This window comes from Crocodylus siamensis, chromosome 4 (assembly GCF_052110815.1).
Source record: "Crocodylus siamensis isolate JL-2025a chromosome 4, ASM5211081v1, whole genome shotgun sequence".
In the NCBI taxonomy this organism is placed as follows: Eukaryota; Metazoa; Chordata; order Crocodylia; family Crocodylidae; genus Crocodylus; species Crocodylus siamensis.
In genome coordinates, this window is record NC_143398.1 from 87,308,384 (window position 1) to 87,592,119 (window position 283,736).

Consider the following 283,736-nt stretch of genomic DNA (forward strand, 5'->3'; position numbering starts at 1 on the left):
CCACATGCTGTCCTGGCCTCACACTGCCTGAGTGCACCCCTCTACTGTGCCATGGGCCACCTGGCCATGCATACAGACTCACTGCTCCCCCACCCCTTGATGTGTTTTTCTATGTTGTATGTGTATACTTGCCCTCCCACTGTGTTCTACCATGACGAATTCATGCGTGCTTCATCTTTCACCTCTGCTGTAACATCACGCCATGTGTGGAGGACCCCCAGCTACACTATGCCACTCTGTGCTGTGCGTGAGTGATGCCCCCTTCACAGCACTGCATGTATGACCCCAACCCTCAGTCCCCTCCCCAGCTGTCCCAGGGTGCAAGCTGCAGTAACAAAAGCTGGAGGAAGGGAACCTAGACACTCCCTGGAGCAGGGCTGGATTAATGGATAGGCAAACTAGGCACATGCCTAGGTCCCTAAGTGAAGAAGGGGCCCAGTTGTGCTTATTTTACTGTGACAGTGCCACCTGGCTCCTTTTCCCTTCTAGGGCTGCACGCTGTAGCTCCAAGCCCTGGCGGTGCTGGCAGTTGCTGCTGCTGCCCTATGCAATGCAACTAGGTGCATAGTTTATTTGCCTAGGGCCCATTAAGGGATCAATCTGGCCCTGGCCTGGGAGCTGCAAACTGAGCCTTCATGGTTTGCATGCAATGTGGAAGCTGCCAGTTAGACAGCCCTGATGCAGAGAATAACAGGTAATTAATTCATATCCACATTATAGGCATGCTTTTAGTAGGAAGTCCACTATATAGATGGAGGTAGTGCTTTTGTTGTCAAACCAAATTTAAATAATACTTAATCTAGCTTGAGCCTGTGGCCTTGGAAGTTGCCCCAGTTCTCCTTTGGGGCTTGCTAATAGAGGGACAGGTTCTTAACTTTCCTAAAGAGCTTGAAAATATCCTTCTATAGTATATAAGTTAGCAACCTGCTGTGTCTTAGGTGACTCAAACTCAGAGTAGGGAAAAACTGGTAAAATGGCTATGAGCTTGAATTTCAATGAAAACTTTAGGGGCAGAATCTAGAAATAGGGAAACCGATGGACTCAAATTATGGGTTGCACAAAAGAACACTTTGAGTGGCAACAGACCTATATTTGGGGGTTTGGTTACAAAGACTCCCCTCTGAAAAATACATTGTAGATAGGTAGACCCTGTTTGTGGGGTTGTGGGTATCTGAGATCATCAGAACTGAAATCCAAGACATATACAGAAAATGGGCAAATGTCTCTGTAAGAATGCTGATTTGGTAAAAATATTCTGAATGCTGGCATTGAAAGCCACTTGCAAAATACCTGGAAGAAGCCTTTTCTATGAATAGCCCCATACACCTACTAATCCACAAGGTTCAGTCAGGAAGGAATAAGAAAGCATTAAGTGGCTGAGGTGCAATGATTTTGGAGAGGGGTATAGGAGGCTGACCATCTGAGCCTTTCATTTAACTTTTTGAAGATGTTACTTGCACCATTGGTTCACAGATATGTTTAAGAAAGACCCCATACTTTTAATTTCTCCATTTAAAATTTGCATGAGTATGATTAGCCTATGATATTAAATTCAATGATAAGGTACAGTGATAATAGCAAGTGGATGATCATTTGCAACAGTAAAAGGCAAGAGTGAATGAAGTTTTGCTAGTGTTCTGTGTGTGCCCGTGTGAATGGGGCTGTGTACTGACCATGTCTAAATGTGAATGGGATGATTTGCATTTGTGAGTGGCAGAGGATGAAGGAATGAATGGGGTATATTTCTCAATGAAATGAGGGAATGAGGTTAGCCTGCATGAAAAAGTTAATTCTGCAGAACACAAAGCTATTTTTTTTTGGGGGGGGGGGGAGGTGGCAGTGGAATGACTCAAAGCATCCCCAGACTGCATGAATCAATCCTGGTAATGAACAGGCCTTTAAAAATGCTTAAACTCTGTTAACACTACTGAGCAGAAACACAGAGGTAGAATGGATAAGAGAGGCATTATGATGTCCCAGAGATAGCTTTCTCATCGCCAGAGGAGGCTGTAGCTCTTGGGAGTCCAATAAATATTACATCTGAGCATCCTGCATTTCTAATCACTTCTAGTGTCCAAAAGCAGATATTCACATGCTGCCTCTGTCTTCAGTCCCTGAGTACCCCTCCTAATGGATTCCAGAGTTCAGGAATGACTGATGGAGCCTGGCTCAGCATTTCCATCACTGCTTGCTTTTGCATTCATTATCCTTGAGAATCCAACCGGCCTCATTACTAAGTGACCATCTTGCAGAAGGAGCAGGAAAGCTGGCTGACTCCATGAGAGCAAAAGATGAGGCTGTAGGGAGTCTGTTTCCCTGGAGATAACGTTATCTGATTTTTTTTTATTTTTTTTTTTTTAAAGAAGAGTGAATTTAGTACTAGTGAAAAATGCTGGACTGAAACTCTGGAGAACAAAGACCTCTATTTAGCGCTCATAGGCAGCACAGGTTGTAGTGGTGAAAACTTTCTGCCCACTGACCCACCCAGACCACCTTCTGTAGAGAGAGGGCAGGGCAGAGTTCTGTCCCTATGTTCCCTTTCATTCTTCATCTCCTCTCCTGAGGCTACCAACAGCAGTGTCATTTACTGCCAGTGTGGGAGAGGGCTTTGTAATGCCAGCAGCTATCTTCTAAGAATCTGAATTGAAAGAGAGGCCAACCAGGTTATGTTGTCTGTTGGGTAGAGTCATTAATTGGGAATCAATTATTATCATTTCTCCCACTGACTTAGCATGCCTTGATTCATTCCTCTGGAAAACAGTTGTAACAAAGCTAAACCTCAGTATCACACAGCTAAATGATTACCCTTTGCAAAGGTGCTTTTTGCTGCATGAATGGAAGGCACTATATCAATGCAATATATTATTATAACCTCATTCAAAGGAGAGTTAGCAAATGCCTTTCAGTCACTTCTGACCTGAGTCTGGTTGAAACTTGTGACCTAAAGGTGAAGACTTGGTATCTTACCAGGATTCTTTGACTCATCCAGTTCCCTGAAAAAAAATGGATCAATATTTTTGGAGGAGGGCTCAAGTGGTAAAGATGCTCTCCTAAATTGCAATTTAGTCCTTTTTTTCTAAAATGAGTTAAAGCAGCACCAAATATTACATCTGCCCCGAGCCCTACTGCTAAAGTTGTTTTGTTTTACAGCCTCATTTTCCTTCAGCACCCTGCCACCCAACTCTTCCCCCGTTGCCATGTGAAAGATCCACATAAATAACAGTGGAAGCTGACTCATTGACCATGCAAGGAAAAGAATGAAGCCTGTTATACAGATTTCTGGAGAATGTGCAAGGTAGCCCAACTGAAAAATGCAGAACAATATATTATTTTTCTCCCATGTTCAATTATAGGCATAGTAGATGCTACATGTAACAAATGGATTTTTGCATTTTCAGACATGAGCTTGGCAACTGATGACACTCAGTAAAGGGGAAAGTGGCACAGAAGAGAACACAACACACTCCTCCCCAAATTCACAGAAATAAAAACCTTTCCATACACTATTTGAAAAAAAAAAAAAATACGTGTGAGGGCTTGGGCAGAAATCTTATGGCCCATCTCATTCATGATTATACAGATAACCTCTTTTCCTGTTCATTATCACATAATATCCTTGTGGCAACCAGAATACATGTTGCAGGAATGGTTAAGATGTGGTTTAACTACTTTAATGCACTGTGGATTTTGTCTGTTTAGTGGGGGAAAAAAAGCACAGAGCATCTTCATTGGCTCTTACTTCAGTCTCTCCTTCACATATGTTATGTTTTTCTTTCTGTTTCTGCTTCCTTGTCAAGTGGCCCTCCTTTACCCTTTCCATGCTTCCCTTCTGTTTGATGCCCTTCTCCATGGTCATGCTGCTTTCTTCCTCTGAGCCCGTACTTTTTGCTAATTCTCTTCAGCTCCCTTATTCCCTTCCTCCTTGGACATTCTTTTATGGAAGGACTGAAACCAAAATGCTTTTACTTCATTTTATCTGTGTTTTTGCAAACTGCTTAAGAAATGCCTCTGGTTAGGTAATAAGTAGAAATGGGTACAATTTTTCACAATATCCATAGAAGAATGATTACTGTAATAGAGAAATTGGAGTATTTCACCCCTTGAATTAGGGCTCCTATCCTGAGGTTAACTCCCATCTTCTTATGTAGCGGGTAATATAGTCAGCTAGTGTGTTCCAGCTAATGTTTTGTGTTTTTAATATCATAATAAGCTTGGACATCTACAGGAGCAAGAGTCAACATCATGTGCTATGTGGACCAGACTTCGAGAACTACTGCCTTTGTACCTACTAAATCACAAATACCTCTTCCTTCAGTACTTGGACTTGCCTTTAGAGACTGAGGTACAGACAGAAATTACATTTGTCATGTGATGGGCCTCCTGAATATGCTCTACAGCCATGCCCTGACATGTGCATGACTGCAGAGCACTTTATAAGTGGCTGATTGCATGACAAACCGATCCTCATCAAGTGAGGAATCAGATGAAGGCACCCCACCTTAGGGAACTTGTGTTCCCTATGATTAATTTGTGGTGCGATCAGGACTGGGCTGATACAGCCCAACCCTGCCCTGGTGTTATCTGCAGGAAGGTACCAGGGAGGAGGGGAGAAATCAAGCTGTGACTGGGGTTTGCTCAGCCTGAGCTGGAGTGGGGGTGGGTGGATTGAAGCCCTCTTGCCTCATGGCTCCCTCCTGTAACCCCCCACTCCAGCTCAGGCCAGGCAAACCCCAGTCTGCAGCTTGCTCCCCCCTCCCTCCTTTTCTCTTCCCTTCCATCCTCCCTTCCTGAAGACAGCTTGAGCAGGCAGCCTGGCAGGGGTGACTCTTCCACTAGAGGCAGGATCCCCGGGCTTCTGCAGCCAGACTCTTTCCCCCTCTGTTGGGTCATGATAGTGGGGGTGCTCTAACTCATGGCACTTAATGGAAAGCACCATGAGTTAGAGTGGGAGCCTGCATATCTGTCAGCACTCCTGGACAACTCTAAACCTGCTAGTTTAGGTCATATATCAAGATGCTGTGGCTATAAGGCACGAGGAGCTCAGTTTGTTTTTAGATCACAGACTACGATGATGCAGCTGTAGGCAGCTTATGTACCTTCTACTCCTCTCTTGGCAATCTTGAAGGCGTCCCTTCATTTCCTCTGTTTGTCCTTCTTTGTCCTTCTCCCTTACACTGTAGTGCTGTAGCTACCGTCACTCCATCGGCAAACTACATAGGGATTCTCTTTGACTGCTGCTCTTAAATCTCTTAGACTGAAGAATGATGCAGGGCTTTCCCAGTCTTCTTGTTCCTAAGTCTCAGGAAAGCACAAAGAATAGGACTCAGGAAAATGATGAGGACCCTTTATACACTAGTGTAGAACATAAAAATATTGTGTGCGCACATGTGTTTGTATGCATATGAGATAGAGGAATGGGGGTGTAGAAGATGGAAGCTAAGAAGAAGCCCTTCCATTTTTACTATTTAAAAATTGAAATGATAGAATGCCTTATGCATGTGAACAAGAATCACCACTGATATTATAAAGGTATAACTGGGCCCAAATTATACCTAGTACAGCAATCTTCCTCACCAATATGTATTGAAAGGAACCTGGGTTGCTGGGACCAGATATAGTTTGCCTTCCCTTTTTTGGGGAAGTAGTGGGGGTGGGGGAGGCACTGACTGACAATTAACCACATGTTTTGGATCAGGTGATTGCACCTCAGTCAATAGCTGAGAGGATACAGGGGACACTTTAGCCCTTGGTTCTCAGTACTTTTTTATCTTTAGAAAGGAGGTATAAAGCTTGTGCTACATAACGGCCCTTATTTAGAATGCAGGAAAAAAGGCCAACCCTTGAGACAGCTTAGTCTGGCATGGTATGTTGCCAGATTCTTTTGGGGATCCTGAGAGAAGAAAAACAAAGATTTTAGATTTGATATTTTTATTTTGGTTCTTCACCAAGGCAGTCAGTTAGTGAATGGTTAAACACCTTCTGTAAGCTACTCCAGGGGGATACTGTCAAAACAGAGAAATGAAAGATCATAAAGAATGGGACACTGTCCCCCATCTCTCATTCCACGGTATAAAGAACTGGGACCAAACTCTGTTCTCATTTGCATGGGTGCAATACCCAACTGACTTTGCTAGGGTTACAGGGGTATAACAGTATTTGAAAACAGAATTTGTCCTCTGCTAGGACAGAGACTTAGCTTTGCTTTGCCATTGGCTTTAGATGTAATATAGGAGAGTAAATTAGCATACATGGGAGACAAGTCAAGCTTTGTGAGGCAGCCTGCTTTTTGAAATTACCAACATGTTGTGATGATTAAAACTAAGGTTTTCTCCTTTTTATTATTAATGTGGTCACTTCTGGGCTTACTGTTCTTTCTGAAATGATATATATTGTTAATCTCACAAGAGCTTTTATTGAAAAAAAATAAAAATAAAATATTTTTTGACTGAATCTTATTTCTATGGCAGTTCCAATGACTTGAGTCTGTGTCAGTGCCAGTTTATTGCAGCTGATTTTTTCCCCTCAGTGAGCATCTGTTTAACAGTTTAGTAGAAATTTAGATATGCGGAAACATTTTACTGCCCATCAATACATCTTTCCCCACTGCAAGGCATGGCAGGATATTTTCATATCTTAGCAATTAGTTTCTACTGTGGTTGGATCATAGGGGCGCTACTATGCTGAGCCACCCGCCTCACTGTGGCCAACAAAAACCATGCTTTGGGTAGCTCCCCTGGGGTGCCTACACTCAACTGATCTCCATTCTGGAGCACACCTGCAAGCCTGGGGTAATTGCTGCCATGACCTAGGCTCTGGTCTCTGTTAGGCCTCTGTGAAGCCCATGGTAAACAGAGCCTATAAACCTTGAGGGTTCTTAGTGCACCGTGGTATTTTGGGGTGCTTCTTTTAACTTGAAGCATTCAAAAGTAGCCTTCTGTACTAGAGGAAAGTAAAAAAGCCAAGTCTACTTTAGGTAGCCTAGCAAAGGGAGCTAGAAGGCTGGTCCCTTCTCTCTTCCCTCAAGAATCCACAGCTAGGCATGGTATAACAGATAGCATTTATTAACATGAGAGGAAGAGACTGTGGAAAGGGTGCAGGATCAAGGAATGTTAAAAGAAAAACACCATGAGCAAAACAGAATGGGCTTGTTGTCCCTTTTAACACATGGCTAAAGATACATAACCCTAATATACTGGCTACATTTCAGGTAAGTTACTCGCATACACATCTAGAAAATGAGAGTGAGAATGGACATTTTTTCCTTGTTTCAGTGTCCCAAAATGATTGACTTCCCACAAAATGGAGTAACCCCTTTTATAACCCTTTTTGACCGCTAAGTTCCAACCAGAAACAGGGACTACATGATGCAGACCAGTCGTTTTAAAAGTCATCAGTATCCCCAGGAAGAGTGACCAGGGTCACATAGGTTGTTCAGTGGGAAACTCAGGACAAAAGAAGAGTGAGCTCTCCCCTCCCTATGCAATTTTTATAACCCAGTCACTCAGGTGATTGAGTTGAGCCAGCTGCCAGAGTTTGAAAACAGAGGGGCTGGGCAGACTCAGAGCAAGGAGGCAGACAAAACAGAGGATTTCTTCACATCTACTATCAAAGATTTTAGTAAAAGCAAAAAGGCTTTAAATAATTCTTTAATTTGTAAAAAACCCAAAGGGTGAAACTCTAACTTATTTTGTCATTTTAATAGCTATGGCATTTAGAGCAACACGTTGTTTTGAAATCCTTGTGTGCTTTACCCTCTTCTACTTCTCATCATAGCTTATGTCATAATTTGATCCGACTGATACAACCCGTTGTGACAAGAGACAAAGCATTAGGCCAATTTTCCCCCTAGGTTTACAATATAGTTTATAAAAGTATTATTCACGCCCAAACCCCAAAATAGATCTTAATATTCGGTGAAAAACATGAGCAGGACTGAAAGCAAAGTGCTTTTGTCTGCGTTTATAGAAATTGTTTAAGAAGTACCACTTTGTTTAAGCAGTGGGTGGAAGCAGGCACAATTATCCGTGATCTTTAGATAAGAAGGATTGCTATAAGCAAAGAGAATGAAGTGTCCCTCTGCATGACCGAAGGCAGTATTCTCTCACGGGCAGTGGAACTGTCCATAGTACTGAATAGACTCAATGATTAGTTGTAAAATAAGAGAGAGAGAGAGAAACATTTAGGCCAAGAATTCTCTAAAAAATAGAAATCTAAATCTAGACTCCTGAGGCCCCACTTAGGCACCTGAATAAGTGACCTGATTTTCTAACATGCTGAACATTAACAGATCCTCTGGCAATCAGTGGGACTCCATGTGGACACAGGGTGCTGCTTGCATGGATCTTGTTGCAGAATTGAAACCTATAGTTCTAATCCTGCCAGCACACATGCAAGTAAATGTACTCATGTGGAAGTGTCTGCAGGACTGGAGTCAGAGTAGAGGATGCAAAAAAGAGGAGGACACATTAAAGGTGGATGAAAACTATAAAATGTTATTTGTTAAATGATGTTTTGGGGAATCAATGACAAAATTCACCCAGGAATTTATTTGACAAATAATATTTGACTGAAGTGTGCATGCATGTATGTGTAAAAAATAATATTTCAAGGTGTTTTAAAAAAAATACCCATTGCTCTTTCACACATTCCATACAGTGAATACAGTCATTATGTATCCAGCAGGGATTCTACTATAGCGATACCTCCATGTGTGTGCTAACTGGAGGCCTGATTACTGGAGGTGAATGATGAAGCACAGAAATATCACAGGTGTGATTTGGGGATCTGGCTCCATCTTACTTTTTCCTAACCCCATCCAGGATTCCAGCAATGAAAAGGAGTTTAATCAGGTTTCAAAACTCCCTCAGTCCTAGAAGAGTGACCTGCACATTAGACAGCAGCTGAAGTGAGGCTGACAGATCTGTGTGGGCAGCTGCTCACCTTCCTCTTTTGGCTCAGTACCCATGCCCTGGGGGCCCAGCTGGGAGCCTTTTACCTCTGTGGGAGCAAAGGACCCCAGTTCCACCAGAGGCAGGAGGGCCATTTCTTCACTCCCTACCTGTGGTAAACCTACTGCTTGAGGCATGAGATCCACTTTGGGGGGGAGCTGGTTTCCCTCCTGGTGTTCAGCCGAAGGTGATATAATTTGTTGCAGGAACTCAGATGCAAGAGGCTGCTTGGGGTTTGATCATTTCACCAGAAAAATGGAGAAGACACCTTGGGTAAACCCTATGGGAGAGTGGCGGGGGGGGGGCAACTAGCAGGAGGAGTTGGAGGGGGGTAGGGTGCAGGTTCTGGCATCCCAGGGTGAGGAGAGTGTAGGAGGCTTACCTGTGCAAGGGATTCAAAAACAATCCCCAGCTGCTGCTGCTGCTACATGGTATATCCACCCCAGCTATTGCTCTTAAAGCAGCAGCATGGTATCTGGGCACCAGGCTGCTGCTGCAAGAGCAATGTTGTGGGGCTGCTTTTGCTGCCAGGCCATGAACTTCACAGGGGTTGGGTCCAATTTTAGTGCCCCTCCTAAGCTGCTGCCCTTTTCACCCACCCCTAGTTATGCTACTGGGGAAAGGCCACAAGGGAAGGAGGACTCTACCATAGATGTTCTTTTTGGCATGACTACATGGCTCCTGTAGAAGATCAGGCATGCCAGTGAGAAATAAGCCCTGATTACTTTTGAGGTTTGTCTCTTTCAGAAGACTGCGTGAACATATTCTTTTTGAGCTGATAGCAGCTTCCTTTGTCCCACTAGTAGAGCAGGGAGTTCTGAAACCCAGAGTTTTCCTCTGGGCATTGTAGCCTTGAGAGGCATTAGAATGTGCTCATCTGAAACCAACTCCTTTAGTATCTGAAGGGTTCCAGAGAAGTCCCATTTGGCTGGGATGGTTTAGTTGGGATGATCCTGCTTTGAGCAGGAGGTTAGACTAGATGACCTCCTGAGGTCTCTTCCAACCCTCATTTTCTATGATTCTAAAAGTGTTCTGGGCAGAGGAGAGAGCTATAATTTCTACCTTCACTATGACACAGGGTGTTCTGCCTTTTCTGATAGAAATCTCTACCCAAGATTTCTAAGTGTTCCCATTTGGACACAGATTAAATACAAAACAGGGGACACATTAGTGATCAGAGATCTAGCTAGCTAACTACAGCTGCCTTAGGTCTTTTATTCTGTAAGATCGAGTGATATTGAGGTAGAGGCAGGGATGGGTAGGATGTGTATTTGTGGGGGGAGTGTTAGGGATTAAGTCAGATGAGAAGTCTGGCTCCCCTCTTATAAGAAAGAGGATTTATTAGTATTAAATGCATCTCTTTTAATGTGGGTGACTTAAAATGGAAATTCCTTCAGAAAAGGAATTTCCTATTAGCCAGCTGGGGGAGAAAAATAGGATAATGTAATCTTACCTGTGTGTGGCACTAGAAGGGATATGCTGGAACAGCATAACCCCAGTTGAGTATCAATGTTGATGTATTTCCAGAATTTTTATTTTTTCCTTTTCCTGGTAAAATCTGGATAATACCCAAATTCCTCCATGAGGATTTCTTTCATTGAAGGAGTGCCACAAAGCCTATTTTTATGAAATAATTTATTGTCTCCATGGGTCCTTGGGGGCTTAGGGGGAAAAAAGTTCCTGTAAACAGGGTTTTATTTAGGGCTGGATGTGACTGTTTCATGTGCCTTATTTAAGGGCAGATTAAAATCAGGGAACTATGAAACTGGGCTAAGGGGCCCAGTTCATTAAGTCATATGGCTTATTTTTTTTTTCCCACAAAAAGAAAGATTTGTCTACATGCGTAAGTTGCACAACTTTACATTTGTTCAGGTACTAATTAATTACATCTGTGCAACCCTCTAGTGTGAATTAATTTGTTTATATCATCATAGCTTGATCTTTTTAAACCAACCCCATATAAATCTTGACAAGCCAGCTTAGAAGTGACCATTCAAGGTTGTGGTACAACTTTATATAAGTTCATGCCTGAGACAAGGTAACCATGTTTGTCTGGGGAAGTTGTGTAGTAAGCAAGAACATGAAACTATAATGCGGTAGCTACTCTGCATTGACTGCACATCTTCGTGTGCAGCAACAAAGAAGTAGCTTATTCTACTTACTGTGAGCTAGTAGCATCTACCTGGGAAGTTACCAGGGTTCAGGTAGTGTGCTGTAAATTTACACCAGAGCTCACTTTGCTGCTACCTTCCCATGTAAACAAGGCCTTGGTTAAATTGATGGAACTTGTATGTGTAGCCAAGGCTTACCTTTCTAGCCCTTGCTGTGAAGAAAACCTTGAAAATTAGAAGGAAGTGTGACTGATGCAGTGATGTCTGCTTGGAATCTGAGTAGTGGGAGCTGTGCCATTTGCCTTACTGGAGATCCCTGTCTGTTGCCCCAGCAAGGTGGGGGGGGGAGAGAGAGAGAGAGAGAACAGGGTGCTTGATACTCGTTGTCCATTCATCCACCCAGGTAGATGAATATAACTGCTTGGTAAAGAAAAACCTGTATTGCATTCTCCCTCCCTTCAGGAGCTGGAAATGACCCCTGTTGTGGTTATCAATTATGTGAATTACAGTAGTCCCCAAGTACTCCTACAAAAAATTAGGCACTATGTAAAAATGAATCTGTTTCAGAGGTAGTGTTAAGGTGATGTGGTTAGAGATGACTCTGTCTTGAAGAACTTGCAATGTAAATGATGTTTTGTTTGTATCTTGTCCCTCCTTTTAAAATTCTGACAAAAGGGAGATAGATGCATATCTAATTAATAATGAAAGCAATCATTCCTGCCCACCCTACTAAGGCAAGGCAGGGTGTATATTCCATTCATTGCACTGTACTAACCGGCCAGAAATTTTTGACCCGTGTTGGACCCTCAGGGAATGAGCAGATTTATGAGTTTTATCCTTTCTGATGTAGACTCTGAAATCAGTAATTCAAGTGGTAAATTTGGAGAGTATTTATCATCTATAGACGCACAAGAAGCTTACAGTCCTGCATCTATTCTTGAAGTCTACCCTCAGATCTGCAGATCACATGACTAGTTACAAGTCATTACTATTCCATCTAGCTATTGCTTCTTGTATATAACCGCAAGGGTAATGCAGGTCCTGGCCACAGCTCTACATTGCAGGGGGCTGTCACTTTAGCATTATTTTTGCCCTTGGCCCACTGGGTTAGGGACAGTCAGCACCTTGCCAGGCTGTTTCCATTAAGAAATTGATTATATATATGTCACATTTTTTGTATGTGCAATCCTATTTGTCTACAAAGAATTTGAATATGGATTTATTCTCTTGAATGCAGGAGAAGCAGAAAACACCAGGCAGTTTTCTTGCTTCTTTTTTCCAGAACTGTCTCTTGTGCCCCTAGTAGCTTAGGCCCTGATCTCTCTCAGCCCTCACAAATACTTTTGCATACCTGCACTTGCACAATCACAGCAACAACCTGTCAAGAACACAGTGTTCTGAAGTTTCTTGTTTAGGTTTAGTGCCTGCAACAGGCAGTGACAGACAATGGCAGCCTGCTTCCAGCTTCTGGTGACCAATACTTGTTCAGGTCTAATGCCAGGAGAGTATTTCCATATGATGTCCTTCCAAAGAATCCTGGCAGATTCTAGCTAATTCTTTCCACAAGGCATTAAAGTTTGGTAACAATGGCCCCTCAGGCCTCCACGCTGGCTATTCTTGACCCCAACTCTTTCAATAATGGTCTCCGATTATGAAAAGCAATCAATCTTCAGAGATTGTATTTTGGGAGTGAGGACTGGGAAAGCGATGGGACTCATCAGGGAAGCAGAATAGTAGAAAGCACAGAGCGTACCCACTTAGTCTAAAAATGAATGCCTAGCTAGCTGTCCTCCATTTCAGGAGGAAAGTAATAAGAAAAAAAAACAGGAAAAAATCCTGTTGAAAAATTATACAGACAGCATGTCTACCAGAGCACCCTTTACTCAAACATCTGGGAAAACATTCTTAGGGAAGGAATAGGACAGCAGAGAGAGTTGGATATATTTCTTTAGGATGGAAAGGAATCAAGTGTGTAGAAAAAAATCTGAATGTTTCTTACAGCCAGAGGGTTGAATTGTAGTCAGCTGGCTTACTTGGAAACAGCTCATGCAAGGGAAATTAATCTCCACTTGTTTCAAGTAATTTGTCAAGGGTGGGAATCTCTTCAGGAGAAGGTTATGACAACAAGGCAGCATGGTAATATCAATTGCTGGGGGCAGATATTCTCTCTTCTCTTGTGGGCATTCTGTGTTTGCCTATCCTTTTCCTCCTCTTCCTTTAAGATGTAAAGGGAGCAAGTCGTCCTTATAGCAGTGGTTCACTGTTGACCAAGAGACCTTGTTTTCCAGAGTTACTCTGAATGTTACTGATCCTTCCATTTCATTTGCTTCTGTAAACCCCTATTTCAGGAACCACAGTTATGTAATAACCATAATTCTCTCTCTCTTAAACAGCAAATCTATTGAGAGGACTTTTCGTAGAACATTACATGTAAAATCCATAATAAGACACTGGAAGAAACATCTCCAAACTTTTTGGCAATGTCCCAGCTGAAATCCTTTTGTTTTGATACATGAAATATTTCAAGAATGAATTAGGAAGAGGTCCTGATTATACTTAAGTTAATGTAATGAAGATATTGCTTTAGACTTTTTCTAAATGAAGGTAGAACATTCTACAGGTGCTATTGCCAAAAAAAAATTACAACAGAAATGTGGTTCACAAAAATAAAAAGGAATGAAGCAAATTGAAAGATGTACTGTCTATATTAGGTTGGCAGCTGAAATTTTTGAAGGAAGTCGGTCCAAATGTGCATTAACGATCAAAACCAATTATTGTCACAACTCTGGTAGCAGCTCAGAGATCCATAGTAATCACTAACCTATGCCTCAATTCTCCCATACTCTCTTAAACGGAAATCCAGTGCATCTGCATAAAGCCTAAGCAATCAGGCTTTCTCTGGGTACATCAACTGGTGAGGTGAAATCCACCTCCCCCAGTCCAAGGCTAGGACCTGCACAGCACCTCCATATTCTTTGTAACTGCTAATCTACCACAGTCAATCATTGGTGCTGGTTGCCCTGATGCCCCATGGGTACCTTTTTGCAAAGTGCAGGTGATGTGCAGACATCACTTCATGGCTATTTGAGACTTGATCCTTGGCACTATCTTTATAAAGGGTATGTTAAATTGTACCAAATATATTGTGCTGACCCACTCACCTGTGGGGATTCATACCCTTGATCTGCATAACAGAGTCCCCTTTTGTAAAGTGAAGGTCACCCTCATACTGATGTTCGGCAAAAGGCAATCATATTAAAAACATAGAGGATGCTTTTGTCGCAAGATGTTCAGGATCACATAGTATAGCAAAGACAAAAAGATACAATTGAAAAAAAAAAAACAAAAACCTGTGTATGTATGCCAGTGTTGCTTTTGCTTTAGCAGTGACACATGCATGTTTTTCCAGAGGGGAAGATTTTTTCCCCAGTAACATAGTGTCCTAAGTATGCTTATCAGGAAACACTGATGAAGTGTTAGCATTTACTTTGAGCAAAATAGCAACTTCAAGAATGGCTAGGTTCCTTCAACTTTTTCTTTGCTCCAAATACTGCTCATTATCTCGAACACTTATTTTGCTGGACCTTTTCTGGTAAACACAAAATTCTACTTGGCATAGCAATACTTGCTGAACACACAACAAATGTTCTGAAGGATTAAATGGCAAAGTAAGACATTGTCTTGAAAAAGATCCCTGGAACATCTTATGAAAAAATGGAACCATCCCTGCACCACTCAAGTCCCTCTTCAACTCTTAAAATTAGGGCATGAAATAGACTCACATGGGTGCATAGGCCTGCTGCTTGAAGATGAATTCATAGTGCTTAAAAAATAAAATGCACTGTTTATATCAGGGGTAGCCAACCTGTGGTGTGGGTACCACAAGTGGCACAGGCAGCCTTTGCATGTGGTGTGTAACAGATCGGGGAGGGGACACACAGCACAGTGGCAGATAGGGCAGGGAGCAGAAAGCAAAGGGGGCAGAATGGGCAGGGAACACTAAACTGGAAACAGAAAGCAGAGCTGCAAATTGGACAGGCGAAGAGGACTGTAGTAGCACTTGGCAAGGTGTGGGGCTAATTTATTTTATGCCTGCCAAAAAGATTGGCTCTCATCTGTTTATATTGTGGTAGCCTTTACAGCCTCAGTATACACCAGGACCCCATTGTGTTAGGTGCTGTACAAATGCAAAACAAAAAAGGCAGTGTGCTTCTGAGTGTTCTATTTAACTATAATGAGAACAAATTAATAACTAAAAAGCTAAGGTGACTTTTTGCCTTCTTTAAGCTCAAAACCAACCAGCCTCTTTTATGTTTCAGGGCTATGCAACTGGTGGCCTGTGGGCTGCACGCGACTAGCAAGGGATTAAGTTGTGGTCCCTGGGCTCTTGACAAACTGTTGCCCCTCCCCACCCTCTGCCCCATTGGTCCAGCTTCAGTAGCAGCTAAAGTCTTTGGGTTTCCCCTCCCTCTTCTAGCTGCCTCTTTCTGCCTCTGCCCCAGGAGGTGGGGTACTGCAACATGCTGCATGGGGAGCTGAGAGTGAGTCTCTGGTCATGTGTGCATGTGCGTGCATGTGGCAGGGGGGCTAGGGGCCATGCGGAGGGGGGGGGGGCGGAAAAAAAAAAAAAAAAAAAAAAAAAAATCACACATGTGGTGCAGTGATGGGAGGGCACCCATTCATGTGCCTGGTGCAGTGGTGGGGAGTGTTCACAGTCAGTGGTAAGTGGGGGGGGTGTCTGCATTGGTGCACAGTGTAGCAATCAGAGGGCACTCAGAGCAGCAATTGGAGGAGTATTGCTACTAGAGCCTTTCTATTGGTGACTCCGCCTTCCTGTTGTGGGCCAACCACCTGCTTACTTTCGTGCCATGTCTTGATCTTAATTGATTAAATAATTGATGTAATTAGTAGGAGGCTGCCCACTTTATGCACCTTAGTGCCAGGGGCGCTAGCTGTAGCTCCTTTTCCTCCCCTATACCGCAGGGTAAGCCTTGCAGAGAATACTGACGTGGTTTTAACCTGGGCCCTGCTGTGCTTTGGCCCTCTCCTTGACTTCCCTGGGAAGTCTCACTGCCCCCCCTCACTCTGGGGCATCTCACTCTTCGCAGCCCTCTCTCTCTGGGGCTGGGGTCAGTGCCCCCAAAATACTGCACCCTCTCTGGCACCAGGGTCCCCACACTACCGTGGAGCCCCTATGAGGCCTTCTCCAACCCCTAATAGCCTCACCTAGTCCTCCAGTCAAAACAGTGAACACAAAAACACAAAGCCCCTGGGCTATAACATAAAAAGCTAAACTGCCCAGCTAAACAGCAGTCAATCCTTACCGGGAAATGCTTCAACCCATAGCAGCAATCAGGGGATGCTCATACAGCCAGGCTTCTCCCTTCTGTCTGCACTGGCTGAACTCCTCCTCCTTTGGCCACCAGAGGGGAACTACCCTCCTGGCCTCATGGCTGGGGCTTAAGAAGGGTCAGGCCCTGCCCCTTCCTGTCAGCTGGCTCCCCAGCGGTTGTCCTAGCATCCAGCACCTGTGACTCTGGCTGCCCTAGTAACTGGCAGCTGGGCCTCACCCTTCTTGCCATTAGGGGTCTCTCCCGAGCCATTTCTGCTCTCAGGCACAGGGCACCTGAGTGCCCTGCAACAGGCACCTAATGCAGCAGTGAGGCAGGGTGGTGCCCACATGGTTGCATGGTGTAGTGGGGCGTGGAAGGAGTGTCTGTGCTGCATACTGCTTCATGGCCCATGCCCTGCCTGGTGTGGCCCCCACTAGTGGCTTCTAAGCCTGCCTGGGGGCTTGGAAGTTGGACAGTCCTGATCTACATTTTTGGTTCATGGAAAAGAAAGGTTAGATCATACTCCACCTACTGGATACATAAGTTGATTTAAATATCTAAGTGCAATCCTGCTCCACTCGGCTTGTGTCCCTGAAACTCCATCAGTACACCTGCCTTTGTAACTCACCCTTATCTTACCACTATCTTCATGAATCAGTCACAAAAAGCAGTGAGCAAAAGGGACCAATCATCTTTTGTTTTAACAGATTTTCAGGAACTTGAGGATCACACTTAGGAATCTAATTCCATTAGGCACTTATTAAGTGGAGAAAGATCTAGTCCAAAGTATCTTGAAACATATGTAGCTGAAATGTCACTTTGTTTTATGACAAGACTGGCTAGGTAAGACTTTGGTATCAGTTCCCTCAGGGTATGTGCAGCAGTCCTCTGTAGCTTCAGCAGTAAACTAGGTAAGTGGTATGTTGGTTCTCGTCCAATGGTAATTTATTGCCTGGGAGCAACTTCACAGCTTTAATCCTACAATTAAATCCCTTATTCCTCTCTGGGATTTTAATTTATTTTTGAATGCTCTGATGGATCCTCTATTGGAATACTATATTTAAGAATAGCTTTCTAATATAAAGGCTTCCTGGCTGTATGGACTCTGTGAAGAAAATGGGTGACATGGAAGGGCTTTTATGAAGAGACTCTTGTTTAGCTGTTGATCAAGGTGAGGCAGTTGAAGCTGTGCTGCATTCTTATTAAAAGCAGTTTCCTGGCTTAATTTAAATCATGAAATCATTTCACCCAGGCTATTTCCCAGTCCTTCCAGTGAAGAGAAGAAAAGGTGCCATCGCTACTATTTGGAGAGTGCTAATAAGGTTTTTATCCAGCAGAAACTTGATTTTAGAAAAATCAAGTCATTTGCTTGTTTTGTAAGAGTAGGAAAGAAAAAGAGAATGACTGCCTACAGCTAGGGCTACAGTTTAACAAAGAAACCTAACGTATTAAGATTAAACAGATGCTTTTCAGAACCAGGCCATAATTTAACTAAAGTACAGTGATCATTGGAACCTGGGCAGGGAGAAGAAACACCTCTTCTTTAGACCTGAATAAAACAGGCCTTTGGCTTTCTGCATTTTTCAGTGGCATTCCAGATTGAATTACGTAACTGGCTAACGTTTGCATGGTGCTTTGATGATGTACAATACTAAGTCTGATGATAATTACTAGTTATTATAAGACGATGCTGCTTTTGAGAGCTAAGTTCCCCAGACTGCTGTGCCTATCTGTTGTGGATCTATAGATCACTTAAAAAGTGATATTGTGAAGTTGAAATCATGTCCATTCCATAAACATGAGGTAAGTACCCACCAACTTATTTTTGTGGTTTAAAAAAAGGCTTTTTTTTCCCTTTTTTAGAAATATTTTCTCTTTCATGTTGAAGTGGATGTTAGTGAAACTGAGAGCCTACAGTCAAAAGTACCAACCCAATTGAAAATGATTTTGTTATTTTTCCTCTAATCTATTTCAGCTACAGAAGTCTTGAGCATAAATTGTGACATTTTTGGTTAAGACACGCTTTAATTTTCAGATAGGTGATGTTGCCTTACAGTGCACTGCTACAAAGGAAAGCTTACCATATGCCTCTATTTTACCTGGACAGTCTCTTATTATATCCTAGTGCCCAGAATTATTTGGGGGGATAGCTGAAATGGACACATCATCAGTTTTCCAGTCGGTGAAACTGAATTTGCTCTCTGTACACCAGGACTCCCATGGAATGAGTGCTCAGCCTAAACAGTGTTTGAGCAAAGACAAGTCAAAAGTGGCATAGGTGCTGGTGGCATAGCATTCCCCTCAAAGTGACCTTGTCAGTGTGCTGTATCATGGAAGAGGCAGACCACAGCAAGGTTTGGAGCAGCAGGTAACTGGAGTACCAGAAACACAGCCATCAGGGTCAAGCTGAGAGGGGAGTCACCCTTTACAGTGTTGGGTCTGGTTCACTGGAGACAAAACCCCTGCAGGGAAGGTGTCCATTAGCTGTGGTGTTGCTGCTAGCTAACAGGATAGGAGTTCTCATCTAGCTTCAAGGGCTAGAGCATATGGGAGGTGGATGCTGCTGGTCTCAACTCCAGCTCTGTCAGATAAACATAACAAGCACATCATTCTGAGTCATCCCAGAATGACCTGTGTGTCTCTTCCTTATTTAGTGTCCTTTTCTTACTAAGTAAGAAATCCACCCTGATTGATATATCATTGCATTAGGTCCCTGACCTGGCCAGCAGTTTGTAATCTGCACTGGGGAGTATTAGGTGTACTCAGTCCCCGTGTCTAGGCACACACAACTGCCCCCTTGCTATAGGTTGGTTTCTGTGCCAGCTTCTCCTTGTTGGAGTTACTCAGCATTGTAAGTCTCTGAGTTTCAACATATAGTGTTTAATGTTCTCTGCTTCAGGAGTCTGTTCCTTCCAAACTTCCTGCCCAAAACCAGGATACTCTGCAGTTACTTGTCTGTAGCACTGGAGTTTGAAGGGAGAAAATCAAGTGGATGATGGGAATATCTCCTCCACAGCAGATAAGGGAATGGAGGGTGGGGGCAGCTGGTCTTAATAGCAGGAGGCTGAAGTGATAAATTCTTCCACTTTCCTTCTCAGAGTTTAGCTATGACATTTGAACAGAGTAGCAACCTGCAGATGGTAGGCAGAGGTCCAAATAGTCTTTGAGTAAGTCACATACTTCCTATATTAAGCGTGACATAAAATTGATCCTCTGATTGGATAGGATCTCCTGGGTCACACTGACCCTCGTAAAGACCTTTAGCAGTTAACGGGAGCTTTCAGTGACTGAGATCTGAGATGCTAGTTTTAGCTGTATGGATGGCTAGGGAAACCAAAATGTATCAGTTAAATGAAAAGCAATGATGCTTGCTATTCTCCTTTGTAGTACTCTTGCATATTGAGGCTATGTTAAACTTGCTATGGTCAACTTGCTTTCTTGGGCTAGGGACAAAAGTTACACATAAACCTGTTTAAATGATCAGAAACTGGTTTGAACCTGTAACAGAACAGAAGCTCAGTGCACACAAACCAGTTTCAAAATGGCTGAAATGGGTTTAAGATAAACCTGACTGAATGTAGTATCAGACCTAACTGATTTGGGTCAAACTGGTTTATGAAACTTCTGTTCCAGACCCCTTCTTTGTTCAAGTTAAATCACAGTCCCCCAGCATGCTTGCCAGCCCTGGGCTGGGCTGTCTTGAGAGCAGATCTGGCCCTGCCTCTCTGTTCCTTAGCTGGAGCAGTGAGGGCTGGCTGATGGTGGGGGGCAGCCTGGCTGGGGATGCAGCCCAGTCTGCGGGGGGGGCTGCCCCCCTTCCCCTGGCAAACCCCAGCTGTGGTCTGGGGCTGGGGGGTTGTTAAACACCCCTTTCCCTGCTTAAACTTACAGCTGGCTACACTATGGACCACAAATCCCAGAGGCACCTAGAAGCGGGAAGAGAAAGCGATGAGCAACCCTGCAGAGTCTTGCTGTTGTAATTCTGGACTGCAAATCCCAGAAAGCTTGGGGGCAGTAGGAAGAGGAAGTGAATACACAGCCAGAGAGCCCTGCTCTAAAGCCCCTGGCTTCTGGCTTGAGCTGCTGCAGGCATGTGGCTGTACTTTCTGAATCAAAGGTAAATGTGTGTTCACTTCTGTTTCAATTTAATCTGTGCAGTTTAATCTGCAAAGACTGAATTGATTCAGCCTTGGGGTTTTTGACTGCCTGTACCTAGCCCTAGGCAGCAGTGCACTCAAGTATGCTGTGCTTTTCCAGGCAGGTTGCCTCCTCGTGAGGTCTGGCACTATTTAGCCTGTTTGCATGGTCCTGGCTGTAATGCCTCCAGTTTAAGAGGCAGCCTGCCCAGTGCGACACTGTGTGCTTGAGAGTGCTGCCACTGGGGATAGAAAGTTTACCATAAAGGCATAGTCCAGAGTATAAGGGACTGTTTGGAGCTTTTCCTATGAAGGTAATGCAATGGAGGCCTTAGGTGCCAGGCCTATCTATGTGGGATCTTGGTTGGTCTGCAAAGTGAAGAACTCCTGACTGTCTGGCACAATTGTCAGGCCTGCTCCCTCTGGTGTCCTCTGGTCTGTTGCACATCTGGGAGACAGCGTGGGTTTAGACTGGGGCCTTGGACCAATGCCCTCTTCAGTACTTTGCAACATGGACAAGTAACTGGAACACTATTGCAGGTGTGGCTTTTTATCCTTAACCCTTGATTAAGTTGGTTCCTAAGGCATGCAATCCCAAACAGGTAGTACCTAGCACACGTTAGTGTTTAAACAGGAAGTAGTTTCCATTCACCATGAGCCCAGAGCAGCAGAGATCATACAGGTAAACAATGGCCTGTCAGGTGAGGTCTGTAAAACAGTAGGAAGGCAGCTGGAGGACCACCAAAATACTTTGAAGCGCAGATGTGTCTACATGAAAATCTCTGAGGCATCTTTTTCTGACTAAAATTTAATCCTGATTCCAAAAGAAGTGAACTCTTCTCCAGAGCAATCTCTCACTTTATGTGGACACAGCTCTTTTCATCAGTATGTTTGTGTAAACTAGCCAGGTAGACAAACCTTCAGTTCTTCAGCAGAAAGGTTGGCAAGTCTAGACATAATTTGTAAGGCCTGGGGGAGGTCTGAATTGAAAATAATGCCTAGGTAATGGGACTGAACGATAGGAAAATGGTGGTGTTGTCAGTAGAGACTAAAAAGGGATAGCTGTTGGATGATAGTTAACAAACTATATATATAAATAGTTCCAGCTGGTGTAATGCCAGGGAAGTGTTCTTTAGCAGCACAAAAATCTCACCCAGTTGTGGGTATACTTGTGAACTACTGGGGTACTGCTGGAGTTAGCCATGCTATCCTTAGGGGTGATGTTGGGTAAACAGGGTGGCTATGAACAGACAGAGCTCTATTATTTATGTAGAGCTTGAAGCCAACAGGGTTTCTAACATGTTTTTCTACTGCACTTTGTGTGAATTGTAAGTCCTTTCTCATTGCTACAGGTTCCGTGTCTCCACTGGGGTGTTGTGATGGAGCATGTCTCTGCTGCTGTGACATTGTAGTTACAAGTGCTTATGGCTTGCACTTTACCATAACGGAACAGGAATAATATCTCCCTAAACTCTGTGCAAAACATGAATTTTTAAAAAAATATAAAGGCCCCTCTGCTTTGCAACTAATGTATTTAATTTTTTTACTTCAAGAGATTTTTTAAAATTAACTTATTTTCCATTTTAAGTGTTTTTCTTCACAATTGTATGGGTTTTTTTCCCTTTTGGTCAGTAAAAGCCAGTTACTCTTTCTTGTGGACTGACAATGCTGTTTTGTTTACGTTTTTATAATGCTGAAACTTCCTGTACAGTTTTTCAGAACTGTATTTTTCTATTAAAAAGACATGGGGAGGACAATCTAAGGCTTAAATATCTAATGCTATCTTTGGGTTAAGATTTCCAAAGTGACTAGTAGTTTTGAATACCCAAATCAAGGGGGTACCACCTTTAGATACCTTAATGGTCCTGATTTTTCTTATTAGAAAGTGCTGGGCATCAACCTTCTGAAAATCAGAACCTGTAAAAATGTACCAAAATCTCTAGTCACTCTGGAAATCTTGGTCTTCATGGTTTAGTTAAATAAAAGAAATAGTAGCATATTACAACAAAATGGAAGACACTGATTTCTTTTGAGCTAACTCATCCTGTACACATTCTTAGAATGCAGACAGTATGGCCAAAACAGAGAAAATGGGAAGAGCAATATGTAGCTTGTGGAGGGCTAGTGGCTTATGGCTGTGTCATTTTTACAAAGGATGTGCATTGTAGGGAAGAATGGATTTTGACAAAGGATCTCACTGCCACAAACTTTCTGAGAAATTCAAGGTGCAGAGATGGGGATTAGACTCTTAAGAGTATTAAGAACAAATTAATTGTGATGTAACCGACCAGTTGTCCAACTTGCCCGCTAACTAACTCTAAAAGTGGTCAAGGCTAGGGGACGGTATCAAAACGCCATACTTAATCTAATAATGCAGTTGTCTACTAGGGGAAGATTATCTGATCTGGAGCTGATGAGTTGTTTTAAGCCTAGAATTATGAAGACTGATAACCTTTAATATCTCTATCTTGGCAAATATCATTGCAGATGTTACTCTGATTCATACATGCCTTTACTGAAACTTTTACTGTTTTTTTTTCCCCCTTAACCATCCATTTTGCATCTCGAAGTTCAACAGATAAATTATATGTTGACTAAAACTGCGTCACTGTATCACTTGCTTTTCAATTTTAAGGTGTGTCTTTATGTAAAAATAAAGAGCAGTTGATTGGATACTTACGTACTCTTAGATATTTTATCTCATCTTGTTTTCCTCTCTTTGCGCCAGATCCTGCTTACTTTTTTCATAGGGCCAACACCAACAGTGGGATGGGCTTTCTGCATACGTAATGGAGGACAAATCAGTCTAGATGTTAATACCTATAGGTAGCAGTCCACATTGTCCCCCCCAGTCACAGAATCATAGGAACTGAGGGTTAGAAGGGACCTCAGGAGGTCATCTAGGCCAACCCCCTGCTCAAAGCAGGACCAGCCCCTAGTAGTCCCCTTCATTGACTTGCTTCAGGCCTCTGCTGAGGTGCTTTCAGCTACTGCACTTAGTAAAACCAACAATCCTGGGCTGGCATTAGATTTTAGGGCAACTGACTTTCTTGTTGGCATGCCTGAAAGCATTAGAGAAGTGGCCTCTAAAGAGTTATTAGTGAAAGCTAGCCCTCTGGAGTTCCCAACCCCTTGCCCAGGGCAAGTGTCCTGTGACTGAGCTAACCAGGGGATGGCCTTCTAAAGATGCCTGCTGTCCAGGGCTAGTCCAAGGGTAATTGGTTCCCTAGGCAAACTGTATACTTCAGTGTCCCTACCACTTCCAATATAGAGGAAAATAAGTCTAGAATGAACTTTTATGGCTTGGTGGGAAGAGCAGCCTGGACACTGGCCCCTGCAGTCATGGGCGACTGGTGCCACCTTAGTCAGGGGGACAAGTGCTCCCCAGTGACCAGTCAGCGACTGGGGGAGCTCCCCTGTGGCCAATCTTGCCAACCGGTGGGGAAGGGGTCCCCCCTGTGGCAAAACTCACTGACTGGGAAGTGGCTGCGGTGTTCCCAGAAGCAGCCATGGTGCTACATCTGGCGCTCCCACTGCCTAGCCAGTGCCCTAAGTGGAGAGTGGGGCTCTCAGGGGGTACATGCACCCCCTATGTGTTGCCAGTGCCAGCAGTCCCAGTGCTGGCCCTGGGTGTGCTGGCTCGAAGTGAGGGGCACCACTGGCCCGGGGGCAGGTAGTGAAGGGCACTAGCAGGGTTGGAGGCAGAGTGGGTCCAAGGTGGAGCTGTAGCCGGCCAGGGCTGTTATTCGGAATGATGTTTCTGTTATTTTGTTCTTTGTATCATTTTGGTGCCCCCCCACCTTTTGTCACCTTGGTTCTCCTAATGGTTGGCCCGAGGAAAGCCTTAGGGAGCAGGACTTCCTTGCGGGGTGGATGCCAAGGGGCTGTAGGCAGCGGGGGCTGTGGGCTCCCTAAGCTGCAGCTGAGTAGACACGAAGCCGGCTCTCTGAGGCGGCGCCTCTCGCTTTCTTTCCCGCGCAAACCCAGCGCCTCCCTCCCTCCGACTCCTCCAGCATGAGGGGTAGTGGGGCACGAGGCGCCCGCGCCAGGCAGGGGAAAGGGCGGCGTTTGCCCCGCGGACACGTGCCCGGCCCTGCAGCGGAGCAGGAGGTCACTTCGCCGCCCCCTCCTCTCGGGCCCAGGTGCGTCGGCTGCCCGCGGCTTGGGGCAGGACACGCGACCCCGGGGCTCGGCTGTGCCCGCCTCTGGCCGGCAGGAGGCGCCGTGGCTCCGGGATAAGCCTCCCCCTGCTCCCGCGCGTGACGTGGGAGCTGCCTGTGCCAGCGCCTCCGCCGCTTCCCCGCGCCCCTGTCTCTCCCGCCCCGCTGCCCGTGTCTGGCAATGCCCCTGCAACGCCACCAAGGGGCAGGGGCGGCCCAGGCCCCCGGCTCGCTCCCTCCGTGTTGGACCCTCCGGCCTGCGTCTGATTCGCCGCCTTTTGCGAGCCCCCCCGGGGGGGGTGTATTGCAGAGGGAGTTGTGGGAAGGTGGGGATCCGACCCCGATACCTCTGATCTAACCACCTCCCCAGAAGATCCCGAGTGAGCCTGGGGAAGTTCAAAATGCCCGAGGCGGATGGGCGCCCTGCTTTGCAGGAGAGGGGCGGGAAAGCCAGCCCCGAGCATTGAGCATTGTGGAAGCGGGGCTCGTAGGTACGTGTCTCGGGCAGACAGCCGCCCGGAGGAGGATGGGGATGGCTCTTGTGCAAGGGCGGGGGGGAGAATACCTGGGAGTTCACTCAAATAAATGCTCCCTTCCCGCCCCCCCCCCCGCCTTGGTAAGGCGCCGTTGGGAGTCGCCGCTGGCTCCACGGGGCCGGGCGGTGCACGGTGCAACCCCCGCCTCAGACACGCCGCAGGTGGAGGAGCCCAGCCCGGTCCCCCCCAGCAAAGCCCAGATCGGCCGCCCGGTCCCTCCACCAGCACAGCCCCGTTGAGGCCGAAAGAGGGGTGGGAGGAGAGGGGAGAGGAGGGGAGGGGGTGGGAAGAGACGGACAGACGTGTCAGCAGCAATGCAGATGGGGGTGGGAGCGGCACTCGCTCAGCTAGTTAAGTGCTCGTTGCCAGGGGGTGGGTGCGACTCTGTACGTGTGTACGGGGGTGGGGGGGCCGCGCTCTCCCGGCGACTCGCTCCTTCTCCCGGCTCGTAGCCGTGCTGAGCCCAGGAATGGGAGAGCCAGACCGTACCCGAGTTATTTATAGACTCGTGCCAGCTGTTTTTTGATTCCGCTCGTGTGCGCTGTTGGGAAATGCGTTTTGCCTCTCGTTCTTCCAGCCCTCTTCATGTCTTTCTTGGGGAGCGGGTTTGGTCGCCCTCAGCCCCCTCTCATCAAATATTGATGCTTTTTTTTCCCCTTCAGGAGGGGGACGCTTTGGGAATAATCATGCTTCACAGAGGACCGGCACCGACCTCCAGTTGCTCCAAACACCATCTTCTCCACTAGGGCTCCGGGAAAAGAGTCATGATAAGAATCTATTTCTTCTTTTTTTTTAATATATAGATACATACAGAAATAGGCACGAGGAATGCTTGCTGGGGAGCCTGCATTTTACGACCCTTGCCGCACTCTCTGAAGCGAAGCTCTTCTCCCTTTCCATTTGCACCGCTCGAAGACACGAGATTTCCAGATTTTTTTTTTTACTGCCAAATAGGATTTTTTTCTTTGTCTTTCCACCTGCTTGTCCCCCGACCCTTATTCTTCTTATGTGGATATGCAAGCAAGAAGAGGAGACTGGATATTCCCAACATGCTCACTCCCTTAATCTGTCCATCTAGAGGTTCTGCTTCTACAAACCAAGGTAGGGAGATTCCCCTTTCCTTCCTTTCTTCTTTCCCCCCCTCCCCTCCAAGATCATTTTAATGCATTAATTGGTAAAGAAAACAAATCGCGCCCCATGTAGTAAGAGGGCCGGGGTGTCATTTTTAGGAGCTAAAAGGAGGCAATAATCATCAGACATGTTGATTCCGCTCTTCCCTTGTCTCATCCACCAGGATGTGGAGGGTGGGGGAGGAATGCTTGAGTTCCCGATCATAGGGGTGAATTAAGGGAAAGTCTTCTGGAGGTCTGTTTTTTTGGGGGGGAGTGGGGTGGGTAGAGAAGCAGAGGAGAGGGGCTGGAGGGGAAATTCAGATCCCTTCCAATCCAGCCCTCAGCAAATTGCCTTTGTCTCCCCTCTGTTCCCTGCCTCGGCAGCTTCTTTCTCGTGCTTGCCATGCTTTGGATGTTAACACACAGCTTATCGCGGCTAGCGGCGCTTCTCCACCTGCTTGTTGCCTGTACGAGTGGTGCATTACTTCCAGCACACCAGGGCCTCGGGATCGCTGGAGGCCCAGTGCGGTGGAGCTGGTCTAAATGGAGCCCGGGGATGGAGATCCCTGCCTGGTCCTCGGAAGGGTGGCTGCTGTGCGTGTGTGCTTGTGTGTGTGTGCGCGCGCGCGCTTGCCTGTAGGTGAAGGGCTATTTTAAGTCCAGGCACGTCAAGAGACTCAGTTTTAATCTGCCGGGCGCTTGACTCCGACACGGTCGCGGGTTTAATGCATGTCATTTTTTTTTTGTGGTTGGGTTTTTTTTTTTTGGTCCCTGGGTACTGCTGTGGCGATTGTTTTCAACACATACGTACACACACACTCTCTTCCCCCTCCCCCCCATACAGCCACATTCTGGCTCCGATCACACCTCATTCCCCACCTCCATACAGTCGTCCTCTGGGTACACCCCCACCCCCAATACAATCTTTCCCTGGCTCCCATCTCAGACACATCACCCCCCCGCCCCATATAATCTTCCCCTGGCTCTCATCTCACACACACACCTCTTCCTCTGGCTCCGCGCGGGCGCGCGCACACACACCATACAGCCACGCTCTGGCTCCCATCACACACACGCGCACACCCCTCCCCTACCGTCTTCCTCCGGCTCCACACGCACCCCCACCCCGCTGTACTTACACCGGGGCAAAATGGCCATGTCGCCGCATGCCCGTGCGGACCGGGCCGGGTTGGGTCAGGCGGTAACATGAGCCCGCCGGTAAGATGGTGGCGAGACAAAGGGAGCGGGGGGCGACGGCGGGAGGCGGCCCCGGTCCGGCGTGTCACGTTGGCGCCCGGCCCCCGGGCATCGGGCCGGCGCCACCCTCACACGCGCAAGTCCGGGGCGAGGCCGAGAGCGCGGCGCCCGGGCCGGGGGCCTCCTCCCTGCCACACCCCCTTGGCGGTACTGCCCTGCCCTGCCCGGGCAGCAGCCTCAGCATGGGCGTGGGCGCGGGGAGCTGTGGCTGCCCGGCCCGGCCCGGCCCGAGGGGGAGAGGCGGGGACAGGCACGTGCCTGGCAGCGGCCCCGCTCCCCTCCCGCCGCGCTGCCAGGGGCTGCCCTGAGGCAGGGCAGGGAGGCGCGAAGGGGGTCCGCTGAGCCCGCTCTGCCCGGCCCTGGCGCTTTCTCTCGGGCGTCTCGGGAGCTTTTGTGGGCTCGGGGAGGAGGAAGGAGCGCCTGCTCCCGGGGGTCTCTGAGCAGCGCCCTGCAGGGCATGGGAGAGGAGGAAGGGCCGGTTCCCCCTTCAAGTCTCCACCTGCTCCCTCCTCTCCCTACAGCTCCCCGAGCCGGGGTGGGTCTCCACTGCAGGGGAGGGAGCCTCCTCACAGAGACACCCTGAATACCGCCCCCCCCAACGAGTTAAACAATTGATTAATTGATTAAGGCACCCTCTGGTGTGGGTCATTGAAAGCGCTTGCCCAGTGCAGTTTTTGCGAGGCACTTGCATCAGTTGAAACTTGTTTTACATCCCCTCTTTCTCATCTCCACAGGCTCACCAAAGCCTTTTGCTTTCCCATAGCCAACAGCTCCTAAGTCTGCAACACACAGAGACCTATAGCTTTAGGCCTCTGAGACAGCACTAGGAGGAGAAAATCTTATCAAGACGTTTCTCTTCCCAAAACAGCAGTTATTTTAGCAGGCAGTTGCAATATTAGCAGCTTTGGAAAATCTCATCTGGAGAGGGAACAGTGTTTTTATTTATTTGTGTACTTTAAGTACACCTCTTTGAGCTAAAACAGACTTGTCCCCTATTTTGTTTCAAACAGACAGGTAAAATCTGGATCCAGTGGTTAGTGCTTGGTGCTACTATAGGGACTTCTTTGATTCACAGACCTAGATTTTCAGGGCCTGGTGAGCTTAGATTCAGGGTTTCTGCAGTACTATGTGGGTGGCCTGGCTTTAATTCCTAGTGCTGTTCTCTCTGTCCCAAGCTGGCAGAGCCTAGCAGTGCTGCAAAGCCTACACAGTGCTCTAGGGGTTAGTGCAGGGGTGGGCAGTTATTTCAGACGGAGAGCCACTTACTGAGTTTTGGCAAGCCATCGAAGGCCTCATGACAGGCATCCGGGCCAGATAAATATTAATTTTCTAATTTTTTTAGGAGCCCCATAGGCTGGATAGAATGGCCTGGCGGGCTGCATTTTGCCCACCCCTGGGTTAGTGTCTGCAGTGGGTTGAGTCCCTGGTCTGGTATTTCACGCCTTAGGCTTCAAGAGCCTAAGATGATGTGAAAGTTGGTCCTGGTCCCTGATGGTTAACAGCCTTCACTTTCCCACCCCTAAGAGAGAGATGGGTTCCTTGTACACCTCCTGCACCAAGCCTTGCCATCAAATCCTGGTAGCTACTCAGATGAGGTCTGCCAGAGTAGTGGGAAAATGTGGGGAGGGCTTTATATAGGCCCTTACATATAATGAGGAAATGGACTGCCTAAAATATAGGAGATTGAGCTGCCTTAATAGATAGAGATGGATTTAGTTACTGTATCTGTGTAATCTACTATATGGCTTTGTTAATATCGAAGTGCCTGCAGTGGAGCTCTAAGATGGTTTGCCTCTTATGAATGTATTTGGCTCCCCCCATGTTTATATTCAACAGAAAAGCTGGGAGTAACTGGGAGAAAATTATAAGTTATCTCCCATTACACTGATCCATCCTCCCTCCACCCATCCATAAGAACCCTTTCAAGCATAGTGAATCTGTTTATTAATCTAGTTTCTTCGCTGGTGGTCAAACACACCAGTTTCTGCACCAAGTGCCTTCCTGACTGAGATGAAATGGCAATTGCAAAATTGCAGCACTAGAGGTTGTGGAACAGGACTAAGAGTGACAATAGTAAGATCCAATTGCAATCTTTCGCCTACCAGTTGTCTCATATCTTCTCTGAGACCTGTTTTTTTTGCTGCAGTTTACAAGCATGTCACAGTAGAAGTTAAAGGGAGCATCATCCTTGACCCATGAAGGTGACTCCAAGCCCCCTGTGACCTACCTTTATTTCCCATCAAACTGTTTGCTGTCACCAAGGCAAAACATGAGCTCATGTAAATTGGCATTACTCCACCAAAGTTAATGCAACTCTGCTACTTTCTGCCTGCTGAGAGTTTGGCTGAATTAGCTGAATAGCAAAGCTTCACTTTATTTTGGTGAAAAGGGAGGAACTGAAACCATAATGTAGATCAGTAGCACTACCATGCACAACCTCCTCAGAACAAGTGGTGTTGTGTAGCCCAGGACTTGCAGGCAACTATGCGAAAAAAGAAATGAGTGTATGTAAACCCCTGCACCAATCAATACCCGCATGATAAGGGACATACCCCTGAACATGTCTATAACAAATAGCCTACATACTCAGCCAGTCAAAGGCAAGAAAAATGCTCAGTGGATACAAGCTTGTTTTTATAGCTTTGAGGTTTACATGTGGAGAGGCAAAGATGTGTGTTGGAGCAGGGTATAGAGTACCCTGGAAGTAAGCGAACTAAAACCAACACTAATTTATTCCTTTGAGCAAAAGTTGCTCATTATTTAGTCTCTTGCTACTTAGCATGTTAAGAATGCGCTGAGCATTATTCTTGTGGAGCAGGGGAGATAGGTTTCTTATTTTTAAACATACATTGGATGAATTTAGTGCTCCTTAAAGGATCACCCTATTTCATCTCTGTAAGTTGGGGGAGTTGTCCAAGGATATTTCCACCAGAGGATAAAAAAGAGTAGCTTGCCAACCAAAAGGGAAGAACTGTAACAGAGCAAGGGTCAGCTAAATATCTGGAGGCAAATAAAGAGAATAGAGGTATGAGAATGGGTTGTAAATTCAAAATGAGGGTTGAGGAGGAGAAGGGGCACCAGGCAGAGAACACTGTGGTGCACCTATCCCTCCAAGGAAGTGTCATGGGAACTGGTAAACATGGTGGTTGAAGGTGTTGATTTATATTAAGTGAATGCCAGCAAGTGTGAACATCAGCTGGGAAAACCAGCTGAGAGGAGAGGGAACAAATCTCAGAATCGAGCTTATACAGGAAACAACCTCTCCACCCCAAAACAGAGCGTGGAGCAAAAGTATAAAATGAGTGGAGGATGGAGACCTCAAGCCAAGCAATCCAGACTACTGCTACTTCAGGAACATTTCAAGGAAGTCAGTAGAGCAGTATAGGACCTGGTGTCAAACTGGTAGCCTCAGTGTATCGAGGTGCTCTTTTTTCCTAAGAACCAGTACAGCTTCCTTAACATGGCTGTGTACTTTTGCTTCATCTTTATGAGCAAGGAATGCCATCGGGGTCAAAGGGGACTTGAATCTTCATGGTCTATGTAGTCTTTGGTCTCTCATCCAATTCTGATAACGACCACTTGCCTAGGAACTAGAGAGAGGCCTTCAACTTGGTTGACCTGAAGTAACATAGTTAAAAGTGCATAAATAATTTAGGAGCCTTAGCTTGTTTTAAGGGGACATTGGGCATAAAAAAACCTTGTTCTCACTGATTTTCAGGGAGATTTAGCTCTCCTAAATCACTTTTGAAAACATAACTAAATCATTTGAAAATTTGACACAGCTGCTAAACAGTTATCACTAAATAGGAATCTTTTTTTAGTCACTACCAAACAAAGATGGATTTGAACCAGCAATCAAAAAATAAAGGGTTCTAAGAACCATCCTCAGTCCTTCAACCTGTCTAGCCCATGAGTTGGTTAACTTGATGCAACTTGCTTATTATCTGTACAATTCTTTTAGCAGCCTTGGTTAAGCTTCATCTAGAATTCAGTTTGGGGACCCATATTTGTAAGATAGAGAGAGAGTAGAAAGAGTTAGGAGGAACAGACGCTGCAAATGATGACTGAAGATTTTTAGAAAAGGAGATCCGTAAAGAAAGGTTAAAAGAGCCAGTCATGTTCAGTCTAGAGAGAAGACGACTGTGGGTGGAGACTTAACTGTCAGCAAATGCATAAAAGATCATTACAGGAAGAGGACAGGGGCCAATTATTCATATTAGTCACCAAGGACAGATCAGGAAGTAGATGATCTTAATATGAGGCAAGGAAAATTCAGATTAAACAGCAAATTAAATGTTTACTGCAAGAACAGTTTGGGTGACAGAAGAAGATGCTGAAAAAGTGGCAGAACTGCTGTAGCTAGAGACACTTAAAGCTCAAACTAGATACTAAACTATTAGGATTATATCTAGTGTAAACTATGTTTAGTGAGCCACTCACCATGGTATTGCCATGTGAAATAAAGGAATTTTACGAAGCAGATAATGAGTTTGGTGTTGTTAGCATACTGGAGGGATGGACTGGATGGAACATTTGCAAAATCTCTTCTCATCTAAATGAATCCAGAGCTCAAACACTGTGGCATCACTGATCATGTGGCATCAAGCATTACATTATATATGGAGAAACAAGTGTGGTGTTGGATGGTATCATAGTTTGAGCCCTCCTTTGAAAGTAATAAAGGGATTTTCTTAAATGACTCATATTTTTTATAACCTATGGGGTTTGTGAGAAATCCTTCTATCTTTATGGACTCGTTAGAGTCACAAGCCATGTAAAATGTTTGCAGGATAGCCGTTCACAGATCTGTCCTATCTACTTACTGTCTTAGTGTTTGCTGTATAACATTCCTGATGTTATACAGTCTTCACTACATCATGACCACTGTATATTTTCGTCCTGATGTTCCTCTTATCTATCTCCTCGTCTATTAAGGTTCTGTACTGGCTCCTATCATAGTAATTTCTGTGCTGCTTATATGTCAAACTAGACTCTGTAAGGTGATGTGACATATGCATATAATGTCACATGTTTAGTTAGTATCAAAATGTGAAAAATACATAGTGCCAAAGCAAGTCATGTAAAGATTTAAAGTCTCTTTCTCTTTACTTTCTGCTCTCACTAGCACTACTGCAGTTAAAATAGGATTTGAGAGGATGTGTAACAGCAGTTTCTGAATATTGCTCTTTTAGATTTCCTTGCTGTTGCCCTCCAGACCGCCACTGTTAATCTGGAGAAACTGAAACCTCTCCAGATCTCATGATCTGTGTGCGTTTGGGCTTGGTCAATTCTAGAATAGGAGAACTCCAAAGAGAACCAGAGACCTGAAGTGGGGTTGATTGTACAGTAGCATGCTGTTTGGGGCCATCTGCTGCTGAATTGCCACTCCAAAGGCTGCCCTCTTGGAGGACACTCTGGGAACGAAGCAGGAACCTACATTGTTAAATGCAGTGATTTGTAAACTTTTTAGACTCAAGGCACCCTGCATGATACTCAAGGCACCCTGCAAAAAATGCCAGCTCTGAGCTTTCACTTGTTTTTTTGACTATGGAAAAATAGTAGAGCAATTCTTTTGCAAAGCCCAACAGGTCAGAATGGTTTCCTATTTTAATGGATTCCTGTTTAAAATCTCTGGGTTTATCTTGTGAATCATGTGTAGGTCTTTGCAGACCTGACAGTGCTAATATTGAGCAGCACCCCACAGCACCCTTAAAAGGATCATGTGGCACTTTGATTGAGAAGCACTGGCTAGAAGCACACATTGCTGCAGTTTGAATCAAGGCTCTATTTCAGGGAGCTTGTAAGCACACTTACCAGAGGGTTACACCATATTTTAGCTGAGATATAAATATTAATCCCTGACCACTGGTACTTATTCTAAGACGCACAGGGGCTTTAGTATCGGAATCCTGGTCAATTCCTAATTGGGGCAATTGTCTGCTGGGTGCCTAAAATTCTCTTTTTTGTTTCATTTGGGTATAGTATTTTTCTATCACTTCCTTCTCTAAATGGCTGTGTAGTGTTGCTATGCACTGTTTTAGAGATGCTTCTTTCATCCTGGGCGTCCTTGCATTTCACTGATTATTGAAGGGTTGTTTTTTTTTACGTGCGTAGTTTCTAAAGATTTTAGGGTCCTTTAAGAGAATATAAAAATATTAAAATTATATGAAAAGATTACTCTTTTGAGGCATGGATGGTGTGAAAGGGGATGTCTCTAGGACTGAAGTGAGAAAGGAATGATTTAGCTTTATAAACTTGCAGTCATTACACCACTGCACAGGGCGGTGTCTTTCATTACACTCTGTAGCCTGGCTCATGTAAGATTTGCTTTCTGGCAACTGGCATTGCAATCTGGATGATACCTGAAGAAAAAGGGTGGTCTCACTGTAATATGTGGGCTGTATTTGGTATTGGAAAAAACTGGGAGGATTCTGTTATAGCATAGATTCTCAAATGGTGGGGTTGTGAACTGTTCCCCAGATGACATGGCCCCCGACTCTATGGCTGGATGTGAGAGGAGCCCCAAAGGTTTTTGTTGTTACAACAACATGGGATCATAGTTTCCATACATTGGAGGAAAATTCCAACATACCATAGTTCTAGCCAATACCAGTAGGGAATTAGGTCTGGTAGGGACACCAGGGCTTGGCATTTACAGCCATTCAGTCACATTTGCCTCCAGTAAATAGCACTGTATCCAACAGTCACTGTAACTGGTTACAGAACTCCCAGTCACAGCAATGTGAACCTCTCCCAGCAGGAGGCACTGTGAGAACAGTGGTGTGGGCATCAGCTCTCACTGCTCCTTAGCTGCTCCCAGTGGGAAGTGCTGCAGTATTAACTCAGGGTTACTTCAGAGTTAGGCTGTCCCATATGGAGGGACTTTAGCTGTGGAGGAGCTCTGAACTACTGAAGTGTTTCACAGGGATGGAGAAAGGGGTTACTGCTGGGAGTCTCTCCCTGCTTTGTGATTCATTGGATTAATTAACGGCCCACAACTGGGTTCCTGTGGAATTTCTGTCACTGAACTCTGCTAAGAAATGCCTTTGAAGTTTAGTGTGGGAGGAGACAACCACTAAGTGCACTGCCACGTTTACTTGTATGTAGACACACGTATTCACATGTAGAGCATGCTGTGCCTGTCTCTAGCCTGGTCTCTAATTGCCTGGTATCTTGCGCTACAGTATTCAGTGGGCTAAGAATCCCAGGGGAGATTCCTTAGTGTCATCTGTGTTTGAGCAGAGTCAAGCTTAAACATCTGAGGATGACAGTCCCCAAGGGAGAGCCTAATGAAAGCGACAGGCTGACATGTCTGTTCTCTCCGTCTCTTTCTTCACTTGTTCACATTTTTGGTACAACTTGAAGCTGAAATTAATCTCTAATTCATGATTGCAAAAAAATGCAAACGCAGTCCTGAAACCTTGAATTTCGTTTTTAAAAAAGCAGCTCGGGGGAGCACAGAGTATCAGGTACCTATTTGCATTGGAAGCGATTTTTGCAATCTTCATTTAAAAATCCTGTGGTAGTAAACTCCCAGGTGACAAAAGCTGTGGGTGAAATACAAACTTGGAGTCTCACAGGACTCTCAGAAGAGACGTAACTTTTAATTGTAGGGTGATGGTCTTTTACCACAAGTTGGAAAAAATATTGCTAAGAAAACAGAGCTCTATTGGATCCTCAGTGCAGGATGGTTGCCTTTGGGAATATGGTGAGTATGGTAGGGAAGGGTCTCTTTAAATCCCTGGCTAGAAGAATTTATAAAATATGATGGTTATAAAGATGACACTCGGGCTGCGATTATTTCACTAAGGAGTAGTGGGGCTAAGATAGAAGAGACTCTTAAACCCAAGAGGAGACAGCTGCAGAAAATGAATGACCGTGTGAGGAAGCTTTCTTAACCTGAAGTTAGGAAAATTGTAGTATATATGATGTGAGGAACAACTTTCTGGACCTCAAGCAGAAGAAGCTGCATTAGAGACAGGGACTGCTTAAAAAAACACAACTGGCAAGACAGGGAAATATACTTACAAATATTTCTGTCCTAACTTCTCATATTCTTCACTGCCAAGGATATTAGTGTGAAATTGGGACCATTATTTATCAGGAGTTCATTTCCTCCTATTGATAGTTCATTATAAGCATAATATTCTGCTTGTGGCTCTTTTGGAGAGAACTGTGATAGAACCAACTAAAGATCCTGACTAGAGCTGAGCAGGAAATTCTTTTCCCATCTTGACATTTTTGCCAGGATTTCAATATTTTCCCTGCCCTGCACTAGGACAAAATTGAGACTATTTGAGATGCTTCATGAAAAAACAGAGACAGGTAAGGCCACCCCCAGAACAGGCAATAATGATAGTTAGGGTACTTGGCTGGATTGCAGGAAACTCAAATTCAGGTCTCTCCTCTGCATAATTCAGAGCAATGGTTTGAACCTAAGTCTTCCAGGTGACTGCCCTGATCACCAGGCTACTAGCTCTGGAGTGTCTTCCCTTGTCTTTCCTGCTGGGGCTGTTCCACTTTGTGTGAATAAATAAATATTCATTGGACCAGAGAGAATGGATATGCTAACCACTAGGCTATAAAGTCAGTCTCTCTTGCTCTTTCTGGCCCAGTGAATATTAAATTTTTCACACAAAATGGAACAGCTCCAATGAGAGAGAGCGAGGGAAAGAAAGAGAGAATGATTCTCTAGCTCAGGGTTAGGGCACCCACCTGGGATATGGCAGATCCGGCTGCAAATCCCTGCTCCAAATTAAGTATATTTAAAAAAATGTTGGTTTAGGTGAATTGGTATTTTTCAACAAAACTGTTTTGTTGAAAAATTCCCATCCAACTGTAATCCTGAGTCCAGGTGGGAGAAAAAGCCACAGGAGAGGTGAATTCCCTCAGAGAACAAAGGCCATTTCTTGAAACATATGTTCTTAAATCAAGAATGAGGAATGGGAACTATAGAAAATGTGTGATAGGGAAACAGAAGTATTGCTGAAATGAAATGTATTTCATCACTTTCTGTAACATCCAAGTGGATCTTTAAAAATTGCCCTCTACTTTTTTTCTCAATATTTTCTCAATATTTTAGTTCCTCTCTAGCTAGCATCAGCGCTCATCTTATCTGTATTTCATTGCTGATCACACATTTGCTCATGTTAGAGTTGTGAGATACGTTGGACTTGAAGTAAATAAAATCCACCTTTGATTCTATCTGTCTAAAATCATGCTATGCCTATGTTTGGATGGTGAGTGAAGGAGGCAAGAGTCACATGTGGATTTGTTCAGCACTGAACTTGATTGTGAATGAGTAGAACAAGGAAGGGGAACCCAGATCTCCTTACGCCAAGTCCTCTACCTCAGTGGAAAGACCATTGTTTCCCCAGGAGAAAGCTGGCTTCCTTCCCCTCCAGCTCATTTTGAATACCAGGAGCAGTGATGTAGTTCTGGCCTAAATGGTTTTTGAACTTTTTACACTGAATTTGGAAGAATCTACAAATCTCTATTCCATAGAATGCACTCCTGTTCTCTGGATTCCAAGAGGCAACTTCTAGTGGGAAGCAGTTTGGCAGCATGAATTCCCTTGACATGAACAGATATTGTAGTGTCTGCCTATGGCACTAAAATAAAGATCAGCCCCTCAGAATGATTTGGGAAGATTTGAGAGAAATGGGGGGGGGGGTTTGCTGTTTCCCTTTTCATATCCTGTGAATTGGTGAAAAACAACATCTGTGGATATATAAATGCATACATCTAGCCATAATTTTATAGCTGTGTATGAGCATGGCTCCATGTATGCATTTACATACATTATAATTTTCCAACAAAATACCTACTTACCAAGAATGTGACACTTGCATGATTAAACATTAAAAAATGAAGGAATTCAAAGCTTAATTGCGTGTGTGCAGTGTGATATAATCATGTGTAATTTTTAAGGTACAAAACAACCTCATACAATTTTTGCATCATGTCATACACACATATCTAGCTTCACGTCATGTTGTGCACTAGTCTGCATGTGATGGAGTTAAAAACATTCACATAGTACATACACGGTACTCAGAGAATGAGGTGGTTGATTCTGGAGAGTTTTAATTCATTCAGGGATGGATATAGAGTCAGTGGGAAGATGTCTTTAAGTCCTCACAGTGTATTTTATATGCCTTTGGGGTCCATAGAAAAGATGGTATGATGCATTTTATTGGGGTGGAGGGTGGGGTGTGATTTTTGAACAGAATGAAAACTGTGAGAGAACTGGTTAATGAGAGTTTGTCCCTGGCAGGCCAACACTTTAGCCATTTGGTACCCACACCCCCCTCTACAGAATATGAATATCTCTTATAGACTTTAGTGAGTTACTCATTTCCTAGTGGAGAGAAGTGGCTTTCTCATGACTCAAGTGGGGACTGTCATGTTGAATTCATATTGAATCAGTGGGGTCAAGATTTCATCCCGAGAGATGAGGAGTTTGAAATTCACAATACACAATGTGAATGAGAGAGAGAGAGTAAAAAAAGAAGGGTGTTGTAGATGTGTAGATGTGCCTGCACAATATTATAATTCTTCAGTAAAAGGATTAATGAATTCTGACATAGATGCATGTGGGTCAAGCTGCAGTCCATGAGCCTAATCCAGTGGCAGTCTTTCTGCTGAGTACAATGGGTGTTGGAACAAATCTCAGATGCTGGCTTTACTTTGCTGGCCACAACTGCTAGGCATGCTGGTCAGAATCAGTTTCATTTAAGTGTTCTCATTTATGAAATGGTCATGTTTTGCTTTCTAAAGAGCAGCTTGTAGAGCTATCTGGAAACTAATCAGATGGCTCTAATGGCTACCGTGAATGCTTTATAAATCTTGATGTTTACTGAGCATGATGGTTTTTACCTTTGTCTTGATATTTGCAGCTTTTCCTATTTTTGAAGCTCTAAATGTCAAGATTTTAATGGCACTCACTGCATCAGTTCCTTGGAAACTTTTGCTGTTTAAAAAAAGGTTAAGTATTTTAAGGATAGCAAAGTATGTACTCCTCTTCGCAATACAACCCCCGCAAAAAACCAAACCAAAACCAAACCAAACCCCAAACAAAACAAAAACCAAACCCTGAAGAATATTTGGTGATGGAGGTAAGATTTGGTGAAGATTCGTTTTGGATCAGATTAGGATTCTGGTTTATTTCCCCGAAGAATGTTCTCGAACTATGTCAGTAAGAGAAAAATCAATGATTGTCCAGTAAGAATAGATTTAAATGGCTGTATTTGGTAAGCTGAGCATTGCAATTTGAGTGGAAATGGAGAGCTGAATGGCATTTCCCTTAGTAACAGAATTATTTGGAAGAAAAAAATAAAATAGTCTTTCAGCAGTTACTGGGAAAAAATGAAAACCTAGAAAACCAAAGGACTTACCTTCACCCCAGAAATCTGTGGGGAAAAAGAAGAGTTAAAGATTTATTTGGGAGAAAGAGACATTAACAGAATATTATGTTCCCGGAATCACTTTATTGTAAAGGGATATCACAAGCTGAAGTTATCCAATCAATTAGAAGGGGAAACTATTCCAACTACCTAGTGAGTTTAAAGATAATGACAAAAACATGTTGTTTTGAGCCATGCCTAGGTAAAATGTTGTGTGCAAGATGCATTTGTATTGTGTGAAACCTGAAGCTTAAGAGATTGGTCCCTGCAAACATGAAAGACTTAATGCTAGCCTTGACTGTAGAGTAGCACTATATTTTTAAAGCATCTGAAGAAATATTCCAGTTGTCTAGAAACTAGTAGATAAAAAACATTCAGTAAAAGAACAGTACAGTAGTTTGGGGGAACTGGACTTGGAAGCTTCAGAGTGAATCTGTATTGTTCATGAACTCAGACTTCAGGAACTACTGGTTTCTAGGAATGACTGGGAGATTTTGCGGAGGAATGAATGTTGCATTGGACACCAGTGCATCAGTTGCAGAGGACAGTACTGAGTGGAACAATGGTACTTGCTGCAAAGCCGGAGGTCTTAAAAGAGATGCGGTAGCTGGAAGTTGCTTCATTCCTAGCAAGTTGGTAGGAGCTGTGCTGAGATTTTCTCAGCTTTTAGCCAGCTCTCTATTGACTGAGCCAAAGAGGTCAAGCTGAGCTTCTCAGCTGGAGGTTGTCTCACCCTGCCTGCTTGTTAAAGTTTATCCTGGCAGTAAATAATCTCCTCTAGACTGAATGATACAGGCTCCTCAGACCTGGCCCGAGTCAGAAGTCATTCTTTTCAGACCTTACAAGCATCTCTAGACCAGAAGTCCTTCATGTGAGACCCATAGCTTTCTAGGCAAGGCTCTTGGGTAGATGTGTTACAACCCCAAACCCCATAGCTTTCTAGGAATCCCAGGAGTTAAGTTTTAGGGCAGATGTATTAACAGACACCTGTCCCCTTATATTCAGCAAAGCAAGGGTCCTTACAGGGCACAGTCTTCTGTGCTTCCCCCCCAGTCCCCTTTAACTTTCACTCCCCCGATCTCATTATTTCTGGGGAAGCTCTTTGGGACGGTCCTAAGCAATCTGGTTAGGGCGAGCCAGCTCATGCTTGCGCCTTAAAGCAGCCGGGTTGCACAAAGCCTCCCCCTCCTCCCAAAGCCTTTTGTTTTGTGAGAAGAGACCTGGACATGGAACAAAGGCCCTTCACTTGCTTCTGGCTGCGGGGGGCAGTGGGGCTGGCACGGGGCTGATTGACACGGCTCGCCGGACTGCCGCAGGCTGCCGGTTCCTCGGCGGGGCTGGGAAGCGGAGCCCGGTCGGGGGCAGTGAGCCCCGTGGGGCCGGCCCGCCCGGGGGCTCCGGCTCCAGCGATGAGAAGAGGCAGCCCCCAGCACTGTAGTGTTGCACTGGAGGGAGGGAGAGAGTCCGCCGTGCCCCGGCCCCGGCCCCGCGTCGGAGCGGGCGGCAGCGGAGCGCGGGGGGCAGCCGGGCGCCCCTGCAGGGCTCGCGGAGCCCTTCTCCGCCTCCCCTCCCGGCTGCCCCCCGCGCTCGGGCACCGCTGCAGCCCTCCAGCTCCTGGGAGAGGGGAGGAGAGGAGCTCGGGTGGCAAGCACCCAGCAAGCGCAGCCAGCCCCCGGGGGGCTGGAGAGACACTCCCCGAGAAATCCTAGCGGCACCTTCCCGGGCCGGGCGCGGGCACAAGGGGGAGAGGCGGCATTGTCACGTCATGTCGTTATGTCGCGACACCCTTCGTCGGCCGGCGGCTTCGCGGGCGGGGGGAGCGCTGTGCTGCCGTGGGTGTGCCCTGCATTAACGTCTTCGTCCCGGGATCAGTTGGCCAGCTGTTTTGTGCCCAGTGGGTGAACCGGAATCTAGCCGTTTGGCAGAAAGGCTTGTTTCAGGATCCTACAGCCATTGTATCACTTAAATACCCAGGAAGTGCAAGAGTTCTCCCTAATCATAAATCATAGAAAATGAGGGTTGGAAGGGACCTCAGTAGATCAGCTAGTCCAACCTCCTGCTCAAAGCAGGACCAGCCCCAACTAGATCATCCCAGCCAAGGCTTTGTCCAGAAACCTCGAAGGATGGAGAGTCCACAACTTCTCTGCAAAACCCGTTCCAGGACTTTACTACCCACTTGGTGAGAAATGCTTTTCCTAATATCTATCCTAAACCTCCCTTTCTGCACATTGAGACCATGGATCCTTTTTCTGTCATCTGCCACCACTGAGAAGTCTTGCTCCATTCTCTTTGGACCCCCCTTCAGGTAGTCAAAGGCTGCTATCAAATCCCTCCCCTCCAGTCTCCTCTTCTGCAGACTAAGCCCAACTCCCTCAGCCTCTCCTCAGAAGTCATATCCCCCACAGCCCTCTCACCATTTTTGTTGCCCTCCACTGGACTCTTCTCTAATTTGTCCACATCCTTTCGGGTGCGGGGGGGGGGGGCAAAACTGGACACAGTACTCCAGATGTGGTCTCACCAATGCCAAATAGAGGGGAAGAATCACTTCCTTCCATCTGCTGGCAATGCTCCCACTCATGCAGCCCAGTTTGCTGTTAGTCTTCTTCACAACAAGGGTGCACAGTTTTGGCTCTGCTGTGATGACAAGCCCCTTGCCTTCTGCTTTGCAGTAGTATAGCCATCAGTAATCAAAGAGATTTGAGATATCTAACTAGCTAAGCAGTTATACCTCCCGAATAGGATTTGGGGATTAGCAGAGTGGATAATAAATTGACGAGTAGGAGTTAAAAGTCAGGATGCACTCAGATGGAAAGTAAACATACGCAATGAGAGGTAGTCCGCTGGAAATCAGTAATGATAAAAATGACAAAAGAGTGGTAATGGACAACAAATGAGATACGAACTTGCAGTACAATGTGGCAATAAAGCAGCCAGCATGACTCTGAGCTGCAGACAAGGAATGGGGAAATGATAGTCTTACTTTATACACATGACTGGCATGACTGCACCTAGATTATTGCTTTCATTTCTAGAGAACTCTGTGCCCCAAAGATGGCAGCAAATTAGAATGAATTCAGTGGAGCAACAAAAATGATTAAGGCACTGGAGGGATTGATCTGAGAGGAAAGATTAAAATAACTAATTACGTTTAGCTTGGCCAAATGACAATTAAAAGGGAGACATGATGACTGCCTAAAAGTGTGTGTTTTAAGAATGCAAACACCAAGGAAGAAAAGATGCTATTTAGAGCAGTTCCAAAGCTTTTTGGTTAGATGCCCAGCTACCACTGCATTCAGCGTGGTAAAAGAACCTGAGAAGAATTGAATGGAGTGTGACGAAGGTAACAGTATAAAACTGCCCAAAGGGACATGGTGATCTGAATGTGGGGGCACATTTCCTGATGGTCCAGTGTACCTGGTAGCAGAACAGTGTCCTAAGGGAAATGGTGGGAACTCCATCATCAGATCACTGAAGAATGGATATGCATCAGTCCTGCATTGGCCAGGAGAGAACTAGAAGCCAGGGAGAGTGTCCTAACAGGATTTTCTTCACTCTGATTTGTATGGTCCTATGGTTCGTTTCTCTCTCCTCTTTTCTGGCTAAGCTCTTGAGGAGAATTGTGTTCATCGCATTTTGTCAAAGATAGTCACAGACTGGAGGGAGTTTGGCAGAATGAGCCATGAAAGTGATGGAAGCATTTAGACAATGAGTCTTGTACAGGAAGGGTAAGACAACGAGACATGGTCAGTCTAGAGAAAGAGGCAACCGTGGGTGGAAACTGAACTGCTGGCAAATGCATAAAGGGCTGTTATAGAAGGAAGATGGGAGCCAATTTTTCTCTTCAGTCTCTAAGGGCAGATTAGGCAGCAAAGGCGCCCCAAGCTAAGGCAGAGAAAAATCAGGTTCAGTGGTAAGTGTTGGGTGACACCAGAAGCTGTTGAAGGTGTGTAGGGAAATTGCCATGATTAGAAATACTGAGATTAGACACCCATGTAGAAGAGAGAGCATATGGGTGAAGATACCAGTCCTGTAACAATGAAGAGAGATGAACCAGCTAGCCTGCCTCAGAACTTAACCTCAGATGATGCTATTGCCTTTAAATGACTCTTCAGGCTGCAGACCACTTAGTGCCTTGTTGCTTTTTGCCTGAAGGTTGTTTCTTTTGAGTTCATTTTGCAGAAGCTTTAATTATACAGGGAATAATTTCCCCCTTGACTATGAATCTGTATAAATGGCTTCTGGAGAAACAGAAGGTCGGTTCAAGCCAACCTTATTATGAGAAATGCAGTGGTGAACAGGCTCCAGCAGAACAAGGATTAGCTTAGACTTTTACCCTTTAATTTAAAGATGAACCTTTTTTTGAGGTATGAAATGGTTCAGCTAGGTTTAAAAAAAATTCCCTGTGCACCACTGCTCTTCCCAGGTTTGAATGGCACAAGGGAAATGCATAAAGAAAAGGATGTTCTTCTAGTATTTGTGTCCTAGCCAAGTTCAGAAAACCTGGCAAATCTTTCAAGGAAATCCCATTCTCAGAAATGAAGGGATTGCTCTGTATTGGGAGATATTCATATACAGTTTTTCAGCTGCTTGTAAGATTAAGCATCGGGGGAATAGCAAGCAAAATGGGGAAATGAGGACAAAAAATGTGCCCATAGAGTTTTATGGGCAGTTTTTCTATGTTGGTCTGATGGGTCCAATTTATCTAGGTTGATGGCTGCCTTATGAAAAGAGTAACCAGAGATTGTTGTCATCTGAGATCTGGTTGAAAGTCTGTGAGACATTAATTAGAGGTTTCAGTCCAGTGCTTAGTGAGCAGGTACAAGCTGCTACTACAGTGGCATAGGCTGTTTTCTTGGCAGTTTTAATAGATTAAGTGGAAAATCCAAGATCAAGGAGACTGAACTTCACTTTTATCCTGTGGGGGGGGGGGGGAGCTTAAGCTAGTGCTGAGGCACCTAATGGAAGTGGGAAATTAACATTGTCTGCTACGAGGAAAAGGATAGTCTTATAATGAAGGTATGTGATTAGGACTTGAGACATCCATGTTTTGTACCTGGCTTTGCCTGTGATCTTATCTATGCATCTCCAAGGAGACATGATATACACTTATTGCCTAGATGCACTGTAAAGCTAAACACTCATTAATTCTTGTAAAGTGCTTGGAGATTTTTGGATTGAAGTTCCTATAGGAATGCGATAAAATTGTTTGCTGTTTACTTGGGTTTGTGGATTAATCATTTTGACTTCCAGAGTTGTAATTCCAGTGCTCTTTACCAGTTTGTCATTTACTAAAAAAAGAAAAAAGAAAAAAAGATAAAGAATTACACAGAGAATTACACAAATACTTCACAAACTGTGTTCAGTTGAGATCAACTCACAAAACAGATGGGGCAGCCCAAGGAAACAGCTAGAAATTAAGAATGGGCATGTGGTGGGTGATCCATGCCACTGAACACCAGTTTATTACTGGGGCCACAATCCTATAAGGTTTCTGCTTGCAGGATCGGGACCTTAGTTATTGCCATGGATCCGCTAACAGTAGGGAACTGAATGGAAGTCTCTCCATGGCAAAGATAAGTTTATACTTGAGAATATACCTTATGTATTAGGAGTATACTGGGGTTTTGGAACTGTAGCTAAAGTGCTCCTATTGCCTTCTGACTTGAGGAACTGACAGGGTTTTAAGGGACTCTAATGAAGCTTCAGTTCTGACATTGCCACTTTCTGCCCCTCTCCATTTATGCACACAAATGTACACAAAGAAGAAGTATGCAATTCACCACAGCTATGCACACCCTAGTATTTTGCCACTGTTTTCCAGTTTTCTAACCAGGGCATATGCATGGCCAATGGTGGGAGTGGTGGTTAAAAGCAAAATGTGAACAAAGAAGAAAAAGATGATGGAGCTCCTAGAAAATGAATTAGGGTTTCATTGAGGTGTAAGGATGATCAGGACTTAGACCAGTAGCCCAGAATAACCAGCCTTGGTCATGAAGAACAATGTCATGCAACGGAGAGGGGAGCATCTGCAGCAGCATTGAGACAAGCAATGCAGGTTCCAGTGCTGCCGTGTTAAGTAGTAGATGGGGCTGGAGGAATTTTGGTGGAGCTGTATGCTTCTAGAAAAAGTAGTTAAATCCATCAGAATTGGATGGCTTAATAAAATTGGATTGATTTCACCAGAATTTTGTTCTGGAAGATTTTTGAATATAAAAGTTCTGATGTTGAAACATCCTGTTTTGACATTTTCAAAACAAAGGGTTTCATTTGGATTTTGAAATTATTATTACAGAATTACATAATTATAATATAATCACAGTATATTGCCTTATATAGTCCAAAATATATTCAATCAACCCCAGATTTTTTTTTTAAATTTTACTTTGTGGAGAATTTTGTAGTGCTTGATTTCATTCAAATTTGGAACAAAGCCATGTATTGAAATAGGTGAAATCCTTCACTTAATGGAATTTCCCTTTTTCATGTTTCTCTGTTAAGTAGCATGCAGGTAAGTACTGCTTTTGAGCACCAATATATCCCACAAGCCAGATTTGAACACCGCAGCTAATGCTGGCCTCAGCCATTTCTGGATGGATATAAACTGAGGAGTGGGAGCTAAAACTAATGTGAAAATGTACAAATTTCTGCTGCTACTAGGTCCTCCTGTCCTCTGCTTGTAGTTGTACTTTCTCCACTCCAAGGAGCTGCTACTACTGTGTGTGTATACATGGCTTGGTGCTCTCTAATCCTTGCTGGACTCCTGCTTCATTACATTAGGATGCATATGCATGTCACAGTAAAAGTTGCTGCGTATATTGCAGACTGTTAGCTAATCCTAGGTGCCTGTTGCCTACCCAGAGACTTACTACTGGGTTGTGAACAATTAAGCAGTTAGAGCTGTTGGAAGCTTCTTGAATTTTACATGCTTTCTGTATCTTTGCAGCATTCATAAAGGTAGGGTGCTTTGCATGGGGTTTTTCCAATAGCACGTCCTTTACACACAGCACAATATATACCTCACATGTCCAATTTCAACACATACCCAACTCCCCTCATCTCCTCTAGCTTACAGTGGGAGCAGAGTCATATGGGCTGGGGGTTCCCTGGACTCTTTTTTTCTTCCCTTTAGTACCCTTTGCACATTGTATTCCTGATGGCTGCTGTGTGTTGGAAAGGATGACTGGTACCAAGGTAAATCACTGTGCGCTGATGTATTTACTTTACCTGTTGCTCTCCAGAAGCCTCTAATCCAGACTCTGATCCTTTAACGGCTCCCTGCCAATCAGATTAAATATTTAGTGGCAATAGGTTCTGGGCACCAGATTCCTGACAGTGTGTTTCATGCATCATTTGCTTTAAATGTTGGGAGACTTCTGCAAACATTTGTGAAGTAATTCTCCTTGCTCTCTCTTCTTTCCATCCTCTTTCCTTTGTCCCTCTCACTTCATTTTTCTTCCTATCTCTAAGTCAGAGATGGCCTTAGGGAAAATGGTATCCTTGCTGAACTTGTATTTTGGTGCCCTCCCCCCCCAGCACTTTCCCCTGGCATCCCCCTTAAGTCTCCCTCTAAGTCAATGGCATTGCTGCAGAGTAGACACAGGTAGGCAGGCAGAGGCGTGGGATGCAGTCTGGCAGAATGGCAGGGTGTACTAGGCAGGTGGGTAGGCAGGCACTGCTGCTGCTGCCCACACTACCTTGCCTGGCTACTCTTGAGCAGTGGCTGGAGGCTGGGGGCAGGTTAGGCTGGGCACCATTCCTCCTGTCTGGGGTGGGGACCGGCTGGGGCAAGGTGGGGCAGGGCAGGGGGAGAGGGTTGCTGTGAGCATGGGCTGCTTCGTGTGTGTGTGTGTGTGTGTGTGTGTGTGGTGCTCCTCTGACCATGGCACCCTGGGTTGTTGCTCACATTGCCCACCCCTACAGCTGACTCTGTTCTCAGTCCCCTGTGCACTCTCCAGCTCTCTCTCCTTCTTCTGCCCCTTTCTTTCCCTTCTCTCTTGCACACAAATGGCAAGCAGGCCAAGTTATTATTCAGCAGCATGCAGTTGTATAAATTATACCTGGAGTAGATGTCAGCATGTGATGGAGCAGCGGCAGCAGCACTGGCTCCATCCTAATGAGCACTCCAGCCTGCCTGTGGAAAACCAACAAAAAAAAAAAGCACAGGAGCCTATATATACCTAGTGTCTGCATGGGAGGTGAATGCCCTTCCATGCAGGCAAGGCAAAGTGGGAGAAGGAAAGAAAATGTCCTTTCTTTAAGAAACAGCTGGCATATCAAACTATTACCTCTTTAGCTGTGGGTTCACAGCACCCATAGATTCAGTGGGTGTATCTACACATGCAATTAATGTGTCTGAATTTTCTGCACAGAAAATTCAGGTGCATTAATCTACACCTCCACATACATCTGAATGTGCACCTATCAGGAGAAAATTTGCTCCTGACAGGAGCAGTTCCATCTAGGGCTTCTTTTGTCTTGCTCTGCCCCCCTGCAGTAGTTAGAAGGAGCTCCAGTCTCCCCTGGGTGCCAGCCCCAGATTGGCAGGGGCATGGGGCTGTTCATGATCTCCAGGGCAGGGAGAGCTGTCCTATCTGCCAGGCAGCTGCCTGCCAGCATTAGGTCCTCATCTCCTTGTGGCTGGCAGGCAACATCCCGCTGAGCTGGGACGGTTCTCCCCACCCCCTATGGTCCCCTTCTCCCTAGGCTGACTGGGAACAGTATGATCCCCGGTCAGTGTCTATACATGAGCTTTGGCACATTAGTTAATAAGCCAATTTCTTGTACCTGTTTGTACAGGTCCTAGAAATTGGAGCATTAGACTAATTGACTGTGCAGTAATTTCTGCACATGTGTAAACAGTAATGCTTTACTGCACAATAGATTAGTCTAATGTGCAGTACAGCATCTCGTGTAGACACACTCAGTGTGAGTTGCATCCATACACACTGATATTAGCTCAATACATTAAAATGTTGGCTCAATGTACAGTGGCAAGCAAATGAACTAACAACATTTTAGGTATCATTAGGAAAGGAATTGAAAACCAAATGGAAAACAACATTGTGCCACTACACGACTGCATGGTATGGCCTCATCTTGAATACAGCCTACAATTCTGGTTCCAGTTCTTAAAAAGGATGTAGTAGAATTAGAAAAACTACAGAGTGGGGCAACAAAGATGATCGGGGTAGGGAACAGCTGCTGAGCCAGGGCAGACTGAAAAGCCTAGGACGCTCCAGTTTGAAAAGAAGGCTGAAGAGGTATATGTTAGAAGTCATGAGAGAAGGTGGAAGAATCATGAAAGGTATGGATAAAGTGAATAGGGAACAGTTATTTGCCAAGTCCCAGAAGACAAGAACCAGTGAGCACCCACTGAACTTAATAAGAGGCAGGTTTAAAAAAATAAGAAGTACTTTTTTTTTTATGTTGCATGTACTTAACTTCTGGAACCTGTTGCCACAGGAGGTAGTAGAGGCAGACAGTATATCCAGGTTCAAAAAGAGAATGGACAAATTCAGGGAGAACAGGTGCACTGATAACTATTAAATAGAACAGTCAGGGATGTATCCTGTGACATCCCTAAGCCATTGATGCTAGGGAGAGTATGATGGGATGGATCGCTAGATATGTCCTTTTTGTATACTTTTCCTCTAACAGATCTACTTGTTGGCACTGTCAGAGATAGGGTACTGGGTTGCTGGACTCTTGCTGTGACCCACTATGGAACTTCTTATATTCTTATGTTCTTAAATGACCGATGCAGTCAGTACTATGAAACAGGAAAAGGCAAAGTACAACGAAAAGGAAAAGCGTGGATGGGCTGTGTACCTGGAAAGGAGATATTACATGAAAAAGTGCCAGTGGCAAAGGGGATGAGAACCTGGGCTGCTCCACCTCACACACTATAGGACAGGTGCCATGTTGTCTTCACAGTTTTCCAGTGCATGTGTGTGTGTGAGCCAAGAAGGTGACATACTGGTAGGCTGTTTGTTTGGCACTGCTTTCTCTACCCATTGTTGCTGGTGCATCTTTTCCTGGTCCTTGCTATTCTTTGTTCGTCTGCTGTTTGCAGGTTTTTTTTCCTTTTGCTCTTCAGAAACTGAAGCTAGTGAGCTTTGTCATGCACTCTCTCTCTCTCCTGGAGACCACGTGTCCTCTATGTACACCATTTGGCATATTTATTCTTTTCCTCCCTCTTTTCTACTTAAGATGTGGCCCTGTGTGGACACGTTTGTATCTTAATGGAGGGTTGTGCACATATACAATCCTCCATTAATATAGTCAGCTACAACCAGTCAAGCACCTGGTCGTAGCTGCCTGTATTCACTTTAGCTGAACTGCTGCTCCACATCCATCTTTTTGTTTTCACTATACCTGCTGAATCCTGACTCTGGTTGCTCCTGCAATCTCTATACTGCCTCTCTCTTATACATTGAGCACTGCCTGGACTAGTGTCCCAAGAGGACATTTCTTGCTGCTGTGACTGATTCTTGGTGCTGTCAAGCCACTGGATTTTGTGAGAGATGCATTATTATTATTGCTTTGTACTTTTACCTTTATAAGAAGTATGCTACATCATGTCCTATCAGTGCATCTGAGTGCACCTCCAGGGGATGCTAGGGACAAGGGGAAATCCTCTTTGCTACCTCTGGCAGGAGTGATGGAGGAGGTTGGTCCTTTAGTTTCTGGAAATTGATAGAGGGGCTTCTCTTTCTTAGAGAATGAAGGAAGAAAAGAAAGAGACATTATATGAAGAAGGACCACAATGAAGATGAGTCAGAAGGGCAGAAGGAAGCTGTTCCTTTTCACTTTGAAGCAGAAGCAGCTGAATTCCTTGGCTTTGTTGGTGTGTCATTGGGTGGGGTGAAGAGAGCAAGACTGTGCAAAGGCTATCCTCCATAGCCTATGCTATGATTAGATTTTTATATTGTACTAGTGAATTGCCCACCCAGAATGACATGGGAGGGTGGGGGTGGGAAGCACTGCCACCCAAAACCCCATGCTGCCGCCATGGGGTGGAGGAGAGAAAAGCTTGCCCTGCCATCCCCTCCGTCCTCTGCCAGCACCCTGTGCTGCCGTTGCCTCCAGTGCCGGTGGCCTCGCTCCACACCAACCAATCACTAACCAATCAGAGTGCCCCAAGTGCATTATGGACAGACAGACAGGTGGACTAAGCCCTTTATTATAGAAGAACTGGTAAATTGCCTATCAACAGTGGTGATGCATAGGGGATGCACGAGAGTGCATGTGCACCGCCTGAGAGTGTGGATGCACCCCCTGACAGCAGTGTTTGGGGGGGCAGGTGAAAGCGTTGGTGCCCCCCCTGAGAGTGCTGGCCGGGGAGTGCACCAGAAGAAGAGGTCCCCTTGCAGCCCATCCTACTGACCCAGAAGGGCCAGCGGTGCGCCACTGTCAGTTGAGGGTCGACAGGATTGGCTATGGGGGCCCCCCAGTCCCTGACTTTTTACTGGGGGAGCAAGTCTGGAGGGGCAATAGGGGGGCAGGGACAGAGGCCTGCATCCTGTCCCCCCCACCTTCCATGGGCTGGAGCTGGGACTTCTCCCCATCGTCCCCTCGCTGCTTCAGGCCATGGCCAGGGCTGGGACCAGGGCCACTCCTTGCTTTCACCCCACCGCTTTGGGCTGGGGCCTGTGACTGTGGCGGTGGTTATGGTGGCAGAGGCGGTCATGGCTGCAGCAAGGCGCAGCCACCAGTAACCCGCCTCCCTTTCCTACTCCTCTTCCTCCTCTGTTTCCGCTGCCTCCCCTCCCTGCTGGCAGTTGTTGGGGGGGAGGGGTGCCGTCGGCCACTGGCTCCAAGGAGCAGACCTAGGGGGGCGAGGCCAGCGTTGATGACCTCACCCCCCCAGTCCCTCCCCTCTGTTATGGCAGTGCTCCAGTCCCCATCATCCCCCTCTGCTTTCAAGGAGCCTGCCGAGACAGTCAATGAGAGTGCGAATCAAGCGTTATGGATGACAGACAGACTAAGGCTTTTATAATATTAGAATGGGACCCCGCCAGATGCATTCCCTCCTGTATGCACCTCACCTAAACCTACCAAAGTTTTGTCAGCCTTATTCATGACAAATCTCACCCTAGTACAATGCCAGTGCTACACTGAAGCAGCTATACTACCTTTGATTTGGGAAGTGGTGTGTATGGGCTTTGTTTCCAGACTAGAAGTTGTGTAGCTGGCTTAGTGTGGTGCTGGGGAGGTGCTAGTAGGCTCTAGCCTCCATGCTTCACTTTGCGCTTAGCTTGGACCTCTAGGTCTAGAAGTTAGCCCAACCCTAACATAGAAAAGCCCCAGAATTCAAGTAGGCTGGAAAAACAATTAAAAATCCAGACGGTACAGGTAAGCACCAATTTAATGCAGAAGGGGAGTGAGAAACACCAGTGAATTCTGTAAACAGTAATAGCTAGTGATGGGTGCGGCTGTTTGGTTCATGTTTTCATGGCTCTGGGCCCATCTAGTCCATTCCCCTGCATCAGGCAGCTTATTTCCCTACAGATGTCTTATATATAGTAACTCACTATAGAGCACCTCCCTTGGGGTGCTTGTGCCGCTGCCTAATTGCTCATTCTCTCCCTAATGTGAAACTGCCTGAATATTTTTTTTTTTCATTTTTACCTTTAGGCTATTGCTTCTTTTCCATTTTTTTTAAGTGAAATTTAGCATTGGCAAGGGTGTGGAACTGACAGCCCCAGAGAAGCAAGTCCTTTATCCAAAGGCCCAAGTCTGGGTGCACTTTGGCAGTGCATGCTTTCCAAACCAGCCAGCCTCCCATTGTGTGCCATCCTGCTGCCAGGGTGAGATGGGAGTGGAGTCCTTGCCTGTGTAGTCCCTGACTTCCATTGGAGGGGAACAGGCAAAGACCATATATACTTGCATACCAGACACCCCCAAATAAAACATGCATCTTGTTTTGGGAAAGCAGAACGAAGAAAAAAAGACTTTCCCATTGAACCAAACTGTTCAGAATCAAATTTCCTCATTTAAGACATGCACCCTGGTTTTGATCACTATTTTTTAGGAAAGAGGAGAACTATGTGAATAAAAACAGTAATTGTTTCAACCACTATCAGTTATTTTTATCTTGGTAGGGTACACAGACCCCAGCTAGTAGGGTGGTCATGCTGTACCCCATACATGCAGGAAAGAGATTCTCTGCCCCAGAGAACTTAGCAGCTCCTAGAGTAAAGAACAGGTGAAAGGAGAGGATCAGCCAACAACACACAAGCAAAAGGGTCAGAGTGATGGCTAGGTAATGAGAGACATATGGCTTGTTATTTCCAGCTGCTCTTCCCCTCCAGGGCAGATGACATAAGGAAGTAGATGACTGTGTATGCACTATGGTTATAGTTATAGGGCCTGGTGTTTTGTTACCTTGCATCTTAAGGCAGGCTTTTACACCAGTGCAAAGTGAGCATGAAAAGCTGCCAAGCAGAATGGTGATGTATTACATCACATTTGCACCAGCATAAATGACCATATGAAGTGCAGGGCCACATGGAGCCAGACCCCTCATGGGCATTTAGAAACAGATGACACTTTGTTTTCGAGCAGTTTGCTGTGGGTGTACAATGGCCTGCAAACATGGAAGTGAAAGGGAGGCTTTTGTTTGTGCCAGGAGCATTTGCAGCAGGATAGCAGGGGATGGTGCCGGAGAGTAAGCACAGTGGTGGGCAGTGAGAAGACTGATTATATTTAGTTTTAATAATAATAATCCTTCTTCTTGGGATCTTCAACATTTCTAGCTTCCAGTTGGGCTGGAATGTCATGGAAGCTTTTCCTTGTAATTATTTCAGTGCATCTAGGACCTGATCCAAATTTTGTTACAGCCAATGAGAAAAGTTCTAGTGTCTTCACCAGGCTTTGGATCTGGTCCCTGGGCTGGAACTGGGAAGTGCAGAGGCAACTCCAAGAGTGAAAAATGTTGCAAAAGAGTAGTGAATTGCATAAAAGTGAGCTTTTGGAGACTCTAGTGAAATGGGTGTTTCAGGCTTTTTGAGATGGAAGCTGGAGACTGCCACCAACCTCAATTTAAAGCCTAGATCCTGGCTGGATATCATAATTCTTTCTACTTCAGTGGACTAGGGCAAAACCTACTAACATGGGCTCCATTGGTGGGTATCTGGCTGTGGGATTTTCTGTATAACAGTGGGGCAGACCTAGGCTGGATAGATGCTGGAATTATCCTGAGCTGTCCCCCCAGATATCAAGCATTGCATTTCTTTTCCTTCAAGGCTCTTTTATTTTTGGCTACATATGTGTTTTTCGCTGTAACAGGAGTCAAAGGATTGAAACAGTACTTGGAAATTATTGCATTTCTGGTCCCATTGGAAGCAGAAATATTAATACGTTTGCAAGGAAATCTTGTCATATGAAGGGGGGATTGAGGGGGCAATCTGCCGCCCTGACCCCTTAGTCCGGGAAGTCTGCTGTTTCCCAGGGGCACGCATCCAGGACATTGCGGAGAAGATCCCAAAGCTCCTCCAGCCCACAGACCACTATCCTATGCTCCTTATTCATGTGGGCACCAATGACATGGCTCGGAGTGCTCCCAGCTGGGTCATGAGGTGCTACAGGGATTTGGGAGTGGGGCTAAAGGGTCTGGGGGCACAGGTGGTGTTCTCGTCAGTCCTCCCAGTCTCGGGCTATGGGCTGAGGAGGGAGAGGAGGATCCACGTAGTCAACCAAAGACTGCGGCGCTGGTGTCATCAGGAAGGCTTTGGCTTCCATGGCCACACCCCGCTCTTTGGCGAGAGAGGCAGCGAGCTGCTGGGAATAGATGGCCTCCACCTCTCTCCCCTGGGGAGGAGGCTCTTCTCAGCCAGACTGGCTGACCTGCTCCACCAGGCTTTAAACTAAGCTTGTTGGGGGACGGGGGGACTACCGCCACTGCTTGCCCACTGAGCAACCCTTGCAAATCCAGTAGGCTAAGGCACTTAAGGGAGCCCACCCTTGCCCCAGCCCTGGTACATTCTGTGGGCAAGGCAAGAGCCCCCAAGGGGACACTTGCCTGCCTGTACACAAATGCCAGGACCTTGGGGAAGAAGCAGGAGGAGCTTGTCCTTCTGCTCAATGCAAATAATTATGATGTCATAGGGATAACGTAGACCTGGTGGGACTCCACCCATGACTGGACCTTGGGTATAGATGGCTATACCCTGTATAGGAGGGATCATGTAGATAAAAGGGGCGGGGGTGTAGCTCTCTATGTCAAGGAAAGCTACATGTCCCTGCAAGCTGATATTGGTGACCAGGGTGGATGACTGGAGACCCTCTGGGTTAAAATCCATGGGGAACACAGCACAGGGGACACAATGGTGGGAGTCTACTACAGACCTCCCACCCAAAGTTCTGAGCTTGACCAGGAGTTCGCCTGGGAACTGGCTGAGGCCGCATGCTCCAGGAGCATGGTTGTCATGGGTGACTTCAATTACCCAGACATCTTGTGGGAGGATCACTCAGCAAAATCCGAGCGGTCACAAAGCTTCCTCTCGTGCATGGATGACCGCTACCTGACTCAAGAAGTCTATGGGCCAACGAGAGGCAAAGCTCTGCTCAACCTGGTACTGGCTACAGGGGATGACCTAATTGGCAACCTAGTGATCGATGGGAAGTTGGGTGACAGCGACCATGGGCTGATCACCTTCACTGTCTGCCATAAGGCTGGCAAGTCAGTCAGCAACATGGAAGTACTTGACTTCAGAAAAGCCAACTTTGACAAGCTCAGGAGGCTTGTGATTGAGGCCCTAAGGGACCACGACCGCAGGGAGAGAGGAGTTCAAGAAGAGTGGTTGCTCCTCAAGGGAGCGATCCTCAATGCACAAACTAAGTCTATTCCATCTTGGAGGAAAGGCAACAAGAGGGCACAGTAGTCCCCCTGGCTCTCCAGGGACCTCACAGACCTCCTAAGGCTAAAAAGAAAAGCCTACAAAGGATGGAGGATGGGATTCATCTTCAAGAAGGATTATTCTGCACTGGTCCGGTCCTGCAGGGAGCAAACCAGGAAAGCCAACTGCACTCCAACTAGCTTTGAGCATCAAGGACCATAAAAAGTCCTTTTTCAGATATGTGTGGAGCTGGAGAAAAAAAAAGCGCAACATTGGACCCCTGCTGAACCAGGTGGGGCAACTGACAACTGATGCCCAGAAAAAAGCCAACTTATTAAATGGGTACTTTGCATCGGTCTTTCATCAGTCCCATGGGATGCCCATGCCTGCTATGGGACAGGGAGGTCTGGGTGAGGGAGATCCCCTGCCCTCCATAAATGCTGACCTCGTGAAGGAACATCTTGAGAAGCTGGATACCTTCAAGTCAGTCGGCCCTGACAATCTACACCCCAGGGTACTCAAGGAGCTGGCGAGCATCATAGCCCAGCCTCTGGCATGGATCTCTGAAAACTCCTGGCACTCTGATGTAGTGCCCGAAGACTGGAAGAAGGCCAATGTGGTGCCTATCTTCAAGAAAGGGAGGAAAGTGGATCCGGCTAACTATAGGTCCATCAGCTTGACTTCTATCCCGGCAAATATCTTAGAAAAGTTTATTAAAGAGGCCATCTTTACTGGACTGGCCGACGCCAACATCTTAAGGGATAGCCAGCACAGGTTTGTTGTGGATAGGTCTTGCTTGACCAATCTCATTTCCTTTCCTTCTACGACCAGGTGACCTATCTTCTGGCCAAGGGAGAAGAAATTGATGTCATATATCTTGACTTCAAAAAAGCCTTCGATCTGGTATCCCATGATCACCTCTTGGCGAAACTGGCCAATTGTGGCCTTGGGTCCACCATCATCCACTGGCTGGGAAATTGGCTCTGTGGTCAGACCCAGAGGGTTGTAATTGATGGCAGTCACTCATCACGGTGTCCTGTGACCAGTGGGGTCCCCCAAGGCTCTGTCCTTGGACCCATATTGTTCAACATCTTCATTAATGATGTGGACATTGGAGTCAGGAGCGGACTGGCCAAGTTCACCGATGACACCAAACTTTGGGGCAAAGCATCCACGCCAGAAGACAGGCGGGTGATGCAGGCTGACCTGGACAGGCTCAGCAAATGGGCGGATGAGAACCTGATGGTGTTTAACACCGAAAAATGCAAGGTTATCCACCTTGGGAACAAAAACCTGCAGCATCCTTATAGGCTTGGCAGTGCTAGCACTACAGAAGAAAGAGACTTGGGGGTCATCATTGACCACAATATGAACATGAGCCTGCACTGCGATGCTGAGGCTACTAAAGCGACCAAAATGCTGGCTTGCATCCATAGATGCTTCTCAAGCAAATCCCGGGACGTCATTCTCCCCTTGTACTCGGCCTTGGTGAGGCCACAGCTGGAGTGCTGCATCCAGTTTTGGGCTCCACAATTCAAAAAGGATGTGGAGAAGCTTGAGAGAGTCCAGAGGAGAGCCACATGCATGATCAGAGGTCAGGAAAACAGACCCTACGACGACAGGCTGAGAGCCATGGGGCTCTTTAGCCTGGAAAAGCACAGGTTCAGGGGTGATCTGATGGCCACCTATAAGTTTATCAGGGGTGACCACCAGGATCTGGGGGAACATTTGTTCACCAGAGCACCCCAAGGGATGACGAGGTCGAATGGTCATAAATTAGTGCAAGACTGTTTCAGGCTGGACATAAGGAAGAATTTCTTTACTGTCCGAGCCCCCAAGGTCTGGAACAGCCTGCTGTTGGAGATGGTTCAAGCACCTACATTGAACACCTTCAAGAGCAAATTGGATGCTTATCTTGCTGGGATCCTATGACCCCAGCTGACTTCCTGCCCCTTGGATGGGGGGCTGGACTCGATGATCTTCCGAGGTCCCTTCCAGCCCTAATGTCTATGAAATCTATGAAATCTATGATTTCAGTTTTTCAAATCAAGAAGATCTGGCTGCTAATCCAAAAGGAACCTCCAAGCTTTTGGAGAGTGGTGGGAAGGTGATTGTAGCTCCATTTCCATCTTCACTGTGAAATAGCTGAAAGCATCTTTCTTTCATAGGTATATATTTTAAAACAGAAAGTTGTCTGAATCTGTCTCAAGTGGGAACTGGGTAGATTTGACACTAGATCCTCACCTCTACTAATACTGCTACTAGTATACTTTTGGAGAATTATCTTGCTGGGGTCATTTGACCTCAGCTGACTTCCTGCCCTTTGGGCAGGGGGCTGGACCCAATGATCTTGCAAGGTCCCTTCCAGCCCAAATGTCTATGAAAATCTACTCTGTGCAACAGGCTCTGAGTATCCTGTATCTGATACCCCTTTGTGATTGGACTTGCCTGCCAGTGCTCCCTGGTCTTCTACACTGCCATGTCTTGCCTGCTATGACTTGATCTTAATATATATTTAAGAGAAGGCTGCCTCCAGAAGCTGGGACAACCTCTTCTTTAGTAGTTTTTCCTTTTGGTCTAGTCCTGGCGGTTATTCCCCTGTACCCAATCCTCAAGGCTACTCTGCCCAAACTCCACAGGGTGTACTTCCCTTTAAGTTGGCTCTAGTTGTGCCTTAAGGGCTATATTGTGGCCTCTAGCTGCCCCCATGGCCATGCCCATGCCTGGTAGATGACTCAGTTGCCACTTGGAGGGGACTTCTGGGCTTCAACTGACATTGGGCCCCTCTGGGCCCAAAACCCTAGTCTAGCTGAGCCCCCTCATCCCAGCTCTAGTGCCTCAGCCCCTGGCTTCCTGGGCTTCCACCCTACACATCCCTGACTAAAGATGGTTTCAAAAAAATATAGAACACTCCTGGCTTAAATACAGAAAAGGTAACTGGAGCACAAAAGGGTAATCATATGGTTACAGCTGATCCCCAAATCCCCTCAGGACTATAACAATGGCCACAGTCATAAGGAGCCGACTTAAGTTCCCCAGTCCCAGGGTACCTTCTTTTCCCTGATAGGCAGTTCCATCCTCTGCTCCTTCCCCTGCTGCCTACAGACATGGACCAGCAACCCCAGCCCAGAGACAGGGCTTATATGCAGCCAAACCCTGCCCCTTCCAGTCACCTGACTGCTTCCCTTGGAAATGTGCCCGGGGTCCCTGTTCAGCCTAACAAGCTGTTTGGTTTCTCCTACCCTGCAGTTTTCTTCAGTTGCTTAGCAGTTCCAGGAGTCAAGGTTTGGGTTCCTGCTGGCTGCAGTAGTTTGTCTCTACAGGCCACAAAAGTCTTGCTACTCTGGGACCCTTACTCTTCTCCTGATCCTTTCCCCCTCCCCACCCCTTGCCCTCCAGCTAACAAGGCTGGGGTTCCCTGTTACATTCTGCTGTAGCACTTTTTGTTCTATAGGCTCCTATGCCATTTGCTACGTCACAGCCACAGTCTCAGCAGGTATAAATCAACACAGTTTTAAGAAATGATGGAATACTGTGATTCATGCAGAGTGATCGTCTTGTCCAGAGTGTCTATATGGGTCTGTGGGTATCTATGTGTGTATTTACTATGTATGTGTGTATGACATATGTCTGGATAGGTGAGCATATGTACGTATATGTACATACACATACACACATATGGGTACACCTGCACACACAAAGTTGCTGGAAAATTAGGCTTAGAGGTGACTGTTGTTTCTGAATGGAACTGTATCAACGATTTGAGTAGAGTACTGAAAGTAAGGCTGATTTTCTTGACAATAGTTGTCCTGGGGTGTTTCTTGGCTATCTGGCCAATTTCTGAACATGGAATCCCAGAAGTTTAGAGATGTGGTTCAATACTCCTTGAAAGGGGACCACTACCACATTGCCAACACTTCTTAAAAGATGTTGAACTTCTTTGGAGGTTTCCTGTTCAAATGTTGATCAGGCATGACACAATTTAATTTTTGTGGTCTGACAGCATCATAGGTAGAACTGGCCAAAGCAGGGGTTATTATTGCTGGGAAGTGTAGGGTTCTTGGTTTTTTTTTGTGGTTTTTTTTGTTTTCCCCAAAATTTGGTAGTCCAGCACAGACTAAAACTAAAAAGTTTTTAAATTTCCTGCAGGATGGAATTTTTTGGCAACATTTCTTTTAAAAACATGGAAGCAAGACTTTAATAGCAGCAGTGAAATTGGAAAGACTGTCACTTTCACTGATCACCTTGTGGGCTCTTGCAAGGCCCTGCATTGTGCATCTTTCTGGAGTCACAGACCTCAGGATTGTGTCCCAGGACTTCCAGTCTGTGAGGCCCAACACCAGATCAGGGAGCCATATGGCTCTGACAACTCTGGCTCCAGTTGGGAGTCTGCAGGGCTTGCAGGCTCTTTGTTGTAGAGCAAGGGCCTGAGTCCCTGTTGGAGCTTGAATTTCCAGGGTTTTCAGGTTCCTGGCTCTGTGGAAGAGAACTTGGAAGCTCTGGTCTGGCTGTCTGCCCCAGAGCTGCTGAACCCTGAATCTTGGGTTTCAAGGTCCAGATTTGTCTGCTTGGCAGATGTGCCCAGCACCATGGCTGGAGGCCAACTGACCTAGGTCTGGGGACCCCGTGTTTCCAGGATTCCTGGTTTCCAGGAAGACCTACCAGCAGGTTGTGCCAGGGCCAGAGGCCTAGAGTTTCCAGGATTCCTGGCTACAGGGTGACTGTATCAGGTCTGGGGATCTGGTCCTTTTGGGGGCCTTGGCTTCAGGGGATATCTGTCAGGTAGACTGTTTTAGGACCAAATGGCTCTATCAAGAGATGGGATCCATCTGATGAGAACAGGGAAGAGCATTTTTATCTGGCCAACCTAATAAGGAGAGCTTTGAATTAGGCTCCACAGGGGGTGGTGATTGAAATCATAGTTCTGGGCTCCACATTTTAAAAAAGGATCTGGAGAAGTTAGAGAGGACCCAGAGGCAGCCAACGAAGATGATAAAGGGCTTGGAGAGCAAGTCATACAAGGAGAGGCTGAAGGAACTAGGCATGTTCAGACTGTGGAAAAGGTGCTTAAGAGGGGACATGATAACAGTTTTCAAATACTTGAAGGACTGCCTTAAAGAAGGGGGAAAGTGTCTTTTCTCTCTTGCTGCAGAGAGGAGGATAGACTAATGGCTTGAAGTCACAGCAAAGTAGGTTTAGATTGGGTATCTGGAAAAACTTCTTTACTGTTAGAATAGTGAGGCAGTGGAATAGACTGAGTAGGGAAGTTGTGGACTCTTCATCATTGGACATGTTCAGGAAGAGGTTGTACAGCCACTGATCAGGGATGATCTAGGCATAGCTACGCCTATGTTCTACTGTAGGTATTTCACATACTTTTGCACTTTTGCTGGTTGCCCCTGTCCCCCATTCTCCTATATGTGTCAGGGTATTTTTAAGCCTTTCTCAGAGGCATTGAGTGTTGGCTACAGCCAAGGCTCAGGACTTTGACTGGGGTGTGCCAATGTTCCTGCTGGGATAAAACCTGGAGGTTCCTGGCTAGAAGGTCTTGCCCCTCCATTCAGGGTGAGACTGATCGCCATATCTGGGGTCTGATAGGAATTTTACCCCATGGTCAAATTGGTATGTACTGTGGGGTTTTTTGCCTTCCTCTGTAGTGGAGGCATGACCCTTTACCCAGGATCTCTTGAGCATATATTGACAACATTTCATAGAAGCAGGACATTGGCTGCTCTGGTTCCCCTGGTTTACCTGTGGCAGGTTAGGGTATTAGGTCTGTGTTATGTCAGGGTTGACAGTAGTGTGGCAGAACACCTTTGGTGCCCACCACTTTACGGACAGAGAGGAGGCAGCCAGCAGGTGCAGGCCAGCCCTGATGAGGTGTCCATTTTAGACACAGGCTCTCAGGGCTGGGGGAGCAGTCTTCTGCTAGCAGCTGAGAAGGCAACACCTGACTGACCTGCTGCTCACAACACCTTGGAGGTAAGGGAGGAACTATGCAGATGGCAGGAGGTTCCTACAGGCCCAGTGGGGTCCTGAGCCCCAGGGAGAAGGCTGGGGCCTAGTGAGAACAAGGCCTAGCCTAGCAATGGGGGACTAACAGCTTGTGAACCTACAAAGGAGTGAGGCAAGCCCTTGATTAGAGCTGGCAGGGGTGAGGTCTAGGGCTCAGTTGAGTCTAGTTGAGAGAAGAGCTGCTCCATTAAGATCTGCAGGGCTTTAAGCAAGCCCAAGGGGAGATGGCCATATGGTGGATCCTAGAAGAGGACCCCTGTTGTCCACAGAGGGCAGCAGCTGCTAGACTAAATCTCTGATCCCTCAATTAGTCAGTGTAAGGTCACCAGGGCCAAAAGGTTGAAGGGCAATTGTGCCCACCACAAGGAGCAGGGCAGGGCTTTAGAGAGCCATTGGCACCCTGAGTGGTCTGGACACAGGGCCAGGGCCAAAGGTCCTCTCAAGGGGGATGACATCGCAGCCAAAAGAGGGTAGGGGTTAGTCAGTGTGCATGCTGCTATGAAGGTGGCAGCCAGCAGAAGGAGGCTGCCATAAAAGGCCTAGGAGGGAAAGCAGCCCAGGAACCACACATAGCCCAGTAGGGACAAGACCAGGGCAGGCAGGCCTGCTTTGTCCTGGGTAAAACCGAAAACTGCACCCTGCTGGGAAAGGGTGGTCTGGTGAGGCTGTCTGTGGTGGGACAGTCCCCCATAAATGCCAGGACAGTTACTTTCCTGATAACCTTCTTGATAACCCCAGCCTCCCCATTCGGTGGGTCATTAAGACCGGAGGGTAGTGGCGTCAGGCACACCCAGGGAGAAGCACCTGATCCTGTAGAGGTATAAGACCCCAAAGGTAGTGGGGCCAGCACACCTAAGGAGAGGCACCAGAGCCCATGGGGGTGTAAGACCCTGAGGCCCCAGTATAGGGGTAGAGTGTGGGCTGCAGCAAGGGGGCAGAGCATGTACCCCAGTGAAGGAGTGAAGTGTGTGGGGCTAGAACCCTAGAGAATGGCAGAGTGCCCACAGGGTGAGTGTGTTGAGCCACAGAGAGAAGGGCATTTGTTGAGGCCCTAGGAAGGAAGTAGATAGGCCCAGGTAGTCCTCAGGCTCCTGAGGCCACAAGTGGGCCTGAGGCTGAGTGGGTGAAGAATTGGCCCTAATCAGTCAGTGAGTAGGAGAGTGAGTTTCCTAGAGAGGGGTCTGGGTCAGAACTCTGCCCAGGGCATAGCAAATTGGCTAGTCACTGTGCAGATGAGGGTTGCGAGAGGGCCTGAGAGGTTGTGTGCTGGCCAGCCAAGGAGTGCGAGTAGACAAGCCTGATGGCTTATGGGAGCTGCTCAAGGGAGCAGGGCAGGCTGAGTGTGGCCCAATGTGGGGCAGCAAGGGGCCCAGTGAGAGTGGGTGGAGTATGAGAGGCCCAGTGAGAGTGGGTCCCGTGAATGAGGCCCACTGGGGCAGAGGGAAAGGATGAATGTGTGAGGCCTAGCAAGGGGTTGAGTTTGGCTTGGCTTTGAGCTGGTGTATAGCGCAATTCAGGGATGCCATCTGCCAGGCATGGGACACAATAAAGGAAGGTCAGAATCGTGTATAAACCCCTAGGCAGTGGGGTCTTAAATGGGCAGCCTCTTGCTTATTGTAATATCATTTTACTTTACACGAAAGGCGTGGCAGCCAAGGCTAGGCAGACTGTCCTAGACAGGTGGGTGGGTCGATACTGTGACTGGGCCTGGGTGATTGTCCCCTGTCACAGTCATCTTATGTAGAGTTTAGATTATAGACTGTAGAAGATGGTTTGGATGGTTTGATTCTACCTCAGGCAGGGGGTTGGACTAGATGACCTCTGGGTGTCCCTTCAAGCCCTACTTCTCTATGACTCTATGACCCTGGAATCTTGCCTCAGATTCACTAAAGATTTTTCACACCCAATTTAGATATAACAGTTTGGGCTCAACAAATTAGCATTTTCTGTTGAAATTTCATTTCATGGGGAAATTTCTGACCAACTCTGATCCCAAATCATGCTGGTACAGCTGTATTGTTGGATATTAGAAAGTTTTCTTTTGAGACTGATTGGGAGTAGGATCAAGGGGCATGTATAGACAAAATGAGGGGCATGTGTGTACGACACTTTAAAAGCGGGTTAAATGCTTTTGCACGGCTTTAACGGTATTGGTCTTTGCGTGTGCTGGTGGCGTATTGCACATTAATTCCAGCTGCTGTAGCACATTCGACGGCGTGATGTGCCTTAAATGACTTTGGGGTGCAGCAAACTAAAAGACCTCAGAGGAATTTTAGTTTGCTGCCCTTCAGCTGTGGAGCAAAGCACCAGGCTCCATGTGGCTCAGGGACTGTGTAGGCAGCCCATGTAGGCAGCCTGGCAGCAGCCCAGGAAAGCAGGCTCCACTGAAGGGAAAAAAAAGTGATGAGCCTGATCTTTTTTTTTTCCCCTGCCTCGGAGCCTGCCTGCATGAGCTGTGCAGAGACCCGGTCCTTCCCTTCATGGTTGATGCCCCCTGGGACTGCCTGAGCCAGGTGCCTGTACGTGGGTGCCACCTGGGGGGAGGCTGCTGCTGCCATGGAGGGAAGCACCAGCTCCTACCCTGCAGCCCAGGGACTGCTCTGCCCGCTGGCAGCTCGCCCTCCCCTCTCCACTGCCGAAAGGGGGTTACTTCACCTTAAATTGAAGAGGTGTTTTTAAAAACCCACCGTTTCAATTTAGGGCCTCTGTTTCGTCTATACATGCCCAAGGGTTTCAAATGCTATTGTCCATTTGTGGAGTTAAATCAACACTTTTCCCTGTTCCCAGTTAAACAAGTATTTACTGCCATGGAGATATTAAATGTAATGATTCTGTTAGATTTTGTTAGCAATTCTGGGGCAGTTTCACAAGAAGGATGTTATTGCCTTGGGAGATGTACAATGGAGGACAATAGTAAAAGTATATATTTCTACAGCTCCTGTCATTTGAGGATAAAAAGTGCTTTAACAATAATTGCTTCCAAACTCCTTTAAGGCCAGAAAGTTTTGTCACCATTGAATAGATGAGGAAAATGAGGGCGAAGCCCACATTTTTCAAAATGAGTCCACTAAAGCAGCTACACTACCTGAACGTGCTATCCTTTGAGTTACAGTACAGCTTTAATTTGCATGATTCCTTCCATCTGATGTATATCCTCATTGCTTTCAAGAGTTAAAGAAAAAGGTAATAAAAGAAGTGCAAGATGCTAAAAGGTATAAGAAAATATGAGAAAAAAAGGTTTCCGATGAGATTTGAAATGAGATAGGAAGTCATTGATGCAGAGAAGGGAAAGACCAAAAAAGATGCTAGTGTTAGATAAGCAGTGGATATGGACGCAGGAGAGATAAGACACATCTGATAAGCTGGTAAAATTCGCTGAGAGCTTGAAAGGCAAGGATCCTGATTTCTCATTTACATGAAACATTTAACCCAGCTCTGTAAGTGTCAAGGCATCTGAATATGGAAACAAATGAGATGTACTCTTTTGCATGCTTTATTCATTTTTCTTAATTACTCTTTATATTCTTCGTCTTACATCTTTTGTTCTTTCCTTTTAAGCCTTTTTTGTGCTGCTAATACAAAGTCACCTTAGTGCAAACTAGAATCAGGCCTAGGGGTTTGGATTGCATCCTGAATTGACTGGGGAAGCCAGTGGCAGAGTCTGGGAAGAGGGAGTATGTGTTTGCACATCTTTGTATGTGTCAGAAGGCAGGCAGGAGGGAATGAACAGCTAGGTAAGTTATTGGGGAAGACGATTGAAGCAGAGAATGTGAATGAGTTTGACAGGCTAGATCTCAGGCTGCAGAAAAGAGGCAGTGAGGAGGCCTGGAAACTAGAAATTGGCATTAAGATTGGTTAAATCTGGTGAAGCATTTTGAGCCGGGTTGACTTATTTTATTCTTGCCTCAGAAGTGTTTGTAGCCAGTGACTGCTGCTAGTCCAAGTGTAGCTGTGCAAGTGGATGTTTTTGACTCTACAGCTGTATACATGTGATGCAGTGCTGAGCCATGGGAAAGGTCAGCGGATGCTGCGTTGTGTTCCTAAAGCTCTGAAAGCTTTCTGCCCGCCACTGATGGAAGGTTTCAGTAAGACGAATTGGCCCTGACTTGTCATACAATCACAGGCACAGCACGGTCTGGTGCACAGCACTAATGTTCTGTGAAAACATATTGTATCCAGCGGCTTGATGGCTGGCTCCTTACTGGTCATTAAACTGAGAGAGAGGAACAGAGGGAAAGGGGATAGGTAGGAGTCGGAATGCAGAGAAAGAATGAAGAGATGGAGAGGAGGGAGTGCATAAGAGTGAAACAGAAGAAGGGAGGGGAATGAAAGGAAGAGAGGCAAAGGGACAGGGTAAGAGCCAGAGGGGAGGGGAGGGTAGACAAAGTTTAAACCAAAAAAAAAAAAGGAGATGGAGGGGAAAGTATTAAACAAAGAGAGGGGAAGGAAGGAGAGGAAGAAACAACAGGAATAATGGTGCAGAATGGCAGAAGGAGAGACAAGATAAAGGATGAGGCATAGGGGAGGTGGTAGAGTGATGGGTGTGATGCTTCTGTAGAAAGGAGGCCTTGTAATCATTCGCCTCCAGCCCAGGGCATTTTTTGTATCTTTCTGGTCGTAATGCCCTTTCTGGTTTCCCCATACTGAAGGGAGGAAACACTGCGGTCATTTTTATTTTTAAAAAATTACAAAAACTCTCCTGTCCCTATTATCTTTTATGAAACTGTTTTCATTTTATTTGTACAAGATGCACATTTAGGGTCTAAATAACTTGACAGTGTCCCTTAATGTAGTGCTTTATAAAGCAACTCTTGGGACTTCAGCACTATGGTAACAGATGACAGCTGGCTATATAAAGTAATGTTACCTGTAGTCTGACTTCTCTGTATTTCCCCCTCAGGGGAACTGTGTGGGGGATGAATGGGCATTAGGTTCAAGGACTTACTAATACAAGGCATTCCTTCCAATCTGAGCCTTTTTAAACAAAGTTTATTTTTCATAACTTTACAACAATGTAGCAAGCTGCAGGAAGAGCAGGGTTGGCTGAGACTGGATCAAGAAACTTCATGAACTAGGAGCAAAGTACAGTGGATGGAAAACTTAAAAAGAAACATTTGGGCCAACATATTGAAAGCCACCTAAAGAGTGTTGATGCACATTTCTCACTGATGTTAATGGACATTGGGAATCCAAATCCCTGTAACTTTGAAAATCTCAGCCTTTCAATTTCTGTTTGGTTCAAAGTGGATGTCATTATTAAGGGGGAAAACCAGAAAGCAAATCCTTTTTTAAAAAGATGAGAGATTCCTCACATTCATGCTATTCAATTGACACCTTGCTGGTCTGCGTGAAATGAAAAATAAAGAGGAAGACTGAGAGAGGAAAAAAGAAGCTGGAACATGGCTTACACACAAAAATAGCACCTTTTTATCTACTTGGCTTAAACCTCGTTTACTTTATTTTGCAGTCCTTTAAGCTGAACTGATATAAGCCATGTTTAAACTCATCTTCACTGTCCACAGGCACAGTTGCTGAACTGGCTTTAAACCTAATCTGATTTCCACTCTGAGACAGGGAGTGGTGAGGGACTGTTTTCTGTGATAGGGAACACCCAGGGACCAGTGTACGGAGATGAAGATTAGTCTTCTTTCTTGTAAGCTCTGAAACAAATGGAGATTTTTTCAAGTGGAGCATGCAGGGAGTGACAGCTGCTGTACCTGAGCCCACCAGGTGGGGAGGATTTTTCAGTCTGTCAGTAAGGAACTGTGTCTCATTGCTAAAACATGTTCAAGGGGGTAGATTCTGGCACAAGAACAATGGCTCCAGTCTGGCTCTGTAGGTCATTACTGAAGAACGGATTGGCTGTGCCAAGTGTCTGTGTCCTGGCGTTTATATGCTGGCACTGGGCGGTGCCAGACTGACCTGCTGTCTCACTTAATGGCTATTGTGTGTGTCACACTCACTCCAGCAGCTCAGCTTATGTGCCAGCTTGTGTATCAAATCCCCCCATCTTCAACAGCTTACCTCATTCTCTAATACTCCCTGGCATGTTCTGTGAAGGAGCCAGAAGGACTAACTTATAAGGAAAGATGTCAAAAGCCCACTTATACAATGGCCAAATATAACTAAAGGGATGAACTGATAACTGTCTGTGAATATTTGAATTGGCAAGTGGGGAGAATTACTGTTTAGGCTTAACCAAAGGAGTGTAATTAAGGTGACAGGATAAAAGTGAGCACTAGATGACCTCCTGAGGTCCCTTTCAACCCTAATTTTCTGTGATTCTGTGATTCTAAGGGGAAAACTTAGGCTAAATATCAGGAAATTGTTCCTCTGAGTGAGCTTGATTAGGCTATGGTATACTCTCTTCCTGGTGGAAGCCCCATGATGTGAGTCACTCTTGACAGGACAGCAGCTAATGCAAAATCTGCAGAGAACAATCATGAAATGACCTGGAAGCAGAGAAGATTGTTAACTGGAGAATTATCCTCTCTCAGTTCTATGAAACATTCAGTGCTGGTCTCTCTAGACTCTCTGAAGCTGCATTCAAATTGGCTAAAATCTATATACTTCTGTGCACGGTATAGGTGTGTACAGGAGGGGAGAGGGGCTTAATTTGGTCCTGGGAGGCTAGCCTATGTCAATGCAAGAATGTGTGGGTGGAAAAGGGAGATCCCCATTTGGGGTGCACCAAAGGAGTTTTCTCTGCACTCCCTAAATGTAGAGGCAGAATTTGTTTTCATTTCCTTTGGAGAATGAGCAAGACAGCAGGGAGGCTTCTGGTCTTCAGAGGTGGGGGAGAAAGGATCAGTATATTTGCTGTGGAAATGGCCCTGTGACTAGTATTATAACTTGGGGTGAGTGAGTGGGGCACCAGCCCCAGAAGCTAACTTAGTGGGGGCATCACAATGGTGATCCTGCTGGGGAGTTTGCCCTCTGGCAGCACCAACAGCCTCATGCTGCTGCTGTAGGAGCAAGAACTGAGCTGAACAGATCATACTGTGGGACCAATATTTGAGGACTTTTTTTTTTGAGTTCCTGGACCAGATAAGACTCTCCCTTCTAATACCCCAGTAGGGTTTGCCCAGATCTGTTGACACCACAGTCTGCCTGTGACTCCCTGTGGGAGTTTGAATTTGAATTCCAAGTTCATGGCTTTGGCTCACCTATAACTTTGTAGAGAAGGGAGTGGTAGAAAACAAAAAAAGAAACAGTGAATCAATAACAGTGAACACTGGGTCCAGTACAAAAATAGCTGAAGTCCATGGACTTCGCTGAGTTTGGGGTTGAATCCATAAAGCATTCAACAGTAGAGAAAGAAAAATGAAAATAAAAAAATAGCATGCTAAAGAGAAAGCCATATTTGAGAGAGAGACACAGGAAAAAGAGAAGAAGGGAAGAAAAAACACTGCATTAAAATGCAATGGGATGTCAAATGGCAAAAGGGAGAAAGCGTAAGAGAGAGAGAGAAAAAAAAGACTGATGGAGGAGAGAAAAGAACCATTTTGATAAGACTGTTTTTATTATTCTTGTAAAAGAACATTTGTACAACATGGTCAGAATGTAACTGGGTTTCAGAAATGGTTAAAATAAATGAAATTGCACCAGTTCTCTTCTACAGTTACAAACATGGCCTGGGGAGAGTTCACCTGACTCTTTGAATGATTCTGATTGTTGTCCTGAAGAAATCTTGCACACAACACTACATGTCACTTTTGGATGTCACTTGCCTCTGCTGCTTTGGTTTCTCACCAACTGAATATGTTAATATTATTCTTTATTTTTCTTAATTTCATTTTTTTCAGCACCCAAAGCACATATGCACCTCAGAGACAAATAAAAAATGCCTTATGCTTTCCCTGAATAGGTTACTACCTAAATTAAGCACAATGGTCTTTGCGGCTGGGACTCTGTCTTCATCTCTATAAAGGGCCTGGAACAATTGGGGTCTGATCCTGATCAAGGGACTACTGTCATGTAAATGATTAATAATAATAACACCACCAACAAAAGCATAAGGGATGACAGAGACAGAGGGATTGAATGGTGATACAGCAAGACAATGGTTAGACCAGTGAGCAGCCTGTGATCCTTGTTATGCAAGATATGCAGCTTGTTAATGCTTTATATTTTTGGGGGAGGTCTGCAGAGGGGATCTGACTACAAAAAAGGTTGGTTTTGAGGATGGTTTTGAAGGGGTGAGAGAAGCATGAGTATAGAAGGCTGTTCCAGCCTGAGAAAAGGGACAGAAGGAGATGGGAAAGAGATCAGAGGAACACAAAGGTGAAATGGATTGTCAGAGATTAGGGTATCGGGAGAAGTAGAGGACATTTAGGGATGAAATATTAGGCAAGCAGAGGCAGAGCTGTGGCTATTCACAATATCAAGTCATCACTGTCCCTGAGAGCAATCTTGCTTCTTTTAGCCCCAAGCTCTCCATATTTCTATTAATGCATTTCAGTGCTCATGGCATGCCCAGCTATCCCAGAACTGGGCTGCATGCATAGTCTTGCTTATCCTGACTTACACCATCTGCTGCTATTCTAGACTTGTGCTCACACAGCTTTGCCAATGGATCTCATTCTTGACTTGCATCTTCCTTCTGTTTCAAACCTGAGTGCCACATAACATGATTTATGACTTAAACCCCACTTTTCAGAAATGATGGCTTAGTGTATCCCACTAGTTTTGCTCTTTTCTCCCCAGAGATCTGCTGAACTCTTTTAATTCATCTGGGAGACAGCTAAACAGAAATATAAATATAGCCAAGTTTCTTTTTTTCCCCCCACCAGGTAACCAGAAATAAGGCTCTTCTTTAATCTAGAGATGCCAAGATTTCTAATCCGAAACAGCTCAGTGGCTTGAGTAGTATCAAGTTTCCCTCACTACATGGACATACTAATGGTCTCCTAATTCAGTAGCCTGGCCTCAGTTATTCTTAATACCAGATGCTACAGAGGAGGATATTCCTTTTTCTCTTTCATAGTTTCATAGTTTTATAGTTAGTAGGGTCAGAAGGGACCTGAGCAGATCATTAAGTCCGACCCCCTGCCATGGCAGGAAAGAGCACTAGGGTCAAACGACCACAGCAAGGTGATTGTCTAGCCTTGTCTTAAAGACCCGCAAGTTAGGAGCCAGCACCACTTTGCTTGGAAGTTGGTTCCAGATCCTAGCCGTCCTGACAGTACAGTAGCACCTCCTGATGTCTAATCTGAATTTACCCTCTGCCAGCTTGTGACCGTTATTTCTAGTCACTCCTGGTAGTGCTTGGGGGAACAGGGACTCCCCCAATGCCTGCTGGTCCCCTCTTACTAGTTTGTAACAGGCCACTAGATCCCCCCCTCAGCCTTGCCTTATAGTTTCATAGTTTCATAGTTTCTAGGGTCGGAAGGTACCTGAGCAGATCATCTAGTCCGACCCCCTGCCATGGCAGGAAAGAATACTGGGGTCAAATGACCCCAGCAAGATGTTCATCTAACCTCCTCTTAAACACCCCCAGGGTAGGAGCCTGCACCACTTCTCTTGGAAGCTGGTTCCAGACCCTAGCCGCCCTGACCATGAAGTAGCGCCTCCTGATATCTAACCTAAACCTACCCTCTGCCAGCTTGTGACCGTTATTCCTGGTCACTCCTGGCGGTGCACGGGGGAACAGTGACTCCCCCAATGCCTGCTGATCCCCCCCTGACTAATTTATAACAGGCCACAAGATCCCCCCTCAGCCTTCTCTTCTGGAGGCTGAACAGGTTCAGGTCCCGTAGCCTCTCCTCATAGGGCCTGCCCTGCTGTCCCCTGATCATACGAGTGGCCCTCCTCTGGACCCTCTCCATGCTGACAACATCCCTCTTGAAGTGTGGCGCCCAGAACTGGATGCAGTACTCCAGCTGTGGCCTGACCAGTGCCGCATAGAGGGGGAGGATCACCTCCTTGGACCTGCTTGAGATGCATCTGTGGATGCATGCCAAGGTGCGGTTGATCTTCCTTACTGCCTCTCCACACTGCCGGCCCATGTTCATCTTGGAGTCAATGATGACCCCCAGATCCCTTTCCGCCTCCGTGCTGACAAGGGGAGAGTTCCCTAAACTGTAGGTATGGTGCCGGTTGTTCCTCCCAAGGTGCATCACCTTGCACTTGTCTGTGTTGAAACCCATCCTATTCTCGTCTGCCCACCCTTGTAACCTGTCTAGGTCTGATTGTAGCCTGCTGCATCCTTCCAATGTGCCCATGTCCCCCCACATCTTAGTGTCATCAGCAAATTTGAACAGGGTGCTTTTTACCCCCTCGTCCAAGTCACTGATGAAGATGTTGAACAGTGCGGGCCCGAGGACCGAGCCCTGCGGAGCCCCACTGCCCACGTCCTTCCAGGTTGAGAAGGACCCATCCACTACCACCCTCTGGGTGCAGCCCACCAGCCAGTTGGCGACCCATTTGACTGTGTGTGTGTCTACACCACAGCCCCACAGTTTCTTAATGAGAACAGGGTGAGAGACAGTGTCAAAAGCCTTCTGGAAGTCCAGGAAGATTATATCCACTGCTACCCCTGCATCTAATGATCTGGTGATCTGATCATAAAAGGCTACCAGGTTGGTCTGACAGGATCTGCTACTGATGAACCCATGTTGGTTGCCCCTAAGCATGTAGTCCCCTGCTGGCCCCTCCTGGATGTGTGCCAGCATAATTTTCTCGAACAGCTTGCCTAGGATCGAGGTGAGACTAACCGGCCTATAGTTTCCCGGGTCCTCCTTCCTGCCTTTTTTGAAGATGGGGATCACGTTGGCCCTCTTCCAGTCCTCCGGTACCTCACCAGAGCACCACGAGTGCTCATAAAGTTGTGCCAGGGGACTTGCAATGACTTGAGGCTGAACAGGTTCAGGTCCTGTAACCTCTCCTCGTAGGGCCAGTCCTGCTGCCCCCGATCATGCGAGTGGCCCTCCTCTGGACCCTCTCCATGTTGTCCACATCCCTCTTGAAGTGCGGCGCCTAGAACTGGATGCAGTACTCCAGCTGTGGCCTGATCAGTGCCGCATAGAGGGTGAGTATCACCTTCTTGGACCTGGTTGAGATGCATCTGTGGATGCAGGACAAGGTATGGTTGGCCTTCCTGACTGCATCCTCACACTGCTAGCCCATGTTCATCATGGCATCAGTAATGACTCCAAGATCCTTTTCTGCCTCTGCACTGACAAGAAGGGAGTTCCCCAGCCTGTAGGTATGGTGCTGGTTTTTCCTCCACAGGTGAATCACCTTGCACTTGTCAGTGTTGAGCCCCATCCTATTCTCGTCCGCCCACCCCTGCAACCTGTCTAGGTCCGATTGTAGCCTATTCCTCCCTTCCAGTGTGCCCACATCCCCCCACATCTTAGTGTCATCAGCAAATTTGAACAGGGTGCTTTTTACCCCCTCGTCCAAGTCACTGATGAAGATGTTGAACAGTGCAGGCCCAAGGACCAAGCCCTGCAGAGCCCCACTGCCCACATCCCTCCAGGTCGAAAATGACCCGTCCACTCTCTGGGCGCGGCCAGTTGGCAACCCATTTGACTCTGTAGGTGTCGACACCACAGTCCCCCAATTTTTAATGAGAATGGGATGAGAGACAGTGTCGAAGGCCTTCCGAAAGTCCAGAAAGACTATATCCACTGCTACCCCTGCGTCTAAGGATTTGGTGACCCGGTCGTAGAAGGTCACCAGGTTGGTCTGACAGGACCTGCCTCTAATGAACCCATGTTGGTTGCCCCTAAGCATAATCTCCCCTGCTGGTCCCTCGTGGACATGTGCCAGAATAATGTCATGTTATTGTGTGACAAGGTATTTAGCAGAATTTGCAGATTCACTGGAATCTGGCAAGGCTGTGCCATGAGTGCTTAGGAACTTGTATAATGATTCTACTTTGTTTTACTATACCTGTGGTGAGACGTATTTCTACCTGATCGTGACTGGTGATTGGTTTATACTCTGGGCTAGCATAAGTTAAGGTTTGAGGTAGATTTACTGCTAAAGGAGTGGCTGAGGATGGTTTGTAGTTTTGGGAGTTTTTATTGGACCTGAGGGTTATGGTTAGCAAGAGAACCTGGTTTATAATGAGGAATTAGGTCATAGCCAGGAATTAGCATAGTTTTGATTCAGAAATTAGCAATGGAGTTAAGATAATGATTTTTTAAGTCATACTACCTGGGACTGTGACCTTTTCAGCAATTATCAACAGGGCAGGCTCTAGAAAGCACCTGAACTTGAGACTTCCAAAGGAAATGCAAGGTTCTATAGGAAGTGACAGCAGCAGTTGAACAGATGATGCTTTTCTTTCTGACCATGAAATTACATAATTTCCCAGGAAATGTCCTTTAAACTGTCACCCTACCAGCAGGCACTGTGCTCTCAGGTAGGCTTACAGAGCAGAGGGGCATCCTTCACTGAGTCATCTTCCTTCTCAACAGAAAGAGTTTATGTGCTTTAATCTATACAATATTTTGAAATGCCATATAGAAATACCTATAAATCACTCAGTTGTATTTTGTCTTATAATTTTTGATTAATAGTCATCTTAGATATAATCCATTTAATAAAATACAATGTCAAAGCTCCAGTGGCACTTAAGTGTTAGCCCTGGCCTGTGGCCAAATTCCAATCTGAGAAATTACTTTCTGCCTACCTACATTCTCCTTGCAATTTCAATTGGAGAAATTATTCTTCACTTCCTCTTCTAACAATGATTGTGTAATGTTGTTATGCAATGCTAAATTGATGCTACGTTCCACTACAAGGACAAGAGCATTTTAATGGAGAATGAACTAAGAGTATATACATAAAATTATTTTACAGGTATGTGTATGTACACACACATATGTAGACGTGTGCATGCATGCATGCGCCTTATAACGGGGTGCTCTCAGGGCCAGTCTGTCATTGGTCTGCCCATCTGTTTCTGGGTCAACTGCCCACCTCCTCTCCTGCCATGCCTTGATGATACATAATTATGATGTTAATTAGGCAGGAGGCTTCCCATTCTTATCCTGATGCCAGGGGGCACTATCTGCGGCTCTGTTCCTCCCCTACACCACAGCCTAAGCCTTGCAGATAGCATCCAGATAAGACAGTGCTCCCAGCCTACAGCCAAACCAAGCTTAGCCCTCGTTGTCAGGCCTCAGACACAACACATTCATACTGCCCTCCTCTCAGTAAGGCCTCTCACACTCTGCCCCCTCTCACGGGATCTCTTTTACACATTGCCAATTTATACTGCCTTGCTCCCTCTCTGAGCAGGCCCCTTTGGCCATAGGCTTTACCTAGTGCGTGCCTTGGGTGGCAGATGTACAATCTTTTGGGCCTCTCCCATGGCCCTCACTGGGGTAGTGGCCAGCCAATTACTTGACCAGGTCCAAGCTTGACCTGGCCCCTCCCGGGGCAACTCTATACACACTCATACACACATATTGGGCTCCCAGCCTCTGGTTTCCCCCTCACTGGGGCTCCTCATCTCTACCCCCTCACTGGGGCTAAAGGGCTTACCTCCCTGGTGGGGGCTCAGGTGGCCATAGCCATGCCTGGCCCCATCTGGGTCTTATACCTTCTTTGGGCTAAGGTGGCCATAGACATGCTTGGCCCCCTTATATCCACAGTGTTGTGGGGGCTAGGGGTTAAGGCACCCCAACCCACCTTTTACCAGGGTGGTAGTGGCATGGAATTTCCTGGGGGCTTCCGTGACAGTGGGAGCTCCACCAGGTTATCCACTCCCAGTAGGATGCAGTTTTAGTGCGTCCAGGACCAGGAGCCTCCAAACCATTCCCTTAAGCTCCTGCCCTTACCTTCAAGATGTTTCATACAGCTTTTCAGCCAGGGAATGTTTCTATCTGGCCTGCCAGCAGTGAACTACTCTGTTTATATAGGTGGCCAGAATTCTAAAATGGCTGCAGCAATCAAGCACCTGATGGCTGCTTGACTCAGTCCTTAAAGTGGCAGCCACCAGCAGTGCCCTGCCACACACCTATGAAATCATTATCTCACACCCAGGGCCGACCCTACTCAGGGCAAATTTACTCAGGGCAAATCAGCCAGTGCGGGGCCCCATTAACACCGTGCAGGGCCTGTGGGACCCCTGCAAAGGTGGGGAATGGGCTGGGTCTCCCCTGCATCTGGGAGGGTGGTCTCCGCACTTCTTCTGTGGCATGGGGCAGAGCCGCCAGCACCAGATGGGCCCTGTGGGCAGGACCATGGCCACTGCCTGGCTCCAAAAGGGCCACTCAAAGTGTGGGGCCCGAGGCAGTTGCCCTGATTCGCTGTACCCTAGGGATGGCCCTGTTCACACTATTGCATATTAGATATCTCAGAGAAAGAGATATAAAGATAACATATGAATTTGTGGTGATGTATAAATGGTTTTATTGGGCTGAAGTTATGTTTGGGATAGGTACTTTGCTTAGTAGTGGCAAAACCACAAATGTGGCCCAAAACACTTGATTTACACTGGATACTGTATATAGCAAATAATTTACAGATAAAAAGTTTTAAAGAAACTTTATCAGAAGTATTAATGCTATTTTTCATTCCTTGTCACCTGAAAAGCTATTCTTATTATTCAGCCAACTGACAAAGTCAGTTGATTTAACATCTCATTGTTCTTCACTCCAAGGATATTCATGATCATCTCTCCTTTTTAATGGTCTTGATGTTCCACTAATTAAGCTAACCTTTATTTGGGCAAGTTTGCCCTCTGGTATCTGCTCATGGTCTCTTTCTTCCTTTTTCACAGCGTTGGAAACTCTTTAGGTCTTTTCAAAATCATGGATCTACCTATGGAGATCAATCTTCAGCTGCAGCTAGGGTTTCAAATTTAGTTAACCAGGAAGAAGAGGGTGAGTCACCTGAAGATTAGGCTCTGTCCTTGCTCTATGCAGCCATACTTTTTGAAAAAACTACTTTTCTAAATTCTGCCTTTCAAAAAAGACATGCGTATTATATTCTGAGATGTTTTGTATATGAGAAAATATAGTACCTGTCAATATTCTATTTAACAAACGGGCCCTTTTTAAACATGTGAATCAGTCCTAATTTCTGTGCCTATGTTTGTTATTGTTAAGTATTCACTGATTTGTCTGTGAAAAGATTTCACCAGCGATGTTGGCCATGAACCATTCCTTTTGTTTTTGCTTCTTGATTAGATGGCTTAAACTTTATTTTGAAACAAAATTGTGAATAATTGCTAAGGAATATTCTTATTTATTCTTAAACACTTCTAGTCATGTGTGAATAGGGGTGTTAGCATGAGTAGTATCCTTGATCCTAACTTTTCTGTGAAGAGAACTAATTCACATGAAGATTAGATTGTAAAGGCTACAAACAGACAACCAAACAATCTTTAGAATTTGACCAAACGTCTAAGAGCACTGGTTTTGTGATCATTAACCAGTTCTGTTTAGTACCATGAGCCCAGTAGTGCAGGCCTCAAACACCCAAAAGAACCTAACACATCTCTTCCTCCCCACCCAAATTCCCCTCCCAGTGAGTTCAGGTATGACTGTGAATTACATGAAAGGCTTTCATTGCAGTGTCTTCAGGGCTGGACACAGGCATGGGCGAACCAGGTGGCCACCCAGGGCCTGGACAGAAAGGGGGCCTGAGAATAGTGAAAATAATGATTATTATTATCATTATCTCTGGCAATGGGATGCCCGATACTAAAAGTTCTGCCGGGGCCACCAGGAGTCTCTAGGTATGGTGCTGTCTACTTTATTAAGTTTGGCTAGAAACAAATGTCTTGCCCATTGGAAGGGAGACTGGTGTCTGTCTTGTCCCTCTTGTAGCCTGAGTGATTATGAGGTATCAGACCTTACAGTTCTGAGTAGTAGCCTATAAGCTTTTTAGGTCCATATTCTTAAGGTGCTTACTAGGTGCCAGAATATTTAATTTAGGCACCACTAACATTTTCAGAGCTTCTCTTCAGATACCATGTGATTGTGTCGGCTCCTGAGTTTCTGTGGGTTGACATTTGCAAAGCACCCTAAGTGCTGATGTCACCCGACAGCTAATGAGCCTAACTGAAGCCAAAACTTCTGAGACTCTGAGCACAACAAACAAATTAGGTAGTCCCCCACCTTTCTTCCCAGCAGGGCCCATAGGTGTGCTCAGAACATGCCTAACATAGTTACCTGCCAGCCTTTGCATTAGGAGTGTTGGAGGTAGACCATAGCCAACTGAAGGGGCTGCAAAACATCCTCACAAGACAGGAGAACAGGGAAACATAAGGTAAACATGAGAAAGAGATTGAGTGTGAGCAGGATGCAGAGAGAGGGAGGGTTTCAGATGTGGCATTAGCTTTCTGAATGGCTGTCCTGCCATTTTGGCCACCCAAAATGAAGGAGAAGGACCCAGTCATTCTGGAGGGGGTGGAGAGCTGGCAGCTCTCCCTGGGCACATACCTAGGATGTGCTGCCTCAGGGTGCCCCAATGGACTACTTTCAAGCATGCCTTTTGGTGTTGCCCTTTGGTGGGGCCAGAGGGTCTTTCTGTTGTCTCTTTGTAATGGTTCCTTTGAATTTAATGTTATGTTTGTTGTGGGGAGGACAAGGAGTTATATGTTTTGGAGCATAGCTGCAGACCTGTAGGAGAGGGGGCTGCAGGCTTGGGAGGGACATTGGGAAAGCGGGGAGGGATTGGCCCTGAGTATGGAGGAGTGGAGTGGGAGTGTGTCGGCTTGTGGGGTGAGGGGAGTGGGAAGAAGTTGGGACTGCTATGAAAGACTGGAGAATTTACTTTTATGGATGCAAGGCAGAACGTGGAACTGGGGAGATAAGGTGCAGTTTTCATGTTTTGGGGTGTTGTTTGGGGAGCCTACTCTTGTTTCTTATTTGTGGCCTGTTCCTTATTTATTGCAAGCTGTCCTGAGCATTTCTAGTTAGGGTGGGATATATTATTATAAATAACAATAATAATGCCAGGAGTGTGTTTATAATCACAGAGTCCCGGTCCCTCACACCTACTAGACAGGGTGTATTAGAGGGACTGTAATAAAGATGAGACTGTTTCTGGTGAGGAGCTCAATGACAAATCATGGTATGACTGCATGTGTCTCTGGCCCCTTGTACACATGCAGGTAAAGGTGTGATGGGATCTACTGCGTGATTCATGCAATTGTGCCTCCTGCCATGCTACACATGCATGGCAGGAGGTTTGATTGTGGGATTAAGCTTTAGATCCCATCATGCCTTATCACTGGTCCAGTGGGAACCCCATCCCGGACTGCCCCAGAACCAGCAAGAAGCAAGCTTCTGCTACTTGGAGCCCTCTCAGCTGCGGGGGTCTCAGCTGCAGGATGCCCCATGCACCCCTGGGTCTGGGGGATCACAGCAGCTGGAGTCTTCCAGGCTCGGGGGTGTGTGAAATCCCTGAGCCCTGGGGATGAAGGCAGCTATGATTTCTAGGACTGAGGGGTCTGTGAAATCCCCAAGACCTGGGGATTGAGGCAACTGTGATCCCTAGGTCTCAGGGTTTTCATGACCCTCACAAACCTTAAGGATCACAGCTGTCTCAATCCCTAGAGCCTAGGGGTTTCATGTACCCTGGAGCCCTAGAAATCATGACAGCCATGATCCCCAGAGCCCTAAGGTTTCAGATTGGGCATGATGCACCCCTGTGGCTGGGAGCCCTGTCAGCTGCCAGGGCTCCTGGCTGCAGGCGAGACCCTGCTACACATGCAAATTAGAGCTCTATAGCAACCAGCTATAAACTTAGTACACATTTTCAAGGTCTAATTTTATAGCTCATTGGAGCATTTTATCATGTGATAGCTACTTTGCATGTGTAGCTTGACTTAAGTAACTGTGCAATTAATCAGTCAATTGTGCAATACCTGTAACATGTGGAGGCGGCCTCTGTCTCCTTCACACCACAAGGAGAAGGTCTATGGCTGAAGATTATGAGCAGAGGATGGTACCTGTCTCTGGCCTGTGAGTCAGGTAGCCCCCTTTCTCTCCCCACCCTTCTTCTCAGCACTTGCCACATAGTTAACTCAGGCCAATGGCAGTCTTCTGAAAATTCCTTTCTTAGGCACCTGACTATCTTCATGTATCAGTTGGGAAGGCTGGGCATTTAGTCCAGGGCTGAATATTCCACCGGATGGCAGGTTGCCTATGGCTTAGACCAGGGCTGTCAAACTCATCAGACCCCAGGGGTGGATCTGGGTGTGGGGGTTAATGCATTTGTCTTTCTGACCCCACTGTTGACACCCTCTACCCCCCGGTGGGGCTTCATACCCTAGATTTTGGCATTGGCCTCCATTCCCACTTGCTATGCCCCTGAATTTCTGACCCCTCTAGGAGCCCTGTGAACCAGATGACATGGCTTTGTGCGCGGGATCCAGCTCATGGGCCAGCTGTTTGAAACCCTTGGGTTAATTGTTGCGACGCTAAGTGCAGTGAAACCTCAGGACCTTAGGGATGTGGGCATGAGTTCCTTTTTGCCTGGCTCATTCAGATGGAAGTTAGTGATTGCCTTAGTTCAGGGATTGTCAACCGGGGGTACGCATACCCCCAGGGGTACTTAAAAAGGACATGGTGGGTACGCATGGGTAGGTGGGTGGGTGGGTGGGTGGGCAGGGATGGAGTATGCCCTGGGACATGGTGGCAGCCTCTCTCCTGGCGCCTTCCCATACTTTGCTTCTTACTTGGGGGAGGGGGAAAGAGAGGTGCATGCCAGGAGCCGCCAGCCCCACACAGCACACCACGGCATCTCCTCGTTTCCTACCTCAGCTTGCTGTCTGTGCCTGCTCCCAGGAGTAGTGGCGGGGGGAGAGGGGGCGAGGGCAGTGGGTGCCCCTCTGTGGGCTGCAGATGCATTGCCTGGCTGGCTGTGGGGGGGAGGACAGGGCTTGCATACAGCAACTGCCACTGTCCCATGCTGCTGGTGCTGCCATGCCCTGCACTGCTTTCATGCAGCTGGTGACATGTGTGACTCTGTGGGCTGCTAATGCACCTTGCACCTTGTGCGCTGCCTGTCAGCAGCCCACAGAGCCACACATGCAACTGGCCATGGCAAAGCGGTGTGGCAGCAGTGGCATGTGGATGTGGCAGCTGCTGCGTACTAGTCCCGCTCCTCCCTGGCCAGCCGAGTGGCATGTATGTGTCCCGCAGGGGTGCTCTGCTGCCCTCGTCCCCCCGGCCCTGCTCCTGGGAGCAGGCACAGAGACACGCTTCCCCCCACCCTTGATCTGCTCCCCCAGCCCCTTCCCTCTCCCCCGCCCCTTCCCCCCCACACTTACCTGCTGGTGTGTGTGTGTGCGCGCATCTCCACATGTCTGTCTGCGTGTGTGCTTATGTCTGTGTCCGTGTCTTTGTGTGTGTGTGTCTGTCCCCTGCCTGCCCGGCTGCAGCAGGCACATCGCGTCTTGGGGTAGTGGGGTGCAGAGTCCAGCCTGCAGCAGCAACTGTCTCCACCCCGTGTACAGATCTGGGAGGCATGTGCACCCCGGACTTCCCCCCCCCCCCCCCCTTCTGGATGAACCGCTCTCAAGGCTCCATCCCTCACTCCGCCCCAGCTGTGCTGCCCCTGCCCCTACCCCACTCCCTCCATCACCATGGGGGCCTCTATCTGCCCCCTTAAAACAAAGAAAAAATATAAAGGGGTACTTGAGCTGAAACTTTGAGGCAGAAGGGGTACATTTGGTTAAAAAGGTTGAAAAACGCTGCTCTTTAAGAGGAGGCTAGATAAACACCTTGCTGGGATCGTTTGACCCCAGTACTTTCCTGCCATGGCAGGGGGTCGGACTTGATGATCTGCTCAGGTCCCTTCCAAACCTACCAACTATGAAACTATGAAACGATGAACTATATAAGAGGTGCCCCCACCTCCCATTTTGACAAAACAAGTTTGTTGTTGGGTATGAATGCAGAACAGCTATCACATTTGTCAGCATAGTTCCTGCATTGCTAGTGTCCAATCCAGTGCTTTGTAAAGCTCTTTGATATATACATAGTGTAAAACAGGGCCCCTGTAAAACCAGATTCTGTTCTGTGAGCATCACAAATATCTATTGCCTAATCAAGTGTAATATCCAATGTGAGAATAAACAGAGAGATCACAGGAGACATATTTGAAAGAGAGCAAATATAACACTAAAGTGAGAGAGTGAGAATGAGAGAGTGGAAAGTGTATTAAAGTTAATAAAGCGTCGCAGTAGTGGGGATCACATTTCACTGTGAAGGAATCTAATTTAGTGACTCATAATTGGAGGATAACCATCCTGCTGCAGTGGAGCTCACTGTTCATTTTGCCAAACTCTCAAAGTCTCTTGGTTTTCCCTGTGAGCTTGTTCTGAGAAAGAGAATCCAGAAGAAAGGCTGGAATCGATTGAAATTTCATCCCCACAGTCCTTTCAGTCTATAAGTAGATTTGGTTCCTTCTGTGAATATTTATTATCTATTTATTTATCTGATGGTATTAATGCAGTGTGTGTACTCTCTGTCTGGCCTGGAAATAAGAGACCATGAACTGAACTTAAACTTTCTTCTAAGCATTATCAGGAGAAAATAGTTCTAAACAGTACAAGTAGAAAACTAGTCATGAGTTGACCACACAAGCAACAGTGTTCTGTAATCAGGTATTGACTCCATGCAGGGCAACAGAACAAAAAGCTGGATTGTTTTCAACCTTCTCCAAGGTCCTGTCAGTCTCATTGCTGCTGTTATGGATAAACTGTCTGTGCACCTGGAGAGGGAAGGAGGTTTGATAGAAGTATGTTAAGTAATGACCAGTACAGGGATATCCAGTTGGTTACTTCTATTTTATCTTCTCTGCAACACAAGAACAAGATGATGACAGCTGGTGTCGCTGAAAGGAAATTCTGGTATAGCTATCATTTAAGTCACTGTTGCAGAATGGATTATTAAGATGAATAGCTTCATGAGATCCATCCATTTAATGAACAGCCTTCCATAATTTGAAATGCATAAAGCTCCTTTCAGAGAGTGAAATGGTCTCTTGAGCTGGGTACGGGCCTGAGAACCAGGAGTGCTTGAGTTCTAATTTCAGCGAGCCTTTGTTTCCTTGGTGGTTGTAGGCTAGTCATAGATTAAACACAGTGCTTTGGTTTCCAGATCTGTAAAGTGATGATGATAATACCTCAAAGAGGTATTATGAAGATTAGTTAGTTAAAGTTTTTAAAGGGCTTTGAAAATGAAAGGCATGATATAAATGTTAAGTCTTATTAAAGCAAGACTGAATAAACTATCAACTGTCCTGCAGGGAGCCATCTGACGCAGCCAGGGGTTGAACTGATGACCTGATAGGTCTTTCCCATTTCTAACTGTTATGTTTAAAAAAAGAAGTTGACATTTTCAGGTTGTGGCTCACAGGAAGATCTGCAGTTACACCACCTGGCAATGAACATTTATAAGGGACAATGGGTTTTATACTTCAGGCTAAAGATGGCCCCTAAATGAGTTTAGGAGGAAGAGTCTCCCATGTGCTATATAGCAATGCATAATTGGCCATCTGTACTATGAGCCATGCTGATGAATTGTGTTTCCACTCCTACAAAATGGCTTAGGTGTAGTTACCGTGGCCATACTCACATGCCCTGTCCCTGCCAGTGTGACATGACTTACATCTGTGGGGAAGGGTGGAGGCCGCACAGTGAGTTGAGAGGGGAGTTCTGCCTCCAAGAGATTTTCAGTCAGTCTTTGGCCTCTCAGCTTAATACTGCCCAAAGGGAAAACTGGTGGTAAGTGTGTGACAATAGCTTTTGTGCTGGAGACATATGCACAGACACAGGGCTGTCAGCACCACCTTGTTTCATAAAGGCAGCTGAATAGCCATGAGAGGACAATAATTTCCTATTTCTGTTGGCTTGAGTCTAAGGTAAAACCAGGCCTTAGTGATGACAAGTTGTGTATTCTTTGCTGAATCCCTTTAACTTTTCACTCTCTTTCTTCTCTCTTCCTACCTCTGTCTTCCTCTGAACTCTTAAACAAAGGTTGCTCCTGGATGGTTTCATCCAAAGCCCACTGAAATTAATGGAGAGACTCTTGTTGATTTTTTGTGGAGTTTGGACTAAGCCCAGGTACTGGACACCAGCATGGACCAAAAGTCTGACTAGAAGTGGGGCTTTTGCACCCCATGGATCAATGATCTGCCTTGAAGGATGATTGCTGAATGGATTTGTTGGTTAATCACTTTCTCTTTCCTTCTCTCTTCTCTCTTTTTTTTTAGGGAGTGTAAGAGCTGAAGATGAGGCCCAGGGCAGAGTGCTATTCTCCACAGTTTTGGCTGGTGTTGGCAGTCCTAGCAACGACGGGTGGTGGGGCGCGTGCCCAGAAGAGCCACCCCAGCATTGGTGTTGCTGTCATTCTTGTGGGTACCTCAGACGAAGTGGCCATCAAGGATGCCCACGAGAAAGATGACTTCCATCACCTCTCAGTGGTGCCCCGGGTCGAACTGGTGGCCATGAATGAGACAGACCCCAAGAGCATCATCACTCGCATCTGTGACCTCATGTCAGACCGGAAGATTCAAGGTGTGGTGTTTGCTGATGACACAGACCAGGAAGCCATTGCCCAGATCCTGGACTTCATTTCTGCCCAGACCCTCACACCCATCCTGGGCATCCATGGAGGCTCCTCCATGATCATGGCAGACAAGGTAGAAATGAGCTTTCTTCCATGATGAATCTGAAGGGTTACGCTTCATATACTGAGAAATAACCTATCAGGTGGCCAAGTGGTTATGGGGCTGGAGAGATTTGCTTCAAGAAAAAATTAAAAGAACCAAATATATGTAGCATGGTTGCATTACAGCTAAGAGGAGCATATGATCTGTGCAGAATTATCTGAAGTATACAAAGACCAAGGAGAGAAGAGCTGTGGAAAGGGATATGCTGCGGAAGGGGATTTCAATACTTTTTTTTTCTTTGTAAAGCATGAAGAACTCTTTAAAGTTGTGATTTTTTTAAAGATTTCCCCCCACCCTTTATTTTACCTTAGAAATTTCAGGGTTTGGCTGGGAGGGGTCCCGTTCCTTTGGGAGGTCTCAGGGATGGTTACTGTGACCTCTCACATCTTAATTGAAAGAGGGTGAGGAGCGAAGGTTTAATAAAGCCACCCTCTTTCCAAAACATTAATTACTTATTGGAGTTAAATAGGTATTAACAAGCAAACAAAACCGCAGGACAGACCAGTCTGACTAATGATCCTTTTTCATTTCCATTTAGCATATCTTTCATTTTGTTTTGTTATTCTAATTCCACTAGTTTCTCAGTCAACAAACTGCATTTCAGCAAAGATAAAACTTGAATTTCTACTGCAGAAAGCAAACAGCTCCCCCCTCTAACCTTCCCTCCAGTTGGCCAGAATCCCTGTGATCACAGTAAAGGGGTGGGAGTGCAGCCAGTTCTGGCCTGCTGATATTTCCCCTAGCTTAGGAGAGCTGTCATCTGGCAGAGTCAACATAGCTGGACCCAGCACTGACTCTCATGTGGCACAGGTGTAGAGAAAGTGGTAGGCATGGGATGAGTTACAGCATACTCCAGCAATCTCCATGTGGCATACGTTTAGTCCCTTGAGGCCACTGCCAGCCAGAATAAGCTGCAGTTGGCCCTTGGCTGTTCTATCTTAGACAGGAGTTAGGGTATAGTAGCCCCGTTCTTCTGCACCAAGTGCTTCTCCCTGTAAAAAAGCCTATAGGCCAGTGGCTTTTGACAAATCCCATGCTTTTTCTCTTTGCAGATCAACTTTAAGGTATCTGACAGTTATAACAAGACACAATCGGATGTAATTGCATGAGGGAAAATGTAAGCTGGCCGTTAAGGAAACACTTCCTTAGAATGATTTCCGTTAGCCTGAGAAATTTGAACTAACTGATTTTTCACCTTGTGAATAATTAATCCATTTTTTGCATAGTTAGGAATAAATTAATGACAAATACCCTTTTTCCCCTCATTATTTGAGCAGCTTTATAGTTGGACAAATAACATTCAGCAAGTAATGTATTTGTTTTTTTAATCAGTCTTTGAATGAAAATAATACATTTTTCAAAAACACTTTTTTTCTTGCCAACTGATGAGCTCTGTATACCATGGCCCCGCCCAGCCCTTTCCATCTGAGAGGAGAATCTGTCAACAGCTCTGTGGGCTTGATTCACTATGGCCTTGCACTTTGGTCAGTCAGTGAAACTAGGGAAAAACAGATATAGAACGGAATGGAACGGTAGCATTTTACACTGGCTGTACACAGGTGGAGATGACAACACTAGATACAATGCACTGGAAAATTGGGTCCCTTGGCTTTAAATTTGGTGGTCCATAGTTTGATTGTGAACAATATCACTGTCGGTGGATTTAAAGCACATTTATACTTGTAGTGGAATTTGGCTCATTAAGTTGTCATATACTTATATTCATATAATATATATATATTATACCTGCTCATGGGTTTTCCCCTGGGAGGGCAACATGTGGTCCTAATGTTTTACATTGCCCATTGATTTCTACAGGAAATATTGGTAGTGGGCAGGACACTGTGGGGGGATGAAGACTGGGGTCTCTTTTCTCTGCAAAATTCCTTTTTACCTCATTTGCCTTTTGCACGTTTGTGAGCAGCTTAAAGTTTCCAGTTTTATAAAAAATCTAGAAGATTCTTTTTTTTAAAAAACCCCATAACTCAAAATGGTTGACTTCATAAGTGGGTAATCCTTAATGGATAAGAGCTACTTGGTAAATTGAATAGTATATATGTGTGTGTAAATATAGGGAGGGATAGAAAGAGAGCTGTTCAAATATACACACAGTATTATATTTCATTAAAAATAATGAAGTTATACTACTAAGTGCTTAATGATCCATTTCCACACAGCTGAATGATAATGTCTAATCTCGGTTGTTTTTTAGTCAGATTACTCTAAATGAGTTGTTCAGTTACGGCATGATCCTGCAAGGCGCTCTGTACTTCCTGTGAGGTGCTGAATGTCCTTAACTTCCACAAAAATCAGTTGTGGCAAACTATGCAGCCTTTCAGAGATCCAGACCCTTATTTTGCAACTCCATAATGGTGCACCTATATTATGCACACCTGTAGTAAACCACAGATCAAAATCTGTGAAACTGCATAAAGTAAACTGTGCAGTTTCTTAGGGTTTTTTTTAACCATTAAAAAAAAAAAGGTTCATACCATGTTCTTTTGCAAAAGATGCATATGAAATTCTGATTTACTGCTATTGGAATTTCATGGCTTTGGCTCAGCAAATTTGAGTCCAAGTACAAACAATTTATTTTGATGCAACATTAAGTTGGACAGTGTGGAACCCAAACGGTAGGAGATTAAAAAATAAATCCAACAAGATTCCAACTTAAAAGTTGACTCTACCACATTGTGCATATTATGTGTGACAGGTTAGATTATTAAATCTGCAGCACTTACTTCCCCTAAGGGTCAGATATTAAATGCTGCATTACACAAATAGATGCATTAGTGAATTTTCAGGACCTCAGCTGGTTGGACTAGGATCACTCTTAGACACCTAAGTCCACTTAGATGCCCAATAGGTGGAATAGAATCTGGTCCTGAGTGTAATGTGGCAGAGTTAATTATGCTGTTGGACTTCTATTTTTGCATTATTTTGACTGGCTTTTGTTCAAATTCATATGCTTAGTATTATATTAATTTTGTTTTTATATATATAATAATGATTTTTACTGGATCTTTTTGGAATTATAACTATTTGTGTGGTGGGTGTATGCATATATGTATATGTAGTCTTTTGCATACATTTTTATTCTTTCTTTTCTTAGTGCTAATGCATCTATTTCCACCTCTTTAATATATGCATTACATCTATAATTTAGCACTGAAGAAAATGGCTAAGTAATCTCTTTGGATATTGAGCCCAGTATTTATCTTTGGGAACAAGTACAGCTCAGGCATCATGAGTACAAGCTTCTTACCAGTACAATGTACCTGAAACTTTCTGTGGAGAGACCACCCTAAAGAGTAAGAAACTTGCTGAGTTATCACTGCCAATTCAATCCTTGCAGTCTCTTATGAGTATCAGCATTATGGTGCCAGCTATTGCTCACTGTAAATATTTTAATTCAGACCTCTGTCACCTAGGAAATGGACTTAGACCACAGAATCCTTTTGGAAAGATCGTGACTCAGAAGGAGATAATTTTCAGTTACCACTGATCTGTTAACTTGGAATAGGTGACATGGAGGTGATAATCCACCATATCCAACCTCTTGTACCATGGATCAAAAAACTTGTGTTTGTGGAACTCCATAATTTTCTCACTTTTCTCAAAATTGTTACCCAAACCTCACTTATTCTTGTTTTGTTTTTGTTTTATATGAACTGGTTTTTTTTTCACTCCACCTAACAGCTTTCTCTAATCATGTGCTGGGGGTGGAGTTTCTCTTTTCTCTTTATTTGGGTTTTAAGTAGAAATTCTGTCCTGCTGTAGCATGGAAGCAGCTGATTGACAGGGATGAGTTGCAGCAGAAAGTTGCAAACCAGGTTTCATTCTGATAAGCAACTACAATGGTATCTTGTACTGGCAGACCTAAGACAGGAAATCTAGGAGGGACTTTTCCTCATGAAATTTTTAATATTTCCCACTATCACTTTTGGCCAGAACTTAGAAGCAAAGAGACCTTCGTGGAAATGAAAAATATAACAAAAGAAAAGAAAAGAAAATGAATTGTTCATTCTGGTTTGGGCCAATTACAATTGTGTCAGATATGGTTCAGTTACATTCCAGAAAAACAAACCACTTGGCTAACTGGTGTCTTTAATTATTATATATAATTTATTTTTGATAGGAGGGAAAGCAACCCAGTTAATGATGGAAGGGGAAAGAGGAGGAACAGAAAATGCCCTGGGGACTGTTGTAGTACTGCCAACAAATCTCATTTCTGAACAGATGTGCCCCCTGGTATGTCATCCCAGATCCTGCATATCGCTCTTGCCAGTGCTCACTCTGAGTAGCCTTACAATAATGCAGTTGTGCACATGCCATGCAAGGGAAAATACTGGGCAAAGTTACAGGGATTGTATAATTAAAACTCAAAGGCTTTTTTTTCAGGAGCCCTCTATCCAGTACATGTGCTGAAACCAAGAGAAAACACAGAAATAGTATGGTTAAATAAGGACCTGTGGTTAGTGTAATTAAGAAAATCTTTAACTTTCAAACTTTCAGAGGTAGCTAGCTAGGGCTGTGTGGAGAATGGAAATCCTGTTTCATGGAGCATTTTTAGATTTCAGAATTTGTTTTCATTCTAATTAGAAATGAAACCTGAACATTTCAAAATTGCCTGTGAAAGAAGTTTTGGAAGAATGCTTATTTTGCTTGACTCAAAGCACTCATGCCTTCCTAAAGAAACTGTGGAATCTCAATCCCTGGAAATTGTCAACATCAGGTTAGATAGAACCTTGGCTGGGATAGTTTAGTCAGGCACGATCCTGCCCAGTGCAGGGGGCTGAGCTAGATGCCCTCATGAGATCCCTTCCAGCCCTACTTTCCTATGAACCTAGTTCATTTAGACAAAACTGAAGACTTTGTTTTGATTTCCATTTTATTTTACATTACATTTTATTATTATACCTAAAAATACAATCGCACAGAATTTTGAAATACAGAATTTTGAAACAAAAAGCATAGAAAAAGGGAATAAAAATAATTTGTTTTGAGAGTGTAAAAGCAGGATATTTCAATATTATTAGCTATTCCTCACTTTCCTGCCTCCAAAACAAAAATTCAGTAAAACATACTTGCTTTTGGGAGTCATTTGATTCTTGCTGGAATTGCATTTCCTGATAGAAAGAGTTTCATCAAAACTTTCCTAACCTGTTCTACTAAATAACAAGAAAAAAAAAGCTTTAAAAAATATTTTAAAAAATGGCAGTTCCTTTTTAGTCTTTTAATCTTTTAAATTGAGGTGTGATCCACTTCTTTTACTTAAAATACTTTTGCTTTATTTTGTCCCTAAATCATAGCTCTGTCTAGCTGATAAATAATGAACCTAATATTTAATTATGATTATGATAACAACTCTTCCCATCAGAGATGGGAAAGGCCCAATTCTGGCCAGTGACACCTCTGAGTGCAAGGAGAATCCAGGTAGTGCCACAGAGCTCAGCTCTCCATAATGAAGCTGTCCTAGCCTATATCACATCACAATAAAAAAATGCAGAGTTGGTATCCTTTCCTTGGCCATTTATAGCTACTTATAACCTGCTCTGTCCAAGAGCATGGAATTCATTTTCCAAGACAACTGTGATTTTGTTGTACTTTATTGTGGCACTGTTTCTTCAGATTACATAAAGTTCTAAACCTTCCCTCATAGCTTGAATTGTAGCCCTCAAAATCTATCTTGAGGTCAGAAGAACTTCAGTTAACCTCTCTAGACTATATTTTAAATCCCATTGCTGCTAGGTTCCAGCTGGAAGAAGAAATATTGAAATAAGTGTGTGGGAAGTATGTTTGGTTTCATAGACAGTTCCAGCCTATTTGGGATCAGCTGTGGTATTCTCTTGGGAAGAGCTGCTTTTCCTTGCTTTTTATCCCGAGTTTGCAGACAGGTGGTATTTGGATAAACCTCCACACCCCTGAGGGCTTATCTAAATAAAACCTAGGGACCTTTTGAGATCTGACCCATCATTATTTTTAATGGTTATTATAACAACTTTTTATTTAAATACAAAAGTATTAAATCAATTTGTGACATCCTCAGTCAGATGAGAAGATCAGTTTCTCCATTCTGAAGACAGCAGACCTTTCATACAACCCCAAGCAGTTTCTTGTCTCACAAAATCTAAATTAATTACACTCAAATTTGTCCCTACCCAAACTGGCCTCAAAATGAAATTGAAAACCTGGAGTGTGAAATTGACTGATACCGCTGCCTTAGATCCTTATGTCATTCATCAGTAACTGCAGGACAGAGAGAAACAATTCTTTCCAGGGAGTCTCTTACTCTGCCTTTTATTTTGCTTCATTAAGCAGGTTTGGCAGGAATGGATTATAAAGGAATTAAGGGAGTTAAAATCACGTGGCCTGGAAAAAATAGAGGACACAGGAAGAGATAATATTGTAGTTTTTAATGTTTTTCAGGCCCTAGAAGGATTGATGCATGAGAAGAGATTACAAGATAGATAGGTAGACATACAGAAAGATAGATACTCTGTGTGTGTCTATATAAATGCGTATATGTATATAATGCATATATGTATACAATATATATATTGTTGCTTGGCTAAAAAGTTACTAAGGGAGGCTGTTGTCAAGATCTGTGGATAGTGGGTGGATATATACTGAAGAGAGGAAAAACATAGCTGTTTAAGTAGGAGCAATGGGGTGAAATTGAGCAAAGGGATCATTGAAACTGGAGATCAAGGAAAATATTCACAGACAGCTCTATTAGACTGTGGAGGAATCTTTTCTGGGAAGTGGAAGAAGCCACATCACTTAAGTTATTTCAAACTTAGAGTGGACTAAGCCTTGGAAAATGAGCAGTAGGGATCAAGCATCCCTTAGCCAGGCTGTGTATGGAGGGAATATGGACAAACTGAGAAAGAAGAGCAGGCCAGCAAGGCACAGAATATGTGAAGAGGGAGAAGTAGACAAGGGAGTCCTTTTTTCTGAACCTTGGATGATCAAAAAGTTTTATTAAAATAAAATCTGCGAGGCAGTTAAAAAACCCCCAACAAACTGTCATGATTCTTTCCTCTCTGTGCTGCGGTCATAGCTCCTGGCCACGTATCTGCGATGTTCCTCACGCTAATTATAAACAGAAGTTTCAGAAAAAGCAGAATGGGAAAAAACATTAAGGGAATGGCGTTAGATGGAAAATGTAAAAACAGGAGAGAAAAGGAAGGTATATGAAACCTGGCAGATTATCTGAGGGAGGCATTGTGGCCAGCAGATACAGCACAAGACTGGAAGTCCAGAAGGCACAGTTCCATTGGCAACTCTTAACATACTCAACATACGGGCAGTATGACTTGGGGAAGTCAGTCAGCCTCTCTCAGCTGCAATTTCTTCATCTACAAAATGGAGATAATGATATTTCTGGAAAGTGCTTTGAAGTCTATTAAGTGCAAAGGTGTAGCTCATTGTTGGGTACCGATTAATTAATTATTGTAATTGAAGTAAATATGATGCTTTTATAAAAATGTCTAAACTTCAGGAGAAGAAGCTGACTAGTGGGTATCTGAGTAACTCTGGTGTGTAGGAAATATTATAATAGGCAAGGCTGATTGCATTGCCTATTATTAAGGTTGCCTAGTTATTCCCATTCTAAGACCCTAATTTTAATTGCCTATAACTAATAACACTCTGGGCTGAAATTTCTGCCTGCCTTGGTAGAAAATTTTTATATTTTGCAAAATTTCAGCTAAATGATTCAGCTTATTCCCAGAATAAAATTGGAGAAAATATTTGTAATTTATTTTTCATGTTAAAAAAATGTCAGTGACTTTCTTAGACAAATCTAGCTTCTCTGCATGCTTTGGAAGAAGGATTTGACATTTGGGACATGATTTTGTCATTCCTGTATGAATTTGCCAAAATTTGACTAAGTAAAAAGCTTTCAGAAACACCATTAGTTTTGCCCTGTAAAGGTTCTTAAATTTCTTACAGGATTTTGTCTGAATTGGGTATGTTCCAGCTGGGGCTCTGTAGGAATTCCCCAGCAATTTTATCTCTAGGCTGCTATTGACTGCACAGGACTGGGTAGAGGACTGAAAGCAGGGAATCTGTTCTTTCCGTGCTTTCAGTGAGGTCCCTGCAGGACTCAGACAGCAAGATGGAAGATACCGCCTGATGCAGATGCTGAGCTGGCAAGAGCCGAACCTGGAAGAGCAGGGGATCAGGAGAAGGAATTGATTGGGAAAAGGTTCCTGGACATGGCAGAAACTGGGACGGAAAGCTAGTGTGGGGAAGTGGACTGGGACTAGGACTTGGAACATGGAAAAACTGTTGACTGGGCAAGGAGGCTGGGGCTGTTGGAGGCTAGGATTGCGAACTGGTCATGGAGATGGCAACTTGCTGAGCAAGGAGCTGGGGACTGGAGCTGGGGACTGCGGGGTGACTGTGACTGGTTTGGCAAAATGACTAGGACTGAGAGCCAGGGGCTCTGTGGTTGGCTGGGCACAGAGGCTGGCAACTGGGAAGGGAAGAGAGAAGCCAATAGGTGTGAGAAAGACTCAAATAACATGAGGAACTTAGCGGGACACTAGGACTGCTTGGGCAGTGGGAATGGGACTGAGAACCATTCAGTTAGGGGAAAAGAGTTAGGAAGGGAAGAGACGAATCACATGGAGAGCTGGTGTGAGTGCAGGGAGAGGACCTGGGACAGGGAGCCAGTGGGGAGACATTGAGATGAGACAAAGGAGTCAGGGGAGAAAAATTAGGATAGGGAGCCAATGGGAAAGGGAAACATGGCTTGAGGAGCAGTAGCACAATGAAAAGTGGAGTGACCAGGGAACAAGGTCTGAGTATCAACCCTGGGAAGGTTGCAAAAATACCAGCGACTGTGCTGCTGGCCTGGTCACTGTGAGCTGCAGCTGCCACCCAGGGAGTTCCAGTGTCCAGTTATCACCTTGGAAGACAGGCAGATCAGATGAAGACTTGAGAAGGGGAAACTGGGACTGGCTAAGGAACAAAGAACTGGGGGTGCTGAAGAAACTGGTAAGGTCAGAAAAGGACATGAGGGAGCAAGAGGGAGACTAAGGCTGGGGCACAGAGTTCAGAGGGGTGAAACCACTTCTTGCTGGGCAGGATGACCAGGACTGGGGTAAGAAGCCTGAGAAATGGAGACTGGAACTTGTTATGGGAGGAGACTGGGACTGGACCTATTTGAATTAAAAAGGCTGTGGGCGTAGCCCACTAAAAATTGGGGGCCACCACTGGTTGGGCGGCCAGAGCCTTTAAAAATCCAACAGATTATGGGGGACAAATCATAAGAAAACAGGGTGTGCACATGAGAGGTCATAGGGCCAAAACAAGTGCTCCCTGGGGAGACTGGGACTGGAACAAGAACAGGGTTGGGAAAGAGACAGGACTGGAACAAGCCCAGGTTGGAAGGGAAACGGCAATCTGGGTTAAGAGTTTATAACTCACTAGAGCACAGTCCCCTCCAGATCATGGAATGGAACTCAAGATTCCTGACTGTTCCCATTCCTCCAGTGTGAGCAAATATCTGTGAGACCCACTGCAAATTTCCCATTCTCCTTTCATGCTGGACTACGTAGAGGATACTGCTGCTTTCAATTACTCCATTAATTCAAGTGTCAGAGGCAATCTAAGGGGTCTAACCTTGCTGCTGACCCATTTGTTATCAATAAGGTGCCACGAGATGGAATTTCTGTTTGTTTAGGGTACTTTGTTAAAACCCAGACTTCTCACAGGTGATCACTTATTGTGTGCACTCACAGTATGGGTGCCCAGCTCAAGCCTCTGGAGTGTGCTTTGCAAAAGTGCTGAGCACTCACAATTGCAACTGAGCTAGGTGGGAGCTGTGCTTTGAACATGTTGAATGTGACCTAATCATAAGTACTATGAAAAGCTGGGTTGTAGGAAGCTCACACTGGGCTCTGCAATCAAGGCAGCCTTTGACCTGAATCTAGGGGTGGTCAATTATTTTGGCTAGAGGGCCACTTACTGAGTTTTGGCAAGCTGTTGAGGGCTGCTGTAGCAAGAGCTCATCCTGAGAGGGGTCGTGATACACCCTTGTGGCTGCTCAGCCCTTGCCAACTTATGATTCTCCTTGGGCAAGCTCCCCTTGACTCAACGGCCATGACTTGATGTTATTATCTGTAGAGATTGCCCCAGGGCTTCCCAAGATGAGTCTCTCTCATGACCACAGGTGTCTGTGCTCATGGCCTTAAGGCAATACCCGCTCCCATTCCTCACAGATGACATCCTGACACCTGTCCATTCTGAGCTATGGGCTCCCAGCGCCAGTCCTCACCCTTCCTGGGCTATAGGCTCCTTGGCCCTCTCTGTCTCTGGCAGTGGCCCCTGATCTTCAGTCTCCCTAGACCAGGAGTGGGCAAAATGTGGCCCGGGGGCAGGATGCAGCCTGCCAGACCATTCTGTCCGGCCTGTGGGGCCCTTAAAAATTCGGAAAATTAATATTTATCTGCCCTGGGCTCCTGTCATGCAGCCCACAATGGCTTGCAAAAACTCTGTAAGTGGCCCTCCACCCAAAATAATTGCCTGTCCCTGCCCTAGACCTTGGTCCTGCTCCTAGGCCAGTTGAGATCTCCATTCTCCCCAGTCCCAGCAGTCTCTGGCAGTGATCCCTGGTCTTCAGTCTAGACCCTGGCTCCACTACTAGGCCAGCTGAGATCTTTGGGCTCTCCTGGCCTTGCTGACACTCGTCCCTCTTGGTGCTCCAGACCTCTGGGCTCTCTGGCCCTATTAAAACATGCCCCTCTCTGGGCTTTGGCTCCCTAGCCCCACAGGCTGCATACTGGGCCCTCCAGCCCCAGGCTCTGCCCCTCTATGGGCTACGGGCTCACCCATCCCTGTTTCCAAGTCTACCTCTTCCAAGGCCTGCTTCTCCAAGCTACGGGCTCAACCGATCCTGTTCTCAGGTTTGCCTGTTTCCAATCTCTATGCTGCTTACTCCAGCTCAGTTGTTCTACTAGGAGCCCTGCTGCCAGTAGCTCCTCTCTCTCGGGCTCCCAGGTCTACAGTCCTTGACCAGCTCAGGCCTTGGGCTTCTATGCCTCAAGCCCAGCCCCCTTCCGGTCAGGAGACTCCCTAATTGGCTGCCACACCTGTAGGCTGCTTTCTGAGCAGCCTCTTCTCTTAAAGTGATAGATGCACCAAGAGCCCTGTCACAGTTGCACACATAAAATGAAACGTGAAGATATCACTTTAACAAATTATAGATAAAAAAAAAATCATATGGTAAAAATCAAACATCTACTATAAAATATTGAATTTTATTTCAAAAAATAATTTTTGTTCTGATTTTTTGAATAGCATAGGTAGAGGATCAGAATAAATCCTGAGCATAATAGCTTAGAATAAAGTCTTAGTTTTGTATATTGACAATTAGGTTAAAGAAAAACAAACTCACTCAATGGGAAGATGGAAGTCTCTTATGCGCCTCTCTGTGAGTACCCTCGGCATTGCCGCAGGCTCCCAAGCCACAGGCAGGTGAGGTGCTGTTGGCCCAGCCCAAGCAGGGTTACCAGTGCCTGAGCATGGCTCACTCAGGGCCTGCTGTGTGGAGCCAGAAGGGTGGGCAGGCAGGCAGGCAGGCAGGGCTGCTTCTGTCCAGCGTACCCTTCAGAACCAGCGGAGCCACCACCCATGCCTCCCTCCTATGAGCCAGATAGAATCAATAGGTGGGCTGGATATGGCTTGTAAGCTGCATTTTACCCACCCCTGCCTTAATCTCTCCGTGCCTCTGTTCTCTCTCTGAACAAAAGGACCAGCCTCACCACTCCCCTCACACAGGTGCTATGAAAATAATTTCATTCATCTTTAATGAAGCTGTCAGATACTGTCTTTTTTAGATTCTTATATGGAGTCCCTTGCTATGGTACATGGATGTCATGCTGCCAGAACACTGCTGTGACAATATTGCTATTATCTTCATTTTTAAAGAGATAAATGTTGGTACAGAGAGGCTAGCTGACCTGACAAGGCCAAACAAAAAGCCCATGGAAGAGAAAAGAACTGAACCCGAACTGCAGAAAAAGACTTGGGTGTTACAGTGGACAAATAGCTGAATATGAGCCAACAGTGTGCCCTTATTGTAAAGAAGGCAAACAACATACTAGGCTGCATTAGTAGGAGTGTTGCCAGTAGACTGAGGGAAGTAATTCTTCTCTTCTGTTCAGCACTGGTGAGGCCACATTTGGAGTACAGCATCCAGTTTTGGGGATCCCACTACAGAAAGAATGTGGACAAATTGGAGAGAATCTAGCAATGGGCAATGAAAATGGTGAGGGGGATGAGGTGTGTGACTTTTGAGGAGAGGCTGAGGGAACAGGGCTTATTTTGTCTGGAGAAGAGAAGATCGAGGGGGTATTTAATAGCAGCCTTCAATTATTTGAAGGGGGTTCCAGAAAGGATGGAGCTAGACTATTCTCAGTGGTGGCAGATGACAGAACAAGGAGCAATGGTCTCAAGTTACAGCAAGGAAAGTTTAGGTTAGATATTAGGAAAAACCTTCTCACTAGGAGGAGGGTAGTAAAACACTGGAACAGGTTACCCAGAAAGGTGGTGGAATCTCCATCCTTGGGGGTTTTTAAGACGTCCAAAGCCTTGGCTGGCATGATCTAGTTGGGGCTGGTCCTGCTTTGACCAGGGGTTTGGACTAGATGACCTCCTGAGGTCCCTTCCAACCTTAATTTTGTATGAGTCTGATCTCCCATATCCCAGTTATATGCTATAAGCAACAGGCCATCCTTCTTCCTGAGTTAAGGGTACTGTAGAAATGTCCAGAAGGTAGTGAATAATTCTGTCTTCTGAGCAGGGTATGTGAACACTAAAGCCCTGAGGAAAAAAATTGAATATCAAATAGCTATTCCCTGCCACTGGGAGAGGCAGAAGTCCCATAGAAGAAAGAGTGTTTGTTTTATCAAAAGGAACATCATAATGCACAAGCACAAGGGTGTGGTTGTGTGCAGGGGGTGAATTAGGATTGTACAAGCATTGTGGCATTTCCTGACCTTTTAGTGCTTTAGTCCTAACCTTAGTAATGTGTCATAGATCTCTAGGCATGAGACAGGATGCGTGGAGGAGACCATGTATTAAAAGGTTAATAATAATATAACTAAGTTTACAGAGTTTTATAAATTTGCAAGGATACATTCAGTTAGCCAGACTTGTTAATGATCAGTTTTGCATATCTACCAAACAGACCTTTTCAACAGACTGGGAGTTCTGTCTGTTAATACATTTTTTTTCCCACCCATGCTTTTCAGAAGGGGACCAGTGATTTGTGCCTGACAGTTTTGGGGTAGAGCCTGGGATACTGTAAAGAGGACTCAGGTGTGGTGAGAGCTGAGGACCAGCCCTCTGATCATCAGGTTGCTTGAAAGGGATTCAAGCTGGGGTCCAAGAAATCAAAGGACTGCAGATAAATGCTTTCTATTGTTCGTGTTGGCAGTTCTTATTAGGTGTCCATGGAGCTGATTCAGCCATGCCCTCCTGCAGCCATTTATCCTCTTTTTTACTAGTTTTAGGATGGGATACTGGGAGAAGAGAGAATTGTAGCGACAAGCAGGTGAGACTCATCCAGCCCCCACACATTGCTGATTGCCAGCTCCCTGGCATCTGGCCAGTAGAATCACTGCTGATCTGTGCTGGAGGGAACTGACAAAAATAGCACTGAGGCTCTGAGATGGAGCTGTTGGCCCCTCCAGGTGTGTGTGTGTGTGTTATTACTCTCAGTTCAGTTTTCCGTCATGCCCCCTGTGTGTGTTTATTTTGGTGCTTGCTCACTGTGTAGCTAGATCCCCTGCCTTGCTTCCTACCTCACAGGCATGTGGTGGTGACAAAGAAATTAGGGTTAGAGAACTGTGTAGCATTAACTTTGTAGACAGCGGGGCAGAATTACTGCTAAGTATTACCAGGTGGCCATTGTGTACATTCAAATATTGTTTCTTGCCCACTCTTGGCTTCCCTTCTGTTCTCTTCTCTCTGTCTCCCTTTCTCTCCTTCTCTCTTTCTGCCTGCCATTCTACTTTTTCTCTTAATTAATTATTGTTTGCATTTTGCTTCCACAAAGGGAAAGTGCTGTATAAATGTTAAGTGCTGTTATTATTATTATTTCTTCTCTTTTTCCTTTGCATCCCATTCCATGTATTCACTCTCCATTGTGGCTGGCAAAGAGAATGTGTGGGCCTAAATTATTTATAAGTGCATGAGAGTAATTACAGAAATGATTTAATTACTTGGTTAATACAGTTCTGCACATCACAAGCCTGGCAGGCTGGTGATCCTTTCATTGTAGACTCAGGTGTGCATTGTGCACCATGTCAGTGACAAATAGGTAAAGGAGATGGAGAAGCTTGAGGAGAAGTTTCAAGCAGCTGAGCCCATTCTTGATTTATTTTCTTCCATTTAACTGGCCCAGCCCAAATATCTGGTGAAAGAGCTATGTAAAATGTTGTTGCCCAACCTCAATTCTACACAAACCATGGCTTAGAAGTTCAATTTATTCACTAACAATCACTCTATGTATATGGAAATTGCAAACCTGAGATGAGCTTGTTGATTTAAGTTCTTATACTTAATGCCTATAAATAAGACTTGAACAGTACAGAAGTCTTTCACAAAGTTGGGTTATATGCAGAGCAGATCCATCCTTGCAACTGGCTGCCTTTACTGCTCACTGACTTGTGGGTTCTCAAGTAATGGCATGCTTGTAGTATTTTAATAGATTCTTAGATGTTTGGGCTGGAAGGGACCTTAGCAGTTCATCGAATACAACCCCCTGCCCTGGGCAGGAAAGAGCGCTGGGGTCAGACAATCCCAGCCAGGTGCGTGTCTAGCCTCCTCTTAAAGACTCCCAAGATAGGGGAGAGCACCACCTCCCTCAGAAACCCATTTCAGATTCTTCTGGCAACCCTTACCATAAAGGAGTTCTTCCTGATGTCTAACCTAAATCTGCTCTCTGTTAATTTATGGCCATTGTTTCTAGTTACTCCCAGGGGTGCCCTGGTAAAAAGAGCGTCTTCTATTCTTTGCTGTCCCCCCCCCCAATGAATTTGTAGGCAGCCACAAGATCGCCTTTCAGCCTTCTCTTGTGGGGGCTGAAGAGACTCCAGGGCCCTCAGTTTCTCCTCATAGGACTTTGCCTGCAGGCCCCTAACTATAGGAGTGGTCCTCCTCCAGACCCTCTCGAGATTGTCCACATCCCTCTTGAAGTGCAGTGCTCAAAACTGGACGCAGTACTCCAACTGTGGCCTGACCAGTGTCACATAGAGGAGAAGTATCCCCTCCCTGGACCTTTTTGTCATTCACATGCTAATGCATGATAAAGTGCAGTTAGCTTTATGATCGCTTTGTCACGTTGACAACTCATGTTCATCTTGGAGTCAGCTATGAGTCTGAGATCCCTTTCCACTGCTGTGCTGCTGAGAAGGTCCTCCCCCAGCCTATAATTGTGCTGGTAATTCCTTCTCCTTAGGTGCAGCACCTTGCACTTGCATCCTATTCTGTTCTGCCCATTTTTCCAACCTGTCCAGATCCGCTTGAATTTATTCCCTACCCTTTAGTGTGCTAACTTTATCCCATAGTTTGGTATCATCTGCGAATTTAGACAGAGTGTTCTCCATGCCCTTATCCAAGTCACTGATGAAGACATTGAACAGGACTGGTCCAAGGACCGAGCCTTGTGAGACTCCACTGCTGACATCTTTTGAGGTTGATACTGATCCATCCCCCACCACTCTCTGGGAATTACCCTAAGCCAATTAACCACCCACCTGACCATGTAATCTTCTATGTCACAGCCACTCAGTTTATCTGTGAGAATAGAATGAGATACTGTATTGAAGGCCTTCTTAAAATCCACATAGATGAGATCTACCTCAATTTCTGCATTTAAGCATTTTGTGACCTGGGCATAAAAAGAAACAAGGTTAGTCAGGCAGGATCTACCTGCTGTGAGTCTGTGCTGGTTGCCCTTTAGCATTGCTTTCCCTGCTGGACTTCCATAAATGTGATTCTTAATAAGTTTTTCAAAGATTTTCCTGAGGATAGAGGTGAGACTAACTGGTCTATAGTTTCAGATCCTCCTTCCTCCCCTTCTTGAAAATAGGGACCACATTGGCCGTTTTCCAGTCCTCTGCAACCTGACCTGAGCACCAAGAGTACTCAAACAATATCTCTCCTAACACACAATTTCTAGTCCCTCCTCTAGTGTCCTGTTCTAAAATGATAAGCCTTTTGTCCTCTTCTTCTCAGCAGAGACAACTGACAAGGGCAGCAAGAGGATTTCAGTTGCAGGTGGGCAGAAAGGTGGCAGAGCAGTTAAGGCATGAGTTTGAGTCTCACTCCAGACTTGCCTCAAAAGCCACCCAAGGAAGGATGTGAGAAGGGAGGAAAATGCATGTAGAAGGTGATGTAGGCACACTGATTACTGAATCTGAAGCATCTCACACTCATATGCTGACTGGTGCGCTCAAATATACACACTGATTTGCACATCATGTCCTCAGTATGTGCATGCATGCATGCATACATGCACATGCACATGCACACATAGTGACATACACAAACTCACTAGGCATACCTGTACCACATCTGTGCCCTCCCTGAGTACCACCATAAAATATGCTCTATCGATATGCTCCCACTCCATGTGGACCAGATCCTGGAAATGAGGTGATGTGGCTGCATTAGAGTGGTGCTGAGCGTGTGCCCCAATACTGCTTGCAGGCTCTCTGTGTTAGGCATGTTTTTGGCACACGCTCAGCATCACTCAAGATCCCTTGTTTCTGGCTATGTACATGGATAGAGAGGGAATGGGTCGGGCATGCTTCATGGTGGTGTCCCTGGATATGGTGTGGAGGTAGTGTAGACACATCCACTGTGACTCATAGTAACACACAGCTGTCCACTGATCTGTTCACATAGTCATTTTTCTGATGTGATTCACACTGGATCTCCCAGTAATGATTCATGCTTCCATTCATACACATGCATATACCCTGACTCACAGTGACATACATCATGTACACTGTTACATGCAGTGACACAGTGGAAAAGCAAACAATACTTAGTTATTCACAGACATTTGCCCAGGGTTTCATGCTCCTATCAGTTTGCTTTAAAAATCATCAAATAGGGTAGGGACCACTATGAAAGATGATGCAGTATTAGGTTTGATGCTTTTAGAGTTTTTCAGTAAAACAGCCCCCTTGGAGAAGAATTTATGTTGGTGACAGCAGCAGTAATAGGATTATTGCCTTGGTAGTCTCTGTGGGGTGGGGTTGCAAGCTGCTTTAATTACATTTTCATTGCAGAGACTTAAAAAATATTTAAAATGTTCAATACACCTGAGAGCACTTCATAATTGACTAACAGGTATGTTACTTCTGCCCCCATTTCCTCTCCTCCCTCTCTTGTCATTGGTCATACAGCAGTGGAAGTCAGACTGGGATTTTTCTGTTTGGTCTGGTCCAAGCCATGCTGCAGCAATGCTGGAGTGAGCTCTGCTTGTTTGGGTTTCCAAGAAGGAAATGGAAGGAATTTAGTGAGGGAATTACAAATGATTAAAGAACCAAGGAAGAACTGACTCAATGATTAAAAGCGGGGAAAAATGCACGACTTGTTCTGTAGGGGTATTGGATCACTGTCTGCAAACATTTGAAAGGCTAAACATCAGGGAAGGAGGAGCTGTTCTGATGGGTGTAATGAGATGAAACTGGGTGAAGGGAGTTCAGGATAGATGCTGAAAACATCTCTGATGAGCAAGATCTCTTTGGCTCTGCAGAGAAGTCTCCCAAGGGAAGTGATACAAGTCTTATCATGGGATTCATTTAGAACAGGACGTGACAAAATTGTGGAGCCTATGCAATCCTGTGAAAACAGCCTTGCACAGGGATGGGAGTAGGCAAGGCTTGTGCTGGACGAGGCACAAGCTGGCAAGCATTCCATATCTTATTTTTTATCCTTTGACGACTGTCTTAACCCTTCCCAAACTCCCCCTGTTAAAAAAGAAAAGTGTGTGATTAATAACCAACTGATTATTAAATGCCCACCAGATGAACTTTGTCGGTCCTTGAATACATTCATATCTTTGATACAGTCATTACCCAGCCAGAAATGTGAATTTTCAATAGTCAATTGGCATCTTAATTTAGATTTAATAAGGCCTGCTATGGTCCATTAATTAAGGCTTTGTGCAAAGTGTTTAATGCTGGAGAGTGCTCGTGTGCAGACAGCAGAACTACTTCATTCAGAGACAGCGGGAGACGATGCCAGGTGGTGCCATGCACCGTGACCTTGGTCCACATTACCTCTGGTGAGCCATGATGCTGTTAACCTGCTAACTCTTGGTATCCTGGAATGAATCCTTGGTGCATATCCTCTTCACTGAGCTATTGAAAGAGCAGATTCCTCCTTCTGACCCTGGTGTCCTTGCCCAAGTCCCTTTTGAAGGGTTGGCATAGATGTACAAATTTCAAATTTCATCTTTTTCTTGCTCAGGAGTTTTCTAGTTATAGGCAAAGTGGACCAGCAAGAGCACGAGAAGCAAGCAGACTACGTGCTGGAATCTCCTTAAAGGTGCTGTTCAGTAGGAAGGGGACTGACATTCGCCAGCTATTTGTTGTCTCTCTGTTGTGGGGCACAGATGTGTCAGAAAGCAGTATTCATTGTCCACACATGTCCACGTGTGTGTGTGTTGATCGGGACATGGATGTTTGTCTGTCAGTGTTTCTGTAATAACATTTGGAGAGGTGGAAACATGCTCTTGCTCTTTGTCTTGTGATACCAGAATGCCAGAAGCAAGCCAGCAGCTCCCTCCATGCAGCAGCCATAAAATATACAGGTCTCTTGAATAATACATCAACTTTTTTATTAACTAGCAGTGGAGCAGGCTGTACTTAGTTATTCTGTTGCTTTAGACCCTGGTAGCAAGGGAGGGTTCTTTTGCTTTATGAGATTTTCTCCAATATCAGCATAGATGAGTGTGTGTACAGGAAAGCATAGTGGTACATGGAGCATGGGTACCTGTGCCATTGTGCAGCGGTACTTTTCCTTTGCCATCCAACACAAATTCCTAGTATTGTGGAGCCTTTCGGTGGCACAAGGGTCTAATGTTTGGCTTTCATTGGACAAATACATTGAATACAGAAGTGCGTTGAGGTTTTAGGTTGAAAACAAAAAGCAAATGCAACTAGACCAAGGGTTCTCAATCCCCGGGCCACAGTGGGTGAGCTGCTGGTCTGAAGCATGGTCGGTTGCTGGACCAGAAGTGACGGCAGACCAGCAAACTGAGGCCCCCCAGAGCCAGGTGGAGAAGCCACCCACCCAAGGGTTGGCAGTAGTTCCTTTTGGCTGGAAATTCTGGCCATGTTTGGCTGTGACTGCTGGGCTGTGGTTTGCTGGGCCGCAGCATAAAAACTTTGGGAACCCCTGAAATAGACAGTATGATCATAAGGTAAAGGGGATCTTGGTGTGATAATTGATTTATTACACTGCACCTAGACATCTAGAGGGCCTAGAAAATATTTTGGATGTTTGGAAGCTGTAAGACACATATTTGCTCTTGTCTGAGTTTTCTACCTGCCTGACCACCTGGCTTAACTCTGCCTTGTGCTCCTGATTCTACAACCCTTGAATGGGATTTATATGAGTATCCCCTGAATTGCCAATGAATAAATGCCATCTGGTGTGAGAAAGGGCTACAGAATTGTGCTCAGAGATAATGAGAAGGAAACATTGAGTGGGGATGACTGTTATACCAAAGTCAGAGTGAAAGGAGGCTGTAATAGCAGAAGGGGAGGTTGAGTGCTTGAGTATCAGTGAGAATGGAAGGAGGCAGCAGTGTGCAGAGGGGAAGGTAAATGGTGTTCAGGGTCATTCGTCTTAAGGTGAGATTTGAATAATTAATTAATGACCAGAGGGATGAATCTTTTTCTCTCAGCAAGTAAAAAAATGTATGGAAGGAGATTTAGTGAATGTTCCTCTCGCTCTCTTATTCCCACGCACCTTCCCCCACCTTCTGGTACTCTAACTGAATCCAGCATTTACGTTACTTGCTTTTAGCAGTGTCACATATATCTGGTGTGTCACCTGAAGAGTCCACAGTGTTAGAGATTTGTGGTGTGCCTGTAGGGGAGCATACAGGCTTATATATCACACATATGGCTACCCTTCACTTCCCCACCTGTTTCTTTTTTTTTTGGTTATCAGTCTCTTGTCTCGCCCTAGTCACGTGGTGAGAGTTTTGGTAGGACATATCAAGAGGAGAAGGGGGTTTTGTTTCTCCCTCACCCATCCTTCTTTCCCATTGCTTCCCTTCACAAGCCAGCCATGAGAAGGAATGTAGCCCCATTACTACTGCACTCCAGGCTCAGCAGAGAGGGCTGCACAGCAGGAAAGGAATGACTCATTCTTTAGAAGGGAAGCTAATGTGCAAAAATATGTGTCTGTACTTAAAGGAAGGGACAAATACAACTCAAGACTGAATAGGGTCATTTCACCTGCCAGAGAGCCCCTGAGAGGGAAGCTCTTGTTACAGAATACCTTTCATCCCACAGCCCCATTTTCCCCTTTTCTCTTAATGGTTGCAACATTTAACACCACATATAAAGTCAGGTCTGGTTGCTGTGGGGCGATTCAGGGTTGCCATGGCAATGAGGCCTGTCTCTCCAAATTAGGACATTTTCCTGCTGCCTTTACTCAGTGAAGCTTTCATCTCTCTCTTTCCCTTACTCTCTTGATGTCTGAAGTGCCGAGTGCTGCCTCCTGTCTCTCAGTCTGAAAGGGATCAGATTTTGCCAGCCTGAATTAATTCCTATGAGGTGTGTGCCAATGCAGCATGTGCCAGCCCTGGGAGGGTGAACTTTGTGCTTGAAAATGGAAATATTGTAGGATCAGATACATTAATCAGGGTAGGCAAATAAAAGGGCAAGGATGGCAGAGGTGATGCTGGGGGCAGAGTGAGCCTGTGGCATACCTTCTCTCTTTGCAGAGGGATTACTTCAGCTTTCAGAGGGTGCTGCCGTGATGATCTGGAAATGAGGACTTAGGTGACAGGGACTCAGGGTAAAATAAGGGGACAGGAAGCTTGGCTTACAATAGGCATCCAACCTACATCTCCCACCCCAAGGACTGAAGATCAACCTGAAGGGAAGATAGTGCAGGAAATCAGGTTGCAGAGGTGGTGGTGGTGGGGGGGGGAGGGAGGGGGGGAATGGTGGAGGCTGGAGATGACTCACTCCTTGAAGTTAGAGGGATGCCCTTAATTTTCATAGGTTTAATCCTTCATTCTGCAAGTCTGAGCTGCAGGACAGCAAGGGCATGTCTGTGCCACCTCTGCACCATGCTAGGGACTGAGCACAGCCATGTAACAAAGCAGGGTCACTTTGTGCATCCTCCACCCCAAAAGGAATGCAAATGTAGATGAGTGCTTGTTGTGGCTGTGCTTACTGGTTATCTGCTACATGCATTGTACATGTTTGAAGACCCTTAATTTGTTTAAAGGCCTGTTGATAATGGGCAATGTTGTTTAGATTGGTTGATCTGTGCCCAGTAAAGGGCTGATGGACAAAGGCTTATTTTGGCACCTGGGGAATAGCCAGACAAAGCGTTTCCACCCGCCAAACTCTTTTCTATAGCTTCTTTTGGTGCAAAGGAAGTCTGGAGGGGATGGATGGGAGTGAGATGATACAGAGCTACCCTACTATTTTAGGGTAGCTAAGAATGATCTTGGGCAGGAGATAAGCAACCTGAGGCGGATCAGAGAAAGGTGGGTCCTTTACTAAATGGGGGAGGCAGTCTAGTGACAGAAGATGCAGAAAAGGCTGAAGTACTTGCCTTTTTCACTTCAGTCTTTACAGGCAAGGTCAGTTCCCAGACTACTGCACCTGGCAGCACAGTTTGGGGAAGAGGTGAGCAGGCAACAGTGGCAAAAGAACAGGTTAGGGACTATTTAGAAAGGCTGGATGTGTACAAATCTGTGGGGCATGACAGGGAGTACCCAAGGTTGCTGAGGGATTAGGCCGATGTGATTGCAGAGCTGCTGGCCATCATCTTTGGTAATTGGGAAAGGTCCCAGACAGTTGGAAAATGGCAAATATAGTGCCCATCTTTAAGAAAAGAAAGAAGGAAGATCTAGGGAACTACAGGTAGGTCAGCCTCACCTTAGTCCCTGAAAAAAGTCATGGAGCAGTTCCTCAAGGAATCCATTTCAGAGCACTTGGAAAAGGTGATTAGGAACAGTCAACATGGGTTCACCAAAGGCAAGTCATGCCTGACCAACCTGGTTGCCTTGTATGATGAGATGACTGGCTCTGTGGGTGCAGGGAGACCAGTGGATGTGATATACTTTGATTTTAGCAAGGCTTTTTTATGGTCTCCCACAACATTCTTGCAGGCAAGCTGAGGAAGTACGGGCTGGATGAATCAACTGTCTGGTAGATAGAATACTTGCTGCACTGGGCTCAGAGGGTAGTGATCAATGGCTTGATGTCTAGTTTGCAGCCAGTTTCAAGTGGAGTGTCCCAGGGCTTGGTCCTGGGGCCAGTTTTGTTTACTGTCTTCATCAGTGACCTGGAGGATGGGATGGGGTGCACCCTCAGATGACACCAAGTTGGGAGGAGTAGTGAAGTATCAAGAGGGTAGAGTTAGGATTCAGAGAAACCTCGACAAATTGGAAGATTGGACCAAAAGAAATCTCATGAAATTCTGTAAGGAGAAGTGTAAAGTCCTGCACTTAGGACAGAAGAATCCCATGCACCAGTACACACTGAAAACTGACTGGCTAAGCAGCAGCTCTGCAGAAAAGGACCTTGGGGTTACAGTGGACAATAAGTCAAACATGAGCTAACAGTTTGCCCTTGTTGCGAATAAGGCTAACAGCATACTTGGCTGCATTAGTAGGAGTGTTGCCAGCAGATCAAGGGAGGCTATTCAGCACTGGTGAGACCACATCTGGAGTACTGTGTCCAGTTTTGGCCCGCTCCCTCCTCCCCCCCCGCTGCAGTAAGGATGTGGACAAGTTGGAGAGAGTCCAATGGAGGGCAATGAAAATGGATGGGGGTTGGGGCACATGAGGTAAGGCTGAGGGAACTGGGCTTATTTCGCCTGGAGAAGGGAAGACTGAGAGGGATTTAATAGAAGCCTTCAATTACCTGAAAGGGGTGGGGTCCAAAGAGGATGGAGCTGGACTGTTCTCAGTGGTGGCAGATGAAAGAACAAGGAGCAGTGGTCTCAAGTTGAAACAAGGGAAAATTTAGGTTAGATATTAGGAAGAAGTTTCTCATTGGGAGGGTAGCAAAATATTGGAAGAGGATACCCAGAGACATGGTGGGATCTCCATCCTTGGAAGTTTTTAAGAGCTGGCTAGACAAAGTCTTGGCTGGGATGATCTAGTTGGGGATGGTTCTGCTTGGAGCAGGGGGTTGGACTAGATGACCTCCTGAGGTCCCTTCCAACGTGTATTTTCTATGATTCTATGGTATCCTTGCTGTACTGGCACAGAGCATCCCTCACACTCAGAAACGGGTGTGTCAGTGGGGAATGGTCTGTGTGCCCCAGCAGGGTAGTGCAATGCAATTATTTTTAATCTTTAGATCACAGATAAAGAGTTAAGCTTCCCAGCCCCTTCCTCTTCTCATCAGATGGAACAATCACCACAGGAATGACTTTGCCTTCATGGCTGAAAGCAGGAAATCTGGGGAAACAAGTAAAGAATCAAAGGTTCTTGGAGCAGAGTTAGTTGTGGGGTTTGGTTGCGATGATTGTTGAACTTGTTTTCATTTTAGCCCATTTTAGCATGACTGCAGAGTGAAGCATCTATATGGGTGTCTTTGTAAATCACTGCTGATTGTAATCAGCATTTCTTAGCCTTCTGCTGCTGACAGCCGTGTCACTGAGAAGGGAAAAGTATCTGTGAAGGGCCAGGCCACAACTGCTGTCCTGAAACTTCATTCACTGTTGATTTCAGTGGATCTATACTGAGGTCAAGCCAGAGTGAGATAGTGGTGAATCAAGCCCCATATACTTAGGGATGCAGAAGGTCCAAGGCCATGTCTCTATTTATAATGGCACTGTTCTAATATAATAAAATCCTTAGTCTGTATGTCTATCTGCAACACTTTATTTTCACTCTAATTTGTTGTCTTGGCAGCCAATCACAATGCTGACTGAAACAACCAATCAAAGTGCTCCAAGAGCATTTTGGACAGGAGGCGGCGGTGGTGGAGCACCTCCATGAGAGCAGGGATGGAGTGGGGGGGGGGGGGGGCAAGGACAGCAGTACTGGCCTTGTCTCCTTCCCCCCAATCCCTGCTCCCTGTATGCGGGGGCAGCATGGGGTTCTGGCCAAGGGGGACGGACAGCAGGGTAAGCTTCTCCCCCTGCTCCTGGGAGGCGGCATGGGATGGTGGGTGGCGGCGCTCCATCCTCCCCTCCTTCCCCCGTCATTCCTGATGGGCAATTGGCTAGTTTTAAATAAAGGTGTGATTTTAAACTGATTTACTTACATTGGTGCAACTTTGTATGTGGACACCTGCAAATAAATCTAAACCTGGTGCAATATGGGTTTAAAACTGTCTCTAAATGTATCCACAGGGAGGTGTTACACCAATTTAATTAATCTGGTATAAATGTGTATGTGGACAAACCCACAGCTCCCTGGTCTATTGCTTCCATTGGCACTGGCTAATCAAGTTTGTAGAGACATCTCATGCTGCATCCTATTGAAGGTTCGTTCTCAGCTGTGCTCAGCATGCATTCCCGGAAGCACTATGTTAGTGTGCGGCACAGTACTATTTGGAGCTCTCACAGGAGCAATGTGCCTGTTCATGACTTCATACCCCAAACTGTGAGTTACAGCCACATCTCATCCCTTAAGTATTACCTTTTGCAGCTTCCCGTCTAAATAACTTTCAAGTCATCAGGTTCTGTCTGTCTTCAGTGTCTGAAGAGTTAACCCACAGAAAGATCCTCCAAATGTGTTACATACTTTAAATTTTTGGTAGAGGTTGCAAAGGAGGCTTGACTTTAGCAATAATTGACCAGCATTGTTAGCTTCTTATTTGCTTATGGCTGTAGTTCTGCAGGAGTCTGGGATGCAGAAGGGGATGTGTTCATGAACCTCTTCCCTTTGAATGTGCATTAACATCACCAATGCTTTTCTATAATGCCTCTTCCTATCTGATGGCATGCCAGAGCTGCTTATCCAAATGAACAGGAAATCTTACAGGGTTCTTATGCAGCACAGGGAAAGGCACATGGCCACTGGTTGGATTCTGCTTCACTTGTCTACAGGGGGAACAGCTGTGTCATGGAAGGACCTTTAACAGAAACCTTGGAGAGAGTCTGTGAAACAACTGATACCCAAATCCATTCCCTGCCTCCAAGTTCGAAAAAGTGAGAAAGGAAGAGAGATGGCTCAAATAAAAAGAATAAAAAAATATTTTTGAAGATTCTGTTGTTGCAGTGGATGTACCTGAAACTTGTTTTTCCCACGAAAATGCTTCAACTGCTTCTTCAGGTAACAAAATGAATGTCCAACAGCTTGGTGCTTCAGTTTGGAAAAGTATCCAAGAGCTGAGACACTCACCCAGTCCTCTCTGATCAGGAGACTGAGTCTGGACGTAGCCCAAATACAGATTTTCCTTTCGGGACTTCCAGTGCTTTCTTCTTCTTGGTGGGCTTTTAGTATCCTGAAAATTGCTTTCTGAAGATATTGTCTTTTCTGCTTTCCATCCTGGGTAGAAGACAGAAACTGCTGCAAACATGAAATATATAGGAATTCATAATTGAGTATATGATCATTTTTTACTTGAAGTGAATCTATTTGTCCTGTTCCAAGGTGCTTCCTACCTTGGCTTCTTCACTACATGGTCTTACTCATACAAATTCACATACTAGAGAGAGAACAGGGGGGCCAGGAATGAATGGAGAGAAAATGGAGGGAGAACAGAGGTGAATCTGACCTTAAAAATATCCATTGTGTGTTTATGTGTGCTGAGAGGAATTTACTGTGAGTGGATTTTGGTTTTGGAGGTTTTAGAGGATTTTGAAAGGTTTTATTAATTTTATTATAAAATTTTATTAATTTTAATATGAAATTATTAATTATGCTGTAGGTGCCCATCCTTGAAGGCTTCTGGGCACTTTAACAACATTAATTAGAAAAAAATGCTTTGTCAATGTGGACCAGTCAAAATGATACGTTGGTTGCTGATGAAACCAGATAGTTATCCCCCCCACCTGCTATGCCATTCTTGCCTTCTTTATCCTTCTACCTGCTCCTCAGTCTAAAATAAACAGATGGCCCAACATGAAACAAGAACAGAAAAGGAAATCAGAAAGCATCACTGGAAAGATGCAACTACAGTCCTTTCTCTGGGTAAGTGGGGAAAGTAGAGGCTGAGTAAAGCAGAAAAAGTCATGATGTCAGGGTTTTCTAGTGACTAGAAACATTTAAATAAGCATTTGTAAAATCTAGACTCTTTCAGGCAGACAAAATTCATAGCAATAATATCCAAATATGGAGTTTCTGTTGTAAGGGTAAATAAACATCCCATATTTTTTCTGGAGAAAACAATTCCCTTTATGTTAGATTTAAAATATAGGATGGCTCTTTACATGGAAATTAAAGCTATAGGATGCATGCCAAAACAGTCAACTAGAGTGAACAAAACAGGAAATATAACCATTACTAGAATTTCAGATTACGGGGCAGAGGGTCTCAGCAGACTTTAGGAAAAACAAAGGGTGTCTACAGGTTCACTAATGCACGGTAATTATGGTGCATTAAGTTTAGTACCTGTAAAAACAGGTACTAACTTAATGCACCATAATCAGTGCTACTGCGCATTAGCACAGATAAACACTTTTAAAGTGACATTAATGTGCATTAGACTAAATCTATTGTGAATTAGCATGGTTTTTGCCAGCCACACTAATGCGCAGTAGAATTAGTCTGTGCATTAAGCATCTTGTGTAGCTACGCCCACAGAAACCTAGCATTGAAAGGAAAAAAAAAATAAGTTTTTCTTAGCCCAGCTTTATTGTGGCACAGGAGAAAGCTGATGAAGATGAGGACTCATGCATCTCTGAACCAGTTACTCTGTATGGTGCTACCCTGCTGTACCTCCTACCTGACTTCAGACTACCATAGCTAAGTACCTCTCTGCTCAAGGAGGCAAATGACTCAGAATTTCTGAGGTAGAAGAAATGCAGGAGTAAAAATTAGAGTTCAGTTAGGAGTTCTCCTTGTTAAAGCCATTGTATTAGAAATAAATGGGGCTTAACTGTGAACATTTAGAGCAGAATCCTATTTCACTTTATGTGCCTAAATGGCAGGTTTTAGCTGCATAACTGCTAATTTTGGCACTTACGCACAGTTTGCGATACTTCTCTGTGTGCAGTGTGGAGTTATAAGCATCACGATCTGGCTAGGCAGGTATGTGATTCCACACATGTGTACCTGAACATCAGTCCCAAAACTGTAGCCCACGCATCCACGCTGCAGGTGGAGCTGGTTCACAAACTGTGTTAAGTGCCAGAAATGGCAGTTATGTGGCTGGAAAACTGCCTTTTTGGCATGTAAAGTGAAGTGAGATCCTGTTCTCGCTGTATTTGTGTTCACCATTTTAAGGACTTGTAGGACCAGATTTTGCTTTGTTCCCTCCCTGATGGCAGACATTTGAGATAACTGGAGACTATTGATTGTGAATCTATATGACCATGAAGCTACACAAAACCTGTCAATATAAGTAAAATATGATTGTATAGATTACAGACAGTAAAACATTTTCCAGTGTAATAATTTTCTGATGGAAGATGTGGCTTCAGTAGAATTCAGGTGTTCTGAAAGAATCTGTTGGTTCTCTCAAAACTTTTGATGAAAACCAGGTAGGTCAGTTTTCTTGTCTGCTGGAAGAACGCCTGGCTCCCTGAGACTCTAGGGGGCTCTGGAAGGCAGGCAAGCTGAAAAAAAATCAGTTTTAGTTTCTTAAAATAGAATTTTGCAGAATTTAATTCCTGGGAAGAACAGTTTGACTGTTTTCTTAATTTGGATTTTTTTTCTTTCACCATTGAATGCATACTTTTCATGGGACAGATTTTCTATTTTCTAGCCATCTTGTGTGTGCGTGTGTGTGTACCTTTGTTACCAGCTTGAACATGAAACAGTCAGGAAATCATTGGTTAAGTGCCTGCCCAACCCTGGCAACCTGCAACCATGATTTCATCATCTCTGTATTACTGCACCCACATCTACCACCCACTACACACATGCCTCCTTTCTTCGTTATGAGAGAATATTTAGGAGTAGAGTTGTAGGGTGGCATGGGGCTATGTGTGGGAGAGTCTGGGTGTTGTGGAGAGATCTGGATGGAGGTCTAGGGTCAAAGGAGTTATGTGGAGAGTATGGGGATTTATGTGGAAGTCATCTGGATGCATGGAGGCATTGGTGTGTGCAGGACTATAAAGGAGGTGACTATGACATGGGCATTGAGATAGGGCAATCTGGACTCTTTGTTAGGGATGGGTGAGGACTGGGGTTGGAGCTTTCAGGGGCTGGGAGGAGGCAAATGGGGGGCAAAGAGAAATGTGAAGGGTTTCCGTTCACAGTACCACCCACTTGTGCTTTTGTATCACTATGAGCTTCAGGTGCATGTAGGTGAGTAAAAGTATGCTTCAATCAAAGATCAGCTACTACTAAGAACATTTCTGGTAGGGCTATATGAAATGGGCCCTATTCGATTCAGATTCAGCCCGAATCAGGGACAGTGATTCGATCCGTTGATTTGGATCACTGTCCCTGATTCAATTTGGCCAAATCCGAATCTGAAGATTCAATGTTGATTCAGCAAATCAGTGATTCGGACACAGGCACAGCTTTAAAAGCTTTTTCTACGTACCTTGAGGTGCCAGCATGGCTCGTGATCGCTGTGGTGCTGGGGTGCATGGAGTGTCCCACAGGAGCACGGGGGGGGTGAGGCTCTCCAGCGTGCTCAGCAGCAAATCTGAAAGTGGGCTGATTCTTCCAGTTCACTTGTGGGAGCATGCTAGGCCCCCCCCCCCGCCCTGGCAATCGGCAGTGGGGGGGACCCCAGGTGTCCCCCCAGATCCGGGAGGCACCAGTTGCCAAGCCGCGGGGGAGGGGGAATGGGACAACATGCTCCCTGTTGGGCCTGGAAGTGGACCGGAAGTGCTTCTGGTCCACTTCTGGGTCTGCTGCCGAGTGCGCTGGGGACCCCCCCCATGCTTCTGTGGGACTCTGCATCTGCCTCAGCACCGCAGCGTTCAGAGCCCCTGCTAGATAGAAGTACGTAGAAAAAACAAAGCTGTGTCTATGTTCAAATTGCCGAATACGTCCAAAACTCTCCAAATTGATTTGGAGCGTTATGAATCAGTTCAGAGAGATTAAAGGGTACTGTGATTTGATTTGGATTTGGAGATTTGGCCGCTGAATCAGGCCGAATCTCCTCTGAATCAAATCAGGGACTGCAACTTCACACAGCCCTAATTCCTGGTTCATAGTCTTCAGCAGGTTTCTCTCTCAAGGACGTGAGCAAACCCTTCAAATAAGGGGCACTTTGATCTAACCCACTGCTGTTAATTAGTGGTATGATTGGCTTAGTGGTGTGATTGTTGAGCAGACCTTGTTGTGATTAGGATCCTGCAGATATCTTGTACAATTTGCGATGCATGGGCAAGACATTCTGTTAGCAATTTGATATGCCTGATTTCAGTGTCTGAAAGCAACACGGAACTGGATACGGTTGGCTTTCTGTCCATATCTGGAGTAGCTCTTTACAAAAGCTGAGTTGCCAACGTGGAAACATGATGACATGCTGATAGCAGGGTATTGTCCTATGTTTTGTCCCACAGACACAGGAGGCTGGATTCTATTTGTGTCTTTTGTGGTTCCCTGATCCTAAGGTGCTCCGTGCTGGACGTGGTTCTTGAACAAGCTAGAGTACCCTGAAGGCTACTTTAATCTGTTCCCCCTAATAGCAGCCTCACCGAGCTGTTAGGGTGGCTGAGGATTACTGAAACAACTCAGGAGCACTGGTCGTGCCTTTTTCTTTCTAGTCATGGCGCCTTTCCCTGCCTTCTACCCCACACAAGCCAGCTGCAGAGTGGTGAATTGATGCAACGGATCTGCTCTACTGAAAGATCTGTTTAACACAGATCTTCTGTGGGGGGGGGCACAAACCAGTAGGAACTGATTGTTATGTTATGCAGGATCTCATACTAGATGGTGCTGTTCAGCTAGCACTGCAGCACTGAATGAAGAAGGCTTGCATCAGACTGCTTGGCTCTGAGTGTTTACTGAACACCTCATGGTGCACTGAATAAAAGGAAAGTAGAACAGACCATTTAAAACCCCACCACAGCTGAAGTTCTCTGGAAATGTGGGTGACAACTAGAAAAGTTTCAAACAGCATTTGTGCCCAAAAGCCTGTGAAGAACAATTTTTCCAATTATTTAGTTGGTCTAATAAAGGATATCACATTTACCCAAAGAACCTCATCTGTCTTTAGACCAAAATGGCTACAACCAACACCCCAGCAGAAAGGAAGAGACTCAGAAGGTAACCTTATTTCTGACAATAGCTAGTTTTGAAACACTTGATGTTTTTAATAGATTTCAGTTCAGTCAGAGAAAACTATGAAACCATCATACAGAAATTTGAGGAGTACTGCACTCCACATACAAAAAAAAATAAGTGATATATTTCTAAATGGAGAGTACCAAAGAAAGATGAAAGCTAGAAGAGTTTGTGAATGGTCTGAAGCTGAATAGCTAATTTTGTGTTTTTGGGAGGCTAAATGATAAGAGGCCAGATGGTGATTAGAATCTGGGACAAAAACTCGGAGAGAGACTACTTAAAGTGCCGGAATTAATCCTTGACAAAGCTATTAAAATGTGCCAACCAAAAGAAGCCACATCGTCCAAACTGAAGACTATATTGAGGGCAGAAAGTGCTGTGGTAGAGTGGATCTGATGGAGAATCCAAAAGACTACAGAAAGAAATGACAAGAAGAGGACTTTGATGATTAGTCTGACAGATCTTATCAGCAATGTACCTTCAAGAAGAAAGACTCGTGATAGACATGGGAAAGATATGTATGGGGAACTGGATTTATGAGTACAGCATGGACTAGATTCTGCGTGATTTCTCCTCAGCCTTTTTCCAAACTGCATTTCTGTGTCATGGATCTGGCACAGGAACCTTCATGAGACTAGGTGTGAAGAACAGGACATCAATAATAAGAGACGAGAAGTGCTGGAATTGTCAAGGGGCTGTGCCATTGGTGCACTCTGCTGCTAGAGGGGAAATCAGACATTTTATTTCATGTCAACTTCCTTGATGTAGCAGTATGTGAGAGCTACAAGTAAAATCCCATGATGTGATAGAGGTTTTTATGAACTGATCCTTCAAGTTGCTGGGCAACCCCTGGCCTCTTAACCAGTGGAGCTGGATAGTTCATCTTTTGGAATGTGAAAATACCTGTTACTGTGCCAGATGCAGCCCCATGTGATTTTTGTGTGTTAATTAACTTCCCAAGGTGGTCAGAGGGTATATGGAGCAAATGATTTGAACCTTGGCGACACATTGCACATGTCCCTTATCTGACTTCGTTATCCATTTCAAAGAAATGTACGTTGCAATTTTTTTAACCTGAACTATGGGACAGAAACCAAAAACAAAAGAGAAGATTAAGGGGGAGCCTGTTCTACATTCTAACAGTTAATTAAATCCTTCACTTTTGGAAGCCTGTGTTCCAGGCAGACAAAGGAAGATAAAAGAACCCATTGCATGAGATTACTGGGTTTGTTCCTTTAATATATTATGAAGTAAGGTTTTATTTGTGTGGTTTCAAGCTGCAGTTTTTAATCTGTGGTTTTTCTTCTTTAAAGTTAGGGGAAAAAAACCCAAACACTAATTCTTTTCTTGTCTCCTAAAGACACTTCTGCATATTAGTATCCAAGAAAGAACTAAATAGACCCCTCCCCACTTTTCTAGGGTACCGTACCCTTTAATCATCTGAAGAGTGGGGGGGAATGTGATGTGGAGGTGGGTGTTGAGGAAGAGCTCGAGAGAGAGAGATGCTTCAGTTGCAAAGGGGCCTGAAGGCACAGATTCACAGAGAGCCGTTTCCATGGCAGTGCTATGGAAACCAGGTCCTGCCGTTCACTGCTTCTCAGAATGGAATTTCAGTGCTTCATACAGTCTTGGTACCAAACCACACCAAACCAAAGCAAGCAAACCTGTCAACTCTTCATCAGAACACACTTCCTTATTCTGCCCCTTTTCTCCTGTCACTCCATCCACCATCTCAGATAGGGAGACCAGGGCCCCAGCAGTTCAGATAAAACTAGAACTTGTCAAGAATCTTAGGATGAAAACTCCAGTGTGAACCACTTGAATAGTTTTGGAGGTTCAAAAAAGTTTGGTTGGCTCCACTATCTACTCTTTATTTTTATATATATGTACTCATGCTGCTGAACTCAGTCTGGAAGGTGAACTGCTGAAATACAGCAGGGCTGTGATGAGCAAGAAGCAATGGAAACCTCACGAGAAAAGCTCCTGTTTCCTAAGTGGGGAGGAACTCTGGTCTGGTAGATGAAGTATGGAACTGGAGCCAGAGACCTGAGTTCTGTTTCTGGCTCTGCTGCTCACAAGCCGTGTGGCTTCTTTACTATTCATTCCATCCAGGAAGAGCACAGACCAACTGCAGATGCTTCCTCAGCTTGACAAGGGTTTTTGTACCTGAAAGCTTGCGGAGAAGAATTTTTACAACTATTTGAGTTGGTTTAATAAAAGATATCAGATTTACCAAAAGAACCTTGTCTACTAAACATTTGTATTTTTTGGTGTCTCAGTTTCCTCACTGGTGCAATAGTGATGATGATAATACTTTCCTTACCAGGATGGCTCAGCCTAATTTTTCAAGATGTTAGTTGTTTTTCATGAGGTGCTGCACATACTTAATTTAATTGGCAAGAGAGATCAAGACCTTGCAGGACTGGGCCCACTGGAAAACTTAATTCAGTTGTCTTGGGGAAGTACTTTGAGGCCCTCTGTTGACAGATGCTTCAAAAATGCAGTGTTGTATGTTTCCAGATTGAAGAGGTATAGATGAGAGATAGTTTAGCATATGGATGTTCACAGGCTTTCATCCAAACTCAAGTGCCTCACATCAATATTTCTTTCTGGAAGAAATAATGGCATTGGGATGACATGACACTGGACTGTAGGTACTGAACCGAATCGTATCTCTAACAGTGCTGCAGGCATTAAAATGTAGCATAGACTAGTTGGAATGATTCTTGCTGTAGGCAGCAGGAGGAAAATGGCTCATCAGAGAGATGAAGTTCTATTCTCTCTAGTGCATTTGTTCCATGTCAGTCCAAATCTCAGCCATCTAATAGTTGTTTAGCGTATGTGAAATGTGTTGATGAGTTAATTGAAAATTGCATGAGCAAGTGTCCACATCTCAAACATCAAATCTAAATGTGCATAAACATCCAGTGAACTGGGGGGAGGGGGGTGGGAGTGTCAAGACTGAATAGTCCATGAGTAATGACCTCATACCCCTCTTGCTCTACTGCTCCACATGCTATACCTGTCCTAGGGACAGCACCCTAGGAAGACAGTAGATTCCACCAGGAACATTTCACATTTGCTTACTAAACCAAGGTAAGTTCTGCAGTTTCCTCTGACCCTATATTAGCATCCATGATGCATCCCAATTGCTCCTTTGAAGTCTTACTTCATCTAACTTGGTGAATGTGGCACTATGGGAGATGTGTCAGTGTGATTTTTAGGGGCAGAGCCTATTCTCAGTCTTCAGTTTGTAAATGTGACAAGTAATATGAATGCACATAAACATTAATAGACACACACCCTTGTGATTTGTGACACAGTACATAAGGGAAGTGGAGAGGCATTGGGTTTAGGATTGGTTTTATAAAGAGACTGAGGATAAATTATACTGAGCAATAAAGAACTGGGTGGATCTGGCATGAAAATGCCTAGCAATATCCACTCCAATTTTCAAATGACTTCATTCTATCCATGCTACAAGTATTATTTATTCCCTTTCTGTAAATTTTTGAGTGATCAAATTTCACTGGCATAAAAGTTTCTGAATCATAATTTATAAAAGCAGAGACTATGCGGTCTGTTTGTGGAATATCTGTGAGCAGAAATAGGGCTAAACTCAACTGACAAAAAGTTTCTTGTGAATTTTCATTTGTACCACTCTCACATCCTTGATGCCCAAGTATCATGCACAAAACTGCATTAGCAAGAGACAGTTTGAACTCTGACCACAGCCAGAAGAAAGAAGAGTGACAGTTCAGCAGGTCCTACATGCTCCAGTTAGGACCAGAGGAAACTGCACGTGACCATTTGTCTTTCTCTCTGCAGTTTATTACATCTGTACCTGCTTTATAACATCAATCCAGGAAGAGACATTATAAAGCTGTGAAACAGGAGGTGCTTTTAATAAGAGATTTGTTATAACTATACAGGGATAGAAGCTGGGCAAAAAGGACACAGTGCAGAGATTATGTAGCCTAGCAAGAAGCTGGCCTTTCAGGGAGCCTTGAGATACCTTTCCTGACATGGTTCAGTCAACCTGTTTTAACAGGATAATAAGGAACATAGAATGACAATGCGGAGACATTCTGGTAATATGTTTCTCCAGGGAAGGCCACTCAGGAACAGCACTCTGTGCTCCGCTGCTGAGCATTTCTGAATTTTGCAACTTCCTTTCTTAGCTCATATTGTCCAAGGTGTAGGAGATAAATTGGCTCTGTCTTTACTTTTATCCTCCCTGAAGTCATGTACTGACCTACTAACTTCACCCAGGATTTTAAAGATGGGGATCAGAATCGAGGCTGAATGCAAACTGTTTTGAATAATGAATCATCCAAGAACTTTGACCTAAAACTATTCTCCTCTCTTGCTCCCAGTCCTCTTGAAGGCTGTTTTCCATTCATGGAGCTCTACCCCCTGTCCTTTACTCTGTTAGCCCATCCCCATTAAGACTCTGGGTTCCTTTTCTGGTCTTGCTCTGCTCTCCAGTTCAGCTAGGCATATGTGACAGCATTCAGCTGAAGCCACTCAAAGCAGACAAAGTACCTTGCAAACTCTGGGTACTTGCACTAATGATAGTAATAGTAAGTGATAATCTGCTGCAAGAAATGCTACTTTACAGAGACCAGGCCCTTATAAAGTATCAGTACCAGCTGCATGGGCCTTAGTCACACTTTGGGAAAAGAGTGTGAGGGAAGACTTGGGAAGATCCTCAGGGGCACCAGGCTATGAACTTGGACAGAGGCAAGCTGAGTCCTTGTCTCACCCAGTGAAGAATCAGCCAGCCCTCCTTGGCATCCCATCCCCTTGTGCAGAGGAATTGCCGTCTGCTTAATAAACGTCTGCTTGTAATATTCTGAAACAAAGCAGCTAATCAAAGGCCCTGCTCTGTGGAACCGGGATGCTAAGTGACAAGATTAATTTCAGTAATCAAGCAGCTTAATTTGGACATTTGTTCCTTCTCTTTCACTGATGGAAATTGAGGCAAATCTCATCCTAGCGAGAAATTCCTCCCATGCCTGGCTATATTCAGTTTCTTGTACTGGAAAAAAAAGTGCAATGAGCATTGGTAAGAGAGGAGGGGGCAAAAATGTGTCACAGGAAATGGCCTGTGATTTTAATGAAGCCTAGACAGGTATTCAGTGGTGTATGATAGAGCCCTCTGAAGGGAGAGGAATATGTTTAAGGGAGCGACATCCTTGCCAAAAGCAATGAGGTGTTGGGTCTGGTAGCTTTCCATCTTAGCCTCTTAAATCTCCCTCTTACCATGTTCCTCCAGCGCCTGCATCTCTCCGTTACATTCTCTCTCTCTTCTTTCTCTCTCTCTCTGCAGGGGGCATCTTTAACTTGACTGCACCTCCTGCCATCTTTTGGCAGTCAATTTTTCAGAGACAATCCGTGATGTTCCTGACCCCCATCCTCCATTCTGTCCCCTCTCTCCTCCCTTTTCCCTCCCGCTGACTTGTTATTATGTACTGCAGCTGCCCGGAGGATTTTAAATAGACCCATAATCGCACAGCAGCTCCTCTTAGAAGTTTAAATATAACCTCCTTGTTAATCTTATATGTGGCGGCAGCACCAGCAGCACCTGGAGAAGGAAGTGATGGGCAAGAGCCACCCCAGGGGTTTACTTGGCATCCTGGAGAAGTGTATTTTCAGGGCTGTGTTTTTCCTTGTTGTGCTCTGATCTGAAATCATTTGGAAATTGCATCCTTGGCGTCTTTGTTTAAACACAGGTAGGCTTGGAGCTGATGAGAGGGGCCAGGCTGATGGTCCTCACAGGCAGATAATCCTGTTATTTCTCATAACAGGCTGTGAGAGATACTTATAGCTCTTCCCAATCCTCCATCTCCCCATCTGACCAGTAACTCTTAGCCTTGCCCTGGAAGGACTCTGTGGGGCGCAGGAGAATTCGGACACACTCACTGATCTTTGCCTTTACTGGCACTTTCAGGAGCATGGCTATCTTGTTCTAATTACAACTCTTTTCATAAGAAACTGGAGAGAAATCTGCAATTCATTTTACCCATCCTTTTTTAAAGGTAACCAGTTCAGTATAATATTTCTAGTGCTCCACCCCCCAGCAATTAATTTGTCTCTTAGTGAGGGACACAAAATGTTTCGAATGACATAGTTAAGTGAAGCTATGGGAGCGTTAGCAATCAACCACGGCTTTTCCTAGAGGAACACAGGAGTTGCCTTTTCAGAACAAAATGTTGGGCCAGCAAGTCTGGAAGACTGGTTCCATCAATGGCTATCATCACCTGTTGTTTCAGATGAATTTGAACCAGACAAAAACCCCGGCAAAACCACCTATGTAGTTGTGCTGAGCTGTACGTTATGCATGAGCGAATTCTGTCCTGTTTACATGGGACCCACAGGCAGCATGGTCCATTGTACAAAGCACTGCACTGGAAGATAGGGGGCCTGACCTCTACTTCCCTTCTTCCACTGATTTGCCATCTCACCTTCTGTTCCTTAGTTGCCCCATCTGGAAAACAGAAACAATGACATTTAACTTGCCCTTGTGAAGTTCTCTATAGTGTAAGAACAAAGGTCTGAACATATTATAATCAACTATAAATTATCCATCCATTTTACTAGTCTAGCTATAATAATTCCTACAGCTGAGGGAATAATTTACAACAAATACTTTTTTCAATGAATTTCATTTTTTTCCTGCTTTGAGAGCATTTATCATTTAGATCATCATTTTCTCACATATGAAATTATTCAATGAACTTTTTTTCCCCCTCTCTGAATGGATTTTCAAGCTTTGGAATTCAAGCTGCATTACTTAATTATGGTTGGTCAGAGAAGTCATGTGATATTGTTTCTGTTTCCTTATTGGAGGAGCACACAAGCAGTATTGGCTTAAATACTTGTGTGTGCAATTTATAAGAAATGATTTCTCCAAGTTCTTGCTGATTTTGTTGGATGAACTTGAAGGTAAAACCCAAATGCACAAATTTGTGGAAGAAGAAAAGATGGCTGAAACAAATTCACGTGAACATGTACATGACTATTTTCATAGGGTTTTCTCCAGTACTGTAGTTTTACACTAGTGTAACCTGCTTCTGGAATAAAGCTGGAGTGATGCAGAAGTGAATGAGACCCAAATGGTTTGGTTTTATTTGCCACACTCTACTATTTGATGAGATAGTCTCCTGTGGTAGTGCATTCTGGGTACCAGCTGTGCAATAGAACCTGGATAGTTTGTAGGGTTAAGTTGTGTAGCCTCCTTGAAGATGAGGGTTTATGTACCAGATGGAGGTCATATGCAGTCACAGCAAATAACTGCACAGGAAGGTTGAAGTGCTCTTGCTGATTGCTGTAGCTTTGACTTCAAAGGGTACAGCTTCTCAATCAGCTGCAAGGGACCAGTGGCATGATACAGCTGAGTGGAGAGGTGGCATGCTTTGAGGTTAAAAGCTGCAGCAAACAGCTGTATGGTTTACCCTTTATTCGGTGACCTGCTGCAAATGAAGTGAGTTGCAAACGGCAGTAATATGAATGCTCTGGATTGCACTGCACACTGACTGAAGAAATTTTTTTTTCTTGATCTAAATTTATCAGCCATATTCACATGGCATCAACTGTCAGTGTGCTCATTTCATGAAATAGGTAGGGTGTGTGCCTGAAAGGAGAAATTGGACTGCTCTTTCTCTGTAGTTAATCATCCCCTTCCTAATTCCTACATCAGAAATCTAATAAAATGTGTTATGCAGCAGGATACAGGTAGGGTGTGGGCACAGATCCACCTTACCCTTCTCTTTATGGAGGACATCTAACCATTGGATTTGCTCTAAATGCTTTGTCTGTGTGTTCCTATTCCATAGCAAGTGGAAGTTACACTGGGACTGCTTACTCCAAAATGAAACAGGGTTAATTACTTTGGTGTAGTGTAGCTTTGCTTACAGCAGGATAGGAGCAGACAGATAAAACAGTTCTAACCTGTCAGCTGATGCATACTCAGGAGCTGCTAGTGCAGTAACCTAAGAATGGGTTGGTGAACGGGGCATGAACCCCTTCATGCTTAAAGGGCATGATGCTGGAGTGAGGGGCACCTCCCCCTTCACTTTCTGGCTTTAGGAAGCAGTGATGGCGCAGGGAAGACAGAAAGTGTGGGGGTTGTGTGAGATCAGTGAGTGTAGGGCACTCTGGGAAATGTAGTTCTGTGGAACAACAGTGGAATTTGCTGCTCCTAGTGGGAGATGTCACTCCACCTTTTTTGATGCCCAAACCGGGAGGTTTTTGTCCCCCCCATGGCATGGGTGTTCTTGGCAAAAAAATGAAGTGCCATCTTCCCAACTTCAGCTGCTGCTCCTGGTCTTTGCCCCATGTGAGAGCCTTGGGAGCCAGAAGGTACAGGGGGAAGAATGTGGGAGAACTGCTCAGTCTTACCTAGTTATGCCTCTGAGTGAGTGTCAATGCTTCTCAAAAATCCTCCAGCATAACTGTTTGTCTGGCTGTGCTTAGAGGACCTGTGAAAGTTGCTGCTGATTTCTGGTGCCTCATAAATGGCTTATATCTACCTTATGCTATAAAAATATGAAAGCTGGTCTAGACAGGGGCATTCAGTCTGAATTACTGTAGGTTTTTAATAGGCCTGTTAAAGTTGGGAGTTATCACCAATACAGAGGAATACAGAGGAGGATTAGGAGAACGTACAGGAAGAATAGGATGAGTTTATGGACTGACGTAGTAGAAATAGGATACCCAACTACAAAGTCATGCACTTAGAGTCTACACAGCACAATATAATGCCATGTAGCGTGCAAACAGAAGTAACATTTTTTGCACAATCAGGCCCCTGAAGGTGCTCTACAGCCATGCTGGGACATACATGGATGGCTGTGGAGTATTTTTAAAATGACCTAGCATGCAAAAAATTAATCCTTTTCAAATGAGGGATCAGGTGAAGGTGCTCTGCTTTAGAATATCTTAGAGAACTTGTGTTTCCGGGGGTTAATTTCTGGGAAGTCAGCAGCAGCAAGCTGCTGGCTGAGCTTTGCTTATCCTGAGCTGGGGGGTGGGGCATGGATGGGCCCCCCTGTCTGAGGTACTGGAGGGATTTGGCCTGTGAAGCAAGGGGGTTCTGAACCATACTCTTCTTCCCCCTCTCCAGTTCAGGCGGTGCAAGCTGGAAGCTCGTGCTGCTTCTCTCCCCCTTTTTGCTTTGCCTGGCTTGGCTGGAGGGTGGCATAGATTAGAGCCTCCTCACTTCACAGGCCTGACCCTGCTCTTCCCAGTACCCCAGCTGGTGGGGCTGGAAGGGGGCTGTGAAGTGGGGAGGCTCTGATCCAGCCCCCTGCTCAAGTCAGGCAAAGCCCAGCCAGCAGCTTGCTGCTGCTTGCTTCTTCGTCCCTTCTCCCCTCTCCCTCTCTGCTGACAGCCCTGGAGCTGGGGGTGAGGGACATGGGGAAGGAGAGAGGGGCGGCCTTCTCCTGCTGGCCAGGAGGGCTGGTGCTGGTGGGCTCAATTTCCACCCTGCCCTGACCCAACAAGTCAACATCTGTTGGGTTGGGAGCGGGGGAGGCGCTCTAACTCATGGTGCTTTATGTAAAGCACCATGAGTTAGAGTAGGGGCTTGAATGTCTGTCAGCACCCTTTAAATGAGCTGAATAGCAGGGTAAATTAGGGCAGGGGAGCACTGAGCTTAATGCAGCTTCTTTATCTCCAGTATCTGAGCTAGCTCAGGTATAATTACATGCCACTACATTGGACTATACTGACACACTGTTACGGACTAATGACAAAAACTTGCTATAACAAGAACTGGAAGCTGGGGGCTCATCAGTTGGAAGGAAGGAAGGAAGGAGGAGAAAGATCTGGACATGTGAGTGAATCCAGGATGACCTGAGGAAGACCCGAGTCAAAAGTGTGATCCAGCCATGAAAAAGCAAGTAGAATCTTAGGGTGCCCAAACACATGCACTGACGTGTTCTAATTAGAGTGCATCAGAGCAGACTTGATCAACTGAGTCTGTGTTCTATTGAAATGCTCTAGCATTGCCTCGGTGTCATGTGTATAACCCCATGCAGGTTTAAAAATGGCCACTGGGACACTTTAACTAAAGTTTGTCAAATTTAAGGCCCCCCTTCTTGTAAATATTTATACACATGCTTAACTATAATCTAGTGAATAGTCCCACAGACAGTAGAAGATTTCAGGTTAAACATGTGCATAAATATTTCTAAGATTCAGGCCTAATTTCCTTGCTCCTTTTTCTTAGAGAAATACTAAGAAATCCACATAAAAGAATGGTGAAATTCAGGCAGGGAATCTTGATTGTTCTCTTCTGTCTTAAATACCTCAGAAAGAAAATTTGTTTGGCTTCTGGGGAACTATTGGAACTTGGAACTGACTGTGGTTGCAACCCCTGTTTAGTATCCTGTTTAGCCCAAGTTATGGGCTTGGATAATGCGAAGCAGAAGCTCACTGGCTGTGAAATAAGGAGCTGTTTGCACTATTGCTAACCTCTTCATAAAAAAGGAAAAGGGTTTTTTTTTTTAGATTCCCAGAGCTGATCTTGATTGATTACTCTATTATTATCAACTTCTAGGAAAGAACATTTGTTTTTTTGTCAAGCTGTTGAAAGGGCTTCATAGATTATTATTATTATTACTATTATTATTATTATTACTACTATGATTATTATTATTCAGTATATATTTAATGTTAGCTGCTATATCACACAGGGAAACTGTGTGCCCTAATCTCTTGGGCTTTGGATAGCACACGAGTGGAATTAGTCAAAGGATGTATACATAATGGGTCACTGCCTGTGTGTCTTGACAATGGCCGATAGCGAGTGGTTAAAGGATTTAACGATGCACAGCAAGGCCTCTACAGCAGCACTGGAATGGACTGCTGCTGCTGCTATCACTGTTGTCATAGTAACAAAGCTGGGTCCTTAATCAGGAAGCACATTAACACACATTCTGCCTTTCTCTTTCTTTCTTATTCCACCTCCCATTTTGCACCCCCCTCTCCCTCAGCTAAGTAAATTGCTGGACAAAGCTTAGTGGGTGAAGAGAAAGAGAGGCCAGGGGATTGGGGAAGAGAGGCTTCTGGATGAACAGGGAGCCTGGGGAAAAGTAAAGGTAGCTTCCTCTCTAGCTTTCTTCTGCTGCTGGGTAAGAGTGTGTGCACACAGGTAGTGACTACAGAGCCGCAGTTACCATGGTAAATCCTTGCCTCTTTTACATTACTTTACCCTGCCCCTGGGTTAGGTAGACAACAGTTTAGATGTTGCCTGGATCAGGGAGCCAGAGAATGATTCCAAGTGATGAGGCAGAAGACAAAAGCAGACTGAGGATCTTTTGACGGGGTTGGCTAGCAAGGGCAGGTCTCACTGGAGCTGTTGTGTTAGGGTCAGACAGAGAAGGTGTCATGTGTTGGACTAGATCTGAACCAAAGAATTCCAAACAGAATAGGTTGTTGTCTACCTCCACAGGGGTCTAGACAAGTTCAGGAGGTATGTTTGATGGTGTGAATCCCATCAGTCCTTTTCATCCAACATGGTAAGACGAAGAGGGGGCACCAAACAGAATGAGCAACTAAAATCATAGGACAAGATTTTTTTTCTGCCGGTAAGATGTTTACGGGTCACTGAGGCATTAAGGGTGTCTGGGCCATAAGGTGCAATCCCATACCACCATATGCAGCAGTCACACAACTGCTCAGATGTTTAGATTCATTCTGTACCTCCATTTTGGCTTGAGAAGATTCCTTGGTGAGTAGACCTGGGCTATGGCGTAGACTCTGAAGCAAATCAGATTGGCCATCCTTTGCCTCTCTCCAAAGCTCTCCTACAATCTAGTTCCTTGTGAGAAGCATATACACTCTGCATAACTCCTTAGCTGGAGGAAAACCACACATAGCAATGGTCTGAAGCTGGGGTTGTGTACAGCTGAATGTAAGAGGAGATCTCACCTACATTTGACCCAATAGCCTAGTGTTTAGGGACTTGCTAAGGGAATGGAAAACTTGGATTTTGGCCCTTCTCAGCCACAAGGGTGTTGAATCTACATCTTCCACTTTCCTAGGGGAGGACCCTAACTGCTAGACAATGGGGTTGGCAGGGCTGAAGAATTCTCCCTGCCTTCTGTGGCAGTTGTCCCACTGAGCAGAAAGGAATACATGAGTCTTGGGGCCAACAGGAGAGCATGTAAGAGGGAGGCTGACTCTGTAGCCCAGTGAAGAAGGACTTATTTTGAGAGGAAGGGAGCCCTAGGTTCTAATCTCAATGCTGTTTAGATTCTTAGAAAACCATGGCTGGAAGGGCCCTCAGGAGGACACTTCACAATCTGTCTTGGTGATCTGTTCCAGTGCTTAACCACCTTCATCATAAGAAAGCTTTTCTTAATATCTAACCTCAATCATCCTTGTTGCATTCTTTTCCTTTTAGGCATTTCACATTAAATAGCTGTTGGATTAAATGCATCAGCAGTACTAGAAACACTACCCAGGCCTCCTTCTCACAAGATTTACAGAGTTACTAGGCGCATCTATACAAGATGCTTTACTGTGCAGTAGAGCTAATTACTGCACAGTAAGAGTCTGTGTCTACATGTGCAGATGCTTACTGTGCAGTAATTGGCTAAATTTACTTAAGATTACTTACTGCACAGTAGCGCATGTGTAGACATCTCATTGGGAGCAAACGTGCTCTCGGGCAGCAGGAGGTGGGAAATTACTCTCTGTTCCTGGGACCTCTCTGCTGTTGGGTGGGCTCCACTACCAGAGCCCAGGTAAGGACAATCTCCCCTTGTTCTTGGAGCAGGGAACTCCCAGCCCTGACCTTGTGATTGTGGGGCCAGAGCTGGGAGAGCCCTGCAGTTGTAGGGCCCAGGCTGGGAGATCCTTATCTCCCAGTACCAGCCCCGTGACTGCGGAGTTGGTGCTGAGAGAAGGATCTCCCAGCCTCGGCCCCACAACTGCAGGGTTGGGCTGGGAGAGAAAGTTTTCCCAGCCCCAGCCCCATGACCATGGGGTTGGGCTGGGAAAGAAAGATCTCCCAGCACCAGCCCCACGACTGTGGAGCTGGCATTGGGAGAGAAAGATCTCCGAGCCGGGGCTCCACGACCGCGGGGTTGGGCTGGGAGATGAGGAACTCCCAGCATTGGCTCCACAACTGTGAAGCTGGTGCTGGGAGATAAGGATCTCTTAGCCCAGGCTTCATGATTGTGGAGTGGGGGTTGGGAGCTCCCTCCTACTGGGGCAGGGGAACATTGTCCCCTCCCGGGCTCCAGTGGCGGAGTCTGTCCTAGCAGCAGGCAGCACTCCAGGGGCAGGGAACAATGTCCCAGCCGCAGCCAGGAGACAGCTGTTTTCTGGCCCCAGGGCTAGCACCCAGAGAGAGCCTAGAGCTCCTGCATCCCTGCATGTGTAGACATGTGCCTGGGAGAATTTACTCAAGAGTAATTTACTTGAGAGTAAGCCACTTCCAGATTGTTTGCACATGTAGATACACCCATTTTCTCAGGTCTGGTCTCCTTTTGACCTCATGGCTCTTTTACTTTTGGCAACTCAGTGAGCCAGCTTCAATAGGAGACCCTAAACCCTACCTAGCTAATGGCCTGGTGGTTAGGGCACTGTCCTAGAGAAGTGGAATATGAGTGTTCAACCCCACTTTGGCTGAGTGGGGCCTAGCACCCTGGTCTTCACTTTCTGGGCATATGCCCAAACAGCTGAACTTTTGGGAAATGGGTGTTGGTCTTTCTCCCACTGAAGCCAACCGTGGTGGTAGATATCTCCCTTTGAGTGAGCTGGAACTCAGCTTGGTGGAGGTGTATAAAGTTACTGATTAAGCAAATGAGAAAGCTGTGTGCTTCCCCAGATACTAGAATAGACTTGCTCTCATGAGGTGAGAATTGTATTTAAGGGCAAGTAGCTGCTAAGTCTTGGATGTCTGGGAAATAGGTTCTGGTCCTTAGTGTATTCAGAAGTGTATGCTAAGTCACCTTGTTGGGGGTCTGAACAGGTCTTGTCAGTGTCATAGCAACTAAGTTTGGTGCCTGGGGTAAAGCCTGTAGCAGCAGCCTGCCCTTGCCTCGCTCCGAGATTCAGGGAGCACACGCCTCCCCATGCTTGCCCTGGAGTGCACACAGAGGTGGGAGCTCCCCTTCCTCTGTCCTTGCCCCTCCTCCTCCCACCCAAAACAAGCCACTTATGGTTCCACCCCAGCTGGGCACTGCCTGTTGGTACCCCTTTGCTTTGGCTTCTGGGGGGGTCACTCCACTCGCCCCCTACCCCCCCCACCCCGTTGCTACGGCACTAGGTCTTGTCCAAAATCCGTTTGTTGTACACAGGTAAGTTGAAACAGACTTGTGTGAGTGAGGCGATCACAGCTAATTTGTGCTTTCCTTGTTGCTCAGATCTGAGATCAGAAGTTTATTAAACTAAGGTCTTGCTAGTTAAGGTCAGGGTTGATCAAAACCAGGAGGATAGAACTCCAAGGAAAGTCCAGATGCTACAGGAAATGGTGTTGGCACATCAGGAGGTAGTGGGTTCCTTTCTGAGTTAGTACAGAACTACAGCTCCAGTATGGTGTTTTTAGATGAGCTGTAAAACAGGTCTTGATTATTTGCAGTCACTAATGATTGCCTGACAGTAGGAGAACAGGCTAGTTCTGGTGTTTTGCCCAGTTTCTAGCCTGGGTAATTATATCTAACCATTCCAAATTCTCTCCTGCATCTTCCAGTGGACATGTTATTTGTCTCCATTTTGCACTGGGAACTGTTGTGCAGTGTTGCTGTACACTGTTGTACTTGCCTGTCAAAATGTCTGAGGACAGAGGGCTTCCTCAGCAAGGCCAAGAGAAAGAACTGACCTTAGGTAAGGAAGTAAACTGGCCTGTCTAAATGATCCCAAGAAAGGAAAAAGCCAGGAGGTTGAAGTAAAAGCCAGAGGGTTGTATGAGTAATCCTTGCCAAAGTGCGCACACACTAAGATATAGGGATGGAAGGCAAGCCCTTTTAAAGACCCAGTGAAGTGTTTCTAATGCAGATATCTGAGGCATACCAGTGATGCTGTCTGTTTATGAAGTGTGCATATATGCATGCAGTCCTGCACTTCTCAGGGCCCTGATAAATATAGTACTTATATATTGTTAAAGGGGATTTAGGAGCCATCGCTACTAAACTACTTTTGGAAGTGTTTTTATTGTCCTAGCTCCTATGGGTATAGCAGATAGTGGCCATGAACATAACAATGCAGGAATTCACAGATTAGGATTGCTGAGGTTTTTGTCCTACCCTAAGATTTTGGGCTGAGGTTGGTATTAATTTAATATATTCTTTAAAGAGTTTTCCTTCCTATCTTTCCCTGCATCAGGAAGGCAGCCAGAGGGATATGAAGGTCCTAGGAATACTGATCACAAGGTTTGACCAGGGATTGCAAGGGCTAGGGACAGACATTCAAAAAGCCTGAGCCTGAATTGATTCACTCTTTGCAGGTTAGTCTAAACTGCACAGCTTAAACACATTAATAACTGGACAGACATTCTCTGTTAAATCAGGACATGTAGGCATGTGCCTGCAGTGGTTCTAACGCCCCAGAAGGCAGGGGTGTTAGAGCATGCCTGCCAGCCACTGCTAAAGGGGAGGGAAGAGAGAGGCCCTCCAAGGCTCTCATCCCTCCCTGCTGGAGTGGAGGGGCATGGCTCCAAGACACACAGGATGCCAGCCACCAGCTGTGTGGGGAGCTGCTGCCAGACTGAGGAGTGGGGATGGGAAAAAAGTCCTCTCTCTGACACAAGCATGTATTGAACACGACACTTGGCAAAGCATGCAACAGGGAACAACCAGAAATTTTCACCGAAGCTAAAATACAGCCCAGTAAAACACAGGTTATACAACTTAGTCTAACTTAAAATGTAAAAGTCTTGCATAAGTCTTACTAATCCTGAGGGCAGAGTGTCTCCTTACAGCCAGGCATTCAGAAAGGCTTTGTTTAGGTTTTACAGGTTCTGCTTTACAATGTAAATGTAGCTCTCTGCATTCTTTGGTCTGCAACTTCCCTTAACTCCATCTTTAGCACATATGTGTGATGATTACTGTCAGAGCTTTGCCGAAACTTCCCACCTCTCAGTCTGGTCCTGCAGGTCATAGCTCTGGGCTCACAGATGCAGGTGTTGGATCTGCAGGGAACTAGCTTGCTTCTCTCCCCCATTTGAGGATGCTGTGGAATTAATCCCTTCCCTGGCTGCAGGCAAGTGGGGCAGAGGGAGGAATTAACTTTGTCTCTGCCTGGCTGCAGGAAAGCTGTGGAGATGTGGCTGGGGCTGGTAAATCCCAGCTGTGGTCCACAGGGTTTCCCAGTGGGGGAGCAGGAGAAGAGGGGATGGAGGGAGGAATTTGCCTCAGGGGCTATGGCAGGCTAGCATCTGGCCACACCCCACCCCTGCTCCAGCTAGAGAGCAGAGGGGAAAGGCTGGCCCAGCTCTCTGGAGCAGAGCCCAGCCCAGAGAGCATGCTGGGGGTCTCTGATTTCACTTAAACCAGCAATAGGTCTGGGACAGACATTGCATAAACCAGTTTAAGCCAAATCAGTTAAGTCTGATACTACATTTAATCAGATTTATATCAAACAAATTTAAACCATTTTCAAACTGGTTTATGTGCACTGAATGTCTGTTGTGTTACAGGTTTTAACCAGTTTCTGATCACTTAAACCAGTTTATGTGTAATGTCTGTCCCTAGCCAAGGAGGCCGAGTAATAGATTTGGGGTCGTACTTCCTGCTAGTGAACATAGGTGATCATCTAGTATTTTATATACAGAAAGATACTGTATTTACTTGAATCCAAGATGAGGTTGTTTCCCCTTCATTTAATGTGATGGATGGGGAAAGCCTTATTTTACATTTGAGCACCTATCAAGGGCAGGCAGTAGAGTCAGGAGCAGCTGTTGTGGGTCAGGGATTGGGTGACAGTGTGAGCTGGGGATCAGGCAGGCTGGAGTCAGAGCCATTGCTACTGCCTGCTGAGCACTGGGGGCAGAGCCACTGTGTTCTTTGCCCTGGGCTGGAACTGGAGCCAGAGCAAAGGATATTGAATACAGGAAGAGATCATTGCCCAAGACCATTCCTTGTGAACTACTGGATAACGTATACAGAGTACACAGAGATCACTATAGTTGTGTCCTTCCCATCTCTGATCTTGTGAAATCATGTCCTGCCCACTCACATCAAATGAAGAAAAAATGTGAAACAGCTGCCCTCAGAGTAGTGTGGGGGCACACAGCAAACAGCAGAAACATTACTTTTTAGCCTTGGTGCCCAAGGAGCTGGAGTGAGGATCATACAGGCATGCCCTAAATGAGCTATAGAGAGACAATGTTCTATTCCCTGGGCAATGTGCTTCTCCAAGAAGCATGTCTCTTATCCTTGGCTCCTTTACATGGTAATTTATTTCCTAACCTGAGGTCCATTGTTTTTCCTGGACTTTACCAAGGAAGCTAACTGGCCCTTAAACAGTCTGTCCTGCTTTGAAGGACTATGATGCTAGGGAGTGTCCACCTCTGAACCACAATCCTTTGCATTCCAGCACCAAGCAGATGATCTCCTCAGCATCATCATACCCTTCTGAGAAGAGGGATACATAGCTAGTATTTCAAGGGGTAGGTAGGTAACATGTAATATACCCCACACTAACCTGTACAAAGAAAGGATTGAATTTCTTTCTAGGGACAGAGACCCTTCCCTGCAGCAGAAGCTTAATTAGCAGTCAGGCTAGGAGGAAGAGGCTTCAGCTGGAGCTAATTAAGAGGCATCTACAGGAAGGGGAGGGTACATTGAGTAGAGTTTCACGGACAGAAGGAATGGAACTTCTTCCCACACTGCAATGCAAGGACCAATGTGCTTTTGAACTAAGTCACTGGGGCTACTGTTCTCTTCCCACTCTCATCTACAGGGAACAACTTGAGTTGTTTAGCTGAATGCTGGTAGGAAGGGAGGCATTTGTTGTTAGTTCCATCCCATGACAACTTTGTTTGATCCTATCTAAAGGAAATTATTTATTTTATTTAGACCCTGTTTTGTAAGATAATGAGCTAAGTATTTGCTTTGCTGGAAGGGGAGCTGTGAAGATCTCCTCCTTGCATTAAAAGGGAATAGTCTTGGTTTATTTAAGCGATGTTGATTTTCCCTTTATAGGGTTAGTGAGCCTTCTCCCCTAGGGTTGTGGTAAGGCCATGTGGTGCTGCAGCTATTGCAATCCTTGGCTTTTCTCTGAAAGCACTAACTAGAGCCCTAATTAGCTCCAGCTCTGTATGTGGTGATGTGGACACTGATCTTATATGGATTAGATTGAAATAATCATCTTGTTGCATACAGGTCTCTAAATAGTTGTCAGAAGTTAATACACATTAGCTGCTGCCAATTTGTGTTGGATGGGAACTGGTGACCTAGAGGTAAGAACATTTGCATCCCTTGAGCCGTCTTATAGATGCTGTTATTTAGGAGTGTGCACATAAAGAAGTGAATGAGGTTGGAGGCAGCTAACTAAAGGAATGGGGAATTGGAAATAATGAAAGGGAAGCAGCGCCGTATCAAAGCCAACATTTCCTCCCTTGAAGGACGTGAGGTGCTGGACACAGCTATTTCTTTCCCCTTTTCATATGCTTGTTTGTTCTTCTTTTGTCAAGAGCTCAAGATGGGCAGACATTCAGACTGAATAGCTCATTCCCCCCTTGCTTGCTGTAGCCCCTGCTGCTGCTGCCATCTATACCTGGGTCCCCTGTTGTGCCAGTGTGCACGATTAAGAAAAAGGACAGACAACGGGAGATGCAGCAAAACAAGATGCACTGACTTCTTTTGCGTCTGTTGAAGTGCTGTTTCAATGCCTTACATGTCTTCCTTTGGCTTTTATTTTTGAAGGTCCTTTTATTATGATTATTACTCCTTTAACTTCCACACAAAGGCAAATCCTCCTGCTGTTCCACCAATCCGTTTGTCTGTCACGTCCATTCCGAGCAGAAATCTTAGTAGCCTATTGTTGGTTCCTGTGCACGTGTGATCTTGAAAAAGATGCTGCTGGTGAGACCCAATTTTAGGTCTCTTTTTTTTTTTTTTTTTTAACATAAAGGAGAGAGAAATTTTTGGATTAAAGTAAAAAAAAAAAAAAAAGCTCAGTGTAGATCATACTGTTGCATGCAGGTTGTATATTCAAACGATGTCGGGGGCAGTTGGAGCATATGGCTAGGCTCTCTTACCCTGTCTACATGTCTAGGTGAATAAATGAACATAATTGCATTGTGCTTAGGCAGAAAGCGGAACTGACTAGCAACAGATCAGTTTGCTTTCATTGTCCAAACCGATGTGCAAAAACTAAGCAGATGGTGCCCATGGTGAAAAATCAGCTGTTTCTTCTTTTTCTTTTTTCTTTTTTTAAATCTTTATTAAATTGAAGCTCACATGTCCATATGTACATATGACAGAAGTAAATATGATGCGCCAAATCCTGACTGGTGTCAATTAGGATAGCTCCAAGGAATAAAATAGTTTGTGCATGTTTGGATGCTAGTGACCCTGAAATAGATATGGGGGGGGAAAGGGGAAATGACCATTTCTTAGCAGCCCATCCAGCTGAGATCTAATCTTAGCACATGCCACCCTGAACCCTTTTTCATTTCATTAGGGTTAAGAAACCTCTTTCTGTAAAGGACATTAGTGTGTCTGTTACAAATGCTTCTTTATTTAAAATAGTGAGGGGTGTGGAAAATCTGTCCTTCATCAGGGCACAAAGAAGGAATTAGAGATGCCATCAAGATTAAATGCCCAGTCCAGATAGCAGCTATAAACTGGCAGAGCATCAGCTAAGTGTGCATGTGGAGGTGTGCACGCATTTGGGAGTTCATGGAGCTGGTTTTTTTGGTTGTGTGGTTTGTTTTTTTTTTGGTTTTTTTTTTTGCCTTGAAGGCTGCAGGAGACCTCCTATTGAGTATCTGAGACACTTAATAGAAGGAAGCAGAGAAGGGATGGTGAGTAAGAAGTCTCTTTCCTTCTCTAATATCTGTGTGCTTTATTGGTTTCAAAGTCTCCTCAGTGGGGAGGCAGAGAGTCAATAATCATTTGAAGCTTTTCAGATCAATTAGTGGAGCAAGGCAGGCATGACAGCTGCTTTCTGACAAAGCCACTGTGGGCTGATTGCCTGGGAAGGAGCTCTAGAGAGGGTAGAGGGTGAAATTTCCTCTGTTTCATCCCTCTCCAGAAACTGGAGGTCACTTGCACTGGTGGTCACTGGCTACTGGCCCTGGTGGGGTTCAATGAAGTTGCAGGATTGAACTTCCATTATAGATTCCAGCCAGGAGTTCTTGTAAGAGACAGCAAATATGCACTAGGCTTTGACATGAGCATCAACATCTACAGTATTTCTGTTTTTTTCCCTCCTATTGTTGCTTCAGTAGAGAGAGCCATCATATTGACAGTTCCAAGGACTGATAAGTCACTTGCCTGATAATGATAGTGTCTTAATACAGGTGGAGTGGAATTGTTCCCTGGGATCATTTTGCAGTTACAATAAGCTTTCATATGCAATGGCTTATTTCATCAGATGCTACAAAGGGACTTACTTCACAGCGTCTGATGTAATAAGCTGCTGCTTAGGAAAGCTTATGCTATGCATCTCATTTAGTTAGTCTGTCAGTGCAAAACTACCCCTGCCTTCTGCCTGACTTAAGATTTAACACAGCTAACTACCTCTGTCTTCACCAGAAAAACCTCTTTCCTCAGGCTTTGATGCCTTGCTGGCTTGAACACTTACATAATTCCCATTGAATCCAGAACTCTTTGTATGTTTTATCATTTGCCTTCTCTGCCTTAGTACTGCAATATGTTAGGCAAAAAGAAGAAAGACCAGAATATTTTTTTTCTTAGATTCATGGTTCTTATGAGCACTTCTGACCTATCCACACCTGGGAAATGTTGGAAATTTTGTGAGAGAAGCTCTCCAGCTCCAGAGAGGTTCAAATGGAGTTGGAGAAGTTGTTGAACTCTGAGTACTTCTCTAAAGGGAATCTCTAAGCCGTCTGAGACTTCCTCCCCACAGTTCATAATGAGAACAAGGGGATATTTGATGAAATGAAAGAGCAGTTAATTTGGATGTGATAAAAAGAAATAATACTTTGCACAGGATATAGTTGATTTCTGGAATTGGCCAATGACCTCCTGCCAAAAACTGCGACTAGGGTTTTAAAAGTGCTGGATAATTTTATAGCAGCTAATGACAGATAGAGCTGTGCCAGCTAAAATACTGATCAGTGGAGAGTCATGATTTCATTTTTAAGGTGCCAGGCAAGAGTGTGAGGGCCAGATGAGAATCCCTATGGAATGGTATGATGTAATTTACTGGATGAATTATGAAGTAATTTGCTGGCCAGGTAATGAATTATTACTTTCTTTAAGCTACTGGCCAAATTGGGATGCTGCGCAAAATGGATTCATGGTCTGATCTGGTGTAGTAAGATGCAGGGTACTTGACTATCTGGTTCTGTAGTTTGCTGTGATGGGGCAGCATATAAGATACCTGATGCACTGTTAGTATAATTCATGACTAGGCATGGATCATCTGTCATCACTCAGTGGCCTAACCACCATTTTGTCTATATGTTCTAGACTAGACAGTAGTCATATCAAATGAATTATGGCTGTAACTAATGAACAGCTTTGTTTACTGGTGAGACGTCAGTTGCAGTACTGTATTCAGTTTTGAGCACCACGCTTCTTCAAGAACGATGTGGACTAATTGGAAAGAGTCCAGCTGGGAACCACAAAAATGATCAGCTATCTATCTAGAAAGTATCACCTACAGGGAAAGGTTGACAGAACTGAATGTGTTTAGTTTGGAGAAGAAAAGGCTAGAAGAGAATAAGTCTTCAAAAATGTAAGAAGCTACTGCAAAGGGCAGAGTTGCAAGCTATCTTCTATGTCCACTGGGGATAGAACAAGAACGGTAGTCTTAAATTACAACAAGGGATTAAACTTCAAGAAAAAAACTGTCCAGCTATGAGGGTAGTTAAGTGTGGAATCTCTGTGGCTGGGGCAGGGGGTTTAAGATCCTGATAGATGAGTGACTGCCAGGAATGGCTTCACTATAGATGATTCTGCCTTGAACAGCAAGTGGGAGTAGGTCACCTCTTGAAATCCTTTTCCAGTCCTACTTTCCATGATTCTATGCTTTCTATAAATTTTAATACTCTGATCTTCTGTGTTTTATGGAGTTATGTGGGCCCACAGAGAGAGAGTGGAATAGTCATTTTATCCCTAGGTAAGGAATATAGGGTGCCTTATGCCTTTCCAACATAGTGTAATTGGGATGATTCCCTGCAAATCCCTTGTCAATTGAAACATGACATAGAGCTTTCAGTCCCTGAGTTAGCTTTTAACATGACCCCCATTGACAACTCTGGGATATTCCTTGGTACAAAAACACTTATACTGTATTGTTGAATGATTGACTTTATGATTTCAGTCTGTAGTATTGCAGAGAAGTTGATGTCACAGTTGGACCTGGTGTAATCTGTCTGGTTACAGTACATGCATGTTCAGATTGACATGAGGCATTAATCCTTTTACTTGTAAGCCATGAGGAACATTTGGATGACAGGCAGTTTTGGACTCTCTACCTCAGTTGTCTTAAGTAGATACCAGGAACAGCTGTGTCTGTTGACTCTCCAGGTCTTTCATCTTTTTCCCCAGTGCCCCAGAGTGACTACCCCCTGATCAGGAGCTAGAAGAAGAGTAATCAACTCCCCACGCTGCCCTCTGTTGAAGTATTACTGTTCAGCGAGTTCCTTACAATGTTCAGGTTGTCGGAACTAAAGGTTCTGGATTCTAACTTTATAGTGACATGTGAACAATGGTCAGTCAATCAGAGCTTCCTGGGAGACCTATGGAAGCTTTCTGTTTTATTATCCAATGAAAAAGAAATGAGTTAGAATCCTTACTAGGTAAGATCAACCAGGAAATGTGTCATTACACAATGGCACAATGCTAGGGTTCCCAACCTGCCTTTGCAATATGTTTGGAGAGTGTTTGCATGAGCGAGAGAGAGAGTGAGACCCTGCTGTGGATATTTTCCCCTCTCTGTAGAGTTGTAACACTTTGTCTGTGATGGCTCCAAATTCCTCAGAGCAACCTGATGAAATGACCTAAGTAAAGGGTTCACAGTTCAGCGATGCATCATATAGCAGTATACAGGGTATATTGAGCTTTTGAACATTAAATAAAAAAAAATTAAATGTGGGGAGGAAAAACAAATTAGCAGACGATTCTGACTCCAGGCTAGCCGGAGGCAACGATGCATTTGTGGCAGGCATAAACAGGAGTAAATGAACACTTAAGCAAGAAAGATACCATCTTTGTGTCAGCTCTGCTGTAATAAACAGGACTGAGAAATATAGAAAATGTAATTATAAAACTTTGTACTTCTATGGCATCTTCCATCAAGAACAATGAAACTCCTAGTGAATTAAGTGTTCTTTCAGGACTGTGTTGAGTAGGTAAATGGTGGTGTCTCTGTTTTGAAGACAGAAAAATAGGAGTTCAGAGATTGAAGCCTCTTCTGAAGTCTGCTGTCTTATTTGATTGGTGTTCCTTTTGCACCCAGGAAATCTGTGGCAAGCTGGTCTGAGGCCTGGAGAAAAATGGGGCCCTAAATGATTTGTTCACAGTTAAAGAGGGCATTTGTGGCAGAACCAGATTTTTATTCTCTTGACTCCTGGTGCCATGTTTAGGCCACAAGAGCAAATTCTGTCTTTCATCGTGAGAGTGGAGGGGAGAGGTAGTGGAAATGGAAGGAAAGATTGGTGGCCTGATTCATCAGTTCGCCATGGGCAGCCCATTCCAAACAGGACCGTGAAAGAAAGAAAAACTGGAGGAGGGTAGGCTTAAGTCTCCCCCTGTAAAAGAGATTGTGAATACTATGTTTAGGGAAACTCTGTATAGCCAATGTAGACCAGGTCCTTAGGAGGACCAATGGAAAAGGGTGGAGATTTTATCTTGGACTTTTCTATCAGACTGGCTCTCACAGGCTCTGAGGAGCAAGGGTTGCAAGCCACTTCTCTCTGGGCCAGCAACTTTACCTGGAGCAACTTCCTGAAGTGTGATATGACCTGTATGTACTCCTAGCATGAGTTACAGCATCCTAACTTGGCATCCCTGGGCACAGTGAGTGTCATAGGAACAAACCACTGGATCTTAAAGCAGAAACATTCGATACCTAATTTAAAGGGCCCCAGCCCTTAGCCTGAACCCAGAAGCAAAATCATAAACCTCTATTGGGGTTCAGCTGTAAGAGCAGGACTAGAGACTCAGAGTAGAAGAGCAGGTTATGTAAAGAAAACCTAAAAAAGGTAAAGATGAGTTTCTGTCTCATGAGTTTACTAAATTTGAAGCCATTTTTCTGAGTGGACGGGCTATAGTTCTTGCAAAAAGCTGATTCAATGCACCCCTTCCTGGGGCTTGAGAAACTTCTCTGCTTGTTTTAGGGTGTTTGCAAAGCTGCACCATGCAAAAAGACTGAAATCAAAGACATTTTGGCTCAGTGGTGAGATGCTGTTGTCTGTACAGCAGTAATTGCTTCCTCCTGCCTAGGGAATCCAGAGAGCTGATAGAGAGGCGCTTGTGAGAAAAGCACCCCTAGGGGCCTCTCCTGCCACATCTGAGGCAAACGGCTTGTTAAACTGCAGTGATCAGCTCCAATTGATCCAGCTGCTGAGGTCTGAGGTGCTTCTCTGCAATGAGTGTCACCTGCCACCCTCCCAGAGGTCCCTCCCTGTGAGAGAGATGAATGCCCAGAACACGTTGTGGAAAACTCTGAGCTTCAGCTAATACAGTCCCTGCCTGATTCTTGCATTGGAGGGGAAGGTATTTGGGGACTACAAAGGGGATCAAGTTTCCTTTGTGGGCACTGGTTACCTTCTACAGAGGCATCTCTGTAAAATGTTCTTTATCTCTGGGTCACCATCTCCCCCACCCAATCTCCCTATCAGAGGGGGTTAAATACTAGGGAGGGAGAGTGGCTGCTAGTCCTAGCAGCAATAACTTTAGAGCAGATTTTCTGTGGGAAGCCATCTGTCAGCTGGAGAGTGTGCTATGTCGATTGATCAGCTCCACCCCCGGTTCAGCTCGGCAAAGCTACAGATCCCTGACCTTGCAGATTTGAAGTGGTGAGTTTCCATTATCTCTGGAGGCAAGGGGATCATGTGCTGGAGTTTTTGCTTTCTTAGTTCAATCTCTCTCTCCTTTTTTTTTGTGGGGGAAGGAGCTACATTCTACTGTACTTTGCTGTTACCTACAGCCATGACCAGTAGATGCCATTTGGCTCACTGGTCAGAAAGATATGTGAAAAAGTGACTGCAGGGATAGGTTGTTTGAGTTCCCCATTGACTATGTGGTCTTCTAAGTGTCTCTGTCTCCTAATGCTGATACCAAACTTTGTTCTTTAACCATATTTCTAGATGCTGGCAGCTTTAATATCAAAAGTTGGCAGCATAAACCAAACACTACTGGGAATAATAAGCTCCATGTTCTTTTGTGGAAAGTTCAGAAGTCTAGATGGGGAAAATGTATTCTGTAGCCTCTAAGAAGCCAATGCAACAATACTAATTTTGCATTTTTCATCTTTTTGTGTAGAGATGTGTGACAAGAACTGAACCGCTACTTAAGATCAAAAACTGAACCCTGACACTAGGGCTCCTATGCACGTGCATGGAGCCTGGATTTCCAGCGTGTCGGAGCAGATTTGATTAACCGAGTCTGCAGGAGCACGGATGTTTACGTGCTCTGGCAGTCACATGCATCAGTGTCTGATCGTGTCTCTGTGCTGAAAAAATGGGGGTTGGGTGCTTTGAAATAAAACACATTTGAGCTTTAGTTCAAAGCACCCTGCTGCCATTTTTTCAGTGCAGGGAACCTGATACACGTGATGTGTGGGTACTTCTTAATTAGTGTGGCTTGCTAATTAAAGCAGCTGGCGCCGCATCCCATAAGGTGTAAAAACGCCCTTGTGGACAGCTATCCCCATCCCTTAACTATAATCCAAAACTTCTCTGTATTTTAGTCTTCTCTTTCTTTCCCAGATTAGCAACTTGATATGTTTGGAGCAACTTGATATGGTTGATATGGGGACAAAGGAAATATTGTGTTATTTAAAAATATGTATTTTTATGTTTTTTAAAAAAGTTTGTATTGAAAATTTCCATCCACCTCCAGCCAACAACTCAAGTCTGATTTATTGTTACAGAAAACATCCTTATACATGTTGATATCCTCTCTTCCTTGAATGCTGAGCTGGCTATGCTCTGAAGAGTATTTTGGCCAACTGAAGTGCTGGGTTGATTAAGTACGAGGGAGTATTTTGCCAGGCAGAAAGCTGGACTGGCTTGAACAAGTCTAGTGCTCTTCATCTGAATTGGTTTCCTTCTCTTGCTGCTGCTATACTAAAAATGCAAGAAATTGCTCAAGAGCAATTACTAAATGCCTGGCCAGCTGGTCCATATTATCTCATTTAAAGATGGGCATGTGTTGGAGAGGAATGGTATGTTTAAGATTTAAATTTTATTTAATTTTTCTCTAATTCATTTTAACCCATATATTTAACAAGTTTTAGATAGTGTGCATCTTCCTTTCTCTCTCTCTCTAAGTCTCAGATAGAAAAGAGTGAGTCCTTCCTCAGCCAGGATGTGCAGGGTAGCGATTCATGATGGCTGCCCTGCACCTTCTAACTGTAGTATTTGACTGTTTAAAGTAATTGAATAGGTTCTTACTACCCATAACTAGTGCTGTGCTCTTTTTCCCTTCTCCCACATGTTGCTACAATCCTGAACAAGTCTTTTTATTCTGTTTTGTGTATATAACTTTTCAATACTAATAGGTTAATCATCTTCCACCCCCTAATTGTCATTTAGTTAGGTGATACATTTTTAGTTCTTTCAGTATTTCTTAGACAAATCTCCGAATACTGTGTGGCAAAGTCCCTAAATTCAGTGACACGCTGGTAGGAATTATGGAAATTCTGTAGCAGCTGCTCTTAAATTTATAAGAATAGATTTTATTGAATTAAATGTGAAAATGAATAGCAACCGCATCATAATCCTCTATGTTGTTTCTACACTAAATATACTTTACAATGTCTCCACAATATTAGCATTCAGTATGCAGCAGACAGCCACTTTTAGCTTTCAGAGGTAACATCTACTGAAAGCCCTTAGAGCTGTTTGTTCTTATGTTCAGGCAGATGCTAGTGCAGTGGTTTTACACTCAGGTCACATTTTCATGCTTTCACCACAAGCCTGAAGGTTAGAAATGTGTCTTTTTAAGGAAAAATTAGATTTTTGAGCACAGTTGTGTGGCAAGGGATGAATACTTTGGCAGGTTTCAGTCACAGAACACATGGGACAGACCTCACATTTATTTACCTTGGTTATTTGTTGTTGTCCTCTAACATTTCTCCAGTTGTTCACCATCTTTCTTGTTTTTTGAGACGCTCAGAGCTATATGCAGTACCCTAGGACTGGTCTTAAGAGTATCATGAGAAACAGAGAGAAACTTGGGTGAGGGAGCTAACCTCAGAAGTGTATAAATATCAAACTCTGCAAACATTTTTCTATGTGGCTCTTGGAACAGATCTTTTCAGAGCTTTAGGCTAGGGGCAGACATTACACATAAACCAGTTTAAGTGATCAGAAACTGGCTTAAACCTCTAACAGAATGGGCATTCAATGCACATAAACCAGTTTCAAAATGACCAAAACCAGTTTGAGAGAAACCTGGTTGAATGTAATATCAGACTTGACTGATTTGGCTCAAACTGGTTTATGCAGCGTCTGTCCCAGACCCCTTGCTGGTTTAAATAAACCAGACACCCCTGGCATCCCAGCATGCTCTCTGGGCTGGGTGGGGCTCTCTGCTCCAGCTGCAGGGCTGACCCCACCCCTCTGCTCCCTAGCTGGAGCAGGTACTGGCCCTAGCACCAGCTGGCATGGCCCCATTAAAGCAGAGTAGGCAGGGAGGGGGTTAATTCCTCCCTCCTTTCCCTCTTCCCCCACTGCAACTGCAGTCAGCCTGTCTGCCAGGGAGCAGAGGGGAGGGGGATGCAGTGGTGGCCCCTGGAGCTGCCAGAATCTGGCTGCAGGGAAGGGGCAGAGGGAGGAATTAACCCGTCTCCCTGCCTCCTTCACCTTAATGGGGCCATGCTGGGTAGGTTGTCTCAGAGTTGGGAAGGGGGCTCTGTTCTGTGCAGGTGGGACTCTTCCCCTTCCTCCTCCTCCCAAGGTGAGGGGGATGACTCTGAGGTCCTGGATGGGGATTCTTCCTCCTCCTCCTCGTCCCAGGGTGGGGAGAGGGACTCTTCCTCTTCCTCCCCTTCCTGTACCTGCTGCTGTGCTCTGTTCCACATTGGGGGGAACTCTTCTCCCTCCTCCTCCTCCCCCAGCGCTGCACCAGTGTGTGTGTGTGTGTGTGGGGGAAGGGAGCGGAGCCTGCCTTATCCCTGTGGCTCTGCTCCCTGAGCCTCCAGCAGGGAAAAGTCCTGCACTAGAGTCGGCTGCTTCCCCCACTCCCTGCTGTGCAGGGCCTGCATTCTGCCAGGAGTGGAGGGAGCCCTTCCCTTGCTTCCCTGCAGAGTCCAGTACCCAGCTTCCCTGCCGTGTGTGTGGAGCTGCAGGCGTGGTGCAAAGCCATGGGGATAGAAGCTGCTGGGCAAGCTGCACAGGGTTGTGCTCCTCGCCCCCAGCACAGTGCTGGCTGCCTCTGTAGAGGCTCGATGCTACACCTGCAGCTCTGCACTCAGAGGGGAAGCCCCTTGCTGGACTCTTCAGGAAAGCAGGGGTGGGGCTCCCTTCACTCCTGGCAGACTGTGGGACTTGCATAGTTGGGAGTGGGGGAAGCTGCTGGTTCCAGTGTAGGGCTTCCTCTGCTGCAGGCTCAGGTTTGGGGAGCAGAGCTGTGGGGATAAGGCAGGCTCCACTCCCTCCTCTCATGCATGAACTTCCTGACCTCCCCACCCCCGCTGCTGCCAGGCAGTGGGGGCTGCATGCCATGAGGGGGAAGTGTGTGGGGGTCCCTCTACCCCCACACCCTGCCCAGCTGAGCTCCATGTTCCCGCTGCCCTTCTGGGGGGAGGAATGGGAAGGGGAAGAGTTCCCCCCAGCATGGAACAGAGCTTCCCCCTGCCCTGGGTGGGTAGAGTCAGGGGAAGAGTCCCCCTCTGGGGCTGGGCAGCATCCCATAGAGCCCTGCCTCCCCAACCTGCAGATGGAGGGGAGGAGGAGGGAGAAGACACCCCCCCCCCCCCCAACAGGGCTGCCCTCCTGGCCCTGTGGTGGTAGGGGAGGGGAAAGAGTTCCCCTTGGGCTGGGCAGCCATTTCTGCCCAGATTGTTCCCAGCTGCCAGAGAGCCACTGGGGTGGGTCTGCTGGGGCCTGGCCAGGCCCCCCTCCTCAGCTCAGCTTCCCTGTAGAAGGGAGGGCTGCTCTAGTGACCCTGGGCTTCTGGCTTGAGCCACTGCACATATGTGCTGAATGTCTATCCACTTGCAAAGCGGTTCACTCTCTGCAAAGGCTGAATCAATTCAGGCTCAGGCTTTTTGAATGTCTGTCCCTAGCCTTAAAGTATAACACATAGTGCAGTTGAGAAAATGAAATTGATAGACTAAGGCTGGAGGCTGGGGCTGGTCCCCCATCCCTTGTCCGCCCTGTGCTCCCATTCCCTCTTGGAGTTTCTAAGCTATGGAGTGTTCTGCTAAAGGAGAATATGGTTGAAATGGGTCCTCAAAACCTGCTTCTAGAAAGGATGGATAGATCCTCAAAGGAGTTTTAGTTTGCTGTGCCCCAAGTCATTTAAGCCGCCGAATTTCCTACAGCAGCTGGAATTAACGTGTAATACGCTGCCAAGGCATGCAAGCACTGACACCATTAAAATGCTGCAAAAGCATTTAGCCTGCTTTAAAGGAGACTAGACTTGGTAGTAATCCATTCTTTACTCTTTTCCAAACTTCAGTTGCGTGTAAATTTATACGGCATTTATCAGTTTACTATGTTCAGTGAATTCCTTTTGACTTGACATACCTAACTGCCACTTCTAGGCCTGGTCTTCTGGCTAATTGAGAAGAGGAAGGGCTGCTGTTTCATTCCTAAAAATGGTAATTGATTTTGAATAGTGACTTTATTATAATATGAATTTCTTCTGAATACCAACATTTAACTCTACCACTTTTTATTAGGGACTTTGCAATTGACTTTAAAGGGTATAAGGCTAGTCCACAATAGAGCCTGCTCTGGAAATAAATTCCTTTTGAATGTGGTTCAGACAAATGCAGGGATTTAAAATTTCATTGGACTAGCAACAAACTGTAAATGTAATGTCTTGTGAACTACCAGGACGAAAAACGCTTGCACTGTGATTCAGTAACAGAAATCCATATAAAACCTCTTTCAGATAATATTATAACCTCCAAAACTGTTCAGTTCTTGTTTTCTTTTGTGTAAATATGGGCATGGTGATAACAGTATTGTAACGATTTTGATAGAAGGATATGAAAAGTTATGCCAATAGAAATATTAAAAGCTTTCATTTAAAACAAAGTATAAACAACATTTGCTGTGTAAAATGGTGATATGTCTGCTTTTTGGCAGTAATTTTGTATATCCAAGTTTCACTTGCTGTGAGTAGCTCAGACCCCACCAAAACACTTATAACGTTGCACACTAGTGTATCTCTGTTTATGTCAAATATGATGTTAGGATAAACAAAAAGTTAAGTCCATTAATCTCTCTAATTATGGAATGATCTGCATTTTCTCTTCATTTTTGACCACCTCACTTACATGCCATACATTCCTCTATCTCTGCCAAATTTGCTTCTAACCTTCCAGACCTCTGAGCAGATTTAAACAGCCACCGCTAAAAAGAAAAGAAGAAAAAGCACCATAAAAAGATTTCTTTTTTTTCCCCATTTGCCCAGCTCTTAAGAAGCCTTGAGCCAAGCCCAAACTCTGAAGTGAAGGGGTGCAACCTAGTTTTTTCTCCTTCCTCACTGGAATTGTCTATGGACTCTGATTATTATTTCTTTTGACCTGTTTTTGTTTTCTCTCTCTTCTTTTGGTTCTCTTCTAGGATGAGTCATCCATGTTCTTCCAGTTTGGCCCATCAATAGAACAGCAAGCCTCTGTCATGCTCAACATTATGGAAGAATATGACTGGTATATCTTCTCCATTGTCACCACCTACTTCCCTGGCTACCAGGACTTTGTCAACAAGATTCGCAGCACCATTGAGCACAGCTTTGTGGGCTGGGAGCTGGAGGAGGTCCTTCTGCTGGATATGTCCCTAGATGATGGGGACTCAAAGATCCAGAACCAGCTCAAGAAGCTACAGAGTCCTGTTATCCTCCTCTACTGCACCAAGGAAGAGGCAACTTATATCTTTGAGGTAGCCAACTCTGTGGGTCTGACAGGCTATGGTTACACATGGATCGTGCCCAGCCTGGTAGCAGGCGATACAGACACAGTGCCATCTGAGTTCCCAACTGGGCTCATCTCTGTCTCGTATGATGAGTGGGACTATGGTCTTCCTGCCAGGGTGAGGGATGGGATAGCCATAATCACCACGGCTGCCTCTGACATGCTGTCTGAACACAGCTTCATCCCTGAGCCCAAGAGCAGCTGTTATAACACCCAGGAAAAAAGGATATACCAGTCCAACATGCTCAACAGGTAAGGGGAAGGGTCAGGTAAGCATCACAAAGTAGGGGTTATGCCAGGCGTATGCTCTTCACATCGATTCTTGGGAATCATGTAACAGGCGAAAGTGGGGAGAACAGGTAGTATTTGTTGGAGGCTGGGCAAATGGAAGGCTTCTGGTGTGTGTTATGTCCTTTTGCACTGCCACCCCAACAGCTCTTTGTGGCAATGGCAGGCAATTCAGCATGGAACAGGAGCCAACATGCCTGGAAGGTGGATGGACAATGACAGCATAATACAAAAGTCTGTGGGAACTGTTCCAAGAACGTGTTTTCTAGTGCAAAAAGAATGAACCATAAATATCTCAATAGAAAGTCTTTTCATAAAAGGGTATGTAGCTGTAGGCACTCAGTGTGGGACTCTGCCCACTCCTAAAAGCAGTTGGGGCATTCATGGTTAGCTGCATCTGCACCAAACTCAGCCTCAGACTTGGGTCTCCTTGCTTGGGCAGGCTTCTATCATATATGGTAAAAGCTGTGTTATCCAGCACTTTATTAACCGGCATGCCGATCAATGTGGCAAAAGTGAAACCGGAAGTCCCACCATGGCGCTTCTGGTTTCACTGAGTCCCACTTCACTGACTTTGGACCACAGCCTGGATCAAAGCAGCCTGTACGGGCGGCCCCGCTAGCTGTCCCCTGGCACACTGACGCCAGGGAGTGGAAGCCCTGGCTCACCGAACACAGCAGGAGGGGCGGCGGCTGGAACAGGCAAAGACGCCTTTCAGATAATCGGCATATTTGATTTACCGGAACTCCCCATTCCCCATGGATGTTGGATAACACAGCTTTTACTGTATTTGGATTCAGAAGGTCTTGGGTTCCATTCTCGTTGACAACAGGTTACAGGGGCTCCATCTAGGCACTGTCAGTGACATGTCATATGGAGATACCTGAGCTAAAGTGTTAGAAACAGTATGGCCATGTTAGTGTGCCATGCTATCTAGAGTAATGTTAGGGTTAATTAGCCCATGTAATGTAACACAGCTTCAAGGTATCTTTACATGGCAGCGTATTGTCATGTAGATATGCCTTTAGGTGCCAATCTAGAAGATGACTTGTGGGTGTAAATCTGAAGTGGAGATAGGCACTTACCTTAGATCACAGCTGCAGGGATGTCTGTACTAATCTCAAACATACACTTGTGAGTGTAGTATAGTCATACCTGAGCTAATGTTAAACTATGTAGCTTGAATACTGAGAGCTGCATAACTGTGACAGCAAGGATCTCAGCATGGACTGCAAATGTCACTCAGAAAATTGGATAAATACTCAAGTAGTTGGTGTGTGCTGCTGTGGCTATATTCCTGTTGGTACCTGAAGTAGCTATTTTAAAGCTAGTTTAGTTAATCTGTGAGAGCTGCAGTATAGACACACCTGTAGGCAACTAATCCCCTTCTCTTCAGCATTTCCAGTGAGCCAGTTCAGGTACCTGCCCATGCTGGTTTTCATGGATCCTATTCTAAGGCACCTATCTCTCCCTGTGCATTGCATAGGGAGACTTGCCACCTAAAAGTAGATGCTACAATACCTTAGTCTTTCTGTGGATCTGTCCCTAGATAATCTGCCGAAGCTTACAAAGAAAATCTATGGCACAGCCAGGAATTTAGCACTCTAATCCTAGAGATTCCTCCCTCACCCTACTGATCACAACATCACAGAAATCCAGGCAAAGAGATGTGAGTGGGAAATCTGAGAGGGAGGCAAAATCTACAATTGCCAAATGTATCCTGGGCTAATGGGCTGTCATTCTCTAGTGACATATGGCTCTGTCTTTTGTGTATAGACATCCTTGGGTAGGTTATTTCTGTTGCTGCAGGTGGACTAAGTCATGGAGAATCCAAGCTATGGTCTCAAAAAGGGGTCTCCAAAAAGAACATGGCATTCCTGTGGTTTTTTTCTTAAGCAGGGTAGGTCAATCCAGCATTGTCACTCACTGGCTTGTGTGCTCTGATTCTTTAGTTGTAATATGTAGCAGATGTCCAAGTTTTTTCAGACAGAGAATATGTATTTCTTAGACAATTAGTACTTGACTCTCACAGGTGATGAACATCTCAAACTCCCACTGATGCCAACTGGAGTGTTAGGTGCTCAGCACTTCTGAAAAATTAGGCCTTACTGATCAGCACAGTACTGTCTTGTAGTTTGACTAAATTGCATGCCATTTACTAGTAGCTTTTTACATCTGCTGTCATTTCTAGTTTACACTGATAACATATGTGTCTGATGTTTCTTAATTAAACCTCTGCATTGGAATCACAGCTGGATCATTTTTAAAGAGATGAAATTTGTTTGCAAAGAGGGTTGGAGGGTCTTTCCCAGTTACCTCAGGTAGAGGGTGGGGAAGGGAGAACAGCATTAAATTGTAGAACAAAATTAACAACAGAAGAAAACTTCCCTTCAAAGCCTAATACACCATTTATGTCAGCAGGAGACTGTGGCTTTCACTGCTTTGTCCAGTATCGTTTTATGTAGTCCTAGTGGTGGGGCTTGAGGGAAGAGTTTCTTTTAGCTCTGCTAGTACTTAAGCATTTTGTCAATTCATTATTGTCAAGATTTTATCCTCTTCTTTGTCTCTTCCAGTCTAGCTTTTGTTGTCTCTACATCTTGAGAGAGTTTTAAGCTCATCAATAGCCTTGTCCTCTTCCTTCCAGCTGAACCTTAGAGTTCCTTCTCTGTTATTTTTCTGAATGAATGATTCTACAAGTGAATAGATACAAAGTTATCAACTGCCACTTGAAGGCACTGCTTGGCCTACTTTTTGAGTGGATACTGACTTTTTTTTTTTTTTTTTTGGAAGCCCAAATATGTACTAAAAATCAAATGCCTATGTATGACCTGCCTGTAGAAAACCAAGTTACTTCAAGGTGTCTGAAGTTGGGCACCCGGAATAATGGAGGTTGTGGGAACAGAAAATTATATTTGAAATTGTAGACTCTGCTCCTTCCTAATTATCTAACTCTTAAAAATCTTTGTCTTATCTTTATCAAAATTCAGCATGCGTCTTGATGCACGATCCTCCATTCTGCAACTCAAACATTAGGGGAAAAGGGAGGAGGAACACACTGAACAATTGATTCATAGCTCAACAAAGTCAGTGGGAAGGCTCCCATGAAGTTCAGTGGGCCTTGGATTAGGCCTTTTAGGTTAGTGGGACCTATATCCTAACCTTGAAGCACATGCTGAAGAGCTTTGCTCAATTGGAGTCTTAAATGATTTAAACCTGTTTATTTTTTATAGGTACCAATTAGTAAATGCTTTTCTTCATCCCTTCCATCTCAAAGGATCATTGAGTTTTCATATACGCTACACAATGCAATAAATATGGGTAATAGATATGTTTAGGAAAAGTGGTCAGACACTTTTACTGGACTGCAGTCCAGTAAAACCCTAATAGTAGGGTTGCCAGTGGATCTCTGCAGGACTATATTAAGCCAGCTACAGCTAGCAGTTCCCCCTCAACATGCCTACACAGATTGGAGAAATGTATGTATGTGGGCACAGTGGGTGGGGATTACTGCAGTGTGTGCACGACCTGGTTACAATACATTGCCATGTAGCTAGCATTTCAGAAAATGCTGAAGCTAATCCAAAGTGGTTCAATTGCTTCAAATCCATAGCAGGGAGGCAACATGATGAAGGAATTTTCCTGTTCTGTCTTAGGGGGAGTGAAACGTTAGTCTAGAGAAAAGTATAATTTAGTTCAGCTAAGGCACATTATAAATTAAGGCTGTAAATCAGTCATTTCGCAGAGTCTGTGTTTAAACCCTGACTGCATCTAGTCAGACTCTTTGAGAAGTTCAAGTTGTCCTGGGTGCGCTCATAATCATTTTCTTCTTGCTGTGCTCTCTATTGGTGTTCTACAGACCTAAACAAATAAAGGCATGGATGAAAGAAAGATGACAGAAAGAAAGGGAAGGAGAGGGAGGGAGGGAAATCACCTGAGCAAAGTTTAGTTCTTCATGTTTGCTATGGAGTTTGCCTAGAAACTTTCTCATCTTCCTTCACTGTAAGGTTGGTGAGAGGAAGCAGGTTATAAGGGAAAAGGCCAGCATACAGAGAGTTTGTGAAGGAAGGTTTGCTTGCAGAGAGGTGCAGTAAGAGGTAGGTATTGGCAGAGATTTATGACCCAGATACCTTGTTCTGGGCAGACCCAAACCTTCAGACTGACCACAACCTCTCCATTCAATAATAGGCAAATTCATAGATGTTAGGGTCGGAAGGGACCTCAATAGATCATCGAGTCCGACCCCCTGCATAGGCAGGAAAGTATGCTGGGTTCAGATGACCCCAGCCAGATGCCTATCTAACCTCCTCTTGAAGACACCAGGGTAGGGGAGAGCACCACCTCGCTTGTGAGCCCATTCCAGATTTTGGCCACTCTGTGTGTGAAGAAGTTCTTCCTAATGTCCAGTCTAAATCTGCTTGCTGCTAGCTTATGGCCATTATTTCTTGTAACCCCCAGGGGTGCCTTGGTGAGTAGAACCTCACCAATTCCCTTCTGTGCCCCCATGATGAAATTATAGGCAGCCACAAGGTCATCTCTCAACCTTCTCTTGCGGAGGGTGAAGAGGTCCAGGTGCCCTAGTCTCTCCTTGCAGGGTGTGGCCTGCAAGCCCTTAACCATACCAGTGGCCCTTCTCTGGACCGTCTCCAGGTTATCCACATCTCTCTTAAAGTAAGGTGCCCAAAACTGGATGCACTATTCCAACTGTGGTCTGACCAGTGTCCGATAGGGGGGAAGTATCACCTCCTTGGTTCTGTTTGTCATGCATCTGCTGATGCATGATAAAGTGCAGTTAGCTTTGCTGATGACTTTGGCACGGTGATGACTCATGTTCATCTTGGAGTCCACTAGGACTCCAAGATCCCTTTCCGCTTGCATGATGCCGAGCAGGTCGTTTCCTAGGCAGTAGGTGTGCTGGACATTTTTCCTCCCGAAGTGCAGCACTTTGCATTTCTCCTTGTTAAATTGCATTATATTGTTTTCTGCCCACCTGTCCAACCTGTCCAGGTCTGCCTGTACTTGTTCCCTGCCCCTTGGTGTGTTTACTTCTCTCCACAGTTTTGTATCCTCTGCAAACATGGACAGCGTACACTTCACTCCCTCGTATAAGTCACTGATGAAAGCACTGAAGAGGTATTGGTCCAAGGACCGAGCCCTGTGGGACTCCACTGCCCACATCCTTCCAGGTCGATACTGACCCGTCCACCACCACTGTCTGGGTATGACCCTCTAGCCAATTTGCCGCCCACTGGACAATACAAATTGTATTGATACACAGTGACAGCAGATGAGAATAATGCAAAAATTCTATATATCTACCAGTCCCAGGGTTCACAGAGTTGAGGTAAGTCTGGCCAGTATGCACACTTCACTCTGAGGTTCTATCTTGAATGTCAGATTTCAGCAGCCAGGAGGTTGGAGACTGAGTCTGTGCCCCCCACCCCCTGCAGTGGTTTGGGTGAGATGGGCTTGTGGTGGCCTTCAGTTTCTCTCTCGGGGACCCTTTGCTGCTCTGAAATTCCTCTTTTTGTATCTTTTTTTCTTTCTGTGATGACTCTTGATTTTTGAGCATTGCTAATTGATCTGTCTGTGGTTGTCATACTGTCCACGTTCTGTTCTGTTAGCATATTCCTTTGTTTCACAAACCCATCACATGCACACATCCTAATTTGGTCTGTTTCCCAAAACCAGAAATCCCAAGGGCTCTGCAGTTGGGCACTCTGACCTGGTACCACTTTTTCTCATGTTCTGAAACAGTGGGGTACATGTCTTTAATTTCCCAGCCTGTGTGTCTAGTTGCTGTTTGCCTGTAGCAGACACAGTGGGCCTTGAGGGAACTTTGTCACAAAACAGGCTTTTAGAAATAAAATTTACCCTTGCTGTTGCCTTGCACCATTAGTTTAATACAATATCTACTTAACCTATAAGCCAATTCCCAAAAGAAAGCCTCTAAATACCATTTCCTAGCTATCAGTAGGCAGTGGACTTAAGGGATGCAAAGAGATGTCTGGAGGCTGTCACAGTGCCAGAGCCACTGCTGCTGCCAGCTCTTCCTCTGCTTGCACCTGTGAGGGATCTGTCCAGGCAGGACTGCTCACCATCAAGGCTTCTACCCAGGGACTAGTTTGATGCTGTGGAGACTGTGACTTGCAGGTTCCTTACAGTGACAGCCAAGTGGGGGACTGTCTGCAATGTGAGTGATGTCTCCTGATGGTGTCCCTCAGGAAGTAGGCAAGAGAGCTACAGGAGTGGGTGGCAAGGCTCCAAAGCATGCTCTGCTATGAGAACTTTATTAATTCAGTGCTGGAGGAGACCTCTAGGATTGTGGAGGAAGGATTGTGAGAGGCAGTACTAGACAAGGAAAAGGACATGGACTTCCAGAAAGGTGGAAGCTAGAAGTTTGTGACCTGTGGCAGAAGTCTTCATCCTCAATTGCAGCAGTTTGCCTGGAGAACAGATATGGAGCCCTAGCAACAGAGGAGAAGGAACACATTCCATCAGTGGAAGAGGCCAGGTCAGGCCTCCCCAAGGTTGGGAGGATTGAAACCACTGCCACCAAGAAGAAGTAATGGGTGATGGTGGTTGGTGACTCACTTCTGTGGGGGATGGAGATATCCATCTGCCAGTCTGACCTGTTGTCTTGGGAAGTCTGTTGCTTGCCTGGAGCCTGGATCCAAGATGTAATGGAGGGATAACTGAGACTCATCTGGCCCTCTGACTACTACCCCATTTTGCTCATCCACATGGACACCAATGATACTACCAGGGGGGACTCTGAGCAGGTCAGAATTGACTACATGACTCTGGGTGCAAGGATGAAGGGGACAAGGGCTCAGGTGGTGTTCTTGACCCTTCTGGTCAAGGGGAAGGGCCCAGGCAGGAGTGGACACATTCTGCAGATCAGAGTGGATGCATCCTGCAGCAGGGCTTTGACTTCTTCAACCGTGGGATGTTCCAAGAAGAAGGATTGCTAGGAAGAGATGAGATCCACCTGACAAAGAGAAGGAAGAGTGTCTTTGCGGGTCAGCTTGCTAACCTGGTGAGGAGGGCTTTTCATTCACTGTGGGATGGAGACCAAAGTCCTGGGGGAAGTGGGTGATCTGGAGGAAGCAAGAGCAGAAGGAGTCAACAGGGGAGGTCACCTCATTCTGTCTGAGAAAGTAGGGCAATTGGCTAGTTATCTCAGGTGTCTGTACATGATGAATGCACACAGCCTGGGAAACCAGCAGGAAGAATTGAAAGTCCTCACACAGTCACAGAAGAATGATGTGATTGGAATAACAGAGACTTGGTGAGAGAGTACTCCCTCCAGTCATACGAGCTGTCATGGATGGATATAACCTGTTCAGGAAGGATAGGTAGAGGAGAGGAGGAAGAATTGCTCTTTATGTAAAAGCCATATTGCTCAGAGGTATAGTATGAGACTGGAGATAGGCCACTTGAAAGTTTCTAGGTTAGGGTCAGAGAGGAGAGCAACAAGGGTGATGGTGTGTGGGGGGTGGGGAGGGGAAGAGGGGGAGTATCTGCTATAGACCATCAGACCGGAATGATGAGATGGATGAGACTTTCTTCAAATACTTAGTGGAAGTTTCCAGATTACAGGCCCTGATTCTCATAGGGGACTTCAGTTGCCCTGACATCTGCTGGCAGGGCAATACAGCAGTGCACAGGCAATACAGGAAGTTTTTGGAGAGTGTTGGGGACAACTTCCTGATGCAAGTGTTGGGGAAGCCACCTAGAAACTGTGCTCTTTTTGACCTGCTACTCACGATCAGGGAAGAATTGGTGGGGAATGTAAAAGTGGATGGCAACTTGGGCAGCAGCAGCTATGAGATGATTGACCTCCAGGATCCTGAGGGAAGGAGAGCAGCAGAGTAAAGATCCCAGACTTCAGAAAAGCAGACTGGCCTACTGAAGGAACTCTTGGGCAGTTTCCCCTGGGAAGCCTGTCTGAAGGGGGGTAGGAGTCCAGGAGAGCTGTTTGTACTTTAAAGAAACCTTACTAAGAGCTCAGGAGCAAACCAACCCAATGCACAGAAAGACTAGAAATTATGGCAAAAAACTAGCTTGGCTTAGCAGGGAACTGTTCAGTGAACTAAAACACAAAAAGGAAGCTTACAAGAAGTGGAAACTTGGAAAATGACTAGGGAGGAATGTAAGAGTATTGCATAGGCATGCAGGGATGAAATCAGGCAGGCCAAAGGGCAGCTGGAGTCGCAGCTAGCAAGGAATGTGAAGGGTAACAAGAATTGTTGCTAACATACTTGTAGAAACCTGAGTTAGCAGGGGTCATCACGGAGCCGTTGGCCTGGCTGTTTGAGCATTTGTGGTCATCTGTCCAGGTGCCAAAGGATTGGAAACTAGCTAATGTGGTCCCAATTTTTAAGAAAGGGAGGAAGGAGGACCCAAGTAACTATAGGCCCGTAAGCCTCATCTCGGTGCTCGGGAAGATCTTGGAGAGAATCATCAAGGAGCATATCTGTGGGGGCCAGCAGGGGAGATCATGTTTGGGGGCAATCAGCATGGGTTCATCAAAAGCAGGTCCTGCCTGACCAACCTGATTGCCTTTTATGACCAAGTAACTAAATCCTTGGATGATGGTGTCGCCATGGACGTAGTCTTTCTAGACTTTAAGAAGGCCTTTGACACAGTTTCTCACCCCATTCTCATCAAAAAAAATTAGGTGACTCTGGCATTGATACCTACACAGTTGGATGGGTAAAAAATTGGCTGATGGGGTCCACCCAGAGTAGTGGTGGACGGTTTGTACTTAACCTGGTGAGATGTGAGCGGTGGACTACAAAAGAATAGGATGGGGTTCAATATAGATAAATGCAAGGTGATGCACCTTGGGAGAAGGAATCCACAGCATACAGATAGGCTGGGGAGTTCCCCTCTTGAAAGCACAGAGGCAGAAAGGGATCTTGGAGTCATTATTGACTCCATGATGAGCATGAGCTGCCAATGCCAGACTGCAGCCAGCAAGGCCAGCCATACCTTGTCATGCATCCAAAGATGCATCTCAAGCTGGTCCAGAGAGGTGATACTCCCCGTCTATGTGGCTTTGGTCAAGCCACAATTGGAGTACTGTGTCCAGTACTGGGTGCCATGCTTTAAAAAGGATGTGGCCAGCCTGGAGAGGGTTCAGAGGAGGGCCACCTGTTTGGTGAGAGGGCAGCAGGGCAGGCCCTATGAGGAGAGACTGAGGGACCTGAACCTATTCAGCCTCAGCAAGAGGAGGCTGAAGGGGGACCTGGTGGGTGTCAAAAACTCATCAGGGGAGATCATCAGCAAATAGAAAAAGCCCTATTCTCCCTAGCACCACCTGGAGTGATGAGGAACAATGGTAATAAGCTGATGGAGAATAGGTTTAGGTTAGAGATCAGAAGGCGATATTTTACAGTTAGGGTGGCCAGAATCTGGAACCAACTTTCTAGGCAAGTGGTCCTCGCCCCTACCTTGGGCAAATTCAAAAAGAGGTTAGGTGATCACCTGTCTGGGGTCTTGTGAACCCAACATTCATTCCTGCCTGTGGCAGGGGGTCAGGCTAGATGATCTGATCAGGTCCTTCCTGACCCATAGCTACTATGAAACTATGAAGAGGGAGATCAGGGAAAGTGTGGGTCCCTTATTAAATGGGGGAAGCAACCTAGTGACAAATATGGAAAAGGCTTAAGTACTCAATGCCTTTTTTTACCTCAGTTTTAACAGGTATGGTCAGCTCCCAGACTACTGCACCTCACAGCAGTTTGGGGAGGTGGTGAGCAACTGACAGTGGTGAAAGAGCACGTTGGGGAGTATTTAGAAAAGTTGGCTGCATACAAGTCCATGGGGCTGGACAGGATGCATCCGAAAGTGCTGAAGGAGTTGGACAATCTGATTGCAAAGCCACTGGCTGTTATCTTTGAAAACTCATGGTAATCAGGAGAGGTCCTGGATGATTGGAAAAAGGCAAGTATAGTGCCCATTTTTAAGAAAGGGGAGGGGGAGGATCTGGGGAACTATAGAACAGTCAGACTCACCTCAGTCCCTGGAAAAAACATAGAGTAGGTCTTCAAGGAATCGATTTCTAAGTACTTGGATGAGGAGAAGGAGAAGGTGATTAGGAACAGTCAGCATGGATTCACCAAGGGCAAATCATGCCTGACCATCCTGACTGCCTTCAGTGATGAGATGACTGGTTCTGTGGATGTGGGAAGAGCAGTGGATGTGATATACCTTGACTTTAACAAGGCTTTACTTACAATTTCCCATAACATTCTCACAAGCAAGCTAAACAAGTACAGGTTAGATGAATGGACTGCAAGGTGGATAGAAAGCTGGCTGGATCGTCCTACTCAAAGGGTAGGAGTCAATGGCTCAATGTCTAGTTGGCAGCCAGCATCAAGTGGAGTGCCCCAGGGGTTGATCCTGGGGCTAGTTTTGTTCAATATCTTCTTCAGTGATCTGGAAGATGTGATGGAGTACACCCTCAACAAGTTTCTCACCAAGCTGAGGGGAGTAGTAGATAAGCTGGAGAGTAGGGCTATGATTCAGAATGACCTAGATGTGTTGGAGGATGGGACCAAAAGAAATCTCATGAAATTCAATGAGGACAAATGCAATGTCCTGCACTTACGATGGAAAAATCCCATTCATAGTATAGACTGGGGACTGACTGGCTAATCAGAAGTTCTGCAGAAAAGGACCTGGGGGTTACAGTGAACGGTAAGCTGAATATGAACCGACAGTGTGCCCTTGTTATGAAGAAGGCTAGCAGCATACTGGACTGCACTAATAGGTGTTTTGCCAGCAGATTGAGGCAAGTGATTCTTTCCCTCTATTCAGCACTGGTGAGGCCACATCTGTAGTACTCTGTCCAGCTTTGGGCCACTCGCAACAGGAGGGATGTGGACAAAATGGAGAGAGGGTTAGGAGGCTGGGGAAGATGACTTCTGAGGAGAGGCTGAAAGAACTGGGCTTATTTAGTTTGGAGAGGAGGCAATTGAGGGAGGATTTAATAACAGCCTTTATCTACCTGAAGGGTGGCTATGAAGATAATGGAGTTAGAGTTTTTTTCATGATGGCAGATGACAGAACAAGGAACAATGGTCTTAAGTTGCAACATGGGAAGTTTAGGTTGGATATTAGGAAAATCTTTCTCACTAGGAGGTTGGTAAAGCACTGAAACAGACTATGAAAGCACTTGTAGAATCTCCATCCTTGGAGATTTTTAAGACCTGGGTAGACAAAATTTTAGTTGGGATGATATAGTTGGGCATAGGCCTACTTTGATTAGGGGATTTGACTAGATGACTTCATGATGTCCTTTTCAACCATAATTTTTTATGATTTTCTGTTCTCACCGCTTCTATGTTCACTTTTTTTGTGAAAATGTCTATCCTCCAGAAATGTGTTTTATATGAATCCCTGTGCATGGAGAAGGCATCAGGAGAAGAATGAACTGTCATCCAGCCTCCTTGCTTTTACCTTGTGTGGTGCTGCTTTTTAGTGTAAGGGTTTGGTCTGCATCTTCTCAGTATTAATAATAGTCTCATAGCAACTGTTTCCTTTCTATATTGAAACTGATACTACTTTGAGTTAGATTAGAACTGTGGGGTTATGATCGTGATTAGTGGTTCTTGTAGCTTTTTCCTAGCAATAACCCAACTGGTGAAATGGGTCTACTAGTTAATAGGAAAACCATATGCCACGAAAGGCTGGTTTCATGTGTAGGTGTCATTTTCTATATATAGTGAGACTTTATAGATCCTATCCTATTCTATTGTTGAAATGCTAAAAGAATTAACTAAGCTCTTCTGTCTGGAATTGACTGGAATGTATCAAAACATATGAAACATACAGGTGGTGCAAGTAACTGTAGAATTATGAAAGGTGGGGGGACATCTTAGCCCATCTAGGCAAGCAACTGACTATGTCACCAACATACAACAGTTCTGGATTTGACTTGAAGGGACTGACTCCAAATGAAAAAAATAAACTTATTTCCCCTTGACACTAAATGCCTGTTTTAGTTTCTAAGGGGATGTCTACATCACAGTGACAATGTGCTCTGGTTAGGGCAATCCTGAATACTTTCCTCCCACCTGCTCTGAATCCCATAGTCCAAACTCAAATGTATGCCAGTGATGCTACTCTTGAGCATTCTTCAGGCAAGATGTTGTTCTTCATCATGCTTGAGAGTGGCCACTGGGGACAACCTCAGAGTGGCCTTGTGCATTTTCAGATTTGTAGCATGTGGGTAGAGTTTTAATGGGGCTGTCCCAGCCTGGTTACACTGCTGCCATGGTGTGTACATGCCCTGGGTGTCTTCAAAAGGATACTAGGCATGGGTCTAGAAATCTAGAACTGCCAGTCCAGCAAATTAGCGTTGAGAATGTGAGTTGAATTGGACCTTGCTTATTTGTGAGAATCACTACCCTGCCCATCCCGTTGCTATACCAGGTGAGATTTTCAGATGGGGTGGGAAGGAGTTCCTGATAGAGTTTACTTCACTTTGTTGTGGAACTCCCTTCTTAGTCTGCCAAAGCCCAGGTTTGTTAGGCTGCCTGGCATGCTGCAAAGACCTTTTTCTCTCTCTTCAAGGCTGCTGAGTAGGGAGTGGGCTGAGTTGCATATGTTTATCAATAATTTTTTGCTTTTTTTGTGACTTTAATCCATGGTAGGTCTCTAGAACACTGGGCAATTGCCCATAGTTGCGTTTTAAAAATGTAAAAAAAAAAAAAAGCCAACAAAAACCAGGCATAACTTGAGACTGGAATTTGGTGATGAGTCATGGGAAAGAAATATTATTCCTGGGACATCCTTTTGGGAACAGAAATCTATGCAGAAGAGAAAGAGAACAGATGCTTGCAGCCATTGGTCTGTATACACTGATATTATTAGAGGGTCTTCCATGGGCTCTGACCTTTTCCTACTGGTTGGTTCTTGTTGAAACTGCTTGTGAATGCTGGGTCATAACTACTAGTTTGTTGTAGGGTTACTAATGAGTTCTCCACTGATTGGCTTTTATAGCACCTCATTTAGCAGCAGGCTGCCCATACCAGCTTTCATTTGACTAAAGAGAGCATCAAAGCATTTGCTTTGGAACAAAAAACCCAAATGTGGAATTAAAAGTATTTTGCAAAGATATATTATAAAAGGAAGGAGATGGAAGGAGTGATTGTGAGAACTGAGCTTATCATCAAAAACAACTGGTGAACTTTTTATGTGTATGTACACATATGATTCCTCTGCTTTAGAGGAGATACCTATCATCTAGAATTATCCATGCCAGGCAATTTGGAAACCTGAAAGTAAACAGTTGGGAACTATTCTGGTTGAGACAACTTGGGCACAACTTGAGCCCTGCAGTGCCATGTTCCCTATGGCATCTAGGAGCAAGCTAAGAGGTGTGTGTGGGGGGAGGGGGAGTGGGGGGAGGGCAGCAGCGGCAGGGGACAGGAGTGAATGGTGGGGGGTAGAATATTGGAATTAGTGAGCAAAGGATTTCTTGCGGTAGGCACACACTTAATATATTTCTCCGCTAGGTGGGAATACTGACCACTGAAATCCTGATGTCTCTTTCTTAGGGTGTAATTGACTTAGTGACCCATCTCCTTCAAGACCTTGTTTTACCTGTATTGAATTCAAACACATTGCTGCCTATGGCGGTCCCAGAGAATCTATCTTGGTTCAGCACCAAGGAGAGTGCCTGTAGCTGGACGTGAGCCCTGATCTCTTATGAACACCTTCTTAGTTCATTTTGGCATATAGCTCTCCTGGATCTCTCCCGTCTTGTCCAGCCATGTCCTCCCCCCAAATAAGAAGACATGTGAAATGCTAAATTAAATCCAGCAATTATCAGGTGGTACTGTAATATATTTTAATGAGAGTTATGTGGAGTTATTTGGCCCCCTTGTCTTTGAGGAGCTCCATGAATGAGGCCGGGGAGGGGATTAAAATGATGATACAATGGCCAGCCTGGATCGGGGGGTGGTAATGTTTCTAGGAAGGGGAGGGTGCTGGTGCACAGTTCTTGCTTGACCTTTCAGAGCTTCTAAGCTGGGGTCTTGTTAGCAGCTCATTATGCTCCTGGCAGTTGGCACATCCAGCTGCCATCAGGCTGGCACCAGGTCCCTGCGCTGTGCTGGCTGGTCACATGTGGAATGACTGTTGCTAACAGATTAGAGATCCCTGCTGCTGAAATCTGTTCACTTTTGTCCCAGTTCCAGTAGCAGCAGTTGGCTGGGGGCTGCCCAGTGTCTTCATGTAGCTTAGGGGTCTGTCTTTGCCTGTCCTTCCTTCCCTTTCTTTCACCCTCTTCCTTGTGCATGTGAGCACTCTCTCACAGGCCTAGGGAAATGATTTTCCTCTTTTTCCCTAGATTTATTTTCCTTGTGTTCATAAATATCTGAGTTTTCTCTGCCACGTTCATTTATTACATGGCAGGAGTTCAGTCTTCATCAAAGCAGAAGGGTCCTTGGGGGCTGGAGTCCCCTAGTGATGCACAGAGCAGGGGCAGCATGAGAGAGGATGGTGAGAGTTGAGCCAGGTTCTCTAGCCCACTATCCCATCAGCAAGTCCCTCTCTTGTGCCTTGTACTCAGACGGTTGCTAGGTTACTGTTTCAGTTTTTGGGGGATGCTGAAGGAAGCTTTATCATGGTGCAGAACATGCACGTGTGTGCGCGCGCACACGCACACCCTTCTCAAACCAAAAGAACCACTGACAAAGGCTTAGACACTAATGGCACACAGCAACAACTCCACCTTCCTTGAGCTGCCTTCCTCTTGGTCTTCCATTATGCTGTCGGGGAGGCTTGTGAGACCCTTGTGTAGAATCAGATTAGGAAAACTACCTACCCCAATGACCCTGGCTGCTGTGCCTGAACCCTACATGGCAGGATTATCCTGAGGTGGAATGAGTGCGGGGGGAGAGAAATGGGGAACGGGGATTGGGGCAGAGGACTGCAGTGTGTTAGGAACAGTTAGCTTACGAACATTGCTTGCAAGAGGGGAAAAAAATGAATTGCCAGAGTAATTGTTATGGTTGTAGCTGTCCCTTGATTAGAGACTGGCCTGAGACCCACCAAGTCACTTTAAGCAGGCCACCAGCAATCCACCAGCTGGGAATGATTCTCCATGGCCAGAAAAAAACATTTCCTGATTCCACTTCAAGTCCTCTGATCTGTCCTCTGCTCTAGATCCAAGTCCTTTTAATGCTAATACCTTGAAATGGCATTTGCTGGTGCTGATATGCTTTTAACTTGTGAATTCAGGTTCTTTTATTTTTTTCCCCTTTGCACTCTGAAGTGAACTGAAACCTTTCCTCTGAAAGGTCCATAGGGGAACTGGAGGGAGGGGAATGAATGCACAAACAGTGAACAAAAATATCCCTAGTGATCATGGGCAAAATGTGTAAGGAATTCAGTGAGCTTTAAGGAAGTCCATGAAATGAGAGGCTGTAGCTGTGCCTGGGGATAGCACTGCAGTGCACCACAGGTGAATGCCTTCTCCCCTCCTCAGTGATTGCCTGCTAGCCTGTCAGGGCCCTTTGGATCATGCATCCACAGATAAACAATTTGCCTTTTCTGGACTTATTGTAAGATTCATTAAAGAACATCTTTATCTTTTGTTTTTCTTTTTTTTTAATTGAAATATTTTTCCCCCAGACTTAATGTTCTTACTATCTTTTGAATTTTAAAAATAGGAAGTGCTGTGTTGCCATGGCTCCCTGTGCAACTCTCCAGCAGTTTTCTCTTTCTTTTCATGCAATTTTGCTTCAAAATGTGGTTTGACAAGATGTCAGCTCAGTTTGCCCCCTAGTGGCTGAGTCCTGAGCAGAAGTCCTAACTGTATTCATGGTCATTTAACCACCCCGCTCCCCCCAACTGCCCCCCCCCAACAAAATAAAACAAAACAAAAAACAAAACCCCAAACAAACACCCTGGATGCTTCTCTTAAAATGTTGAGGTGTTAACCATGTTCCATCCTGGTGAATTTTCCATTCTGATTGATTTACTTTTTCAGCTAAAAATGGCCACGATAGGCTCAGACTCACGGATATAGGGTTTCTTTTATTTAGTCTCCTATGCTATTGTGTAATTTGCTGTGTCCACTTCAGACATACCTGCGGTTCAGAGGTAGCTGCAGTTCAGTGTTGGGTAAAATGCTTTCTACTGTGTGTGAACCTAGTTCAATAAGATGTCTAAGCATGTTTTGAAGTGAAGTGCTTTCCTGAATTGAGGTTTATACAAACATAATGGACATGCTGGAAAAATGGTTATGAAGACCACAACTTTCTAAACCCCTGTTTTAAGGATGGGTTTGAGCTGAAACACTGTATCCAAGTGCTTCTAAATTTGGGAGAGAAAAATGGATCTTTATACCAAACCAGATCCAAATGTAATAGCTGAATTTTCTTTCTAAAGGGAGAAATTGGACTCTCCATTCAAATATTTCTCAACTTTGTGGGGAGTTGGGATTAAAGTGTTTATAGTTCATATTCCTTTCCAATGTCCTATTTTCAAGTAGCTATCATTTTTGCAGTGTATTCTGTTTTAGGTTGCAACTTCTCATGCCCATGCTTAGCCCAAAGGTGAATGTTTTGAAAAATCTGAGCAAAAAAGAGTTCAACCAATTCTGAGTTAGGACAGTGTGGAATAAATGCATTTGTTCTGCTTTCAAATAATTATCAAGCAGTGAGACTTCTATTCTGCATAAGTAACTCAAAGGTAGCTTCACTTTCAAACTTCAGAATTGGGCTGTGATGCTTAATAAAAAATGTCTACTTTGCCAAAGTTTGAAAAAATTGATTTTGAAATAGTTATTAACATTTGAAGATGCTGTACCTTGCCTTACCATAGATTTTTTTTCATTTTACATGTCCTCTGTTGTATATTTTTTTTTATAAAATATTTGAATGAAAGATGCTGTAGAAATCTGATATTTTAAAATCTCTATACTGTAAATGAAATAGTAAAATGAAAGCTAGAGCTAGCAAATACCCACTAAATTTTCCCATCCATCAGCTTGTCCCACATCACTTACCTTGCATTATTTTGATTTAATAAACAAAAAAGATGCAAATACAAGGCTTGTAGGTGCCCTGAGATGTAATGATTAAAATACAACTCAATGGTACTAATACAGTCATTCAGACAGAACTCTACCAGCCAGGAACCTACCAGAAAGCTCCTTTCCACCTCTATTAAGATATTTCTTTACCTACTGTATTCGCACTTAAAAGGCCCTTGCACCTGTCTTAGTCAATTGAGTGTAAATCATAAGGTGAAAGAAACTCTTCTCTGCAGGAATATATTGTAAAAATGTTTAAAAAGCAAAGGTTATAAATTACATTTGGCATTTCCAAGCCTCTGGAAGATAAACGTTAACAATAAGAAGTTCCATCATTGATGAGATGGGCAGTTTATGTGCAGAACCCAGTGTCAAACTGAAAACTAACTAATTTAATAGGGGTTAGTAACAGTTTCAAACAAATGAAAGCTGAATATATTAAACATTACATTTTTTTTATATTTTCTAAAGTAGTATTAAAATGAGATGGAAATAAGCTTCCAGTATTCAACCTTGACTATTATTTTATATATTATTAGTGTCACAAATGAAATAATTTTTCAGCAAGATGGCTGCCTCTAGCAGTGGTTTCAATGCCATACATTTATTTATGATAGACCCCAGTATCTTTTACATCTCTTATCTGCAATTCCAAAGCAATTTATAAACTACAAAAAAATGGCTGTATTCACCACTAAAATTCATCCACCTCTGGAGTGAAATATTGCAGCTGTATAACAGTATACCACAGGAAGCAAAAAATACCACACCCCACAGAAGCTGGAGGGGGTGCTGGTAGAATGTAGTTGCTAAAGGTGGACTTTGGCCAGGTTGTCAAGGATGTTTAATGAGCATGAGATTAGAGGCAGGGTATTTGCTCACATGCTTCTAGTATGACTGGATGAAACAGACAACTAGCAGTCCAGACATGGCCTCAGAGAGGACTTGGCACAGTTTCCAGAGATCTGTGAAATGAGTTACAGATAATGATCTGATTTCAATAGCACCTTATTTGCAATGAAGGGAGACATCCACTGCACATCAGCATGGTGCATACAGAAGGAAATGCTTCAATAACATGGCTTTTCAGGGATTTGGAGGGAAAAAAAGTGGTGGAGCCATGTTGAGAGAGTAACAATGGTAAAAATCTGTCACTGGATATAGGCACAGATGGCCATGACTGCAGGAGAGGTGCAAGAGGTTTATAGAAAGGCAAGAAAGCCAGGGGAGGTATAGATCCCATGCAACTCATGCCCTGTGACAGGAGGTGGAGGAAAAAGGATGCCCCCCCCCACAAATGTATATTGTTTTGCCCACTTGATCATTTCAATCTAGCACTCTTTGGCACATTAGCTGAGTGTGTCATGTACTTGTTTAGTGACACATGGGCAGTTACTGGCCCTAAAATGCCATGCTCCATCTACCTCCCACTAATATGTATTACATACTATGCCTAGTAAGCAGTGGCAAGCATAGGGGAGGGCAAACTCTCTCTGCTGCGGGCCCCACACTTTAGGGGGCCCTGAAATTTTGAACCTACAATGCATCTAGAATATAGCTCAATGTTAAAAAAAACTTTCTTTGTATTGTCAATATTGTATTAAGATACTTTAATTGCAGTTGCATGGATAGGGCAAAGTGAAATTGAAATAATAACTGTCTGACTTGCTTATAGGTCATTAAAATTAAGCCTCTAAGGGGCCCCAAATGATTTTCTTACCTAGGGCCCCAACAACCCTAAGGCCACCACTGCTGGTAAGTAATAGGAGGCAAATGTGTCTCTGGGGTATGCATATCCACTAGGCCTGTGTGAAGTGGCAAGTATTCAATTCAGATTTAGCTGATTCAGAGGGACAGTGATTTGCTTTGGTGATTCGAGTCACTGTCCCTATTTGATTTGGCTAAACTGGATTTGAAGATTGGCACCAATTCAGTGATTTGGCCATAGACTACAACAGGAAACAGCTAAAACACCTATAACTTCGTCATTTTTTTGCAGATTTGGATGAAAACGGCAGGGATGGTAGCCCCTTCTGAGAGCATGAAGCCTGCCAAGTTTCAAGGAGACAGGTGCAGGGGTTTCTGTGAAAATTCACCTCAAACTGTTGAAAGCAAAGCTTGTATCACTTGTGCGTGTTAAGGGGTATAGGCTGTAGGCATGTTGGTCTAAGGACATAGGCAGAGAAGTTTCTTTGGCTCAATCTGATATCTTTTATTAGACCAACTGAATAGTTGGAGAAATATATCTTGGAAAGCTTTCAGATTTAAAAACCCTTTGTCAAGCTGAGGAAGCATCTGCAGTTTGTGTGCATGTGTGCCGTTCCTGGATGGAATGAACAGTAAAGAAGCCAGAGGCTGGTATTCATGCAAGAAAAAAGTCAGTGAAAATGTAAATTGAGGCATCAGGCGGTGAGAGGCAGGCTGGGGTTGGAGGGAGGGAGGGTCGACATAGTAGGTAAAAGTGGAGAGGGACCTGGGGAGTCAGATGTCAGGCAGGTTATAGTGTGTCATAAATCCAATGTCTATATTGAGTCCATGAGTTTTTGTATCTAGGAGATTGATGAAGTGAAGTTTGTAGGCTCATCTGTGAAAAGTGTTTTGTAAATTCAAACAAGTACTGAACCTCACTAACCTCCATCACCAGAAGCAAACTTCCTATAGCCCAAAATGCACCAAATAGATCCAGACCATACCATGATGATAAATGCAGAACCTGCCAACATATCTCCAGTACCCCTACAATTACTACACCCCATAACATGACCATCACCATTCCTGGATCTTACAGATGCACCTCCAGAAACATTGTATATCTCATCCAATGCACCAAATGCCCTGATGGAAAATTCGTAGGAGAGACCAAACAAGAACTGTGCACCAGAACAAATGCACACCAGAAATTTATTAAAGACAAGAACACTCAATTACCAGTGGGGGCACATTTGTCACAAGAAAATTACTCTCTCTCCAACCTCTCAGTCCTGATCCTCTGGACCCCAGTGTTGAAGCCATGCCCTTGGCCTACATTGTTAGTGGCTCATGGTTGGAGTGCTGACATGGGAAAGTGGATCCCCCTCTTCCACATCCCTCCACCTCTGTCCTTCTGCCTCCCTGACTCTGTTCACCAGCACCTCTGTCCAGTGATTTGAGGGTTTTGCTGCTGCAGATGCTCCCCTTCACCCTTGGGTCGCACATGCTCCCCAGCATGTGGACTGCAATGGATCCAGCCATTTTTTGATGCACTTCTTCAGCCGCTTCACTAGTGCCTGCACCTCTGGTGAAAGCAGGTTGTTTCAGCCAGGAACATTGATCCCTTGGAACTTCTCCATTTGATTCTCAAGCTCCTTCCCTATGGGGATCACTTGGCTAAGGAGGGCATCCCCAGTCCTGGGAGATGGTATCCTACTGTTTTGTTAAGGGGACTGCTGATCCCAATCTCCCTGAGCAAGGCCATCTCATGGATGGCCTTCTGTTGCTCCACCAGCCTTTCTAGCATCAGGTATGTGGAGTTCCACCAAGTCTCCACATCCTGCATGATTTTGTGTTGTAGCTCTGCCTCTTGGTCCCACAGCATCTTTTCCTCCTTGATGCTCAGGTGGAAGTAGCCTGCCACCTTCCTGCATTTTGAAATTAGCTGGCTGGTAGTGGTAGTGATGGTGCTGTCACGGGGGAACCCTGTCCCCTTCCAAGGCATTCCTGACTATGAGTGGAACTTGTGTGCCACACAGCGGATGCCAACAAAATTGGCATCACACACCACCATCACCATATTGTCCATGTTGTCGGTGACCATGGGTGAGCTCACCCTGCCCAATGAGCCACTCCTGCACCATGCGGTTCATGGCCACCATGATCTCCCTTGCTGTTTGTGACTCATCCATCACCTAAGCTTAAAGGAGAGCCCACTGACAGCCTGCCTGACCACACCAGTGTCCTGTGAGGGAGAGGTAGGCGTGATCTCCACCCCGGCTGCTCCAGATGTCCAAGGTGAAGTGCAAACCTACCTGCAGCCCTGCTTCCTCAGCTCCTCCTTCAAGTACTCCCTGCATGCCTCATACAGTGAGGGCACCACTGCCCTGCTAAAGGTGATGCATGTGGGCACTTGATAGCATGGGGCCACAAGTACCATGAGCTGCCTGAACCCTGGACACTCAACTAAGGAGAGTCCATCCACAAAAAGCATCTCCCCAGTGATCTGGCTGACCTCACTTGCCTTGAGAACATGCCCCCCACCCCTGTCTCTGCCTTTCCCCCACTAGTCCAGGGTGGCCTGCCTCTGCTTTGGAGGGTTGAGGGTTTTGAAGTGAGAGGGAGACTTCTTTTTGGGCACACTCCCACTGGTGCCGGGCTGAGAAGAAACAAGGGCAATGGGGTGCTGCCTGCCAAGATGCAGCAGCATTCTGTGGTGGTGAAGTATTTCACCTCTTTGCCCTGGCTGATCTGCTTTCTACAGTGCTGGCAGGTAGCATATGATTCCACACTACACTGCCCACCTTCTTCTGGGTTGAGGGTGGGGATTCTGCCTTCATAGATTTCATAGACATTAGGGCTGGAAGGGACCTCGGGAGATCATCGAGTCCAGCCCCCTGCCCAAAGGGCAGGAAGTCAGCTGGGGTCATAGGATCCCAGCAAGATAAGCATCCAATTTACTCTTGAAGGTGTTCAATGTAGGTGCTTGAACCACCTCCGCTGGCAGCCTGTTCCAGACCTTGGGGGCTCGGACAGTAAAGAAATTCTTCCTTATGTCCAGCCTGAAACGGTCTTGCAGGAGTTTGTGACCGTTCGACCTCGTCATCCCTTGAGGCGCTCTGGTGAACAAACGTTCCCCCAGATCCTGGTGGTTACCCCTGATAAACTTATAGGTGGCCTATCACCTGGACAAGGGAGAAGAGATCACCCCTGAGCCTGCGCTTTTCCAGGCTAAAGAGTCCCATGGCTCTCAGCCTGTCATCGTAAGATCTGTTTTCCTGACCTCTGATCATGCGCATGGCTCTCCTCTGGACTCTCTCAAGCTTCTCCACATCCTTTTTGAATTGTGGAGCCCAAAACTGGATGCAGCACTCCAGCTGCAGCCTCACCAAGGCCAACTACAAGGGGAGAATGACGTCCCGGGATTTGCTCGAGAAGCATCTATGGATGCACGCCAGCATTTTGGTCGCTTTACTAGCCGCAGCATCGCATTGCAGGCTCATGTTCATCTTGTGGTCAATGATGACCCCCAAGTCTCTTTCTTCTGTAGTGCTAACCAAAGTAGCACTGCCGAGCCTATAAGGATGCTGCAGGTTTTTCCTCCCAAGGTGGAGAACCTTGCATTTTTCGGTGTTAAACACCATGAGGTTCTCGTCTGCCCATTTGCTGAGCTTGTCCAGGTCAGCCTGGATCACCCGCCTATCTTCTGGCGTGGATGCTTTGCCCCAAAGTTTGGTGTCATCGGCGAACTTGGCCAGTCCACTCCTGACTCCAATGTCCACATCGTTAATGAAGATGTTGAACAGTATGGGTCCCAGGACAGAGCCTTGAGGGACCCCACTGGTCACAGGGCACCACGATGAGTGACTGCCATCAATCACAACCCTCTGGGTCTGACCACGAAGCCAATTTCCCAGCCAGCGGATCGTGGTGGAGCGAAGGCCACAACTGGGCAGTTTGGCCAAGAGGTGATCATGGGATACCAGATCAAAAGCTTTTCTGAAGTCAAGATATATGACATCAATCTCTTCTCCCTTGTCCAGGTGATAGGTCACCTGGTCATAGAAGGAAATGAGATTGGTCAAACAAGACCTACCCGCAACAAACCCATGCTGGCTGTCCCTTAGAATGTTAGCCTGGGTCAGTCCCTCAGGGATGGCCTCCTTAATAAACTTTTCTAAGATCTTCCCCAGGATAGAAGTCAGTCTAATGGGCCTTTAGTTAGCCGGATCCACTCTCCTCCCTTTCTTGAAGATTGGCACCACATTGGCCTTCTTCCAGTCTTCGGGCACTACACCAGCGCACCAGGAGTTTTCAAAGATCCATGCCAGGGGCTGGGCTATGACGCTCATCAGCTCCTTGAGTACCCTGGGGTGCAGATTGTCAGGGCCAGCTGACTTGAAGGTATCCAGCTTCTCAAGGTGTTCCTTCATGAGGTCAGCATTGATGGAGGGTAGGGGATCCCCCTCACCCAGATTTCCCTGTCCCATAGCAGACATGGGCGTCCCGTGTGACTGATGAAAGACTGACGCAAAGTACCTATTTAATAGGTTGGCTTTTTCCTGGGCGTCAGTTGTCAGTTGCCCCATCTGGTTTAGCAGGGCTCCAACATTGCCCTTGCTTTTCCTCCGGCTCCCCACATATCTGAAAAAGGACTTTTTGTTGTCCTTGATGCCTGAAGCTAGTTGGAGTTCAGTTGCAGCCTTGGCTTTCCTGGTTTGGTCCCTGCAGGCCGGACCAGCGCGGAGTAATCCTCCTTGGAGGTGAATCCCATCCTCCATCCTTTGTAGGCTTTCCTTTTTAGCCACAGTAGGTCCGCTAGGTCTCTGGAGAGCCAGGGGGGCTGCTGTGCCTTCTTGCTGCCTTTCCTCCGTGTTGGAATAGATTTAGCTTGTGCACTGAGGATCGCTTCCTTGAGAAGCAACCACTCTTCTTGAACTCCCATCTCCCTGGGGTCATGGTCCCTGAGGGCCTGACCGACTAGCCTCTTGAGCTTATCAAAGTCGGCTTTTCTGAAGTCAAGGACTTCTGTGTTGCTGACTGACTTGCCAGCTTTACGGCGGATGGTGAAGGTGATCAGCTCGTGGTCGCTGTCACCCAACTTCCCATCAATCACTAAGTCGCCGATTAGGTCGTCCCCCGTAGCCAGTACCAGGTCAAGCAGCGCTTTGCCTCTCTTTGGCCCATAGACTTCTTGAGTCAGGTAAAGGTCATCCACGCACGAGAGAAAGCTTTGCGCCCACTCAGATGTAGCTGAGTGATCTTCCCACTAGATGTCTGGGTAATTGAAGTCACCCATGACAACCAAGGTCCTGGAGCAAGCGGCCTCAGTCAGTTCCCAGGCGAACTCCTGGTCAAGCTCGGGACTTTGAGTGGGAGGTCTGTAGTAGACTCCCACCGTTGTGTCCCCTGTGCTGAATTCCCCACGAATTTTTACCCAGAGGGTCTCTAGCTGTCCATGCCAGTCGCCAACATCAGCTTGCAGGGACATGTAGCTTTTCTTGACATAGAGAGCTACACCCCCGCCCCTTTTGTCAACTCGATCCCTCCTGTACAGGGTATAGCCCTCTATATCTGTGGTCCAGTCATGGGTGGAGTCCCACCAGGTCTCCGTTATCCCAATGACATCATATTTCTTTGCACTGAGCAGGAGGACAAGCTCGTCCTGCTTGTTGCCCAGGCTCCTGGCATTAGTGTACAGGCAGGCAAGTGTGCCCTTGGGGGCTCTTGCCTTGCCCACAGATTGTGCCAGGGCTGGGGCAGGGGTGGGCTCCCTTAAGTGCCCCCTTAAGTGCCTTGGTCCGCTGGCTTTGCAAGGGCCATTCAGCGGGCCAGCAGGGGCAGCAGTCCCCCCATCCCCCAGCGGGCTTAGTTTAAAGTCCGGTGGAGCAGGTCAGCCAGCCTGGCTGAGAAGAGCCTCCTCCCCAGGGGAGAGAGGTGGAGGCCATCTCTTCCCAGCCGCTCGCTGCCTCTCTCTCCAGAGAGCGGGCTGTGGTCATGGAAGCCAAAGCCTTCCCGATAACACCAGCGCCGCAGTCTTTGGTTGACTACGTGGATCCTCCTCTCCCTCAGCCCATAGCCCGAGACCGGGAGGATCGACGAAAACACCACCTGAGCTCCCAGACCCCTAAGCCCCACTCCCAACTCCCTGTAGCGCCTCATGACCTGGCTGGGGGTGCTCCGAGCCGTGTCATTTTTGCCCACATGAATAAGGAGCATGGGGTAGTGGTCTGTGGGCCGGAGGAGCTGCGGGATCCTCTCCGCAATGTCTCGGATGCGGGCCCCCGGGAAGCAGCAGACTTCCCAGGCTAAGGGGTTGGGGCGGCAGATTGCCCCCTCAGTGCCCCGCAGGATGGAGTCTCCCACAACAAACACCTTACGCTTTGTCTTGGGGAGAGCGGGGCCAGTAGCTGCAGTCGAGCCTGGGTTGCCTGCGGGAGCTGGCAACTGCATGGGCTCTGCTGGGGCTGCAAGAGGTGCGAACCTGTTGCTAAGCTCCGGCGGGGCAGGGGCCTTGGTGCGGCGGGCCTTGGGGCCCTTGACCACCTTGGTCCATGCCCCTGACTGGGCAGAGCAGGAGGTCCCAGAGTCCTCCTTAGTCGCGGAGGGAGACGGAGCTCTCCCCTGTGGTTCCCGGGGGAGAAGAGCCTGGCAGTAGGAGTCTATCTCCTGCTCACAGTCCCTGATGGCATGCAGTCTCTGGACTGTGGCCTGGAGCTCCTCTAGCTGGCGTGCCAGAGACCCCAGTAGGGAGCAGACCCCGCAAGGGGAGGTGGCCATGCTTCCGGGCCCCAGAGCCTGAAAAAGGGACAGGCAGCCCCTGCAGCCACGAGCCAGGGGCTCCGTCTGCGTGGAGCCCGGAACCATGGGCTCCGTCTGGGTGGCCGTCTCTGAGGTGCCCAGGGGAGGGGCCGTAGAGCCCGAGGGGACCCTCGGGGTGCGGCGCGTGCCCATCCGTGTCATGCCTCTGGTAGGCTGGCTACGGCTGGGGCTGGCTATGGCTGGGGGGGGTCGCAGGCAGGGTCTCGTGCCCTCCCACGCCCTCCCCTGCGCGAACTCTGTGCTAACTTGAGTGCCTGTTTACGCAGCCTGTTCGTGTGGCTCCTTGCCTTATCCCCCTCCTCACCAGGCAGAGGCAAAACAATGTGAGGAGCTAAGCCACCTGCCCCCACAACTTCCTCCAAAGTGCCTTTTAGAAGAGACCTGCCTCTAGGGGAACTTTGAGGGGTGTGGAGCACAAACTCAGATTCCCCCTCCTTCCCCAGAATTTTCTTAGCTATGGCACCTAGCTCCTCTCCTTCCAGATCCAGCTTCTCCTCTGGCCCTGGAAGCCTTATGCTGGGAACTGAAATTGGGGTGGAAACTGTCATTCTGGTGTTGGTGGTTATTACTGATGTTAGTGGAGGTGGTGCAGGTGCAGACACTGGTCCTACCTCCTTGCTCCCACTAGCAGCAGAAGACTCATCGCTGCCAGGAAAGAGGGTTTGTTTGTGTTGGGGGGCAGAGGGCAGATTTGCAGCTCTCTCTCTCTCTCTGCCCCCTCTCCCTTCCCTGCCAGAAAACCTGGCACCTGCCTTTCCAGCACGCTTCATGTTTAGTGTGCTGCAAAGTGTGTGTGTGTGTGTGTGTTGTGCTTTCTTGCACAGTGATGACGCACTGTCTTTTTGTGCAGGGGAAAAAAAAACAGACTAACAAGACCAAATAAGAGGACTTTGGGAGAAGAATAAGTTGAAAGAAATAACAATAGGGATGGTAGGCAAGAGTAAGTAGGAAAGGATTAGATACAACTTGATAGCAAAAGACTAGGTAGTGCTACCAAGCCAGAACCTTTCAGATGCTGCTGCAAGAGAGGCACAGCTCACAGAAGGCACAGAAACAGATCACTTCACACACGGCTTTATATGTTGTTTCTACATCCCTCCCCCAGAGCACTGTGATTGGAAGGGAACTCAGGGAAAGATCACAGTCACTGCCACCTACAGATGTCAATATCAAAGCAGTCTCCCCCACTCCTCAACCATTTCCCCCTTCTCAGTTTTTGTTTCCTGCAAGCCTGCCTTCCGAATCGATTCGGATGCTTCTGATTCAATTTGAACCTTTTAATGGGTCTCCCGATTCGATTCAGATTTGGAGATTCGGCTGTTGAATCTTCTCCCAGTTGAAGTGGCTTCTGGAGCTTCACACAGCCGTAATATCCACAAGGAATGCCTTCCATGTGGCTCACATAGGCACTGAGCATGCCGTAATGTATCTGTTGGCAGAGAGGGAACCTAGTGAGAGTGCATGTGAACTCATGGCAGAAGGTGACTGCTGCTGCTTAGGCCATATATGTGCTCATCAATATCAATACTATTCTGAAACCATGTAGTAGTCAAGATATCAAGTGTAAATGCCCAAGGAAAGGCATCCTAAGAAACCCTCCATGGAGCTTGGAAGAACCAGTGCCTGATTTACGTTCTGCATTGTTTGAACCTTTGCCTAATACACTGTCTAAAAAGAAGCAATGCAACCTTAGAGTTCCTCCCATGACCACCATGTCCTTTTCCTGAACTTCTGCCCCAAGAATTTGCTGAGTACTGTGTACAACCCATTAAGTTAAGGAAAATGCTACAGTGCCAAGTTTTTGGTGCTCTTCATACTACTATAGTCTCTTACTACAGAGCCTCTTATTTGCCTCTTTTTACTTCCTCAACTCCTCCCTTGCCTGTGTGTAGATGGGGGTCATTGAAACCAATTATTCCAAGTTAAAAGATGAGAGGGAAGCTACTGTATTTTTTAAGCTTTACCTGCTTAACACAGAATAACCCAGATAACTATTTAAGCTGTCACCATGACAATTTGAAAGTTATTTCATTTAGAGACAAACTGCCCTCGCTTAGCTTTCCTGTACCAAAGGACAGTGCGGATACAAAAACGTCATCATAGATGAGCTGAGATGCGGGAAATCCTTTTTCCTTTCCATCCCTTGAAATGGCAGGAAGTTTCAAATAGAATCCTGCAGGGGTCTATCCTAGGCCCACTGCTGGTCAACGTACTTATTAACTATTTAGATGCTGAAATAGCTTCCTGTGCAAATCTGCAGACAACATGAAACTGTGAAGGATTGTGAATGTGCTGGAGAACAGGAGTGTGATTCAGAAGGAACCCGATGGACTGAAAAGCTGGGCTGGAGCCAACAGGATGAAGTTTAATGCTCACAAAAGCAAGGCGCAATCCTTCAGGAAAAACTATCAAAAACACAAATACAGAATGGGTCGTACCTGGCTGGGCATCAGCACTACAGAGAAGGATTTGGGAGTCTTGGTAGACTCAGTAAAAGTTTTTAGTGTGACACAGCTGTGAAAAAAGTAAATGGGGCTTTGGGCTGCATCAATAGAAGCATTAGTTGCAAGACAGGTGTTAGTGCCTCTTTACTTGGCACTGGCTGCAGTCAAGGCTGGGGATTTTGACTGGGGTGTTCCAGTGCTCCAGCTGAGACTAAAACACAAATGTTTCTGGCTAGACGGTTAGACCCTCTGCTCAGGGTCAGACTGATCACCATATTTGGGGTCAGAAAGGAATTTTACTTCACGGTCAAACTGGTACAGACTGCAGGGGATTTTGCTTTCCTTTGTAGCAGGGGGCACGGTCCTCTTGCTTGGCTATCCTGAGCATAGTTTAATAACAGGACACTGGCTGCCATTGTCCCCTTGCTTTACCTGTGTTAGGGTGTTATGTCTTGTAGTTGTGTCTCAGGTTGACCATGTAGTTTTACTAATAAGTTAAAGATTTGTATAGGATAGTTTGAGTAAGGATGATCCTGCCTCAGGCAAGGGACAGTCTAGATCAGAGGTTCCCAAACTTTTTCTTATTGCACACCTCCTTCCAGATTTACCAGATGCCTGTGTGTACCCTACCAGGATATGTTTTATGTTTTAATCCCTTAAATGCCAATTATTATTATAATGAAAATTAAATCCACCGTTAGACATTTTTTCCCACGTACCCCCAGGAATACACAGACCACAGTTTGGGAATCCCTCATGTGGATGGCCTGCCTTGCTTTTTTATGATTGTATGATTTTTTTGGGGCCTGTATTAGCAAAATTGTTTCATAGCATGAATCTTCTTCTGAAGGAATTCTTGCCTGTTGAACCTATAAAATTACTAGACCGAATTAAACAAATGCAGCATAGACAAAAGAAGAGTTAAATATTTTCCCGATGCTTATAGGAAATGGTACATTTAGACTGGTTAGGAAGAAAAATTTACCTAAAATAATGTACAGACTGGTATTTATTTCCCTACGTGTTTTTTCCGTAGGAAACTCAAATATGAATTGGTTGAGAAATGAGCTTAGTAATGCTGTGAAATTGATTAGGGAGAGTTTATTATTAGGCCATGAAATTGATTAATGGGAAAGTTTGACACAGGCAGGTAACTGAATAAGGAGAGCAGGGAGTGCAGGCTGTGCAATCTGTAGGCTGTCACCTTTGGGTGGTGTGGGAATGCCTTCAAGCTCCTCACTTGAATAAATCCAAATTTTGGTGTTTTTGGAGGTGGATTTTAGAGCTAATGGAGTGAAGAGGACACAAGGATGGTTCTTGAGACTTTGGCCCAGCCTTTGAAGTGACATAATGTCCAGCCTCCATTTTGAATGTGATTATTTTTCACCCTGGCTAGCTATATTTCTTTTCCTTCTGAATCTTCCATCTGCTGCAAGTTCTGGGAAGGGGTCTTATATCTCTGTGTTCAGTTGTCAGCTGCTGAGACAGTCACCCCAGCCATTCATCAGCAGAGCATAAATGTCTCTAGGAAAAGCGCTGACAGGGAAGAGACAGATAATAAGGAAGGGAGAGTGGGCTGGATGTGAGAAGGGGAGAAAACTAAAATCACTCTTGGGGTCAGGTCATGGCATTCTCCACAAAGCAAAAATTGAGGTAATGTGGGTCTCACATGGTGAAGATGGATGATACTGAAGCTTTGAAACATCTATTCTATACCATGATGTTGTGCTTTGCAGTTCAGCTTTCAGCTGGTGTGAATTATGATTTCATTGAAGTCACTACAGCTGGGTGGGTTTCCCCCATCTGAGGATTTGGCCTGCAAACATTACAATGAAACTGAGGGGTGGCAATGTCTGGATTAACTAAATGAGAATTCCCAAAGCCTTTTTTTTTATTCTCTAGTGACAAAGAGTGAGAACAACAATGCAAATTTACCAAGTTTCTGACAGAGAAGCTTCATAAAGCATTAGAAAAGCTCCTGGAAGCTCCAGAAAGGATTAGAAAAGGGAAATTCTAAGGCAGGGTGTCAATTAGACCCCATTGTCCCAGGCACTGAGCAAACACAAAGTGAGAATCAGTTTTTTTTCCCTTTACAAACTCACAATGTACACCTGATAGAAATCAAGATATGTGACCGATTTAGGAGACTGACACAAGCAGGGATGCAGGAAAGTTCATATTGTTTGCCATCGGTGCTTTGGGCTACGATATCTGCAGGGAAGACCTTCAAGGTAAATACAGATGCTTCAGTAAATGGTGAAGGTGACATAGGACTTTAGGCCACATGTCCTGGACACAGGAACAGGGCTTCCTGGGAAAATCGTAGTTGCACTGAGGGTAAAGGAAAAAGTTGCAGCCATATAATGCAAGCTCTTAAACCAAGGTAAAGCTGCTTTCTCTCTAGACATTTTTTGCTGGTTCCAATTCATGCCATTTCATCCTGAGACTACTTTTCTTCACAAGCAGTTTCTTCAGTATAATTATCTCCAAGCTTTTGTCTCAAGGGTCCTAGCCCTAGGCCAACTTTTTCTGTGTCACCCTGGCTTAAGTGAGCCAATGCATATTGCAGAGATGGGACAGCGGTGGGGTGGTGCTTCGGTCAGTAAGTCCGTATCCATGAGAGAGGCAGTTGTAGTCAGGAACACAGCTGTGCTGTGGAAATGGGGAAGTGTCAAAAGATCAGGAAGGAAAAAATGCAGTAGTGGGGCAGGGCCTTCCAGTTGAATCATAGGTGTTTCTTCAAGAGCATGAAGCATGGAATTTTTATGAAGGAGACTTGGGTTGGTAAGAGGATCTTGTATAAAACCTCATCCCTTTGCTAAAGAAAATATATACTTGAAAATGTACTGTGCCTCTAGGGACCAGGAGAAATGTGGAGTTTTACCATATATTTTCTCCTTGCTTTCTACTTCTCTCCCAACCCCTGTAGTAGTTAAGGTTCACTCCCTTACTAATGAGTGATGCCATTGACAGGAAGGGGTCAGTCGACTATTTTGGGTTCGGGTTAGTTGTTTATAATAAAGGCTTAATGAGGACAAAAAGTCTTCCTGATTCTTCCTAAAATCTAGAATAACACATGGTATCAGAAGTGTTGTGCAAATCCTGCTACCAACACGAAATCAAACAGGTGATTCCCAACTGATGGATCTGACTCTAGCAGCAGCTGAATCCAGTGCAGAGCAGAGCCAGGTGCCTCTACCTGCAGCAGAGACCAGTGCAGTGCTGAGGCTGGCTACAGAGACCACGCAGGCACTCAGAGTTGTACCACCAGGACAGTGTGATTTCCAGTCCCCTGGAATGTGGCCTTGATGGATCAGGCATTTTAATCACTTCAGGGAAGTGTTGGGCTTGGACAAACCGTTGGAAGCTTACCAAGTGAGTACTCTTATCTACTCTATGGGAGATCAGGCGGATGAAATTCTGCTGTCACTGCCTCTTACAGATGCAGAGAAAAAGCAATATGCTGCAGTGATAGAAGCATCAACTGATTTTTTCTGGGCAAAAGAAATGTGATTTATGAATGAACTAGATTCAACATCCATAAATTAGGAGCCTTCAGAACTTGTGGACAGATCTTTGTATGCAATGGCCAAATCCTGCCAATATGTGGAGCTTAAGGAGGAGCTGATTAGGGACTACTTAGTTTTGGGGCTTCATGACACAGAGCTCTCACATAAATCAGGATCCAACTGTAATCTAATGCTCCATTATGCTATCACACAGGCTTGCCAATCAGATCTAGTTAAACATCAACAAAGAGGAATTAGGAGTGATTCTTAGTCCTGTCAGGCATTAGTTAATATGGATGCAATGCACAGTGTAAAGAAACTACAAACAAATACAAATAGAACTGACAGGGACAATGAACACAGGGAGTGGTCTCACCAGTGCCCACAGTGGCAACCAAGTGGGAAAGGAGGCCAGTGCCACAGGTGGGGACAAACTCCAGGATATAATTGTGCTTAGTGTCCTGCTATGGAAGAGATATATCAGCGATGTAAAAAGAAAGGTTGCTGTGCTTCAGTTTGTTGCTCTGCCATAAGTCCGTGAAGCCACAGAACAGGATGCAGAGGATTGCACAGTACTTTTAGATGAAGTTGCAGTCGTCATTACATCCAGGAGTCTGGATGACCAAAATTGAATTCAACGGAGAACCAATACCATTTAAAATAGATACTGGAGCAGTGGTTTCAGCTATCCCTGATTCTTACTAGAGCCCACAGAGGATACCTACGGGGACCAGGCGACACTACCCTCCAAGTACTGGGATCCTTTAATACAAAGATGACACTGAAGTGGAGGTATTCTCGATTCCTACAGAGAAGACCACTAGGTTTCTCTGTCCAGCATGCATGAGGGGTATCTGTCATAGCCTGGATGGTGCCTTGGATCCCTGGACCTGGGATCCAAACTTACTGCTGCGGGGGAAAGAGCAGGTATATGTCTTGAAGCGTGCCTGGTGTCATAGTTCCATCTCTGATGGTCCTTTTATCTGTTTGTCTTTCTCGCAACATCCATGTGGATTGGCAAGTTTTGGAACCAAGTCACTTATTATACTTGGGAGGGTTGTATGGGCAGATACCCCTCATTCATGCTGGATGGGGACACCTAGTGGTCTTCTCTGTAGGAACCGAGAACAAATTCCATGGGTTTACCACACTAGGTCTGGACGTGCCTCAGTTCTGCCGAAGAGATTAGACCTGTGAATTAGACTGGTATAAATGAACAGATTTACCAATGTTTCTGCTTTACTTAGGTTCCTTTTGTAATGGTGTATCAAGTTTTCCCAAGAGAAAACCCTTACTACTATATCCCCCTAACCCCCTTACTAAAGAGTGTCATTTACAGAAAGGGGTCAGTTGTCTATTTTGGGTGGGGGGTTAGTTGTTACATTAAAGGCTTAATGAGGATAAAGAGTCATAGTATCACAGTGCTTAGGGTTGGAAGGGACCTAAAGAGATCTTCAGGTCCAAGCCCATGCCCCAGGCAGGAACAGGTGCCGGGGTCATATCGCCCTAGCCAAATATCTGTCCAGTCTCCTTTTGAAGACCCCCCAAGGTAGGAGAGAGTACCACCTCAATTGGGAGCCCATTCCAGAGCCTGGTAGCCCTAACCAACGAGAGGGAAAGCACTGCTCAATCTGGTACTGGCTACTGGGAATGATCTAATTGGTGACCTATGATCGATAGGAAGCTGGGTGACAGGGACCACGAGCTGATCACCTTCACCATCTGCCGTAAAGCTGGCAAGTCAGTCAGCAACACAGAAGTCCTTGACTTCAGGAAAGCTGACTTTGACAAGCTCAGGAGGCTTGTCAGTCAGGCCCTAAGGGACCATGACCCCAGGGAGAGGGGAGTTCAAGAAGAGTGGTTGCTCCTCAAGGGAGTGATCCTCAATGCACAAGCTAAGTCTATTCCATCTCGAAGGAAAGGCAGCAAGAGGGCACAGCAGCCCCCCTGGCTCTCCAGGGATCTAGCAGGCCTCCTAAGGCTAAAAAGAAAAGCCTCCTTCCTTGCATTGGCTGCTCATGTTCATCCTGGAGTCAACAATGACTCCAAGATCCCTTTCTGCCACCATTCTGACAAGAAGGGTATACCCAGCCTATAGACGTGCTGCTGGTTCCTACTCCTTAAATGCAGCACCTTGCATTTGTCTGCGTTGAATTCCATCCTATTCTCATTTGCCCCCCTCTGTAATTTTCTAGATCTAGCCAGATTTGGAATTTGAAGTTTTTCTGCTTCTTCCTAAGATCCATAATAACATAACCCCCACCCACCTTTACCCACTCCCATACAAAAAAGGTAGCAAAATCTCTTCCCCCTCCCCTGCTAAAATAATACTTTGTTCTTCTAGCTTACTACCAAGTACATGGGCATTGATTAATTTGTTCCAATGTGCAAGTGAAGAAAGAAGCTTGGTGTAAAATACTTCTTGATGCACATAACCATGTTTGTAAGTGATGATCTTGAAAGATAATACACTTACTGTTTAGATGTGTGGAGCTACTGGCAATTTTTCAACCATCCCCCAACATATGCATCACTAACGGGCATTCTAATTGGTAGCTGCAGAAAAGAAGCCAAGCACAGAATGGGTCTGGAGAACAAACTCTAGTTTGGTTTTCCAGGGCTGTCAACTTAGCACTAAAATTCATTAATTGCTTTCTCCCTCCTCTTCCCCCAAAGAAAATTCTGGAGTGAGACTTGCAGAGGTATAGTGCTTGCATTGGCTTCTATTCATATGTATAGAATTGTTGGCATTTCAGCTCTGGAGGTGGCTCATATGCATCTAAGAGCATGCCTACTGTAGACTATAATCTTTCTTTCTGCCTGATCTCCCCCTCCTGGCCTCCCTTTTGCCCCCTCTTACCTCCTACCTTTTGCTTTTTCTCTTTTGGTCATGATTCTCTTCTGCAGGAAAATTAAATCTTATTTTAAAACAGAACCACCACCTGATTTCTCTCCTCCCCACCCCCCCCTTTTTTTTTTCTTTCCTGCCTTTCATCTTTTCTTCCCATGGAAATGTTTGAAATAGCACAAGTTTCTGAGAGAAGCATTTTTTTGGCCTTTGTGCTTTGCATGTATGCCTTTTCTTCGTTATATCTTTCCTTTGTTATTTTTTCCCTGTCTGCCTCATCTCTGTATTTCTCTGCATCTCTTGTCCCTTCTTCAAGGCTCTTTCTTCATTAATATGTTAATTCCTAGCCTAGGAATACTCCTTGAGGCTGGCACTGTTTGCCAGGAAAAGTCAAAGATGACAATCATATAGGGAGGAAGGGAGAAAGTAAGTTACAACTGGGTGGTATGAAGGAAATACATCTAGGGGTGAAGCTTGCATTTGCTGGGGTTGGTGAGAGAGAGTTGAGGGAGATGGGGGTAGTATACCTGGCATAACTGTAGAGCTGGATGGGAAATTTTTCTGGATAGGATCCATCAAATATTGTTTTGATGATTTTCTTGAAAACCTTCCTTTTGATTTTGACTTTTTAAATGGTAAAAAATTAATTTTAATCTAAAGTACTGAAAAATTAGAAATGAAAGGACACTTCAAATAAATTATTTCTATTTAGTTTTGAAAATGATCCTCTTTTTAACCATTTCAAAAGATTTCTCTTTTCCCCTACATGTTTTATGAACTGTGAAATTCATCAAAACCTACACCTACATGCAACAATTTTAGTTTTGACAAATCAGCATTTTTACAGCTAAGAAACAGTTTGTCAAAAGAGTCCCATTTAGCTCTGCCTAAATGTATACAGGGCTGGTAGTGTTAGTCTAAAATGCTCTAGCTTGTTAGCTAGTGTTTATTCCCTGAGGAGAGAACCAAATGGATTCTCTAGGCTCACTAAGGGCTTTGTTATAGGTTAAGCTGTGAGCCACACACATGTTGATTGGCTTAGTGCTAGCATGGAGTTTGGAGCAGTCTCACCTTCAGCTTGAGTAGCCCATCCATGGGGAGTGGCCCTGGGTGACTGGGGAGGCACCAGATCACCAACTGGGGAAGAGGTTTCCCCTAGCGGCTGATCACCAACTGGGGGGCGGGAGTCTCCCAGCAGCCAATCGCCGAGCCTGAAATCACCAGCAGCAAAACCAGAAGTACACTTCCATTGGCACTGCTGGTTTCAGGGCTGGTGTTTGCAAGGGGTGTGTGGCCAATCTCAGTGGGTGCACATGGCCACACCGTAATGGAACAGGAGCTTGGTTGTGCTGATCAAGAGAGAATCCTGCCCTGGAGTGGTGTAATTTTAAGCTGTATATAAAGTGCTTTAATCCACTCTAAGGTGTTACCATATTTACTTGAATCCAAGACAACCCTGAATTTAAGATGACTCCCCAATAATTAGAGTCTGCATAAAGAAAAAAAAATCTGCTTGTTATTTTTATAAATAGACCTATTGACAAAAACTGTAGCAATACCAGTAAGTCATAAATTCAACATTAGCTTCAATTCAGTTCAAACATTAACTAAATCTATATTAGGTTCTGTCCAGACCCTGGTAAGTGCTACTCCTTTCTTAGATTCTGCAATTTAGAACTGTCCTTTCACATGCATCCTCACTCTCATGCTCTTTACTGTTTGCATCTTCTCCCTCATCTTCCCACAAAGCATCATTTTCAGTTCCATCCATGGCATTGGATATACAGCACTTCTTGAGACCTTTAATAATGGATTTTGAAGATATCCTTTCCCAAGAAGGCAGAATCCATTGGCAATGCAGTGCTATGGTTGGCTTCTTAATCTGCCCACTAGCTGTAAGCACATGGCTCCCTGCCAAGAGCCAATCTAAGTACTGACACCATAAATGGTCCTTAAAGGGCTTATTTACTACAGCATCCAGTACTTGGACTTGAGAGATCATACCAGTATGTAAGGTATAACTTCAAGATGACAATTCATTGACGAAATTTTTTGCTTTTTCATCTGCTGTTACATGCCCTCTACATAAATCAAACAGTAACATTCCTCTCTTGTTTAGCAGTGCCCTTGGTCTCCAGTTCCACGCAACATCTAACCAGCCATTCATCAGTTCATTTGACATCTATCTTTGTTCCTGGCATCTAACTATTATTCCTTGGGGCAACTTTTATTTTGGCAGAGTTTTGTATTTCAAAATCACATAGGGTGACAATTTCCCCTCAACTGCCAATATACTGTAATCACTGTAATTCACAATTTATCATTTCCTGTATTTCTTATAATTATGGATTTTGTGCCACCTTATGGATGGTGACATTACTCAGCATGTCAGAATAGACTGGAGTCTTATCAGCATTACCTATCTGATCCAGCAGGTAATCATGAGTTTTAGGTAACCCAAAAATATGCTGCTGGAATTCAACAAGTTTTTTGCTGCTGTCTGATGGTAACTTTTGTGCAAGTGATGTTGTTCTTCTTAGGGCTAAGCCATTATGTTGCATCATTCAAATACACCATCTGCTACTTGCTTTGAATTTGTACACCTACAAATACACCACTACTTGCATCCTTTGTACCACTACTTCTTTTTTTTCTACATGGTGCATCATGGGAGTTTCCCTCCCATAGATTAATAGATTCACAGATTATGAGACTGGAAGGGACCTTGAAAGATCATCGGGTCTAGCCCCCTGCACCAGGCAAGAAAGACAACTGTGGTCAGGTGACCCCAGCAAGGTGACTGTCTAGTCTCCGCTTGACGATGCCCAGAGTAGGCGATTGCACCACCTCTGGAGGGAATTTATTCCACAGTCTGGACACCCTGGCTGTGAAGAAGTTTTTCCTAATGTTGAGCCTGAAATGGTCTTCCAGGAATTTATGGCCATTACTCCTGGTTTTCCCCAAGGGTGCCCTGGTGAACAGTTGTTCACTGAGTCCTTTATGTACGCCCCTGATGTGTAGTGGTAAGCTGCTACCAAGTCCACTCTCAGCCTTCTCTTCTTCAGGCTGAAGAGTCCCAGGTCCTTCAGCCTTTCCTGATACAGCTTACTGTGCAAGTCTGTGATCATATGGGTGGCCCTTCTCTGGACTCTTGAGCTTTATCACACCCTTGTTGAAGTGCGGCACCCAGTACTGGACACCAGACTCCAGCTGCAGTCTCATTAATGCTGAATAGAGTGGAAGAATCACTTCCCTAGTTTCACTGGAGATGCATCAATTGATGCATGGCAGGGTATTATTTGCCCGGTTGGCTGTGGAGTAACACTCCCAGCTAATATTCATACTGTGGTCTATTATTATCCCCAGATCCCTTTCATTTGTGGTGCTGGTCAATTTGGTGTTGCCAAGCCTGTAGGTGTGTAGGGTTTTTATTGTCCCCAGATGGAGCACTTTACATTTCTCAACGTTGAACTTCATTTGATTCTGAATGTCTCACCTGACAGAATTTACCATGGGTTTCTGTGGATTTAAATTTGGTCCAGTCAGTGGTGATCAGGCCCTAAAATCTGCTGCTTTCCCTGCTACTCCATCAGATGCTCCCCTGCTACATGCCGTTTCACTTGGTGCCTTGCTGCCAATTGCCTTGCAGCTGTTGGGTGCCTTGTCGTATGTTGGTTCCCTCAGCGCCACTGACTGGAGCCTTGCTGTGCTAGATCCCTCACTGGCATGCTCATGCTGGGTCCCTTGCCACTGCTGCCAGGTCTCTTACCACTGCATGCTGGGTCCCTTGCCACCAGTGCTGGGAGCTTGCCACCTGCTGTATCCCTTGGTGCCTCTGCTAGGAGTATCACTGCATGCTGGAACCCTCTTTACTGCAGCCTGGAACCTGGCCATGCATTGGGTCCCTTGCTGAATGCTGTGTCCCTTGTCACTGCAGTCAAGTCCCTCCCTACAGCATGCAGGGTGCCTGGGTGACCCCTGGGGGTAGCTCCTCCCTGTGTTCTGGGTCCCTGTCTGCTGTGTGCCTGGCTAGTCTCTCTCCACAGCATGCTTGGTGCCTGGCAGGTGGGTGCTGAGGCAACTCAGTATGCATTGGCCACCTCCTTGCATGCAGCTTAAAATGACCCAGCAGATGCTGGCCAGACACCATCCCTGCAGTGTGCGTGGTTTCTGGCTGGCATATGCCAAGTTGCTCTGAGCTGCTGCTCCAGTGGTGGAGGCAGGAGCAACCCGGCACACAAAAAGGGACCCACCCAGACTGCCAGTATGTGACGAGTTATCCCGGCACCCGTTGGTGAGGCAGGAGCTCAGAACAACTCGGCACATGCTGGCCAGAAACCCTGCACGCTGTAGAGATGGTACCTGGCTGGGGCCTCCCAGGTCATTTCAAGCTACATGTGGGATTACCAGCCAGAGGGTGCTGTGCTTGGCTCATGCTGGCAGACAGCAGCTCAGAGTGACCCTGCACCAGCTGGCTAGGAGCACTGCACACTGAGAGGAGCTGGCTAGCTATGTGAATTTTCTGCTTTCAGGTAAGTCGTATAGGCTCATAAGACAAGGCTTGATTCCTTCCCCCCTCCCCCACCCATGCTGAATGGGGAAAATACATCATCTTGTAACTGAATTATTGTGGTAATGTGTGGACAATCCAGAGATTGTGGGAGCTGCCCAAAATTACCATGTAAGAAGGCCCTGTGGTAGGTGGAGCTGAAGGACACTGGAATGACTCCTTGGAGGGAGAGGATCTAGGATGGGGGCTGAGCAGTCCTTAGAGGGAGGAGCCCTAGACAGAATCACATCTAAGGAGAAGAGCTTTGTCAAGCTATTTATTATATTATCATTCTCCTTGTTAATAAAATCAAGCCTCAATAATATGTGTAAATTGTATTATGTAGAGCAGGTTGGGAAATATGTTGTTCATACAAAGTCATCCATTTACATTTTCCTATGTACCATGATAAGTTTGAAGAAAGTGGTTTTTTCTGTAATCTTTTGCTCTGAAGAACAAATTTTGCTCTTTATGAATGGCTGGTGCCTCTTGGTTTCATCTTGGTTTGGGGTATTTTTTCTTACTGGCATAAGTAGGCAACATGAGAAAAGTGGAGGAAAAAAAACAAATCAAAGGCAGAAGTTCACTGAAGGTCATTATTCCCCATCAGAAGTTATCTTTAGATTAAGGGCTGTCGAAGGTGAAAGGTTAAAGTTGTTTAAGCCTCTGTTACCTGTGAAGATGTTGATCAAGACTCTGTGACTACAGAAACTAAAGAGCAGGTTATACAAAACTTTAGTGAGATTATTGGGAAGAATCCTGCAAAAATGCAAATAGAAATAGGAAGGTCAGTGTGATGGGCTTCCAGCTACTGCACCTGTGATTCCTCAGGGCTCAAGGGAGCTGGGGAGCAGCCCCTTGTCAGAGAAGAAGTATATGGGCAAGGAGAAGAAAGTTAAGAAAGGAGAACCATGACATGGGCCTGAGTTAGGGAATAAAGCACATGAGAAAGATGGAGATGTATGGGCACTGTGACAATGCTGCAAAGCAGCAGGGAGCTAGGAGCAAGATGACAGAGCGATAAACAAGGGACCGGGGCCCAGAAAAATAAGATGTAGTTACTGACTACTTCTGAAAAGTTTGGTTTCTGTAAATTAAAAGAACTCTAGCAAAGTTAGAGATAAAATCCATTTATCCAGGATGATGTTTAAATGCCTTAACAATTAGAGAAAACTTTCTCTTCCTGTATTCTGCTTTCTTATTCTCTGCTATCCTTCCAATTTCATCAACAAATGAAAAGGTGGGTCTAAAGAAGTCTCCTTCCCTTCACTATACAGTTTTGATTCTTCACTACAGTAGATCCATCCTGTGCACTGAAGCAGGCAGAGGCCCTCAGGGAAAATAGTATGTGATCATATAATGAAAAAATATGTTACAATGCATGTATACAAGGGGCCAAATTAAAGTTGTAGCAGGAACCTTAATTATGAATTTGTTTAACCCTCAAGTGCTTAACATTGCAACCGCATTGCTATTCTTTTAAATGTCTGTTTTGTTTAATTGGTAATTTCCTCAGTTTCTTTAAAAAAAAAAAAAAGGAAAGAAAAGTATACTAAAAAAGCCAGGAAGTGTATCATTTAGCATCGCATGTGCACCCACATAGGTAGCTGAAGGGGTGGAACCTTTAGCCCAACCACACAGTCATCTGCCATTTGAACTAACAGTAACGGACAAAGGATGGGATTGTGCTACTGCTATGTGGACCAGAACTAGAGGGAGGAAGAGAAGATTCCTGCTTTGCTAGCTGGTGTAATAGTTACTTGCTGAGAAATGGTGAGAATTGGGAATTGTGGGTTCCATTCCAGGTTCTGGAGGGCAGTGTGCTCTAGTGGGCACAGATTTCTTGCCTCCCCCTCCCCCCTGCCCCAAGATCCCATGCCTCTCTCTTCTTCATTCCAACTCCTTATCTTAGTTTCATTATCCTCATCTCTCCTTTCCTAGATCCTTCTGCTTCCTTCTGTCAACTGAGTTCCAGGTTCTTTGTCCAAACACTTCCAGTGTTTTCCATCAGCTCCTCATGCAGTCTCATATCCCCTTTGTCAAATACACCCAGTTTCCCTCCCAAGCTCTTTTCTATGCCCCAGCCACCTTGTCCAGCCAGTTCCAGTTTTCTGCACTGCAAATCCCCACTTCCTTCCCTGTCAGCCTCAACTCCTGCTTTTGTTTTTCAAGGCTTTTGTCTTAATCTGCTCTAGTCCATCCCAGGTCTTACTCTTGTCCCCTGTGCAACTGAGTTGTGCAACTTCCTCCTCCGTGATTTCCAGTACCATCAGAGTTGGATTATCGGGTGAGAATGAGAGCTTTTTTTGCTTTCCGTCTTGGAAACCAGAACTACAAGCTCAAGGAGAATCCTGCCCAGTGAAAACAGAACCTGAGGAGTTTTTAGTAGCTAAGTGTTAGAAAGTCTTTATTAAGCATTGGCAAGTGTCAAGTGCTTAAAAGGTCATGTAACTTGGCCAGACTGTTGACAGGGATGGCACAAGGCATATCTCAACCACAAAGGCCACACTGTGCTCTGAAGCATGGAGGTGCTACATCTTCTTAAGAAAAGATCACCAGCACACACTGGGTAAAATGACATACGTTCTCTTAACCTTAGTCTTGGAAATGGTTGAACAACTATTGTCAGTTTCTTTCCAGGAATATTCAGCCTGACAGCATTTTGGTATGGACGAATTCAGCTCAGATGGTTACATTTTGGTAAAGTGTCTTAATTGGAATTGTAGGGGCAGCCTGAACAGGCTGTGTTGCCACTAACAAATATAACACTGGATTCACTTAAAACAGAATGGACTTCTTTTGGTGAAGTTCTAGTTTTCTACACAGGTGTAGCAGCTGTGCTCACTAGCTGGTCCATCTGTATATTTAGGAGCTGAAAGCTGGATCTTATTCTCTGGACAGAGAAGTAATTTGTTCTATTTAAATTTGATTTTTAAAGGGCATTTTTAAAAAATGCCTACCCCAGGCTTCAGACACCTTTGTCCCTTAATCAAGAATGCATGTCACACAAGAAAGGGAAATCAATGCCAGTCTTCATTATGAGACCAGAATAAATCAGCCATAAAAAGCATTTGTGTGTGTGCCTTTGTATGCACATGTGCACTGCATCTCCATTTATCTGTTTCAGGTGAAACTGGTGCAATGGAGAATCATATTTTCTGATGCTCCCCCTGTCCCCTCCCTGCAGGATTACCAACACACAAGATCATTTTTTACTGACAACCTGCAAACTTTTTACTGACAACCAAGCTTTTTAGTGACACATTTTAACATATACACTTTACATAATGCAAATGTAATTCTTCTGTCAGGCACTGCCTTGATCCCAGGCTCCAGTTAGAAGGGCTGGGTTCAAATGTAGGGGTTTAACTCCAGCCATAGTAAAAAAGTTTGATTGTCAGTAAAAGTGTGCCATCAACATTTGTTTCATGGATTGGCAACCCAATTTGACTATAGCAGTGGTTTTACACTTTGCTGTCCTCACTCCTACTCCCTAATGCCTCTGATGACACTTTGCACCATAATTCCCCCCACCCCCAAAGAAGCCTACTTGTGACCCAGTAGTATAACAGGCAGCCAATATGACTCAGCAGCAGTAGCTAATGGCTGGGGTGGTTGAGGAGTGGTCTACAGAACACTAAGAAAAAGCTCTCTGCAGGGTGCTGCTCTCTGCGCAGACACTAGGTAGGTCTTCTGTTCTCTGTGTCTTTCAACACTGCACCCAGCTTCTTTCTGATCATGAAGCTTCAATCATCTCTGACTGCTTAGAGTTTTTATGGATGCCTCAAGTTTTTTTGGACTTTATTGACAGGCATTTTTGGCCTTAATTTTTACTGACTTGTACATTTATGGACAGCTGGCAACCCTGCTGCCCCCTTGGAGATATTTAACATTTAATCATGGGATTTTATGTATATTAAATACCTTGTCCTTTGGGCATTGGCAGTGGGATTCTTCTTTCTGTTTATGGCACTAAGTTTTCAAGAGGTCAACAGATGTCTAGGTCACAGTCCCAAAATTGAGTACTGTGACTAAGATGACATTAGAGATAATGTACTTAGCTGGTAGAGGTGAGGATAGTCTAGAACTCCTTGCCAAGGGACAGATATGGGGAATGCTTCAGAATTCTTCTGTAGGATAATTAAGGAAGGGTCTTAAAACTTCTTCACTGTACTAGTGGTGATATAGCTGTCCAGTGATCATTTGTGTACTAAGGTCAGGGATGCAGAATAACAGCAGACTAGTGTATAAGACTTTATTTTTTGATAGCTCCCTGGGAGGTGGTGAGTTCTTTGCCTTACCTGGGCAAGGCATCTCCTGTCATCCACAGGCACATCCTACTTCCCCACCAAATATTTAATCACAGAAGGCTCAATAAGCATTCCCCATACCCTTTAATACATGATTTCTATGAAGCAAACTTCCTCTGTGCTTTATCCTTGAGATCCTTAAGTTTCCAGAGAGACAAACCAGCACACAGATGGATTTCAGAAACATGCCCTGGGGGACTACTTGATCTTGGGGATTGAGGAATAGCTTTTGTTGTCTTGAACCTCTTGGTTAGTATTAACTAATATTTTTGACATCTGAATACAACTTGGTGACTTAGGTGCCATGGATGTGGTGCTCTTATCCAGCATAGACCAGACACATCTATCTACCAGAAACTCTTTTTAGATGACATAAATGTGTCCCCTGGTGGCAGAGAGGCCAAGGTTTCAAATGAGTATGAAGTCTGAAATACCATCTCATGGATAGAAATTGACCCTTTCTTGTCAGGATTAGGGCATGTAAATGAATTAGTGTGGAGGAGGTTTCCCCAACCACTGCCATCTGTATTGTGGATAAATGTAGGTCTCCAGAGCTGTTCCCTGGCTCTTTCATGAGCAATCAGTATATTGAGTTAAAAAAAAAAAAGGAAGAAAAACCTGAAGTGACGTCAGCAGCTAAAGTGATGTGAGAGGGGCTGCTTGCCTGTGGTGCTGCATGTATTTGATTTCAGTGTTCTGTATTTATTTCTGTTTCCCCTATCTGAAAAGGCAACCTTCAGGCATTTTGCTAAATGGATTAAAAGGTTTGTCTGGTTTTAATGACGTTCATGTAAGTGCCTCTCTGTTATTCCTCCACTTCAGTTCTTCTGAGAGATTTTGCAGTGCTTCTTGGTAAATCACAATATTAAAAATATCTTGGTATGCAGTGGCGGGCTATATTCTGATCTGGAACTCCCATAGAAGGAGCAACTGGAGTTAATACCCTGATGTTCTCTAGCAGAGGGTGTCCTAATCTCAGAGAATATGATCACAATCATCCGATTAATTTAAATGCATGCTGTGGAGTGGCAGAAACACTTATCTATAACAATCAGATGAATTGGAAAGCTGTTTTCTGTCTCTGGTGCTATCCCTTTGTGATATGGGATTTATTTGCTGGCTAAAAATCCTGTGAAGTAGAATTCTCTTTACACTTCCACAGGAAATGCTTTTCTATGGAGACAAAAGAATCAAATTCTGACCTAAATTATACTGATGTGAATCCAGAACAGCTCAGAACTTGAGAGAAGAGTGCTACATAAGGTCAGAAACAGCATTAAGTGGAATTGTTCCAGATATACACCCATCTGGCTAAGATACAGTCTGGCTCAGAGGTTCTAGCAGCAGAGAGGGTAAATCAATGAGCTAGGATGGGTGAAGGAATGTATTTTCTGTGCCTGGTTCTGACTGGCTTACTGCAGGATTTATCAAACTTGGACTCAGAAACAGGTGTCAGAAGAAAAGGTAGTGAGCAGCTTCTCCTTCTCTATGCTAGATCCCTCCTAAATGGGGTGAGAGATCCTGGTATGGCCCTGGCAATAGAAAAGATTGAGACTTTGTAGTTTAGATGAGAACACCTAGTTTCACTGAGGACTAGAACTGGTCAGAAGATAAAAATTTTGATAAAACATTATTTTTTTTATTTGAATTAGTTTATCAAATTAAAAAGTTTTGTGGAAATAGCACTACAGAAGAAAGAGACTTGGGGGTCATCATTGACCACAAGATGAACATGAGCCTGCAATGCGATGCTGCGGCTAGTAAAGCGACCAAAACGCTGGCTTGCATCCATAGATGCTTCTCGAGCAAATCCCGGGACGTCATTCTCCCCTTGTACTCGGCCTTGGTGAGGCCGCAGCTGGAGTACTGCGTCCAGTTTTGGGCTCCACAATTCAAAAAGGATGTGGAGAAGCTTGAGAGAGTCCAGAGGAGAGCCACGTGCATGATCAGAGGTCAGGAAAACAGATCTTACGATGACAGGCTGAGCCATGGGACTCTTTAGCCTGGAAAAGCATAGGCTCAGGGGTGATCTGATGGCCATCTATAAGTTTATCAGGGATGACCACCAGGATCTGGGGGAACGTTTGTTCACCAGAGCGCCCCAAGGGATGACGAGGTCGAACAGTCACAAACTCCTGCAAGACCGTTTCAGGCTGGACATAAGGAAGAATTTCTTTACTGTCCGAGCCCCCAAGGTCTGGAACAGGCTGCCAGCGGAGGTGGTTCAAGCACCTACATTGAACACCTTCAAGAGTAAATTGGATGCTTATCTTGCTGGGATCCTATGACCCCAGCTGACTTCCTGCCCTTTGGGCAGGGGGGCTGGACTCGATGATCTCCTGAGGTTCCTTCCAGCCCTAATGTCTATGAAATCTATGAAATGGTTTGATCTTGACAAGGAACATGGGTTTCCAGCCAGTTCACCCAAGGTATTGCAGATACAGCTACTGGGTTTATGGTTCCCTGTCAGCCCAGACTTCAGGGATCCCTGGAACTGGTGCTTTATTCCCTTTCGCATAGAATTTCAGGATTTTGGTCTTTTAATAATGAAATCAGATTTCAAAAGATCAAAATCCTTCTTGAAATTTAATCTTTTCCTGACTGCCTCTGTTAAGATTCACCTGTGTAGCCTACCTCCTCACCTGGTGGTTTGGGGACTTTCCTGGTGGGTGAGATACCTCAGTTCAAATTTTTTCTCTGAATGAAAACAAAAAGGGACTTGAACCCACTCTTACATGTGGGAGAATGGCTTGACTATTGGACTAGTGGATACAAAAGCACTTTGGTGACTGACCTGAAGTACTTGATGCGAGTGCAAGGGAGGCAGTTTGATGCAAGAGCTGATTTATGTATGTTGAATGTGAATGATGAGTTGAGTGTGACTGAAGCTGAATGAACACATGAGTGATTTAACAAACATGCATAGGTGAATTTGGCAGTGATGGATGCCTAATGAATGACCATTTTTGAGAAAATGCTTGATAAATGAACATATAAAAATGTTTATCCAGCAGAGTTAGTCAGTATAGGGTAGATGTGAGGTAGGTTCTCTCCTGTTCTGGTCACTTTGTGAAGAATAGGACCCAGCAGTGAATACTTTGAGTTATATGGCTAATCCAACAGAGAGTCCTAGCCAGCCATAGTTGGGCACTGCTTTGACTTCTCCAGCAGCCCAGAACATTACAATATCCTGATTCCCTCTGGGCTTTTCTGCACCAGCATTCAGCTATTGTAGATTGCGGCAGGGTAATGAATCCATTTTACGTCTGGGTAAAAGAAAATATAACTATTGCAGAATCTTTCCAGTCTGCCCATGCTGCCAAACTTGCAGCTCTGTCTTTGCTAGCATGATTCTTTTGTCCTTTTAAGCTAAAATAGACTTTCTTGTTGTACCACTGATTCTGCTTTTAAATGTAGTCAGTAGCGGTTTTGCTTCTGGAATGAGTGGCATTGTAAAGAAATTGCATTGCCATGCTGAGAGCCAGGGAGGACTCTGCTGTCCAGGAGAAGTCCAAGAAGATGGAGGAAAAAAGGCTGCAAGAGTGAGGAAGCTGGAGGTTGTTCTGAGAAGAGCTTGCTGTGCTCCCACTCTTAGCCTGGAAATTGGTGGCATCTAGGGGTGCATCCACACATGCAAGCATGTGCGCTTACAGCAGCTCAAATAGAAGTGGTGCAAATTTGAGCTGGGGTATTTTGCCTCGGCACACATACCTGGACATGCACTTTGGTGTGGGGCAAATTGTGCCACTCAGGGCAAAATAACCCTGCCTGACTCTTCCTGGATCTGCAGCCAGGGGGGGCTAGTGCCTGGGGCCAAGACCTGTGCTGTCTCCAGCAATATAAAAAGCTACCCTATCAAGTAGCTCAGGGCTACTCACTCTAAGGAGCTTCTGGGCCCCAGCCAGTTGGTACCTGGGGATACTACCCCTTGTGCTCAAGCAGCCCTGAGAGTTCCCTGTACCCTCTACCCACTGCAGGGGTCTGGCAGTAGGGGCTGCTGCCTGGCTGTGACCTACTGCACACCTGTCAGACCCAGATGGGGACTGCACAGCCAGTAGAGGCATCTGCCCCTCTAGGCCAGCTGCCAGTGGGCTGTGGTTGCAGGGTTGGCCTTTGTGCGGCACTACTGCCATGTGTGTCCCTGCCCAGAAGATGTTCCCAGTGTGGTGGCCTGCTTTGAACTGTCAAAGCTTGTCCTCCTGGCCCCAGTTGGCGGGCTCAGGGGATAGGCGGGGAATGGGGCCGGGCAGGGAATGGGGGTCCCCCCCCATGGTCCCTTCCTGCCCCCCCCAACTCTTTACTTACCAGCACTGCAGCCTGGGTTCAGCTCCCTGCTGGCATGCTGCCTGCCCTGCACAGGCAGGTAGCGTGCTTCCACACCAGGGTGAGGGCCAACCACAGGGATGCTGTGGTAGCCAGAGCATGTCTGTGGAGGACCCAGCCTTAAGGCACGATCTGGGACCATGCCTTGCCCTGCATTTTTTGCCTGTGGGTTTTTTTGACTCTTGGATGTGGGGTCTAATTTTGTCCCTGTGCTGCAAATTTGAGTCTGAGATGCTGCAAGAGGCACATATGGGTGCGTCTGGACATGCCCTAGGAAGCTACGTCCTGAGATGGAGAGAATTATGGGGTTCTGTAAATGGAACATACCTTGCTTTGTTTTAAGCCTTTATCTTCAGAACTCTGCTCTGTTCCTCATTTACATCCCTGTTCTACTTCCCAGCTGAAGGAGTGGCTGTGGGGGAAGCAACTATGGCATAGGACTTTGTGCCAATGTCTTGCCTGGAGGCAGTGGAGCAGGGACACCTACTCAAATGAACCCTCATTTATTATTTACTGGTTGCTTTATGTCACTGTCTCTGTGTCTAGCATTGGTTTTGTTAATCAATAATGTTTCTTTTAGCTTTTAGCATATTGTGGATCTTTCACTGCCTTCTCTTTACCTGGAGCTCACTTTGAAAATAGGGAACCCCATTTCCTGGCATGCTGAATATTTACCATTCCAGTTAGTCAATGAGAGCTGTGAGTGCTTGGCACCTCCGCATGTTGAGTCCAAGATTTATTTAATCGTTGCCCATTGTCATGTGTCTCTGGTATTCCTAAAACAGTTATGGCCATGTTTTTGCCATTCCCCTGCTGACAGTTATTGCTGACGCACACAGTAAGGGATGTTTTTCAACCTCTTCTTCAGGTGTTATGCTTCTTTCATGAACATTTTCTATTTTCCTTGCTGACTTCCTCTCTCTTTATGAGGGAGCTTACAATATGCTTTCCCCATATCGGTGTTAATTGTTTGAATTTTCCTTCCCTGACCCTATGACCTCTTCTTCAATAATCCAAGAACAAGGGGTACTTCACTGAGTTAAAAGGCAGCAAATATAAAAAGGATAAAAGGAGATTTTTTTCCCCCCATGCAGTGTCTAATTAGATTGTGGGAATTGCTGGTTTAAGACTATATTGTGGCAAATGTCTTAGCAAGATTCCAGAAAGGATTAGACTTCTCTGAATAGCACTAACCTGAGTAGTTAAGCTAAATGGCCTTGAAATATGGGCTCATTCTTTTGAGGAATTTGGTTATCATCAGTACTACAAAATAAGGTACACTGTGGTGGTGAGAAAGAGTTTTAGGCAGTAGTTACAGCCAAAGACAAGATATTGTATTGGATGGACCACTGGTTTGTTCCAATGTGGGAATCCCCCTTAACCATTACCTATGAAGAGGCTATGAAGAGGTACATGTTGCCCAGCAGGGTTGATGAAGCCATTCAGTGGGCACATCTACAGTGCATTAACTGTGCAGTAAGTTATTGTGCAGTAAGTGGTTTTTAGGCCAGTGTCTATATGTGTGGCTGTTAAAGTACAGTAACGCTGTGTGTGGACTGACTTGGGACTCAAATTAGTCCAAAGTCAGTCCACACACACAGTGTTACTGCACAGTAAGACATCTACATGTGTGTTACTGCACAGTAACTAATCAGGTATCATCATGCAGGTATCAAATTTACCACCAAGTCAGTGCAAGTCATTACGGTTACTGTGCAGTACAGCATGCACACATAGATGCATGCCCATGCTGCACAGTAACCTAAATTACTGCTCAGTAAATGTGCATGTGTAGATGTACCCAGTAAGGGGCAAAGCAGCTGTGTGGATAACAAACTTAGTTTTGCTTGACTATGTAGTTTTGCTAGGCAGTAAGGTGATGGATTTGGATAGGGATGACCCTGCCTCAGGCAGGGGGTTGGGTTAGATGACCTATGGATGTCCCTTTCAGTCCTACTTCTCTGATTCTATGATTTGCAAGCGACTGTCTGGGCACAGTCTCACAGCAGGTGTAAATACACACATTATACTTACTGAACTTTTGTTGGTTTAGTTGAAGCAATATAACTAATTCAAGCAATAAAACTAGTTAGAGCAGCATAACCATTTCAGTTGTGTGCATTCACATTGTTGTGTTAATGCTGGCACAAGCAACATTACATTTCAGAGCTCATGTCACCAGACCACCACACTGCATTGCAGGAAGGAGGCTGCAGTGTAGATACTCCTTTTATATCGAGTCCTTTATATTCCCTCCTGGCTCAGAGTTTTTGGCATGTTTTGTGGCACACTGCATCCAAAGGAATTTTATGGATATACAGCCTCTCTTTTATTAAGCTGTATCCCAGAATTTTTTTGGGAGCCTGTATTGCTTCCAGACTGCTCTTTGCTAGGTGCTCTGTGTTCTGGCCTGTCATTTGTGGTGGACTTGTTCATTCTATTGCTCATGAGGCTATACAATACATGACATGGTCAATGGGGTTCTATACAAGTGACCCAAATAAGGAAGAGATATCAATTAAATGAGTAGACCTCAAAGTTGAGAGGTTCAGTCCAGCTCTGATTCTCCCCTCTCCATTTCTGACCACCCTTTCCTCCCTTTTATCCTGTACTTCTTTCCTCCCTTGGCCACAACATCCTCCTATGCATCCCATCATCACTTCTTAACTGCTGGGTTTCTGCCTTTTCTATTTCTTTAAAGATTTTGCTTGTCCTGCTTGTCAGAGTAATTGGAAAACTTCACAGCTGCTGTTCTCATTTAAGGTTTGATTTCAGTATGGTTCTAAAAAAACACATGCCTGTGTATGTATGGGGAATGGGTGGGGTGACTGACTTCATAGAGTTGATAGTGAGTCAGTTAATCTGCATAATGCAGTCCTGTTGGTTGGCATGCTAGGAAAGTAGATGTGAAAAATCAGATTTGTTCTATGGGTACCATAGTTATGAGTTGTTGCCTTCATCAGCAGTGCTGTCTTATGGAAATTTAAGAGTACACAGAATCCATTAGCCTGGGGCATGGGAAACCAGTTCAGATATTTCTCCTCTTGGGACTTGAACCAAGATTTCATTCCAGGTGAAGAGAAAAATACAGTTCAATACCATCTTCTAAGGGCAGCACTCAGTTCTATCCATCTCTAATCTACCCATCTGCCTATAATGATCTCCATCATGATCTGTCATCGAGACTCAGGTGTTACTTCACATTTTTTCTCATATCAGAATAAACTGAGAGGAGGTGGGGTGTGAATGATAGCAACCTGATTCTAGAATAGTCTCAATTTTTTCTCTAGTGACAGCTATAGCCATTATATTGTGAAGTCTGTAAAGCCTCCGATAAAAAAGATTTTCAATAGTATCAAACAAATTTAATTTTTTTAGACTTTAAAAAACAAGGTAAAAAAAATCTGGTTTTAAAGGCTTGGCTACTCAATGTACTATGGGAATTTACCTCTTGGAGCCTCTTGAGGGATGGCTACTCATTTCTGTTCCTCTCCTGATGCATTGTCAGAACTGGTCCAGATGAAACAGGCCTGGGATTGACAGATGACATTTGCAACTTTTGGGGCCAGGGATGCTTGCAAGATTTATTTTAGGGGCACATAATTGAGCTACACCCCATTAACTTACCTTTCAGTAACCTTCCCAGCTCTAGCCCCTGCTCTTGCTCTTGGGTTTGATGGCAGTTCCAACACTGTTTTCAGCTGAGGTACACAGCTCTATCTTTCTGAGAATACGAGGGTCTTTGGTAGGATGTATGTGACCCTCACATAAAGCCTTTCTCTGAGACCACTATCATTTGTAGCCTGTAGCCTGAAGAAGCAGCAGCTTTTGGAATGGGTTACCTCCCCCCTGTGCATCAGGAGCTTTTGGAAAAGCTGACTGCAAACAGATTTTCACTGCCCTGATGTGGACTTATGTCAAGCAGTGCCCAATGAGAGCTGACAAGCTGACAGACCCAATCCATCAATAAAGAATGGGGGGGGATGTCTCTTGTGCTCATCTTGGAGAGACAGAGACAGAGATGAATGCTACAGATGTGCCACTGGAGTTCCTGTAAGCGATACAGATCCATATTTAGATAGTCACCCTATTTCTGTGATGTGGTGAAGGGAGAAAAATGCACAGATAAAGAAGGTTCTACATGAGCTGTAAACTGTAAATTCTTTAATCACAAATAGGAATTGGTCTTTCAGGGAGAAATTTCCCCTTTGATATTGTATATGCCCAGTAAGGTGTTAGTGTGAAATGCTACTGAACACAGACTAATACATGCTGCTCTCCAGTCTGGGAGCTCATCAGTCCTGCATTTAGTATTGAATAGCCAGTGGATAGAGAAAAGAACTGAGTTTAGAGGTGGTCTCTGAATGCAGATACCTCACCAAAAGACAACTCGGATGTGTTCCACTTCTCCTTTTTACTCTTGCCTGAGAAATATCAGGAAAGAAACCATTATACTCTGTCTCCAGATTGTTTGCCTGGAAGGTAATTATGATTATGAGTCTGAGGAGCAAATATTTCACAGGTGGTTCCCTTTGAGGTGCTATATTTTTGGCTTGTTCATGGCCAGTGAAGTGCCTCCCCGATGAGAATTGTCCTAGTAGAAGAATAGTGTCCATTTGGAACCAAGTGCCGGATTTGAAAAGCTATTTAGACACTTAACTATCTTTTGAATGTGGCCCTGGTTCCTTATCTTTGCTGAAATTAGAGCAGTCTTGAGTCAAAGATTTCTGTTTATGGGGTCATAGCTTTCTTGATTAATTTTTGGTTGGGGAAGAGGATTATCCCTCTTGAAGGAGAGTTTGGGTTGGGATCAGTTTGTGGGCCCCTGACAGTGTGGGACCCTGCACCCATCCCATCACTACCAACTGGAGCTCAGAAGCAGCTCTTGAATTTTCCCTCAGGCCATTAAACAGCACCTGGTAGACTTTTAACTGGGCTTGATATCCTGCTGCAAATTTACTACAATTTAGCCCCTAGTCTGGGACCACAAACTTGCCCAGTGCCAACCTTAGCATGGGGCCACAGAGTGACACAAACCTCAATTTTTATCTCAAATCATTAAACTGGATCTGTGAGCTCACATCAATTCCTTGTTAGCTAGTCCACACAGGCTGATCTCAACCCTGACTGAATTGTCTTTAGGGTTTTCCAGTACAAAACTGAAAATTGACCTAGACCTATTCCTTGTTGGACCCCATCTATTACCCTCAACCTGAATTTTTTTGTGTGATTAAGCTTTTTTCAACATTAATATAAATCCCAAGTTTAGTACATTTAGGGCCAAAAAGGAGCATTATGATCATCAACCTCACCCAGCAGTTCCTGCAGCTAGGCAAAACATCAACACTAGCTCAAGCCTAAAAGCCACTTTGAATCCCTTTGCCTAGTCAGGACCCTGAGACTAACTCTGGTCCTCGATCCAGTCCAGTTCTGACAACCTGAAGCCTAGGTGGGGTTCACAAATGAGTTCCAGTGCTAACCCAGGTCCAGACTTACAGTTAGCCATTCTGAGAAGGTCATCAGGAGTATATGATAGAATTGGAGAGGTCATCTCTTCTCTCTTCCTTGCTAGCCCTAGGAGAGAGATTTTTACTGGATTTCAGCAGGCAGCTTTGGTGCCTCTTGTCACTCAAACTTTCTTGTCACTCCAGGTGTCAGTAAATCTGGAGAGAAATTGCCCTTCCCCAGGGCATCATTTCTTCCAGTGTCAGCCTCTTATATTTCAATTGCCATAACTTGTAGCAAGGAGGGGGAATCGCTGACTGCCTTTTCATGGTGGGGGGGCATGGCTGGGCAGCCACAAGTTCACTTCTCAGGATTCCAGCAGAGAAATGCAGATACATGTGCTGGCTGAACAGTGCATCTGTGGCTGTGCTCCATGGGCAAGGGTGAGGGCTTAGCTTCCATTAAATCATCGTGTGGTGCAGCTTATGCAGAGTGGTTGTCCTGCTTCACTCTGGGGGTGACTCGGGCAGTTGAACAATTTCAACATCCCCAATATATAATGCACTCTGGGATGAAAGACGCTATGGCAGTTTCATCATCTGAGTCCCCTCTAATTCTTTTTACCATAATCTGACATTTATGTCAGACCTCGGTGATATTTTGGGATGTTTGCAGTGCTCTCTGGAATAGACTCCCTTAAAATTGGGGCAGCCCTATGAAAACAGAGATGGTGCAGGTGACTCCTAATCAGATAGGAACCTATTTCTTCTGTTTCTGTAGCTAACTTCACAAGGAAGTAACATTTCCATCTCTATTTCAGAGATTTCAGATGACATCCTCTTTCTTTGACCATCTGGGGTGTGAAAGCTAATACATCTGTGTGGTCCATATTGATCCAGAAAGGTGGAATGCAAACTAACAGCAAAGGGAAAATTATCTTTTTCTTATTCTTCTTTTTGTTCTGTTTGTTTCATTTCCAAGTACTTATTTCCTCCCTCCTACACTTCTCAGCTCCACCAAATTTGACTCAGTCTGGCAGAAGTGACTGCACTGGTTTTTTCAAAGCCAGGTGGCTGCTAGTTCAGAGTGAAGGGGTCTGTATAGATTTCTTAGCATTCGCAAAGACTGAGGTGCTTTCACAGAAGGGTGTGGGAAGGCGTATACCTGAAACGGTGACATCTCTTGCCTGGGTAGCAGATATCTAGTCTGTAGTCTCCCCACCCTCTTTCTCTATCTTTTTTCAGCCCTTTTATTGGGATCCTGACTTAGTTTGGCAATTGGCTGCATATGTAATAGAGTTGCCATGGGAACATTACCCAGCACAGTGTGCACCATCTCTCAGTTCTCTCTGTCTGTCTTTCTCTCTCTCTGTCTTTCTCTCCTTGCACTGCTCCCCCCTTCCCTTTTACTGAAGCCTGTTGCCATGGAAAAATTATAATTCACCAAGAATTTGAGGTGTTTTTTCTTTTTGTTCATAATTCACATTTTATTTTCATTTTAACTTTGTGGGGGTGAGGATGGGGGTGGGGGAAATTCCATCTGTCTCTTTTAATACCTTATCCTTGGATGTGGAGAAAGCTGGGTTGGGGATGTCAAGGGTTAGGGATATTTGTTCAGAAATGCCAAAGTGACTTAGAAGATTTGTCCTTTTATTTCCCTCCCCTCCCCTCCATAAAAGTGATTGGGCTTTAGGATCCTAAGCCTCATTGAAGTCAGCAGGATTCAGTCTCCAACTTGCTGAAGTGTTTCAGAAAAAGTCATCCACAGTGGCTCCTTTCTCTGAGGTATTAACTGAAGATCAAATGAAACTGGTACAGATTATTAATCTACTAATTACAGCCTATAGTGCCACAAGTTGTTTGCAATGTGCCATGCAGTAAAGACCTAAAACAAAGGAATGGTCCCAAGTTAGACTGGAACTAGTCCCTACACCTGCACCTGGCATTTGTGTCGCATCCTAGCACTTCCTCTGGATTTCTAAGGGCATGCCTAGACTGTAAACTTACTGGGCCAGAGACAGGTGCCCTCAAACATAGTTCAGTGGTCCACACAAACTGCTTTCTGAACTGGAACTGGAAGCAGCATAGTCTCATTCACCTGAATAAGCTCACTAGCACTGCTGAGACCCTGAGCTAATTACCCTGCCCACAGAAGTTACTTTACTTCTGTTTTGGGAAGGAGAGTGGGCAGAGCCATGTGGCATGTTTGAGGGCACTTCTACAAAGCGTGGAAAATTTTTGGCACAAACATGCACCAAAGGCAGTGTCTATATTGCAGTCCAGGGAGGGAAGCAGGGTAGAATGTTCATGTATCCATGTAAGATGTACCTTTAAATTAGCTAGTTTAAATTAGCTAACTTGAGTACCAACAGCAGTGAAGCTGTGCAACGCAGGCCTTTACTGTAGATAGGCTTGCGCTACACTTGGTTAGTTTGTTTCTTTCAGTCCTCAGCTGCTTTCCTGATATTGCTAGTCAAAAGGTCCTAAGTAATGCGCTCTTTTTACAGACAGTCTGTTTTATGGAGACTGTCCAGTAGGGCTGTGTGAAACTTTGGTTGCTCGTTTGATTTGGAGGATATTTGGCCTGATTTGGCGGCCGAATCTCCGAATTAAATCAGGAGACCAGTTAAAAGGTCTGAATCAATTTGAAGCCTCTGAATCGATTCGGAAGAGATTTGGAGATTTGGGCAGTCCTCGCTCACCACCGCAGGGAGCTGAACCTGGGTTCCATGCCGGTAAGTAGGGGTGGGGGCTGGAGGCAGGGGGAGGGGACCATGGGGGGACCCCTGCCTGTTCTTCCAGCCCTGTCAATGGCTCCCCTGCCAGGCCCAGCATCCTGGCACTTTTTTTTTTTAAATGCCCCACACTCACTGGGTGCTGCAGTGGCTGTCGGGGCCTCTAAGGGCTTGTTGTAGAGCCCCCCACACAGCGTGGGGCAGTGGGGATCGCCTCCCCACCTGGCAGGAGCCGGTGAATGTGGGGCCTTTTTTTTTTTTTTTTTTGAATTGCCAGGATGCTGGGGCCAGGCAGGGCAGCCATGGACAGGGCTGAGAAGAGCGGGTTGGGGATGGGACCTGTTTGATTCAGAGATTTGGCTGATTCAATGGTGGCTGAATCTCCAAATGAAATTTGGCCGAATTGATTTGGGACAGTGATTCAAATCACTGAATTGAATCATTGTCCCCTGAATTGGCTGAATTTGAATCCAAAGCAAGTATTAGCCACTTTGCACAGGCCTACTGTCCAGATGTTTCACACAGACTGCTGAGCATTAGGCCTGTGTGAAGCAACTAGTATTCACTTTGAATTTGGATTTGGCCGACTCAGGGGACAGTGATTCAATTTGGTGATTTGAATCACTGTTTTGAACCAATTTTGCCAAATATGATTCGGAAATTTGGCTGCTGCTGAATCTCCTAATCGCCCGGGCCCATTCCCTGCCTGCTCTCCCAGCCCTGGCAATAGCTGCCCCACCCAGCCCAGGTCCTGGCAGCTTTGGGGGAAAAAAAAAAAGCCCCCACTCACCGGCTGCTGCCAAGTGGGGGCAGCGATCCCTACTGCCCCCACTGCTCCATGCTGCATGGGGGGGCTCTGCCATGAGACCCCTATCCCTCCCCCACTGTCCCAGCCCCTCCTCTGCCCCCTCCAGTGGCAGTCCTGCCACCCCTAGCTCCAGCCCTTTAAGAAAAAAAGAAAAAAATCCCAGCTTACTAGGTGCTGCCCGGCAGGGGATGATCCCCACTGCCCCACGCCATGTGGGAAGCTCTGCACAACCTCCCCGAGGCTGCTGCAGGAGCTGGGGGGTTTTGGGGTTTTTTTTCTTCTTAAAGGGCTGGAGCTGAGGCAGGCGGGGCAGCCATAGTTGGGGGATGGGGGGCTTATTACAGAGCCTCCCCCATGTAGTGGGGATCTCCCCCCCCACCCAGCAGCACCCGGTGAGGGTGGGGTTTTAATAAAACCACCAGGAGCTGGGGCTGGGTGGGGCAGCCATGGGGGCTGGGGGAACGGGTGGGGGTTGGAGGGTGCTCGGAGGGGCTGGGGAAACAGGCAGGGGTCCCCCCTCCCCTCCTCCAGCCCTCCCTCCCCTGTCCCCTACTTATCAGCTCGGAGTCCAGCTTCCTGCTGCAGTGGATGGGGACTGTCTGAATTGCCAAAGCTCTCCAAATCTTTTTCCGGATCAATTCAGAGAGCTTCAAATCAATTCAGGCCTTTTAATTGGTCCCCTGATTCAATTCAGATTCAGAGATTTGGCCACCAAATCGGGCTGAATCTCCTCCAAATTGAATCGGCATATGAAGCTTCGCACAGCCCTACTGAGCATCAACCAATAGAGCAAAACTTTAGTCACTCTCAAATGGGCTGGGAGTTGAACTGGTGGCCTAGCCACCTAGAAGTGAATATTTCCTTTCCTCTAGCACCTTTCATACTTCAGGCATTGATCCCAAAGCATTTATCAGAGCACTGAGTGAGAAACTGAGAGTGCAGTGAGCAATAGAGGCAAATGTGGAAGCCATTCTTCACACAGCAATAGCTCACTCAGAGTCTGTTTTACCAAAGGAGGGCATTCAGTATTGCCTAGCATAGTATGTTTCAGTAGACTACTTTAGATTTAAATAACAGAGACCAGAGTTAGGGTGTCACAGAATGATGTAAATGCATGAATTTTGGGGTGGGAACAGCAGAAAATCCTTATTCATTTTGAGAGTTCAAGCAGAGACAGGCAGGGAATCAGGCTTTGGCTGAGTTGATTATCCATTATCATTATTATTATTCTAGAGCAGAATCCGTCTTCGGTATTGTACCACTAGCACGCAGCATATGTGCCCAAACCCATTGTGAGGCTTTGGAGGTAGACCTGTAGGTCTAGAGGTGAGACTGCTACCAACTGAGCTACCCCTTTGATGTTTTGTGTTTGGGGGAACCTGACTGTGATCAGAAGCGGATGCTACAAGAAAGATGTCTGTTGAGGAGGTGGCTCATGTAGGTGGGGACTGGGAGCTGGCAGATCAGGCAATGTTCTGGGTTGAAAGAGAGTGGGTGAAGTCAGGAAGCTGGTTGATGGTCAGGATGGGGGTTTAGAGCCGTAGACCCTCTTGTGCAGTGTTTGATTCTAAGGACTTCCCTGGTGCCACGCTTCCTTTTAGCCTTAGTGGTAGTCCCTATGAGGAGTAGGGGGAAAAGGTATAGCTGTATTAGGGGGTATAGCTATGATATTGAGCCACAGTATAACAGCAGAGGGTATGTTTCTTTCTGACTGTTTCTCCCACGGAGGAAGGGTCTAGATTGGTAACAGCAGTCTACAGCAGTTGGAAGGCTATAAGATCAGGCCTGGAGGAATGGGGTGGGGGAGGTTGCATAGTGGAATTCAGCATGTGCTAGGGTCCCAGAAGTACACATGCATGATTTAATTGTGGCACTCAGTAATTCTGGTATTCCAGCAGGAACTGATTTAGGACAAAGTGGGGTGGCTACAGAGTTCCAGAGCCCCTATGGGGCAGCAATAATTTTCCAGCTGCAAGAACACAGAAAGCAAAGATCATAGTGCAGTCACAATTCAGTTGACTGTGATGAATGCAGTAGTGATGGGGTAGTGGCTGTTCTGGAGAAGATGGTTATAGTGGCAGCTGGTATTAAAGTGGCTGTGATAAGGACAGTAGTGATGACAATGGCAAAGATTTGGGTGCTGAAGATGATGGTGATAGCAGAAGTCAAGATGAGGGTACTGGTGGTGATGAGGGCATTGATTGCTCTGAGCACCATGATGGCAGTTTGAGTGGGAATGCAAATGAAGATGATACTGGCTAATTACAAGGGTGATTAGGAAGGGGAAGAGGAGTCAGGCTTGACATGGCTGCGATTATGACAGTTTGCAATGAAGATGCGGCTGCTCATTGCTGTGTTGCAACTGATTTTAGTGATTCTGCTAGTATTCCTGAAGCTGTATCCTTCCTGAGTGAGAGCTTGTAGCTTGTTTTCTTCCTTTCACTTTCTGCTTTTTTGTTACAAGCATTTTTCTTGTTTATCTATGGAGGCAAATTTCAATAGTGGCTTGATATAAAAATTAAAAAAGGAAAGAAATCAATAAGCTGTGTAATTAAAATCTTAAATTAGACCATTCTGCACACACATCATCCTTTTCCCCATTCCCAATACGCGCCCTGCCTCTGGAAAGTGAATATGGGATGTGATGTTTTCTCAGGCTGTCTTAAACCATGAGGAAAAAAATGTTAAGGAAGTTTTAAAGGGAAAAAAAAAAGTCTTTTGAAACCTGTCCCAGCCAGAGAAGGGTTAATGCTTTAAAAGCAGTGTAATTTTCGGAGGCATTAAAGAACATGTTTCCATGGAAACATCAACCCACAGAGGAGGAGAGAAAGAGAAAATGGGAGACAGAAGTAAGTAGAGAGAACTGGGTCCTCTGACAAAGGAGGAAGAACAGTCCTAACCCCCACATGCAACTGACAAGCGATTTATTAGCTGTTTGTTTTAATTGACTCCCTATTCAAAATGTAATGTGGACAGGATGAAACCATTGCATACGGCCTCTTGTTTAAAAAGGAAGCATTGAAGCACTTCAGACTTAATAAGTTCCTGGCCAGACTTTTAGACTGGTAGGTCTTTGGGGCAATAACTGTGCCTTATTCTATGCTTTTTAAGATATCACATGTGTTCTTTTTTTGAGCTAAATAAACATTTCATGACACAAATCCCACAAACACTTTTGGGCAGCGTGAAAAAATTCAGTTAATTTGCTGATTTAAAAAAAAAAAGTTTTATTTCAAGTTCCTGAACTCAGTGAGGTTAGAGGCAGTGCCAGAAAGCTGTGGGGAAGAGCCTTCTTGCAGAGTTAAGTAGGTCAAGTGGAAGCACAAAGGGCCTGGATTCTTTAAAGAAAAATCTGTTCTGTTCACACAATTGCTAGCCCTGATTTCTACACCACAAATAGAACTGAGCTCCATATAAACATCCAGCCATTCCAGTCCTTAGATTTGTAAGGTGGTAGGCACCTTAACAAATATCAAAGTGCCTCATCCTACAGGCTTGTAGTACGAGATGAAATATGACTGTGAAGTTCCATTTGACTTCTATTCTGTGACTACTTTTCCTGGTAGTGTTTGTATGCTTGGCCCCTAAGATAGATAAATAGATCTGAACTACACCTTTAACCTTTCAGTGTTTGCCTGTTCCTAGTTATGTGCCTTCCATCATGAACCTGTTAGATGAGTGCCAAGAAGTAATTATTGCCTACTGACAGCCCTTCTGATGAATGTCATTTTCCATACTCTTGCTGCCCAGTGTAAATCTATAGCAATAGATTTCCAGTGCTTCCAAGTGGGACTGAAATGCCCAGAACAACAACTTTAGAGAACAGGGAAATGTCAGGGTTTTTCCTCCTAGTAAATAGAGGAGAAGGTCTAACAGCCAAAATTCAAAACACTTCAAAATGTATAAGCCATTTTTTAACTCATCAAAAATTAGTGATTTGATCCAAGTTTTGGCTGATAGCTTTTGTTGGCTTTTACTTCATCCAACCAACATATTCCCAGTTCGTGTTCTGTAAAGGTTTGGCGGTTCAATTTAATCTGTACACCCTGGAGCTGGATTGGTATGACAATTAGCTTATTTGCCATAAGGTTTATAGGACATTCTAACTTTAATTGGATCCGAAAGGTGGTTAGAATAGGTTTTGTTCTGTCATATTTTCACTTGTAATAAAATCGCCAAGCAAAGAAATGGGTTAACATGGAAAATGTTGGTTTTGGAAACCCACTGCAGTGCCTTTTGGGGTTATTTTTTTGAGGCTGGGCTCCGTGAGCCCCTTTCTGGCCTATGAACCAGGCTTAATCCATAGGCTAAGTCTCCCATGGTGCCAAGGGTCTTTTTGCTGAGTTGATGCAATGCATTGAGTATCATAAGAAATACGATCCAGTTGGGGTACCCATCCCATAATGAAGAACGAGTTACCCAGATGACTCTTTGCACGAGGCACCATGATAATATTTCTGAGTGAGAAGTTTTCATATTTTGGTTAAAATCTTTTCAGTTTCCAATTCTGTTTTTGGTTTTGGGTTTTTCGGTCCAAAAGCTGAACTTCTCATGAAAGTTTTTCCTTAATTGAAAAAACAGTTTCCTAGTGAAAAACAGTCCTGACAGAACATTTTCAGTGATTTCTGGTGTGCTCAATATTTGTAAGAATATGTTAGTTCAAGGCAGAGACCAAAGACTTAGCAAAAATACGTTAGGATTTTGTTTGGTTTTCGGAATTGTTTGAGAGGACAGTGATGAGGAGGGAAGTGAAGATTTGAGCTTGTTCTTTTTTTTCCCCTCTAATCACCCTATGCCTAGTTGTATTTCCTTTGTCACATATGCCACCTGAAACTCCATGGTCTGGTTTTTGCAGTGATTTACATTTTGTGCAGAGGGACTATAAAATGTGGCCAAGTCAGAATGTCAGCATTTTAATTCGACTTTGTATCTGGTGTAAAAGACTGTTCAGGGTAAAAAACAATGGAAAATCAGGCTTTAAAGGTGTTCAGGGTCTGTCAGACGAGCTTCTTCCGAATGATAAATTCACTGGAGATAGATAAATTGGAGAAATATGCAATGCATTGATATTACCTGCTTTTTTTTTATTAAATGCAGGAGTGATGGAAAAGTTTCACACTTACAATCCATTTGTTCTGAAAGCACAGGTAGCAGGAGCAATCACATGGAAGTATTAGTGCACAATTTTTTTTCTAAATATCTTCCGGGAGATAATGGAGAAATAGCAATAAGACATCGGTAATAATGTCTCCTTCAACAGGAGTGAACACTTCACAGATCAGGAAATAATATCAGGAAATCTCAACTACAAAAAGTTGTTGGCCAGATCGTCAGCCAGTTAAATCAGCATAGTTCAACTGAAGTCAAAGGGACCTGCATATGTATTTCATATTGAGGTTGATAATGTTTAAATCAAACTAAAATCTTGATATTTCTATATGGCTGTGTGGTCTGAGGGTTTCTTAAGAATTTAACCATCCCAGGCACAGATTATATTCACCTGTCCACCTGTTGTACTTGTCCATTTCAGATGGAAATGACTGCATTGGCAGAATAGGAGAATGGTGCCTGGCTGCACTTAGCTCTGGGTGTTTGTCTTGAACCTGATACAATGGTTTGTTCCCCTCATTACAAAGGCATGTCTCCATTGCCTCCAGCTCTGTGAAGGAGCCCACCATTAAAATGCATCCTGCCCACTTGCTTCTGCTCCATGAATGCTGAATGGTGTAGTAGCCATTCAAGCACTATTGAGAGTACACTGATAAGCATGCACAAGGCCAGGAGTAGTGTTGGTGTGTGCCAAGCAACAAATGCTGTGTCAAGCATTTTTTTGACATTTTTCAGCCCAACCTTGGGGGGGGTGGAACTTTAGCTTGGACAGCTGTTTCTGGCTGCCTGAGCACAGGACCAAGCCCTGTTCCCTTACTACCATGCTTTCCTCAAGTTTTACAGCAACTCTCACCAAATTTGGTAGGAAAATTGAAAGAGGGAGAAAAGGAGCAACACAGGCAACTGAATACTGCTCCTTTAAATGTTAATCTTATATTTAAATAGCTGCTGGTGGTTTTTTATTTCTATTGTAGCAGAAGGAGCAGGGTCTGCACCCCAGACCATGTTAAATCAGCAATGCTTCAGCCCTCTACATGGAATTATTTTGCTGTAAATAGCACCTGACAATGCACAGATGTTACACAAAAATGGCCAGATGTGTCTACATTTCTGCCATCAGCGCTGCAAGAGAAGAGAATGGTAGGGAAGCACAGGATGAGTGAATGATGGGTGACCCTCTGAAAGTTTTGACAATTCAGCAGGGATGAGCACCAAATACTTAGCCATCTGTAGGGCTCGTGCACATTCATTTTAATCTCTTGGGACTTTGTAATTGGATTTGGTATCTCAGGGGAACAGCCTATTTTGAGATATTCCAGGTGTTTCCAGCTGGGTCTGGATTACTCAAGAGAACACCTTTAGTACTTCTAGAAGCAGAGAGGCAGCTGTTAGACATACGATATGGTGGGTGGAGAAGTGCTGCCTAAATTACCTAGCACTTTCAGAAAGGTTTGGAGAATTCGGGCTTGATTCAGAAATGTAAGTAATGGTGGTTGTAGTTTTTGTTGTTCATATTATTTCACTATCTGCTTTAATGTAGATGGGAACATAATTAATAGTCTTAATGGTGTTTGATGGCTGACTCTCTCAGCCATGAGGGAATAGATGAAGGGATGTGGGGCTGGTGAATGGTACAGTAGGTTGGAGCAGTGCATTATTCTTCCATCTCCTGTCTCTTGAAGACCCCCAAATTCACAAGTGAAAATATATGTGGCAGTTCTAATCTCCCATTTGTTTGTACTGGAAATCCACCAAACATGCTGGCAGTCCTTGTTCAAAAGAAGCCCAGGAATATGTTAGCAAGCAGCGCTTCAGGATAGGAATAATGTGCATTAGCAAAACTTTGTGTCATTCAGCAGCGAGTGGTAACATATGGATTAATGTGTGGGACTCCTAGCTGGCTTAGCAGGAAATGGTTCAAGTGTGGAATCACATCAGTGCCTTAGAGAACCTGCGCTCCTATTAACAGAGGAGTAACTCTCATAGTGGGGTGGGGACCTTTCAGTGTTATCTGCTGGAATATCCTGTTTAAAATTTCGCCAGTCAAGGATTGAGAGTTGATCTTCCCCATAACAGAGCTGGATTCTTTAGATGCCCTTTTACTCCTTTTTACTGCCTGGGCATGTTGGCTTCTGCTGGATCCAGGGATGATTAACTTAGTCTACAATCAGTCAGAAAGAGAGGCTGATGTTAGTTTCTTGTATCCTCCTCCCTCCCTCCACCAAACTCAATCCTTCCTTCCTGCTGTGCTGAGTAAATTCTCTCTAAGAGATAAATTTATCTTATTCTGTCTCCTCAGTCCTTTTCTGAGCCATGTACTATTTCTTCTTTTACTTCTCTATTTATTCTGCCACTCTGGAGAGAGTAGATCACTCCCTGATGCTACCAGTGGAGTGGTTGTTTTATTTATTTGAACCGTTCATGTCCAAAAAGCAGCAAATATTGGGAAAATTGTGCCACTTCAAACTGCCTGTTCATGGCTTCTGACTATAACAAGTAATGACAGGGCACAGGGGTGTGCGTGTGTGTATTACAGTGTACGTGTGTGTGATGGGGGGGCATCTCTGTGTTACAGGGAGACCTCTACTGGCTGAACAGGGGCATTTCTCAGAGCAGGTCCCCTTGTATATACCTTGGAGAATAAGGAGTTCAGCATCAAGAAGCTGGAGACAGGAGGCTAAGGTGGTTAACTCAAAATTCAAACGTGTTTCCTCCAAACCTTTATATGAGCTTCAGAAAAAAAAATTGATTAATGTTTCTTAAGAGGAGATTTTCTGCTGTCACTCTGAAACCATTTAAGCTGTTCGTGTTTCTCCTTTGCAACCTTCAGCCCTGAATTGGCCATACTGCATGGTTTTCGTGCTCTGGTTCCAGTGCTGTGAAGCCTTGGAACTTCTTGTTATTAGCCAGCAGGGCTGATGGTCTCCAGTCTAGGGCAGGGGCCGTGTCTAGTGAGTAGAGCACAGGCCCTGAGTTCTGTAATCGGCTCTTCCATGATTTTGCTTTGTTACTGAGGACACCTCACTTACCTCTTTGTTCCTGTTCGCTCGACTGTTAAATGGGGATCAGATTGCTAGTCTACCTCGGAGTGGAATGTGCATCTTAATTCCTTAAAGCCAAATTCAGTCACGACACTCTCTGCAGGTTCCCTGAACTTGATGCAGCAGTGAGTAAGTGAGGGCAGAATTCAACCCTACAGTACAGGACATAAGGAGCTAAAGAAATGCATGGATCATGGTGATTTCACTAAACAAATATCCTTTTGGAGGAGGTAATTAAAATTGCCTGCCTCTCTCTCTTACCAGCCACAGAATAAAAAAAGCCAGGGATTTACTAGTTAATTCCTTACCCAACCCTTGCAGCTTGCAACCATGATTTCATCATCTCGGCATTGCCTCACCCACATTCACCACCCACTGCACACATGCCTTTTCCTTCCAGAACTGATGCCCCAGAGCACAGATGCCAGGGTCTCTGTGCCATCCCCTGCTCCCCATTCAGAGGGATGGGGGGGAGTGTTTGTTCAGTAAAGGTATGCTTCACTTGGGGATTTGGGCTGGTAGGAAAAGGTTGGGGCTGAGCTTATTACATCTGAAAGCAGCAGTGCCATTTGGGTGAACGATCCTTGGCGTGGGCTAGTGATGTAGTGCAGAAAGCATCAGCTTCTTAAGCACTGCTGCCTGCATGTTTCTGATCTGGTGTGCCTGTGAACCCTTCAAGCACTGGTGCCTTGGTGCAAAGGCACTGGGCTCTCTTCACACCAGGCACAGCATCAGGCACCCTATATCCTATCTGCACAAAGCCCCTCCTCTCTTATGTCTTCACTTATCCTTGCTTTATATTTCAAAGCCATGTTCACTGTCTCATGTTCCCTGTATCAGCATCCCCCTGCAGAGGCCCATGTCTCCACCAGTATTGTCCACCTCTGACACGGTCTACAGCCCAGCCTCCACCTCTGCTTCCTCAGGATCTCTGTGACGATGAGTCAGGGAGGCAGGCTGGCAGTGATGGAAAATGGATAGCTGGAAGATATGAGCAAATCCATCAGCTAATCTTGGCATAGCTCATACCCTTTATCTTAATGAAGGTGCATAGCTCTTTATGGGTTTAATTTTAACATTTTATAAGTGGCTGAGATTGTACAAATGTGTGTATGTGTGTGAGCTCTGGAGATCCTTGGTATAGTACAGTGATGCTTTAGGTACAGCTGAAATATGTGAGAAAAACAGGACATTAAAAAATAGGAACACATTTAAATATTCCTTCTGTAGAAGCTGATAAACATGTTACTAAAGGGTTAGAAAGGAAATTCTCTGAAGAGTTATTGTGCCAAGTTTGGAGACTAAATTCAGTCATTAAAGTGTGAAACAAGGGATTTTACTGCTGCTTTAAGTGCAAATCTCAATACAGTCTTAAGTGTGGAGTCACTACTGATCTCTCCTTTATTCTTGTTGTTATTATTTCTAATCTCTGCAGTGAAAAACGAGAAGAAAATTTTGTGTAAAAAACAATTTGGAAAACATTTACAATCCCTGTTTTAAAATATCTCCTGCTAATTTCCACAAATGTTCCTGCTATCTTCAGACTGTGGTGATGGAGAGTCCCACAATATTATCACCCTTGGGTTTTTTTGAGAAATATTTTATGTAGATGTTTGTTTAATTTTTTTACACTCCTTATAAACACCGAAACCATAAATCTACATTCTAAACAAAGTTGGAATAATTCTCATGTTGGTTTAACACTAAATTTTTGGGTGGCCTGAAGGATGCCTTGCAACTAGAATATTATATGCACTTCTGGATGCCTTCACATAAGGATGATGCAAGCAAATTGGAATGAATTCACAGAAAAGCATCAGAAGAGATTTTGTGGTGTGGTCATGTAAAACAGGTGGAATGTTATTAAAATGTTACTATGTCACAAAAACAACGTAGCTACAATTTCCAAAATTGACTAGTAAATTGAGGTGTTAAAGGGGCCTCATTTTTAGAAAGTGCAAGCACCAACTCTTGGAAAACAAATCTTTTAAAAAGAAATGTTACTTTGGGCTCCCTAAAGGGAGGCAACTAAAATCACTCTTTCCCTACAGCTGCGGCCTCACCAAGGCCGAATAAAGCGGGAGAATGACATCTTGGATCTTGTTTGAGATGCATTGGTAGATTTAAGCCAGGGTTTTATTTGCTTTGCCAGCTGAAGCATTGCACTGATGGTTCATATTCATCTTGTGGTCAATCATGACCCCCAAGTCTCTTTCAGACGTGCTAGTGAGTGAATCACTGCCAACCCTATAGATATGATGGTGAGTTTTCTTCCCATGGTGGAGCACCTTGCATGTCTTCTAAGTTGAAGGTCATCAGGTTTGTATCTGCCCACCTTGCAAATATAGGCAGTGGAAGGAGGGGACTAAAGGGGCTTACCCCCCCCCCCAAACATGGGGCAACAGTAGGGCTGCAAGGCAGCCCAGCTGAGGGCTTCCAGTGGCTGCAGCAGGGGTGAGGAGGGAGTGAGGCAGGTGCTGCCCGGCCAGTGGTGCAGGACTGAACTATGAGTGGCTTGTCTCGGGGGTGCAGATCCTGCTGCTGCTTGCAACCCGGGAGGCATGGGGGGCTGCATGCTCCCCAATCTAAACAGGGCAGGGTGTGCCACTGCAGACTGGGGCTGGGCTGTGCCAGGCTCTTCCCGGCGGGGGTGCAGCCAAGCTACACTTGGACCAGGCAGTGGCAGTGCTGGGAGGGGCCTTCGGGTGAATGGGGGGCGGTTGCAGCCACCTCAAAATTCACTGTAGTCCAGCTGAACCTTCTCCCAGTGCCACCACTGCCCACCTAGCATGGCTCTCCCTGCCGGGAAGAGCCAAGTGCAGCTCTAGTCCTAGTCTGCAGCGGCAGCCCACCATGCCCCTTGCAGATCTGGGGGCACACATCCCCCATGCCTGCCTGCAGTGGCTGAGAAATGCCACCCTATGGCGGTTCCCTTGAGGAAAACATGGTGGGAACCGTGGATTCATCCAGTATCACTCCCTGCCCCACCCTGGCTATGCAGGGCCTGATGGGGCAGGTGTGAGGGTCCTAGAGGCTCTGTCCCCTCTGTCCCAGTGGCACAGCCAAGGCTGGCCCCACTCTAGCCCCCCTGCTCTGGGCTCTCTGGGCAGCGCAGGGCTGGGGCTGGTGTGGGGCTGTGGGGTGGTGGGTTTGTTGGTGTGGGAGGTGCCAGGGTCGGTGGAGGGGAAGGAGAGGCTGCACAGGTGCAGCAGGCCCCGGCCTTGATCCTGGGGCCATCTTGGCACTGCTCCATCCTGATCTCTGCCTCGTCCCAGCCCCAGCCCCATTCCACTGTGTGCACATGCTCAGTCATTTCCCCCCCTCCCCCAAATTTTTTTTCTCCCTCCACCTTTGCTTGCAAGCCAATCCAGATCAGACAGAATCCCCAGCTTGTCCTCCAGCATGTCTGCACTTCCACACAGTTTGATGTCATCTGCGAACTTAACCAGTTCATTTCTGACACCTGAATCCAGGACATTAATGAGTATATTAAAGAGTATTGGTCCAAGTACTGATCCCGGAGGGATGCCACTGGTTACCATATGCCATGCTGACTCGGATCCATCAACAGTCACTCTCTGGGTCTGACCACGGAGCCAGTTCCTGAGCCACTGGACTGTAAGGTTGTGGAGGCTGTTCCCCATTTTTGCCATGAGGACAACATGGAAGACCAAATCAAAGGCTGTTTTGAAATCTAAGTGATATCAACCTTTCCCCCTGTCCAGGTGATACATCACCTGATCATAGAAGATGAGGTTGGTCAGGCACGACCTACTCAAAATGAAGCCAGGTTCGCTGTTTCTCAGAATGGCACCTTTTGTTATCTGGTTGTTGATGGATTCCTTGATCATTTTTTCCAGGAACTTCACAGGGATTGAGGTCAAAATGATCAGCCTGTAGTTCCCTGGATCTTCTTTTCTTGCTTTCTTGAAGATAGGCACCATGTTGGCCCTCCTCCAGTCTTCAGGAACCTCTCCTGAGTGCCATGAGTTTTCAGATATCCACACCAATAGTTGAGTTAACTACATCACAGTGAAACAGCTGCTAAATGACAGTGGTTTAACTTGCACTCACTGCTGGCTAGAATGGATGCACAGAACAGTTGCAATGGATCAGTCTGAACTACAGCAGCCCCCCAAACCTTCTCTTTTCAGTCAATGTAATTTTTTTCTGTTCCTACACTTTTCAGGGTGTAAACACCATGAAGGCAGAATAAAGTCTTTGGATAGTTCAAATGAAGTTAAGAAAAGAGCAATTGCATATGAATATCTAGAAACTCTTCCTAACAATATGGGGTATTGGAGTGGAAGAGTCTTGCTCTATGGAGTGGAAACCTTGCTTGAGTAATTGAAAATGGGACTGGGAATGCCATGGAGATTAACCTAATTGAGGCCAACCCTTCACACAAGAGGTTATCTCTAGCTTTTATTATATTATGTGACTGTATATGTGTTTTAGCAGGTGTATAGTGTTCTAGGTCTGTGGCAACAGCCTCATGTGATGTTTCAGTATATGAACAGTGGAGAGCTGTTTCAATACATGAGCAGGGGAGACTGTTAAAGAAGCTATGTAGATTTCTTACAAACCATTGAACTATGTAATATATATATATTTCCCTTTCTTTCTTTCTCCCTGACAGCATAATTTTAAAATGGAACATGCCATTTGGATATCTGAACAGTAAAAGAACACAAAAAACAAAACAATAGACAGAATCTCATTTTCAGCAAAGCCACTTTAAAAAGCTCTATTAGTGTAAAGGAGCCTCTAAGTGAGCATCACGGTAATCTTCATCCACTCAAAGGTCCTTCCCACTGCTAGAACAGCGTAAAGTGGCTTCAGTATCAATGAAAATCAGGCCCAGGCTGTTTAATGGACCATTTCCACTGCTGTTACAACCCAAGAGAATGACAGTCAGCTCAGCAATGAAGCACCTCCTATTGGAGGGATGGGATGTTAGGATTTAGGGCAGTGATTGGCACTCTTTTCAGGCTGCAGACTGGAATGACACCGCTCAGGTCAGAGGTACCGCTGAAGCCCCATGTTTTCAGGGAGCATTGGGTTTCATGAATACTTTAGTGTGTCTGTCCTCTGATCATTGGGCAAAGGATGCATCCTAGGTGCACCCCTAAGGAAGATATTAAAATTGGTTTACTTGGAGGGCCATAAATTGTTAATCTCTGGAATAGGGAATTACTTGGCAAGTCATCTTTGAGAGTTTTGCTGTTTGGTCCCAACTGGTACAATGGTTTATTCCTATGGGGGCCAACCTTTTTGGCAGGTGTGCCATTAATTAGCTTTGCACCCTCCCAAGTGATGCTGTGATACCTTTCCTGTACCCGATCTGCAGCTTTGCTTTCTGCTTCCTGTCCTGTGCTCCCTGTCTGATCCCTGCCTCTACTGCCTATCATCTTCATGCTCTGCTGTGTGCTACACATGGGGACTGTACATGCTTCTTGTGGTATGCTTAGCACAGATTGGCCACCCCTGGTCTATTCTCTTCCTAGAAAAAGGGACCTTTGTAGCTGGCTATCAAAACCTTTATTATTATGATTCTCATGTCTTACACAACTGCTTTTGGCTTTATCCTCTTCTCACATCAATGTAAAAATACCTTGATTTCAGTGAGGTCCAAATTCGGGCTCTCGTGGGTGCATCCCTCCTTTCTGTACTGCCTTATGGTGCCCTGACTTGTTGGATGGTTGCCTGATGAAGGGACACTGTCCCTCTCTGTGCCCCTGGCTAACGCAATTCAAAGGATTTGTGGAATATACAAAGTTTTTATTAGAGACAGTGAGAGCTAGTTTGGGGAGCATGTGCAGCCTGTTCTCACTGCTCATTAATATTGATTCCTTCACACTTTCAGGTAGGGGGCATTAGGTACCACTTGTACTGATGTGGTTGTTTTGGGTATTGCCATGGGAATACAGCAGGAATCAGCAAGGAAAGAATCACCCCATTGTAGCAGCCAATAGTGAAATGTGTAAAGTTACTTTGGTCTTGTCTATTTTCTCCCAAGTCCTTGGTTATCTTCTCTTCTCATTACCTCTCTGTCTCCCCCACTTACCCACCCTCTGTTGTTCAGCTTTTCCCCTGCTGTTCTGAGCCAGTTGCTTCTTGAGCATGCAGTGTTACTGTAAGCCTCATTTAATTGTAGTGGGGGAAGCAGGTCCTTGTTTCAGGCACAGCTCCTGAGTGTTTAAATCGTATCTGTTCTCTCTTTCAGGTACCTGATTAATGTCACCTTTGAAGGGAGGAACTTGTCCTTCAGTGAGGACGGCTACCAGATGCATCCCAAGCTGGTCATCATCCTTCTGACCAAGGAGAGGAAGTGGGAGAGGGTAGGACATGTTTGGTAACTCTTGAACTGGATTTGGGAGGAGGGTGGTGAAGGTCCTCATCAAGTTAACCCCTCATTCTTCATTACTTCTCATCAAAGGGATGGCTAGCTACTTACTGCCACTGAGGATGGATCAGGGGTAAGTGGAGTCTGGTATATCCAGTAACACAAATGCACCATCTCCTTAGTGCAGAGCTCCATTCCATATGTATGTTAGTTTTTAGAGCCTTCACTCATAGTTCCCTTCAGCATCAGTTTTCCTGTCCTATATAGCAGATATCAGCCCAGCACACCAACTCTTTTTGAGGGCGGAGCAAGGAACATCTGAGTGAATGCAGATGGTCTAATGAATCTTTGATCCTTCAGCTCTTTGTGGTTAGGGTCATAAAATATCATGAATGAGCTCATGTTAACGTAGTGGTTACACACATGCATATATTGCCATCACCAGTTTATATGCCTGTCTGCCTGTATGGTATGAGAGCTTGAACTCATGACACTCTGCACTGAAATCATAAGCCCTTTCTAGCTGAAAGAGGTACTTTGTTAAACTGTCCTTTGTTTCAAGTTTTAGCCCTCCAGCCAACAGAAAGCCAGAAATACATTTTGCAATGGAACAGCTTATTAGCCAATTTCTGCTCTGCGTGTGATTGTAGGCAAATGTTTAATGAGATAATTTGCATGGTTCTAAATAGTTTCCATTCAAAGCTAAGCTCTATCTTAAAAAGGCTAGGGATTTCATGCTGGAGGAAGACTTCGAGATATTGGAGTTAGGGCAGGAAGGGAGCTTCGTGACCAAAAACAGTGCTCCACCCCTCAAGGGAAGTGAAGAGGCCAAAGAAGGTTCTGACATCAACTGAGTACAGAGGATGAATTGAGGACTAGAAAAGGATGAGGTAAAAGGTGCTGTGTAAGAGAAGCAGAAAACCCTGCACAGTGTCTCCCTGAAGGCAATGGAAGAGTCAGTGGAACAAGGAGATACTGCCCAGCACAATTCTGGATGTGCCCGTGGGTAAAGCATAGAAAATTGGCCTTCCCACACAGTGACCTTTCAATGGCTGGACTCCCACTGAGTAGGTTGGACTCCCGCTGCCTGGGCAGCTTGGCTAGTGTGAGGAAGAGATTATCTGGATGCTATGCAGTCTACTTCGAGGGTTTGTGGTAGACAGTCAAGGGCTTATGTTGGAAGGATATGACACTAAGCTCTTGAGAGCCAGAAGAAATGGCTAGGTGAGCCACCCACTTTTGGAGGACCCACCACAAGAATATGAGAGGGGCAGAAGATGGGGTGGCTTTTGCCAGATAGATCACATGGTTAGGGATACTGGAAAGAGGTGGCTTCATGTACCAGACAGGCACTACCAGGCCTGCCCAGTCTTATCAGCTGTGGACCAGGAGGTCTCTGGGAGTGGCTGGCTCCAGTGCACTCCATTAGCTGAGCAAAGGGGATGAAAGCTGTACAGCATGGGTTGCTTTTGGGGGCTGTAATCAGTCTAGTTGCGGAGACCAGTTTCCAGGTCCTAAGGAGGCCCTAGTAAAAAGCAGGAGCTCAGTCAAATCCTGAGCGTGTCCCTTCAGGTCACGGTAGGAGAGCTGCTGTTTTTAGAGGTGTACCAGAGTCTCTAGGGGTGACAGGAAGGGAGTGTAAGAAAACACCATGCCAGCATATAAGGCCTTGGTCTTGGCTTGGTAGCCCTGGAGAATCAAGTCCTAAATTTATCTATGGGGCAGCAGCAGGGCAAGAGTCTCATGGACATTTCTCTACCTCAGCTCTCTGAAGGGAAGGTAGTGTTCCTCAATGGTAACAGAGATAGCTCAATCTCTAAGGCTCAGGGAGGTTTTGGTCTCTCTGCTGGGCTTGCCATTTAGTAAAACTTGCTTGTGAATTTGAGGTGTGGGACCTGGAACTGAAGCTTACCCAGTGCAACCCAGACCTAGTGACTACCACACATTCATTATGCAGGGACAGCTTTTCATCCCTACCAAGCTGGATTCAAACAAGTGACCTTCAGGTGAAGCACTTTATCTGATTTAGCAGTACCCTCAGGCATTGGGCTCTCAAGAAATGCTATGTTTACTTTCAAGAATAGTCTGGCTTCCTGGAAACAGAAGAGCATATATGGAGTTCTAGCTATCTAGTCATATATATATATATATATATATATATATAGAGAGAGAGAGAGAGAGAGAGAGAGAGAGTACTGAACTGATTGGATGTAATACAGATGGGTTCTTTCATTTACTGGATAAGCAGGGAATTTTTTTCTATGTGTGGCTTTGGTATGGGCAGGCAACTTCAGTAATGCAGCATTCCCCCTTGCTCTTAAAGCAGCACCTTCCATTAACCAAATCATAAACAATAATAATAAATGAATAGAAAAAGTTTTTTCTGTCAGGGCCATTTTTTTGCTTTATATTTAGAGAAAAGTGTCCTGGGTCCTGTGTGGGGCTCCTAGGTCTCATTAAAATACAAAAAAAAAAAAATGTTATAACAACAAATACTAATGGAATGGCTAAACTTATGTCTAAATTGGATGTTTTGCAGTGTTAAATCATTAAAAACTGTCACGGGTATTTCTCATTCTCCTTTAACAGGGAGTCCTATTGTTATACCTACATCTATGTAACGTACAAAGAAGTTACATTAATAGAAAATTAAGGCCCTGAAGTCAAGCACTTGAAAGTTCAGAAATGCCATGTTTAAGACTGCAAATGCAATATTAATTCAACCCACTTGTGTAAATGTGTTATAGCTCAGACCTTCATTACATGTTCACTTTTTCCCCCCATAACTTGCATAGAGGTCATAGGATGGATGTGAACTCTTTCACACAGCGAAGAGGACAAATGCAGGTGCCTGTACAGCACCTGCCATAAAGCCAGCTTTGTGGCATATCAGTAATAGTCCCCCCTGAAGAAGTTAGTGTTCTGAGCACTGGTGAGGCATAATCTGGCACCCTGCCAATTCCTTGCTGGTGCAAACTGCTTAGGGGCTGTGGCAGTATTTAGCACAGGTTGGGCCAGCTGCTGCTTCTCTTGAACTAGAGCTGTGGGGGGAACTTTCTGACAGAAGACAGGTTTGTTGGTTCACCAGAACCAAAATGCTTTATGAAACTTACTTGGGACAATTTTGCCAGACTTCCAACAAATCATAGGCAGATTCTGATGAAGCCAGCTTGCTTTTCCTGCTTGTCCATCTGGCGGGGTTTCAGGGGAACCAGAGATTCTGGGGCAGATCTACCATGTGCCTGGCTCCAGACCAGGGAACCTGGGACATCCAGAATCTTAGGTCAGCTGGCTTCCGACCTGAGCCATATTCCCATAACCCAGGGGGAGTAAGATGATGGGGCAGCTGTCCCAGGAGTCATATAGTCCAGGAAAACTTTCTGTTTGGAAAATTGGAAGCCTGGGGTTCTCCAGACCCATAGAAGTCTGTGTGGCAGGGCTGCCCAAGAGCTGGGAAGCCCTGGCAGCTGACTGCAGTTGACATTATTCATGTCCACTTCATGGCTGCCCACCACTGAGAACTGAGAGTTGGACAATGGGTTTGACAGGTCTGTGTCAGTCAGCAGCTGCTGAGTTTGGAGGGAGCCTTTTTCTTTTTGGAGACACCACGTTCTTGTAGTTCCAAAATGAAATATGGTGGGATTTCAGTTATGGGAGGTGTTTTCTATTTTTTTTGAGACTTTAGTTTGTCACCCTAATGTGGGATCTTGTTTTTTTTCAAAAACTCACCAATTATTTCAGAACGGGAGTTTGGTTTCCTGGCCAAATCTTGGTTTTTTGGGTCTGGACACACTAATGAATCTCCTCCTGTATCTTTAAAACAGACTGAAGCTACATAGGGCTCGCAATCATGAAAGAACATCCATAGCAACCATTTTCTGGAATAGATCTGTGTTCCTGCGCTTCCCAGCTATTGTAGTCACAATAGCTGTATTTACTGTTGTCATAAGTAAATGTTCTGCATTCAGTTCTTCCGATTCATTTTTTTAAATACAGTGTTCTTTGGGGGCAAAAGTTCACAGTACTAACATGGCATGAACTCTCTTTTTGCTTTTTAATTACCCAGTTAGTAAAGGTCCCTCTCCATTGGCCAGCTCCCCGTGCATCCTTGTTTAACATGCACCAGCACCTCAACCAAGACTGAGATTGGGATCCTAAAGTGTTTGCTAATCATAGGGCTGATTCTCTGTTGTCTCAGAACTTCTTTGGTTTGACCCTGAGGGACTGCAGTGCAACCAGAGTCCGAAGGGAATACATGTGATATGACAAGTTTTCTTTGTTAAGCACAGAATGACCTTGTTAGCTTTTCAGCCACTTGCAAGAGCCCCTATCACATCTGTGTTGGCCTTGCATGATTTGATACCGAGATTAGGAGGAGGCAAATCCATCCTTCAGTCTCTGTGAAGGTCTCTGTATCACTGCAAGGATAGACTGGGCCAGAGGTGCTGTTGCAGGGTTGTCCACCACTGGGCAGTAGCCACTTACATACCTTAGACTAAGAAGTGAGTGCAGGCAGATAAAGAGTCACTGCTCATAGTGGATAGAACACATGTAGCAGGGGTGCATTTATGCTCTAGTGGGCTCTCACAAGCCATATCAGACTGCTTCTGAGCTGCCAGTTAGGAGATGGCTTCCCTGTGCTGTAGGGCGAGTAAAAAATGAGTTGACTTTACTAACCTGAGTCATTAGACCCTAAGCAGAATTGAGATCTACTGGAAGTCACGCTTTGTGTTTTCTGCAGCAGGAAAACCAGCAGTTCTTCCTTATAAAGTAGCACTGCCGTCTTCTGCATTGAGCATCCAGCTTGGGCAGTTATTGCTGAGAATTATATGCCTGTTATAGAATAAGGTGGTACCTCTCTTGATATGTACCTCTCCACTTCACACTGATATTGTGTCAGCCTGCGCAGTGCCAGTGAATTAGAGGATCAAACACAATAGAAATTAGAGCGGGTTATTAGGTTATACAGCCCTCTGTTACTATGGCAAATGCAGATTTTTTTTCCCAAATTAGCACTCTCTCTTGTGCTGTGTCCAGGCCAACTTTATTTCATTTTTGCCTTTTCTTGACTGTACCCCTTGCTCCATGCTACCAAATGGTCCTAGTTGTAAGAGATGCTCATTCCTGGGATCATGAGTCAAGACCAGCCCAGCACTGCCAAAGCTGTCAGTATTGCAGTCCTCTCTCCATTTGTGCCCCCCACCCAGCTTTTGAAGGGATGCAGTTGTCACCATGGCTCTCGGCATCTTTGCTACTGACCTTCCCATTGACTGCTGCTCCTGCAAGATGCCTTTAAATTAGCTTAAAGATGACTTCAGAATTTTTATTTCAATCCTTGTTTGCCTTTAATTTACTTAGTTACAGTAAAAACAAAGCAGTGCTGTGTATCTTAAAGCAGCCACTTGAATCTTTACTTGGATCCCAGTTTCTTCTATGTAAATGTGTTTCTCTGTCTTTCTCTTCAGGTGTCACTAGGGATTCAGGTCACCTCTCTGAGCAGATGCTGACAGCGCACTTCCCCCATCCTCTCCCCACCTCCCGTGTGTCAACACCACACAGCCCTCTGATTTGCAGGCTGCTTGTAGTATTTATTTCTGCTGAACAGTCTAAGATCCTTCTGCTTCTGCAAAACAAGGTGTTACCTCTGAGTTGTTAGAAGTTACAGGCTGCTCAAACTCCTAGATGACTTAGTACACACATGGGTGGATCTAGGGTTTTGAAAAGGAGGGTGCAGATAGTGTAGCCCATGATCACATATAACACAACACATTTTTTTCCAGTTAAAGAGAAATTAGATGCTTTGCTAATATGCTAGGGGTTTAGCACTAGATTATTCAGTTTAAGATCAAAGCAAAAACAAATATAACTACTAGAATGTGCATTCATTAGCTATATCCTTTATAAAGTTAAAAAAACACAACAGACTAGGACAAAAATAGTCAAAAGGTATTGTGTCATTAGTCCTGTAGTCCTTATAGTTAAATGTGCATCTCTTCAGATTAAAAAACAAACAAACAAGCCTAGTCTTCTTGAGTGTCTTGACAGTGCATTTAATACCCCATTGACCATTAAAAAGGAGAGAGGGTTATTAACACATGTTCAGTGGAGAGAGATTAGCAGGAATCAGGGAGATGATAATGAGCTATGAAATCAATTGACTCTCTCAGCACAGCCTGATTAGAACTGCTGCTGCCCTCCCAGGCAGTTGGTTTAAAAGTTTGGGTGGAGCAGGAATACACAGAGAGGTGTGTTGTCCAGGGGTCATTAGTCAGGTCCTCGGCAAACGCATCTTGTCTGTCAGTGCAGTTTTGGTGCAGGTGCAGCACTAAGTGTTCCTGTCTCCAACCAACATCCTTGCTAACCAAGAGCCTTTAGAATTTGCACACCTTAACATACATTTGGGGTTTGTCCCCTCTGTGTACTTCAGCAGCTCCAGATCAGTTCTAACTTACAGGTCTGGAATCTCCTTTCTTACTGAAATTGCAACAGCTGATAGATATACTGTAGGTATTCAATATTCCAGATGTTGGGTTTCTGCTAATAGAAAAACAATTCTCACAAGATGCCAAGCATCCTGCTGCCTATTACTTCTGAAACCCAGGTGCTTTTCAAACATGGTGCTGCTTTGTTACTCTTCAGTGCAAGTCTACATGTTCTCAGAGGTAATAACTCTTTGCTTGTACTTCTTGAACCAACAGATGATGAAATACTTGTAGTGCTGCCATTTCTTCAGTTGTCTGAGATTTTGACTTTTGAATTCTTGAGATCTAATCAGTAGCATTCAGGATGTGTGCATTCTCTCCTTCCTCCTGAAATCAGCACAGCTGTGGTTTCCTACACAATCAGCTAGTAAGCTATTCTTCTGCAGTCTTTGCACTTGCTAGTTTGCTCGTAAAGTGGGTCCGCTGGTCATCACATACTGACAGAGATCTCAGTGGTTACAGTCTGCATTGGCTTCCTAGCACTGCAGCAGCATAAATTATAGTGTTTTTAAATGCAGACTTTCCAGATATGCATGTAGGCTAACATAAGAGTTCACATAAGGGGTCTCCAAAACTAGCATAGAAATCTTGAAGCAAAACGGAAGTGTCACTTCTGTTTCACTGAAGTCAAGTGGAAGTCTCCTAGACTTGGTAGGGTGGATTATTTAAATCGATAATATATGCATTAGGTAGAATAATAAACATGGGCACTTTTAATTAACATTGAACTCTTTACTTGCAACTTGCACTGGATACATACGTTCATACATACAGCCTACTCAGTTTGTTAATCCAAGTGTCCTATTCTACTACATTGCATTTTTTTGTCTCCCCATTCAACATAGTCTGCTAACTTTGGTTCTGACCCAAGAGTTCTATCTTCATTACAGTTCTCAGAGTCTAGTCGCCTCCCATGCCTCTAGTTGACACCCAAACAAGTGTCTTAGTCTTGGATAAAAGGTACTTTCCAACCCCACTTCTTGTAGTCTATGAAATAATAGGGTGTGAGGCAAGCTTGAAGTTCTTGCTCCTGCTTTATAGCTTGGCTCTGGTCCCCTTATTGCTGGCTTGGTCTTGGCTTCCTGGCTGCATCCCTCTGCTGGGTCATCCTCTCTACTGCAGTTTCCAGCTGTACTGTAATTCAAAGTAGTATGTTTAGAAGCCAAATCTGGAAATATAAAATGGGGAAATAACTGGCTAAGCAGCAGTGCAGCAGAAAAGAATCTGGGGTTAGATCGAATCACAGACTGAATATGAGTCAGCAATGTGATACTGTTGGGGGAAAAGGCAAATCTCATTCTGAAATGTATTAACAGCAGTGTTATATGTAATACACAGGAGGTAATTGTTTTGCTCTACTCAGTGCTGGTGAGGCCTCAGCTGATTACTGTGTCAAGTTTTGGAAAAAGCAGTTGGAGAAAGATGTAGGCAAATTAGAGAAAATTCAGAGGGGAGCAACAAAAATGAAAAGAGGTTTAGAAAGCATGACTTTTGAGGAAAGGCTGAAAGAATTAGGTTTGTTTCATCTAGAAGAAAGGAGATGTAAGCCTGACAACAGGCTTCCACTATGGAAAAGGTTGTTATAAAGAGGATTGTGATCAAATGTTTTCCATGTCAATGGGTGCAGCTACACATCGCCCCATGGTGAGGTGACAATGTGCTACATCACTGTATGACATTCTGTGGTGATATAGTGATCATGGGGGTCTATAAGTGATCACCAGCCATGTCACTGTAACAGTGTGCTTCCCCGGGATAGTGCACCGCAATGGTGACATAGCTGGGAAACGTACCTGTGCACAGTGCTCACGGTGCAGTAACAGCCTGTACTGTGCCACGGAAGTACTAAAGCACAGTGCCATAGCAATATTGCCATACGGTGACATGTAGGCATGGCCAGTGGTATGTAAGACAAAAAAAAGTTAGCTTAATTTGCAGTAAGGAAGATTTAAGATAGACGTTAAGGGAATTTTATAACTGTAAGCACTGGAACAAGCCATGTAGGGAGGTTGTGGAACCTCTTTCATTAAAAGTTTTTAAGAACATTTTAGCTTGGTGATCAAAATATACATCCCTATATAAGAGCAGGGCGATAGATAAATGACCTTCAGAGGCCTCTGCTATCTCTTTTTTTTTTTCTGATTTCAAGGGTATAAGGCAGGGTATTGCCCTAGAAGAGATTTATTGTTGTCAGAAAAAAAATAATGGCGCAGACAGGCTGATTAGCTTCATTGTGGGGCCCAGTGAAAGTCTCGTTTTTGTGAGACTCGTATACTGCAATATTTTACACTTGGGCAAGCACTTCTCATGTGAAGGTCATGGGTAATGGTAAACAGAATCATTATTAAGAACCTCACCCCCTACTGCAGGCTTGATGTTGATGAGAATAATGTGCACTGAAGAGGAACTGAAGCAGCAATACCTTATATTTAGCATGGGTAGGTCTGTATTGTGGCTGCAGCAAGCTGTACTGTCTACAACCAGGTCCTATCTACTTACTCTCACTTGCACCCTCCAAACCTGGAGACACACCAGTGGAGATGCTCCGTGGCATCCCCCTCTCGCTGCTTTAGAGATCTTGGCTTCTGGAGTGCTTGAGTGGTCACTGGGGATAGCCCTGGAGCACCCATGCAGTAACATTTGGATGGGCTGTGCTCAGGAATAGCCTGCCTGGGGCTTGCTGCTGCCACAGTGTAGATGTGCCTTAAGATGCAGCCTTAGACCTTTAAGGAACCAAGTACCTACATGCATCTTATGTGACCCAAAGCCAATATTACCCTAAGCCAGTGCTCTTTGGCAGAGCTGTTAGAAGACCCAAAAGGAGAATTAGTCTGTTTCAAGGGAGAAAACATATCAGCCAGGTCCTACCCTTTAAATGTGCTGTGAAAAATACTCATCATTATTTCTGTTTGCTTCACTGCTTTGATGGGAGATAGTGGAGTGCTGAACACCTGATGGAACAGTGTTGGCCTTTGATAAGATGCCTCTCTGGAAAATGTGAATATGTGAGTCGCCTTCCTTTGGTGCTGCCCTGTCATATTACAGGAAGGCTGGTGTTTGTTTGTTTTTTTTTAATATTGAGGTACGTGTCCAAGGGAGAAGGTAAGGTTGAGGGTAGAATCCAGGGTGCCATAGATCCAAACATCTTCTCTAAAGACCTTCCTGCCTTTTGAAAGTTCAAGATGATGGTATAGTCTCTGGAGAGATGGTTCCTTCATTGGATTGCCTGGAACTTACCAGAGGAAGCCTTTTTGGCCATACTGACTGCTTACCTTCCTATGCATCAGAGGGGCCGAGTCTGTGGAGGCCTGAGGGCCCTGGTCCCCCTCAGGAAGAAGGCTGTCACCTGAAATGCACAAAACTTTCCACATGTCCATCATCTTAGCCCCACCTCCCCGGCAAAAATAAAAGTTGGCTCCTATGCTATGCCTGTTTACCAGTTTGGGCTGGATATTTTCTCTTTGACTAGGTTCTGCTCTTTGTGTAGAGTTTTAGAAGAAAGGCATCTTTACAGCATGGCCAGGGGCTTGGCAAAAGACATGTTTTATCCCACCTACTCCTTTTGTGGTGCAAAAAGATTGGATTATTATTGCCAGTCACTCTTGTTTTGCTAATTTCTCTGTGTACATGGGGATTGTGACTCAGGGTCCCTGAAGAGATGTGGCACATGCATTTGTTTAAACCAGCTAAATTTTTTAGTGACTGATTCTTCTTTGATTTAAACCAGTTTTACAAGGACGTAACTGCTGAGGGATTGCTTTGGATTTAAACAGGTACCTGAAATCAGAACTTGGTCCTATATTTTTGTTTTTCTTTAGGCAGAATGTCATTTGTGGACCTTAATCCAGATGGTAATTCACTCAATCTCTTGGTTCTCATTCAAGAAGATATTTGTATCAGAGAATACATACTTTATGAACAGTCTGCTCCCAAGTGAAGGTGTCGTAGACATTTTATCTTTCATATTTGATGGGTCTACTGATGATTTTGATTCAGTCAAACAACAGATTCAGTTTAGTTCTACATCTATTCTGTGTCCACTGTCAAGGTTTGGTATATCTTGTCACAATTATATTGTTTGAAACAGAAGATATACAGCTAATTATGGCCCTTAATTTTCTACTCTGCAGAAGAAGGAAACAGGTTTTTGGTACCAGGTGCAACCATCAGCAAGAAACCCACTTTTGTCATTGGGGATAGATAGAAAATCTTTCTGAGAGAGAGTTAGCAGTAAATCTTTTCACTGTTCTAATCCTGTGGTATCTTTTATTCACAAGACTATAGTCACTGACTCCATCTTTGAAGATAAATAGTCATTCAAGACCTCGTTGCATCAGACCATTAGACTATGTATCCTACAGTAATAAACCAGTCCCTCTTCTGTGTATAGAGGACAAATTGCTGGGTATCTTATCATAGCCATCATACAAATATGTTGGTGTAAGCTCTTTGTTTTATCTTCACCTGTTGCAAAGGGGCAATCAACTTCATTTCCTTACATTTTGGAGTATATTTCTAAAGCTGATGAGCCTATAGAAAAATGTTATGGCCCTTGTCCTCTTGTCCCTGCTCCCTGGCTGCTGCAGGGAATTTTTACTTGGAAACAGTGACAACTGTTTGCCTTTAATGCAAGTCAGTTACAGAAAAAATGTTAAGATTTGTATTAAGGGCAAAGTTAGCTTGTCTACTACAGTTTACTCATTGCTGAAGCTGATTATGCCCAAATTATTGTTACTGAATAACCTTGTTTAGTGTTCTTTGCCTGACTCCTTGGTTAGGGTTACACTTTTTTCACTTCAGTTGGATTAGGTATATTGCACTGGTGTTATAATACAATCTAGCCATAAAATAAACTTGAACTGTAGAACCTGGATTAGTTCAGTTTGGTGGTTTGCAACACACTTAGTTTGCAATGGGTTGCTTACAGAGAACAGCTGGAGCACCTCAGTGGACCTATGTAGTTGTTTTGTATGTATCTCACACACACATACACACTTCACAAGCCTTTATTTTCACAGGGGGGATAAGGAACCTAATCTTGAGAAGTAATCAAGGACTGCTCTTGTCCTCTGCTACCTTCATATAAACTCCAGTAGGAAGACCAATCTCTCCTACATCCACATGTCAGGAAGTGTGAGATGTCACTATTATCTCTTGCTCATTTAAAAAAATTTATGAATGGTATTATCGGTTGCTATTTTTATTATTTATATCTGGGGTTGACAAGCTGTGGTCCATGGGTTGAATCTGGTTTATGAAGCCTCTGAATCTGGTCCATGGAGATGTAGCTTTGATGGCATTCAGAAGTAGAGGGCTCTGCCCTTGTACAGAAGTAGAGGGCTCTGCCCTTGCTGTGCTACAGAAGGAGGAGGTCTCTCTTCTCTCCTCTACAGAGGGGGAGCCAGGTGGCAGGGAGAAGTAGCAGAAGCTGCTGGTCCTTGTGCCCACCAACCTAAGACCTGATCTGGGTCATCCTGGCCACCCTGCCAGAAAATGCTGTCAAACCCTGATTTATATTACTGTAATGTCAAGGATCTCTGGTCATGGATGAGGATGCTATTGTGTTAAGAATAAGAGACAGACAGATCCAGAGTGCCTAGGCAGCAGGGTCACTGCTAGTGATGGCAGTGGAGATGCTGGCAGCAGCAGCTGGGCAGAATTAGTTACCACCATAGGGGCTGCTGGGAAGCTGAGTCCAACTGCTGAATAGCCCCCACCCCACCATGTGCCCAAGGGATGTGGGACTGTCTGCATGTACCACAGCCTGGGCTGCCCCCTGCACCTGGGCAGGGTGGGGCCAAGGGACCCACTGCAGGATGAATAGAATTCCTTGGTGGGATGGATCCAGCCCGTGGGCCATGTTTGCCCACCCCTGGTGTAGGGTCATCACTTTTCTTAAACTTGACAATATAGTCCTAAGTTTACTGGTCTATAATGAGACCCTGAGAATATACTGTAGCCTCCAAATTAATCTTCATGTCATAATAATGTGATCCTCATGAGATGACATTGACTCTACATCACAGTGACATGTGGGCTAGGGACAGACATTCAAAAAGCCAGAGCATGAATTGATTCAATCTTTGCAAATTGGTTCAATCTAGGCAAGTCAGACTAATTTGCAAGTGAACAGACATTCCCTTTTCACTCAGAAAATGCAGGTACAGCCTGCAGTGGCTCAGCCACTGGAGCTTGCCCTTGGCTGCAGGGAAGCTGTGCTGGGGGTGGGGTGTAGCCAGCCCTGGCAGTAGCCTCAAGTGAGCTGGCTAGGGAGTGACTTTAATTCCCTCCTCCCTGTCCAACTAGCATGGACCTGAGCTGGGGTATGCCTGGTGCTCCCCCTTTGCTGGTGCAGTGGCAGGACCAGGGCCTGGCCAGATGCTGGCCAGTATGGCCCCCTGAGGCAAAGGGGGCAGCAAGTAGGTTTATTCCCCCTTCCATCTCCTTTGCTGTCCAGGGGACTGCAGCCGTGGTCAGCCAGCCCTGACTGCTGTCTCTGCCAATTGGTGCCTGCATGGAGTGAGTGGAAGAATAAGCCCCTCCCTGCTCCCTTCCCCAGATGCTGGAGGGAGCGGGGAAATAAAACCCTTCCTGCCCCCGTCACGTAAGGGTGACATGCTGGCCAGCCTCTGGCCACACCCCCACCCCTAGTGCTGGAGCAGTGAGGGGGCAGGGACTGTGACGGGGGCAACAGCCCCTGTCATGGTTTCCTGGGAGGGCAAGCCTCTTCCTGTGGGGGTGCGGGTGGGGGCTATGCTGTGGGTGGGAGCGGGGCAGGCAGAGCTGCTACAGATTGCATGGGGCAAGCGGCAGTGGTGGTGCTAGGAGGGGATTGGGGGCTATGGCCACACCTCAGCCGCGGTGCCGCCATTCTCCCCACGCAGTCTGCGGTAGCTCTGCCTGCCCCTTTCCCTCCTGCAGCACAGCTCCCCTCACCAGGAAGAGGCTTACGCTCCCAGGAAACCGTGATAGGGGCTGCTGCTCCTGTCAGGGTTCCTCCCTCCTTGCCACTCCAGCAGCAGAGCTGGAGGCATGGCCAGAGGCCGGCCAGTATGGCCCTCTTAGGTGACCAGGGCATCGAGGGGAGTAATTTCCCCCCTCCCTCCAGCATCTGGTAAAAGGTGCAGGGAGGGGGCTTATTCTGCAGCTTGTCCTGTGCAGTGTTACCAGATTTGCCCATTACTTTGGGGTGTGCTCATTTATTTGGGATACGCTTCTAGGGTCTTGGTAATTCTGTTAATGTACTGCTTGTCTTACTTGTGTTTCTATATGGAGCTATATCTCTCCCTTCTGCAAGTCCTCACCCCCAATGGAGCTATCTTGCAGGACTCAGTTTCAGTGGGGCTGGGTTCTTCCAGTCCCCAAATTAGTCATACACACAAACACATGCAGATTAATGTGACACGCCTGACCTGGCCGGATTGATCAGCATGGACAGGCTAACACCCTCATATGCCAAGAATCAGTTCATCAGAGCAACAATAACTACAGTCAGACACAAGCACACAGTTAAACAGAATACCTCTGAATCCGGCTCATATGACACCCTCATGGGCCAGCACTCAGTTCATTAGGGCACGTCTGAGCCAAACTGGGTGAATCAGCCTGTACAAGCTGATCCCCTTATGTGTTTCAAACTCAGCACGTCCCAATCTTTTAGCCTCTTGATGAGCAGACCCCACAGTATTTTTGGGCTTCACAGGAATCTTTAGCTTAGGTAAAAGAAGCATTGCTGCAGAGCAAGGGGGGAAGGAGAAGTAGAGAAGGGAAAATATACCCAGTTACCACCAGTATGACTATAAAAGTTATTTATTGCTAAGTATATGAAATATATAATGACAATAGTAGTAATAGACATGCAAAGGAAAACAAACACAAACAGTTACAGTATTACCCTGGTTTCACTAAGTATTTGGGGAAACTTAGCTCAAGCTTAACTAATGCAGTTCAGGTTCAGAAATCTACGCTTAGAGAAGAGAAAAGAGAGAGAGCTGGGATCTCACCAGTCCAAGGCACTCGGGTTGCAAAGCTGACAGGTTAAAGTTCTCAGCATGATCCTTGAAGGGTGACGATCTGCCTCCTTCAGCCTCTCAAGAAGAAAGCAGGTGGTGTCAGCACACACACTGCTGCTTTTTACAGATTTTTATACCCCTCAGTTCAGCTTCTTTCAAGCGTTCTCAATAGTGTAAATCAAATTGACTTTTCTATTGACAAGCGGTTATCTGGTTTGGAACATCTCAGGAAACTGATTGATACTCAGGAAACACATAAGGTTAGGGAGTAACCAGATACTTAGGAGCCAGCTTGAAATTCCTATGGATAGCAGATATACTGATGGGATATCTCCTGGTGTCCTCAGAAACAATAGATTGCAGCATCAGGGTTTTGGAATTTTACTTGTGAACAAGACTTAGCTTAGCATGACTTTTCCAGATCTTACTATAGTCTTTTAACAGACTTAAGGCAGTTATTGGAGTGTTCATAACCTGTTGCGGAGAGGACTTTTGCCAGTCGTCCCGGGAAAAGTATGACAACACTTGTGGTCAGGGCTCCAATGGGCTGGACACTGTGATGAACCCTTTACTATTGTTCAAATGTTGCCCATACCCCCTGACTTGGTGTCTTGCCTCAGCACTCCCTACCCCGGCAACCGAGTTTTAGCCAATTAAGTTTAAATAGGCCTCCCATAGTGGGACCGGGGAATGTACGGCCCGAGATGCCTATTAAACTTTACTTCTGCTTGAAGGTGTGTGTGTGTGTGTGTGTGTGGGGGACAGAGGGGGAAGTTCCTTTGTAAATCCAGATTAGAACTGGTCTGATAAATGCTGAGCTGGGTGCGTGGGTTGATTAGCATTTGGAGCACAGATTCCCCATCATGCAGTGCTCCCCTGCTTTTCTGATCCCAAAATTCACTGCAGTTTCTGCTTCAGGCTTTCTGTTCTCCATCTCTCATGTAAATGAATGGTCATCTGGTTCCATGTCAGATGCAAATGAGACCTAGGACAGTTGTTTCACTCTTGTCACCCTTATCTGGAGGGTTTTAGGTGTGTCTCTCACTGCATCTTAATCACTTTCTGTTTAGGTGGGGGGGAATTCTTTGTGAGTCAGACAGTCTGTGTCCTGTGTCAGGGTTCCCCAAGAACATGGAGCTGAGAGGCAATAGCAGGGAGCAATTGGTGAAGGTGGTGCTTAGGTCTAACAGACTCTGGCTGTGGTCCCCTGGGAGTGGAGGAGGAAATAAACCTCCTTCCTGCTCCTTTGCCTCAGTGGGCCATGTTGGCCAGTGTCTGCCTTACCTCAGGCTCTGCTGCTGCAGCAGTGAGGGTTGTGGGGGACTGCCAGGCAGATTCTGGCTTGGGTCTGTGCCAGTGGGACCCATGCCCCAGCTAGGGAGCAGAGGGGTGGCCAGCCCTGCTCCACTGGAGTAGAGATTGCAGTTCTGCCCAAGGCTGCAGAGCATGCTGGGATGCTGGGGGACTCTGGTTTAACTTAAACCAGGAAGGGGTCTGCGACAGAAGTTCTATAAACTGGTTTGATCTCAGTCAGGTAAGTCTGATACTACATTCAACCAGTTTATCTCGGATTAGTTTCAGCCATTTTGAAACTGGTTTATGTGCACTGAACTTACATTCTGTTACAGATTTAAAACAGTTTCTGCTCACTCAAACCAGTTTGCATGTAACTTCTGTCCCTAGCAGTGATGGTGTTGCATTAGTGCATGAGGCTGGATCTTTTTGCACTAACCTACTATTAAAAGAGCTGAAGCAATATTGGCAAAATGTGGCATGATCTTTTTTTTCCCCTGCCCCTCCAGACAACAGAAAGCAAATAAAGGATCTCTTTGTTCAGTGAACAAAATGAAAAATTTAGTTCAGGTCAAAATGAAGCCAAATTTTTGTTTTGGCAAGATTTAAAAAACCAAAAATATCATTTTGGGTCAATCTCATACATTTCATTTGACCCAAAAAGAGGTGTTTTATTTTACTTTTTGTTTATTTGATGCTTGTTAAACTTTTTTTCCCCTTAAGGGGTTGGGCAGGGTGACTTAAAAAAAAAAAAAAAAGGAAATGTCCCTCAATTTTTTGCAACTGAGACCATTCACTGAATCTACCTGAAGTAGCTATCTTTTGGCTTAAACACTGTTTTCTTACTATTCCATTAACTCCCCCCACCTCCCCAAAATCACCCAACGCTACTAAACACAGAAAAAGTGGCGACAAGTAACAACCCTAATGAGCTAGGATTAATCCATGGCTTTGAAAGGCACATATTCTCCCACTTTGTCCCCAAAATACAGCCATGTCTCAAATCATAACCGCGGGTGAAACAAAACATCTGAAAATCAAATTTGTTTGTACAATAGCATTGCAAGAAACAATTATGTTTTATTCCCAGATAACCCTGAATAGGCAGAATATGTAAATGACTGTGGTAAAATAAGAGAACTTTCTTGGCTGTAACATTTGAAGTTCATAGAAGATGTGAATAGCGGGGAAACAGTCAACAAAACTGAGCCCAGAGAGGCTGAAAGGGCAGGTATAGCTTTTGCTCAAGGAGTCTCGCAAAGAATGACCATGCTTCTCCAGCCTGGGGATGTGTTTTCATCTGTTCTGTTGCATTTGCTTCAGACGGTCTTAAGTCGACATTTTGGCTTGACCTATGAGAGTGCTCTGCTTTCTCTGTTTTTACATTTGCTGAGATTTGCTAACAAAAGGTGGTTGTTTTTTTCTTGTATTTGGGCAAAGGGATTCTGTTATCCTCAGTTGCATATTTAAGGGACACTGATTTTATTTTCCTTTGTTTTAATGCAGCCAGGGCTTTGATGCCTGAGGTTTTCTTTTGTACCACTCAAATATATTTGGTCGAGTTTGCTTTCAAATGCATATAAAATAAGTAGGGCCCTTCTGAATTCACTGGGGAAGTAGTGTGTGCTGCAGCTCCTGTAATTTTGCAGGTTCCCCAGCACAACACCCCCTCAGTGGTGGAGAAGGGGTGGGGGGTATGCAGGGGAATCTGAATGATTAAAGGAACTGCACATGCTACTTCCACCATGAATTTGGTTGAGCTCTACAAATATATTTTACAGAGACCAGGATTAATAGAATTTGGTTTGTTTCTGCACAGATTGGCTATGGTCCCCACCACACAATTGACCTGGGTTCTCTGCATTGGAGCTGTGTCTGTCAGGTGTTTCCCTCATTGGTTTTTACACTAATTGTGGTGTTTACTATGATGTCAAGTTTTTTGTTGCACTAGGTGAACAAGCACAGTTTGATCTTGGCATTTCTTTCCGCAGTAATCTTTACCAGATTGGGACTACTTCTCACAGTGGTTGTCACCATATTGGGAATTCTTTTCACCTTGTCTGATATTTCTTAGTGGTTTGTTTTTTGTTTTTTTTTTTCAGCACTCATGTGGTGCCCATCATCTCATACAATGTTTCTCAGTGTACTTTACATGGCATTAAAACTGTGGTTGTCATCATAGCTACTGTGTGTTTGAGTTACTCTCATTGCTTCTGAACTCTAGCATGCACTTGGTATCATCGATTTGAGTGTACAATATGTTCAGTGCTGTTTGTTTTCTCTTTGCCTGAATTGTATTTTCCCTGAGTCTGTAATTTTTTCAGCTTGGTAATGTTAAACTCCAGTGCTTGCTCTATCATTGCTTTGTAGTTCCGCTTGAATTTCTCTCCCTGCTCTTTGGACGCTCTTCTGTTTGAAGGTGTTGGGTGTTGATTGACCTGTGTTTATTTCTCAGAGATTCTGGGGGTTGTGTTCTGTTTTGCTGAGTAAAGACTTTGTCAGGCCTACTTATTTTTCTTCTGCTGGGCTGATTGTATTCTGCATTATTTCTGGCCATACCAAGTCTGGAGGATTGTTTGACAGGCTTTTTCTTGTTCTTGTTAAGTTGTTGGCTTGCTCTGCATTTTTTGCGACAGCTTCTGGTGCTTGTTTCTTTTGCATTAATTTTCTCAAGTGACTGCATATGATAATAACTCACATTTCTGTTGTGCCTTTTATCCAGAAAAAAAACTAAGAGTTCCCCAAAATTTATATACAGGCAGCATTTCACAGTAACTAACATTCAGCCGTGCTGGGGGTGAAAATACACCAGCTATTTAATGATGCAGGGTAACACTGAACAACCCTCTGGAACAAAAATGGTGGAAGAATACTGTATCCAGTTGAAAATGAGGGGAAATTTTTAAGTGGACATAGGTGGGAGGTGTGATTCACAAAGCTGATGGAAAAGAAGAGGGTACAGGGGTGGCCGACCTGTGGCATGGGTGATGCAAATGGCATGGGGAGCCTCTGCATGTGGCATACAGCAGATTGGGGAGGAGACAGGCAGCACAGAAAGAAGAGCATCACATCAGGCAGGGAGCTCAAGGCAGGAAACAGGAAGCAGAGCAGCAGCTTGGTCCAGGAGCGCAAGGGCAGGGAGCAGAAAGCTGAGAAGCAGATTGGGTAAGGGAAGGGATCAGAGAGGCTTGCTTATTTCTGGCATGCCCGCTAAAAGGGTCAGCCCCCCACTGGGCTAGGATATCCCTCTGGAATTTGGAAATTACAGATTTAAATCACGTGCATGCTTTATTCAGCGCAGAGATTTATACCTGTCCCCCTCTCGCCCTGCTTTTAAGGAGGATGCCCTATCTACCAGGTTATGGGATGGTCTCTGGTTGACCTCTCCAAATTTCTCTTATTGAAGATGTTTGCCTTAATTAATATTCAGTTATTTTATATAGGGACAGAGATGTGAATGTGAGTGTATTTCTAGCCTGGTAGTTATGGCACTCAGATGGGAGGAACTAGGGGTCCAATTCCTGCTCTACTGAATATTTCATTATTCCACATGGAACAGCTTTATCCGTAGGGATGATAAAAGTTCAACACCTGTGTACTCTATAAACTGGGTATTAGAGCACTTCTGAGGAGGTAGGAGACCTTGGTTCATATTTCTGCATTGGACTGGGAAGAGAGTGGACTTGAACCCATTTCCTTGTTTATGTCCTAACTATTGGGCTCAGGACATAAAAGAAGGCAGTAACACCTCCTATTTCCCTTTCATTTTTGAATGGTGCTGATATCTCCTTGTGATTATAGCTGTTTGTTTTAAAATTTCTTTTGCTTTTATTAATTACACCCCAAAACAAAATGGTTTGTTTGGGGTTCATTAACTGTTTTGTCTGATTAGTTGAAAATTGCAACAACAACAAAAAAATGGATTGGGTTTGGCTCAGCACTAAACTAGTTTATTGTTGCTGATTTTTTTTTCAATGTGGCCACTGAACCAAAAATTAATTATCTGCACAGCTCAGATCAAAGCACCTTGTAGCATGAAGCTGGGGTATTGCATCAGGCATGGCCTAGGTGGAAGGGTGCTGCCCCTTGAATTAGTACTTCTTGTAGCATCAGGTTCATTTGGAGATTTCCTGTCCAAGTGATGACACTGCTTATCTTATGACAGCTGACAAGATTGTAAGCCAAGGTAGTGCCACAGGAAGCAAGAGAGGAGATTTAGTTTCACTCTGTTTGCCTTGAGCCTCAGCTGTGATGTTTTACTGTATCAGATGTCTTTCTAAAACCATCTTGTCACTTCCTTTGGGATAATGTTTTGGTTTTTTCTTTGTAGAAGTAGAAATTATTTGCTTTCTTGCTTAGATGTGTGTTCATTTTCACTAAGCCTGAGATCCTTTATATCACTGCATTTAATTGTTTGCTTTGTTTTAAAATATGCCAGGATTATGGTTGTGCCTAATTTCTGTAGCCCTTTACAAAAGACTGAGGTTATGTGTAGCTTCTGGTTTCCTTGTGAATGATCCTGTACCTAGCTATGTCTCGACCCTTCGTTGTACCTTTTATATACCAGGTTTCTCTCTTTTTATGAATGTGTTGACACTTCTGTGTAGGCATCACTCACTGATGATTAAAATATGACTTGTGTCCCTGTCTGTACTGTTGCCATACCCTTTGCCTTCCCATACTATGGCTTGACTTTGGGATTATATGTGTTTGTGTGTGTGAGATTACCTGCACACCTTGTTTCATTGTGCAAGTAATGGAGAGGCTGTCTCAAAAGGAAAGATTAAAAATGCATAGTATAGTGAAATATCTATTTAGGAATATCTCCATGATAGTCCTCTAGCTCAAATAACTAAAGTATACTCACAGTTTTCTGTGCAATTTTATTTGAACTTTAGTTGCCTAACAGAGGTGGGTTTTAACTAATGTTTTACAGGAGCGTTAGCTGATTGAAAAAGATAGATTTTATTATCTGTATATCCTTTTGCTAAATATGGTACAAGAAGAACATGATTTCATAGACATTAGGTCTGGAAGGGTCCTTGGAAGACCATTGAGTCCAGCCCCCTGCCCCAGATAATTCACTGCAGCGTAATCAGCAAGGAAGAAAAGGCATAGTGGGGTAGGAGGAAATAAGAGTACATTTTGACTGATATCAGGAAACATTTCTTAACAGTGAAGTCTTTGACTGTGATTTCTTTTCATGGGAATCAGTAAAAGTGCTGTTGTTGGGCATTTTTAAAAATACGACTGCACAAACGTGGCAGGACAGAAAGTGAAGACATAGAGGAGAAACTGACCAGAACAACCTTGCCTAGGTTTTCAGTGTCCAGGTTTCTGTTGTTCATTGTTCCGTTACTCCCCAAGTGAGACTACATTCAGGGAGACCTTTCTTCCCAAACAGTCCACCTCTTTTGTCCTCTTCTGTGCCTGTGTTTGAAAGTGCCCTCATTCTGTGTTTAAAGCTGAGTCCTGGTTTGCATTATTGAACAAGTAGAAGATGGAAAAATGTCTTTGAATACTGAAGTACACAGCTGGCCTCAGCACAAGCTATTCATGCTCTGTGTATGCGGGTGGAATTTTCCAGCATTTTCTTCCATATTAAAAAAATATCAAGGAAAAGCAACTCATAAAAATGTATTCTTAGCACACAGCTGACACAGCTAACATCTGGATTCAAAACAAAGTATCTAGAAGGATTTGAAATAACGGCACTCTCAAAAAATGACTTGAGGTAATCATGAGTACATAACAATTTGATTAAATTTTTTGTACCATGTTTTTCAGACTGTACCTTCTAATGCTCAGCGAGTGAATAATACAGGTAGAGGGCAAATAATAAATGTGAGGTATAAATGAGAGAGAGAAAACATGTTTTCCATAAAGATATGAAATGAAAATGGACTGTGGATGGAGAAGTAGAGATGCAGTCAATTCACTTCAGACAGAAGAGGTGGAGAGAAAGCAACTTTTTCATTTGTTAAGACTGGAAAAAGAGAGGCGAGGATGGTGAGAGATGACTAAGGAAACAAGCTGACAAGACAAAGCCTATGAGATGGACTGAAGCAGCTCAACAGTGAGGTTTTAAAGCAAAGAGGGCAGTTTTGAAAACAACTTGTTGAAGAAGCAACTTGTATTGTATAATGATTAAAAGAAATTTTCAAAGGTTTGAAGGGCCTGTGGCTGGTAAATTGTGGGAATCTGTGTAGAGAGGAGACAGTTACAACAACAGATGGTTCTGTGGGGCTAATGCTTTTTGGGACATGGATATAGATAGGGCCACGGGAAGGCTATGTGAAAGTTCGCTAAGTGTTTCATTTTGAAGCTGTTTTGATGCTTTTCGAGCATGAAACAGCAAAAACGAAATGAAACAAAAAGCGTCAAGACAGTTTTGAAACAAAATGAGAGCACTCTAAACATTTCAAAAGTTTTGAAACGTTTCAAGTTTCGAAGCAGCCCGGTGGCAGGAGGCAGGGGAGAGCCAGGGTTGCGCTCCGACTGGCTCCGCAGCCCCGTGGAGCTCAGCCCGGCGGTGGGAGGTAGAGCACAGCCCTGGCTGTCCCTGCCTCCCGCTGCCAAGCTGCGCTCCGTGGTGCTGGTGGCGCTGATTGGAGTGCAACCCTGGCTGTCCCCTGCCTCGGGGCTGCGCTCCATATTGCTGCGAAGCCCCATGGAGCTCAGCCCGCTGGTGGGAGGCAGAGTGCAGCCCTGGTTTTGCCCACCTCCTGCTGCTGGGCTGTGCTCCGAGTGGCTCCGCAGCCCCATGGAGCGCAGCTCAGTGGTGGGAAGCGGGCAGAGCCAGGGCTGCGCTACACCTCCCATTGCTGGGCTGAGCTCCATTGAGCCCGGTGCTGGGCGTGGGGTGTGCCCAGCACCAGTCCTAGGCAGCAGTGGCAGCCTCTTGTCATCTGATACACATCTAGGGACCTGCACCCCCAGGAGGAGTCCAGCACAGCCCTCCCAGGAGTGCAGCCCCCTGTATCTGCACACCAGATGACAGGAGGCCATCACTTCTGCCTGGGGCCAGCGGCAGCATCAGTCTTCTCTGGCGCTGGGTGTGAGCTTTGCCTAGTACCGGTCCCAGGCAGCAGCAGCAGCCTCCTATCATCCGGTGCAGATCTGGGGGCCTGCACCCTGGGGAGGAGTCTGGCACAGCCCCACAGCCTTCCCAGGGATAAGGACCCTCAGATCTGTGCCAGACGACAGGAGGCTGCTGCCGCTGGCAAGTAGCTACCATCCTTGCAATTTTCACCTGAATCAGGCAAGAAATTACAACATTTTAGGTGTTTTCATGATTCCCCAGTATAGTCTATGGGCGAAATGTTGAAACGCGTCAAAACAGCAAAACAGTTTCGACGAAACAAAATGGGACAGTGCTTTGAAATGAAATGAAGGAACAAAACACTGTCCCTTCAAAATGCCGAAACGGACATCAAAACGAAACGATGGTGTTTCATACAGCCCTAGGCCGCAGGAGGCGAGATAGGGCTATGAGACGTTCAGCAGGTTTCATTGTGGAGATCAGGCCCATACTTCAGTATTCATTTCACTCTGTTTATATTGTTTTATTCTACACACCTCCCCTTGTTCTGGAATACTGCAGCCAATTTTGGTTGTCCTGGGGCTTGTTTTCCACTAATGTTCAGCTTGTCAATTTCCCCTTGTAGACAAGCCTTTAGAATTATTTTGCCTGGAAAGAATCACTAAAGAGGATAAAATTTAAATATTCATAGCACAAAAGTATAACCCCAAGTATTACTGTTTGCCTGGGAAATGTATTGGAGATGGTTCCTCCCCACTGCCGTGTTCAGAAAACCTGGCTGCAGAGTGATTGTCTGGCTGCCTGTCAATGCTGAAATATGGCTATGTAGCAAAAGGTAGACTGGTATATATCTTGTGAGATGGGCAAACATACATATTTGAGAAGATCTATCCAAAAGTGTCTCCCTAAGAATAGAACCAGTCAAAAAAATTGTTACAACATTTTAGATGAAAAACTGGTTTTCAGGTAAATGAAAATGTTTATAGAAATTGTCTACTTTTCTTGACAGTGATCAGTTGTTCATCAGAAAGCTGAGAACGGATTTTTTTCTTAAAATCCATTTTTGGATGCTAATAAAATTAACTTTCTTTTGGGTCTTCCTATTTTTTGACGACAATTTGAAATTTTCTGGAGAGAAAGAAAAAAAATGCCAAGCAATTTTATTTAATCTTACTCTGATTGATAGTCTTGTGTGTCAGTGGAAAGGCATAAACATGGGTACTGAAAAAGGAATGTATTGTTAGCAGCTGAACTTTCCTCAGAGGAAATTGCCATCATTATCTGGTCTGAAAGGTTCTCTGATGATAAAGGCATAGCTGGGCAGTCATCGGTGGCTGCCGTGTACGGAGGAACCAGACCTTGTTCTCTGAAGACTTAAAGCCATGAGGAGGTAATAGGCTGCCAGGAAGGTGGTATGTAAAACTGTTCTTCCACAAACTGCCCCTGCAGTGGCTGGTGAGGAAGAAGTGAAGTATTGGAACAGCTTAATGACAAGTAGTATATTAGAAATGGTAGTAGAAGTATGTAATGATATTTGTATAGTATCATAACCTTACAAGATATTTTACAGAAATTAAGGCAAACAAAAATAAATGGCCTTTACTTGAAAGGTCTTAAAACCTCAGTTCTGGGCAGGTAAGCAGAACCCTGTGTTAAGGGTTGTGGAAAGCTATGTCCCTCATCAGGAACATGTACAAGGATCTCCTTCAGACATACAACTCTGAGAGCTCCTAGACATGTTTAGGCTGTACAACTGCTGCTGCCCCTCTTTGTTGGGTGGAATTTACTCTGTCTTCAAGGCTGGCTATTACATGAGTGTGGAACTGTGGTCTCACTCTCCCCACTCTGTTTGAAACCATTGGTAGATGGCCCATTGCCTATGCGCCACAGAATGCATGGCTTTTTATGTGAATTGTGCAAGTTGAGGAATTTCTTAGGTCCTTTTCCCACCCAAGTTTCTTTTTATAAGGACAGACAAAATGTGGCCCTAGGTTGTACAAACCTAGAACATGCGTGCATGTATGCAGCCCCAAAAAGGGGCTGCAATTTAAAACGACATCTTAAGGGTGTGAGAAACGGGCCATATTTGATTTGGATTCGGCCTGAATCAGGGACAGTGATTCGATTTGTTGATTCAGATTGCTGTCCCAATTCGATTCAGCACAATTTGAAGATTCGATGCTGATTTGGAGAATCAGTGATTCAGCAATAGACGTAGCTTTAAATGTTTTTTCTACATACCTCAAGGTACCAGGTACTGTGAACAGTGCGACGGTGGGGCGGATGGAGCGTCCCACAGGAGCACTGGTGGGGGGGGCATGCGTGCTTGCTGGTGGGCCCAGAAGTGGACCGAAAGTATTTCTAGTCCACTTCTGGGTCTGCTGCCGTGTGCGTGGGGGGGGACCCCCCACGCACATTCCTCTGGCTCGGCAATTGGCTGAGAGGGGACCCTGGGTGCCCCAACAGATCCAGGAGGCACCAGATGCCAAGCCAGGGGACAGTCCATTTCCGGGTCCACTGTTGAGGATGCTGGGGACCCACCACCCCGCACTCCCATGGGACACTCCGTCTGCCCCAGCATCTCAACATTCATGAGCTGCCTTGTACCTTGAAGTATGTAGAAAAAACATTTAAAACTGTGTCTACGTCTGAATCTTATAGTCTTTCCAAATCTCTCCAAATTGATTCGGAGGGTTTCAATTTGATTCGAAGAGATTAAAGGGTCTCCTGATTAGATTTGGCCACTGAATCAAGCCGAATCTCCACTGAATTGAATCAGCAACTGAAGCTTTGTACAGCCCTACTACATTTTTCTTGGCCAAGAATATCTTGATCAACTGCAGCTATTTTGGGGAGAAATTTTTTCCACACTCTTCTTCAAGGGGATGCAGTTAGCTGCTTCTCACAAGTCAGAGACAATTATGCCCATACTCCATGGGACCATTCTTTTACATGGACAATCTTGCCAACTATCATGATGTCTTTGATCAAGCTTCCTTTTTTGGAGAGGATTTTGAGAATCTCGTGAAAAAAAAGTTCTGACAATATCTGGGGTCCTCTCCAACACTTTCTCAATTTGGCTTGAAGCCTTGCAATAGCATGGAGGTTATAGAGGTCACAACAAATGCACCAAACAAGGCAAGAAACAGTCAAAAGATATTGTTTCATTAGTCCTGCAGTGATTATAGTTAAACGTATGTCTCTTATTCAGATTCATAAAAAAGTCTAGCTTTCTTGACAGTGCCTCCAATACTTTGCTTTCAGTCATTTCTATACCTGAGTTAATATTATCACACCTGAGTTAAGGTTTTTAGCTAGAGCTGACAGCTGGTAGGGCTGTGAAATGTAAGAGAGACTTTACCAGGAATGGCTAATAGACAGCAAAATTGCAAAAGAAGGGTAGTTTGAATAGTGGAACATCAAGACAATTAAAATGATAGAGGGTTATTAACACTTATGGAGTAGAGATTAATAAGAATCAGGGAGATAATGAACTACCAAGTCAGTTGACTGTTTTAGCACTTCCTGAATGGAAATGTGGCTGCATCTGTTTGTTTTAAAGTTTGGGTGGAGCAGGAATCAAAGGGGGATACAACTGCATCACTTTGCCCCTGGCCCCCAAGCATTCAGACTGGATGCAGCAAGCCTCTATTTCTATCACCTTTCTGGTGCAGGAGATGGGGAGATCTTGGGACAGTTGGACTGCCACACCATCAAAATTATTAACACTTGGCACCTTCATGTCATTGGGTAGAAGTGGTAGTAGGTCAGCTTCGCTGATGTCTGGCTGAGATCGGGGCTTGCATAATAGCTAGTAACAGCTGAAGCTACACTTAGTACAGGCAATCTTTGTGGGTGGTGAGAAACACCTGGAGGACATACAATAGTTGAACGAGGTGGCAGTGTCTTGTGTTTTGTTACTAAAGCTCGTGACTGTGGCATTTTGTTGGATCCTTCTGTTGGGCAATCTTTAGAAGTCTTAGTTTGGCCTGAAAGTTTTAGATTTTTCTTTTCCAACTCAAACCTTCTGTGACTTCGCCATCACCAGATTAGATTACTGCTCTGTGTGAAGCTACCCTTAAAGCCCACTAAGAATGAGTCTGCTAACTTTAGTAACAGTGTTTAATGCACTGAGCATGTTACACCTGTCTTTTTAAAAACTGGACTATCTTCCATTTTGCTTTAGGTTTGCAGTTCAGGGCTCTTTTTTTTTTTTTTTTTAATCTAAAGAGCTCTCTGAATGTGGATTCTGATTTATCTTGTAGGTTTGTATTCTTTTGTGCTTTAATCTGAATTGAAATAATCTGGGATACTCAAGTTTAAAATCCCTACGTGTGTGTCTGTGGGCTAGCAGTAGCTTGATTTTAGTGAAGGGTTCTCGCTTTTGAACTTTTCTTTCTTCACATTAGTGGACCATGATCCAAGTTCATTGACCTTCTAGGCAAGTTGCATAGCCCATCTGTTGGCTCAAGGTGTTTCTGAGGATAATGGATAAAAGGGGAAGCGCTTTGACAATTTTGGTTGGTTGTGGAGAGATCTAAAGCTACTTTTTAACCTTCTGTTAATTGGAAGTATTTTCATGGGTGTTTTTCAGTTTTATTGCTATTGTACTTGGGGAGCATGTTATAGTACATGTTTTGGAATGGACAATAAATAAAATCAGTGTCCTTATGAGGTTTGGTAAATCTTATTTCCTTATGACAGGTGCCCTTTTGGTTAACAAACTGTGTGTCCCTTCTTTCTCTGATTCTTTCTCCAAAGAAAGTATTCTTTAAGGAGCTCACTTTTACAGACCCACAGTTGTTATTAGAAATTATCCTGCAGACTGAAGGAGATGCAGCCCAAGATGCAGACATTGGGGTAAGGAGATGGGAAAAGCAGAGAAATGGCACACTTCGATTGCAGAGTTGTGCTGGTGTGCTGTAAAGTATTGGATCAAAATCCTGGGTTTTGTTGACCTCTTTACCTCTCAATTTTGACAGACAGAAGAAAGATTCAAGGAACCACTGTGGAAACTGCAAGGGAAATTTTTAAAAGGAGATGATTTTAGTGCCAGCCATACACAAATGACACCAACCTCTATATCTTCAGACATAACACAAAAGCTGTATTTCTTGATATCTAAAAGCGGGGAGAGAACCTGGATGAAAAGTAACTGGGAACTGAACCTTGACAGGATGCTGGGAGGAGGGGGAAGAAATTTTGAAACAAAGGGGCAAAGGCATAGCATCTCTCTCGGACTAGGGCATCCATCCTCTGATTCTGATTGAGGACATAATCTTGAGGTCTTTCATGTCTCTTAGCCTCTCAGTTGCTGTAATGGTAATGGTCCAGAAATACTTTGTTCATTTGCAGCTGCTGAGGACATTGTTCCCTTCTCTGGAGGTTGATCTGTCCACAGCTATCAATGCAGCCCTTCCAGGATCAATTAAGAAGGCTTTGTACCTGAAGATGGAAGTCAACAATATGAGTGAACTCCAAATGGTCCAAAATGCATTGGCTTATCCTTGGAGTATCAGAAGGCTGACAAGAGTACATGGTCCCTCGTGTTGCACTGGCACTCTGGCAAATGCTATATATAATTAAAAATGTTGACACAAATCTTCAGGGCTACTTACAGGAATAAATGCTTGCTGACAATGTCGAGTGCCACTTCTCCCTCTGCGGCCAGTTCAAGTCTTGATAGCACTGGTCATCTAGGATGATGGTGCTATCAGTGTTGAAAGTGAAACTTAATGGGACCAGGGGAACTCAGTTTTCATAACAACTGCCTTGTGGATTTAGAGCTATCATCTTACAGATGATGTCTACATGACTATGGAACTTGCTAATATTAGAGGAAGGCATAATACCAGTTTCTTTGCCTCAGTAATACTTGGAGTATGACTTTTGATTCTTGTTCCTGAATAGAAGGATAAAAGAATCAGAAAAGTAAGGAAAGGGGAATGTGTGTGTGTGTGTGTGTGTGTGTACACACACACACACTTGTATACACTCTCCCCACTGACATAAGTCAGGGAGGAGTCACAAATGCCATCTTTGTCTACTTAAGTATTTTTTTATTAGTGTACGGGTGCCATATTGTAATAATGGAAACACAGTTATAATGGAGTGTGTCAGGAGATGCTTGCCGTGCCATTGCCCATGCTCTGTAAACAGATGTGTCCTCTAGAACAGCCCATTTCACAAGTACCTATTGCACTCAAAAATATACATTTGTAAGAATGTAACTGGCCTATAAAATGTGGGTGTAACACTGGTCCGCTATGCTTGGGGTGGCCATCTGCTGATTCTGGATCCCTGGAGGAAGGATATATATATGCACACACAGGTGAATTATAGGAACTTGAATTTATAAATGACATGAAAAGAAAAATACATAACTAAGCTAAAAATACTGGTTAACAATCAACAATAAACAGCCCAACATTCACACATTCACTAATTTGACTACAACATACTATACTTCACCTGGGCAACAGCACTTCAAGTATATAGATACTTTGACTTAATACCATGATGCTCAGGGTGACAATAAAATGCCTTTTGCAGTGGTTAGCAGGGGTGGTGCAGCTTGTGGTCTGCTAGGCTCAGCACACAACCTGGTCTTCAGCTGGGTTTGCAGACAGAAGACATGTCCTCTGGCTTGTCTGGTAGCTGACCCTGGCTTCCGATACCCCCAGACAGTGCTGTCCTGACCCTGGACCACAAAGACCACCTCGCTTTCCAACATGGCTTGGCCTTTCTATAGCCCTCTGCTCATCCCTCCTAGAGTTTCCTCAATCACACAGCTTCCCTGTGTGATGCTCAGTACCCCCTTCCCCACAGGCCAACCCAACCTCTCACAGATAGCCAAAGGCAACCCGAACTAACTCCCTCTGGTCTTGCCTTCCCTCTCACTCCACATAGGGCTCACAGGTGCCTTGTGGATGGTGTGCCTGAGGGAATCAGCCTGTCGTGTCCTGAAGTCCTGACTTGGTTCTTCAGGGCTGAGTGCTCCCTGGTCCTCTGGAGGTTCTCTTGCAAGCTCCAGCCGGCCCAAAGGATGGATCAGCCATTGCACAGCTCCTTTCCGCTGTCGTCCTGCACGCACACCTCTCTCTCTTCTCCCAGAGGGGAAAACCTCCTTTCTTTAAGGAGCCCTCCCAGGCAATCAGGAGGCTGGGATTTTTCGCGGGATTGCTTTTCTTTGCAAGCCTCTTACCAGGACTTCCCTCTTCCAAGATGTCTCCATTGAGGCAGGTTTTCATTCACCCTTAGTCTGGTGTTCTTAGAGAGTGAAAATTCACTGCTCCCTATGATGCCTTAGGTACAAGCCTCCACTGCGGCAGGCCATGCTGTGTCCAGTGTGGAGCACTCTTCTTTGAGGTATGTGAACTTCAATGCTTGTTGCATTAGTTTATAGAATGGGGTAATGTCCCTAGGACATTCAAATAGATGGTTCCTCTGTTTGGAAGAGGAGCTTTAGGAGAAGACTGGAACGTCGTATTGCACGAGGATGGGCTTGCTGGAGGCTTTTGACAACTAGCTCTTCAGATGTTCTGTTAAGTTAGGGAAGTTATTTACTTACCATTATCCATGTGTGGTTATTCTCATTTTCCTCTCCATCTCTCCACTACACTGCCTTCCTTGTTGTGTTGAACTAGCCAAAGATAATTCATGGCAAAAATATCACATGCCATGCATCCGAAATGTAAATCCTGTGTCCTGTTAGATGAATTTCACCATATACATTTAACTGTGGCTTGGCACTGAGGCTTACCCCACATTTGCATTCTTATAAATCAGATTTAGACAAACTCATGCTCATAATGGTCACAAAGATGCATCGACTGGAACTTGATGAAAAGCTGCACCTGCCTCCCTGAAATGCGGCTTTCAGTTTCCAAGAGTGACAAGCTGAAGTGAGATGGGAAGAGGGCAGACAGAATTCTTTACATAATGTATTATGAGAGTGAGAGAAAAGATGAATGGTGATTTGTGTATAGTAATAGGCTTTTGATGTTCATGGAGTATTTGTGCTTCGGTTGGGGTCTGAAGAATATGTATGTCATTTAAATATAACTGATTATGTAGCTACTGTTCCTAATTGATAGCAAATTGTTGTTGTTATGTGGTTTCATAGAAGACAATGGTGTTTAAAATTACAAACGCACACAAGGTTGGCTGTGGGATCTCAGATTGCTGTTCTGTCTAGTCAGAGAAAGATGCAAGAAACCCTGAAGAAACCATTTTGGAAAGACTTGTGCCCAGCGAATGTTTTATTTTAGTGGATAAGGAGTCATTCATCCATAAGAATGAGAGTTTCTATTTCTTCTAAAACCCTAGTTTTCTTTTTGTTTCCTTGCTTTTAATCCTTGTAGTTGTAATTCTAAACATTCTTATTACCTGTATAAATGTTCAGTCCTTTTCTATATGCAGCTAGTTCTGAGTTAGTGATATGTTGCGGTAGTGAGTTCTGCAGCTTAAGTATATATTGTGTGAAGCAGCATTTTCGAGATCTTTGAAGCATGTTTGTGAGAACCTAGAAGAAAATGACTAAGGAAAAGAAGCCTTGCAGATGCTGTTTAAAGGTGAATTAAGTAGGCTCTAAAATCCAAAAGTAAGATGTTCATTAACTGATCTTCAGAGATCTGATTGCATTTGAAAAAGCCCTGTCTTTCGAGGAGCCCTATCTGTGTTCCCTAGGGATGACCTAACAAATTCTCTTCAGGGGAATGATCTTGGTCTGCAAGTGATTAAAAATAAATCATTTTGAACAAAATCTATTCAGTATCTTTCACTGTGAGCATGAAAAAGTGTGTGTGTGTGTACACACACAAAATAAAATAACGGAGATGCCTTTTAATGCTTGGATAATTCCAAAATGGGCTCGTTTTTAAACTTCACACTTGTTCAAATGGCTTTGACATATCTGAAGAAATTTAGTTAAATTAAAAAGTTCTCAGCGAATGATGTTCTGGCCCTTCACAGAGATTTCTTTTCATGTGTTGATTTTGAATATGTGTTGAATGTGGATCTCCAGAGAGAACTGCACTTGGACCTGTGGCTTCCTGGTGATCTTCAAGTGGTGTGGTCTTCAAAAAAATAAATAAGATTAAAGTACTGAACAGTGGCCATGTCAGAGAGACTGGAGGAGTCTGAGTAGAGAGTTTGAGTGCTCTGAGTAGGACAGCATCTGGCATTGCAGACCTGTGCGAAGGCACGTGCCTGTAGATGTAAACTGAAAGGGATCAGATTGCTAGTTTACAGGCAAGGAAGAATAAGAAGCAGAGCAACTCCTTGTCTTCATCCTGCCATAAATTTTTCCTTAAAATGTTTTATAATCTGTTTGAATTTGATAAATTCTCAGCACTGGAGAGCTGTCACCCCCTGAGGCCCCCCTGAAAATTACTTCTTGTTTGCTGTATCATCATATTCTGTCCCTGGACAGGCAAATCTTCGTTATGCAACTCTTCACACTGCATGCAACATCGTTGTGACCTCATACAAAGTTTCAGCCTGACTCAAACTGGAGGTTTTTTTGATAGCCTGCAAGAGAGCCTCACTGCCCATGAAGATCATGATGGACAGTGCCCTTTGTCTGGAAAGTAAGGGAGGTAGGGAATGTGGTCCTTTCTTGAACTATATTTAACCTCTTCTTGGGAGGGTTGTGGAACCTCAGTATTTTAACCTTTTCATCATCCTCTTCCTCTGTTCTTTCCTTCCTCACCTTCTCTTTCTCTCTCGTCGGTGACTGTGAACTGTGCTCCCTTTTCTCAGAGCAGCCCAGCTTGAAATGAGGTGGAGCTGTAAACCTGCCTCCTGTGTACTTTCCTAAATGCCTTTTTAAACAATCTCAATAACTGATGAGCACCTGGACCCTTTTCTGCACAGGAGAACGCACACAGTATTTAGAACATGAAAATGTCATTCAGCCCATCAAAGCTCATCCCAGTAACAACATCGTTTCCCCAGGATAGCATTCAGTTGTTCTCACAATGAAACTCCGGGTTTCTTTTTATTTGCCTTGATGGTCTCTGTTGCTTGGCTTTTTTTCCCCTTACATTGTTCTTTCCAGTCCATAGCCTTATGTGTACATGTAGTGCCTCTTTGTTAACTCTGTTTACAAGATCAGAATTCAGCATCAACTTTCTTAGCCTCCCAGTTTTTCCAGTAGCTCACTCATCATTGGAGAACTTACTTTTAATCACAAATGAAGCGAGCATTGTAGATCTCAGATATCCTATTTTTTTTAGCTTGCACAGTGTTGTATGATTGCCTGTCTGTCTTGGATTGGAAGAGTATGGCTGCTATAGAGTGTTGTGATACACTGCTATAGCTGAATGCTTTGAACAGGAATTGCAGGAAGAGAAATGGAAGTCAGGATTGAAATGTCTTGGCAGAGCCTGTGTGGCGACCTGGGGGGACTGCAGTAGCAGAGAATGCTTCAGGTCAGCTCTGAAATGCAATGACATAGCCCTGATGGGTGGGTGGGATGGAGCTGGGCAGGACTGAATAGCAGAGAATGCTTCAGGTTTGGTTTTTGGCATATTGACAGAGCTGAGTGAGTGTAGTAGGAGGAAGGACTAAAATAGCAAGGGATGCTGCAGGTCATGAGTGAGGTGTCTTGGTTGAACTGTGTACAGTTGTCAAGGGCTGAAGTAAGAGGGTGTGCTGAAGGTCAAAACTGAAGGCTAAGGGGTGTAATGCATGTCAATCCCAGTCCTTATCTAGTGTTAACATGGCAAGGGAAAGTTGCTTAATGGGCACAATACATTTTGCAAGAGGACGTGACAACCTCCCTCTGGGAACTCAGGGGTTCCCAGAACCCATTCTGTATGTTTTCTGTTATACTGCTAAGTTGCCCTGTGAACTTACTGGACCAGGTGCTTATCTTGTAAACCTGACTCTTGTTTTCTTTTTGTCTCTGGACAGATGTCCTTTGGCAGTGTAAAACTGCCATTATGGCTATTACCTTGGTCCTGGGGAAGCTCCTTGAGAAAATTATTCAGGAGCACATCTGCAAGGGGCCAGCAGGGGAGATTATGCTTAGGGGCAACCAACATGGGTTCATTAGAGGCAGGTCCTGTCAGACCAACCTGGTGGCCTTCTATGACCAGGTCACAAAAGCAGGTGCAGGTGTCACGGTGGACATAGTCTTTTTGGATTTTAGGGAGGCCTTTGACACTGTCTCTCACCTCATCCTCATTAAAAAAAAATTAGGTGACTGTGGTGTCAACACCTACACAGTCAGATGGGTCATAAATTGGCTGGAGGGCCACACCCAGAAAGTGGTGGTGGATGGGTAATTTTTGACCTGGAGAGATGTGGGCAGTGGGGTTCCCCAAGGCCCAGTCCTAGGGCCCGTACTTTTCAATATCTTCATTGGCGATTTGGACAAGGGGGTGAAAAGCACCTTGTTCAAGTTCGCAGATGACACTAAGATATGGGGAGAAGTGAACACGCTAGAAGAGAGGGACAGGCTACAACTAGATCTGGACAGGTTACAGAGGTGGGCAGATGAGAACAGGATGGGGTTCAATATGGACAAATGCAAGGTGTTGCAACTGGGGAGGACGAACCAGCAGCATACCTACAGGCTGGGGAACTCCCTTCTTGTCAGCACAGAGGCAGAAAAGGATCTTGGTGTCATTACTGATTCTAAGATGAACATGGGCTGCCACAGTCCATGTGGGGACGCAGTCCAATGTGGGGACGCAGTCAGGAACGCTAATCATACCTTGTCATGCATCCATAGATGCATCACGAGCAGGTCCAAGAAGGTGATCCTCCCCCTCTATGCAACATTGGTCAGGCCACAGCTGGAGTACTGCATCCAATTCTGGACACCGCACTTCAAGAGGGATGTGGATAGCATCGAGAGGGTCCAGAGAAGGGCCATTCGCATGATCAGGGGGCAGCAGAGCAGGGCAGGCCCTACAAGGAGAGGCTACGGGACCTGAACCTGTTCAGCCTCCACAAAAGAAGGCTGAGAGGGGATCTGGTGGCCACCTGCCTATAAACTTGCCAGTGGGGGCCAGCAGGCAATGGGAGAGTCCCTGTTCCCCTGAGCACTACCAGGGGTAACAAGGAACAACAGCCATAAGTTGACTGAGAGTAGATTCAGGCTAGACATCAGGAGACACTACTTCACAGTCAGGGCGGCTAGGAGCTGAAACTGACTTCCAAGGGAAGTAGTGCTTGCCCCTACCCGGGGGGTCTTCAAAAGGAGGCTAGACAGCCACCTAGCCAGACCCTAGCATCCTTTCCTGCCCATGGTAGGGGGGTCAGACTTGATGATCTGCTTAGGTCCCTTCCAACCCTACCCTACCAACTATGAAACTGTGTCACTATCCCAGGCCATGGGGGAGAAAGCACATCTCTGACGAAGGGAATAGTGTAGCCAGGGCAGACTCTATGGATGAAAACTGTAAAATAGGCCGTGTATGCTAGGGGCATGGGACTTTCACAGCTTAGGTTTATTGTATAAAATCTGTCAGAATGATTGAAAGACACACTTTCACCTATCCACCCTTTCCCTGAGCTTGGGTCAAGTACAATTCTGCCAGGTTGGAAGATCTGACCTACTGTTTCCAAGGTGTCTCTGGATTCCAAATACTAGTGCAGTGACACTAGATGCCCTGCTTGACCACGCCTAGTTACACTACTGAGTGAGAGCATAATATGTGCAGAAAGGCCTGTGATTGAATCAGTGCATTTTCCCCACATGGTCAGGTCTCTTGGAGATATACCCTACACTGCTGCAAAGGGGAACACCTGGGTATTCCAGTGCACTGCACAGTGCTCCTCTTCTGATCTAGATTACTTTCTATGATTGTCATCTCTTTGAGACAAGGACCGTACATTCACTACCCAATGCAATGGGGCCCTGAGCCTGCTGGAGCCTCTGGGTGATGCTGCAATGTTGACATTAATGGAGGTGGGAGGGTTCTGTATGACAGCACATTTCCAAGCTGAGCACGGAGGTGGATGGTGTTAGGCTTCTGCAGAAAAAAAATCTCTTACTGGATTCATTCTCTTCTCTCTTTCAGAAGGGCTATTCCTATCCCTGCTTTCTCTGTGAGGGCTATGCGACTAGCAGAGCCCTTCACAGCAACCAGCCTCCTGCCATATATGTTATCCATTCCATATCCTCCTCCAGCCCAGACCTACCCTTGGCTTCCACTGCATCTCCTGGAATTATCCTTCACTTTGAATCCTTCATCCCCCCACATCTTCTGTATCAGTGAATCTGCCTATAACCACACAATCACAACATAACCAAGTCTGTCATTGTCTGTGCCACTTCCTACCTCTCCCTCTGCTGACATTTTCAACTATGCCTTCGTTTCCCCAAACAATGTTACTGGTACCCATTTGTTTTAAGGATTGTGTCTACAATTGTTTCTAATCTCTTCAGCACATAATATCTTTACACTTATGTTTTTCATAACTATAACAAAGGATTGTGTACTGCTTGTTTAATCTACACTAAGCACCAACGTCTTTAGAATTGTGTGGTTGGACCCTGCTCCAGCAAAATTTAGGAGCTCTGCAGAACAGCCACTTTCCTAAGGTGTAAAGATGTTTGGGGATGGGGAGGGTAGTCTGTTTGCTCCCTGCGTCCTCTGAGAAATTCAGCAGCGTGTGGATGGGGGCAGAAAAGAAAGCTCCTAAGAATGCACAGAGCAGCAACACAGCATTTTTATGAATTAATGAGCTTTTATGCAGCAGCTTCTAAAAGGGGAAATTATATAGCTATTTGCACTGCTTCATAATTGCTTAGTGCACCAGATACTTTATACACTTTGTACCATTTGCTTTCTTGTATTTAGCTTTGTAAAGCATTTTGGGATGCAGCTTGCATGACGAATGCTGTGTACGACATAGTTGTATTGTACTGTACTGTTAGAACAAGACATTGTTCCCTGGAGCTCAGCCCCTTTTGCTATTTTCTGTTCCCCTCATCCTTCCTTTTTTTTTTTTTTTTTAAACTCTCCTGAACTAGTTGAGTGCCCTGCTTGAATTTGACAGATTGCATTCTTTTCTTGCCCTATTTGTATGGGTATCACACACTAGCTGCTGCATTAGGTTGTGCCATTATCTAAGTCATTACTTTGAAAAGTCTTTTGGGGTCCAAATTTACCTCTATAATAAGTGGATGCAATTCCACTGACTTCAGAACTGGCTCATCATGTTAAATCGCCAATAGAATATCAAGGCGAATACTACTACAAAATAATAGAGCAGGTTTTGGAGTTCCCTTCCCACTAAAGTGGACCCATCCCCTAGCATAGTTTGGCTTTCTGGCTGGGATATGTTTCCAATCCCTATGTGGCAGGCTTCCCCAACACTGCTTTGTGGCATTGTGGGGCTGCTTCATGCCGTAGGCAGCCCCCTGGCATGGGGCAGTGCTGGCATCTGCTCCATACTTGGGCTGTTGCCCCCTTTTAGTTGCTCTACTGCTTCCCCATATCTATGTCTTCACATCTTGGTTCTTTTCCATTTCCCTGCAATCCTGCTAGTCATCCAAACTTAACTTTTTCCATGTTTTGCTCTCCCTTCGTGGTCCTCTTTCCCCGTGTCCCAGCCTTTTCACAGGAGCATCAGCAATGAGGGGCACCAACTATTACAATACCAGCAGGTGGCATTTTAGGGACAACACTGGGAGAGCTGACTATGGAAATTGATTCCCCCCAGTTATAGCTTTTTCCAATAGAAGGCACCATAGGGAATAGTGCAAGAGTGCTGGGTTACAGCTATTCCAGTTCTATTAGTAGCAGGTGTCAGAAGGAATAAAAGAAGCTCTAGAGAGTATGGAAGCTTGGTTACTCCATCTTTGAAAATGGGATGTATTTTCAGTAAACCATATCCATGCCTAAGCTGTCTTCTGTTTCAGTAACTTGTAGTCCTCCACTGTGGTGGACAAACAGTGTCAGCAGTCATTGCATGTGGGGGACAATGCAAGTCAATTTGGCAGAGGCTGAACCAATTGACTGTTATTGGCAAAGACCTATTTTTGGGAGCCAATGATGAGAACACCCTGTACTTCTGTGAGTTTGGCTGTGTCTTGCAAGGTTATTATCCAGGAGTTTAATCAGAGACTGTCAAATGAGTGGAGTGAGCAGCTAGCATCTTAAAGAGCATGTTTCATGCTAGGGGAAGCCTTTGAGCTAGAAATGGAGGCAAACGTAATGATATTTTCTTTTGCTGGTCTTCTTTAATATCCTTCATTCCTATTTAACAGATATGCCTGCATCTTTAAACCAAAGACTGTGTTTTCACTTTTCCCTGCTCCTGCAGTGATGATGCACAATGGCACTGTGGCACTAAAAGCCTGGATATTTCTAGTGTGCCTTTTCTCCTAAAGGGTTTCAAAGTTTTATGCACAGAGCTCACTCTATCTTCTACTGAAGAGCGGCTGTCTCCCTGAAATGAAATGTGTCAGCTGTTTATTGCCGTGCAGCAATCCTATATAACAGTTTAGGACACAGACTGGGAGCATATAGAGGAAGAATTTAATGACAAGTACTCCTTACTAGAGCAAACAATGCTGCTGATGGTGTGGTTTAATTCATGAGCCATTTAGACAAAGTTAGTGCTTATTTCGTTGTTTGTTACTTAAGCTGTAGCACCTATTAACTCCTATCTGTGTCCCAAGCCCTGTTATGCCAGGTGTTGTATAGGCACAGGACAATAAGTTGGTCCCTGGCTCAAATAGCTTATAATCTAAGTATAAGACAAATGAAAGTAGGTAGACCCATGGAGGAGCCCAAGGAAGCAATTGGATAATCGGCCAAACTGCTGTTAAATTCTTTGTAGCCATCATGGCAATGTAGGGTCTTAAGAAACTATATAAAAGACAACAGTGAGGTAGCTCCATGGATATTTAAAGACAACTTCTTCCAAGTGTGGTGGGTGACATGGAAAAGAGCATGGAAGTACTTGTTTGACATGCTAATGGGTTGAAGGAGGATGAAAGGGGCTGCTGTCAACTTCTCATTATGACTTTTTAAGGGTTGTAGTTGGAGTGTGAAGGATCTTGGAGGCCAAGACAAGTATCTTGTGTTTGGCGTGACAGAGAGGAGGGAAGTAAAGAAGGGATGCAAAGAGAGGTGATGTAGCCAAAGCAATGATCTAAGAAAAATGGTCTTTGTAGCAACATTCGGGATAACTATGAATTGAACAAGCATGTATTTATTAAGGCCAGAGAAAAGGGTGTTGCCATAGTTGAAATAGGAGACTGAGGAAACCTGGGTTCTAAATTCAGCTTGGTATGCCAAGCTGGGTTCTTACTTGCCAGCTTAACATTGGCAAATCTCTTCACCTGTCTGTGCCCCCATTTGCTTTCTTACATTTTATCCGTCTTGCTTATTTATATTGTAGGTTCCTCAAGGTAGATACTGTCTCTGATTATGTCTGTGCAATTCTTTTAATGGTGGTGCCCTCATCTTGGTTGGGGTTATAGGCACATATGTAATGCAAAGAAATAATAGTAGTTCTTTAGTGATATCTCAAAGATGTCAGGAACCTGGTGAATGACAGCACTTTCAGCAACAGTGTTGTCTGTCCCATGCTGGCATGGGACTGAGTGAATTACCAAAACACTACTTGATGGACTGTGCTGGGCTTTCTTTGGAGGTCTTTTATCACGGTACTGACCCTTGCTGCCTCTTGGATTCTGGCATCAGTTGAGATTGCAGCCACCTGAGGTAACAGCTTTATGACATCACAGCTGAAAGCTGTGATGTAACTGCACCATGGTTTCCCGCAGAAGCAGAATGAAAAACAAAGATGGCTGTGATTTAAATGCAGGTAACTTCAAGAATAGGAAAGGGAGCAGAAGCCTGGTTTAAATTCATGTTTGCTCTCTATTTTTAATGTTTGCCACTATGGGAAAAACCTACTCTGTAAGAAAAAATGTCTATAGGGCTGCAAGTGAGAGAGCTGGTAACATGTAGACAGTTGTGGCAGACCTGACAGACGGTGGTAATTGCAGGCAGGGAGAAGGTAATGGATGACAAGGGGTTGATGCCCCAGACATGGAGAAACCAGACTGCAAGGAGCATGACAGTTCAACAGCCACTTTGGGAATTGTTTGCCATGGTATTTCTGGGGGAATAGAAGTCCCTGGAGCTGTTGCAGAAATTTAAGACAGAGTTACTCTATAAAAGCTGGACTATCGCATGTAGAAGTGTTTTTTATTTACTCTTGCTTAGTAGAGGCAGGGTTAGATGGGGATGTAGCTTTGCCTTTTCCTTGTTACATCTAGCCCAGGCAGGGGACCTCTCTCTAAAGCCCACAGTACATTCTATTAAATGAGGCAACTGTTAGTAGCCAAACACTCAGAAAAGTAGTACTGTCTTTACTTGAATATAAAACAAGGTCACCCCCTTCCCCACTGCTATCAGCATGAGGAAAACGCTTCCAATTTTACATTTGCATACAAGGAAACCTCATTAAATACATTGCCTATCATTGAAATGCTACCAAAAGCAGCATGTGGTCAGTAATGGAAACCAGCTATGTAGTTGATTAAATGTAGCCAACACTGAGCATGACTATAAAACACATGGCCCATACTTGGCAAACAGACTGATGGGATCCCTTTTTTTGCATGGCCCTCCAAAAAGAAAAATGGGCAGGTGTTTCCTCCATAGGGAATTGGCACCAAGCCTGGGGGTATTACAATACCAGGCTAACACTGGGAGGGCTAGAGCCAGTCCTAACATCCTCCCCTTATTGCCAAAATTGCTATGTGCTGATGCTACCAAGAGTAGGTTAGTATAGCCTGTATGAATAAGATATGTGGTATCCCTCATTGCACTCAGTCCCCTTCAGTGCTGACTCTTTTTCAAGTCATAGTGAACCACTACACTGAATATATTTTCACTTCTTCTTCACTGCCTCAGCTGAGCTGTGCCTTTTTTTCCCCCTATTTTCAAGATTCCTGTTTCTTCACCAGTTTTTAATGTCTGGCAAACATCGCCAAATGGGGCCCCAAGCAGTTCACCCGGAATCCCTCTGTTTCTCCTTCTCTCAGCCTGTCGCAGATGCTTAATATCACCCTGCCCTCCATGAGGTGGAACTGGACCAGGTTGTCCTGCATCTCATCTGCATGCAAATTTTTGAAGGATTCCAGGACTCTTGTCAAGAGTCCTGGTTCTAGTCCTCTGTGTGCACGTGCATATGTGCGTGTGTGGGTGGTGTTATTAGCACATTGATCCTTTATGGGGGGGGTATCATTGAAGAACAAACACCTTCCTCTCTCTGTATTCCCTAGTGCAGGGTTTGGCAGTGTATGATCTATGGGCTAGATCTGGCATGCAGAGCAACTGGATCCAGTCTGTGTCTTGCCCATGCTAGAGTTGAGCAGCGAGAAACTGTACTGGGACCAGGGAGCTGGAAGATGTGCCTGTGCCACTGCTGCTTCTCCAAACTATCTTCTCCCCCTACCCCATGCTCCAAGGCTGAGGTACAGCATAGCTTCCAGCCAGAAGGGAGCTCCATCGGGGCTGGGCTGGATAGGGGAGGGGGTGGGGAGAAGCAGGAGCAGTGTGAAAACAGCTTCCAGCTCTCTGGTCCTGGCATAGTTTCCCTCCAGCTGGAAGCTACGTCAGAACGGAACTGGGTTGTTCTGGTCTGTGGCTTGAAATTGGTTGCTGGCCCCTGCCCTCCCGCATGCTTCTTTTCACATGCATACTGCGTGTTTTGTATGGGCCCTGGCTGCAGACTGGAATACTTCTGCCCCACTATTAGCAAGGAACTTTCCCTCCAAACGAATCCTCTTCTCCCCCCACATCACTCCCTAAGAGGTACTATTATGAGTTACAGGAAAATGGTGGCAAAAACACTCGTGTGAAGTAGAAGATAATCTGCAGAAGCAGCGGAAACAGACTGGAATAACACCCTGGGCTGCCTGCCTCCATTTTAGACTCAAACTCATGTTGATGTCTGCCTCTCATAACAACTCAAATAGCAGCCAAATATCTTAGTACCTTGAGCAGAAGATAAAATTAGTGAACCTGAAAGAGGACCCTTTCTAGCCTTTTCAGCTCTCTGAGAGATGCACAAAAATCTGGGACAATACCTTGAAGGAAAGATCTTCAAATCTCTCTTGAAGGCTTCACTGTTTGATACCTGCATGTCAACGAGCTGACTAACCAAGAGTTGTTGTAAAAATGTCATGCCTGGGGTTTGCTCTTGAAATTGCAGTTGCCTCCATGAGATAATGGCTCTAAACTGGATTTCCTGAAGGCTTTTTATACCACTGTGACTGAAGGCCTGTAGAAGAGAATGTCACAGTTCATGGATTGGCTGAAAATAGGAAACTAGAAAGTGCTGGACCAGATTGCACTGCTCTAGTATCACACCACCTGAATGGCCAAAATCAACTATGCTATCTCTCATTGTTATTTTGTCCTTGAGAACGTCTTTCAGCTACCGTCTCTATGCAATGCACCTACTATGGAAGACAGTAAAGTCCTTTACTTAGAAAAAACTATGGTATCCTTTTTAAAACCAGTGGGTTCATTTACACATGTTTTACTTTAGTCAACTAAATAGCTCCTCAATAAAGCATCACCTGTACTATGGCACAGTAAATTAACTAACTGTGCTGGCTAGCCCCATACGGTAGGATCCTCATGCCCCAGCTTGCCCCTCCATGGCTTGTGGACTTAGGGTGGTGCAACATGTAAACGCTGCACCCAGAAGCAATAAATCCCAGTGCAAACTGTCCCAGAGTTTATTACTACATACTAATTATATGTGTGATGCACCCAGTGTGTCCTGAATGGGATGGAGATGGTTAATACTTCTTCCCGCAGTTTGTTGAAGTCTCCTGAAAGAGTTGCATGTGTATTCCACAGGACTTATGAGGGTAGGGCCTGTTAAAAGATTCAACTTGGCCACAAAAGCCATGGTTGTAACACTGCAAAGTATAGCATCTGCAAGGCAGTGGTACAATTTGGGACAAAACTCAAGACAGTTTAAAGGTATTAAACTCACAGTAACCAAGCCTAACATAAAAGCTGTGTAAATCCTATTGGACAAAACTTGAAACCAACCCAGATGACCTGATCAGACAGCAAACCAATGGCATCTTAGCAAATAGTGTGACAGCAGTCCCAACCCCCAGAGAAACAAAGTCAATCTCATTCAAACAAGTGCCAGCAATGCTTCTGCTCTTGTCTAGAACTTGTGCACTGGGCTAGTATGTGCACTGGGCTCTAGAGTCTTAATTGCTATAGAGAAAGACATCAATTATATTCCAGTTAAAGAGGATGAATATAATTTAGCAGAGAATAACATACATGGAAAGTAAACTGAAGTTATAGATTTGCGTATGGAAAAATATATGGTGAATGAGGAACAGGCAGGACTTACAATGGGAAGACAGAACAGCCTACAAAACCACTTGCAATTGGAAGTAGTTTTTAACGATACATTTTGAATCTGAGTTAAAGGTACGTTTAAATATTAGCTTCCCATCTTTAACCAATAAGACATATTCTTGCTTTTGGATTTGTGTAGCTGGTAAGATAAATACATCCCATTTCCATCAATTAGATCTGGCCACAAGATAAAAAAAATTGACTATCAAGCTGTCAGGATCAGGGAGTAGAGGATACTGATGTCTCTAACATGGAACTCATGAGGGTGTGTGTGTGTGTGTGTGTGTGTGTGTGTGTATAAAATACACACACACATATAATTTCCTCATACATATATTTTTGGGCTTGGGCATGGATCTGCTTTTGTATACCATTTTAGATTATAGGCTGTTACCTTATGAAAAGTCATACTTCTCTGAACTAAATAGTCTCTAAGGCACCTCCCTGCCCTACCTTCTACCAGGATCTGAAGCTGAGAGATGATCAGCTTTCTGGGGACAACTTAATTCGGTGTTGTGCAGATTTCATGGAAACGATGAAATCTTTGAAATCAACACCAACAATAAAAACTTAATAAAATAAAATGCTGGCTGCCCACTGGGAGCAGTCTTCACTGCCGGGAGGTGAAGGCGCTGGCTGATGGGGTGGCACATAGGGCAGCAGACAGGATGGTGGCTACCCCCTCATCTCCCCTCCCCCTGCTAGGGCCTCTGTGCCAATGAGTGCCAAGGGGCAGGGCCACTGTAAAATGACTCTGGAATTCGAACTTTACACAGCGAGCAACGTGCAAAAATTACTAAGTGACCCCATGAGTTAGGTAGACCCCTGCTTATAAGCAAGGAGATACCATAATAACAGTCTGCCTCTTATTTAGGGAAAGGGAAAGTAATGTTGCAGTACTGCATGTGGGGCTCTTAGCTGTTGGCTAATGGCTGGGGATTGCACTATTCCCCCGGTCTCAGAGGCTCTTGCTGTGGAAGTAAAGACAGATCTTTTCGTCAATCTGCCTTTCAAAAACAATGTGCATACCTTATTCAGAAAATATGGTATAGCAAATGTCTTTCCATGAATAGTTGTAGCTATGTACTGCTAACACTGGTACAGTTTTTGTCTGATTTCCTAGAGTAATTCAGATATGTTACAGTGGTATAAGGGCAGTATGTTGTGTGTCCACTCCTTTTTTTGCACTTATGTAAGGGCTAATTACACTGGTTATGTGCTCATTCCCTTGGTTTTCTCCTCTAAGAGATGTTGCTATTTGTTTCTTCCCCTGGGCCCTGTATTCTGTAGCCATGTCTCCCATTTTTGGCATCTTTTATAATTTAGTGACTACTTAAATATGTATTTATGTAAAATCTGCCCCTGGAGAACAGCTTATATAGGCCAAAGGGTGGTGGTGCGAGGGAATGGGGGCGGGAACAATTCTTCCCCCCAGAGGGCTCTGTTGTTTCTTGCTAAGGGCTAGCAAAGGCATAAAAAGCCTTGTCTTAAAGCAAAGATAAGAGTACAAAGAAACACACACACAGTCGCAAACCTACTGGCAACTGAAGACGAGGGGAAAAGATTTGCATCAGTCAAGCAAGTAGAAAATTAGCTTTGTTCAGTCATAGACTTTGTTTTCCCTTTTAACCCTTAGGACTTCATTTTCTTTTAACCCATAGGACCTGCCAGCTAAATAAATAATTATGAGGATATGTTGCATATGTCACAGACCAGGCACAGTTTGGGCATTCTGAATGTATGAATAGTTGGGTACCAATTCCTCCTAGGCTACTGGGAATTGAAGGTCATGCTATGTGTCATTGGGAAAGTAGTTTCTCCAAGGTCTGCTTTAGGGTTTGGGTTTGACTGATGATATCAGTGTTAATGATCTCCATTTAGATTGCACTGAGGCAAATAAATAGATTTTTTGTTGATTTGCTTGGGGTTTATTTTTTTTAGTACTAGTCAAAGATAAATAAAGATAAATAGTTGAATTTATTAATTGCTAAGACATAACTTACTCATACAACTGGACTCTAATAAATAGATGCATAATTGTATATATTTTTGTGCGTCTTTAGCATATATGTTTATTCCTATAAAGGCTTGCATTAAAAAAGTAAAGTTGTATCAATACAACATTTAAAAAGTAAGAACTGAAAAATGTTCAACCTTGACTCTGCTTTCCAATGTCACCGGAAAAAAATGATGATGATAATAATGATAATATTAATAATGTTAATAATTATAATAATAAAGTAGGACTAGACGTTTACCTGAGATCTGGATGGGCTTAGTACAGCTGAAAAGGCTGGTGAGTTCATGGTGTCTCTCAATCATCGTTAAGTTTGTCCTGGCCTGGAGATAGCCTTAGGCTGCTTTCTGTTTACTTGGCCACAGCTCTGAGACTCTATTTTGTATGAGTGCTACTGGGACTTTGGATGCCCCTGCCTTGTCCTTTTCTAAAAATAATCCTGAAGATGGAGGCCAGAAGAAAAGAGGTCTAGAGCTACCCTGTCCATTCTGTGGGCCCTATGTACAGGAAATGGCTTTCTTTCTAGTTGCTTTGAGCCACTCCTGCATGCAAAGCAGCTAGAGGAGACATGAGAACTGAACCCTAAGCATTTGATTCATTACACAATCCTAAACTGTCTAATATAAGATCATGTAATTTCTTTCTACCACTAAAGAAATAAACATCTAACGTACTGCAATATTATTCTGTTTTGTTTACTCCAGCTATCCTCATTGTCATAACTGCACAGTGTAGCTCCAAAAGCTTACACTTTTCTGTGATGAATTCTCTTTCCTCTAAGGTAAAGTCATTTAATTATTTAGTGTGCATTCATGCACTCTGCAGTTTGTTTTAAACCAGATACACTGATGAGCCAGTGAATTACAATGCTGATTTATATTGCTGCTCCCATCTGAGGACCTCCCCAACCTTTGATGAACTAGTATTAATTTAACTCTTGACATCCTGTCAGTGCAGGAAGTATTATTATTCCCATTTTACAGATGGGGAGACTGTTTCATAGTGGTTAAATTACTTTTTCCACGTTACGCAACAAGTGCACAAGAGAACCAAAACCAGAAATCAAGTTTTGTCATTCCTAGTCCTTTGCTGCATAATCATCTCTATTTAGTATAGATGTTGCAGCTGCTTACTTTTTCTCTGGTCTCTTCTGTTTGTTCCAAGTGTACTTTTTGATGCTCAGGCCTAAAAAGAAAAGCTTCCTTCAACCTCCTCTGCCGATTAATGTCCTGTTTTCCTGTCAACATCTTAATTCCATGATCTTCTGGAGAACTGCCTACTTTCCACTGTATGGTATCAGTTTCCTCCTCTGCAACTCTCTTCTTGCTTCTTTCTAATTTGGCTTCCATCCTCTTTATACTATTCAGACCTCTCACTAAGGTCACTGCAGATCTACTAGGTTGGAGTTGACCTGGAGTTGATCTGAAGATAGTACCTACTGACCATCTGTACTGAAAACTCCTAAGCTTGAAGCTCAACAACAGTGAAGGCTGTTTCTAGAAGTTCTGCTGAACTTTAGGGCCTGAGATAGAGTTTGCCTCTCGACTTCTCCTACTTGGCACTCAGGCCACTAACAAATCATGGATTTCATGGAAACTGTGTAATTTGGCAGTCTCCCATGAAATAGCTGGTTCCCCGTGAAAAATTGGGGGGGAACTGGCTATGTTCAAAAAGCCAGCAAAGAGCTGGCAAAAGCTGTCTCCTAGAAGGGCAGGAGGAGAGGGAAGGAAGCAGGGAAAAGCCCACCAAAAACTGTTTGTTAACTTAGTAATTATTACTGCCTGCCCCTTAAAGAGGGAGATAATTACTGAATTAACAAGCCAGGCAGCTCCAGCTAGGCTGTCAATCAGCGCCTGGGAGGGGTAGAATTTGTGGTGCCCCTCAGCCAATCAGAGACATGGTGGGGGGGAAGGGAGCGGTGGCACCTTGCTCTGCCTTCAAAATGGCAATCCCAGCTGTGATACGGCCATGAGGTCAGGGTCCCTGGCTGTGCTACAGCCATGTAATTGGCTGCTGGATCTTGTGAATTTGGTAGGTCCCTAAGCATAGGGAATCTGCTGCAGCAATCCCACAAAGCCCTGAACTTTTTTATTACTGCCCATCTGCACCCTTTCTCTGTTTCTGTTGTCTGTAATTACAGACAAGAAGTGAAGTGGTGAGTGGACCTGATTTCTGGAGGGCTCTGCTGGACAGGGGCAGGAATCTCAGTCTGCAGAAAGCTGCAAAGCAAGTCAGTTGTAGGAAAGGGCAGCTTCTGTGTTTTGAGTATGACCTTAAACAATCCCCCATCATATGTGCACTTTAGAACTCTTAGCGTAGCATTCTACCACTTGATCTCCAAGATTAACTACAGTAGTTGGAAATTTTAGGGTATTGTGCCAGAAAGGTACTAGGTACCTGCTAATAGGTTTCTGCTGTCTTCATGGTAGGCCATGATTGCCCAACTCAATCTGTTTTTTTTCTCTTCCTCATCTGAGGAAATTGAAGAGATTCCTCCAAGATGGTGCCCCAAGAAGGGGGAGGATCAGTGTCTAGGGTCATGTACTCGATCTATGAGGTATCATGCATGCACCTTACCTTATTTGGCTTTCTACACCTCTCTGTTACAGTTGGTTTAGCAGCTACCAGTTGTTCCCTGTCCCTTCTGCAGTGATGTTGCTACAGCGATGTTAATGGCACCGTGGGCCTGGCTCTCTAGAGAGTGTGTGTTGCGTGGTTTTTTTGGCAAGCTTCCAGCACGTTCCTGAGCACAGCAAGTGACAGAAGAGAAATGGCAATTATTTAACAGTTTATAACGCAGCTAAGCCGAAATGGAATTTGATGGGCCAAAGAAAGAGCATGTAGCTCGCCTGAGGGCTATTTCCCAGCTGAATGTCAAAGGCCTGCTGCAAAGAATGGATGTGTGAGCCTTTTTTTTTTTTTTGAGAAAAGCTATAAAGAATCTTTTATAACAAAGTGTCAGGCAACCTAAATATAGGGTTTGCTACCAACTCCCCCTATAATAGTAACAACTATACAGTGTACAGAGGCGCATACACATTTAAACAGATGAACAAACTCACCCACCTAAATCCAGGCTGCTTGATGTCACTACAAACGTGTTGTTCTGTTTTTCATAAGGATCCCTTTTACAGCTTTCTGAGCACCTTGGGTTGATCTTCTATCTCTGTTGTTCTTGCCTTTCTTCTGAATGGTATCAGAAGAGACCTTTTGGAGAGCTGCATGTGCCAGCATATGAGCTTTGTGCTGCTATGTTTGGAGACACCATCCCTATGGCTCAGATTCTTGATGGCTGACAAACCCTTGAAAAATATTAGCTCCTGAGAGGTATCCAATTTGGGAGGCATCATCACAGATCTTCACAGGAGGTGATAGGCCTCATACCAGCTATGAACTGACTGCCCAGAGGAGTTTTCCATCTATTGACGACTCTTTGAAATCCAATGAAATATGAACTTTCATTTCTACCCAGGAGAACTTTTACAATCTGTTCTCCAAAGCCTGATGAAGGGTGTTTATGCCCAAAAGCTTGCAATTAAAGACATTTTTTTTTGCACAAACATCTTGTTGGTTTAATAAAATATATCATCTCTACTATGAGTCCTGATTGCCTTTAGCTCCTGAGATGCATGAATGCTGAGAGCCCCAGGTGATGTTATCCCTCTAAAGGTCATTTCTCCATGAAAGCAGTCTACTGTTTTTCCCTTATTCAGCTAGGGTTTGCATACAACCTTCATACAACTTTCTTTGAAAATTTTCCCTCTTCTAAATGGTGCCTGATGTACTTGTGATCTACTAGTGCTTTCCTGATGGTAAGAAAACAACAAGAGGTGCAAAGATGGCTTCCCACCAAGATATGTTCAGCTTGGCTTCTTGTTAATTCTGTCAAGGAGTGACTCTCAGCCAAGGTCAAGGAGAATATTGGTGGGTCCCCTCCAACATCTATTTCAGACATAGCCACTACAAAGGTTTTGACTGAAGTATGATCCACAATATTGTGTACACACCAAACAAACCTAATCATTTGATTTGTAGACTCTACCCACTGGTGAAGTCTTGACCATGGAGTGTGGGCACAGCTGGCCAGGGCATTCCAGTGCTCTGGCAGAATGGCATGGAGTGTTATAGTAACATCCTGCCCCATCCTTCTTTGCTTTACAGTAAAGCCAAGAGTACAAGGGTAAAGGATCGGCAGATGGGAGTTATGTGGTTTCTAGGTGCTTTTTGGGCTGCTCTTGTAATTACTTCTTCAAGCTAGAAATGATGCTGTGTGTGTGGTTTTAGGAACTTGTGGTTCTATAGGGAGGAGGAATGAGCTGCAAACTGGGGCTCTTGTTTTCCAGTTAAGGAAACGGTTCATTCAGCAGCTTGAACTGGTGCTCAGTCTGTGACCCATTAACTCTCCTTTGTCAGTTTCTTACTTGTGTATGAGTTTGAGCTCTCTGACAGCCTCTTGGCTGGGGTGTGCCATCTTCTTGCCAGAATAGAGAACTGGTGGATGTATCTACTGTCAGGTCAATAAAACTTTTTGAAGCTAAAAAAGAGTTTTGTTATTCAGATGACTGAGGTAGATTCTCTGCCATTGAGCTGCAATGAGGCAGGAAAACTCAGGTTGTTGCAAATCATCTCCTTGACAGCGAGGAATTAGAGATTCCAAGTAGGTGGGGGGGGGGGGGGGGGGAGGGGAGGGTACGACACACTTCTGAGTGATCTATGGGGAAGTTATCTACAACTCCACAGAAGCGTTTTGCAGGCATTGTTGTGTCCTGCAACCATGCTGAGCACCCTGCCTCTAGGCAGCTATTGTATGAGTGCCCTTGTAGCTGTACTCTTGTTTGTTGCTTAGGGTCTGCTCTCAGTAATTCCAATGTAAACGTGGGGCAATTCCACTGAAGTTGATGATGTTACTACCATTTGCCATGATGCAATAAGAATCTGGCCTTTTGCCTCTCTGGAGTGTATTCACGTGTTGGTTCTGATGTATGCACATTTAAGGTGTGCCACTTAAAACATTCTCTGTATAATGAAACAAGGTTTTCTCTGAATGAAACAAAGATGTTTGTTTTACAGAGGTGGTCTGGTATTTTTTCTTTTTTTGTAGGTGGCATTACAGCAGCTGAAGGGCAGAGAAGCTGTTTGATATTCCCATCTCTACTCATTCCCCAGAGGCAGCTCTCAATGTGGTTCCTTCGATCTGCTTTGCTTACTTCAGAAAAATAATAAAAGATGCAGTTGACCCTCCCACCTCCTTGCTCCCTTTTCATTGCCTCCCCCCAGCCTCAGCCAGTGTAGCAAGCCTGCTTGTAATATCTAGCTTTTTTTAATATAAAGACTCTTTCAACCTTCCTCTAGGTCTACATTTTTAAACCTCTTGTCAGCATCAGATCCCAAAAGAACCCAGAACAGAAATTGACTTCGAGTAAAATAGTTGGTGTCACTAACTTAGTGAGTGTTCATTGGGTTTCGTACACCTCAGTAAAGTACCCAGATTCATTACTCCACCAATCAGTAATAGTGCTTAACTGTTTCCTGGACTGTGGCGTAAATTGGCAAGTTCGTCTCTCGCTGTAACGTGTTTAAAAAATTGAGTGAGGGGAAAAAAAAAGCTCAGCAAAAAATACTGCTCAACCAGAAAAGCCAAGGGGAAAAATCATTAGGCAGGATATTACATGCATGGACACGTACTGTATGCGGACACACACACCTACCTGCACAATGCAGATGCACACACAGAGGAGAGGAAATGTTTGTATAAAGCAATTTTTAATATCTATCCATGTTTTGCACTGCAAACCGCTGTAACTGGCAAACTCCATCATCACACAAAACATGCCACTGACTTACCTCATCAAAATACTTGCTGTTTCCCACCCCTCTCTCTCTTCGTACCACGGTGCCATATTGGAAAAGAGTGGAGATGCTCAAGTTGAATTCCCACTGGCCAGGTATTTGACATTAAAGTGTCATGACTTGATAAAATTTTCTTTCATTCATTCTGGTCCCAAATAGCCTGATTGTAATGACCTTTAGGACCTGGTGAAATGCTCATATATTTTCCCTCCAGGCAATTCAGAAGGGGTTGGTGGTTTCAATGGTGTAGCACTGTTGAAGAAGAAGGCTGAGTTGGCTTTGCTGGAGGCAGGGTATATTGGATTGCAAGTCAGTCACATTGCTACACTTTATTTCTAATTTCTGTGATAATTTAGAGCATGTAGATAAGATTGGAGTTGGGCTCTTTTGTATTTGTATTAATCCAAACAACAATCTGCCACCAAAAACCACAATCAGTCTCATCCTTCATCATACCAAACTGCATTTTTCACCATCATAAATGACACTCTTCCACTGATAAACTATTCTCATTGCTTTATCTATTTACATAAACAATGGTTTCCATTGATGCTGTCCATAAACCGTGCATCAGGAAGTTGTGTTCACAAAGGTGAACCATGCCTTCAGTTAATAGAATGTGTGCATCCTGCAACCAGACAGCATGAGTGCTGGGGAGTCCCTGAACCTGGGATTAGGACAACCTGGGATTAGGCCCCGAACCTGGGATAATCAGTCAACAGCGTTGCCATCAGATCAAGGGAAGTGATAATTTCCTTCTCTTCTGCATTGATAAGGCCACATCTGGAGTACTGTGTCCAGCTCTCAACCCCCCACTATAGAAAGGATGTGGACAAATTGGAGAGAGTCCAACAGAGGGCAGTGAAAATGGTTAGGGGGCTGGGGCACATGACTTATGAGCAGGGGTTAGGAGAACCAGGCTTATTTAGTCTTCAGAAGAGAAGACTGAGGGAGGATTTGACAGCAACTTCTAACTACCTGAAGGGGTGTTCCAAAGAGGATGAAGCTGGACTGTTCTCAGTGGTGGCAGATGGCAGGACAAGGAGCAGTGGTCTCAAGTTGCAGCAAGGGAAGTTTAGGTTAGATACAGTGTTAGGACAAACTTTCTCATTAGGAAGGTGGTGAAGCATTGGGATGGGTTACCTAGAGAGGTGGTAGAATCTCTATCCTTGTTGGTTTTTAAGGCCGGACTCGACAAAGCCCTGGCTGGGATGATCTAGTTGGGGATGGTTCTGCTTTGAGCAGGATGTTGGATTTAGATGACCTCCTGACTCCTGAGGTTCCTTCTAACCCTAATTTTGTATGATTCTGTGACACCGCCCTCATCAGTTGGTTCTGTGATGGGTTTTCTGAAATAAAGGCTATGGAACACCTGTCCTTTCAGCCAAGAAAAATACTCCTTTATTGGAAAATCAAGCCTGAGAGCTAAGTTGAATTCAATCAAGGTAGCATGAGAACAGATATGAGGATGATAAGAAGAATAGACAGCTACAGAGGCAAGGTAATTTGCACCTTTATAGACTAATTAAAGCAGAGATGTATGACATAAGCTTTCATAACCAGAAAGCTGATTTCATCAGAGGCTGATCACTAAGAATAGAGAACATGCTCACACTATCCAGGAAGGAAAAGGGTTAGTGACCTCTGGATTCTGATAGTTGGATCCTCCTAAATTCCCATTGGGGCACTACTTTTATAACACAGTTTGTTGCTAATTTGATATTTACCTGGTGGTTGGTTAATCTCATTTCTAAGATGTCTTTTGCCTTGTAAGGAAAATAATGTGATTGTGAAAACACCTTGGAGAAGGTGACACTATCTTTTCTCAAATTTGTGACTTGTTAGTGCCATGTCTGCTGTGTCTCATCCTTGGGTCATGTTTAGGGTGTTATGTCTGGTGTTCCAGACAGAACAACCCCAACTTTTCATAAATAATAAAGCTTGTGATTAGTTAATAATTAGTGATTATGATAATTTTGGAATTAGTTCACCTGTTGACTTCTGCAATAAAGTACTTTGCACTTCCAACAAGTGAAAAATAATTTGCACAATAGCTTTGCTTTTTAGAAATTAAAATAGTTTTGCATTCATAGGTTAGATCCACACATGCTAAAGCCTTAAGCAGCCCTGAGGCCATACACCAGGCCCTTTCAATTACTACTGCCACTATTGCGTGACCGAGACAGCCATCACCCTGGTAAACCATGCACTCCGCTACCAAATAACGTGAGCTTTGTCTCTCACTTGAAGCCAAGATCCCCACCACAATAAACCAGAAGAGCTGATATCAGCAGGTTTTGTATCTGTAGCTTTCTCTTGATACCTTCTGGCAGCAGGAATAATTTCTGCCTTAGCATTCATGTATTCCTGAGACTGCTCCTGGGACACCAATTATCACCATATATCATTGACCTTGCAGAAGATGGAAGCTTTTAAAATGTACCTCATTAACCTTGTTGGGTTAATTAGGGCAGAGAACAGGACCTCAGCAGCTGTAGAAAGGATGCCAGTGTTCTTGTAAAGGAACAGTCTGTAGCATTTAAGTCAAATGGTAAGAGCTGTCTAAATGCCAAATTCAGCAAGAGCGCAACTGCATTCCTGCAATGCTTTTATTCATAGACCAATAGAAGCAATACTTGAGACTCCACTCTTTCTTTAAATTGTGTGCAGTGTCCCTCTGTAGTGTGCTAGGTGCTGTCCAAATGGGAAGGAATAAACAGTCCCTCTAGTTCCCATAGCCTTCTTGCTGAATTGAAAAATCTTTTAGAAATAATAACAATTATCCAGGTACAGTAAAAATATCAGACTTCACCAGCTGGTTGTGGAAGATGAACTTGAACTTGATGCACAAGAATCAACATTGTTTTCATGTTAATTAACTTCCATCTGTGGAACATTCACAACTATTCCTTGTTTTCTTTGGCTGATGTGGCTAGTTAATCATCCTGTTTGTAAACAGGAGATTTTCCCTCTCAATAGTATTTCTTCTCCTCTTGTTAGTTTGACTGTATGCCAACCCCTCCGATGATATGCTGTAATATCATCATAGGCCTTCACATTGTAGGGACATCACTAGCAGAAGCTTACAACAGCGACTAACCAGCCCCAGTAAAGGTTAGGAGTGAGGTGCTGATCAAGTGATAGTTTGGGAGGCTTCACTGCCCTAGTGGTTGGGGCACATGACTGAGGCCTTGAATCTGGAGTTAGAGGCTCTGCTGTCAGATGGACTAGCCGTGTGATGCTTAACAGTCCTTGACATCACTCTCCTTTTGTTCTTCTACCTGTACAATGGGGTTAATGATGCTTATTGGGCAGTACTTTGAGATCTGCTGATTGAAAATCTAATTAAAATAGGTTTTCCTCGTAGGATTTCCTCTTCCAGTTTCTGCTTAGTTAAGGACATACGATGTGGGACTTCAAGGAAGTTCCAGGATGATCAGTTCCAGTCCTCTGCTAGCACAGGCAACATCATCATATAATCCCTTTCATAAACTCATCAATCTCTATCTTGAAATCAGTTTGGGTTCTTGTCCCCACTACTCCTACTAGAAGGCTGTTTCAAAGCCTCACTTCTCTGATGGTTAGAAACCTTCTAATTTTAAGTTTGTTTATGCCTATTTTTCCGGTGTCAACCATGTCCTTTAATTCAAATAACTTTTCTCACTTCCTGTTCTTTTTACTCCCTCATGTATTCATATTGAGAAATCATATCTCTTCTCAGCCTTTTCTTTGCAATGCTAAACCAACCTTTATTCTTTTCTAGAGTCCCCATTCTGCTAATTATGATGATAGTCCTTTTCTGTACCTGTTTGTCTTATTTGAATCTGGATGACCAGAATTGTATGCAGTATTCCAGATGAGATCTTATGACTGTCCTGTATATCGGCATTCATACTTTCCTCTTTTTTTTAGAAACACTTTACTTGATGCACTTTAGGATAACACTTGCATTTTTCATAGCCACATTGCATTGGTGGTGCTTAGTCATTCTGTGATCAACTAATATAGCCAGGTCTTTCTTCTCTGTCCTTTCCAACTGTTGAGCCTTATAGGAGATATTTTTGTTTTAGTCCTTAAGTGAATGGCCTTGCACTCTGTACTGTTGAATGTCATTGCATTTTTATCATTCTAGTTCCTGAAGTCATTTAATTTATTCTGTATGATATTCTGATCCTCTTCTATATTGGTGATGCCTCTTAAGTTTTTATTACTTGCAAAGTTCCTTACTACACTCTACCTTGTCAGTCCAGGTCACTAATGAAAATATAAAATAGGATAAAGCCCATAAATATTCTTTGAATAAACCTAGTAATAACCTTCCTCAAGTTTGATAGCTCCCTCTGTTTTTGTCCCTTCACCTTATTCTTGTATTAATCTTTTTTTTCCTTCCATCTGAACTAATAATTTCTCATTTTGAACTTTTTTTTGCTGAAATTCAGATACATGAGATCTATCCCTTGTCTAAAAAAGTAGCTATGTTGTTGTGTTAGCTATGCTTAATAAACCAATGTTGACATTTATACCATTCTCCATTTATAGCCATGTCTTTACTTACAGCTTTTTTAAACAAGAACTTTAAAAAACATTATGAATTCCACTGAGGTCAGACTAACAGGCCTCTGTCTAAATACCCTTTGTTAAACAAGACATAATGCACCTGCTATTCTTCAGGCATATAATTCCATCCCATTTTGGTAGAGTCATTAAAAACCTTGTTATTGGACTTGTAGTTTCACATAACAGTTCCTTCAGTATTCTCAGAAGGAGATTGAGTAATCTCCTCAATTTGAACCCATTAAGCTCTTTCACCTTCAATATTATAATTTCTGTTTCTGTATGTTCATTCCTATTAGCCATCCTGCGTTTGTCCCTAGGAAAAGTGTTCATTTAGTATTTGTGCCATACCTAGATAATCTTTAATCTCTACCCTGTTCCCATTGCATAGCGACCACTGTTCTTTCCTTGTTTTCTTTTTACTTTATGACTAAATAACTTATTACTAGGGGTTTTTTGATGTGGGAAGGGGCTTGATTTCCTTTGCAAGGTTAAGCTAAGCCTGCCTTTTGGCTATTGTCACCTTTTTCCATAGCCTTTTTGACATTCAAGATGTAGTTTGATTTTTCTAAATGATCTGTTTTCTCATTATGTGTTTGCTCTCCTTTTTGAGACAGTTGTTCATCCTGTTGGGTCTGGAGCCTTTCCCTACATTTTTCCCTTTGGTGCACATTAAAAAATCCCAGCCCTTTTTCACATTTAAATCCCTAAGCTCCTCAGTCCTTTTGACTTCACTAACTAGTTCCTCTAATTTTTCAAAATCTGTTTTTTTTTTTTAAATTAAACTCCTGTCCCCCTGTGTTACAAATCTATTTTTGTTTATTCCTTCAATTAATTTAAAGTGAATCAACCCAGAGGACATTTAATTCGAGGTTATTTTTCACAACCAGCTCTTCTAAAACAGCCTTTTTTCTTACCCAAGCTAAGTCTAAAATAGCATCATCTTTTGTTAGTTCAGTAACTTTTGGAGAAGAAATCTGTCATCTATCACATCAATGAATCTTTCCATTATTAGCTGCATTTGTTATCCAGTCTATATCGGGGAAGCTAAAATCTCCCATAATCCCAGTATAATTTCTCTTTTTAATAATAAAGAAATTTCTGGCCATATCCAAATCTTACCCAGTAGGCCTATGACAGACTTTCAGCACTATCTCAGTAGACTCTTTGTAGCAATCCTTCCCCAAAACGATTTTGGCCCAAACTGATTTTGTTTTATTCATTCCGTTATATATTTCTTTACAGTGTACCACATCATGAATGTACAAAGTTTAACCCCACCCTCCTCCCTCCCCCAGTTTTCCTTGGTTTTCTTGACCAGCACATAGCCTTCAATGCATGTATTCCACTTGTGACTCGGGTGTGGCTGGTGAACTCAGACTGGTGGGGTGGGTGGAGTGGCACACAGGAGCAGGGCGTGGGGTTTGCAAGCAGCTGGAGGGGTGAGGGGGTGGGAGGGTTGCAGCCTCCCTGCTCCTGGCTAGAGTGTCCAGCCAGCTGCAAACCCCTCCCCACTCCCGTGTGATGCTCCATCTGCCCCACCAGTCTGAATTCACCAGCTGTGCCTGTTGTGACTCCTATTCCACCATGATTGCTGTCCTTCTAATTTTTGCTTATACAATCTCCCCTCATTCCTTAGTTTTAAATCTCTTCTTTTCAGTTGTGCTACCTTTGATCCCAGAAGGGTACACAAAGGTACATAGGAAGAGTCTGTTCATGAAGAAAAGTCCTCTCTTTATGAATGCTCCCTGTGATCAAAAATCTCAATACCTTCTTTGTAGCACCCCTTGTTCACCAATCCTCCAACCATTTCTTAATCTTCAATATCTTGTCGTGGTTTGTTCCTCCATCTATAGGGACTGGAATAATTTTACTGAAGGTCACCTGAACATCCACTTCTTTAAAATCATCCCCAGCTTGGCATAGCTTGATCTATTTCTGGGAATCTGGCTAGTGCCATTTCTCCTGATGTTAGGGACTTTCCATGAACAGAGAGAGGTAATTCGGTGTGGTAGCCTGAAGTCAGGCAGAAGGTAGGGTAGATATAGGTACCTTAAAGACTAAGACATATATAGAACACAAGCTTTTGTCAACTCGAATTCATTTCATCAGATGCTCTGTAGTGAACTAGAGTTCATAAAACCTTGTGTTCTATGTATATCTTATTTAATTAGTCTGTAAAGTGCATATCTACCCTGCCTTTCCCTTTCTCCCATGAGGATACATTTTAACCTTAGGTTCACATTTATCCTTACTCCTGGGAGAAGGTTTTTCTCTGGATCCATTCTGGTTTGAGGCTTGTCACTTCTTATTTAGGAGGAGCCCCTTAATCACATATACTTGCCTCCTACTGGTGTTGGTTTGAATCTCACATTCGATCTCTTCCTTTCTTCCTTCTGCCTGCAGTTCACTGTGTCCTTTTTTCTCTTTCTCTTGTATATCCCCCTTATCCGTATTCCTTTTTTGGCTCCAGTCCCTGGCTATGTGCATCATTTCTTCTTTGTAGGACAAACTGAAATTCATTTCTCAACTCTGTTTTTTTCTTCACCAACTGTTTTTTTTTCTTCTTTATTTTTATGGTACTATTCTTTCATGTGTTTCCCTTCTCATAAAATGCTTTGCCCTCCAGGTCATCTTGTTCAGTAGATCTTGCAAACCTTGAGTAGTCTATGAAGTCTTCTCTGACCTCTCTTCCTTCATTATGTTTTCACATTTGTGTATGAACTTCATTATTGTCTCCAGCTGTCTAGTGCTTGGATTTTTCTTTTATGAGCTCCATCAAGTAACATTTGATACATAAACAGCTTCTATCAGGTATCACTGAAGGTTAATGTACATTTTCACTATCTCCTACAATTTGGTTTGCTGCTCTGCTGTATAGATACAGTATAATCAGCTTATCTTCCTAGTGCATAGTTTCAAAGAAGAAGAGACAAGAATCTTCAAACTCTCCTTTGTCTGTTCTGTTTGCAGATACCTTTTGTTGCTGGCCATTTGGTCAGCCCTCTCCCCCTTTGTTTAATGCTCCACAGTTAACTGTCCAAGAGCAGTGATCAAAGGCAGGAAGCCTTCTTTGCACAGCCCTTGAAACTGAGAAGGAAATAAAAAGCCAGGGCACCTGTGCTCTATTGCCATAGTCTCTGAATACCTTACAAATCTTTATGTAGTTTTCCTCACAATAGCCCTTTGAGGTAGGTCACTGTCTGCAGTCTCACAGTCAAGGATGATTGTTTTCCATGATTGCCTTATCTGGGGGTGTGAAGATGGCTAATGAGGCTGATTCAGGATTCACAGATTATGTTGCAACTCAGGCTTTTGTTTCCATGCAGGATGGCTCTGGATCTTGATTTGGTCTGAGATGTGCTGTTTCTGCCGTTCCTGTTTTGCTGTCCACTGTTGTCATTGTGAGGTATCAAAGTACTAAGATCCTTGCAGCAAACTCTTCCTCCATTTGGGGCAGTCCTGGGCGATAGTCTCCCATGAGTTGATGTTGATGTTGTATTTTTTCAAGTTGGCCTTGACATCCTTGAAGCGCTTTTTCTGCCCTTCTCTTGAGCATACTGCTTGACTGAGCTGGAAGAATACAACTGTCTTTGGGAATCTGGAGTTGGACATCTGGATGATGCGAGTGGCCCAGCAAAGTTGATGTCAGATGATTATCACTTTGAGGTTTGTGGTGTTTGCTTGCGAGAGGACACTAATGTTGGTGTGTCTATCGTCCCACTGGATTTGAAGGATCTTTTGCCGGCAGCATGGATGGTGCTTCTCAAGCAACTTGGTGTCCTGTATGTTGCTCAAGTCTCAACTTCATACAGTAAGGTGGGGATCACAACTGCTTGATAAGCCATGAGCTTGATTTTGAATCTGATGTTGCATTTCCTCAGGTGCCTGAAGGCTGTACTTGCACATTTGTGGTGATGTTGGTTTCTTTGTTGATGTCAGCCTTCTGCGAGCGATGGCTTCCAAATATGGGAAATACTCAGTGTTTTCCAGAGTCTCAGTATAAATTTGAATTACTGGAGCTGGGGACTGCTCATTAAGAGATGGTTGATGCAGGACCTTAGTCTTCTGAATATTAAGCCCCAGTCTCATTTTCTTGCGTGCCTCGGCAGAGATGTTGACAATTGCTTGAAGATGTGCTTCCAAGTGAGCACATGCTATAGCAGCATCAGCTTACTGGAGCTCAATGACTGAAGCCCAGGGTAGTTTTGGTTTTGGCTTAGAGTTGTCTGACCATCTGACAATCTATACAGTACTTTAGCTCCGCTCTGACTAGAAGCTATCTGGTGGTCAGATGCAGCATTGTGGCAAGGAATATCGAGAAGAGTGTTGGAGCAATGATGCAGCCTTGCTTAACTCCCTTCTTAACCTCAATGGGAAGTGTGATTGATCCATTCCTGAGAACCGCCGCTTGCATGCCATCATGGAGCAGGTGAAGAATGGTGAATTTCCTTGGGTATCTGTACCTCAGAAGGATCCTCCACATCATCATGTCAAAGGCTGTGATGTAAGCTTCTCTGCCCCCTTCTTCAAGATTTTGGCAGGGATTCCATCTGTTCCAGATACCTTGTTGTTCTTCATCTGCTTGATGGCTTTCCTCACCTAGTCAAGGGTTAGAGGGATTCCAAGATTATCCTTGACTGGGTGTTGCTGGATGAAATTGAGAACACTTTCATCATCATCAGTAACATAGTCTGAACTGAGAAAGTCTTCAAAATGTTCCTTCTAGTGGGCATTGATGGATCCCTTTTCCTTGATCAGGTCTCCTTCATCCTTAGGTTTCAAGGAGTTGGTCCCTGAGTGCTAGGATTGTAGATGGCTTTGGTGGCACTAAGAAAACAGTGCATATCATGGATGTCAGTGAGATTTTTTTTTTATCTCCTTTGCTTCATCTTCCCACCATCTGTTCTTCATATCACAAGTCCTTCTTTGGACCCTGCCTTGGGTTGTTGGTGATTCAGTTTCTTTTTCTTCGAGTTGGTGTCATTCTGCCAAGCACAAAAGACCTTGTGCTTGTGGTCAGTCAATTCTTGGATCTCCCAGTCATTCTCATCAAACCAGTCTTGATAGATCCTGGTAGTGAATCCAAGCAAATCTTTGCAAGTGCTGATGACAGTGGACTTGAAGGCACCCCAAGTGCTGCCAGCATTCCCATTGTTGTTGACTGGAATTCACCACTAATTGTCAGCTCCTAGTATAGCTCAAGTGATGTGGACATTTTTGTGATCCCAGACTTGAGGAATGATGTGGTCAATCAAGTGCTAATGCTTAGGTCATGGGTGTTGCTATAATGCCTTATACCTGTTTTTCTGGTGGGGCAGGGTGTTGGTGATGGTGAGTCGATGATGTGTGCATTTGGCCAAGATGGGGATGCCATTGGAATGAACCTTTCCCACTCCTTTGCCAATATTTTTATTCCAGAGATTAGAGTTTTTCCAACTTTGGCATTGAAATTGCTGAGCAGAATAAGTCTGTCTCACTCTGGAACCTCAGAAAGGACTTGGTCAAGATTAGTATAGAATTCGTCCTTGGTTTTATTGGTGGCATCAAGAGTCAGGGTATATGTGCCACTGATGACAGTGGCATATAGGTTCCCTGCCAATTTGAGACAGAGTCATGAGGCACTCAATTCCGATAGGGAACTCACTCAGCTGGTTTATGAGCTCTGTAGTACTGTTACCTCAGTTTTACTGAGGTGGAATGGAGTTCCAGAGAAGTCAGCTGACAGGGTCACATAGGAGGCCCATGCCTGCAGAGTATTAAGTCTATAGGTTTCTTGAGTACTATGTTACTTCCTGATCAGTGGAGCAGCTCTCCTCTCCTTTCTTACAGAATTTCAGCCCTGGAATGGAAGAGCACCAAGGCGGCTGAGAAATGAAAAACAATAGTGAGGAAATATTATTTGAACTTTTATGAACTTCAGAAATGCTCGGGAGCTTTAAGTGAGATGAGCTATTCCTTTAATAAACTAAAATGAATCACTTTCATTTCTACTTGTGATCTCTTATGAGCTGGGGTCTGGGGACTGGTGGAAGGGAGAGGGGTGAAGTTGTGACAGGTTGCATCTACACATTTATTGCTCCCAGGTGCCATGTTTACACGTGTGCCTGGGACGGCAGCACATTGAGCTGCATCAGAGCAGCTCAAGCTGGCAGGAGGTCTGGTGGGTCAGCCTGCCAGCCTGGCTGCTCTGACCTGGTTCAGCATACGGTGGAGGGGCTGGTTGAGACATTAAGGTACTTGAGTGCAGGGCTAGCCAGCAGGCAGCCAGCCCTGTCAGCATCTACACATACACATTATGTACTACTGTCAGCATCTACACATACACATCAAGCATAGCACACTAAAGTACTAACCTGGGGTACAGTTAATTAGTTTCCTAATAGGGCTGCACATGTCGACATTGGATGCATCTACATAACACACTTAATGTCTGCTGTACTAATTCTACTGCGCATTAGTTTGGCTGGCAAAAACTGTGCTAACATGCTAATGCAGACTAGATTAGTCCAATGGGCATTAAGCATCATACAAAAAGTGTTCATCTGCGCTAATGCTCAGTAGTACTAATTGTAATGTACGGTGCATTAATGAACTTGTAAATGTGCCCATTGAGAATTTACTATGGAGCTAATGGGTGCCTATAGATGAGCAGGGAGGCTGCTCTGACATGCTGGAGTGCCATCATGTTGGAACAGACTCAGTCAAACAGAATTGATTAATTGAGTCTGCTGGAGTGTGGAAATTACTGCACTCCAGCAGCCTCCTGCATCTTGTGTATGAGTGTCCCCACCAGGGCTGTCCCTGTGGGGGGTGAATCGGGGTGACTGTCCCAGGCCCCACACTTTGGGGGGCCCCATGGAGTAATATTTAACTTTATAAAGATGTTTTCCACATTCTGTTTCTGTTCTCCAGTCTTAGATTTAAAAAAATGGAAGCAAGAAATATAAGCAATGTCTATTTTCATCATGTTTCTGACCCACCTCAAACTGGAAAGTCATGGAAAATTTCAGACAAGTGACATGGTTTTGGCTATCTTATAACTTTAAATTGTGATTTTTCTAATGGTCACCTTAACTGGTTAAAGGTTTGTTGTACTACATAAACATGCTTGAATAAGTACATTTGGGGAAGGTCTACACATGCACCGAACTTCATGGTAACCAATGTTGTTGGCAATACAGTTCATGCTGGCCAGTGCTACATTGCCGTATCAACAAGCTACAGTGATATAGCTCATGTAGATGTGCCCTCTGAGAAGCTATCCCATAGTACCACAACAGCAAATTCAGTGCTTTGATGACTTGCCAATAGAGTGGCATCAGCAACATGTAGGACAGTGTACTCTCATATGTCTTAGCACAGTAGGGGCCAACGTTTTCGGCAGATGTGCCATAAATTAGTCCCACTCCCACCCCAAGTGCCACTCTGATCTCCTTCTCCTGCCTGCTCTGCCTTCAGCTCCTTATTCTGTGCTCCCTGCCATGTTTCCTGCTCTGCTTTCTGGTTCCTACCTTGTGCCCCCTTACTTTCTGTTTTCTGCCCTATCTGCTGCTGTTCTGCCTGTCCCTTCCATGATCTGCCGTGTGCCATACACACATGCTGCCTGTGCCAGTTGTGGCACTTGGTTTGCTGCTTGGCCACCCTGTTTTAATCCAGTTTATACTAATGCGCTAAACCAGACTTTTTGCATCTAAATGAAAGGTTGTGAGAGGCGTGGGGATTGATATTTGGGGACAAGCATTTGGGCCTGTTTTCTTATCCCAGTTGTGGGTTTTTTCCCATTTTTAATTATTGGTTAAGGAACTGGCTGGGCAGGGGGTGGAGGGCAGGAATGTGGTCATCTACCATTATTTTCATTCAGCCAGGGATTTCATATTATTTACAAGATAATTTTTATAACCTTAGGGTTGTTTATATCCTGTTCTTGCCTGTATAACAAACAAGGTGCCCACTGACAAAGTTTATCAACTCTTTTCTGTTGTATAAATAACTTTCTGAGCTAATAACACTAAAAGAAATGGATATGGGGAACTAAAAAAATACATATAGCCAGGGACCTACTGAATTCACGGTGGAAGTAGGTTTCATGGCAGCTCTTTTAATTTCGTAAATTCACTCATGCATTTCCCTTCCCCCCCGCCCCCCAGTTGCTGATTGGCTGAGGAGCCCTGGTGGCCCTGATGCTTGTTGCTCACCAGCTAGTGCCATATTTAAAACTGTGGATTTCACCTCCCTGGCAATCAGGAGTAAGTGGCAGGGCTCCTCTGCCAATTGGCAGGGGGTAGAGGACTGGAAGGGGGATGTGCAGGGGAATCTGCAAGATTAAAGGAGCTGCTGTGCAGCCCACTTCCATTGTGAATTCAGTCGGTCCCTACACATAACTCTACTTGGAGCTTCCTGTGGGAATTATCATAGTTAATACCTGAGTGGAGAAGGTTTTGGTATTACCAGGAGTGGGTTTTTGGAACAGCGTAGGAACTAATAAGTGGGAAGCCGTTTACCAGAATCTTAAGCTTTTTTTTGCAAGAACTGAGCAAAACTTGGAGTAATAAGAATTTACAAGTTGCTTCAAATAGTGAGACATCAGAAGTGCCTCAATCTGCCTTGCAGATCTTGGCAGGTTATACTCTTTAAATGAAGGCATCACCTTTAATGATTTAGCCAAGACAAACCAGTGACATTTAATTCTGTTGGCACAAATCTCTTGTCTTCATAACAGATTGCTCCCTTCCTCTCCTATGTGCACATATACCACATTAAAAATACATTTGTATCCTTTTCTCTTGCATTTTCTTTTTCATATATGCACACAGCTTATTTAATGCACATATGCAATGTTGACTTCCAGTTGAAAAAATGTTGTCTATCAAAAGCATTTCAAGACATTTCTCTCGTCCCTTAAATTTTCAAAGATGGGCAGGAGATAGCCATCTTGTGCACTCAAATCACCTCTTGTCTTTAGGCATGTAAGTGTTTATTCAGTTATGCCTGAATGTTCACCCAAGCACTGAAAATGCAGGATTTGGATATAAAGGCACTTATAGCATCCTTGAAAATTTGGGTCAGCACATTCACATATATTGAATTTTTCCTCTTCTGTGGACAAGTTTTAGAAAGCTGATTGCCATGGACTGGCTTTAGGTAGTTATTACCCTTGGATGGGCAGTTAAACAGGTTATGTACTGCTGGGTTTACCTTTTCAGTACTTCACCACTCACATAAATTCAGTCTATATAATAAACCCCTCAAAACATGCCTGGTATGCAACCTTATGAGCTCCCTATTTCTGTCATGAAGGACTTGTGGCTAATCATGAGATAGGTCTGGGGCTTGTCTCTACCTGATTTAATTTATTGGTTTGGTGTTTGTATTATGCCTGTTGCCTAGATAGTTACTTTATAACTACTGGCTACTGCCAAGGCTCTGGAAGATATCTCATTGAACACTTACTTGGGATGTTAGTAGATGTGTGTATGAGCAGAGATCTGGCAGGATGAAGACTTAGGAGCAATCTACATAGTCTATATACTTTTACAACACCCGTTCTTACACTGCCTCAAGTCTGAAAGCGTTGGCAGTGGAAGAGGGTAACAGACTCACTGCTGCCTGAGTGACTTTTCTGTTCCCATAAATAACTTGGTAAACCCATTTTGGACAGTTTGTTTCTTTTAAAGTCAGATGAAGGTTTTTTAAAAAAAGGCAATAAATATTTCATGCTGATTTTGGATGCCATCAAATGCAAAACGCTACAAAGGCTTTAATTTTATAGAATAACCTTTGACACCTAAAGAGGTTCTAACAAGCACTTTTTTCTATAGTAAAAAAAATAAAATAGAGTGAAAGGTGCTGTATTGACAGCTGCTGGAAAACAGGCTATTGGTTTACCCGCAGTGCAGGTACATCATGAACAGCAGCAGGACGAACTTCCCACACGCTTGCCCTACCCCCTCCATTAATGTTCTTCAGACCTGCCCTGGAGGGAGTGCTTGAAGGGACAAGATGAGAGTTCATTCTCAAAGCCAATCAGTCCTTGCCCCCTCTGCTCAAGCTGTCAGCTAAGGTGCTAATTAGCATCAACTGTGACAGAGGAAAATGTGAACAAAGTCGAGGCTTTGATACTTGAAAGCATCAGGGATGTTTTTTCTGGAATTTCTGCAGGAATAATTTATGTTGGGCAGTGGGCATTGTAAATTCATTGCCTCATGATGGATAGGAATGGTTTCAAAGGGCTAACGCCAGTCAAAGGAGTGTCGAAAGCTTCAGTTGGAGAAAGGAGAGAGAATATAATCCACACATGCAGCAAAGTACTGCCTCAAGATGTATAATTGCAACATTTCCTTAAACAAAAATAACAATAAAGGAAAAATAATAGCTTCCTTCTGGCGTATCTTTTCATATGACAGGAAGATGAAGCACTGGTTCCTCATCTACATTTAATTTGGACACGTGTAATTTAGTGGTCATGAAAATGTATAAATCATGAGTGATACGGTTGGCAAGGGCTGAGCTGGAGATGGCGTGGGTAATGGCTAAATGAGCTGCTTCTTCACAGCTCTATTCAGAGGTGGCCAATCCTGACATGCAGCACTCAAAACTATTCTAGTCGTAGGCTTTTCTGTCAAAGTTAACTCCATCTGGATTAGTGTTGGGTGAAAATATTTGGAAAAATGGCCTATTCATTAAAAAAGAAAAAAAAAAGGAAAAATGATTTTTTCTTTGGTTTACTTGAAGCTAATTTACTGAATTTAGCTTCCTCTGAAAAAAGGGGAAATGTCAAAATGTTTAGTGTTTAATTTTGATATTTTCTAAATGAAATCTTTCAATCTTTCATTCCAAAATGACATTTTGTTTGGCTGTTTGCATACATTAATTTGAAAAGAAAAAGATTAAAGCTTCCTGAAAATGAAGCGTTTCATTTTGGATTTAAAGGAAACACACAGGAGGTTTGAAGCCAGTGATTTTTGGTTTGCATTTTTGGTAAGAAAACAAAAACTAAATCTTTTTGGGTACACTGGAAGTATTATTTATTTATTTATTTATTTTTCACCTTGGTCAGCAAGCTGACAAAATGAGTTGTTCTTTCATCTCGAGCCCCAGCCTGCTGTACCTCCTGCTGTTTTAGTCTTCATCCCTTTCACTTGGTGCAGCTCCATCCTGACTGCCAGCACCTCTTACTTCAGTTTTAGCTCATATTAGAGTAGGGGCTGAGTATTATGCCAAAAG

At 44.8% G+C, this 283,736-nt stretch overlaps 1 protein-coding gene across 1 annotated transcript; it reads left to right on the plus strand.

Annotated features, from left to right (window-relative positions):
- The first annotated feature begins 25,641 nt into the window (after positions 1–25,641).
- On the plus strand, positions 25,642–145,820 carry LOC149865968 (glutamate receptor ionotropic, NMDA 2B-like). Its single transcript, XM_090042754.1, has 3 exons — positions 25,642–26,325; positions 83,044–83,472; positions 145,218–145,820. Exons 2-3 carry the CDS (start codon positions 83,062–83,064, stop codon positions 145,818–145,820), a joined length of 1,014 nt encoding a protein of 337 aa, XP_089898880.1. The 5' UTR covers positions 25,642–26,325; positions 83,044–83,061.
- The last annotated feature ends 137,916 nt before the right edge of the window (positions 145,821–283,736 follow it).

Bases quoted from the DNA above. Each gene is read 5' to 3' on its own strand.
- LOC149865968 (XM_090042754.1), top strand. From the start codon at position 83,062: ATGAGGCCCAGGGCAGAGTGCTATTCTCCACAGTTTTGGCTGGTGTTG. The intron at 83,473-145,217 runs GTAGAAATGAGC...GTTCTCTTCTAG, and splicing joins CCATGATCATGGCAGACAAG to GATGAGTCATCCATGTTCTT.